This window comes from Sminthopsis crassicaudata, chromosome 4, assembly GCF_048593235.1.
Source record: "Sminthopsis crassicaudata isolate SCR6 chromosome 4, ASM4859323v1, whole genome shotgun sequence".
NCBI lineage: Eukaryota > Metazoa > Chordata > Mammalia > Dasyuromorphia > Dasyuridae > Sminthopsis > Sminthopsis crassicaudata.
Genome location: NC_133620.1, coordinates 196,341,985 through 196,630,342, shown reverse-complemented (window position 1 = coordinate 196,630,342; position 288,358 = coordinate 196,341,985). Strand labels below are relative to the sequence as shown.

At 34.4% G+C, this 288,358-nt stretch overlaps 2 protein-coding genes across 3 annotated transcripts; one reads left to right on the top strand and one right to left on the bottom strand.

Moving 5' to 3' along the window:
• Nucleotides 1-19,560: 19,560 nt before the first annotated feature.
• SNX3 (sorting nexin 3) lies at nt 19,561-53,918 on the bottom strand. Its single transcript, XM_074310147.1, has 4 exons — nt 53,355-53,918; nt 25,999-26,094; nt 21,693-21,817; nt 19,561-20,339 (listed from the first exon to the last, which is right to left on the bottom strand). Exons 1-4 carry the CDS (start codon nt 53,514-53,516, stop codon nt 20,234-20,236), a joined length of 489 nt encoding a protein of 162 aa, XP_074166248.1. The 5' UTR covers nt 53,517-53,918; the 3' UTR covers nt 19,561-20,233.
• Nucleotides 53,919-91,476: 37,558 nt separating this feature from the next.
• On the top strand, nt 91,477-281,521 carry AFG1L (AFG1 like ATPase). 2 transcript variants are annotated; one of them, XM_074310145.1, is made up of 13 exons: nt 91,477-91,671; nt 108,883-109,106; nt 127,489-127,540; nt 147,326-147,427; nt 149,370-149,500; nt 163,684-163,783; nt 194,695-194,753; nt 223,167-223,249; nt 239,005-239,075; nt 239,332-239,432; nt 275,183-275,323; nt 278,780-278,893; nt 280,899-281,521. In XM_074310145.1, the coding sequence occupies exons 1-13, from the start codon at nt 91,518-91,520 to the stop codon at nt 281,025-281,027; spliced, it is 1,461 nt and encodes a 486-aa protein (XP_074166246.1). In that variant the 5' UTR covers nt 91,477-91,517; the 3' UTR covers nt 281,028-281,521. The 2 variants fall into 2 exon arrangements, with proteins under 2 accessions (XP_074166246.1, XP_074166247.1); XM_074310146.1 differs by lacking the exons at nt 149,370-149,500; nt 163,684-163,783.
• Nucleotides 281,522-288,358: the final 6,837 nt, after the last annotated feature.

The following is a 288,358-nucleotide window of genomic DNA, read 5'->3' as shown; positions in this document are numbered from 1 at the left end:
AAGCAGAACATTCTTGGGATGGCAATTCCACCTTAAAGATTTAAATAGTTCTTAGGGAAGTTATCATTTATTCACCTCTTTGTGAACTACTTTAATTACAGGAGAATTATATCGAAAGAACCTTAGAGATAACATGGAATGATGGAAAGAGCTCTGGACTCAAAGGCAGGAGATTTGGCTTGACTCCAGGATCTAACATTCATTATCTATGGGACCTTGAATAAGGGCCAAGTTTTCTTCTCTCATCACCTCTCAGAGCCTATTTTCTTATATGTTATTTTAATCATGTCTCACTTTTTGTGACTTCATTTGGGATTATCTTGGCAAAGATCCTTGGCAAAGTATTTTGCCATTTATTTCTCCAGCTCATTTTACAGATGAGAAAACTGAGGTAATTAGGATTGAGTGACTTGCCTGGGGTTCACACGTCTAAGGAATGTCTAAGATCAGATCTGAACTGTGTGCAGTATAGCCCAACCTAGCCGCACCTTCCTCATCTGTAAAACAGGATTAAAAATTCTGGCACTCTATCCCTACCTTCAGGAGTTAAAAGGCTGGCACTTTGAATACATGGAAATGTCAATTAAAGACTCCCCAGTGTAGTCCCCTCCACAGCAGTTTAGGGTTCTGAAGCCCTGAGGTATTAGTAGAGCATAGTAGAATTATGATATGAGCTCAGAGCTTCTGATTCCATGTCCATACAATAAGGCATTCTAGAACTTAACAGAGCTCAGTATTTGGTTTTCTAATTAGGGGCAGAAAAAAAGAGGTACTTATACAATATAGGCATAATAAAAGATGATACTGAGTCTTTGCTTTACAAATGTTACCTAATTTGACCTTTATAATGACCCTTTGAGGGCCTTGATATTATCTCCATCTTACAGATGAGGAAACTGAGGCTGAGAGAATTTAAATATTTTGTCTAGGGTCTCACAGTTAGTAAGTGAAGTAGGATTTGAATGTGGATCTTTCTACGTCCTATCCACTCCTCCAGGTAGCCTGCATATGTAGGTCAATGCAACTTAAAACATACACAGTTTGATGATGTTCAACTATTCTTAGGAGGCAGAAGCTGATACTACTTATGATCTCATTTAATAGAAGGAAAACTGAGTCACAGAATGAGCTAACCATTTCCCCAAAAGTATAGCCAGTGGATCTGTGGCCAAGTAGGACCACTTCAGCAATTACTGGTTCTCTGTAATTCCCTCCAAACCTCACAGGGTAACCCAATAGCTTACATTTGTTCTTGGATCTCCTTTCATCCTACATAGTCCCAATGGGGCTTTGCCTTATTATAAAAAAAAAATCTCCCCAGCATTTGAAACACAGCTGCCTCTGGGGAAAGAAAATGGGAGCTGTTTATTGCATAACTGCAGACCCACAACCGTCAGGAAATTCAAGCAACAAATACCAGAGGGAATTTAGGTTGACAGACTATATAGCTGCCCCATTTGGCAGGCAAAGATCATGGAAATAGTATCTCTCCTCCAGAAGATGATGCCAGCAGAGGAATTAAGGCCTCTAGCTTTACAGCATTAAAGCTTACCTGAAAGCCTTCACTTCCCCGAAGGACAGTTCCCCAGATTAAAAAGTGGGCTGTCAATTTGGTTTTGACTTGGGAGGAAAAATAAAATGAGGAGTGTCTGTGAAGAGGTTTACCTTGTTTGTAAAGGGAAGAAGTTGATTCCAAAGATCTAAGGTACTTCCAGCTTTATCTCCTTCGCTTTTTTTTTTTTTTTTTTTTTTTCCCCCTTTCTTTCATTAAGGAGCTTATGGCTTGTCTTCTAGATCTGGCACACTCATTGAACCCAAGTCAGTGTCTCTCTATTTGAGATATATAACCTGGAGGGTGATCCACTCTGAGAAAACTGAGTGGCAGCAAGGGGAATGCTGGTCTTTATTTCTTTCTCACAAGGGAAAAATGGTAGTACTCAGTGCCTGTATTTACAGAACCATCTGCCTGGGTTGTTGTCTAGCATCTAATACAGAGGGATACTTTTTAATTGTTCTCTTGTTTGTTTCTTTGTTTTTACATGCAATATGGCAACAATAGCCTTTGATTGCCATAAAAAGATAAAGGAGATGTTCCTTTAACTTTATCTTGCAAAAGTGCAGGTCCTTTTACAAGAGGATGCAGGAAATAAAAGTCATTAGATTTTCCTTTGATATATACTTCTTCCATTTGTTTATTCCTTTACTGGGAGCTGAATTTTGCAATCTGAGGAAATTATTTCTTCTTCCTTTGCTTTCTTTTTCTTTCTTTTCCTTTCTCTTTCTTTCTTTCTTTTTCTTTCTTTTCTTTTCTCTTTCTTCCTTCCTTTCTCTTTTTTCCTTCCTTTTTTTCTTTTTCTCTTTCTTTCCTTTCCTTTCCTTCTTCCTTCCTTCCTTTTTCTCTTTCTTTTCTCTTCCTTCCTTCCTTCCTTCCTTTCTTTCTTTCTTTCTTTCTTTCTTTCTTTCTTTCTTTCTTTCTTTCTTTCTTTCTTTCTTTCTTTCTTTCTTTCTTTCTTTCTTTCTTTCTTTCTTTCTTTCTTTCTTTCTTTCTTTCTTTCTTTCTTTCTTTCTTCTGAGATTACAGTGAAAAAAAGCTGAATTCAAATCTAGCCTCAGACACTTAATAGCTCTGTGACTCTGTGTGGCATTTTCTTCCTTCCTTCCTTTTTTTTTTTTTTTTTTTGGTGAGGCAATTGAGTTAAATGACTTTTTACACAGCTAGTCAGTGTTAACTGTCTAAGGCTAAATTTGAACTCAGGTATTCCTGACTTCTGAACCAGCACTCTATCCACTTTGATATCTAGCTGCTCCTAAATATGTTTATTTTTTAAAATTTCATTTTCAGTTTCAAATTATCTCCCTCTCTCCCATCCCTCCCCCCAAATTGAGAAGGGAAGAACAATAATACCCATTATACATGTGAAGTCATGCAAAACACAATTCCACATTAGCCATGTTGCAAAAAAAGAAGAAGAAGAAGAAGAAGAAGAAGAAGAAGAAGAAGAAGAAGAAGAAGAAGAAGAAGAAGAAGAAGAAGAAGAAGAAGAAGAAGAAGAAGAAGAAGAAGAAGAAGAAGAAGAAGAAGAAGAAGAAGAAGAAGAAGAAGAAGAAGAAGAAGAAGAAGAAGAAGAAAATATGTGTATCGAGTGCATCAGTTATATTTCTGGAAGTAGCTAGCTAACATTTTTCATCACAAGTCCTTTAAAACTGTTGTAGATTATTGTCTTGATGAGAGTAGCTGTCTTTCTTAATTGATCATTGTTACAATGTTGCTATTACTGTGTACAATATTCCTCTGGTTGTGATCAATTCACTTTGCATCAATTCATATATGTTTTCTCAGGTTTTTTCTAAAACCATCCCTTTCATAATTTCTTATAGCATAATAATATTCCATTCTGATCACATACTATAACTTCTGTCCTTCCCCAATTAAGAGGCATACCCTCAATTTCTAATTTTTTGCCACTACAAAGAGTTTTTGAAGCTATTTTTGTACTTACTGATACTTTTCCTTTTTCTTTGAGGAGAAATGTTTCATTACTGAAAATTTCTTTAGGAGACTCATTCCAGCATGATGTAAACAATGAAAAACAGAAAAAGAAAAGCAGGTGACTGTCTATTGGACTATGAACCACTATGGACTATGGACTAAGGACTTCTAAACATCTCCAGAAAGTTAAGGGATGTATATTTCTAGATCAGAGATTAAAAAGTATGAGGTGAGGCAAATTTTTCAAGTTGTTTGTTCAGGGTCTATAAGTATTTGGAAAAGGCTAGGACATGAGAATTGTGTAGATTTTAACTTATTCAACTATAAAATAAAGTATGTGGATTCAGTCCCTTGCACCTAAAAGTCCTAGGTAGGAACCTTTGAAATTCTATAAAGAAATGTTAACAAAAGGTAATTAAGTGGCTCAATCCAACAAAGATTGGGCCTGCAATGAGAAAGAACTGAGTTCAAATCCGTCTCAGACATTTAATAGGTGTGTGACCTGGACAAGACATTTTACCTATCTCAGTTTTCTCAACTGTAAAATGGAAATAATAATAGAAACTAACTCCCAAGAATTTTGAGAAGATCCAATCAGATATTTATAAAAACCCTTAGTATAGTGGCTAACATAGCAGGCCCTTAATAAATGGTTATTTTCTTTTCACCTACCTGGGTGCAAAGTTAACCCCAATCACCCCAGATCTGCACCACAGCTTCCTTATTTGCAGCAGTCCTAGCTGACATTGTGGGTATTTGAGGAAGAGAAGGGGAAGCTTAACTCATACCTTTTCAGTTTCTGGCCCATAAGACCACCCTTTCCAAAGAGCTTTGTCTCCTCCCCCCTCCCCAGAAAGCTATCCCTTTTATCAAAGAATTAAGAAGGAAAGGAGAAAAAAAACAGTCAAAACCTCACATCATCCAAACTGCTTTCCAAAATGATTGGACCAGTTAATAATTCCACCACTAGTATATTTCAAATATTGGGTAGCAGCTAGGAGGCATCGTGGACAGAATGCTATCTGGGGAATCAGGAAAAACCTGAGTTTAAATGCTACCTCAGACATTTAATGGCTGTGTAAGTCACTTAACTTCTTTGGAGCTCAATTTCTCCATCTGTTAAATGAGGATAATAATAGCACCTTTAGCAGGGTTTTTGTGAGCATCAAGTAAGTTATGGCAATATCAATATTATACAATAATCAATTCTGATGAATGTGACTTTTTCCAACAATGAAATGATTGATGTCAGTTCCAATGATCTTGTGATAAAGAGAGCCATCTACACCCAGAGAGAAGACTGTGGGAACTGAATGTGGATCACAACATAGCATTCTCAGTCTTTTTGTTGTTGTTCGCTTGCATTTTGTTTTCTTACTAATTTACTTTCCTTTTTGACCTGATTTTTTCTTGTGCAGCAAGAGAATTGTACAAATATGTTTACACATATTTGGATTTAACATATATTTTAACATGTTTAACATATATTGGCTTGCTTGCCATCTAGAGGAGGGTGTGGGGAGGAGGGGAAATCTGAAACACAAGACTATGCAAGGGCCAATGTTGACAAATTATCCATGCTTATGTTTTGAAAATAAAAACTTTAAAAATGTTAAAACAAACAAATAAATCTAAAAAAGAAAGAATCAAGTAAATTACTATATAACCTTTAAAGCACTATATAAGTAAACAGTAATATGAAGAATAAGTCACTTAACTTCTCAATGTCCCAAGCACTTCTAATGAATTGTTGTTCTGAATCACTGGAGGATCTTCTACTCTAGGAATCCCTAACCCCTATGAAATCATAGATATTGTAAAAAAGATAAATTAAATATTACTTCAACTCCTAAGAATTAGTACCATTCCTAGAGATTTTCATAGTGGCCAGACACTCATCTAAATCACTGATCACACAGTGTTAGAAGGAATTATCTAGTGGTAGGCTAATACTCTCACTTTACAAATGAAGTAAACTAAGAAAAGAGGCAACCAACCCAACATCACAAAGATAGTAAGTAGCAAAGGCAGAATTCCTATTCCTGGAACCGAACTCTAAATCCAGCAGATTTTCCAAGTCTCCTTTGCTGAGCCCTACCTGGATCTGTAGTATTCTCTTATGTCCAAAAAAAGAGCAACTGCACAGATCTAACTACAGCTAATAAGATCTAGGGGTGATGGATTGTATGACTGCAGCTTATAGAATATTAGAATTTAGTATCTAGTATTTAGTACAGGGAAAAGCATATAGGCTTGAATATCAGGAGATGTGGGGTAAAGTTCCTACTCTAATACTAACTAGCTAAGGTGATTTGGAGAAGAACCACATCCTAGCACCATCCTAAGTTCTATCTTCCTTCTCCTCTCCAGAGAAGTAAATAGCCAGACAACTCACGCAAAAGCAGAGCAACGACAACAAAATAAACACAAAAACCCACTAGAAGAGAAATAAAGATCCATAAAGACAGAAATGACTGCCACCCATCCACTCTCAAACTAAAAAATGGATACACCAATGGAGCCCGTGTCCCCCCAGGGCCTTGAGGAATAGGGATTTATTTCCAGCATCATTCCCAGATGATATGATCTTCCTTGGAATCCAGGAGGGGCAGGTTTCCCATAGTTTTTCTTGGCACTCAGCCTCCTTGAGAACCCCTCCCATATCCTACCAGGGGAGGGCAAAGAAGGGAAAAGCATTGTAGTGTCAGGGAAATTATTTTTATTCCATTCTTTAGGTCCTGCTGAAAGTTATGACTAATTGATATTTCCGTTTTGATTTAGGTGGTAAAGACACTGCAATGGGCAACTCTCAGCTAAGAGACCTCTATCTTTCCTCTAAAATTTTCAGTCTCAAAGACTACCTACCTGGGTGCAAAGTTAACCCCAACCACCCCAAATCTGCACCAAGGCTTCCTCCTTTGCAAGCAGTCCTAGCTAGTATTGTGTGTATTTGAGGAACACTGAGAAGTGACTTGCCCAATCAGAGGTGAGACTTGAATCTAGAATGTCATGACATTGTGCCACATTTTGACTCATCAATCCTCAAAAAGGCTGGCAGATACAACAGCCTAAAATGTTGATCCTCACAGAATGATGGATGAATGAGAATAGATGATCTCAGAGGCCCCTTCCGATTTAGATTACTTGATTCTTGCATGAGTTCAAGTAGAAACAAGAGATGAGATAGCAAATGATTTTGAATACTGAGTGTGAAGGCTGGGAAGAAAAAAATTCAATTTACTTTGACAAGCCTTTATTAAGAGCCAATAAAGTACCAGGCACCATGTTAGGTGTTTGAGACAAAGAAAAAAAAAAAAAAAAAAAAAGGAAGAAATTTTGTTATATCTTGTCCCTGGGAAAACCTTGTTGATCAAAGTAAGATTTGGGCTTTCTTGGTTAGTTGATTTTTTTAATAGACCTGAGATTTCAAGGAGTATAGGGAATTTCAGGTGAGAAATTTTCCTACACCAATGCAAATAGGCAACTTCTATGAGACTTCTAATCTTAAAGTGTTTCCTGGGGCATTAAAAAGTTAAGTGACTTGCCCATGGTCACACAATCAATATATGTCAGAAGTGGAACTTGAATCTAGGCCTTTCTGACAATAAGGTCCACTCTCCTTCCATTAAACCAAAAACACTGACTTTAAAGAGTCACAAGACCTGGGTTCAAATCCCAACTCTATCAACCACTTAGTATCCATGTGATCTTAGAAATCACTTAACTTCTCTGCGCCTCAGTTTCTTCAACTGTAAAATGAGAGAATTAGATTAAATGGTTCTTTAAGGTCCCTTCTAGACCTAAGTTTATGATCCTATGGTTCTATGACTAGAATGGTAAAGAGGAGGTGTTGCTCATAAAAGCAGAGCAAATAAGTTGCTGTCTGTCTCTTCATTAAGACCACAAAGGACTTGTCTTACAAGATTGGGCAAATTAGAAAAAAAAGAAAGAAAAAAAAAAAACACAGGAGAAACTGGTTGGGTTACAGGTTTAGGACCCCCTTCCTCCCTACCCGCCCTTCTAGCAAAGAGTAAATCCCCACTTGAGCTGAAAGGACAAAACTTTCTTCACTTTAGTCACTCATGAATAAACCGGTTAAACATGGTTTGGATTTACTGAATGTGAAAACAACTGGATTAAGGTATAATCTAGCTAGAAAGGAAATGAAAGCATGAAGAAAGCAATTACAATGATGCAGTGTTTACATCTGCCAAACAGGGATAGCCTTTCCAGCATTAAAATTAAATTCCCTTAAATGTTTTAGCCTTCCATTAGATTAAAGAAATGATCATGATCATGGTTGCCATTCTGATAAGGGAATTGGTTATCATGGCAACCACACACATGCAGGCAATAAAGGCAAGTAAGATTAGTCTCCCAACCATTAAAGAAGGACCCTCCCTCCTAAAGTACTAAATATTTAGTACCAGGTAAAGTTGCTCAGAATGGAGGTACCTATGCCCAGTTACTACCGATCTATGATTCACACTTTGGTACAGAAACAGCTAGAAGTAATAGAACAAGTACTGGATTTAAAACCAGAAAGCCTGGTTTTAGGATCTAGCTCTCATAATTCTCAGCTATGTAACCAGGATTTTCTAGCTTCAGATGAGGATGCTACTAACTTCAGTGACTACCTACCTCACAGGATACTTCAAGTACAACAAAATGTAAACTGTAAAGCTCTCTCTATATGTGAGCTGTTATTATGAAATCACACTAATTTGGAAATATAATCCCTCAGTTTAAGGTTCACAAGGTGCTTAATTGTGGGAAGCTATCAAAGAGACTATTTCTGATTTCTAAGAGCCTCATGCATAAAAGGGTGTTGGACAAATAACTAGTATGTCCTTATTCCTATTTCAACTACTTCCACCTCCAGATAAAGAACTGATAAATAAAAGCATGTATAGTATGTTATATATGTATATATGTACAGTCTACATTATCTCTCAGGTGTCCAAGTGCACTCCGTCCCCAAATTACCTTGTATTCATTTTTAGTATGTAAGTGTATATATATATATCTAGATGTGATCTTTTCTATTATAATGTAAACTTCCTGAGGATAGAAACTGGTTTCTTTGTATCTCCAATGCTTATGAGGATGCTAGGCAATTAGTAAGAGCTTAATCAATATTTACTAACTGATTGATCAAGCAAAATCTCAGAATGAAGGAGGTTCCTCACCTTTGTGTGCTCTAGGGCAGTGGTGTCTTAATGCCACTAAATCATATAAGAGTTGCGTGTTGAATTAGAAAGCCAATTCTTAACATTATTCTTCCTCATTTATTTATATATTTGTTATTTAGGTGTTTATTTGCTTTGTATTATTTATTTTGTCAAATATTTCCAAATTAAATTTTAATCTAGTTTGGGGTGCATACAGGATATTGTTGGCCATGGGGCTGCATGTTTACTAAAATTCTGCTTTGCATAGACAAAAGTTTGTTTATAATTTTTGTTGATTGAAAGAATTCACTTCCCATCTAGATTAATTTATCATTTAATGTAAATGTCAACAGAAAGCAGATAGACCTTGAAAACATTTTTATATTTTTACAAAACAAAAGGTGAATCACCTTATTTCCTCTTCCTAAAATAAATTTCCTTATCTGAAACTCATAAAGAAGTCTTAAATACTATGCAGGAGCAAAATAAGGCTGTATGTTTGTTTTTGTTTTTTGCTGAGGCAGTTAGGGTTAAGTGACTTGCCCAGCATCTTACAGCTAGGAAGTGTTAAGTGTCTAGGGCAAATTGGAACTCAGGTCCTCCTGACTTCAGGGCTGGTGCTCTATCCACTGCATCACTAGCTGCCCCAGGTTGAGTCAGTTTTAAAGGTAATGGAGAAGGCCTCATATACAACATTTCCTGAGGCTATGTGACCCTGGGCAAGTCACTTAATCCCAATTGCCTCATTTAAAAAAAAAAAAAAAAAGTAATGAAGAAAAGGAAGAACAGGGGCATCTTCTATATGAACAATATGCACAAAATTTCTCCCTAACATAAACTTGAAAAAAAAACTGAAAAAAAAACTTTTAACAAATGAATTATTTACTTTTTGAGACTCAGTTAACTCTGGCAGTGACCGCTTGATACAGTTTTGAGAGAATAAAAACAAACTAGACATGAATAAACCAAATATTCAATTTCATATAGTTCCCCAAATAGAAAGTTCTATTTTTTTAGTGAAAGCAGAAAATGGAAATTAGCTTCTAATAGGACTTATAACTGACTTTTTTTGCATTTTTATTTTTTATTAAAGCTTCTTATTTTCAAAACATTTGCATAGATAATTTAACATTCACCCTTGCAAAACCCTATGTTCCAAATTTTTTCCCTCCCTTTTCCCAACCCCCTCCCTTAGACGAGTAATCCAATATATGTTAAACAAGTTCTATAGAATTGACTTTTAATTTTACCTATCAAGAAGGAGGCAGCTAAGCAGGAGGACATGAACTTAAATCCTCCCTGAGACATTTAGCTTTAAGCACTTACTGAGTGGACCAGGTTCGTTAACATTTTGAAGCCTCAGTCTCCCTTCATGTAAAATGTATATAATAATAGCATCTACTTCAGAAGGTTATTTTGAAGATCAAATTAGATAACATATACAAAGTGCTTTTTGTAAATCTTTATAAAGCTGGGAGCTTTATAGCATACATACATGGGAGCTACTATATCAATTAATTTAAATGTTTACCTTCTAGGGTACTTTCCAGAGGATAGTTATACCCTCAAGGTTCTGGAGACAGTTGACAGGATTGCCCCATTAAGACTAAACCCACAAACCTCCACTGATGTGCTGCTAACACAGCCAGACAAGAGACTCAATGAACTGTTAGCAAAGGCATGATGTTACAAAAACAGATGTTACAAAATATTCTCATTACCATGGGGTCCACTCTCTTGTCTCACTGAAAAGTGGACTCAAGCTTAAGTATACAATGTTAGTGAGGGAAGCAAGGGTAGGGAAGACATTTGACACAGGAAACCTCACAAAAAAGGCCTATTAATTTCTGATGCTCATTTTCTTGAATTGATAGCCAGATTTCTTTTTTGCTGCCAGAGATTTCAATCTTGAAAGCCACTTCTTTCTTCCAATGGACCTTGCTTTGGCTGGAGATTGTGTCCCTTTTCCCTCACTTTCTTCATATTTTCTCAAACTGAATCTCCAATTGTTGGATGGAGTGTCTTCTGAGTGAGTAAAACTGATGTTAAATTCTATGACCTATGGTAGTGAAGAGAAAATATTCCTTCCAAGAGGTGAAGAACTGGGTTTTTCCCAGTTTGATAATTCCTTCTTTAATTGTTTCAATAGCCTCCCAGCCTCCAAGGCATAACTATTAAAGTCAGCCAATATCTAGTCTCCCTTTTTGATTCAATAAAGGGGCTCATAAAGGGATCACCAGGAAAACCAATTTTATAGCTAGTTTAACACATAGTTATCACATTAAAACCTCATCATCTTCGACTAAATTCTATGACTACATCCATTGACTTGGGGGGAAGATTATATCCTTAAATACAAAATTATCTTCATTAATAGGTTTTAATACCTAATTATAACATCCATAAATTCAACAAATCCCTTTCTTCTTCGTTGGTTCAAATAGATGACAATCAATTTTCAGGGGATGCCTTCCCTTATCTCCATAAAAAGTAAAAACTTTTCAACAGAGAAAATCTCTACTTTTATATTATAAAAGCTTTACAAGTGAAAAAAAATTGCCCACCTGGGTCACATTTTTTAAAAATTATTTATTTTTTACATTTTTACATCATTTTATTTTCCAAATATCCTTTCCTCACTGAACAAGAGGAAATAGGGTGGGGGGTAAAAGGGAAAGGAGTTCAGCAAACCTATTAAAACATCAAATAAATTTACAAGTATATGCATTACACATCCATATTCCTTCCTTCTCCATATGGAAGGGAGGAAGATGCATTTTCACAATTCTCTGGAAGCGTCCTGGTCATTATAACTTCACATTAGGATTTTGTTTGATTATTCTATTTACATGTTTTGGGTTTTATCCATATTGTTTTCAGATATGCTTACTTCGATATCTTGTAGTTCATGTAAATCTTTCCATGCTTTTCTGAATTCTTGTTATTTGCCATTTTTTATAGTGTAGTAATATTTCACAATATTCATTAATCAATAGATACACACTTTCTTTCCAGCTCCTTGCTATCACAAAAGGTGGTGCTCCAGACATTTTGTTCTATATGGGACTTTTCTTTTTGTCTTTGATCTTCTTGAAACACATTCCTAAGAGAGGGAATTCTGGGTCAAAGATATGGACTTTTGAGTTACTTTGTTAGCCTGATTCCAAATTGTTTTCAGAACTGTGGGATGAAGATTGCTTTCTAATGTTACAATTTACATTCAGGAAGGCAAGAAATTGCTGAGAAGAGGATTTAGGAAGGATGTACAAAAGAGAATTCTCCAGACTCTAAAGAAATATTTCTCAACCTCCTTTCCACTATTCAGCTATCCAGCCTACAGCTATTTATATATCAACACTCTCATGAAACACATTTCATCTACACAAGTATACACACATGCATATATATGTACACACACAACTGTGTGTAGATAGATGGATATAGATGGATGGACAAACTAACCCTTCATCTTCTACTTTTGGTAAAAACAAACAAAACTTGACAAAGCAGTATGTGAAATATAGAAAAACCTTTTGGAACAGCAGAATTAGAGCAGTGATCTCCAAAGTGAGGGATGTGCCCTTCCAGAGCATCATGGCATGAACCCAAAGAGTACATGATGAATCTATTATAGGGTAGGAAGATAAGTTGCATCCCACATTTCTGTGATAACCTTGCAGAAACATATCATCCTTTTTAACCATAATTATGCAATACTCCCACTTCATCCACTCTTTTCACTGACTTTCCATGGCTACATGCAGGAGTCAACACTTCACATAACTTAACTGAAGCACCCATAGCAACTGCACAGGTAAAACTTCCTTCCTACTCAAACATTCCAACATCCTGCCCTTCAGATTAATTCCTAGTAGTGGAAAGGGCTGGTAAGACATACCCTCCCCTTCATTTGTTGGAATTAAGCAATTTAAATAGGACGAGCAGGCATCAATGAGCTACAATCTGTATAATAGTTTTCATTACCTTTCCCTCTAAAGCTATCACTCTTCCAAAAGTCCTTATGCACTTAAGGGCACCACCGTTTTTGAAACCTGGGTTATCATCCTCATTCTCCTTCACCTAGTTTATCCAAATCTGCAAATCAAAATGTCCTCCCTCTTAGCCCAGGACAGAAGCCTTGGTCATTTTATTGTAGGACTTCCAGGTACCAGAAAACCCACAATATAAGGTTAACTCACCAAAAGAGCTAAGAGGGCATTTCCAAGTGTTCTATAATGCCATCAGATACTTTTAAAGACAATACTGAAATGGACCTTTTGCCAATGCCCTGTTAATTTTTCCTTTCAAATAGTGATAAGAGCAGGGATTCCAAATTAATCAGTGGCAATGGGCAGATTCCTACTGCATTAACTACTACTAGACCAAACTAACACCTCTTTTAGTGGAGAGCTGTGATTTAGTGTTTCTGGTATATCTTGTATTGTCTCTATTGGTCAAAGGACTAAAGCTATACTTCTGGAACTAGTTTTGGACCTAAAAATCTTAGTGAGCCCAAAAGTTTTGAAGGCACTACACCTCACTATTTATATGAGCAGAGACTCAAGTATAGATATGTGTTGAACTATTAAATAGCCTCTTAAGTTTCTTCCAACTTAAGATTCTATAAGTTTCCAGCTTTCCAGCTTCAAAATAAAAAAACAAACAAATAAACATACTTTTCTCTGGATTATAGTTTATTTGCCCTTTTTAGAAAACAGTTGTTTAGAGGAAATTTTGAGTAGAAGCAGAGAGACATCATATTTTTATTTCCTGACCTGCAGATGGTTAAAAGATACAATGATTCCTTTGTATCTGTGGTGAGCAGAAGAGAAAACTGGTAGCAAAATAGGCAACCTATCAATCATTTATTATGCGCTTACATATATCAAGCACCAAAAAAGTTGGAGAGGGGGTAAGGCAAGGAATCTGAAAACTATAAGTCAGGGAGCTTAACTTCAATTCTCCACAAATTTCTAGAATATTTCATTAACAAGATAATGACACTGAGAAAAAGCAGAGATCAAAAGAACAAATCATGCCAGACTGGAACCTCATATGCTTTTGTCACAGCTTAATAAATTGGTACAAAGGGATATGTACAAATAGTTAACTAGATTTTAGCAAAACATTTGACAGTTTTTCAAGTCTTTCTTGTGGAAAAGTTTAAAGCATAAACTAGACAATTATGAATTTTGGGATGAATTTTGAATCTAGTTGAATGGTCAGATCCAGAGTTATCAATAATGGCTCAATGTCAGTTTGGAAAGGTTCCAGGGGAGCATCCTGAGGATTAATTCTTGGTTTTTTTGCTGTTTAACATTTTATCAGTAACCTGGTTAAAGGCATAGATAGTATGCTTATCAACTATTGTGATAACACAAAATGGGAAGAATAGCTAACAAGATTCAAAAAGTTTGCAGAAGACTGTAACATTGAGCCAAATCTAATAAAATGGACTTGAATAGGGATATAAATTCTAACATTTGGGTCCCAAAATCAACTTTGATAAGGGAGGTGTGACTTGCTTTTTCTGATTTGTATCAGAGAACAGAACAAGAAGCTATAGAAGGGAAGTTCAGAAAAGGCAAATCCTTTTCAACTATGACTTGAATTATCTATCCTCTGATGTCCTTTCCAATGCTATGATTCTGTGAAATCGAAGAAGTCCTAATATCCTCCACTATCAACTACACTGACAGCCTGGTCTTACTTTAAAATGGTATTTGACATGTTAATCTTGATACTATTTTTTAAAGATTAACATTGGTAATCTTTAAATACAGCTTGCACAAATATGATAGCATGTGAACCAAACCCCTTACTGCTGCCTGGATATGCAGATAGCAAAGCCAGGTCAACTACTAAGCCTATATCCCAATTTATACAATTAACAACACTGTCATGTTAAACAACTCTGAAAGTTATATAAGAGTGACAATCAACAGAATATCCATTATTCCAGAGGGCCAATGACTAAACAAGTCATCTATCTACCTTCTGTCAGAAAGGTGATAGAATTAGGATACAAATGAGACATACATTTATTTATTCACTAATTTATTTGCTCATTTATTTTTAGCACAGCCAATGAAGGAATTTGTTTTCCTTGACAGTGCATATTTTTCCTTTTTCTTCCAAAGTGGTTGGGAGTGAGAGATAGGGAAAAAATTCTTTATAAATAAAACTTTAAACATTTTTAAAATAGGAAAAGGATATATAAATATGAAAATATTTATAGCAGTTCTTTTTATAATAGTTAAAAACTAGAAACCAAGATGGTTCCCATTAATTAGGGAAAGGGTGACTAAATTATGTCATATAAATATATGACATAATTTAGTCACCCTTTCCCTAATATATAAATAATATATATAAATATATTGCAATAATATTATGTAATACTCTGAGATACCACTACACATCTGTCAGATTGGCTAGAATGACAGGGAAAGATAATGCGCAATTTTAGAGGGGATGTGGGAAAACAGGGACACTGATACATTGTTGGTGGAACTGCGAATACATCCAGCCATTCTGGAGAGCAATTTGGAACTATGCTCAAAAAGTTATCAAACTGTGCATACCTTTTGACCCAGCAGTGTTACTACTGGACTTATATCCCAAAGAAATCTTAAAGAAGGGAAAGGGACCTGTATGTGCAAGAATGTTTGTGGCAGCCCTCTTTGTGGTGGCCAGAAACTGGAAACTACATGGATGCCCATCAATTGGAGAATGGCTGAATAAATTGTGGCATATGAATATTATGGAATATTATTGTTCTGTAAGAAATGACCAACAGGATGATTTCAGAAAGGCCTGGAGAGACTTACATGAACTGATGCTGAATGAAATGAGCAGAGCCATGAGATCATTATATACTTCAACAACAATACTATATGACGATCAATTCTGATGGATGTAGCCATTTTCAACAATGAGATGAACCAAATCAGGTCCAATAGAGAAGTAATGAACTGAACCAGCTACACTCAACAAAAGAATTCTGGGAGATAACTATGTACCACTACATGGAATTCCCAATCCCTCTATTTTTGTCCACTTGTATTTTTTATTTCCTTCACAGGCTAATTGTACACTATCTCAAAGTCCTAGTCTTTATTGTACAGCAAAACAAATGTTTGGACAAGTATACATATATTGTACTTAATTTATACTTAAACATATTTAACATGTATTGGTCAACCTGCCATCTGGGGGGGGGGAAGGAAGGGAAAAACTGGAACAAAAGGTTTGGCAATTGTCAATGCTGTGAAATTACCCATGCATATATCTGGTAAATAAAAAGTATAATTAAATTTAAAAAAAATAATATTATGTCACTAGAAATGATGAAAGCCAGTTTTAGCAAAACCTGAGAAGAGCTGAACTGAAGCAATATGAAATGGACAGAACAATTTATATAATAATAGCACTATGAAAACTAATAACTTTGAAAAACCTTAAGAACTCTGGCCCACATGATGTCCAATCATAATTCCAGGCCAGTGATAAAATACGTTGCTCATGTCCTGAGAAGTGATGGACACACTACATTGAATTTGATATGCTTTGGCCAATTATAAGAATTTGCTTTGCTTAACTATGCATGGTTTAAAAAAATTTTTTTTTTTCAAATTATCTATGTATTTCCCACCCCCCACCTCCTAAAGAGCTAACTTATATAACAATTTTGAGAGGGAAAAAACTTCAGCCTTAGATCAATACTTAGAAAAATAAAATCTGGAAATGTATAGTGTCTAACACTTACCCACCACCTTCCTAAGGGTATAAATTGAGGGTGTCTTATCTCTTTTAGTCCCATTTGACCTTTTTGAAAATATTTATTCATTTTGAATTTAAACACAAAGAGAAGATTCAATGTAAAACCATGAATCTCCATTTCAGTTTGCTTTTTTGGAAAATAAATACAACTCATTTTCCGAGCAGCACTGCTTTTCTGTATTTCCTTCTGTGTTGTACAGTTTGGTCTTCATTATTTTGTTATATTTATGATTATTAGAATCATAACACTTAAGTACTGTAGTTACTGTATATATTATTTTCTTGATTCTGCTTCACTCTGCATCATTTCAAGATTTTCCCATGCTTCTCAATTCATCATACACATTATTTCCTGTTACACAGTAGTATTCAATTACGTTTATGTACCATATTTTGGTCATTCTCCAACCGATGGGCATCTATTTTACTTTCAACTTTTAACTATCACAAAAAGTGATGCTATAAATATTTTGGGAATATATAGGAACACTTTTTTAGAAATGACTTTGTTGGGATATAAGCTGGGTAATAAAACCTCTAGTTCAAAAGACATGAGCATTTTGGTCACTTTATTTGCATAATTCCAAAGTGCTTTCCAAAAATGCTTGCACCATTTCACAGTTCCACCCAACAGTGAATCAGTATGCCTATCTTCCCACAACTCCTTTGAACTTGACTGTTGCCATTTTGGCACATTTCCAGGTTAAACCTCAGGGTTTTGATTTACATTTCTCTCACTAGTGAGGAGGCATTTTTTTCAAATGGTTTTTTGGTTTTCTTTGCACCCTTGTTTTAAAAGGGCTTGTTTTTCATTTTTTTTCTTCACAATTGGGGAAGTTGGGGAGAGAAAATCTATTTTATTCACTGAAAAAATGAGAGAAAGTTTAATTGTATTTTAAAAATTTTTTGGTTTTAATATTTAAATGAATACTTAAAAAAAATTCAAGTAGCACAAGGGTTGCCATATATTGTAGACTTCCTTCAGTGACAAATATGCTGTATATTACTACCTTGTACCCCAACTTCTTCCACATGGTCATGCTCTGGAAGGGGTAAACTTCAAACATTCCTTTGAATGATTTAAAGGTCTTTCTTCTATCAGTTGGTTTCTTCTGCTTGGCAAGTGTCACTTATGAGCTATTACAGATACATTTTAATAATGCCTCTTTTCACATTAAAGACCATGGAATTCATTCAAGACCATGGAATGTACTACATGTAGTACAAGAATGTATGTTGCTTAAGATTTGAGGCTTTTACAAATCTCATGGGATCACAAATTCTCACAATATCAGACACTTACATTAACCCCACAATCCTCCAATATATTACACCAGACAGTCGATAAGCATTTGAACTTGAGTTGGAGGTTGGCATCTGTCCACCTTTAAGCAATTCCTTTACACACTTTAAATCTGATTAAGAGATAGAAAGGGAAGATTTAAAGAGATCAGTCTACTCTTCACCCTAATCCATGATTCTCCATCACCATCACAACTGAGGTCTACAGGAGTTGGTGTAATGCTATGGATAAAAACCCACCCTTCAATCTGAGAAAGCATGACACAGGAAAGATTATGACAAAAATAACATTATTGACTCCCCCTACCTTTTGATATGGTTCCATTAATGAGCCATTAATTTCAAGTATGGAAATAGTATTGGCAAAAGCATACAGAGTTAAGCAGTCTTTCATCATTATTTACGTTTCCCCTGTATGTACTTTTGCTTGGGTTCTCAGATGAACAAAAGGAGAAACCAAGTAAATTAATAGTAGCACATATTTACTTGGAAAAGAATAGAGGAACAATCTAATCTAACTCTTCTTCTTTTATAGCTGAGGATTTGTAAGTAACTTATTAAGTATCAGAATCAGAATTTAAACTTAGTTCCTTTGATGCCAAATTCAGCTCTGTTTTTGTTATATCCTGAAAATCAAAAATTTAATTCAGAAGGATTTTGTGATTTGTTTTCAGGGGTAAGAGTGTTCCAAAGCCATAATTGAGATGACAATGATCCACCTCTATAGAGTCAAGTCCAATCACATCAACACTTTACAAAGTTCTTATAAGTGCTTTAATAAAGCAACTTATTCAGGAACAGTTACTACTATATCCCACTATTTTATACAGAAATTCACAATTGATATTCCTTAGTAAATTTTTTTTTTTATCTAAACAGTGAAAAACATAAGTTAAAAGATTATTCAATAATTTGTGGCAAAAAGCATTCTATTTGCAATCAAACAATTGTATGGTAGCAATGACAAAGCAATTCCTTTATTTATTTGCTGAATTTTCTAATATGACAAGGGATACATCCCAGTTTCATGGATTTCCCAAAGGTCTTTTACAAGGAAATCAGCACCCTTTAGTGATATTCATCTGTATTTAACTCACCTTTTTTTGGAGAGAGATAAGACTCTTTACTTTTAAGGTCAATGTGGCTTCTTATAGATTTCATATACTAGTCTCTTTCTCATTCTTACAGAATATCCACTTTATCATCTAGTTCAAGTAAATACTTCCTAATGACCAATGGGATGCTGGAGGTTGTTGCCCTCCTCCAAAATTCTGGTGATGAGTCAGGCACATCTCATGCCTATTGTGAACTGGCCAGGGAATAGTCTTCAAAAGAAAGGTATCATTTTTGTCCACATCCCAAGCCTATGCAAGACAGCTAATAAGTTTTGCTGCTCAAATATTATACTACAGAGGGAACATGGGTTAACAGATTTAGGAAAAAGATTGTGACTATGGAATTTGGTTCAAATACGTTATTCAAATTAGTGAATAAGATAGTGAAAAAAGACTACCAGATCTAACCTAAAGGTTGTTTTTGTTTTTAAAACGAAGACTTCAGGTAACAATAGTATTTTGCAAATAAGTACTTCATAAATTACTCAACAAACCTTGAAAGGAGTGCTTTTTTAATACACTTCATTGTTTTTAAAAATTATCCCATCCAGCAGCATATTTAATATCACCACTTTTTTTCCCCCCAAAGAGGAGTGAAGTTAAAGGAGAATATATAATTAATAAAGAATACCTCCCAACAGATGAAGCAATAAAATCATAAAGGAAGAAAGACCTTAAGCAAAGTAACAATCAATACACATTAGAAATGTATTTTCATTTTTATTTCAAAACAACTTAAATTTTTAGACAAATGATTTTAGTATATAAATTTGATTGTTGTTTTTTTTTTTTTTTATACAGAATATAAAGATTTCCCTCATTAGTCTTCCATAGAAAGTGTTTTACAAGTCTGAAGGAAGATACTTCTGCACACAAGTGTTTCTTTCACACGTGGGGTACTGGAAAACAACTGCCTAATGCTTCCACACATAAATTAGAACAGGTGACACTGCATATCAAAAAGAGCGTGAGAAACATTTTAGTCAATCAGACACAATAAGCAGATGTGACATGGAAAACTGCAAATTCCAGTAAGGCCAAGTCAGTAACTTTAGTCGGAACACAGCAGATAATAGAAGGGGACAAGTAGTGTGCACCGAATTAAAACAGCACTCAAGAGTTTTTTTTTTTTTTTTTTTTTTTTTTTTAAGGTAGAAAGAGGGATTTTTGCTAAAGCAAATTAATTTGTTTTAACCGCCAAAACAAAGCAAAACTGAGCATCATAATGAGTGTTAGTATACTGGAGGCTTATTGGCCTGTTTCTGTGCAGCATGCTAAAATTAGCGAGAACCTCTTTACCGGTGCGTATGAATCACTAATATTCATGGTAATAGTTTTGTTTATTTTTACATAGATTTTTTTTTTTACAGCATTCAGGCATGTCTGATTTTGGATGGAGTATAACTTTTATCTATTATTTCATCTTGTAAAAACATGTGAAGACAACGTTCATTCTGTGCCAATGGATGGCCAGCAACCCTAGAAATAAGAATTAAAAAAAAAAAAAGACTCAATTTACAGAATTTCAAGAAAATGGGGAAAACAGACTAATTCTGGTCTTACACAAATACTTAGTTCTTAACATGAAAAAAGCAGCATCATTCAATACCTTCCCTCAAATACAAAGAAAGTCTCCAATGCAAATAAAAGAATCAAGACACATTTCCCTTTTCCTTTTTCCATTTAAAGTTGAGATCTACTAAAGTTACTGCTACCACTTCTGCTGCTGTGGCTGCTACTGCTACTACTGATTAAAGTATATGAGATTTAAAGTGAGATGAGCTCAAACAGGACTCATTCTCATATATGGTACTGAAAAACTCACGGAATTGCATTGTACTGAAAAACTCACGGAATTACATTATCTCTCCCAAAAGAGCAGCAAGTTCACAAAAGAGAGTAATAATAACTAACTAATTTGGGCTTTGTGCAACTCTTCTAGCTTTATTTTGTTTTCAATTTTTGGCTTTTTGTACACGTTCTGAAGTTACTAGGGATAATTCAACAAAACTCTTCAAATTCTTTTAACCACTGAATATATACATAATACAAGTACATTTCCCAAGACTCCTATTTAAAAGAAAAAATGTTCATTGTTAATGATAAGTCTAGAGAGCAATTTATTAAGGCTAATGTACAATTATAGTCAGTCCTTTTTCTTTTATAAATCTTCCTACTATCCTTGCTTTTAAAAGAGCTACAATTTAAATGGGAATGAAATACATGGCTAGAAATTTTGGTATGCAGTATATTAAGGGTTTCTAAAGTAAATAGCCAAATTGAGACAAACAATCCTAAGTATTCTTACAGTTTCAAAAGAAAACATTTTACCATGAAAATTAAAGAAAAACGTGCACCTTCACACAAGACATGCTGATAATACCTCCATCTGCAATCAAACAAAATGATTGCAAGTGCATTGTAAGTTTTATTGTTCATGATAGAACATACCTTAAATCAGAAAGATCCACACAAGTAAAACTGCATTTTTTTTTAAATGCTGTAATTTCAGTAGTAATTTGCATAAATTAACCAAGCAAAACAAATACAAAACTTAGGTCAACACAAAGATACTCATTTCAATCACTCAAGTGTGTTAATATTTAACATCATCCCCATCATTCAACTTGTTAGATATTCTACATTTCTGAAGTTTAAATTATGCAAAAGTTACACAAGCTTAGAAAATGGCTGTTAGTTCCAAAAGGAAAGACAAAATTCTATGTAATAAGCAAAACTAATATTTGTAGGCTGTAAAGAAAATTGTATATGCTTAATACCATATCAGTTACCTGCACTTTGCCTTAAACTTAAAGAATAGTGAATACTTACTTGTTTATAAATTGTTCAAGTCCTTGCTTCCTTTCCTCTATAAAAGAATCATCAAATATTCCATCATCTCCTCGAAAAGGAAGCTGACGCAGAAATGCTTTACCAGGAAGAGGTGGGACTACAACCTGAAGAGGAAAAAGAAAAAAAAGTTTAGTTCATGCTGATGTGAAGTTGAGAAGTGGTGACTTATAGAGTACTTTATCCTAGGCTAGGGTGAACCTTCATTGCAATGTCATATCTTCTTAGTTTACAGAGATCACTCACTGCTAAGGAAAACAATTGGGGAAAAGATTATTCTCACTCCATTCTGGAGGTGAACAATTATAGAACTGTTTAAAGAAATTCCAAATGTGAAGGTGTCCTAACCAAACTACTTATTGCCAAATGCTTGACTCATGTCAGGGTAATTTTTTTTTTTAAGCTTAAAAATTTTTGGTGACTAGCAAAAGAAAAGTGTAATTGCCTGGAAGAATTGGGGAAAAATGCAAAATAAAAATGCTTTATCACCAACTATAAAGAAAAAGAGGTAGAGAGAACAAAGCCTGGCTAAAAGGGAAATGCCATAAAAGGTAAAAGGTAACATAAGATGAAAATATTATAAGGTAAAGAAATTAAATTTGGATTATGCCTTACTGAAAATATTTTCCTTATTTGGAATTTGAAATTAAAAAATAAAATACACAGTAATAAGAGGCTAAAGTCTCCTCTTTAACAGTATTACTAATTTGTAGGATGAGCAGGTCACCTCAGTTTTCTCATCTGTAATTTTATGGGGTGTTTCTCTTAGCTTAAAGTTTCTAGGATCTAGATTTTTCTATGAAAAACATACCAAGGTAAAAAAGAATGATCCTTTAGGTAAGTAGAAGGTAAACAAAAGAGTGTCAAAGAATCGAAGCGCATTCTTTGAATTAAATTGAGAAAATGTTCATATATATATATAAAATAAACTGGAGATGATTGCAGAGGGAAAGCAGTGAGATTGAAGAGGACAGGGAAAGGCTTTTTATAGAAGGTGAAACTTTAGCTGAGATTTAAAGGAAACCAGGAAAGCCAAGAAGCAGATAAATATGAGGAAGGGTATTTTAAACATGAAAATACCCAAGAGTTGGGAAATGGACTACTGTACCAGAAAACATCAAGCTACTCAAGACTACCTAGAGGAGATTAAGTTGTAAGAAGGTAGTAGCAAGAGGCCAGGGAGCGACTGAAATTTATACTATGTGGAAGGAGGTTATGGGATACTACTGGCCTGGTCAGATCTGTGTTTTAAAGGAAAATCACTTTTTTTTTTTTTTTTTTTTGACAGTATATATGCATGAGTAATTTTTTTATAACATTATCCCTTGTATTCATTTTTCCAGATTTTCCCCTCCCTCCACTCCCTCCTCCCCTAGATGACAGGCAATCTCATACATTTTACATGTGTTACAGTATAACCTAGATATATGTGTGTAAATCCAATTTTCTTGTTGCACGTTAAGTATTGGATTCCGAAGGTATAAGTAACCTGGGTAGATAGACAGTAGTGCTAATATTTTACATTCAATTCCCAGTGTTCCTTCTCTGGGTGTAACTGTTTCTGTCCATCATTGATCAGCTGGAAGTGAGTTGGATCTTCTTTATGTTGAAGATATCCACTTCCATCAGAATACATCTTCATACAGTATTGTTGTTGAAGTGTATAGTGATCTTCTGGTTCTGCTCATTTCACTCAGCATCAGTTCATGCAAGTCTCTCCAAGCCTTTCTGAATAAAGGAAAATCACTTTGACAGCTGAGAGGAGGGCAGACTGGAGTGGGGAAGAAACTCAGGTAGGGACAGCAACCAGAAGATTATTGCAACAGTCCAGGTATGTGCTTATGAGGGGCTATACTAGTAGTTTCAGGAAAGAGAAGTGCACACATACAAGAGATGGTGGAAACAGCAGGATTTAACCGCTGATTGGATGGGGGAAAGAGGATGAGAGAGAATGAGGAACTGAGGGACACCTAGATTTCCAGCCTGGATGTACCCTTGAACAAGAGAAGAGGGGAAGTTTTTCATTAGAAAGATAAATTCAGTTGTGCAAATGCTGAATTTAAAATTTCTACGAAACACCCCATTTTGAGATGTTTAATAGGCAGTTGAAGATGTGAATCTGGAGATTAGGAGAGAGGTTAAAGTAGTCTTGAAGAACATTTACATAGAGATGGTAACTGAAACCATCAGAGCTAATGAAATCACTAAATGAACAAATATAGAGGGAGAAGAAAAAAGCCTGATATGAATGAAAATGTAGTAAAAAAGGCAGAGAAGGAGCAATCATCCTTCTTAGGATGGAGCTATGTCAAAAACCTACAGAAAAAAGAGTTATGAAGGAAAAGAGGATGATTAGTGATATCCAAGGCTGCAAAAAAGAAATTAAAGATGAGGATTGGGAAAAAGCCATTCATTAGATTTAGCATTATTATGGACTGAAGAGAACAATTTCTATTTAATGATAAGGAAGCCAGACTGCAAAGAGTTAAGAGAGGAAAGGAAGTGAAGGCTTCTATTGTAGATGGTCTTCTCAAGAAGTTTAGACACAAAAGTAAGAAGAGATATAGAACTATAGCTAACTGGAAAAGATGGATCAAGTAACAGCTTTTTTAAGATCAAGTGAGTTTTTTGAAGATGGGAACAACAAAAGCATGTTTGTAAGCAATAAGGAATAGCCAGTAGACAAAGAGCAATTGAAGATTAGTGAGAAATAGAACAAATAAAGAGGGCAATCTGCTAGAGAAGAAAAAATGGAACAAGATCATTTGTGCACATAGAGGGGTTTATCTTATGAAGAAGTGCTACCTCTTTGTTTGCACATTCAAACAATGTAGAAATTAGAAGGAAGACTAGACTCAATTATATAATCTCAAAATTTATGATTTTTGCTAACAATTGTTTTATAAGTAACAAAACTAAAGTTGAAAGGATATGAAACATTTCTTCAAAATCACAAAACTTAGTAAGTAGCAGGGTATAGGTCTTGAACCCAGATCCTCTCAATTTTAAACTTAATGATGATCTTACTATACCAACTAATATGTTAGAATGCTATTCTAATAGGTGAATTGAAAATTTGAGAGACTAAATCAGGACCCATTAGGAAATAATAAAGAAAAGGGGAGGATGAAAGCAAAAGGTATGATGAAGACAGAATCAATAGGACCTGGCAATTAGCTTGAGAAGAAAATGGTAAAGAAGAGAATAATCAAAGGTGACTTTGAGGTTTTTCTCCTGGATGGCTTTAAGGGTGGTGATAGATGGTGGTAACATTAACAGAAATAGAGATGCTAATTAGGTTTTCCCTTGAAAGAGTAGGGGAAGGCATGGAAGAAAACTAATTCAGTTTTGAACATGCTGAATTTGAAATACTAGGACAATTGAATGTAGATATCTATTTGGCAGTTGCAAATGAAGATCCATAGCTTAAGTCAAGATATAAAATTTGAAAGTAACGCAGGAAGGTCTGCATTACTAATTTTGTATAGGCCAAAAATAACAGGTTCAACATACCATCACTTGTAATTGTAGGGCACAGAATATTTTTTAATACAGTCAAGGCACAATTCAATATAAAATTTAATTCAAGATTTAAGACAGTCATATACTGTTATCTTTATCCTCAACTTGGCAGAAACTATTTTATAATCAGGATAATAATGTAATGGAGTGAAAGAGATATGGTTGGGTTGTGATTGCTATCAATGGTGGGAAAATTAAAATCAAAGATTAGAGCACCATTAGAAGACTCTAGACTTTCAGTAATACATATTTAAACTGAGGATTCTGGGTGAAACACTGATATGAAAGTATCTGAGGAAAACATTATTTCTGTTTGGATAGAGAAAGATTTTTTTTCAATACCAAGAGTTTGAAAAGTTGATCTTAAAAGTTATTAGATTTAGATTTATCCCATACTTCTCTAGGGAAGAAAATCAGGAACTGTGATAGAGGTGATAGCAGCAGCAGCTTACATTTTACACAGGGCATTATGATGATAATAGGCCTAGAAATACTTCTTTGGGAAAGGAATCAATATATATGAAACGTCCCAAAGATATGTCTCTCCCTAAGTAGACCCAGCATTGTAGATATTGCTGAATAAAAATGAAACCAAAAACATTTTTAAAAATCATCCTTTTTAAAACTTCTCATTTTCTATTAAGAAGTTAATACATCCTCAAAAACACAAATCAAAACTATTTACCTAATACTTTTAATATTCTAGTTTAGAATACATTTTGTTTAGAGGTAAGACATAAGAATGCTGTTCTAGTCCAATTCTCACCTTGCTTTCTCTTTCTAATTCACTTCGAAGCCACTCAAAATCACTGTATCTTCTTCTCACAGAAGACTCCTTCAACTTGAAAATAGGAAGATTTGTCTGAAAGACAAAAAAGTTAAAGGTTTGTGTGATATGTTTGGGGGGAAAAACTATACCACTTTTTTTTTTTAAAGGAAGAAAAATATGTCTGTCAAACTAATATAGTTGTATAAAATGCCAAGTCAACTTGATTTAAGAAGGAAATTGTTAGCTTAAAGACATAGTATGTTGTTTTTTGAAAAGACAAAAATAATAGATTTTGTAGTAATGTTAAGGAGACTATTACTTAAAGACAGTTATCTCTGTTCTTGACTATGGCTAGTCATGCTACAAGATGTTCTATGTACATTTTAAGTACCTTACTAAATTTCAGGAAGCAGTAAAATATCTCAAAAATAACTGGTATAGGAGGCAATAACTGGTTACAATCAAATTCTACTTACTACCTCAGGGAAGGTTTATGTGCAATTTTAAAAATCTTTTAAAAACAGAATTATCTTGTTAAATTACAAATGAGACCATATGTCTGATATAATAAAAGAAGATTTGGGAAAAAAAAAAAAGTATTACTGTCTCTCCAGTATCACTAAAATACTGTGAAATAATTTGAAAATAAGAATTTGAATAAAAATTCCCACTAGCAGGAAATTAAAGCAGCTATTCAAATTAGATCAGGTTCACAGATCCAGGTTCTTACAGGCTATAGGCAAGTTAAGTGTCTAAGTAAAACTGAAAACATGATCCCTAACACTCTGAGGTTACATAGGAATGCAAGAAAACATTTAGGGACTTGTAGTATTTGCAATCTCACACAGAAGCCTTTCACAATTTCTGACAGTTCAAATGAATGCCTTTCAAGATCTGTTACCTTTTAAGGACAGAGATAATCTACTGGTTCCTTTCTTTTAGGGAAGATATAAATTAAAAACCAATGGATTGGTGGTCATTTTTTATTTGTGGAACATCAGTTATTTACTATGACATTGATATTTTATTTTATGACAAAAAAATTTTAAATATTCAAAGATGAGGAAAACCCTCTACATTATACCCAATGCAACCTAAAAAGGACTGTTTTCTTTCTTAGGACAAATATGGTACTAAGGTTAAACAAGATTTAATACTTTTAGAATCACCAGTTGTATTAAAGATATAAGGTACAAATCAAGTGTCATTTGAAGGATTTTAGAGATTAAATATGAACCAAAACCAAGAAGCATTAAAATAGAACTTGTTCCTAAAAGCCTACTAAAATTCTAGTTATATGCTTAATAAAAATGCTGCTGGGAGTCAGTGTGTGTTTACCAAGCCAATGCTTGGTAAAAAGACCTTTGTCCTTAAGAGCTTAAACTCATTTTGTAGTGTTCTCAACTTTTTCCAAAGCGTATTAGCTTCTACATTGTATACCTTACCGCTTGGAGTACTACACAGATGCTGTTGTATATGTTTCATGCATGAAACCAAATCTCACATGAGGTTTAAAAGCACTTGAGTTTTCTTTCCCAGGTAACCACAACATTTGTTCATTGTATTAATGACTAAGAGCAAAATTGCACCTAACAAGACTCTTATTATGCTAAAAGTCAAGCTTATATTCAATGATGCTGGCTTTTTGTACAGAGGAGTATTCTTATCCCCAACAGGGAATAAAATTAGGTCCCCCAGAGAGCAAGATGATGATTCCCAGAAATAAAGCACTGGATTATTTCTCTCTAATTTCACCTATTGGCTTTTTAACTGAGTTCAACCTTCCGCATTAAAATATTAAGTCTTTGTAAGTGTCTAAAGACAGAAAGGCCCTTACAATACTGAGTGTTTTCTGCAGGTGAGATTTTACATTTTGAATTCCCTCCTCTCAAATTACCTTACAAAAGGGATTAACTGCTCTCTTTTATTCAATACCTTAAAATCAAGCCTGTGAAAAGAGTTCCCTAAGAATTTTCATACTTCTGGGCACGGAAGTCTATAAAGTTAATCTCTGAAACAACATATCAAGCTTACAGGTACAATGTTGGGGTAAGGGTGCCAATTCAGCTCATTTTACCTTCCATTTTCCCTTTTGAACTTTTGACACACAATCATGATTATATCTGACTCATTCTGATACAGAATTTTCACCATTTTGAAGGTAGGTATGTAAGAAAACTTCCCCTAAGATTTTCTTTTTTCCAAAAGAATAAAATCAAAGAGTCCACAATAAAGGCTAGTTCTCAAGTATTTTTAAATACATTTCTTCCTGCCTTAGTGTTTTCTTTTTTGTTACCCTAAGTGTGTTTGGCTATAACACTTCAAATTTTTACAAGAATGAGTTACTTATCTACTACATTTCTATAAACCCACAAGATTTAAAGAAGTAAGATTTATTAGAAAATTAGATCATTTTAAGTCTTATTGAACAAGATTAACACAAAAAGTCATCACAGAAACCTCACTATTATGGACTACCCACATCTAAATACAAACTCTTGTGGGTCACTCAATTATTTAGAAAGTATTAGGAAAGAGGAAAAAACTCCAAGTTATCTGCTAAAATACAATGAGATTGCACAGCTATCATCACTAATATTGTTAAACATTTAAACATGAGGTCCAAAAATTACGTTTTCACACTCTCTTTTCCATTTTAAGAGTTCCCTAATTTTCCTAAATTAATGGAGACTCCCTCTAGAGTCATACTTTTGCCTTAGTGTGGAATGGAAGTTACCCTGCTTAAGACTGCGGGAGATAAACTTAGGCAAGTTTTTACCAGGTTGGATTAGGGTTCAAATATGATACCAGCAACAGCCTAGGTTAGCTTTCCAAGAACCAGACTTGTCAAGCCCAGAGAAGCTTTTCAATGGTCTAGTCATGGCAAAACATACAACACTCTCAGTCCTGGGCAATCCCTTTCCATTTCTGCAATGACGGTAGAAGGGAGGGGAAGAAAGGAGGTGTGAAATGTGTCACTAATTACTTCATTTTAAAAATATCTATAAATATTAGCTACTAATACTTTAGATGTGAGATCTCTGTTCAATGACCAGTGAATGGACATATATTCTTGCAGTAAATGAAACTGGAAGAAAAAGGATACTGAAATTAAATGGAAGAAGGATTCAAAGATTCACCTTAGAGGGATATCATTCTGTGAAATATCTGACTATCTTGTTTCTATTCTTCAAGATAGTGCTTATCTGCTAATATCTGTTTCAGAAAATGAAGAAGTAAAAGAAATTTTTATGAAGAACCCTGTATGATTATTCAAATTAAATTAACTTCAGCATAAAGACAGGCAAAAGGGAAGAATCCAAAAAAGTATACTGGAATACATGGTTTAGCAGTAAAAGAAATTAAAGGATTATAGACTATACCAGATGCCTCACATCTATAAATCACTACCATTTTTTTCAGGGGAAAAAAAATCAGCAGAAAATACAGCAAACTCCAAATACGGGAAATGTAATTTCCTTAAAAAAAAAAAGTTAACAGACAATAGCAAGATTTATAAAGTCAGACCACTGATCTGTTAAGAACAAAGATTAAACAAGCTATTGATGTAAAAAAAATAGGAAATGGATATAAAAACAGAAATTGACAGAACAGTACCATTTTCAAAGGAAATGTAGCTAGCCTCGTATTGTGGATAATACAAGTCTCAGTGTGACCTTGAACAAACCATATAATTCTTTAATACCCAAAGCAATTCTAGGAATATAAGTCAAGATATAAAAATTGTTTTTTTATGCAATGGATAGTACTGGAAATATGAGATCAAATGATGGAATTTAGTAGCAATTCACATGTGAAGAACTCACAAGGGCTTTTCCTTGCCAAAATTATATTTATTTATGAGAAGTTACAGACAAAATAAAGAGGTAAAATTGACACTAGGAATTGTAAATGTGAAATAAATTTAGGAAAGCATATAGTTTATAGTTAGCAAGGAAAGGGGTTTTAACAATAACAATGGAAAAGATAAGTTTTCCAGTGGAACTCAATTAATCAGGAAAAAGGAAACATATCATGAGATGGGAAAATACCACTGACTGGGCAGGCTAAATCTACAGAGGAGTCTAGCACCCCAAAAGAATTAGTTAGCTATAACAAGGAAAAAGACACCATGAGGCGTAGAGTAGAGATGAGAGGAAAGACACCACAAGGCAGACCACCATCGCAAGCTAATCCAAGAGAAATTCAGCAAAAATGGTATAGGCCATGGGCAGATTTACATGGAAAATTCAAGCAATGGGGTTTGACATCATTAACTTGGCTTTCTGATTAGAAACAGCAAGGTAAGGTTACCCAAGACCTTCACAGAAGGTGGGACTGTAGGGTTGAACTGATCCCCTCAGTGCCCTTTCCTGCTTGCTCCTGGGAGTAATCTTATCAGTACTTTAGGCTTTCTCTGCCAACCCCATCTAGTTAACCCAGGACTTCATCATTACTTTATTCATCATTAAATTCTCAAATCTTTGATCTTAGCAATACAATTTAGTGGATAGAGTGGTGGACTTAAAGAGTAAGGAAAACTTGATTTCAAATCCAGATTATGCATACCAAGTACACGATTATAGACAAGTCAGCAAATTTCTATTAGCCTCAATTCCCTTCATCCATAATATGGGGATAATATTGTACTCCACACGAAGAACAGAATACCTACTCTACATGGATGTTAAGAAGATCAAATAAAGGAATGTATGGAAAGCACTAATTATATACTTCACCAGATGTTACCTCATCTATTGGGTATATTCCTTCAATTCTCTGAAGAAAATAATAATGCACCCTTCTTATTCATCTATTCTCTTGTCCATGTTATTCTACATGGACCTTCTATAGGAACCTACCTATATGAGCTGCTTCTTTTGATTTCTTCACAATGAATTACCTATGAAGTATGTCTCTCTAATACCTGAATGGGATGAACTGAGTGAAGACATCTCATGGAAATGTAGCCTTGACCTAAGCCCTAACTGTGACTTGAAACTTTGCAATATTGAGTTATAGCCAAAAGCTGCAGGTGTTACATTTCCCTCTCTTGTGGCTCCCCGCCCTTTTCATTAGCATTTAAGTACCTAACCAATAGAGTGTGTTATTGATTGATATTCTTTGTTTCTGTAAATATTTAAATTAGAATGTGAGCCTGGACTCTCCAGCCAATAGGAGAAAAGGTAAGAAGGGGGTGGGGATGATAGCTTCTACATTAGGGTCAATGTGAAGCAGATTATGCAGGTTGCATTATACAAAATATCTAGGCCCTTTAGAAATATTTACTCTCCCTCCTATCCAAGAGGGTTATATATTTGGTCTAATATAGAAAAAAAAAAAATTCCTATTAAATTTAAGTTCATGCTATCCCCGTTCAGTCCTTATACTGAAAGTATTCCAGACTGGAGAAATGGCATACACAGTATTCAAAATAAACTTTTAATGATGAAATGTTTGTAAACATATTGATGTCTATTATTCAAGATACTTGAGATAACTATCTAAAATATCAGCTCTAAAAGTATAGTCAGGGAACCTGTGAGTCCTTGAAACCTTTTGAGAAAATATGAGATCAAAACTTTTTATAATACTACTAAGATTTTAATTCCTAAAATACTAAATATTGATAGATTTAAGCAAGCTAAACAAAAGCCTTTGGAGAGGTGTCCTCAATAATTGTTAACAATTGGGGGGGGAGGGGGAGAGGTGTCTTGAGACCAAGAAGTTTAAGAACATCCCCCTCCCCCAAGAGAAACCAGATTTTGTTTTGGGTTTTTTTTTTTTTTTTAAACCACTATTAATTAATCCTAACCCAGTCCCAGGACCCAGGTTAGATACTTTGCAAAGAGTAGAATTTGAACATCTCAGTATAGATGCAAGACAAATATTCCCTTCATGTCCAAACGGAGAAAGCTGCCTTTCACTTGGGCTTTGAGACATTAAATACAATATAGAGTAGGTGACTTATTAAAGTCAATAGCTCACAGATATCCTATATGTGGCTGGATTATCACCAACAACTTGAGCAGAAAGACCAAACCTTTTTATGTAATCATCTGAATAAAGCTTAACAAAAGATATCAGAAAAATGTTTACTAGCTGTTTCTAATATTTCTTCAGATAGTGTCACGTGTACATCTAAAAAGAGACTGGCAACTACATCAAAAGTATACTAACAGGCCATGCTCTATTCAGTCAATCCTCAGAGATGTAAATGGATGCCCCACTATAGTTCTCATTAAATGGTTGCATTTCTTCCCATATCTGCATCTTAAGATAAAGGATAAGCTGAGAAGTGCTCCAGCCATTACTTCTCCCTTCAGAACTTTTGATGCTAGTTTTACCCAATCTGGAATGGCATGAATAATTGTAGATATAGTTTATAACCTAGATGAACTTAAAATATATCTGGGGATAAGTCATTTAGTAAAGAAAAAGCTTTTAGTCCTGAGACCCTTTTGAAATGTAGATTGTCACTAAGCCAAGGTATTCAGTTCACTTTTTTCCAAGTACCTGGCCTTCCAGTGTTACAATTCTCCGTTATTTTTTAAAAGTGTCCCTTACAGTATAATTTTCAACTACTGCAGAGGAAATTATCTCAACTAGTTCTGTTACTAAGTTATCCACATCAACACATCTTTCTAGGAACTAGCAACAAGGTGCTGTTGATGTTCCCATGTACAAGGTCACTTGGGGTTTTTGATGAACAGCTCTCTAATAAAATGGAATTTAGTAATATTCTCAGACCGATGCAATTTTCCTTTAAGAAAATAGAATAAATTATGATTAAAGGGAAATATGTTGGTAGCTCCACATAAAAAGTTTTCAAAGTATCCATGCTTGGAATTTGAAAGAATTTAAATGGCTGGTCAAAAATGCCTAAGGCTACATGTAGACAGTGACACAATTAATCGTAGTTTATTCAACTTTTAGTTGACTTCTATATGTTGCTGTTACTTATCAAGGCTGTGTAGAAAATGCTTTATGAACCTTAAGCCACTATATACACTATGATTTAATTTGCTAAGGGTAAACCAGAAGTGAATTAAAAAGTTCACATCTATCAAAAGATCACAGAATTATAATTAGAAGAGACCACACCAAGGCCATTAAGGTCAATGCTCTTATTTGTTCAAAATAGTAAAATTCAATTAAACAAAAATAATCAGTTCATTTTTATTAACAGAGAACTTCTTAGGAGAACTTAAAATGAATAGTCTTCATTATTATTTATCAGGAACTGTTTTATTTTTGTCTTCTTAGAATCCAAGTAACTGTTCCACTCCTTGTATTTGTACCCCCAAAACCTAGCTCACTAGGGCGGACCAATCAAGGCACAAGAATTTATGAAGTGCCTATTATGTGCCAGACACTATATTAAGCACTGAGATACAAAGACAAATGCAAAACTGCCCCTACCCTAAAGGAGCTTCCATTCTAACATTACAAAAACTGAAATAGAGACATTACATATATAACAAGACTATACAAAGTAGGTACAAAGGTAACCTTGGAGAAGAGGGAACAAGACCTTGGGGAGAAAGAAGGGGAGGGATATAGAACAGGAAGGGCTTTAGAAAGTAGCACTTAAGCTACATCTCAAAGAAAACCAGAGAGAGTCTAGGCTGAGGAGGCAGATCAATCCAAAAATGAGGGTGCTATATAAAGGCAAAGAGAGAAGAGAGAGAATACTATATGAGGAACAGCAAGCAGGCCAGTCTGGCTGGATTGTGAGTATGTAGATGGAGATACCATCTAAGAAGATTGGAAAGGCAGTGAGTTATGATGTGCTAAATGCCAAGTGAAGTTTATCTTTGATCCTAGACATAATAGAAAGGAGATGTTGGAGTCAGATGGTGGAGAAGGAAACATGGTCAGACTGGCACTTTAGGAATCTCATAGGCAATTATGTGGAAAATGGATTAGTGTGTGAAGTGACATGAGGTAGGGATGATATTGCATTAGTCTAAGTAGCTCTCTGAGTAAGAATGAAAGCAGAATCAACAGGATTAGGCAGATTATTAGATAATGTGATATAAGGAGGAATGAAAAATTGAAAATGATCCTAAGGTTAGAAGAGTAAATGAAAGGATAGTTCCTCAAATGAAACAATGGAGTCTGGAAGAAAGGAAGGTTTAAGGAAAGAGTTTTGAATTTTGAATACATTGAGTTATTTTGAAAATAGAATTTGAGATGTTTATGGATGATCAGTTCAAAATATCCAACAGCAGGACTGAAGTTCAAGAGCAAGAAACTAGGTCTGGATGCATTCCTTGTATTTGGGGGCCTTCCAAATAGAGGCGGTAACTATAACCAACGGAGCTGATGATTCTTGTTCCTAGACTTCCAAACCAAATAGTCTCAATTTAGAATTCCTGGAGCCTTCCTTATCCTGGAAAATCCAATCAGTTCTGCACCCTCAACATGGAAGTTCACCCTTCTTTACTCCTGGCAAGTTCCCCCTGGAGATTCTACTTTGTGAAGAACCCAGATGGGTCTTTGTTCTTCCCACAAAGTTCCTGATTTCTAGATTTCCAAATCTTCTGTTGAAGCACAGTGGCTGGCACATTGGCTAAAAAAAGCTATCTTTTAATTGTACAAATATATGTACATATATTGGATTTAACATATATGTTTAACATATATTGGATTACTTGCTACCTAGAGGAGGGAGTGGAGAGAAAATCTGGAACACAAGGTTTTGCAAGGGTCAATGTTGAAAAATTATTCATGCATATGATTTGAAAATAAAAAGCTTTAATAAACAAAAGAAGTGCTATCTTTTCATACGAGACTGAAATACAGAAAAAGATGGTGGAGGACATTAGATAACAAGAAAAGTAGGATGAGAGAGCTCATGGCAAATGACCTCTTTTTTCTGGCAATGTAAAATCTGAGATCCTTTGATGAACAGGGGGGAGAAAAAATACTGTGAAAGTCTGGTTGAGAGTAGACATCTGGAACAGCCAATGTGCAACAATCTATTAGAGAATGGTAAAACTAAGAAGTCATGAGAATTCAGTTGAAATGAGACAACATAAATCTGTAATAAACCAAATTAGCCCAAGATAATTCCAACAGACTTCTGTAAACACACAGTAGCCTCAAATTCTTAATAGCCAAACTGATGAGAAAGGAAAATCCAATGCAGTTCACTAATAAGAATGAACTTGAATTAGGAATAACCAGATAAATTGCATTAAATATGATTATCTGCATGTTTTAGAGCTACAAATTAACAACAATGCCACAACAGAAACGATTAGATCTGTTAGCCTGATGGTATTAGATACCATTAGATAATTCCATGAAAAAGTAAATTTTTCTATTTTAACTTTGCCCAAGAATTCTCAGGTAAACTACTACTAAAAACAAGAGTTTAAAAACACCTAGTACCTTTTAGTAACAAAGATGTGCTTGTATTTTTAATAGACAATAAATTGACACAATTTAAAAAAGCTTTTCAAAAGATACACTCAACCTTTCTCTTAATATATACTTAAGGTAAAAATAATGTGTTCTTGCTCTATTTTCAGCATTTCTAATTCTTTACTTCTAATTGTTCCCCCCCCCCCTTCAGCTTCTCTTAAGTAGTTATCTCTCTTAAATGAGAGATGAAGGAACAAGCTAAGTTAAGGAACTAGAGCCATTCTAGTCCCTCCCTCTCGTTTTTCATTCAAACCTTTTTTGCAAGTATATTTTTGTTTCTTGTTTGTAAACTTCACTAAGAAACTCCACTAGTCAATAAATAGTTTAAATTGAGACTTAATTTAACAAGTATTTATCCAATGCCTGATATATATATATAATATATATGTTAATATTTTTACATGCCAAAAAGTGGTGTAAAACATGATCTCTGCTATAAAGCTTATATTCTAATTCAGAAAACCCACACAAGAAATAAATAGCATATAGTTTAAAACATATAACTAAGTGCCAAAATATGACAGACAGCTTTAAGTAAGTAAAAATCACTGTGTTCTAGAAAGGCATAAGGAATCAGAAGCAGATTTATTTATTTATTTATTTATTTTTTAGCAAGCATGGAATGTGGGGTAGCTAGGCAGTAACCTGCTCTGGAATCAGGACTTGAGCTCAAATTCGGCCTGAGACTAAAAAGGTACTACCTGTGTGACCCAAGGCAAGTCCCCAATTGCCTCATAAAAGAAAAACAAAGAATAAGATTTGAAAAGTAAGATGCGGCAAAACCAGTTTTAAAAGTCTCTCAGTCTTAGTCCAAACTTTATAACTTTTAAAATAAATTAGATCTAAGAAGTTATTTTAATTGTTAACATTTCAGAACAGACACACTAAATGTATCTTCCCTTATGTCTGTTTACTGAAATGTCCTATGAAAAAAACTATGTAAATGTATTACACATAAATGAAGTTTTTGAGAATCCTCATTTCTTCCCAAAGAAATTCATATAAAGCCAGTATTCTTTCCCCTCAGCTAATAAGCCCACTTCAAATACTACAAAGATCATATGGTAGTAAGCTATGTGTGACTTGAGCTTAAATCTGATGGGTATGAAACAAGTATGAAATGTTTCAATAAATTCAAATTGTACTTTTCTTCTTTGATCTTGTTATAAAATTTCTCTCTCCCCATCACCAATTTTATCCAGTAGTGAACAGGCAGAAAATCAATTGTCAGAGTTCAGTGATATGATTTTGATAATGCCCTGAGTTTAAAAGTTAAACTAAGTTTCACATTTTATCTTGTATAATATAGTTAGCTATTGTAAGTCATAAAAAAAACTTTCTCTTTTTCTTTAGTTCTTAAAAGTAATTTAAAATTACTTTGTTACGAAGAACATAATGTTGTATAGGGAGCAAAAGAAAACTATATTCCGTATATATTTGGATATATTAGGTAACTTAAGTGACAATTAAAAAGATATCAATAAAAATAAGAGCTGTACAGTCTAAAGGCAGAGATGATAACCTTGGGCCATTCTCAGAGAGAACTGAAACAGGTTTGGAGAAGGAATGAATTCCACTTTGAATCCAAGTATATATATCCAATATAATCCTCACACCAAAGGCAAGGGAAAAGACTAAAAGTTCAATATTCTCAAATATACTATATTCTCAAATGTGGCTACAGGTTGGCTACATTATACACTACAGAGATCAATGTATTTCTATGTTTGTTTTACACATATGTACATCTTTAAGCACATACACTGTTTTCTTTTAATTTCTTTAAGAAAATTGTTCTTTAAAAACTCTAAGCTGGTCTTGGTTTTGTTGACAGGAAAAGAAATCTATGGATACCTGAGAGGCACTCTGCCCTCTTCTCCTGCATGTACTCCAGTAAAACTCTGAAATTCACACTACACCAAACATTCAAGAATCCCAATAAGACATTACACTAAAGGATTTTTTCCAACTCAGAAATGCACAAAACCCCAGGATCCCAAAGGCAATAGGAAAGAGGACAACCAATAAAAACTAGTGCCCACAACCAGTTAACAAACCAGTAGTCATCTAGTATTATCAGAGACATTTATGAACTATAAAGCTCTTTGTCTAAAGATATAATGCGAGAATCCTCTTAAAAAAAAAAAAAAAAAAAAAAAAAGGAGGGGACGACGACTGTGGAAGTATACTTAACAAATAAATATAACTTGACAGTGGTCAGATCTATTCCTCTTCTCTCTCCCCGCACTGGCACAGCTCAGGTAAAGCATGGCAATGCCAGCAGCAGATCTTAGAGATCATGGCAAAAGTGGCAGCAGCAACTTCAGGAGTTCTCAGTTCAGAGAGAATAAGGGGGTTGGCAAGTAGTCAGAAAGAAGTCATTTTGGTGGCAGTGGATTAAGGACCCTGTTGCTCTGCCCACATGTAGTCTTGAGTCACAATTCCAGGGCAAAAGAGAATGTTGGCACTTGCAGCTAAAGGAAAACAAGGTCCCTTCCTGGACAAAGACCAGAGCAGAGGCCAGGAGAGCAGTGGGTACATCTCTCCTTAGATCATGCCACCTTGGAAGCATCAAAAACTTATAGCCCTTGCAGAACCAGCTCTGAAAATAGTAGCAAAAAACCCTTGCAGTTGGGACAGTGTCCCTTCCACCGTAAGAGCAAAGCCTACCATCAATAAGTCAGAAATCAACAAACAGGCTGGAAAAATAAGCAAGCAACAAAAAACCTGACAGTCTTCTCAGAAAAACCTGGAAAGACTTCCATGAGATGATGCAAAGTGTTATGTAGAGTATACAAAATAATAGTACCATTGTAAGACGACCAGCTATTAACAGCATACCTATTTTCAGCAATACAATGGTCCAAGAAAACGCTGAAGGACTGATGCTGAAAAGTCTATCTATACCCAGAAAAAGAATTGATGGTGTCTGAGTTCAGACTGAAGCATACTTTTTTTTTTTAAACTTAATTTTTCTTGAAAACTTCCTATGTTTTTTTTTACATGACTATTATGGCAATGTTTTAGATGACTATACATGTATAATCTACATTGAATTGCTTACATTCTCAATAGGGATGGAGAGTAAAAATGGAGGATGAAAAGGATGGGATTGGGAGGTAGAGTTTCAAAATTTTTAAAATGAATGTTAAAAATTGTTTTTACATGTAATGAGAAAAATTAAATGCCAAATAAATTTAGAAAAAAGGAAGAAGAAAGATTCTAAACAAAAAGTTACTACAGTGATAGGGAAGATTAAGATAGAAGACAAGGATGTTAAAAACAGCTCAAACAAAATTTTCAAAGGGGGAAAAAAAAAGTGAACTGGAAACAAACCCAACAAGAATTCCTAGAAGAGCCCAAGAAAGATTTTAAAAACTCAAATATTTAAGAGAGGCAAAAGAAAAACTGGGAAAAGAAATGAGACTGATGCAAAAAAAAAAAAGGAATAAGAAGTCAATAGCTTGGTAAAAGAGATACAAAAATAAAAAAGAACATAGCAACTAAAAATCCAGTATTTAAAAAACAAAAAAACACCAACTTCTTACAAAGTACAACTAATCAAATGGGAAAAGATGAAAATTTTCTAAAGAAAAGAATTCCTTTAAAAACTAGAATTGGACAAGTGGAAACCACTGACTCCATGAGACATCAAGAAACAATAAGACAAAGTGAAAGGAGTGAAAAAAATAGAAAATAAGAAATATCTCATTTTGAAAAACAGATGAAGGAAAAAGTTCTTAACTAGCCTCATATAGCTAACAAATACCTAACATAAGATTTTAATTTAGATCTTTACAATTCCAAATCTAGTTAATTCTTAAGACAGAAACTGAGAAAAGCTCAGTAACACTGGGGAGACTTCTATCAGGATTTAATCAGATAAAGAATAGCTGAAAAAAGTTATATTATGGAATATTATTGTAGTATGAAAAATGACAAGCAGGATGACTTTAGAAAAAATCTGGAAAAACTTGGATGAACTAATTCAAAGTAAAGTGAGCAGAACCAAGAAAACTTTGTGCATAAAAACGGCAATATTGTATAACGATCAACTGTGAATGACTTAGCTATTCTAAGCACTATTAAGACAATTTCAAAGGACTTATGATAAAAAATGCTCTCCACCTCTAGAGAACTAATGGAGTCCTAATGCAGATCAAAGCACACTTGTTTTCCTTTATTTTTCTTGTCTTTTTTTTTTTTTGCAACATGATTAATATAGAAAATGTTTTACATGACTTCACATGTATGATTTATATTAAATTCATTGCCTTCTCAAGGAGGGGGAGTAGGAGATGAGAGAAAATGGAATTCAAAATTACAATAAACAAATATTAAAAATTTTATATACACATAATTGAAGAAAAATAAGGAAAAAAAGAAAAAGAAAAATAAGAAAATAAGTGTATGGTCTCTTAAGTTCCTTAATAATTAGCCCAATACATGCTGATTCTCTGCCTGTCACTTTTTAAAGTATCATTCATCTGTATCTACTCCTACACTACTCAAGTAGATAAAAAATTTAAGTGAGTAATACTTAACTTTAAATTAGCTTACATGACTTGAAATTTGATCCAATTAGGGAGAGTCCCCCACAGGAAGGTGGGACAACTAAAAGAACTGATGAATTTTGAGTCCAGTGCCTGACACTTCAAAGAAATTCTACCAACTCCAGTCTGCACTCTTATTTAGATTAATTCATACTTAAAAGATACAATATATATATCTTAGATCTGTGCAGATGAAAAGGCTTTGACTCCCTAGGCTCTCCTGCATACTTCTTCCTACCAACGCAAGGCTACAGAGCTAGCCTATAATATTGTAATTCTGGAGGGATGTTTTTCTCTAGAATCACTATGTATGGTTTTTTGCCTCTCACTGACCAGAAAATATAGCTGTGAAAATGAGTGGCCAGCAAAGCCAAATAGCTCATATAACATTCTATCTTTTTTGTATGCAAATATTAACATCAGTGATATGTATGCTATGCTATCAATAAAAGTCTATAATTAGATTTGAGTATGGGGCTACATTTTTTTCTTTGAGTTTCTTTTAGAACCAGATCACAGCAACATCGCTAAAGTTAAGATGTGACTCAAAAGATCTTCTTTAAACAAAATGCAAAGTCATATCTATAAAGGAAAAAAGATCATGTGAATCAAGATATCCTGATTTCTTCAAACACACAGGCCCTGTCCAAAATTATCACTGTAGACTTTGATACTTAAGATCACAAACTGGCTAAGTATAGTATGCATTTTCCACCCTAAATATATGAAGTACAGAGAAACAAATAACTATTCCCATGATCTTGCTCAGAGTGAAAGCTGGAAGGTTCAAAGGTTTGCCAATAATACTGAACATTCTCTGTTAAAATTTAACCTCGATTCAATGCTGGAAAATGATTATCATCATCAATTTACCCTCTCTCTCTCTGTTTCTCAAGAAAAACCTAGTATTTAATGTTATGGTATATTATTGTTCTGTAAGAAACAACCAGCAGGATGATTTCAGAGAGGCCTAGAGAGATTACATGAACTGATGCTAAATGAAATGAGCAGAACCAGGAGATAATTAACAAGATTATATGATGATCAATTTTGATAGACATGGCTCTCTTCAACAATGAGATGATTCAAACTAGTTCCAATTGCTCAGTGATGAAGAGAATCATCTACACTCAGAGAAAGTGGGAACTGAGTAGAGTTCACAACAGCATTTTTATTCTTTTCATTGTTGCTTGCTTGCATTTTATTCTGCTGCTGTTGCTGCTTCTTTTTTTTTTACTGGTCTGATTTGATTTTTCTTGTGAAGCACAATAATTGTATAAATATGTATGCATATATTGGATTTAACATATACTTCTACCACATTTAACATATGTTGGACTATATGCCATCTAGGGGAGGGGGTGGGGGAAAGGAGAGAAAATAGGAACACAAAATTTTGCAAGGACTAATGTTAAAGAATTGTCCATGCATGTTTTGAAAAATAAAAAGCTTTAATAAAAAAATTAAAAAAAAAAAAAAAGAAAAGAAAAGAAAAAAGAAAAAGGAAAAACCTAGTATATCACAGCAGCAATAGACTTTAAACTTTTCATTAAAGTGGCTGTATTTTACAACACTGGTCAATATGATTCTATATTTGCATTACTATTTTGATTATGTTTTCTAGTCAATAATTTAAGAATATCTAAGAAAATGTGGGATAGGACTTAAGAGAGTCAGGAGACCTGAGTTTAAGCCCCAAATCTGCCATTCACTAGACACATGAGCAGAGATAAGTTGCAACTTCTCATTTTCAGTTTTCCTCACCTTTAAAATGAGAGCCAGATTATCACAGTAACATGCTTAATACAAAACTAAAAAATGTTCTTTAAACAAAATATAAATTCTCATAAATTTCTATAAAAACAATGGAAAAAAGATTCTGTAATACTTATGTTATTACATAATTCTCATGTAGAGTGATGAAAGGTCTTTGTAAACTATAAAACATTATATAAATATTAATTATTATTACCATATACAATAGTCATCAGAGTAGAGGTCCATAAATTTTTCGATAATGAAAATTGACCTTTGGGTTCCCTCTATTTTTCATTTCATGGTGCTAAGCTAATCAGTACTTTCTGACAATCCCACAATGAACTTGATTTCCTAAAGCATGAAGAGCTAGATAAACACTTTCTAGCTATGGGTTAAAAGGAAAGATAATATTGGGGTGAGAAAAGTAATAAATTTTATGATCTGAAAGAAAAAAAGGGGCAAAGAATTAGAATCAATGGAAATTGAGAACAAAACAACAGATTACCCCTCACCTTCACTACCAACCAGCCCATTTCTAAGAATGGATCTTTTTGATATCATTGTTTCAGTGAAGTAAATCTTTCCATTGACCTTTGGGTGATCTCCAAAATTGATTCTTCAGAATTTATGGCATTTGATGATTTGCAACTATATTAACAGCTCTAGAAGACAAGGAATAAGGAAATAATTCATTAAATACACAAACATTCATAGAGGCATTTGTTGTTGTAAAGTGGAACTCTTAAAAGGATGCACATCAATTAAGGAATGGCAGAATAATGTTGATTTTTCAGAGTTAGTGACATTCTATGATTTCATATATTATCCAATACTCTTCCCACCCAGATGCCTCAAGCTGCAGTACAAGCTTCCAACCTTTCCCCTTCTATATTGGGTTCTAAGAGAATATATAATCTAAATCTACTTCCAAGTACTCATAAAAGTAAATGCCACTAGAAACACATTTGTTTCCCCAGCAAACATACCTCTTTCCTCCTTCATATTGCCTCATAACTGTGGTAGGTATATGGCAAAAGGTGGGCTCTATGCTCTGGCCACAGAGCCTACCCAGCTTCTTTTCATTTAGGATGGCATTAAATGAGGCAAAGAGAATGAGCAGGCATGGAAGGAATGTGAATTGAATTCTAGATCTCATTATTCTTCGAAGTTCCCCTATTGCTGTCAAGCATATTACCATCCTTTTAAATACCCAGGTTCAAATCCTCAGTGTTATCCTCAATTCACTCATATCACATAACTAAACAGTTGTCATTTCTATCTTCATGATCTTTCTCCAATTGGTCTCACTTTTCCACTCACATCACTCTTACTGAAATAGTCCAATATCTAATTGGTCTCCTTGCCTCAAATCTCTCCCTTCCCCAAGTCATCCTTCACATAAAGAAATGATTTTCCCAAAGCAGTTTTAACATGTCACCCTACTACCCAATAGACTCCAGTTGTTTCCTAATAATTCAAGAATCAAACATACTCTGATATTTTAAAAGTTCTTCCTAATCTAGCTCCTGCCTACCTTTCCAGCTTCCATCTTAATATTTTTCACAAATACAAAAATACAACTAAAATACCCAAACATGAAAAAGTAAATTATAATATAATATCCTTGATTAAAAAAGAACAATGTTCAGAAAAAATATCTGAATACCTTTACAGCAAAAATGTTTCTGCTAAGTTGAAATTGAAAATAATTCCACTTTTGCCTGTTGTTTTTGTCATGTGGTGAATATTTTACAAAAGCATCACTCTTACTGAAAAGACATTATGTATTATGACCTATTACTTGATCACTATATTTAGGTATTTCAATTAAAAAATGAAAATTAAAAATCTGAACACAATTTGAATGTTTGACTACATGATGATCAAAGGAAACAATAACCATAACCAACAACCATTATTTATGTCTTCCCCATCCTCAAGGCACACACCAAGATTTTCCAAAATAAATGCATTTACACACTTTAATCATTAAATATTAAATAATCATTAAAATATTACCAATTATAATTTTAATGAAAGTAAAAAAAATGTTTTGGTACTATTAATTTCAAAATATTTAAGTTTTTATTTCATTTTCATCTTATTTCTTTATATATCTTTTATATACTACATGTTAGCACATCACAAAATTTGTAAGATGTACATACACTGGAGTACATATTAGTTTTTCTTTACCAAAAACCAATGAAATTTCATATATTTCATAATCTTTGCATCTTTCAATCACTTGTTTGGCTGCAAAAAAAGGGGTTTGTTGTAGAATGCAGTTTGAAAACAAAAATTCATGTTCTCAAAGATTCAAAGATGCCCTTGATATATGTGTAAAATATTCTTTTAAAGATTTTATAAAGGTAAGAAAATAGGCATGACTAAGATAGTACTTACACACACATACTGATTAGCCATTGACTGTAACCCCAAATACATATATAACCAAGAAATGATAATAAGATTTACATGGAAAATTTTAAAATGTTTAGTGCATTCATAGCTAGGCATTCTGCTACCAACTATATTTAAATAACCAATTAAAAAAAAAACATTAAAGAAAAAGGGCAGTCAACAGTATTTTATCATCATCTACCTGTAAATCAGCTGGTTCAGGATTCAAAAACGTATGATCCATGTCTTCAATAAGTACAATTACATATTTCATATGTGGATTACATGCAGTGCATACATGGACTTCGCTATAAATATAAATTTATGCACTGCATATAATTCACATATTAAATACTTTATATATGTATATCACAGCTACATATATGTGTGTGTGATGATTCCATTTATAGCTACATAAAAGTAAAAAGTAGCAGCTAGGTGGCATAGTAGCTAGAATGGCAGGTCCAGAGTCAGGGAGACTTATTCATATTCCTTCAAATCTGGCTTCAGACACTGGCTCAATACTCAGACACACTTGTGTGACGTTGGGCAAGTCCCTTAACTCTGCCTCAGTTCCGCATCTATAAAATGAGTTAGAGCAGGAAATGGCCAACAAAGACTAGGGCAGAACTGAACAACAAAACTTCACTTTACAAATGAAGAAAGTAATTTGTTCCAAGCTGGAAATGGAAGGGCTGGGATTCAAAACTAGGTCCCCTAAATTCCAAATCCTATGTTCTTTCCACTGGACATCATTGTTTACTTCATTGTTGAATGAAATTTATTACTTTAATAGACTAGTTATGTTCCCATAACTCTAAGCCACATAAGAACAGAAAGACACTGATATTTAAAAAAAAAAAAGAGAGAGAGATAAGGGGCAGCTAGAAAGCACAGTGGATGAGCACACGGGTCCTAAGGTCAGGAGGACCTAATTAAAATTTGAATTCAAGACACTTTACACTTACTAGTTGTGTAACCCTGAGGCAAGTCACTTAATTCCAATACTTCATATCCTCCCCCCAAAAAAGTCAGCTTAAAAAAAAAAAAAAAAAAAAAAAAAAAAATAAGCCTTTACTTGGGATCAAAGAACTCTGTAATTTGAAAACCTTACCTTACAAGATTAATAAATTGAATGAGTTACATTTTAAACACAAAGGAATGACTATTTAATTATTATAGGTACAGTAAATAGACTGAGGGAGTTGATCCAGATAATCTCTATAAACCCCTTTCACCATGTAATTCTAAGAATTATAGGTATATTTCAAGAAGCATTGGAGTTTTCTCCAACAGTTGATTAGTTGTTTGCTATATCCTTCAGGTAATGGTAAATATTAGTTTGGTATTCGTATTCTCTTACCACATTGAGATGCCATCAGACTGAACATCAAATTAAATAAATTACCAATTGAAAACTCTAGTCTTAATTAAAGCAACTCAGTTAACACAAAATCTTAATCGAATAAGTATGTGTGTTTGTGATTTCCCCCCCCCAGAAGTATGAAATGCTAGATAAATGAGGTATTGCACATCAGACTAAAACACAGGTCAAAAACCAGCCAACAAAGAGTACTCATGGCAGATCCAACCTCAAATAATTATCATCAACAATACTGACATTACTGCTGTTCATGGAAAGCAACAACATGGGGCAGTATGGGTCTAAGTAAGAAATCCACTGCTGTCATTCTAGATCATCCACTATTTTACCTATCTAATACTCACCCATCACTTTGATTGGCACTGTTCATATAAATGTGGACTTGAAGACAAGATCTGTAAAGCTTTTTAAAAGAGAATACTGAATATATATCTTTTATTAGTCGTTTTGTGTCACAGTTCTGAACATTAATCATGATATTCTACTGATTTAGATGATGTAGAACATATAATCAGAGAATCTCAGTTGGAAGTTAGATGCCAGGAGTTCAATTCCCCAGCACACACAGTTAATACTTCATATAATATACTGACATAATCTATCCTTTGCTTGAACATTTATAATAATCAGGATTCTGTCACCTTAAAGGGTTGAGCAATCCAATTTTACACCAATATTTGTTACCAAGTTCTTTCTTACACTAGGCATAAGAATGAATGAGGATTACTTATTAATCTCAAAGTACAAGTGTATACAGTGAATGAATGTTCTTTCTTGTGATTTGTTTAAATTGATATACCTGTGATCCTTGGCAAGTCACTTAACCTGTTTTCCCTCAGTTTCCTCAACTTTAAAATGAGGATAACATCACCAATTTGCAAGATTGTTAAGAGGATCAAATGATATAGCATTTGTAATAGAAGCTAAGTAAATTCTCCTTCCTTTCCCTTCAGAATGATAATTTATGCCCTTAGGAGATATATTAAGATAGAACTAGCTTATTTAAACCTATCCCCAGAAAACAGGATGGTTCAATTGTTCCTCTTTATTGTCACTGACTCACTTTCTAAAGTCTGATGCTTACACTTCTAATCTTTGATGTTCTCTTATTGTCACTATTCACCTGTCACTTATTTCAAGTTTCTTTTGACATAAGTAAGGTTATATTATGCCAGTGTAAGTAGAAGCTTGTAGTAACTATTTACTTCTGAGTAGTCCTGACTTATTCTTTGCCTTCTAAAAATGTATTTCAGCCTTTTGGCTGAAATTTTGGTTTAAAGGGCTCAAACACAAAAAGAATTGAAGATCTTTGCATGTTATAGTAATAGAAAGATCACTGACTTTGGTGAATTTCAAATGAGACCTGGTAGTTTCTGCTATAAAACTAACTAGTTATGCAACTCTGGACACAACCTGTGCTAAGCATTCATTCATCTTTGATGGATGAAATGGTCTAAATCAACAGTTTCTCCCTTTCTGGTGAAGAGTAAAGCTGTATAATTATAGTAGTTACAGTGGCTAAAGAAGTTAAGGAGCAGAGTATAGGAAAGAGTAGACATAGCTGGAAGCATGTCCCTCCAAAATGGTAATTACATTTCTCTATTAGATTCTAAGCTCCTTGAGAGTTGAGAGCATCTTCTATCTCTTTTTGTAACCCAAGCATATTTAGCACAGTCCCTGACACATAGTAGGTGCTTAATAAATATTTACTGAATACCAACGTGTACTGAACTAAATTATCCCTAGTAGTAGATTATCCCTTTCAGTTACAAATTCTATGATCCCACCTAAGGTGAAATAGTACAACCCATTATCAGTAGAAATTTATATGTTCAGTCTTTTTTGTTTGTTTGTTTAGTCCAAATCTTCATGACCCCATTTAGCGTTTTCATGGCAAAGATACTGGAGTGGTTTGTCATTTCCTTCTCCAACTCATTTCACAGATGAGGAAACTGATTTAAGTGATTTGCCCAGAATCACACAACTAGTAATTGTCTGAGGTCAGATTTGAAATTAGCTCAAATCTTCCAGACTTCACGTCCAGTATGCCAACCACTGAATCACCTAGCTATCCTACAAGTTTTTTACAAATCCTTAAAAATGCAATATATACTTCACAATCATAAGGCACTACATAAAAACAAGTTATTAAAAAATGTTAAGTTTTTCTTTGGTTTCTTTGGATTTCTAATTTCAATCCAATAAGTACTTAGGTAGTTGCAATGACCACTGAGGTTATATAGAACAAGAGTCATTGCATGCCATTTCCTTCTTTTCAAATGAGTTAAATCATTTCACCCAATAATAAATCTTCATGTTTGCCTACATTAGGACTTTTAAAGATGTACATGAGGGGCAGCTAGGTAGCATAGTAGAGAGAGCACCAGCCCTAGAGCCAAGAGGACTTGAGTTCAAATGCACTCTCAAGACAGAGATTCACTATCTGTGTGACCTTGGGCAAGTCACTTAACCCCGTCTCACCAAAAAAAAAAAAAAGAAAAAAAGAAAAACAGCTATGATGTCTTCCTTCTGTAGCTCCATAATTGCCTTTTGAAGTTAAGAACAGGCTTATCAACAAATGAAACCAAGCAAATTTAATTGGTCCAACTGAACAACATGTCTCTTTTAACTTGTTTAAAAAAAATTCAGGAAACAAATATATTCTAAAACTTAAGCTAACTGGGGCATCGTGATGCTTTTAATTACAAAGAAAATTTTTTACGTCAAGATACTAACTTCATAACAAATGTTAAAATGGTAAAATGTCAACACTTAAGAACAGAAATTCTCAACTTGCCTACCTACTTTGCTTTAAAATTACATGAACCAAAACAAGAGTGGCTATTCTATTTCCTTCTCAGCCTTCTTTTTCAAAAGCCTAATTAATCCTAGGTTCTTTTGGCTTCCCCAAACCTACCACTTGCCTTCAGACTTCATCAATAGTTTTAAATAATATTAGCACCATAGTGTCTTTTTTTCTTTTGGAAAAAAAAAGAAAAACTGAAATTTATTATATGTGTATATAATTATAATTGCTATTATTCAGGGCTAGAATAATCCCCACTTCCTTTAGCCTGCCTGTGCATGTACTTATATAGCTGTTCTTTACAGCCCAGGTGCCATAGTTTAATAATATGCATAACCATATACAATAACTGACCTTTTATAACACTTTAAAGTTTGCATATTTAAAAAAAAACAAAGTTTGCATATAAGTTATATATATATATATATATATATATAAAATCTATTTTAATCTCTGCAAGTACAGTATTAAAAACATTACTGACCTTAGAATAAAAGAATCTGGGTTCTAATTCTGCTTCTTTTACTTTTTTTTCTCAGTGACCTTGGGCAAGTCTTTGACTTTAAAAAATGTTAGCACCATATTTTCAAAATCCAGAGATACCAGTCTTATTAGTTATGGTCTTAAAATGCTATCTTTGTGCTCAAAGATTAATGGAGAATGGTTAACATCCATCTTAATCTGCCATCACCCAGACAAAAGTACTCCAAAAATTAGTCAAGTTTGATAAAATTTAACATTTTGTGACCCTATTCATTCCCCTCTCAGTACTGCTTCTGACTTTCTAGATTGTGTCATTTCTTAGCTTTAGTCTCAACCTGCAACTTCTTCAGAAATTGGGACATTCTCCTCTGTTTGAACATCCATCAGCCATGGGCCCCCTTCTTCTACTAAAGAATTCCTTCCTAAACTTCCATTTTGGAGATGGGTCCCTAACTTGTGAAACTTCATTTCCTTCCAGGAAATGAAAACACTAATTTCAACTCCTGCCTAAAAAAAAAAAAAAAAATCCTAGCACTTCATAAATATTAGTTGACAATGACCATAAATAGGATTTTTGTGACCAATTCCATTTGCAATTACTTTGATAAAAGCTTTTTTTAGAAATACTATAAAATGTCTACTATTTACACTTAATCACAAGTCTCATTTAAAGTAAAGATTTTTTTAAAAGCTGGCTCACATGGTGGAGCCAAAATGGTGAAGAAAAGGCTGTGACTTTCCCTCTCTGAACACCTTTAAATAAGATCATAAAAGAATTCCCGGAGCAAAAGAACCCACAAAAATCCAAGGTGAAATAATTTTCCAGTCGGCAAAGACGACTGGTGAAAGTGGAACACAGTCCAGAACTGTCTGAAGACCAGGCCCCAGAAAACCAGGAGCAGGTCTTGGGAACCTGTGGCAGTGGCAGTTAGCAGTGGCTGCTTCCAGAGCACTCAACCCACAGATGTTAAGGAGGTCAAACAAGTTACCAGAAGGCGATTACAAGGTTTCTGCTGACAATAGTTGCAAGACTCTATTGCTTTGATCATAGTTGGACCTGGGTCACAGTTCCAGGGCAGAAAAAAATGCTTGTGATGGCTTGAACACCAGAGCACAGTTCAGGAGAATAATAAACACACTTCCCCTTACATCATACAACTTTGGAAGAAATATAATCTTACAGGTCCCTAGAAGTATCTCTGAAAACAACTGTACAAAACCCCTGAAGCTTGGGACAGGGCACTGTCCACCCTGAAAGTAGAGTCCCACTTTAGCAATGGGTTCAAAGTCAAGTAATAGACTGGAAAAAATGAGCAAAAAATTTTGACTATATTATGGTGACAAAGAAGATCAAAACACACACTCGGAAAATAACAAAATCAAAATTCCTATATCCAAAGCTTCCTTAAAAAAAAAAAAAAAGCCTTAGGTTATGGGGAAAGCTCAAAAAGGATTTTGAAAATCAACAAAGAGAGGTAGAAGAAAAAGTGGGAGAAAATCATGAAAAAAGTTGACAGCTGTAAAAAAGAAACAAAAAAAATACTGAAAAAAATAACATCTTAAAAAACAGACTAGGATGAATGGTAAAAAAAGATTAAAAAAGTCACTGAGGAAAAGAATGACCTAAAAAAAAAAAAAAAAAAAAAAAAGCAGAATTGGTTAAATTGAAAAGGAGATACACGAAAGCACACTGAAAAAAAAAATTCCTTAAAAATTAGAATTGAGTAAATGGAAGCTATTAACTTTAAGACCAAATAAAACAAAACCAAATGAATGAAAAAATACTAGAACAACAAGTATAGATTCAGGAAAGATAATTTAAAATTTATGGGATTACCTGAAAGCCATAAAAAAAAAAAAAAAAAAAAAAAAAAAACCATCTAGACATCATCATTCAAGAAACTGTCAAGGAAAAATACCATAATATTCTAGAACCAAAGTAAAAGAGAAATTGAAAGACTACTAATCAACTCCTGAAAGAGATCCCAAAATGAAAACTTCAAGCAATATTATAGCCAAATTCCAGAACTTCCAGGCCAAGGAGAAAATACTGCAAGCAGCCAGAAACAATTCAAGAATGGTGAAGTCGAAACTAGGATAATACAAGATTTAGCAACTTCTACATTAAAGGACTGGAGGGCTTGGAATATGATGTTGCAGAAGGCAAAGGTGCTAGAATAACCCAAAATCACCTACCCAGCAAAACTGAGTATAATTCTGGGGGGGAGGAGGAGAGGAAAAAATGATGTTCAAAAAAAGATTTTTAAGCATTCATGATGAAAAGACCAGATTTGAATAGAAAGTTTGATTTTCAAATGCAAGATTCAAGAGAAACATAAAAAGGTAAACAGGAAAAGAAATTATAAGGGACTTAATAAAAAGTTGCGTTCCCTACAGAATTGAAAAAAAGAACCAACCAAAAAAAAAAAAAAATTAAGATTCAACTTAGTACAAAAAGACAGCAAATACTTTGAAGAGAAGCATCCATGTTAGAAAAGAGGAAGTAGAAGTAGTTCATTCTGATTCATCTGGGAAGCAGGATATACTAGCCTTAGAAGCTCAGAATTAAGAATGCTGAGATCTGCTTTATCAGAAAAGGACAAACTTCTTGGTGAATAAAGATAGCTGGGTAAACTGTTAAAATAATAAACTGCCACATAATGTTAACTATCATGTATGAAATCGAAGACAAAAATAAGGGTTCAATAACACAAGCTTTATAAAAGAACTTTTGTTATAGTAAGAAATTGGAAACAAAGTAGCAACCCATCAATTTCAAACCATTAGTTTGAAAGAACTACAGTATGCAATACAAACATGATTATACATGGTAAAAAAAAAAAAATTTGGAAAATCAGGAAGATTTTTATGAACTGATGCAGAGCAAAATAACATACATAATGAGTAAATGAAAAGATTGCTAAAATAAGAACTAGATAACAAGTAATGAAATCTACTTTCAGGGCAAAGAAGTGGGGGAACACAATGACCTGGGGTAAATATGTAACACCATTACTCTGAATGTTTTTTTATTTTTTAGTTATAAGGAAGGATTTATTTTGGAAAGGGAGAAGGAATTATCCTCCCTAGAAATGACTGATGTAAATAAAAAACATCAACAAAACTTTTTAAGCCTACTGCAACATGCAGTATGGTACCTTCCATTTGAGGAAAATGCTACTTAGGTACAGTGATAGTGAGACTCCAGAAGTTCAATAAAACTACTTCTACTTATTTTGCAAATAGAACAAGGCAACTAAAAAAACTGAACTGTAAGTTTCATTTTAAAAGAAAATTGGTTTTCCTGGATAAAAAACTTACATTAAAAAAAAAAAAACATTAAAATGGGAGTATGAAGTTCAAAAGTAGCAGAAGCCATCTTCTTAAAACTTTTTAATATTATCACTTAATACTAACTTGTTTATGCAAATTTTAGTTCATCCAAAGTTAAAACTGTGTTATATTAACCAACTAATTTCTGTTTTAACAGCTGGATTAGTCCTATGCAGCAAGTTTTAAAAGATAATTACTTTAATACTTGGGTAAATCCTTTAATTCTGAACTAGAGAGTGAAGCATATTCTCAATTATCACCTTTTAAATCATCTGAATTACTTATCCCCAAGAAATAGTAGTCAGTAAATTATTTTTCTACTTCAGCTGATTCTTTCATTCAGTGAAGTGCATCTCTTGAAATGAAATTGTCTGTCTATATTACCTAAATAAGTAGATTTTCCTTAACACGGTTCCATTCCCGGATTGTGGGATATGTAGCTCTTAATCTAAGTTCCTAGCCATCATAGTGGCCAAGAATTAAAAGGTCCCCGTCACTTCTTTCCTTCGATCTTCAATTCAAATCCAAATCAGCAGCACCTACGGGTGAGCCTTCCTCTTTCTTAAATAGAAGTAATGAGATTGCTTCCTGAGGCGCGCTAGATTAAGATGGAGTGAGCACCCCAAGGCCTGACAGGCGTGTGCAGCAAGTACCCCAACTGCCCGAGAAGGGCCCGGAGCAGCCAGTTTGACAACTACTGGGAAACAGGAATCCAGGAAAAGAAAGCGGAGGTGGTTTCAAATTAAACGCCGCTCTTTTCCCATCGCACCCCAGTCCTTAGAAGCTGTGGGTTTAAAATACGTTTCCCCCCTTCCCCCACCCTACCTTCTAAACCTAAAAGTCATCGCTCAGATAAGCGCAGGACGCTCCGGGGGTGGAGTGAGCCAGAGCCCTTCCCCCCTCCAACGCGGGGGTCTCACACCGAGGTAGACGCTATGACATTCCCCTTTCTACTACCGCCATCCCACATGCCCCTTCGGGGACACCTCTACCCCCCCTCCACGGGGGCCTAAAATCAACGACTTAGGTCGGGGTGGAAGGAGAAAAGGACAGAGGGACCCTCCAGGCTCCTTCGCTCCGCACCGCCACGCCCCATTGCGGGTTAAGGCCCCAGTAGGGGGAAGAGGAGCGTAACAAGAGGGGGGCGTCAGGCCAGGCCAAGGGGTGAGGCAGGAAGGGCCGAGGACGGAAAAGGCCTCACCTTGACCCTGATTTCATAGGTGGTGAAGCGGCCTCGGCCGACCCCCACAGTCTGCGGGTTGCTCACGTCTATCTCAAGGAAGTTGCTGGGCGGCCCGTAGGCGTCATTCAGGTTCTGCGGTTTGGTGATCAGCCGCCGGGTGTCCGCTACGGTCTCCGCCATTTCGCCGCTTCTCCCTCCTCCTCCTCCTCCTTCTCCTCTAGCCGCCGCCGCCGCCGCTGCTTCTTCAACCTCCACCACCACCACCGCCGCCGCCGCCGCCCACCCGGGGGAAACCGAGCTCGAGCTCGCGCGTTCCCGCACGCCGGACGCACTCACGCACGCGCGCGCGCGTTCTATCCTAACTGGCTCGCTCTCCCCACCCTCGGGAACTTTGGGGAGGCTGGGTCGCCCGGCTGTGGGAAATCCTCCAGTATCCCGAGGGGAAAACAGCTGATTCAAGTGCGGGAAAACACAAGCGCACGCAGAATAGCCGTAGGGAGGCCCCGGAGAAGAGAGAGGGAGTAAGGAGCAGCGCGAAGGGGCGGGAGTGTCTTCTAAGCGGGGGAAGGGAAACGCGAAAGGCACCATGGAACTTGTAGTCTTGCCGGCTCCTTCGCCCAATGCTAAAAGCAACGTGCTTGTGGAGTAAGAGCGGGGGCCAGGTAAGACTACAATTCCCACAGTGCACATGGAGAAGAGCGCACACAATGGAGGGGTTTGGGCCAAGACTGTTCCAGGGCCCGCCCGTAGAGAAAACTGGGGGAAAAAATGGGATGGGCTCCTCAGCCTGTTTCTTCTGTGTCAGCGATGCGGGGGCTGAGGTGGCTAGAACGCCGGAAATGACAGTCACGAGAAAGGGAATCGTGGCGGGGGAAGGGTTAAGAGAGCTATAACTCTATTGAAAATTGCCATGGTCTGAGGACAAAACTCAAAGCAAAAGCAAAGGAATGTGCGGCCAAAGCTGACGATTTCACCCCGCCCCGTTGTTCTAATGAAACACTGATAGAAGCCAAGTAGTCAAATTCTACAGTAGAAAGAATGCCGGGCCTGAAGTTTGGAAGATCTGAGTTCAAATTCATCTTTAGACGCTTACTGGCTTTGTGACTGGGCAAATGTCTTACCTTTGCCTCAGTTTCCTTAACTATAAAATGGAAATAGCAGTACCTGCCTCCCCGGGTTGTAAAGAGGATCAAATGAGGCTGTATTCCTAAAAGGGCCTGGAACATTGTACTCCTCCCCACCTCCTAGGAAGACAAGGTCACGTGGTCACGTGGTTCTTTCACAATCTCAAAGATAAGCATGTTCAATATTTTTTTTCCTATCTATGACCTTGAAGAAATCGCCTGTTTGCTTCTAGTTTGCCATTTTACACCAAGACAATGATAATAGTGTCATGTCTTTTAATGGGTCACTTCAGCTATCTAGATAAGCCTGAGAACGGATTTTGTCAGCGTCCAATGATGATATGTATATATATATACAAAATAGCACTTTTTCTCAAAACAATGTGAATAAACAGTTAAACAGTCCAGAAGCATTACAAATGAAGAAACAGGTAATTTTTGTCACACGGCTAGTGCCAAAACAGGAACAAATCTAGGTGTCCTGAGGATTCAACTATCTCTACCACACTACCATGTCCAATATTTTCTCTATTACAGGATCAGAGAATTTCAGACTTAGGGACATCAGAGACTAGTCCAAACTAAATCTGGACAGCAATTCCCTGTACAGTACCCAAATAATGGTCAACCGATCTTTGCTTAAGTCCGTTAGCCAATAAATATTAAGCATCTACTATGGACTAGAGATGGCAGAGTGGATAGAGTGTTGACCATGGAGTTAGGATGACTTGAGTTCAAATACAACCTCAAACACTTGCTTGAACATAAGGCTCCACATATCTTCTGAACAGGATAACCAATGGTTCCACATATGGATGGTGTGGTGCTGGCTGATGGAGTTTTCCTGTGTTTTCTTGGTGTTAATTGTTAGGTCAAAACGAGCACAAGTGCCAGAGAATTGATCCATACTTTGTTGCATCTCAGCTTTGGAGGCTGTATTGAGTGCACAATCAACTGCAAACAAACAAAAAAAAAAAAATCATTTAACTGTGTTTGCCTTAGTTTCTGTAAAATAAACTAGAGAAGGAAATGGCAATCCACTCTAGTATCTTTGCCAAGAGAACCCCAAATGGGGTCCAGAAGAATTGTATACAATTGAACAAAACAACATGGACTGGAGTTACAAAAAAAAAAAAAAAAAAAAAAAAAAAAAAAAAGCAAAAGAGAGCTCCTGCCCTCCAAGGACAATGTGTAAACAGCTATGTACAAACTATGTATAGGAGAAATAGAAATTAATCAACAGAAGGAAGGCATTAGAAATTAGGAAAGAAAGAAAAAAACTTCCAGTAGACTTAAGCTAAGACCTAAAAGAACCCAGGGAAGCAGGGATGTAGTGATGAGGAGGAAAGATATTCCATGTATGAGTGACAGCCTGAGAAAATGCTTTGAGTCTTGATATAGTGTCTCATGGGAGAAATAGCAAGGAGACTTGTGATACTGAACTTGAAGAGTTTATTGGGAGTTGATGGCATAGTGTAAAGTGTAAGAAGAATGGACATGTAGGAGGGGGGACTGGATTTGAATGCCAAACAGGATTTTATATTTGATCCTGGAAGTGATAAAAAGCCACTGGAGTTTATGGGGAGGAGGGGCAGGAAGATGACATGGTGCTTTAGGAAAATCACTTGGCAGTTGAACAGAGAATCTAGTCAAGTGGGGAAATGCTTGTGGCAGACAGACCAACCTGCATTATCCCACTATTTCAATACTGCAAGCAAAAAGTGATAAGGTCCTATACCAGAGTGGTGAGGAGAAAAGGGAGTATATATAGGAAGGATATATGGGAGAGGTGCTCTAAAGTGAAATCAACAAGCCTTAGCAACAGATTGAATATGGGGGAGTGAAAGATAGTAAGGAGTCAAAAATGACACCTAAGCTGTGGGCCTGGAGGAAATGCAAGGGTGGTGGTGCTCACAATTGTAATAAAAATAAATTTGGAAGATTTGGGAGAAAGGATACTGAATTCAGTTTTGGATTTAATGACTTTAAAATGTATATAGGACATCTAGTATGAAATATCTATTGGCATTTGGAGATACTGAACTGGAAGTCATCAGATGTTAGAGCTGGGTAAGTAGTCTAGAGAATTGACATAGAAATAATTGAATCCATGGAGCTGAGATCACCAAGTGAAGTAATATATAAGAAGAGAAGACAGCCTATGGCAGAGCCATCTGGGATATAAAGCAGACTGAGAAGGAGCATTGCCAAAATGACTATTTTATGGCGAACTCACACAGGGCAAGCATTCACAAGGTGATCAGAAAAAACAAGAGAGGGACACTCACAAGAACTTTGGAGTGATTATATGATATGGAAGACTCTGGTAACCAGACTTTATCTCTACCTAACAACCACTTAATCTTATCATGGCAAGAACAGACCTAACTAACCATTGTGTATCCAATGAATGGTGAGTAGCATAATACTTGACTTTGGAAAAAACACATCAGATGAAGTCCATAGTTGAATTCAAGTTGGAGGCTGAAAGAAGTGCTAATTGGGGGAGGGGGGGAACCTATCAAATCAACCTGTCAATGAATCAATTTTTAAGAAATTATTAAGTTAATTAATTCAATTATTAAATTAAAGTAATTAAATTAATTAAATTATTAAGTGTCTACTATAAGCTAGTATTGTGTTGGTTCTAGAGATACAAAGACGAGAAACTTATATTCCCATCGGGGAAAGAATGACTACACACATATAGACAAAATATATAGTAAACACATCCTTTTAGCTTAGTCCTATTATACCTAAGGAACCTATTTCAGCTTGAGACCTATGCACCTATTTGGAATGAGTACAGTCCTACAGAAACCTGGCCCCTCAAAAAAGGAATCAGGATATTTTGCACTCTTGAGCTATCTATACATCTAAACCCTGAGCCTTAAAGCTGATATTTGGCTCCTGTGTACTTTCTCACCAAAAGGAAGAGGAGAAGGGTATTCAAAGTACACTTTAAATCAAGCTTAGAACAGTTATTTATTTCCTCCATATTTTAGAAAAATGATTTCACAAAGAGACTCACAAGTATACATTTACAAAAACCTAAATAGCAACAGTATCTTGTAATTGTTATTATGCTCACCAGAGAGATACTTTATAAAAACTTCTTTTTTTCTATTTTGACTTAACCCAAGTAAAGTTTCCAACTAGAATATAGAACAGAAAAACAATATTGCATATGAAACCACAAATATCTATTATGTATGAATTACTTTTTCTTTTAGGGATATAATAAAAACATTAAATTTTCAATATGGTCTTGCTTTTCTTTCCTCTTTCTCCTCCTCCTTCCAACCCTATCAATAGTTCCATCTTCCTGTAGAATGTTGATATTTAGAACATCAGGATACTTCTGAGTCATGTAGAATGAAGAACTACAACAAGATTTTCTTCACAACCTCTAAAGTATCTCCAAAATCGAAATTATACAAGAGATTAAAAAAAAATTCAACTGGCTTCACACTCTAAGCAACCAAGGACCCAAATAAAGTAAAAACAAAAACAAGTCAGTAAATTAACGAGAGAATAATACCTAATCTCTAAAATACTTTTTCAGCACCTCAGTGTTATAGCACCTCAGTAATAAGGCAGAAATGGTAAATTTAAAAAGTAAAAATCCCTCACAAATCACAAAACAAAAATAGTCATTGGTTTAGAAATGCAAATAAAAGATCCACATGGAGAGCAATCATCTCACATCCACCTGAATTACTGCAATAACCCAATGGTGGGGCTGCTGTCCTCTAGTCTTTTCTCACAATCTACTCTCCTTTTAGCCCCTTAAGTGATTTTCCTAAAGGGCAAATTTGATAATGCCAACTCATTCCCTACACACACACACACACACACACACACACACACACACACACACACACACCTCAAGTGGCTCCATATTGCCTTTAAAGTCAAATACAAAATGTTCATTTTAGCATTCAGAGTCCTTTATAACCAACCTCCTTCTTTCCTTTCCAGTCTTCTTACACATTACTCCCTGAGGTATACTCACTTTTCATGGCAGTTTTGGTCAAAAAACAAACTCTCAGTGACTCAGTAAAACCTCAGTGGCTGGGTTTGTTGAATATCCAGGGTTTATGGAATTTGGACGATTATTTACTATTGTGTGTTTTGGATCTAATCCAAATGATCTATTTTTTAACCATTGCCAAATTATTTTGATAATTACTACTTTGTCAGGTAGTTTGAAATCTAGTACTGCTTCCTACTTTTCATCCTTTTCCCCTCCTTTATTTCCCTGAAATATTCAAATTTTTTGTTCCTCTTAGAGTTTCATTATTTTTCTTCTAGCTCTATAACGTATTTGGTAGTTTGATTGGCTTGGTACTGAATAAGTAAATTAATTTAGGTAGCTTATTTTTTTCTATTGATTCTGCTTTCTCATGAATGATTCTTTCTCCAATCATTTATTTAGGTTTGTCTTCATTTTCATAAATAGTGGTTTGTAATTGTATTCATATAGTTATTGTGTGTCTTATAGACTTCCAAATATTTATATTCTATAGTTATTTTAAATGAAATTTCTCTCTTCTGTTTTGTTGATAAGCAGAAATGTTAATGTTTTAGGTGGTTTTGCTTTCTAGCTGCAACTTTGCTGAAGTTGTTTCAATTGCTTTTTAGTTTGATTCTCTGAGATTCTCTGATTATACTATATCCTCCAAAACCAATAATCTTGTTTCTTCTTTGTCTATACTTATTGTCTCAGTTTATTTTTTATTTTCTTATTGCCATAGCTAGCATTTCTAGCACTATGTGATATAAAAGTTGTGACAATGGGTATCCTTACCTTGATCTTTTTGGAATAGTCTCTAGTTTGTCCTCATTACAAATAATTCTAGCTCTTAGGCTTAGATATATGCTATTTCCTGTGTTAAGGAAAGGCCCAATTGCTCCCATGTTTTCTAGTGATTTTTTTTAACAAAAATGAGTGTTTTATTTTGTAAAAAGTTTTTCCTGCATATAGTAGTATAATTATATATTTGTTGTTCATTTTGTTAACAAGGTCATTATATTTGAGTTGGATGAAATTATAAATAAATATAATGGGAAAACTGAAAAAGAAATGAGAATTATGGAAGAATGACTTGGAAAGAAGTTAAGATTTTAGCACAAGAGGTACAAAAATTACCCAAGTAACAGATTCCCTAAAAATTATAATGGATCAAATAGAAATTAATGACTTCAGGAGACAACAAGATATATTAAAAAGCCTTTAAAAATAGAAAAACAAATATAAAATTTCTCAGGTTATATCGGGTCACATGACCACGAAAATTAGATCAATGAAGATAACTTAAGATAACTTAAGAATCATTTAACTATCTGAAAGCAATGGCCAAAAAAACCCTAGATATATTTCAAGAAATCATGAAAGAAAACACCCCAGACATACTAGGACAAGAAGTCAAAATTAAAGTAAAATCTATTGATTACTTCCTAAAAGAAACCCCAAAATAAAAATTCCCAGGGACATCATAACAAAAATCCAGAGCTCTAGGTGAAAGAAAAAAAAATGCTGCAAGTAGCCAGAAAGAAAGAATTCAAATACTGGGGTCAATACTGTAAAAGTGAATAATTCTGAAAGACTTAGGAACCCTGATCAAGGAAATAACCATAATTCTAGAGGACTTATGAAGAATATTGCCCATTTTGTGACAGAACACATTTGCATGTGGTCAAGGTAGGAAATGGGAGGTTGGAGGAGGAAAATTCCAGATGTTTGATTTAAAAACTTAAATTAAATTTAAGAATTTAAAATTTTAAGAAAAGAAAGAGCATATTGCTCTTAAGTAAATTAAGAACTTCTTGCCCTTGTCTAATTACTGTTCTAATTTTATCCTCAAATAGAACAGAATTCCTTCCCCCTGAAAATTTCACTTAGTTTCCTTAAAATGATGACCTGAGATGAAAAAAGATTTAGTTCAGAGTATTGTTTTCAGAATTGATAAGGAAAGAGAAATAAGGCTTTCTTATTCAGATTAGATATGGCCTTAAACTAAATGTATTGTCCTAATATTATTTTGTAATATGTATTCTAAATAGGGAAAGGGGGGAGTCATTGTTCTTCCATGTAATCACATGAAAAATGGAGTAAGAGAAACAGTCATTAAAATAACTCAGGTTTTGCCTCACACATAACAAATTGGAAAAGATGGCAAATGACAGCAGTCACTGTTGGACAATGATGTATTGTTGATGAAGTTCTGCATTGGGTAACAGTGTTAAAAAGCAATTTGGAAATATGCTGATAAAGTAACTATACTGTTCTTGATTTAGAGATTCCACTGCTAGACATACACCCCAAGGAACTTGTTGACAACTAGAAAAGGTTCCATATACACCAAAAATTTTATAGTAGTAATTTTTGTGAGAATGAATAACTGGAAACAAAGCAGAAATCCATGAGTGGGGGGATGGCTGAACAAATTGTGGCACATGAATGTACTAGAATAATAAATGTGTATTTGCTAAATGTTTAGCAATTGGCTCTCTGAAAATAAAACATATGCATATCACACAAGTTTAACCTGCAGTATTAACATTTTTTCCATTACTTTCTTCAGCATAGACAATAAAACAATAAATCAAACCCAATCTACAGCATTTCTGAGGTATTAATGCTCACACTTAAGATTTAAAAACTTGCTTTTCTGAACTATTTGAAGCTTTTGGTAATACCTTGGTATTATCCCTTGGTAATACCAGACATAGATATAAGCTGGAATGATCCTCAGACATTTATAGATCTGGAGGGAGTTTTGGGCATCTATACAGTATCTAGATGAGGTCAAGGCTAGCTGCAGTAGAACAATGAAAGGTAGAGAAAGATTGATGTATCAGAGAATTGAAGAGCAACAAAGCACAGTGTTATAAGATGATTATACTCTGACTTTACCATTTGCTGATACTATGAGTCAGGTGGTCTATGGATGTGGGAAAGACAGTTAACTTTCTAGTGAATCTTAGCTCTATAGGGAATGAATAAAAAAATTTTCTTGACTGTCTAGGGAATTTGGCATGATTTATTTCTATCTTTTACATTGCAAATAAATCTTTTTCTTTGTTTAATGTCCTTATTAGACTAAGTGCCTGTCAGGGAACTGAGTACCCTTTTAAGAAAGAAAAATGAATCAGATGTTACAAAGTTCCCAGAATTTCTTGGATGTAGGTACAGTTTTGTGAAGAGAACCCTAAAACTGAATCCAGGCTTTTCTGGATTAGGCCTAAAACCAATATCCTAATAATTTATGTTCAGAATTAGAACAAAATGAGACACACATTATAGGTCATTCCACACTTAACAAAAGACTTATTTAGCCAAGTAGGAGAAGGATATTCAATAAGTATGTGCACTGAGGACACCACGTTTTAATTCAGTACAGTAAAGTTCCCCTACTTCTGTTGCTCATCATGGTCCATTAGCCAAGCATAAGAGTGAGGCGAGGGCTCCTTGCAGCTATTTTGTCTTCAGTCAAAAAGAAAATTATGTCAATAGTTCCCAGAGCATAAGAGTGAGGCTAGGGCTCCTTGCAGCTATTCTGTCTTCAGTCAATAAGAAAATTATGTCAATAGTTCCCAAAGATGGTGTTCAATTCCTTTTGGGGAAAAAGGGTATGGGGAGAAGGAATGATATTGTGATATTTCTTCCATCACAAGGGATCTTCTGACAGCAGGTTTTTATTATTCATTCAACAACATTAAATTCATCTCATTCATTCATTTATTCAAACAAAATTTGTTCTAATACTATAGTAGGCCTTAAAGATATAGAAGTTAATAAGGTATAGAATCTCCTATCAAAAAAAGTCGTAACCATTTGAAATATTTAGAAATAAACCTACTGACTATGATTATCATAGGTGAAGATGTGATTGAAAAATTCAGTGCTCATTACATAGCTCTACCACCATCTTATATATGCAAAATAATTTCTTTGTTGCTATTTAAAGAAGCAGATTTTGTCTGAAATTTTATCTTTAACTATTGGTCAAGTGCAAAGCTCTGGTTGAAAAGATTAATCCCTTTTTGTCTTTTGCCATTATTTTTCTCTTAGATATCCAAAACAATGCACAATGAATTTATATTCTGTTTCATTAAAATATTCACTTTGTCTTCTCTGCTTATAGTTGCCAAACTCCAGCTTGACGTGGAATATATTATATATACACATATATATCTATATGTTTGTGTGTGTGTGTGTATTCTACACAGTTTACTATACCTTCTCTACACATATCTAGTTCAAAATAGTTGTGCCCAGATGGATGATGCCTCTATGTTGATGAAGTACATTATTTTAGGTCCTCAATGTTGGTGATCATGTCCTGCTCCTTTATGCAAAGGGACATTGATGAAGGTCATCTAAGTATTGAGATGTGATACCTATGGAATATATGCTTCATTTTATGGTGGACACATTCAGTTGGTTTTAGATTCTAATATCAGACATACAAAGTGATATATACTGTCTTCCTTAAAAACATAATTCTGTGCCTCAATTATATTCCAGAATATAATATCTCCATATAATTATATTTCTTTAAATCAGTGCTATTCTTTTAAGGATCCCTGAGGGGCCCCCCTTTCAGGGAGTGCAGGAGGAAAAAACTATTTTCATAATTTGAAATATTAATCAAATAAATTGATCACCTTTGGAGTTTTACCTCATTTTTTAATTTTGGGTTTTTATTGAGATAATAATAATACTGACATTTTCATTTCTCATACACTAAATCATCTATCTAAAAACCAAATAAACAAAAGTTCTTTGGGGAATCCTCATTAATTTTTAAGAGTATAAAGGATTCCTGTGATTGAAAAGTCTGAGAACCATTGCCTTAAAAAGGGCAAAGAGAAAGTATTATATGAATTCCTTAAACATAAACCTGTTCTGTCTTACAAATACTTGGAATGTTGAGATACAGTTTCTCTTGCCTTTGTTTATTCATTCTTGTGCAGCTTTCTTATGGGATGATTCCTTTAAAGAATAGATTCTCAACCATTTTTGTATCATTGACTCTTTGGTGAGGTGGTTAAGTCTATGCATCTCTTCTTAGAATGTTTATAAAACACAACATAAAGCACAATAGAGTATCAGAGGAAATAAATTATATTGAATACACTGTATAATATTTTTAAAACACAAGGTTATTAACCCTAGATTAAAGATCTCTGCTCTGCTAGTACTCTAGTTATAAATTTGAAGTAAAAGACTTTGTATTCAGGAAGCAGGGAAGAGTGTGGGGACTGTGTTGAGAATCACTGTTACATACATGTATACATAGAGAGATGTGACAGAGAGAGAGAGAGAGCCAGGAACATGTAGAAAGAAGAGTACTTATCTCATGTAGATTTCAGGCAGAATTTTGCTACAGTTACTTTTGTATCTTCAGAGAAAAAAGATAGCATCCCAGTGATACTATTTAGAATACACAGACAGATCTGTAATCTTGGTGATAAGGAAGTTCTTTTCAGTGGTTCAGATTTTTCCAAGCCTATCTATCCATGTATGGTGATTCTTGTGCATATCCTTCCATAAATTCAATAAAGAGAGTTCACCCAAGGATACTGGAGCTTTCCTTGCTTCTGTAAACTTGTACTGGTCCTTGGTAGTGCAGAGGTGGAGATGGTAACTCAACCCTGGATTGAAATTGAAAATGTTCAATGGCATAGGTTGAAATCTTTTAGGCCAGAGAGTGATGAAAAGCCATAACTAAATTCTTATTCAATTTGATAGCCATAAATATTGTCTGATAAGAAAGAATTAATAGCCACAATATAAAATGAGCTAAGGAACCAGATATAAAAGACAGTAACTGGAACAGTAACAGGGTATAATGTTAGGTTTGAGAAGAGTCTAAAAATTAAAGCAACAATGTGTAACTAATCCAGGTTCTGGCTAAGATAAAGGAGAGGATTATAATTTCTTCAAAGAATTTTCTGAATTTATTGCATTCAGATTTATATAGGCACTAGGTACATTTGTATGTGCAGCATAACCCTGCTCTCAAGCTCCCTCTAAATTTTCTCTAACTGGACAGATATAGTCACCACCTGAATTGCTTTCCATAGCAACAGCCATCTCTAAGTGATGATAAGACTAACCCCTTACTCCTCACTATTTGAAAGATTATTTACATTGAAATCTAACCTAGTTTTTCAGGACATTGATCCTTAATTTTCTTTTTATAATTTTCCTCATCCACCCATATTATTTTCCTTGGAATGCTTATGTCAGTATCCCATCCAAAGTAGCCTAGTTCATGCCAGCTTCCAAATTCCTGCCAGTTTTCTTGGATTTGACATTTTTATTTCTCTTCCTAATTTTTTTCTTTTTTTATATAATAGCTTCCCCCCCAAAAAAATATATGCAAAGATAGTTTTCACCATTCACTCTTGCAAAACCTTGTGTTCCAAATTTTCCTCTTCCTTCCCTCCCTCCCTCCAATATAGTAAACATGTACAATTATTCTCAACATGTTTCCACATTTATCATGCTGCACAAAAAAACACATAAAAAAAGGAAAAAAGTGAGAAAGGGAAAAAAAAATAACAAAAAAAGTGAAAATACTATGTTGGGATCCGTATTTCCTCCCCATAGTCCTCTTTCTGGATGCAGATAGCTCTTTCCATCTCATGTCTGTTGGAATTTGACAGAATGACCTCATTGCTAAAAAAGAGCCAAATCCATCAAAATTGATCATCACATAGTCTTATTGTTTTTATGTACAATGTTCTCTTGATTCTACTCATTTCACTTAGCATCAATTCATGCAAGTCTCTTCAAGTCTTTTTGAAGTCATCCTGTTGATCATTTCTTATAGAACAATAATATTCATTATATTCATGTACCATAACTTATTTAGCCATTCCCCAACTGATTTTTCCTAGTTTTTTCTACTCTGGGTAATCTAACTTTGATCCCCAGAAATACCAGCTTCCCTTCAAAAATTTTATATAGTTTTTCCTTTGATGTAGTTGCTGGCCAGTCATGCAAATTCATCAGTACAACTTCAATATCTAACACTTATAAGTTTCTTAGATGGGTGAGTAAATTGGGGAATGGGTCTATTTATACTAAGAGCACATAATCAAGAGATCTTAATTCCTTAGTTTAAACCGGTCATTCTGTGGTATAGTGGAAAGAGATCTCAATTTATATTCAAGAGACCTAAATTCAAATTACATTGAGCTGCCTGTCTTTAAGTCTATCTGACTAAGATATAATTGTGCTTTCTTTCCTGCAGCATCTAGCGTGAAGGACTCTTTCACTGACATAATGGCTCTAGGTAGTAAGCTAAGGAAAGAATGCTCATGGGCCATTTTCTCTTCCCCTTAATCCATGTAGCCCTGATACTGTTCATGTTTTATTTGTCCTTTTCAGTTCTATGTGTAAAAAGTGATATCTCAAATTTGAGTCACAGGGACCTTGGAGCCCAAGATTCCAGGCTAAGTATTTCAATTATCTCAACATGCTGAAAAGCCAACATCCTGGGATGCAAACCCAAAGATTGCTTTGAACTTAAGCTTGAAAATACATTAAAATATGGTAAAATATAAAACTAGTCTCCTTTTCCCGCCATAGAGATTAAAGTGGGAGGTAGTGTAATGGGGCTTATGCCCATGTAATGTTGGGGGAAATATGTTTATTCTTATGTCTTTGAAAGTAATTATTCTTTTATTAAAATTAATCTGATTATTAAGGGGCTAAGTGGAAAATTAGGAGACATATTTGGTAGGGATTTGAACCAATGACATAGATGAGTGACCCTTCAAACTTCCTAGCTCTGGGAGAGGGCTGAAATATAACAGACTTAGTAGTCAGGTGACAAGTGGAATGGAGGGGTGGAGATGACTATTACATACATATATTCCAACAGAGTCATCTAGAGATAAAGAGAGGTAGATAGGAAGAAACTGAGATAGAGAGAGACAGAGACAAACAGAAAAAAAGAAAGATGGAAACAGAGAGACAGGGGGAGAGAGATGAAGAGAAATATTAGCACAACTTTGTAGGGAAAAAAGTCTGTGGTGCCAACTCAAAGCTAACTAGTTAATGAGAAAACTTTTACAATTTTATTCATTGTTGATGAGTTATCAGAATATATTCCTTGACTGCATTAGAACCTGAAATAAGAATGAATAAAAAAGCAAGTAGAAAGAAAAGTACTATGTCATTTAGGCTACATACAGAATTTTTCAGAGAACTTACATTCTAATTCGAGAAAAAATAAAAGATGAAATAGCATTCCAGTGAAACCATTCAGAATATCCAGACAAATCTATGACATTAGTGATAAGAAAGTTCTCTTCAATGGTACAGACTGTTCCATGTCTACCTATCCAAGGTTATTCTTGTGCATGCCCTTCCATAAATTCAATAAAGAGACTTTACCCACAATATTAAGGGTCTTATTTCTTTTTTTTTATTAATTTTATAATTATAACATTTTTTGAATACATATGCATAGGTAATTTTTTACAACATTATCCCTCGTACTCCCTTCTGTTCCGAATTTTTCCCCTCCTTCCCTCCACTCCCTCCCCTAGATGGCAGGCATTCCCATACATATTAAATATGTTATAGTATATCCTAGGTACAAAATATATGTGCAGAAATGAATTTTGTTGTTGTTCTTGCAAAGGAAGAATTGGATTCGGAAGGTAAAAATAATCTGTGGAGAAAAAGAGAAAAACAAAAAATGCTAACAGTTTACACTCATTTCCCAGTGTTCCTTTTCTGGTTGTAGCTGATTCTGACCATCATTGATCAATTGGAATTGGATTAGCTCTTCTCTATGTTGAATATATCCACTTCCATCAAAATACATCCTGATACAGTATCATTGTTGAAGTGTATAATGATCTCTTAGTTCTGCTCATTTCATTCAGCATCAGTTGATGTAAGTCTCTCCAAGTCTCTCTGTATTCCTCCTGTTGGTCATTTCTTACAGAACAATAATATTCCATAACCTTCATATACCATAATTTACCCAACCATTTTCCAATTGATGGGCATCCATTCATTTTCCAGTTTCTAGCCACTACAAAAAGGGCTGCCACAAACATTTTGGCACATACAGGTCCCTTTCCCTTCTTTAGTATTTCCTTGGGATATAAGCCCAGTAGTAGCACTGCTGGATCAAAAGATATGCACATTTTGATAACTTTTTGGGTGTAATTCCAGATTGCTCTCCAGAATGGCTGGATTCTTTCACAACTCCACCAACAATGCATCAGTGTCCCAGTTTTCCCACATCCCCTCCAACATTCATCATTATTTGTTCCTGTCATCTTAGCCAATCTGACAGGTGTGTAGTGGTATCTCAGAGTTGTCTTAATTTGCATTTCTCTGATCAATAGTGACTTGGAACACTCTTTCATATGAGTGGAAATAGTTTCAATTTCATCATCTGAAATTTGTCTGTTCATATCCTTTGACCATTTATCAATTGGAGAATGGCTTGATTTCTTATAAATTAGAGTCAATTCTCTGTATATTTTGGAGATGAGGCCTTTATCAGAATCTTTAACTGTAAAAATGTTTTCCCAATTTGTTACTTCCCTTCTAATCTTGCTTGCATTTGTTTTGTTTGTACAAAAGCTTTTTAATTTGATGTAATCAAAATTTTCTATTTTGTGATCAATAATGATCTCTCTCTAGTTCTCCTTTAGTCAGGAATTCCTTCCTCCTCCACAAATCTGAGAGGTAAACTATCCTATGTTCCTCTCATTTTTTTATGCTCTTGTTCTTTATGCCTAAATCATGGACCCATTTTGGTCTTATCTTAGTATGTGGTGTTAAATGTGGGTCCATGGCTAGTTTCTGCTTTACTAATTTCCAGTTTTCCCAGCAGTTTTTGTCAAATAATGAATTCTTATCCCAAAAGTTGAGATCTTTGGGTTTGTCAAGCACTAGATTGCTATTTTTATTCACTTTCTTGCCCTGTGAACCTAACCTATTCCACTGATCAACTAGTTTATTTCTTAGCCAATACCAAAGTTTTTGTGACTGCTGCTTTATAATATAGTTCTAGATCAGGTACAGCTAGGCCACCTTCATTTGATTTTTTTTTTCATTACTTCCCTTGAAATTCTCGACCTTTTGTTCTTCCATATGAATTTTGTTGTTATTTTTTTCTAGATCATTAAAATAGTTTCTTGGGAATCTGATTGGTATCGCACTAAATAAATAGATTAGTTTAGGGAGTATTGTCATCTTGATTATATTCGCTGGGCCTATCCAAGAGCACTTAATGTCTTTCCAATTATTTAAATCTGACTTTATTTTTGTGGCAAGTGTTTTGTAATTTTGCTCATATAATTCCTGACTTTCCTTTGGCAGATATATTCCCAAATATTTTATACTATCAACAGTTATTTTGAATGGAATTTCTCTTTGTATCTCTTGCTCTTGGATTGTGTTGGTAATGTATAAAAATGCTAAAGATTTATGTGGATTTATTTTGTATCCTGCAACTTTGCTAAAATTCTGAATTATTTCTAATAGCTTTTTAGTAGAGTCTTTGGGGTTCTCTAAGTATACCATCATGTCATCTGCAAAGAGTGATAGTTTGATTTCCTCATTATCTACTCTAATTCCTTGAATCTCTTTCTCGGCTCTTATTGCCGAGGCTAGCATTTCTAGTACAATATTGAATAATAATAGTGATAGTGGGCAACCTTGTTTCACTCCTGATCTTACTGGGAAAGGTTCCAGTTTATTGCCATTCCATATGATGTTTACTGACAGTTTTAAATATATGCTCCTTATTATTTTAAGGAATTGTCCATTTATTCCTATACTTTCAAGTGTTTTTAGTAGAAATGGATGTTGGATTTTATCAAATGCTTTTTCTGCATCTATTGAGATGATCATAAGGTTTTTGTTAATTTGGTTATTGATATAGTCGATTATGCTAATAGTTTTCCCAAATTGAACCAGCCCTGCATTCCTGGTATAAATCCCACTTGGTCATAGGTATTATCCTGGGGATGATTTTCTGTAGTCTTTTTGCTAATATTTTATTTAATATTTTAGCATCAATATTCATTAGGGAGATTTGTCTATAATTTTCTTTCTCTGTTTTCAGCCTACCTGGTTTAGGTGTCAGTACCACGTCTGTGTCATAAAAGGAATTTGGTAGGACTCCTTCAATCCCTATTTTTTCAAATAGTCTATATAGCATTGGAGTTAGTTGTTCTTTAAATGTTTGGTAGATCTTTCTTATTTCTTAATTACATCATGGAGATAGCAATGGAGTACATTGCTTATAATCAACATCTTTTGCTCTTCCCACTTGATCAGCCCAATTCTTTTTGGTCACACATTTCTTTGAAGGCATCTTTTAACATATATTCATTCCAGTGACATAAATGCAGAATTTAACTTAGGAAGAATTTTTAAAACATTATGGTACTTCCTTATATATCATGAAAGCTCTAGCCCCACTGCCAGAAATTCAAATCTGTTACATTTTCCCCTCAAGATTCTTCCACACCCCTAAAGGGCTGGTAAGTGTTTCTTTTCTCTGCCATTTGCTCAAGATAACACTGAGTGTATCCCCTACCTTTTTTACAGGGCTGGTATCTAGCACCCAATTCCAATTAACCACTTCATATTATGTAGGCGTATTAACTTGAATGACTCAAGAACAAATATACAAACAACTTCAACCCAACACTTCAGGCCACAATCATCACTATAACACCTCTGTTTTAGTGGATGGGATAGAATTAAGTTTATAATTTAGCTCAATTCTTATATAGCATTTTTCCCAGTAAATTTATATCCAAAGGTAGCATTGCTGTTGATTTCTGCTGTGCTTGAGACTAGAATGTCACTACAGATTTTTACTCTGTTCTAGATTGGCTGCAATATGTAGCCTGGATTCCCAGACTCTTATTTCCTGTGACTGGTACTACTAGTCTTTCAAACTTCCACAAAAAAAAAAAAAAAAAAAAAGTTTAAAATGATTGTACATGTATAACCTATATTAGATTGCTTGCTGCCCTGGAGAGGGAGGGGAGGGAATGGAAGAAAGGAGAAAAAATTTGGAACTCAAAATCTTTAAAAATGAATGTTGAAAACGATCTACTTGTAATTGGGGTAGAGGGAATACTATTAAGGTAGAGGGGAAACTTCCAAGATAAATGACTTCACTTCCTATACCTAGAATGTAAAAAGAACAAAAAAGTCAAGGAGACCTTATTTCTTAGAGGGTTTTATGACCTCTTTTGGGGGAAAGCCCTAAGGCCCCCCCAGAGGATGCCTAATCAGACACCATAAGTGAAAGCATCATCTTACTCTTCCAAATGCAAATTCAGGAAAGTGAAAGCTGGTCATACAACCAAGTTGGCTATATGGTTATACAACCAAGGAAAATCACTCCTTCCAACCATATGGCAGACCAGTTGGAACCAGTTACAGAATGTCTATGCACATTCTAATCATCACAATTCTTTTGAAGCGGCTCCTTATCTTACTCCATGTGGACGATACCATCTTTATAAACTCATGTAATATGCACATTCTCCAGACTCATGACACTTGTTATCAAATTAACATTACCACTGTCTTTAGAAAGGATGTGTCAATTATTTAATTCACTATCTTTGGGACTTAATAGATCTCAGATTCCGTCTCTCATCACCACTCTCCTACATGTTAAAAATACAATGTTTTGTGCATAGTACTTTTCATTCATTCATTTATCCTTTTAATCTTTCATGCTATAGCTATAAAGGCCTATTCAAGCTCACTATATTTCTAAGGCTGCATATTTAAGCAATCACAAAATTGTGTACTATGAACTATAAATAAATTCATGCCTAGGGAAGAGTTCTTTTGAGATGTGATTAGATTAATGAAGGAAGGCATCATGAAAGTGAGAAGTTTTGAATTGGTCCTTAAGGAAAGTATAAGATTTGGATTGGAATTAGAAAGAGGACATTCCAGATACGTTAAATAGTTAAGAGTGAAAATATAGAAGTTGAAATGGGCTAGACATGTACAAGAAAAGACAAAAGATGAGAGTATCTATCAGAATAAAAAACCAGAATAGTGCTAGAAAATAGTTCAACATGAAGTCAGATAGGTAAGAACGAGTCCTTGCATATCATGCTCAAAAGTTGTGCTCTGAGAGCCATTTTAGCTTTTTGATTAACAGCCCAGATAAAAGTGTTTCAGGAAAATTCACTTAGGAATAGTTTCTGGGACTAACTAGTTTCTATTGAAAAGAAGCATGCATTTATTTGTTTGTTTGAAGGACAGTGTTCCAGGTCTCTATTTCTTGCTTGTTTTAACCTGAAAACTGGTTTCTTTAGGAATTCACTTCAACTTATAGATCCTAACTAGGTCTCATATAAGTCAGCTTGCCATAACAATTTTACAGTGTATCATGGAAAGAGTTTGAGAAAGTCAACATTTTCAGAATACATCCCAAAGTATATTATTCAAAAAATATAAACCAGCTTGAATACTACATTGTGGATAACAAGGTTAAATAAAGGTTCTAATAAGACAAACAGTGACAATTTAAATAAATCAGATGTTTTTGTCGAAGATTACTCTGTGATTTTCTCCAATTATTCATGACATTTCACCCATTCATATTGTGATCTGCTTTAATAGTGGAAGAAGGAAAAAAACCTTGTCTCCTTGTTTATTCTTTGTTCTCAAGGAGATAAGCTGTTTATAAAGATACGTTATTTGTTATTTAAATCACTTTTACTGAAGTTGTTTATTTCCTTGTTTCAGTTTCTAAAAATATTGCAACAATTGCAATGCTTCTTAGAGAAGCCTATTCAATTCAGTGTGATTTGTACAGAAATTCATTGCTAAATGGGCACAGGTGCTGATGTGTATAACATGCTAGAGTGAGTCAAATCTAATATGTGTTTCACAGAGAAAGAAGATAAAAAGAAATATACTTGAATCAACTTTGGAAATGTGCAATTAAAATACTTTAGACTTCAAAGTCTCTTATGCAATTGCAAAGGTCTACATAGCTACGTACTACTCTAATACTATGAAATAATAATGATGATGATGGTGATGATATGATGATGAACTAGCTACAACATCAAAATTATTTGTTTAAAAAGGCTTACTTTAAAAAAAAAAGCAATGTTTTTTAGAAAATATCCTTTAATCACTTTGTAGATTTTCTAGATCATAATTATGGCATTAAAAAGTAATTACATTAAAATGTGATTTACCTGGGAGTAAAGTGTCAAATTAAGGCATTAAAATACTGCTTGCAAACAGTATTGTGAAATAAATTGTGAAGTAGTAAACATTGGAAGTTAAAACCTCTGCTTCTCTCCTTCAGTGAGGTTAAGTATTAAATTAGCTTCAGAAAAGTTTTTTTTTTAATATATTTAAATAGTATTTATCATCATCATAGCAAATATCCATATCTTAGGTGTGTTGCATAGCCATACATTTTGACTTATTTTGAAAAAAATCAATTGGTTTGACATATAAAATAAAGCCAAGTGGATTTGATGTTTTCAGGGAGAGTGATAAATTTTTAAGAACTGAGGGTTCAAAGTCCAGCTGGTTTGATTTGACCCAAGGCAAAGGAGTCTGATACCATGAATTATAGTGTGTACTCCTGCTGAGTAAGCTCTGGATACTATAAACTCAGTTCTGAGGATGTACATCTCTCCCTTTGAAGTTGATGAGAACTGTTTGTGCTAAATGAAATACATGCTGGGAAAATTGGGCCCTTACTTTGGGTGTGTGTATACATTAGCAGTCTTATGGCACTTTTCCCATCCAGCTACCTCAGTTTTCCCCAGTCTAAATGGAAGACACCTAGGTTTGGAAGGAACTCTGGATGAATAAAAGTCTTGCTCCCAAGATATTAAATATTCAGGTTTTGACAAAGTTAATCAACTCCCAGTTGTCAATAAATTGGGACTATTGAAACCATGACTCACTTTTATATAAGTCTCTTTATATCTCAAAGAAGTTCATTAAAAAAAACAACAACAACAACAACAATAAATAGAAAAAGATTCAATTAATGTTGATTCGGTCATTTCTTGAACTCTTTGAAGGCAGTATCCAATTCTACACTTAATATAATACCTTGAACAGTTTGTGGGGTTTGTTTGTTTGTAATAAAATAAAGAGGACAATAATTTTTAGAAAAAATAAACATAACAGTGTCCTCTCAAATAAGATGTAAATGTTAAATGTCCTGGATAAAATTTAGATCCAGAGAACTGTCTTTAATAATTGGTTATTAATGCCAAAATTAAAAAACTGTGATGTCATTTGAGTTGATCATGACTATGAAATCTGTCTCATTTGTTAGTCTCTTGTGACAAACCTTTCCTAAAAGTGAATTTGAGAGAATGCTTTAACCAAAGAATATCAAATAAATAGCTATATAGTAATCAATACTTCCTTTCCATTATTATTGTTCACTTGAAGTCAGTATAAAAGGTGGTATCAAGTAAAATCTGAGATCAGAAGATCTGAATTTTAATTCTATCTCCAAGTAGTTGTGTGGTTTCTAAAAAAGTCATTCAATATCTCTCAGCCTAAATGTCCTAATCGATAAAAGAAAGTTGTACTCTATCATCTCTAAGACCCTTCACCACTATAAGAATAATTTGAAAAGATAACCACTCCCCAACCAACCATGGAGAGATCATACATTAAGGGAGCTCAATCCAGAAAAAAGAAAAATGGCAAACAATTTTTCCCCATTAAAGTTTTTTTCCCTAATTACATGTAAAATAAATTTTAGCATTCATTTTTTAAAATAACCTGATGATTCTTGGGATTCACTTATAGGAAGGGAAAGGAATAAGTATTTATATAGTGCCTATCATATGCCAGACACTGTGTTTTTTACAAATATCATCTTACTTGATCTTCACAACAACCCTGCAAAGTAGATGCTATTACAAATAAGAAAACTGAGGCAAATAGGGGTTAAGTGATTTGCCCAGCATCACATAGCTAATAGCAATGAGATGATTCAAACTAGTTCCAATTATTCAGTGATGAAGAGAGCCATCTACACCCAGAGAGAAGACCGTGGGAATTGAGTGTGGACCATAACACGGACTCTTTCTGTTGTTGTTTGCATTTTGTTTTCTTTCCCAGTTTTTTTCTTTTTCTTCATTCTTGATCTGATTTTTCTTGGGCAGCAAAAAAAAAAAAAACTGTATAAATATGTGTGTGTGTGTGTGTGTGTGTGTATATATATATATATATTAATATATTTAACATATATTGGACTACCTACCATCTAGGGGAGGGAGTGGGAGGAAGGAGGGGATAATTTGAAACAGAAGGTTTTGCAAGGGTCAATGTTGAAAAATTATCCATGCATATGTTTGTTTGAATAAAAAGCTTTAATTAAAAAAAAAAGTTTATTGGGATTGCCTTGAATCACTGAACTGTTGAGAAGAACTAAGTCTAGCATAGTAGATTATTGTATAATTCTGCTGTTGCTGTGTATAATATTTTCCTGATTCTGCTTACATGCATTTAACTTTAAAGTTACTAAAAAAAAAAGTAAGAAAGTAATTGGTTGATTCTTTCTACCTTCATGTCACTTTCTGGTTCCAATAGATCTGGACAATTTTAATTTATGATTTTTTTTTGAAATATAGTCTTTAGAATTATTTTTTAAAAAATCATTATTTTTATGTTATCTAGAAATTCTTCAATTTTCTCTCACCCTATTTTCCAAGGCAATTGTTTTTCATATTCAATATTTAACATTTTCTTCTATTTTTTCAACCTTTTGAGTTTTTCTTGCTGCCTCATGGTATTCTGATTCCTATTTGGTTATGTTCTAGTTTTGAGGAAGTTCATTTCTTGGGCATGGTTAACTACTTTGTTTTCTAAGGTATTTATTCTCCTTCCAATTCTTTCCTCCAGAATTTTTATTTCAACTTTTAAATTAGCTGCCAGGACCAGGAAGATAGGAGGGATAAGTCAACCAAAGAAGTCACTGAATAGTACAAGAAATTATTGTAGATCTTGAGATATGCCAAAAAAAAAGAGAAAAGTAATTCTAGAACTATAAGTGGAGGAAAAAAGTAGATTATCCATCCACAAGAACTATGTGAGTATTTAGAAGAAAAGAAGCAAGAAATTTAAAAATGAACTACATAATGAACCACAAAATGAACATAAGCAAATAGGAATCAGAATACCATGAGGCAGCAAGAAAATTCCCTGGAAGGTTTGTAATTGATGATTTCCTATTCATGCAGGTAATGTGAGCATGTCTAGGCTGGAGGTGCCTAGCAATGACTCTTAGTAATGGAAGGGAATAAGCATTAATATAACACTTGAGGTGCTTGGAATGTTCAAGGAGGACCAGCACCTGTGGTGAGAGCGTTTGCTGAGCACTTTTCAGGGCTGCATATCCATCTTTGGAGTTTAGCTATCACCTAACTCTCACCTGTAGCTCCAAGAAACTGTAGCATATGCAGAGGCCAAAGTTTAGTAATCTGTCTCAGCAGACAGGCTAAAACTGGGTTAAGTATAACTAATAGACCTTAAACTTGGTGAATTAGAGGATTGTTTACTCCAAGTGTGTGAAGATCTCTCCTGGCAGAATGGGCAGACGAGTGATTTGTTCCAATGGCCATGAAGGCAACTTAAAGCAGGTGTTGTGGAACACTTAGAGCTTGGTCAGACATGGAAAATACCAAAGGTATCCACTGCATCCTGGACCTTCACCAGTTGTCCTGACTTTTGTCTTGCTACTGGACTTTGATTACTCTGGAAGACAGAACAAGGCTTATTATTTGTGAAAGTCTGCCTCATTTAAATCCAATTTGCTCCCAAGTCAAGATACCACTCATTTGGGAGGCCATTGGTCTTCTTGGAAAACAAAGGATGAACAACCAATAATATAGAACCAATAATGTGCCAGATACTGTCCTAAACACTTTACAAATATTTCACTTCATCCTCACATCAATCCTATAATATAGCTACAGTTATTATCTCAATTTTTATAATTGAGGAAACTGATGCCAACAAAGGTTAATTGATTTGCCTTGGATAACACAATTAGTAGGTATCTGAGATGGGATTTGAACTCATCTTTTTGACTCCAGGTCCTGTAACAATCCATTGTGCCACCTAGTTGCCTTTAAGAGAGAGTAGGCTGAGGGTTGCACTAGAAGAGAGGATTATACTTCCTACTGGGGTGGGAATGAATGGTCATTGAATTTCTGAGAAAGGGACAGGCAAAGAGGGTACTGACAGGAAGGTTGAGAAGAAAGGCTCCTTATGGTTCATTCTCCATCTCTATTTCCAAGGGAAAACAGATACAAGACCTACAAATTTGAAAAAACTTAATTTTGGACCATTCAAAAGTTATCATTATGACCTTCTATCACCTTGAAGCCATATTTTGTTTCCCAAATAGAACCATAAGTAGGACAAGGCAACTAGAACCTTCCCCCAGGGAAGAACTGAGAATATTGGAAGCGCTTAGCAGTAAAGTAAGCAAGAAACAACAGAGTAACCTAACATTTGGTTAGTCAAGATAATTATTTTAAAATAAAGATATAAAGGCTCCCTTTCTCACAGCAGGGTCCTCAAAATGGCCTTGGTTAGTGCCCCAGAGTTTCTTTCCTCTAAGGGCATTTCAACTGAGGACGTACATTGGGCATAGTTTGTGCTAACTGCCCTTCATCCCAAATCCTAGCTCAGACTATGCTGCTAGGATATCCATAATGGTTTTTGTTTTGTTTGTTTTAACATGGAATACTAGCCTTTCCTTTAGATATTCTACCTTTTGCCCAAGCATATTATTCATATTAAGTTAAAAAAAAAAGATGGAACCTGTGTTGGAAGGTTACAAAATGCATATCATTTACTGAGAACACTAACTGGAACTGTTCCAGCACCTTCAGTAAACACACATTTAGAGTTACATGTAGCTCCTTTTAAAAAGGTGAGTATTTTCCTTAGTTAATTAGGCATTTGTGTATAACTTACTTGTTTAGCTTTTCAAAAGGTGAATTAATTAACCTGCAAATTGCACAGTTCTGTAGATACAAAAATGCAAATGTTAGAATTTTTTTTAAATAAAAAGATATTTGACCCAAGAAACTATAATCAGTTATTATGGAATGGCTTCCTTGTAAAATCATTCCATGTTATTTTTTTCTTTTTTTTTTTTTTTGTAGTTTAAAATTTTTTTTCAATTATATGTAAAGATAGTTTTCAACATTCATTTATAAGATTTTGAGTTTCAATTTTTTTCTCCTTCTGCCCCTTTTAGCCCCCTTCCCCAAGACAGTAAACAATCTGATATAGGTTCTACATATGCAATCATGTGAACGTATTTCCACATTAGTCATGTTGTAAATAATAGGGAAAAGCCATAACACCTCCCCCCCCAAAAAAAGTATTCTTTGACTCCATAATTCTTTCTCTGGATGTGGACAGAATTTTCTATCATGAATCTTGGAATTCTCTTGGATTACTGTATTATTGAGAAATGTTAAGTGAACCATACTTGATCATTATACAATGGTTGCTATTATCATATACAAAATTATTCTAGTTCTGCTCACTTCACTTAGAATCAGTTCATGTAAGTCCTTCCATGTTTTTTTGAAATTTTCCTGCTCATCATTTCCAATAGAACAATAGGATTCCATTACATTCATATAACACAATTTGTTCACTCATTCACTAATTAATGGGTATCCTAATTTCCAATTTTTTTTGCCACCACAAAAAAGAGCTTCTATAAATTTTTTGTACATATGGGTCCTTTCCACTCTTTTGTAAGCCTTTTGAAATATAGTTATAGTAATGGTATTGTTGTATTAAAAGATAATGCACAGTTTGATTACCCTTTTGGCATAGTTCCATACTGGTCTCCAGAATAGTTGGATCAATTCACAACTCTATCAACAATGACATTTTCCTCCATCCTCTCCAACATTTATTGATTTACTTTTCTGCCATATTAGCCAATCTCATAGATGTGAAGTAATACCTCAAAATTGTTTTAATTTGTATTTCTCTAATCAATAGTGATTTAAAGCATTTTTTCATATGACTAAAGATAGCTTTAATTTCATTTGAAAACTACCATATACTTTGACCATTTATCAATTGAGGAATGAACTATATTCTTATAAATTTGACTCTTCTCTATTTGAGAAATAAGGCCTTTATTTAAAAACACATACACATTTGCTATAAAAAGTTGTTTCACATCTTTCTGCTTTCCTTCTAATCTCATTGATTTAATTTTGTTTGGGCAAAAACTATTAAAATTTACTATAATAAAAATTTATCCATTTTACATCTTATAACATTCTCTTGTTTGGTCATAAATTCTTCCCTTCTCGGAAGTAACAAATTGGGAAAATATTTTTAAAGTTAAAGGTTCTGACAAAGGTCTCATTTCCAAAATATATAGAGAACTGACCCTAATTTATAAGAAATTAAACCATTCTCCAATTGATAAATGGTCAAAGGATATGAACAGACAATTCTCAGATGATGAAATTGAAACTATATCCACTCATATGAAAGAGTGTTCCAATTCACTACTGATCAGAGAAATGCAAATTAAGACAACTCTGAGATACCACTACACACCTGTCAGATTGGCTAAGATGACAGGAACAAATAATGATGAATGTTGGAGGGGATGTGGGAAAACTGGGACACTAATACATTGTTGGTGGAGTTGTGAAAGAATCCAGCCATTCTGGAGAGCAATTTGGAACTATGCCCAAAAAGTTATAAAACTGTGCATACCCTTTGACCCAGCAGTGCTACTACTGGGCTTATATCCCAAAGAAATACTAAAGAAGGGAAAGGGACCTGTATGTGCCAAAATGTTTGTGGCAGCTCTTTTTGTAGTAGCTAGAAACTGGAAGACGAATTTATGTCCAATAATTGGAGAATGGTTGGGTAAATTATGGTATATGAAGGTTATGGAATATTATTGCTCTGTAAGAAATGACCAGCAGGATGAATACAGAGAGGCTTGGAGAGGCTTACATCAACTGATGCTGAGTGAAATGAATAGAACCAGAAGATCTCTGTACACTTCAATGTTGTATGAAAATGTATTCTGATGGAAGTGGATATCTTCAACATAAAGAAGATCCAACTCACTTCCAGTTGATCAATGATGGACAGAAATAACTATACCCAGAGAAGGAACACTGGGAAGTGAATGTAAATTGTTAGCACTACTGTCTATCTACCCAGGTTACTTATACCTTTGGAATCTAATACTTAATGTGCAACAAGAAAATGGTATTTACACACATATATTGTATCTAGGTTATATTGTAACATATGTAAAATGTATGGGATTGCCTGTCATCAAGGGGAGGGAGTCGAGGGAGGGGGGGGATAATTTGGAAAAATGAATACAAGGGATAATATTATAAAAAAATTACTCATGCATATATACTGTAGGAAAAAAATTCTAAATTAAAAAAAAAAAAAAGAAAAGAAAATTCCAAATAGGGTCCTGAAGAGTGGGGAGGGACTGAAAAACAAACAGAATTTTAATTTTGATGTTTTGAATAATGTTGACTAAATAGAGGAAATTATAGGCAACTGAAAAAAAAAATAAATTCTTCCCTTCTCAATGGATGTAACAGGTAAGCTATTCCTTGTATCACCTCTCATATCTATATTTTCACCTTATCTTGGGATATGGTGTGAGATGTTGCTCTATGCCTAGTTTCTGCCATACTATTTTTTCCAGTTTTCTCAGTAGTTTTTGTCAAATAGTGAGTTCTTATCCCAGTCTCTGGATTTATCAAATAGTTGATTACTATAATCATTTACTACTGTGTCTTATGTATCTAATCTATTTCACTGAACCACCATTTTATTTCTTAACCAGTACCAAATACTTCTGATGATTGCTAATTTACAATATAATTTTAAATCTGATATAACTAGGCCACTTTCCTTTCCATTTTAAAAGATTAATTCTTTGTATATGCATGATTTTCTTTGTTCTTCCAGATGAAATTTGTTATTATTTTCCTAGCTCTATCAAATAAATATTTGATATTTTGATTAGCATAACACCAAATAAGTAAATTAATTTAGGTAGAATTGTCATTTTATTAATTGCCTACCCATGAGCAATTGATATTTTTCCAGTTGTTTAGATCTTACTTTAAGTAAGTTTGTGTGAAAAGTGTTTTATAATTGTATTCATATAACTCCTGGGTTTTCATTGGTAAATGTTTTATATTGTCTACAGTTACTTTAAATGGAATTTATTTTTCTATCACTTCTTGCTGAACTTTATTGGTAATATATAGAAATGCTGATGATTTATATAAATTTCTTTTATATCCTTCAACTTTGCTAAAACTGTTAATTATTTCAAATAATTTATTTTGGTGGATACTCTAAGTATATCATCTTGTCATATGCAAAAAGTGATAATTTTGTTTCTTTATTGCCCAGTTTAATTCATTTCAATTTATTTTTCATCTCATTGTTAAAGCTAACATTTCTAGTATAATATTGAATAATAGTGCTGATAATGGGCATTTTTGTTTCACCCCAATTTTGTTAGGAAGACTTTTAACTTATCTCCATTACAGATAATGTTTGCTGATGGTTTTAGATAGATCATTTATCATTTTAAGGAAAATTCCATTTATTCCTATACTCTTTCACGTTTTTTAATAGGGTGCTGCATTAAAAAAAAAAAAAAAAAAACTTTTCTTCACCTATTGAGAAAATCATATGATTTCTTTTGGTTTTGTTATTGATGTGGCCAATCATTCTAATAGTTTTCCTAAGTTAAACAAAGATTGATCATTTTATTGTTTTTTTTTTAAATAAAACTATTAATAAAAATGGTTTTATTAGTTTTATTGGTTCAATAATTTTCTTACTTTTAATTTTATTAATTTCTCCTTTGATTTTCAGAATTTCTAATTTGTCTATTTGGAGATTTTAAATTTTTTTCTTTTTCTAGCTTTTAACATTGTACATCCAATTCATTGACCTGCTCTTTTTCTATTTTTACTCATGTAAGAATTTAGATATATAAAAATTTTCCTAAGTACTTCTTTGTCTATATCACATAAAGTTTGGTATGTAGTCTCATTATCACCATTCTCTTAGATGAAATAGATTGCTTCTGTGATTTTTTTTTTTATCCAATCTTTCTTTAGGATTAGATTGTTTGGTTTCCAATTAGTTTTTAGTCTTTTCCATGGCCCTTTGTTATATATAATTTTCATTACATCATGATCTGAAAAGGATGCATTTAATACTGTCTTTTTGCATTTTATTGAATTTTTATGTCCTTATACATGGTCAATTTTTGTGTAAGTGTCATATACCACTGAGAAAAAGATATATTCCTTTCTATCCCCATTCAATTTTCTCCAAAGTTTTATCATATCTAACTTCTTATTTATTTTGTAGTTAGATTTATCTAGTTCTAAGAAAGGGAGTATGAGGTCCCCCACTGATATAGATTTGCTATCTATTTCTTCCCATAATTCACTTAACTTTTGCCCTAAGAAATTGGATATTATGCAACTTGGTGCATATGTTTAGTATAGCTATTCATCAATGTCCATCGTACTTTTTTCATAGCAAAATGTAATTTCCTTCCTTGTTTTTATTAATTAGCTCTATTTTTGCTCTTGCTATGTCTATTATCAGGATTGCTACCCCAATTTTTTTTTCAACTTCAGCTAAAGCATACTCCAGCCTTTAAACTTTACTCTACTCTGAATTTGTCTCTCTGCTTCAAATGTGTTTCTTCTAAACAATATGTTGTAGGATTCTGATTTTTAATCCATTCTGCTATCTGTTCCTCATCTATGGGAGAGTTAATCTCATTCTTTTAAATTATGATTACTGTATATTTCCCCCATCCTACTTCCTCCCCCTTTTATGCTTTTCTCTCTCTCTCACCATTGTTTTGCTTCTGATCACCATCTCCCCCAATTTGCTCTCCCTTTTATCACTCTCCTCTCTCTTTTCTTTCCCCTCTCTCTTCCTACTTTCCTTTAAAGTAAAATAGATTTCTTTACCTAATTGAATGTATATGTGACTCCCTCTTTGAGCCAAATCCAATGAGAGCGAGGTTCCAATAATGCTCAGTCTCTCCCTTTCTTCCCTCTACTGTAATAAGTCTTTCATATAATTTACCCCATTCTGCCTCCTCCTTTGCTCTTCTCCCAGTAGAATCTTTTTCATCCCTTAATTTTTTTCATTACATCAAAAGCAACTTATACCCACACCTTCTAAGTATACTCCATCTAACTGCCCTAATAGAGTTTTATTTCTTTTTAAAAATACCTTTTTATTTACAAAACATATTCATGGATAGTTTTTCAACAATGACCCTTGCAAAACCTTCTGTTCCAACTTTTCCCCTCCTTCTCTCCCACCTCCTCCCCCAGATGGCAGGTAGTCTAATACATGTTAAATATGTTAAAGTATATGTTATACAGTATGTGTATACATATTTATGCAGTTATCTTGCTGCTCAAGAAAGATCGGATCTAGAAAGAAGGTAAAAAAACTGGAGAAGGAAAACAAAAATGCAAGCAAACAATAACAGAAAGAGTGGAAATGCTATGCTGTGGTACACACTCATTTCTCATAGTTCTCTATGGGTATAGCTGATTCTCCTCATTACTGAACAATTGGAATTGATTTGGATCATCTCATTTTTGAAGACAGACACGTCCATCAGAATTGATTATCATATAATATTGTTGTTGAAGTGTATAATGATCTCCTGGTTCTGCTCATTTCACTTAGCATCAGTTCATGTAAGTCTCTCTAGGCCTTTCTGAAATCATATTGCTTGTCATTTCTTACAGAACAATAATATTCCATAACATTCATATACCATAATTTATTCAGCCATTCTCCAATTGTTGGGCATCCAATTTCCAGTTTCTAGCCACTACAAAAAGTACTGCCACAAACATTTTTGCACATAAGAAGTCCCTTTCTCTTCTTTAAGATCTCTTTGGGATGTAAACCCAGTAGTAACACTGCTTGGTCAAAGGGTATGCATAGTTTGATAACTTTTTGAGAATAGTTCCAAATTGCTTAGAGTTACAATTCTTAAGAGTTAAAAATATCATCTTCCCATAAAGGGATAAAAATAGTTTAATCTTATTGAATACCATAAGTTTTTTTCTTTCTCTCCTGTTTACATTTTTGTGCTTCTCTTCAACCTTGTATTTAAAGATCAAATTTTCTGTTCTGCTTAGGTCTTTTCATTAGGAAAATTTGAAAAGGAATATCCATCTTTTTCTCCTGAAAGATTATGCTCAGTTTTGCTGGGTAATTGATTCTTGGTTGTAATACAAGCTCTTTTGCCTTGCAGAATATATTCCAAGTCTTCCAATCCTTTAATGTAGAAGCTGCTAAATTCTGTGCAATCCTATCTATGACTCCTTAATATCTGAATTGTTTCTTTCTGGTTCCTTGGAGTTTTTTTGTTTTTTTTTCCCTTGACCTGATAGTTCTGGAATTGAATTTCAATATTCCTTGAAATTTTCATTTTGGGATCTCTTTCAGGAGGTGATCAGTGGATTCTTTTCATTTCTATTTTGCCCTTCTAGTTCTAGAATATTGGGGCAGTTTTCCTTCCTAATTTCTCGAAAGATCCTGCCTAGGCTTTCTTATTTTGATCATGGATTTCAGGTAGTCCAATAATTCTTAAATTATCTTTATTGGATCTATTTTCCATGTCAGTTATTTTTCCAGTTATGTATTTTACATTTTCTTCTGTTTTTTCATTCTTTTGATTTTGTTTGATTGATTCTTGGTGTCTCCTAGAGTCATTAACTTTTACTTGCTCAATTCTAATTTTTCAGGAATTATTTTATTCAGTTAGCTTTTCTACCTTCTTTTCCATTTGGCCAATTTTACTTTTAAAGAAGTTGTTTTCTTCAGTGGATTTCCCCCCTCCCTAATTTGACCAATTCTATTTTCTAAGGAGTTATTTTCTTCATTCAATTACTGTGCTTCATTTTCTATGTATTGATTTTTTTTCATAATTCTTTTGGATAAATCATTTATTTTCCCATTTTTTTCTACCTCTCTTACTTAATTTTAAAAATCCTTTCAGATTTTTTCCAAGAGGACTTTTTGGGCTTGAAACCAATTCATATTCCCCTCTAAGGCTTTGCATATAGGTATTTTGACACTCTTGTCTTCTTCTGAGTTTATGTTTTGATCTTCCCTATTGCCACAGTAGGTCGGGGCTCTTTTTTGTTTTTTGTTTTTTCTCATTTTTAAAGTTAACCTCTGCTTCTAGGATACAGGGAGCATTGTACTAAGATTTTTGCATAAGATGGGGAGGGAGAGGCCAGGACATAGTCACTGGTTTTCTGCTCCAGGACCTCCAGGGCTGGTGGCTTGCTCATTCATTGTACTATGTTGGCCTGGCTTGTGTTATGCCCTGGGTTCCAGGGCTGGCAGTTTGCCTGATGCATTAGGATTCAAGGCTCACCGCTAACCCTGCTGTGCCACTAGCATTCTGGGCTAGAATTGTGGGGCATCAGTTGCTGATCTGTGCTGTGGCTAAGAGCCTCCTGTTGCCATGACCACTTACTCCTTGCACTGCCTTGAGCTCCTTTTTTACCCAAGTGAGACAGACCTTTCTTGAAGTCCTTCTAAGTTGTCTTGGAATGGAAAGTTATTTCACCCTATCTATGTGTGGATTTTATTACTCCAGAATTCTTCTGGAGGCTTTACTGTTTCCAAGGAAAACTGGGGAGAATTCAGGCAACTTCTGGGCTTCTCTCTGCCATATTTGCCCTGCTCCCATCTCCATGTTATGTATAAGCTGAAAGATATTTGTTCTTTTTTCTGAGGCTCTATAATGTTTCTTGTTTAATTAGAAGCAATTTCAATGAGAAGGAGCTTTTCTGTGATGGCTAAAGCAATGAATGGGGAACAAGTTCTTCAGGGTTTTATTTTCAGTTCATTCAGGTATTAAAGCCAGGTATTAATTTCTCTGTTTAAGACTTTACATATATATCTATATAGATATATAGATATGTATATACACACATATATACATATATACACATACATACAAACACACACACACACACACATATATATGTATATATATGTGTATATATATATAATGTGCTCAGGAATGTTTTCTGGTGATTAAAGAGACATAGATTTAGAGTAAGAAAAATCTTAGATGTTAATCAGTTTAACCCTCACTTTTTACAGGTGAAAAAAAGCCAAATCCCAGAGAGATTCTCTAATTTATTCAACATCAAATAGATCATAAATGGGAGAGATAGGATTTGAACCCAGATCCTTTAACTCTAAGTTCAATGTTCAGTGCACTGCATTAAACTGCTTTCTTTGTTGCAAGTTCATTGCTTAAAGGAGAGAGAGTTGTTTGAGATTTTGTGTTGAAACACTTAAGTTGTGGCAAAGTAAGATAAGTAAAGAGTGACAAATCCTCTGTTAAACCTTGGAGATACAAAGATAAAGATGAAGCAGTCTGTCACTTCAGAGAATTTACAATCTATGGGTAGAAGCAGCACAGATATAAATAAATACAGTTCTTAGGTATTCACAACAGTGGTTTGAGTAGTTATGTGAAGTCCCTGAATCAGGGTATTAGTTTCTTTCTTTCAAAAAAAATATAACAGATGGAGGAAATAAATGATTCATAAGGTCTTGACACAGGGGACTTCAACTATCCCGCCAACTATAGGAGATCTCTTTATGTTAAAAGCAGAACATTTGATCTCTTGATTTGTTTTGTTGATAATTTCATTTTCCAAAAGATAAAGGGAGATCAAAGCAATTGGTGTTCTAGAGCTGATTCTAAGTAAAAAGAAGGAACTTGTGAGTGAAGAAGAGATTACAGGAACTTTAAGAGAAAATGACTACTCATCTTAAAATTCATGACTAAGGAGAAGAATTCTAGGAATAATCTGATGAGCCTGCTTGTTTGAGGAAAGAAAAGTTCAAAAAGTTTGGAGCAAAATGGTGTCATCAGCATGATATTATTAAAAGAGCAGCATTATTGGAGGCTCAGATCCCAGTTCTGTTAAATTACTACCTGTATGACTTTGAGGAAATTACTTAACTACTTTGGATAGTTACTTCTGTAAAATGAGGAACAAGATGACCTTGAAATTCTTCTGGAACCAAGTTTATTGATGCTGTGAGAAAATTCAGATAGGGTTGTAACTAGGGCTCCATACAAAGAGCTTCATAAACTCTGCTGGGCCAAAATGCACAAAAAGTATCTCTATCAGGGACACCAACCAATGAGGCTGGTGCTCAAAGTGATATTGCTAGGGCGGCTACTCCCAGGAAGAGGAAGCTGGCCATCTGGTAACTTCCTACTTTAAATGATTATTTTTGACAGTTAAGGGCTAAGTCAGTTGTTTCTTCATACTTGGTAACCAAGAAACCTGACTAATGGGATTTAGAGATAGAGATGGAATTTCTAGAGTAAAATCAATGTTTTTAAGAAGAAAGCTGAAAGAGAGTTGGTAGCGGGAGTATTCTAATATATGTTTAGCAACCAGCTCTCTAAAAATAAAACTACATGCATTATATACTTTTAGGTTTAATTGACATTATTAACATTTCCTCCATAAATTTCTGAGATGTAAATGTTAACATTGAAAATTTGACAATTGCTTTTGAGGGCTGCTCCAATATACCATTGATTGATAGCTCCTTCCTACCCCAACACACTTAAGTACCCAAACCCTCAAAATATGATCTTAAATAGAACTGGAAGGGAGAAATTAAACTTCAATCAAACAATAATCAAGAAGCATTTATTAAACATCTACCATGTTCTTAGCACTGTGGTAGGTATTAAGGATACAAATACAAAAGTGAAATAACTTCTGCTTGCAAGGAACATACATTCTCCTGGCTCTCCTATCTCTATATTGCTTCCCCCTTGCAAAAACTATCCTTGCTCCAGGCATAAAGAGTAGATAGATGAATAGATCCTCTTCTATACTGACCTCTGCCTCCAGGAATGGTAGATTGAAGAGAAGAGTTAAGAGGAAAGTGTCCTTGATAAGTCAAAGGCTATATCATAAATACTTGAAAGTTGGTGGCATCTCTTTCACCATTTAGTCAAAATCTTTCTTTTTGCAAGAGAGAAAAGTGAAGATCCAGAAAAGGGAATGAATTGCCCAATTCAGTTCTTAATGGAAAGGACCTAGAGCCCATTCCTCTCTCTTATAAAGGAAAAAAAAATCAAAGACCCAAAGCTTATATCCGAGCAGGAGCAGAACCCAGTTCTCCCAACTAGTCCAAAGCTCTTTCAGACAGGTTATTGAAACTTGATCTTTGGCAGAAACCTTTAGTCCTTCTCAGATGCTCTCTAACCTTAAGAATTTATGAAACTGGCATTTTCAGAGGAAAATGAATATGCCCCTAGCACATCCTGACAGAGTCTGGGTTATATTGAGATCCTTGCATAACATATGAGAATTCTAATGAGTCAATGGGCTGCCCTACTTTGTATGGATTAACTTAAGGTTTGTAAAATTGAACCTGGGAAGGACTAAAAGTTCCTCCTAATTCAATTATTATTCCTGAAGTCAGTAGTCCCAGATCCAATGCCAAAGATCAAATTTCACAGTTGATCACAATCTTATTAATGTGCACAGTTTTTCTCTTGGTTCTGCTCACTTCACTCAGCATCAGTTCATGTAATTCTTTTCCAGCAATAACCCTGCTTATCATTTCTTATGGAACAATGGTATTCTATTACATTCATAAACCATAACTTATTTAACCATTCCCCAATTGATGGTCACCCACTCAATTTCTAGTTCCTTGCCACTACAAAATGGGCTGTTACAAACATTTTTGCACATTGGGTCCTTTTCCCTCTTTTATGATCTCATTGAGATACAGACCTAGTAGTGACACTGCTGGGTCATAAGGTATACACAGTTTTATAGCTCTTTGGACATAGTTCCCAATTGTTCTCCAGAATGATTAGATCACAACTCTACCAACAATGTGTTAGTGTCTCAATTTTCCTACATTCCCTCCAACATTTATCACTATCTATTCTTGTCCTCTAGCTCTTCTGAGAGGTATGTAGTAGTATCTCAGAGTTGTCCTAATTTGCATTTTTCTAATCATTAGTGATTTAGAGCATTTTTTCATATAACTACAAATGGCTTTAATTTCTTCATCTGAAAATTGTCTGTTCTTATCCTTTGACCATTTTCAATAAAACATTTCTAAACAACAACAATAACAAAGGCCTTATTGAGGAGAAAGAAACACTTCTCATCAGGCAGTGACTTAATAACAAAGGCAAGAACAAATCACTAGGGTTGGGCTGTTAAGCAAAACAAGCACAGTTAGAAGAGCCTCAATTTGGAAAATTGCAGTGTTTTTTCCCCAAGAGGGTGTCCTTGTGCATCAGGAGAGAAACTCTTCAAGTCCAGCCCTCCTGATGCTGGCGCAGTAGGGAATTAATATTAAGAAATATAAAGTAATGATTAGATTCAAAGGATCTCTATTTAACCTTGTAAAAATTCTTGAAAATAGCAATTTATCATGGTAGTTGAATGTTCAAAGATTCTGTATAATCATTTTTATGTTGATAAGAAACAATGGAAATAATGTTAAGTTCCTTAATATGGGAAAGAGAAGAAGCCTCGGATTTTGTGTTAAGGTTAGAGTTGTGCTCAAAAGAAGAGAGGGCAATTAGCATTTGTTGAGTGGAGGTAACATATTAACCTAACACTTATCAATTGGTGTGCCACAAGGAAAATCCACCAGTTAAATGGAATTGAGTAAGTCAGTACCTTAGAGATAACAGCAATGACCCCATCTATTAAAAGAATAGTCAGAGACAACAAGTTAGCCCTGTGTGGCCCTTTAAGAGAAATAAAAATACTATTGACTCAAATTAGCCACTTCTCACTGAAGAAACTTCATGTGGGAGAAAAACTACTGCTAGTCTGAAAGGCCATTGGTGTTTGGGACCAGAGGTCAAGATGGTTCCCTTTGGTAATAACCAAAGTGATGATGGACAAAGATTCTGATGGACAGAATCAGCTACACCCAGAGAAGGAACACTGGGAAATGAGTGCAAACTGTTTACATTTTTGTTTTTCTTCCCAGGTTATTTTTACCTTCTGAATCCAATTCTTCCAGTACAACAAGAAATTCGGTTCTGCACACATATATTGTATCTAGGATATACTATAACATATTTAACATGTATGGGACTGCCTGCCATCTAGGGGAGGGGGTGGAGGGAAGGAGGGGAAAATTTGGAACAGAAGTGAGTGCAAGGGATAATGTTGTAAAAAATTACCCATACATATGTGCTGTCAAAAAAATGTTATAATTATAAAATTAATTTTTAAAAAAGAAAAAGAAAAAAAAAAACCTAAAGTAATACCCACTAAGAATGAGTTGCTTTTTGCTCCAGGAGAGGACTGTGAGCACAAGGTGAAGTTAAGAAAGGAATTTGGAATTAGTTTATCAGAAACTGAATTCCACTGGATTAACACTGAAAAATGGAAACCGAGTCAAGGATGAGGAAACTTCTCGTGGCTTTGAAGAACTTAATTCTTGGTGGTCCTCTAGAGAGCTAGACAATAGGCCAGATGAGTATAATTATTAAATTGTCACTGAGGTCAGATTATATGCTGATACACTTCCTTACATAGTGACTGCTACCAATTTTATGTAGAGGTGAGATATTTGTATTATGCATTATAAATACTCTGCTGTCTTTCTAAATGGTCAATTATTAATAGATATTGTACCTGTGTGTATGTGTGTGTGAAGTCCACTGTCATCCCTTTATTAAATATTCAAAAGTATGTATGTGTATGGGGATGATTTATTTTTTTTTTTTTTTTGCTATCTTTAGCACAAATTTGATCATTGATTTAGACGAATATTAGCCTGTTTAAATAACTGAAAATATTCAGGTAACTTGTTGGCAGTTTAGTGGCTCTGAGATCAGCTCTTTGTCTATTATGCCAGGTTGCTTCTCTTAAAGATAAGGTATGGGGTTATAAAATTGGGGGTCTTGTTAAGAGAAGTAGTGTGTCTACATAGAATTTCCAATCCCTCTAATTTTGTCCATCTGCATTTTGGATTTCCTTCACAGGCTAATGCTACACTATTTCAAAGTCTGATTCTTTTTGTTCAGCAAAATAACTGTTTGGACATGTATACATATATTGTATTTAATTTATACTTTAACATATGTAACATATATTGGTCAACCTGCCCTGGGGGGGGGGGGTTGGCAATTGTCAATATTGTAAAATTATCCATACATATATTTGGTAAATAAAAACTATTAATAAAAAAAAATAGTGTGTGTATCCAATATATAAGCAGATAAGTATATGCATTAAATCTATGACCACATGACTATGTTTGCTGTTCAGATATTCTACAAAATTTTCAGTTATTGGAAGCAGCCAGACCTTGGTAACTATGAGATCCCCTTAAATTCATCATTACCCTAAGGAGAACATATCGAGTTGGGTATTGGACCAACAGGAGTTCTCAAGAATCCGGGGTCCCTACACTTGAGGGTTTTTTTTATATTTTGATAATTATTTCAATATAATTGTTTTTTCTTTTTTTTTCCCCCATAAAAAATGCTTTTGATTTTAAGCATTTTAAAACATTATGAGGAGAGGGTCTTCACCAGAGTGACCACGACATTTAAAACATTAAAAAAAAAAAAGTTAAGAATCCCGGGATTTTACGTGATTAAATACTCCTAAAGAACGCCTCAAGTAGTTGCAGGGCACGCTGGAAGTTGTAGTCCGGGAAAACAGGTCCAGGAAAAGAGGAGGAGGCCCCAACGGTGGCCGGAGTGGCTCATGCCTCCCTTCTGGTCTCAGTTCAGGTTCCTCATCCAGCTCATTCCCATCTCTAGGGAGGAGCCAGCGCCGGGCCGAGCAACCTGATTGGCTTCGTTTTGTTTCCCTGTCCTTCCTCTGCTCTCAATAAAGTTTTTTCGCCCCCCTTTCCCTCTCCAAGATGGCGACTTCCCTGTTGCCCTGGGTTACTCTGCGGCCCCTGGTGCAGAACTGGGTGCGGGGCACTTGCACCTTGTGGGGGGCTCGGGTAGCAGCAGCCGCCGCCGCCGCCTCCTCCGCCCCTGCGACCGCCCTCGGGAGGCCCCCTCGGAAAGGTCAGTGACGGAGCTCCAGGGAGGCGGAGCCAGAATGGATGGCCGTGCCGAGTCTGTTGGGTTTCTTGGCCCCTCCAAGCCTGGGGTCTTAAGGAAGGCGGCCCCGCCGAGAAGGGAGTCCTGAGGGGGCGAGAGGCCAGCCGCATTTTCCTGGGATGTGGGAGATGCAGAAAGCTTGTGGCTGGAGGCTTGACCCCCCCAGCCTGATTACGGCCGCTGTCATGGTCAAGCAAGGTCATGGCCACTGTCAGCTATCAATCAAGTCGCAGGTCCCCGTGCTTTGGGGGATTAGCTCTCTTTTACAAGATCAATACCTCAAATTAGGGCCTGGGACCCATATTCTTAACTAGTCCTGGAGGGGCCTTCAGAGCCAGTTCAGGTGCGCAAGCTAAGGCTTTGGGATGTCAATAACTTTTCCCTCTCATTTGGAAACTGATGATTTGTCATCATCTCCGGGCCTCTGGTGAGTGTCTCCGAGGGGCTCAGTCCTGAAATCAACTTGACACTTGCTTAATGCCGTGGGATTCCACCATCATGAAGTAGTGTGGGAGAACCATCTCCTCCCTGTATCTGGTGTAGCAGGCAGCCACCGATACAGATTTAGATTTTATAATTATGCTCAAGAGTAAATTAAGAAAGCCTTAATAATCATGATGATTCTGACAAGGTTTCTTATGGGCAAAATTAAATTAGAATAACAGAAGTAATTAATTTATATGTGCAATCTTGTACATTCCTCTTAAGCCATAAAAGTTAAAGAAAACATAGCGCCATCATTTCTAACTTCCTTCAGTATCATGGAAATTAAACGGATCTCCTACATCCCCTAAGGAAACAAACTTAATTAAATAAACTAGTTAAAGTTTACTATAAGTGGTAGACTACAGATTAAACTACATCTAGAGCAGGGGTCCTCAAACTTTTTAAATAGGGGCCAGTTCACTGTCCCTCAGACTGTGGGAGGGCCGGACTAGGGTAAAAACAAAAGCTCACACTCTGTCTCCGCCCTTCAGCCCATTTGCCATAATCCCTCAGTAGGTGCATGTGGCCTCCGGGCTGTAGTTTGAGAACCCCTGATTTAGAGGTGCACTGTCTGGTTGAGGTGGAGGATTTATATGTCCCGACATGGAGGAAGGGACAATTGATAGACTTTCTCTGGCTTTTTATCTAAGAAAAAGGGCAACTCATTTAATTAATGTTAAGGTTTTAAGTATATTGAGGCATTTAGGTATTTGCTTAAATTACTTAGGACTGTTTTTACATCCCATGGGGCAGGTTTTGATTAGGTGATGTTAATATTAACCAAAAGTTGCAGGAAGTTTATATTTTTGATTATCATCATCCTAACTGCTCAAAAATTTTATTTTTTTCCCCTTATCTCTCAAACCATTCCCCCCTCATTTAACTTGTTTTTGATTTGGAACTGTAATTTCATCCATATGGAAAGCTCTTAGTGAACATAGGTAATTTTCTGCAATTTATAATTATGGATAGTTGCCTGGGGTCATAGAAAAGTTAAGTGACTTGTCCGTGTTATAAGGAGCAAAAATTGTAGGAGCAAAAAAGAGGAAACTTTCTTTAGAAATCACTTTTTGTTCCTTTGTTCCATCATTGACTATTATTTCTTATATATTTCATACATGCAGTGTGTGATTCCTTCAAATCAAGTCACATGTGCTTACTCCTGCCAGAAGCCTTTTTTTTTTTGATCCTCATAGATGTTGATGCTCTCCCCAACCCCTGACATTATTTTTATTTACTTTTTTCTATCTTTTGTATTTATTTATCTGTGTACATATTGTTTCTATCCTATACCACTCCCAGCTCCCATTTTAGTCAAATGTTAACTCCTTGAAGTCAAGAGATATTTTATTTTTTTCATTTCTATTCTCATCTTTACTGTAGTATGTGACACTCAGTAAATGCTTATTGAAGAACTAGAGAAATATAGAATTATAGTCTCTCTCACTTAGTAAAAGATGAGGAAACTGAAGCACCTGGTTAAATGACTTAAGTCCTGTGAAAAATTAGGTTTAATAGGATCATAGTTAGAAAGTTGGAAGAAATATATTAAGTAGTGGCTTGCTGAAGGTCATGCAGATACTGTGACAGAGAACCAGAATTTGAACCTAAGTTCTCAGACTCCAAATCCAGAAATTTGCATTTATGTGTATTCAAATTATATATATTCAGATTCTCACTATAATACTATTTGGTAGATAGATCTGATAATATTGTCCCTGTTTTACAAACGTCCCAGTCAGAGCTCTGAGAAGTTAATGACTTCTTTATAGTTACCCAGTTAATAATGCCCTAAGGTGGAATTTGAACATAGCTCTCTTGACCAAAAATTCAGCACATAATATCTGTTCACTGACTCTCAGTTCAGGTTCTTTCTTCTCTATTACTTAGGCAGTAGAATGAAAGTTTCTTCAAATTAGAATTTGCCTTCTTTTTGTCTTTGCACTTACAATTTTTGTTGAATTGAATTGAATTAAACTTGCCTGGTTACATTCATAAGTTTACCTCAGTGATAGTCACTGAATTCATTTGCTTCTTGTTGCCATTGCCCACCACCACACCTGAACCAAGGCACTTTGTTCCTAAAAGGTCTTCCACTCTTCTACCCTGCATCCTTCATTTGCCATATAGAAAAGTCAGATTGAACTTTACCCTTTTACCCGTTTGGTGTTCAAAAATCTCTAACTCCATGCTGTTGTCTACTAAATTAAATTTAAACATTTTTGTTTGGCCTTTTTTTTTCTTTTTCTTTTTTTTAACTTCTAGCCTTTTCTCATAGTATTTTCTTTTACATATTTCAGCCAAACTACTTTTTGTCCTCCAACTATGTCTCATGCTTTTCCACTTTTACTTCTGTGGGTGCAATATTCTCTTTTTCCACTTTTTATCTGTTCAATTCCTTCCTAACCTTTAAAAGGAAACTTAAAATTGCTCCTTTCTTAATGAAGTCTTCCTTCATTCTATATACCTCCTTATAGGTCCTGTGGTGTGGCATTTTGCTGTGGGACATCACTTGTATTTCATTTTATACCTCTGATCTTATTTACATCTATGACTTTTTGTGTTATTTTGTATTATGGTTGCTTGTGTTTGTGTAATAACTCCCTTTTAGAATGTAAACTCTATGAGGTCTGGGATCCTTGTCTTATGTAAAGTTGTGTATATAAGGCTTACTAAATAAACAAAAATTTTAATTGAATTAAAATAAAATATTGCTTTAATTATGCATTTTTGCTATTTAATCAAGTGTTAGTATCCAAAAGAACAAATTATACACAATCTTCCTATTTAAGAACTTAAAAGATATTGTCTTTATTATTTATCTAGATTCTAGAAATGCTTGTGTATATAGTATTTATTCAGATATTTATTATTGACTATACTGAAAGACTTAGGGGATAACAAGAACTATTATTGCTCTTTGTTATGAGGATCAAATGGGATGATCTAGGTAAAACATTACTGTGCTATATAAATGATAATAATTATTATTATGGTGACATTTGCAGTGCTGTAACTTCCTGTGGAGGCAAAGGAAAGAAAGTTGCTTTGGATGTTCATGTCTAGGTAGCTCCAAATATAGGGACAGAAAGGAATCTTCAGCCTTTTGCATACTCCTGATTGTATTCTTGTAACATTCTGTTTTCTACTTCATTATCCAAACAATCTAGAATGCTTGGCAGCATAATCTCTGCTGTAAGGAACTCTCAGTCATAAAATAATTATTTAGTCATGTGTTTTTCATCTATAGATTTCAATGATACATAGCATACACAGTATTCAAGTAATATGTTGAGTAATAACATAGCAGTTCCTACTCTTAGATTTCTTTCAGTTGATTGTTTTGGCAAATGTGGCTAAAAATGACAGTCTTTTGCTTTTATATTCATGACAATAAAAAGTAAAGATTAGAAAGGAAGCCAAGGCTAGTTTACATTAACTTGGGTTTTTCTGCAAAATAAATTGTTGTAGTATCACTGTGTTCATGTACTTCAGTGCTTAGATTGTGTAAAAAATTTACCTAATTTGCTGAAGGACTTCCCTTAGGTATTTTTTTTTTAAAGACATTATAGGTACAGTGTAGCACTTAGATTTTTCATTTATTATTCCTTTTACTTATTATTTTCAAAACAGATTTTATTAATCTCTTTTGTTTTTGTATCACCTACCTTTTTCTGTTTATTTCTCCCTTTCTCCCACTTAGAATGCCATTTCTGATAGCAGATTTTCTTAAAAGAAAAATAAAGGGGGGGGGGGAAGGAAACAAATCCAGCAGAACTAATCAGTACATTGAAAAAAACCTATCATTACACACATACATACACATAAACAAAATATGTTTCATGCCTGTACCAGACCCTTTCTTCTTTAACTCTGAAAAGGAATGAGAGGTTTCTTCTCATATCACTTCTTTAAGGTTAACTTTGTTCTTTGATAATTTCTCTTCTTAAAAATTAATTCACTATTTTTATAAACATTTATTCAACTTTAACCTTTAGTTTGAAAATAGAGTACTCCTCCCCATCACCAATGAAAATCAGGTTTGTTAGGGAAACACATTTGTTTTTTGTTTTTTAATTTTCATTTAGTTAATTAATTTTTATTAAAACTTTTTAATTTTCAAAACATATGCATGGATCATTTTTCAACTTTAACCTGTGCAAAACCTTGTGTTCCAATTTTTCTCTCTCTTATCCCTCTCCCCTATATCAAGTAATCCAATATGGTAAAAATATACGTTAAATCCAATACATATTTATACAATTATCTTGCTGTACAAGAAAAATCAAATCAAAAAGAAAAAATGAGAAAGAAAATAAAATGCAAGCAAACAATAACAAAAAGAATGAAAATGCTATGTTGTGATCCACCTTCAGTTCCCACAATCTTCTCTCTGGGTGTAGATGACTCTCCTCTTCATCACAAAATCATTGGAACTGGTCTGAATCATCTGATTGTTGAAAAGCACCACATCCATCAGAATTGATAATTGTATAATTTTATTGTTGCTGTGCACAATGATCTCCTGGTTCTGCTCATTTCTTTTAATATCAGTTCATGTAAGTCTCTCCACCTCTCTCTGAAATCAAGGGAATTAAGTTTTAATCTAAGATTAGGTGCTATATCAACTGAATTAATATATAATCTTTTGTTAGTCATCATAGTCATTACCATTAGCAGCCACCTATGCTAGATGCTGTGTAATTTTTATTTTATTTTTTTTAATTCTCTATTTTAAAAATTTTTTAAATTTATTTTTTATCATAGCTTTTTATTTACAAGATATATACATGGGTAATTTATCAGCATTGACAATTGTAGAACCTTTTGTTCCAATTTTTTCCCTCCTTCCCTCCACCCTTTCCCCCAGATGGCAGGTTGACCAATACATGTTAAATATGTTAAAGTATAAATTAAATACAATATATGTATACATGTTCAAACAGATATTTTGCTGTGCAAAAGGAATAGGACTTTGAAATAGTGTACATTTAATCTGTGAAGGAAATAAAAAATTCAGGCAGACAAAAATAGAGGGATTGGGAATTCTATGTAGTGGTTCATAGTCATCTCCCAGAGTTCTTTCTCTGAGTGTAGCTGGTTCAATTCATTACTGCTCTATCGGAACCGATTTGGTTCATCTCATTGTTGAAGAGGGCCACGTCCATCAGAATTGATCATCATATAGTATTGCTGTTGAAGTATATAATGATCTTCTGGTCTTGCTTATTTCACTCAGCATCAGTTCATGTATGCTGTGCAATTTTTACTAGTATTAATGAAGTTTTTCTTACATTTATGAATAACATCCTAATCCTGTTGTTCAGTTGTGTCTGACCCTTTGTTACTCCACTTGGGGTTTTCTTGACAAAGATACTGGAATGGCTTGCCATTTCCTTTTCCTGCCCATTTTGTAGATGAGGAAACTGAGGCACAAAGGATTAAGTGGCTTGCCTAAGGTCACACAGCTAGTGGCTGAGGCCATAGTTGAATTCTGATCTTCCTGAGTCCAGGCCTGGCACTCTAATCCATTGTATCTTCTAGGTGCTCTTTGAGCCCATTTCTCAGTTTCTGTAGTTACTATAAAGCTTGAAATTGAGCAGTCTTTGTATGCTTGTCTTTTCATTCAATGACATTATAGCTTTCCATTCAAATGTTCCTTCTTGAATGGCATTTACTTCACTTATTCATATAGGAATAAATACGGTTCAGGTAGACCCAGCACTATGTGGTAGTGGTGTGATAATTATAGGGACAAGATGGAAGTCAGTGCCCCAGAGGATATTTTAGAATGAACTTCAGGAGCCTAAAAGTGAATTGGCTTACAATAGAGTAATTTGCCCTTATGGCCAGTGAACTTTATGTTCTTTGTTTTGGAAGTCTGAGTGCTGGAGCTGAGAGATCATTTAGTTTATCCTCCTACCCTATACTGGAAGACCCTATACAACATCTCTGACAGATGGTCATTCAGTTGTTGAATAAAGCCAGAGAGTTAGAGAGCTTACTACTTTTCAGGTTTATTGTGGTAGCCTAGTAAAATTAAGCCCTTTCCTTTAATGGGAGGAGGAGTGACAGGTAGGACAGAAATTTCTGAAAGAGCTAATGATCCCTTTCTATACTTGCCCCCTGACACCAAAGGAATTCTATCTACTCCTGTGTTTATCCATACTTAGCCTATTCATGACTTGTATTCAAAGGTGCCTGGGGTCTGCTTACACTAGATTATCTTTGTCGAAGGCTGCAGTTCCTTTTCTCTTTGTGTAAAATCATAGACCCTACTTCCCTCAGGCCATTCCCAACTATAGTCTGGATAGAACAGATTTCCTGAGTTGCAGTTAATCCAGGGAACATTTTTATTTAGGATAAATTTTCAATTATGTTAAAAATTGCTGAAACCTTTGTAATAGTCAAAAGTTATCAAATCTTGAGATTTTGTGTGATTGAAGCTGCTTGTTTTAGCTTTGTTTCTGAAAACCAGACCAAGACAGGCATCTAGTGGGTCCTTGTGAGGAAGCAAATGACACCGTATACTTCTGTGTGATTGAGTGTTGCACCCACGGTTTGTATGCTGTTAATAAATTTTATAGTTTAGATGGGAGGTGGGTGACTGTATAGAAATTTTGTACCTAAATGTTCAGAGCATTTGGCTTTCTAACCTTTGTTGCAGACCTTGGTTTCTACCTTAAGACCTTTGTATATGTCCTTTTCTTATTTTTATTTTCTCACTCTGACCTAGGCTACTTACTGTACAAGGCTCTGATCTTTTGTTTATGTACTTTGGACTTGGTAGTTTATATCTGTCATATAGCTTCCATATGTCTTCATTCTTTTTGTTGTTGTTGATGTATACATTTAATTTTTTTCTCAATTACATGGAAATAAAAATTTTAAAGTTTTTTTTAAATTTGAAACACTCTCCCTCCTTTTCTCTTTCCCCTCAGCCATAATAGCCATGTTGCCCCCCCCAAAAAAATGCAGACAAAACAAAACAAAACAAGAAACAAAGTTTTAAAAGTATGTTTCAATTTGCCTTTAGATTCAATCAGTTCTTTGGAAGTAGATGGCATTTTCATAAAAAGTCACTCACAGTTGAGCATCATACACTATTGCTGTTACTGTGTTCAGTGTTCTGGTTTTGTTCATTTCACTTTGCATCAGTTCATATAAGTCTTCCTAGATTTTTCTGAAAGCATTCTGCTTGTCATTTCTTATAGCACGATATATTCTATCACAATCATACAACATAACTTGTTCAACTGACTGTTCTTCCTTTAATTTCCAGTTCTTTGCCATTAAAGAAAATAGCTGTTTTATATATATATATATATATATATATATATATATATATATATATATATATATATATATATATATATATATATATATATATATATATATTTAACATCTACATCCTTTCCTTTTTCCATTGATCTTTAGGATACAGATATAGTGGTATTTCTGGGTCAAAGGATTTGCACAATTTCACAGCCCTTTAGGCATAGTTCCAAATTGTTCTCATTATTTCTTTTCATTGCTTTGCAGCCTATTCTACGTTTCACTCTCCCTTCTTCTTTTCCCTTTCTTCTCCCTTCTTGGTTACTTGACCTCTGTACCCCTAAGCATTACCTGCCCACACCCCAGCTAGATAGCTTCTTCCTAGAACACTATATTCCTTCTTGTCTTTACTATACAATCAATTCCTCTTAAAGGTTACACCCTCTACTTAGTAAAACTGAAGCTCCTTAGGGTCTTTACAGACTATTATTAGTTGTCTTTGACAAAGAAATTCAGGATTTATATTTTATCACAGTCAATTCTATACTTCCCTCTGGGGTGTCTTCCCTAAAATTTCAGTCTTCGAATTGTGTAAGGGCATTTCACTTAACCAACATAAGATAATTACATCTTTCTTAGAAATGATTTGACCAAAGTACAAGTTATTAACCGTGTTTGGATGCCAACTTGAATATTTTAAAAGTTTCTAAGAATGGATATTCTTTTGTTCAAGATTTGAGCAGTTTTTATCATTTGAAAAACTGTCCATAAAAATGACTGCAATAACAGTATACTTTAATCATAGTTGTTAAATACTGTTTTCTATCACCTTAAACAATTGGGTCATTTTTAAGAACTTCAAAGAGAAATTAGCCCCTTGCCTTTTTTGCTTGCGGTTTCTATAGTGAAAAGAGTGTTGGATTTGAAGGGAGAGGACTTGGTTTCAAATTCCAGCTTGGCTATTTGTTATCTGTATGATTTTGGTCATGGCACTTAACCTTTAGGGCCTTAGTTTCCTCTTTTGTAAAATGAAGGAGTGAATTATTTCAAGGTTTGAGAATTTCTTTAAAAAATTTTTTAATAACTATTTCAGTATAACTGGTTTCTTTTTGATCCTATTATCTTATTTTATTCATTTAAAAACATTTTTCTGAGAAATATCTATAGACTCCACCAGATTTACTAAGAAGTCCATGATACAAAAAAGATTAAGAATCCATTTCTCAATCTGTGATCTTATAGAGCTATATTATAGCTCATTCCTGTCATAAAAGCTAAACAGTGAAATCTAATAAAAACCAATTTATTGGCCTGATAGAATAGAAAATAAATGTATGCATACTTTGAATATGGAAAAATAATATTAAAGCCTGCCATTTAAATAAATATTTCATTTTAACTAGAAGTTAAATTTACTGCTGTCTTTGGTTTTTGGATAGCAAGCAGATCCCATGTAGGACAATGTAGAATAAGTGAACATTAAGAGGTTACTCAAGTGTCTGATTGTATCTTTAATTACTTTGAAATAGCTTAGTTCATATTTTAAAGTAGTATTTACCGATGTGTTGTCTTGAAATTTAAGGTGCTTTTTTCCCCTCACTACTTGCAGCTTTACATACATGGAATACTCAAGATTAACTTCTAAAGGGAGAGAATGGTAACCTGCAGGCATTCGGTTCCAATTTTCATAATTCTTCTAGTTAAATCAAAAGCACCTTTTAAAGCCTCTAAAATCAGCCTTCTGTAAATGAAGGTAAATCATCTTATGATGTATTCCTTGTTGATGGCTTATGTTGTCTTTCTGAAGAGTTTAATTATGATTTGATTTTCTTCTTTTCTATACTTTGTTTATTCATCAGTGAACCAATCCTAAATCTTGAATGTCAATAGTAAGTCTGACTTTTTGGGTTATTGATCTGCTTCCATTTTATAAAAAAAAAGCTTTAACATTTACCTTTGAGATATGATTAGGACATAATAGAGTATAAACAAGCTGCCTATGACCTTAACTCTCTCATTGTAACAGAATATTTCTGGTCAGTGGCCAGAAATATTTTCTTACTTCTTACAATCAGTGTAACACAGAAATAACTCATGAATAATTGTGAACACATCATTTGAATAGATGTATAATAAATATGCATTTAAAAATCTAATTACAGTAATGAAGTTTACAGCTGAAATTTTAATTCAACCCTTTAGAAATGTTAAAAGTGCTTTTTCTGATTGTGCATTTTTCTCACAGCAGTGGGTAAACATTTTAAACTGGAAATCTAGATTCCTCATATAGTATTGATTTCATTTAACTAAGTGTATGTTCATTTTGGCAACAATTTTCTTTCTTTTTGTGAGGGAGCTGTAGTTCCTTTTATTCCACAGTTGTTAATTTTGATCACTTTTGTTTAAGAGTATTTATTGTACACAGGGAATGGCAGGCTAAGAAAGGGTAAGGTAGTGTTTTAGCTCAGAATTGTTAGGTAAATCACCTAGGCAAATCATCATTAAGGAGAGTTCAGTTCTCATATTAGTAGGTCCTGATTCTTTCAGAAGCATATCTGAAGGTCAAGACAAAATTGCTAATTCACAAGGCGTACTATTTCTTCTGTCTCAACTCTCAAGTAGATTTCCAAATGCTCTGTATCCCAAGCATTTAGCTGAGTACTAACACATAATAGGCTCCTAATAAATACTGGCTCATTTGGGCATCTTAAAAATTGGATCCAGGTAAAAACTCCTATTCTCCTAGAAGGGATAGTGGATTATTTATTGGTGGAATGGAAAAGAACTCTTGAGGAGAAGCAGAATTCAAGTGAAAAGGTAAACTGACCTGGAAATGAGGAAATCAAGGTTTTAGTCCTATTTCTGCTGTCAATTAAATGTTATTTGGGCAAGCTGCTTAATTTCAGGTGTCACTTCTCCATTTATGAAAAATAATTGGACTAAAAATCATAGATTTTTAACATAGGAGCTGTGAACTTGTTTTCATTAAAATATTTTGATTACTATTTCAATAAAACTGGTTTCCTTCATAATTCCATATATTTTATCTTATTCATTAATTTTTTTTTTTTCTTTGAAGGGATTCTGTTGGCTTCACCAGACTGCAAAAAAGTTAAGTGACACAAAGTTTAGAACCCCTGGACTAGATGAATTCCCAGTTCTAAATACTTCAGATCTGCATAGGGCACTGGTTCCTAGTGATTAAATAATAAGCAATGATATCTTGCTTAGCACTAGCAATGAATAAGGTAGGAAGTTGAAAATGTATTTGATTCACAATGTTGGCTTCTGTTTAGCTGTATTAAAATTTTTAAGACTTTTTTGCATGAAATGCTGTTTTGTAATCATATAATTAATTGATTTTTGGAGCTTTCATGTAGGACTGTCCTCAAATGAATTTGTAATCGTGTTGATGTAGCTGTTTCTTCCATCTTTTTTATGTGACCTTGCTCCTCTTCATAGGGGATTCATCCAGTAAGCTATGAGAGATGGAAATGAGGTCTTTATCTCTTGATATCATTAAGATACCAGACAATGTGTTATAGTGGAAAGAATTGATTCAAATTCTGTCTCTGATGTTTATTATTTATGTGATCTCATATATCACTTGAATTCCCTGAGGTTCAGTGTCCAAACCTTTGAGTCTTTCTCTATCTCTAGAGTCATTGTCTCTAGATTCTGTGAAACAGAGGTTTTGTATTCCTTATCTCTTGCTCTGGCCATGTGATAATCTCATTTTCTGATTTTTTAATGTTTATTTCTTCGATATCATCCTCTCAAATCCTTGTAGCAGCGAATTTTATTATATGGCAGCCTGTAGATAACCATTATGTACCTATTACTCTCTTCATGATACTCATGTGTAATTCTTCAGAGATTGTAGCATTCTATGACTCATAGACATACAAAGCAAGACTTTACATTTGTAGTTGGACTTTTTTTTCCTTTTGGACTAGATTTCTGATTTTATTGGCATAAGTAACTTCTCCCAAGGGATACTGAGGTGGCTCAGAGGATAGACTGAAGGCCAGTGCTATAGTCAGGAAGACCTGAGTTCAGATTCAGCCTCAGATACTTAACTGGTGTGATCCTAGGCAAGTCACTTAACCCTGTTTGTCTCAGTTTCCTCATCTGTAAAATGAGAAGGAAATGGCAAACCATTCAATATTTTTCCCAAGAAAATTCTAGGTGGATCACAAAGATTTGGACACTACTGGATAACTAACAACAAATTCCTCCTAACGAAACTCTTTCTGCCAATATGTCAATACCTGCTATGCTATTTGTAATCTTAGAGAGTTGCCTGGGGCATGGGGAAATAGCTAGTTCAAAGTCACTGTCAGGATATGAGAGTGATAGGACTTAAACCCAGATCTCCCTGACTCCAAGGCTGGCTAGTTATTCACTACTCATGTTGCCTCTTTGTTGGTGAATTGCAAATGTTAAAATTTATCTTACTAATTTCTATCTACTTTATGAAAATATCTTCTGTTGACATATTTTTAAATCTCGATTGACAACCCAAATATCACCATTATTTCTAATTTTGTGCAGTCTGTAGATTTGATAAATATGATTTTGATTTTGAAATCAAAACTCTAAGATCCTATGTCTTTCTTTTGTCCCAAGTATAGATATTTATCCTATTTTCAAAAAAATTACATAAAATCTAGTTCCCTCACATTTCTTACAAGCTGGATATATAAAATATATCCATTAATAGATTTATATAGAGACACATTTCTTTGTTGGTTTTATAGTGGAAAAGTTAGTTGGGGAAGTGATGTTTAGTTGCAGAAGAATAGACTTGGAAGAGTGAAAAGGACTGAACAGAATCAATTTTGGCCAACCTAGGAAGAAAGGAGTTGTGGGTTCTGAGTGCTGGGCTGTAAGGCTGACAGAACATTTATATCTGACTTGACCATTGTCTAGTTAAATCTGTTTGCAAGTAAAACCCTGGATAGTGGCAACCTTGAATTTTCAAACTATGACCAAGTTTTTGAAAACAATCTTGAATTGCTGAAATGAGTTTTTTGGCCAGTATCTTTCTACAGTTTAAATTTTTGAACTTATTGAAATATGAGCATAAAACTTTGAAGAAACTGGAGTCAGACTTGTTGCCTTGAACATTTCTTGACACATACTGTCTAGATATGAGGAAAGTTAACTTGATAAAGAAATGTTGCTTTACTTGTAAAACACTTTGTATTCTGAGATGTTCTATGGCATATAAATGAAAGGATTATTTATATAATTACTAGATGATAGGATACTATGTTATCACCCATACATAATAAGCTTTTGAGCAAGGGAGATGCTTGAGATGTCTTCCCTGAGATTAATAAAGAACAGTGTGGACTTTTCTGGGCCTCCAGATATGTGTGTCAATGTTTGCACCAGAGTGGGTGGGACTTCTGAATGGCATTTTCCCACTGTCCTTTTAGAACACAATAAGATAAATTAATACAAATCAAAATAATATGACAACAGTATCACATAATTTGTGTACACTGATCCAGTAACAGATTTAATTTAGTGCAGCTTTTGAGAAGTCTTTTGTGTTCCAATTTATACAGCTGCTATCAAGGCCCAAGCTGGCCAATCTCTCAGCTAGCCTTGAGAATCTAGTTTGATTCTGTTTTTATTTCTGCCGCTTTTGTCGTGCTTTATTTTATCCCCAATGGGATTTGGTTTTTTCCTTTCAAAATAAAGTTAGAATTTTCATGCACTGAACAAAGATGTTAGAGAAATCCTGAGTGAATAAGTATAAAGCACCCAAAATATTATTTACAGATCATTTTTTTCTCACTACAATCCTGTGAGGTAGCTAATACAAGTATTTTGGTTCTAATGTTGTAAATGGAAGGGCCTCAGATGCAGGGTTTGAGTGACTCACCTAAGCATATAGTTAGTATCAAAATTATTCATTCTCCTTTGTAGTATGCCATATTTTTCAAACATTTCTGTCATTCTTTTTTTTTTAATTTTTTAATTAATTTTTATAATTATAACATTTTCTTTGACAGTACATATTCATAGGTAATTTTTTTTTTTTTACAACATTATCCCTTGTACTCCCTTCTGTTCCAAATTTTTCCCCTCCTTCCCTCCACCCCCTCCCCTAGATGGCAGGCATTCCCATACATATTAAATATCTTATAGTATATCCTAGGTACAATATATATGTGCAGAACCGAATTTTGTTGTTGTTGTTGTTGTTGTTGCAAAGGAAGGATTGTATTCGGAAGGTAAAAATAATCTGGGAAGAAAAACAAAACAAAACAAAACAAAACAGTGCTCACAGTTTATACTCATTTCCCAATGTTCCTTTTCTGGATGTAGCTGATTCTGTCCATCATTGATCAGTTGGAATTGGATTAGCTCTTCTCTATGTTGAAGATATCCACTTCCATCAGAATACATCCTGATACAGTATCATTGTTGAAGTGTATAATGATCCCCTAGTTCTGCTTGTTTCACTCAGCATCAGTTGATGTAAGTCTCTCCAAGCCTCTCTGTATTTCTCCTGTTGGTCATTTCTTACAGAACAATAATATTCCATAGCATTCATATACCATAATTTACCCAACCATTCTCCAATTGATGGACATCCATTCATCTTCCAGCTTCTAGCCACTACAAAAAGGGCTGCCACAAACATTTGGGCATATACAGGTCCCTTTCCCTTCTTCAGTATTTCCTTGGGATATAAGCCCAGTAGTAGCACTGCTGGATCAAAGGGTATGCACAGTTTTATAACTTTTTGGGCATAGTTCCAAATTGCTCTCCAGAATGGCTGGATTCTTTCACAACTCCACCAACAATGCATCAGTGTCCCAGTTTTCCCACATCCCCTCCAACATTCATCATTATTTGTTCCTGTCATCTTAGCCAATCTGACAGGTGTGTAATGATATCTCAGAGTTGTCTTAATTTGCATTTCTCTGATCAATAGTGATTTGGAACACTCTTTCATATGAGTGGAAATAGTTTTAATTTCATCATCTGAAATTTGTCTGTTCATATCCTTTGACCATTTATCAATTAGAGAATGGCTTGATTTCTTATAAATTAAAGTCAATTCTCTGTATATTTTGGAGATGAGGCCTTTATCAGAATCTTTAACTGTAAAAATGTTTTCCCAATTTGTTACTTCCCTTCTAATCTTATTTGCATTAGTTTTGTTTGTGCAGAAACTTTTTAATTTGGTGTAATCAAAATGCTCTATTTTGTGATCAATAATGGTCTCTAGTTCTCCCTTGGACACAAACTCCTTCCTCCTCCACAAGTCTGAGAGGTAAACCATCCCATGTTCCTCCAATTCATTTATGATTTCGTTCTTTATGCCTAAATCTTGGACCCATTTTTATCTTATCTTAGTATGTGGTGTTAAATGTGGGTCCATGCCTAGTTTCTGCTTTACTAATTTCCAGTTTTCCCAGCAGTTTTTGTCAAATAATGAATTCTTATCCCAAAAGTTGGGATGTTTGGGTTTGTCAAACACTAGATTGCTATTTTTATTCACTATCTTGCCCTATGAACCTAACCTATTCCACTGATCAACTAGTCTATTTCTTAGCCAATACCAAATGGTTCTGGTGATTGTTGCTTTATAATATAGTTCTAGATCAGGTACAGATAGACCACCTTCATTTAATTTTTTTTCATTACTTCCCTTGAAATTCTCGACCTTTTGTTGTTCCATATGGATTCTGTTGTTATTTTTTCTAGGTCATTAAAATAGTTTCTTGGAAGTCTGATTGGTATAGCACTAAATAAATAGATTAGTTTAGGGAGTATTGTCATCTTTATTATAGTCACTCAGCCTATCCAAGAGCACTGAATGTCTTTCCAATTATTTAAATCTGACTTTATTTTTGTGGCAAGTGTTTTGTAATTTTGCTCATATAATTCCTGACTTTCCTTTGGTAGATATATTCCCAAATATTTTATACTATCGACGGTTATTTTGAATGGAATTTCTCTTTGTATCTCTTGCTGTTGGATTGTGTTGGTAATGTATAAAAATGCTGAGGATTTATGTGGATTTATTTTGTATCCTGCAACTTTGCTAAAATTCTGAATTATTTCTAATAGCTTTTTAGCAGAGAGTTTGGGGTTCTCTAAGTATAACATCATGTCATCCATTTCTATCATTCTTACAATAACTTTTAAAATTTCATTGTTTCCCCAATTCAATATTTTAACATTAAAAAAAAAATCAGTCCATCTTTGAAAGGTAATGACATTTTATTTATGAATTTAACTTCTAAGTTCAAGCCTAAAGTGTGTGTATATATAATGCATACATATATTATGTATACATATACAGAAACATATATATGTATAAATGTATTGCAATATTGGATAGTTTTATTTTCTCTAGCAACAATTATGAGGGAGTTTAGTTTGAATTTATAAGATTTGTGGTGACAAAAGATCCAAAAGATCACTCTTATTATTCTAATATAATACCTGATTTATCTTCATTTTCTTGAGTATTTTTTATTGGTTTCATATGTGATCATAATTAAAAACCTAAGGAAAATACCTCAAATAAGCTTAATTGGGCAGACTGGGTGTTCTGAATTGTCATAGCCAAAAAAGCCTTGCATATGCAAATTTGAAGTTTTTTTTCTAGTCTGGAAGGTAATTATGACAATACAAGGAAAGAGCAAAAGAGAGCATGATTCAAGGAATCACCTAAAGAAAGGGCATTTGGAAAATCCTGATTTTATTCCTCCTCTTCCAGGAATGAACTCCATCCTGGTCCTTCAAACTGTTGTGCTCTAGTCAGTCATGATCAGAGAGAGCAGAGACTTTTGACAAGAACTTTCTCCAGTTATGGGGTTTAGTTGTAGGCACCTTGTTTCTATTTAAAGGATGGGTTTTTACCTCCCATTTCTATAGCAACATAAAGTATAAAGTACATTATAATGTTGTTATAAGAAGGGAGCTTGCATAGTTGAGTAAGGGAAGGAATTTTTTTTTTTTTTTTTTTTGGTAAAGCAATTGAGGTTAAGTGATTTGCCTAGAATCACATAGTATTATTAAATGTCTGAGGCTGGATTTGAACTCAGGTCCTTCTGACTTCAGGACTAGTGCTCTATCCACTACACCATCTAGCTACCCTGGAAAGAAATATTTGAAATACAGGTTAACTAAAAGCACAAGATATCAATAAAATTTACAAAAAATAAAGCACATTACAAGTAATTCACTGAATAAAATATGATTTATTATAATTGCTTGTACCCAAATGAACAATAATGTTAAAGAAGCTCAAATGTATGACCACTTAAAGTCTGTCTGTCTCTCTCTAAGCATATAGCCATTGATAGACACATGTGAGACATTTATAAAACATGTTCCTTGAGGAAAATGTTAAGATTTGTCTAAAATTTTGTTTTACAGCTTATACAGTTCATACTGCAGAAAGTGTGATTCCAAATACTCCAACAGATGCTTTTTCAAAAGCTTTGGCTGTTTGCACTAGTCCTTTGGAACATTATGATTTCCTAATCAAAGTTGATGAGATAAAGGAGGATGAACACCAGAGAAGAGTTGTGCATACTCTGCAGAAGCTGCAGGAGAGCCTTAAAGGATACAGCATTGAATCTAAAAGCTTTTTTTCAAAGGTGAGATTTGGGAGAGGGTGAGCCAGGGACAACTTATTAATAAAACACTAGTTAAACTGGGCATCATGGCCCTTCATGAGCTCATCTTCAAATTAAGGACTGAAGGAACAATGAATATTTGCATACTTATGTAACTCAAGAATTATTTCACTTATTTTCCAGTATTTCTTTGAACAGTTTCTTACTTCCACAAACAATTTTGGATTTTAAGATTTTTTGAAGGAAGATATTGAATAAAAAATGGTATTGCTTCTGTTTGCCTCATTTTCCTCATCTATAAAAGGTTCTGAAGAAGGAAATGGCAAACCTCTCCAGTCGGCCAAGAAAACTCCAAATGGAGTCACATTGAGTAAGACATAACAGAAATGACTGGACGACAAAATGAGGATACCAGCAGTTCCTAGGATCAAATATTATAATATTTGGAAAGCTCTTAGCACAGTGCTTAACTGTTAGTGGGCAATTCATAAGTGCCCATTCTTTTTCCCTCCCCTGGAGCCTGGGGTCACACAAACATTATTTGTCTATGGAAAGACTGGAACCTGTCTTCTTGGCTCTGAGGCCAACCCTATTTACTACCCAAGCTACTTCTTGCATAGTAATTTTATATTATTATCTCAACATTTTATTTTAAAAGTTCAGGTAATGATTGTAATTTTATATATTCTTAAACTAATTATTATATTTAAATGATTTTCTTTTTAGTATATGGTAGCTGGCTATTAATTACATGTGGCCCTGTGAAAAGAACATAGTTATGGAATCAGAGGACCTTAGTTAAAGCCTGTTTCTGCTGCTTACCCCTTGTGTGACCTTGTTAACCTTATTTCCTCATTTATAAATGAGGGCATTGGATTCATCTGCCTCTGAGGGCCACTCTCCCACTAGATCTGTGATCCTAAGAAATGGAGTGGATGCTTTGCCCTTCTTGTCACTATTCCACACTCATCCCTGACCTGTAAATTTCTGTTAATTCTCAGGAAGGAGAATATGAAAGTATGTGAATTTGTTACTAAGCTTGGAGAACGGTAATGACTCAACATATCGCAGAATCTAAGAGCTGGAAAGAAAATGAGATCTTCTACATGTTAATTTGTATATAATTGCTAGTTTTCCAAAAATAGTGATATGGTTAATTTATCTTCCATTTAATTCTGTATATATAGAAACATCTGTCTGGTATGTATAGTGTTACTTCAGCCTTGCCTTCCCCATTAGGATGTAAACTCCTTGAGGGCAAGCTTTGCGTGTTTGCTTTTCTTTTTCACTGTGCTTGTCAGAAGGCCTGAAGCATTGTAAATATTTAATAATGTTCATGACTGATTGATTTATATTATATCCAAAGGATTTCCTAATCTCCCTCCTCCATAACTTTTTCTATTTTATTTTATTTTTTTATTAAAACTTTTTATTTTTAAAATACATGCAAAGATAGTTTTCAACATTCACTCTCGCAAAACCTTGTGTTCCAATTTTTTTTTTCCCTCCCTTTCCCTTCACTAGGGATAACAAATAATCCTTCCCTAGATAGCAAGTAATCCAATATATGTTAAACAATTGCTCTCTATATGTTTTTGTACTGTATAATATTGGTCCATGTTGTCTCTCTCAATAGAATATAAGTTCCTTGTGGGCACCAGCTGTTTCATTTTTGTCTTGATTTCCTGGGCACATAGCATAATGCCTGGTACAGAATAAATGCTTGTTGATTAATTAGTCTGTCTTTTCTTTCTTTGTTGTTTATTGTTTTATTTTTAGATTCTTAACAGTGTGATCAATTCTGCTGATTCAGTTTTTGATTTCTTGGTAATGGACTGAGGAAGGAATTAATATACTTTGCTGAATGCACTAAGAACTCCCAAACATCTTAATATGATGAAAGATACTTCCTCCCCTTTTTGAAATTCCATAATTTGAGTTTTATTTACATTAATCTTTTTTTATGAAAACTTTTTATTTTCCAGAGATCTAAGATCATCTAGATTTATGATTTCATTTACATTTACCATTTAATTTCCATTTGTAATAAGTTTTTCAGAGTTGCATTAACTTTCCAAGATCACAGCAGCTCATTTCATGCATGGAAAAGGCCATTGACTAAAAGAATCTTGGTGTTCTAAAGAAATTAATGCATTCCCCCAAAATAAGATCTGGTAGGAATTTGGAGCTGAGAAAGACAGTGATTTTTTTTTAAACTATTATTTCAACAGAAACCCTTGTGTTATTATAGATAAATGAAAACATTTCCTTTATTTTAATCTTCATGATTAAAATTAAGATCATGAGTTCCTTTTTCTCCATGCTACATCTCAAAATGCCTTTCTTCTACTTTGTTATTCTTTTTATTATTATTGTTATAGCTTTTTATTTACAAGACATGTGCATAGGTAATTTTTCAGCATTGACAATTGTAAAACCTTTTGTTCCATACTGTTATTCTTTCACTATGTTTCTGATGAGGAGGTATTCCTTTTTCCCAAGGAGAAGGTACTTGTAACCTTGATCACATGTCCTCCAGGAGATTGATCCCCATACTCATTTCTCTTCTCTTTAATCATCATTCTCACTCTGCTACCTATAAATATGCCCCGAATTCCCCATCCTTTAAAATCTTTCACTTGATGTAAATTGTTAGCACTAATATCTGTCTGCCCAGGTTACATGTACCTTTGGAATCTAATGCTTATTGTGCAACAAGAAAATGGTATTTACACACATGTATTGTATCTAGGTTATATTGTAACACATGTAAAATGTATGGGACTGCCTGTCATGGGGGAAGGGAATAGAGGGAGGGGGGGGATAATTTGGAAAAATGAATACAAGGGATAATATTATAAAAAATATATAATAAAAAAAATCTTTCACTTGACGCTATCATTCCTTCAGTTCATTATTGTCTCCTCCCTTTCATATCCAAATTCCTTGAAAAAACTAAGTTTGATGCCTTTGTTTCCTCTATTTTCATTCACTTCTCAATCCTTTATAATCTGACTTCTAGCACAGATCATCACTCAACTGAAATAGCTTAATCCCAAATTAGGATGATTTTTTAATTGCCAACCCTCATCTTCTAAGCTATAGATCCACACCACTACCTACTGAACATTTCAAATTGGGTTTCCTATAGGCACTACAAGCTCATCCTATTCAAAACAGCTTCCCCCATTCCCCCCACAAAAAATCTATGCCTCTTCTTCATTTCTCTGTATGTATCTAGGTCACCATCATCATCCATAGATGACCAATTAGTCAAGATTGCAATTTTGGAGTAATCCCTGACTCTTTGCCCTTCCTTAACCCAATTTTATTCCTTGACCTCCATGTCTAATTGGTTGCTAGGTCTTGTCTACTACATCATTACAGCATTTGTCCCATTTGTTATCTCCATATCCATACACCAGACATTTTTCACCTCTTGATAGCTCTATTCAAGTAATCTCCTAATTGGTTTTTTCTGCCTGAAATGTCTTCTTTCTTCAAGTCATTCTCCATATAGCTCATTCATAGAAAGCACAGAAGTTTTTTTCCCTTATGATGAAATATAAACTCCTTTGTATGGCTTTTAAAAGGCCTTCATAGCCTGGTTCTAGCCTACATTTCCAAGATTGCACATCTTTCGCCATGTGCCAGTCAAATCGATCTCCTTGCTCTTTTTCATACATTTCAATCCATCCCCTTTGCACAAAAATTTCCCCCTTTACCTTTGACATTTGGAATCCCTATCTTCATTCAAAGCTCAGCTCAAATGCACCTTCTACAGGAGCCTGCCTTTGTTCCCCTTCTATCTCTCTCCCCTCATTTCTCTCAATATATTTTGTATTTAGTTATTCATGTTTATAATGCTATTTCATTCAATAGAATTAAGCTTCTGGAGGGCAAGAACTATTGCATTTTTATTTTTGTATCTCATTGACTAGCACATAGTAGATGTTAGATGTTTGTTTATATATATATATATATATATATATACACACATACACACACACACACACACACACTCTCTCTCACACAAAGTTCATCATTTATTCTCTTTCTAGAGGTAGAACACATTGGGTGTCCTTTGGTCTTACATCATTATCTTGATCACAGGAGCCAAGTCTTTCATAGTTGATTATCCTTAAAATATTGCTATTATTGTATACAAATTTCTTCTAGTTCTGCTTATTTCACTTTGGTAGGTGTTTAATAAATGTTTTTTGAGCAAGTGAATGTATCTGTATTATAACTTATAGTCTAACTTTATTTCAAAACCAAATCTTGGACTTATCTTGAGAAAATTAACCTTTAAAAGGCAACTGACAACCAGTTACCAATAGCTGACCCTTTAGCAGACTAGAAACCTCTATAAAAATTAAAATCTTGGGTTTAGAATATTAGAATTGAAAGGGACCTTAGATATCATATAGTAAAGCACCTTTATTTTGTAAATGAAGAAATATTCTGAAAGAGATTATCACATTATAGAATCTTAAAGTTATAAAGGACTCAAGCCATGGAGCCCTACCTGTGGCTGAACATTCAAATCAATCAGCATTTCTCAAATATTTACTATGTGCCAGGTGTTGTAGGCATCCTCTCTGTCTGTTGCTCAGCAAGTGTTCATCTAGTCATTTCTTTTTTTTTTTTTATTTCTTTTTTATTTTTTATAATATTATCCCTTGTATTCATTTTTCCAAATTATCCCCCCCTCCCTCTATTCCCTCCCCCCGATGACAGGCAATCCCATACATTTTACATGTGTTACAATATAGTCATCTAGTCATTTCTTGAAGATCTCTGGTGAGACAGAACTTTTTAATTCCTAAGGTAGCCCATTCTTTTAGATAGCATTAATCCTTAGAAAATTCTTCCTTACATCAAACCTTAATCAGCCTTACAACTTCCAACCAATGCTCCTAGTTCTGTTCTCTGCATTCAAGCAAATCAAGCCTGATTTCTCTTCTAGATGATAACTTTTAAAAACCAAAAGTCCTTCCTCAGTCTTTTTCTTCTAGAGGATAAACTCTCCATTTCCTTTAACTATTTCATATATGACATGATCTTGAGGTTTGTCATTATTCTGGTGGTACTTTTTTGGATTCTTTGCTACTTATAAATGATGTTCCTGAATTGTGGCATCAGAACTGCACATAGTACTTATATAAGATCCAACTGGAATGGAACATAGTGGGATTATTACTTCAGTATTCCTGAATGCTATGCCTTTCTTTGGATAGTTTAAGATCACATTAACTTTGGTTTCCATAATGTATTGTAGATGAATTCATCCAAGTTATCTGCTCTTTTCCAAGCCAACTTTTTATGTCATAATTTGACCATTCTATATTTGTGAAATTGATTTTTTTTGTACCCAAATTTTATCCTTTATTTTGGCTCTATTCTTCTTGACCAGGAGCTCTTACTTATTTTTGTGTCATGGTTCCCTTTGGAAATGTGGTAAACTCTTTGGATGCCTTCTCAGAATGATTTTTTAAAAATTAACTTTATAATTATAACATTTTTTGACAGTACATATGCAGGGATAATTTTTTACAACATTATCCCTAGCACTCCCTTTTGTTCCGAATTTTCCCCTCCTTCCCAACACCCCCTCCTTTAGATGTCAGGCATTCCCATACATATTAAATATGTTATAGTATATCCTAGATACAATATATGTGTGCAGAACCGATTTTTTTGTTGTTGTTGTTGCAAAGGAAGAATTGGATTCAGAAGATAAAAATAACCTGGGAAGAAAAACAAAAATGCAAACAGTTTACACTCATTTCCCAGTGTTCCTTCTCTGGGTGTAGCTGATTCTATCATCAATCAATTGGATCTTAGTTAGATCTTCACTTTGTTGAAGATCTCCACTTCCATCAGAATACATCCTCATACAGTATTGTTGTTGAAGTGTATAATGATCTCCTGGTTCTGCTCATTTCACTCAGCATCAGTTCATGTTAAGTCTCTTCAAGCTTCTCTGTATTCATCCTGCTGGTCATTTCTTACAGAACAATAATATTCCATTACACAGAATAATGTTTTTAAATAATCAAAGACAATCCCATATTTCCAATAGAGATGAGTAAAAATAAAGATCTAAGTTCATGGATATTCTGAAATCTATCAATGAATGTCCTTTTTTAAAAAAAAAGAATGGGACAAAATTTGCTTTTATTCAATCTTGGAAGACTACTATCTACCACCATCTTTCAAAGATCATGAGATCATACAGGTTGGAAGGAATTCTAGAGGTCATCTAGTCCAATCGTTTCACATTATAGTAACTAAGCATATTGCCCAAGATCATACAGGGAATAAGTGGCAGAACTAGGATTTGAACCCCACTTCTTTTGAACCCTGATCTTTTAACTCTTAATTTAACACTTTTTGTCCTTTATCACTTGGTCTCCTTTTTATATGACTCATAACTCCAAGGTTACCCCTTTTATTAGATGGGTTTAGGAAACAAATACTAGACTGGAGAAAAAGAAAGAAACTGAGTGCACTTGGAATTGGGTGGAGGCAGAGTTCCCCTGGTCTACAGAAATAATTTCCCTTCTAGGAAAACAGCTTGATATTTGTTCTTATATAGTCATGGGAGAGAACATCAATCAGCCATAAATCAGACACTCCTGAGGTATGCTCATTAAGCTGAAAGCTGGAAGCTGCAATCCTTTTATGTAACTAGGACTCTAAAAGGTCAGCAAATTAAGGCCTGCAGGCCAAATGTGGCCACCTGTTTTTTGGTATGGTCTGCTAGTTAAGAATGGTACTTGTTTCATTTGTCCTAAGAAATTCTCCTTTCTTTTCCTTTATCCTTCTCTTCTCCTCAGTATTGCCTAAAATGCCTTTTTAAAAATTGTTTTTGTTTTTCTCAACAGCTTTATTTTATTCTTAACTTTAGCTCACCTCTCACTTCTAATATAATCTCGCCATACATTTGTATTCATTATTAGTTTATATGTCATTTTAAAGTTCAGATTAGTAGATGAATTCATTGTCCATCCCTATAAGTCTACTTAGATAGCTACCCCATACTTTCTCATTTGAATTCCTTTTTTGTCTTAAGGTGTCATTTTTGAATATTTCTCATTTCTTCAACAGCAAGGTCACATGCCCTTTTGGTTTTATCCATGTTCTGAATTTTTATGATATATGCTAATGAAAAAATGCATTATAATTTGACATAAAATCGTGCATTTTGTATTATGCTTCTGAGAAGGAGAATATAATGCCTGAGTTAAATCTTAAGCTTGAGGATTAGTAAATTAAGACACCTCAGGAAGACATTTCTTAACAAATACTGGCCTGTTCTCCATAGATCGGTATAGTTCTGGGTGTGGGTCTCAAATGATAAGGGCCACGTTCTGGCTGTTCTTAATTTAGAATTACTCTACTCTCTACATTACCATTACTCTACGCCTCTAATTACATGTTTAATTTAAGGGATTAACACTATTTTGGGATGGTTTTAGGGCCATCTTAATAAAACTCCCCAATTCTATTAGGTTTGTGACTAATCTGACTCTCTGTAGGTTTCCTGAACTGGTGTTGATCCAGGCTTATGCTGGATGTCTCCTACTGGATTTCCTTATAATTTGTACTGGGTTAGAATTAGAATGATCTTCAGGAGGAATAGGTAAGAAGGATTCTCCTGGGATAATTGTCCTGTGACATTTGCCTCTTGATGTCATTGAGAAGTTATTTAAATCTTTAAATTTTGTCCTAATTAGAAGTTATCAGTTGTTTATTACTCTATATGCTGGAGTTGTTTTGGTCTAAAATACCTTTTTTTTTCTTCATCCTGCATACTGGTTATTCAGAGACTTAAATTAGACTTAATTATGCCAGCAAACTGAACAAATTAGTGTACTTTAGGTTACAGAGAGGCCTTTTGCAAATTAGCTAAATGTATTAAAAAGGATTTTCATTTAACAGCAATTTATGAGAGCTAACATGTAGTTCAGCTTTTTAGTTTTTAAAGATGTTCTTAGAAACCTGAAGTGATCTACTTTTATCAAGAAGTGGTCTATGTTGAGAATGATATAATGCCAGTTCTTTTTAAAGAAGTAATTATACTCAGCATTCCAGCTGGAATCATTGTCTCTGATTCTTTTTCGTTTGAGAGATAATAATGGATCTGGGGAGGGGACAAAGAAATTGGAAAAAAATAGTGTCATTGCATTTTAAACAATTTTGAAAACAAGATTCTTTTTTTATTTTGCTAACATTACCTTTGTCATCTGACTGTCACACTGATAGTTACCTGGGTACAGGTGGAGGACAGTTATCAAAAGGAGGCTGAGAATATGCTGTTTTAATTTAATTTATATGGTATCACTCCTGACCAGGCTGACTTGTGGATTTTTAGAAAAAGAAACATAACAAAAATAAGACTACAGGGAACAAATGAAAACAAAGAGAATCATTAAATTGAATATGGGCAGAAAGATGACAGTTTTGTTGTAGTTTAATTTTTAAAAGTGTCATCAGCTCATCTAAAAACCATTTATTTACCTGCCTACTGTGTAAATGTACTGATGTATCTGGAGTGGCTCATGATATGTTTTGACAATTATAGTTCAAAATTATCTCATAAAATTTGACATAAAAACATTCTGAAAACTGCTTTTAAAAACACCTTTTTTTTTGTCTTATAACTCATTGTGGAAGATGTGATTTGTGTATGCAAGTGTTTTTTTTAGTGAATTCTAAGTGAATTTCAGTGTGATTAGTACTTTTCTAAATATTAAGTTGTCTAAACTCACAGAAAGGAAAACATTGAACACTAGTGTGATTGCAATAAATGAAGTCTTTTTATGAAATATAGAAAGCTTCCAAATTCTCACATTATCAACTGCTTAATGTCATTTATTCTGATTAAGTATTTTGTTTATATAAGCAGAATATATGTTAACTTTAATAGGAGCTGAAGATGCTAGCCATTTGCACCAAAAAAGTTCTGTTTTCCAGCCAAAATATAAATTAATTATGCAAACCTTCAGTAAGTGCCATATGGTATTTAGTAAGTGTATAGAATCCAGACCAGAATGAGCATGTTACTTATATATCTGCCAACAAAAAAAAAAAGTATAAATAAGCAAAATTAGTGAGTTTTCAGCTCTGATCTAGACTGTTGCTCTTTATCAGTCTGAGAGATGATTTATTTCATTATTTAAGGTTTTCTAAATACTTGTTTGGTAATTTAATAAAAGAGAACTCTTTTCTATGGCATTAAAGTAGGTTAAAAGTTATAGATCTCTAAGAAAAAGTACTAAGTACTTACAACAACAAAAATTGTTGGACAACAAATAATGGAAATTTATATATTTTTTCCTTTCTCCCAGTATTTTTACTCAAAAAATGAGAGTGAGCATGGGGAAGAAGTATTTGAGTTCTATACATTTTAATAGTGAGATAACATGCAAATAACTATGTACATGCAAGATATATACATTGCAAGTAGAAGATAATTTCTGAGGGATGGCACTGGCTGCAGTGGAGGGGCAATTTCAGTTGAGTAATAAGATTGGAAGAGAGATTGCAGAGGGTATAACAATGAGGAGTGAAGAAGAAGAGAATGAAAGGAAAAGAAGTGGAAGTATATGCATTGATTGTAGATTGCTTCCTCTAAGAAAGGGAGGAAACGCAATATATAGTATAATACCTAATAGAAATGGTTAAATCAAGTGAAACTTTTTTAAGGACTGGGAAAGCCTGGGCATGTTTGTAAACAGTTGGGAAGATGGCCGTAGATAGGTATAATTGAAGATTAGAGAAAGAGGGAATAATTAAAAAGGGAAATCTTGTAGAGGAGTCAGAAGAGGATAGAATCACTTGTGTGTGTTAAAAGGTTTGCTTTGGCCAGGAAAAAGATCATCTCTTCATGGGAAATGGTGGCAAAGGAGATTAGTTGGGGGAAGACAATCAAGTGATATAAGAAGAATAATAGGGGAAAAGTATGAAGGGAAATACTCATTTGAGAAGAGTAAGCATGGGAGGCTTGAGAAAGGATAAAAGGGTTTAGAATAGCTACTGTGATGAGTGAGATAGGTAATGGATTTAGGAAGTGTAAAAGGATTGCTTTGTTTCAGTAAGGACCTCATTAAGATTTTGAAAAAAAAATTTTGTAATGGATCAAATTACCCTGGTTTATGATTTTGTACAACTTGCTTCAGTAGTATGTGAATAGAAATGAAGGAGGTAGAGTGATAGGAATAATTCAAGGATGGGGTTTGATAAGATATGATTGGCAATAGAATGAAAGGGCAAGGGATTCAAGAATACAATCTTGTGTGGAGTTGAATGAACATTACTTACCAAGATGTTTAGATAAGGAAGGAAAGAAAGTTTAGACATGGCAAAGGTGCAGGTTTGCAAAAGAACTGAGGGGTAGAAAGACTGTCATGATAAAGAATAGGGTTGGGGTTCATAAGGTTTAGGGAATGATAGAATGATAAAATATTAGAATTAAATAAAGCAAAGTATTAACATGGAAGTGGAATATTTATAGATATGGGCATGATTATCTTCATGTATAGTTATGGCAGAATCAGTTATGAAAATTGTGAAGTTTGAGGAATTAGGGTGTGGAAGAGGTGCATAAGATTAACAAAGTTATCCCCATGGCTGTATTTATTACAGCCTTGCATGATATTAATAATATACATGAGAAGCCCCTGCTAGAACCTTTAAGAATACAGTTTACTGAGCCAAATGCTTTTTAAAATAAACGCACAATTGACATAATTGGATTTTGTATTATTTATAACTTTCAGTCCATTTGACTATGAAATTCTGGTTTGCAATAGAAAAGTCAACTGTGAAAACCAACCTATGTCTCTCTCATGTTTTCATCAGTTATCTCTTTTAATATAAAGACAGATTGTTCTCATAAGGACTATATAGAGATGAAAAAGTAAGTATTTTACCTTTTTTGTTGTTGTTCAAGGCTCTTGGATTTTCAAAAAATATAGCCATAATATCTGTCGAGATATTTTAATCATTTCATTGCCAACAGTTATTCCCTTAGTTACTGATGGTAGTTCTTACCATTATAGTTATGACAGATTTACCTCTAATAATGAATAGCCATTGCTTTATTCTTGTTTTTAGTTAAAATTCTTCTCTTATAGGGTTATGGAAACATCCTTCTATTTGAATTCTTTTTTCAATTTTTTTACATAATTAGGTATTATGATTTATCAGATTTTTCTTTCTTTCTTTCTTTCTTTTTATTTATTTAGAATTTTCCCCCACAGTATATATGCATGAGTAATTTTTTTATAATATTATCCCTTGTATTCATTTTTCCAAATTACCTCCCCCTTCCCTCTACTCCCTCCCCCCGATGACAGGCAATCCCATACATTTTACATGTGTTACAATATAACCTAGATACAATATATGTGTGTAAATATAATTTTCTTGTTGCACATTAAGTATTAGATTCCGAAGGTATAAGTAACCTGGGTAGATAGACAGTAGTGCTAACAATTTACATTCACTTCCCAGTGTTCCTTCTCTGGGTATAGTTATTTCTGTCCATCATTGATCAACTGGAAGTGAGTTGGATCTTCTTTATGTTGAAGATATCCACTTCCATCAGAATACATCCTCATACAACATTGAAGTGTACAGTGATCTTCTGGTTCTATTCATTTCACTCAGCATCAGTTGATGTAAGTCTCTCCAAGCCTCTCTGTATTTCTCCTGCTTGTCATTTCTTACAGAGCAATAATATTCCATAACCTTCATCTACCATAATTTACCCAACCATTCTCCAATTGATGGACATCCATCCGTCTTCCAGTTTCTAGCCACAACAAAAAGAGCTGCCACAAACATTTTGGTACATACAGGTCCCATTCCCCTCCTCAGTATTTCTTTGGGATATAAGCCCAATAACAGCAATGCTGGGTCAAAGGGTATGCACAGTTTGATAACTTTTTGGGCATAGTTCCAAATTGCTCTCCAGAATGGTTGGATTCTTTCACAACTCCACCAACAATGCATCAGTGTCCCAGTTTTCCCACATCCCCTCCAACATTCATCATTATTTGTTCCTGTCATCTTAGCCAATCTGATGGTGTGTAGTGGTATCTCAGAGTTGTCTTAATTTGCATTTCTCTGATCAGTAGTGATTTGGAACACTCATATGAGTGGATATAGTTTCAATTTCATCATATCAGATTTTTCTTCATGAATTGATATGATTTTTGTTACTGGCTTTTCCCATTATTGAACCATCCTTAGATTTTTGGTGTAAATATTTCTTAAGAAATATATTAAATAATTTATTTAACATTTTTGCATTAATATTCATTAATTTTATTGATGTTCTGGTAGTTTTCTTTTTTCTGCTGTCTCTTTTTAAGCTTGAGAGGATAAAGCTAGACCATCATTCATATAGAAAAGACCTGAGGATTTTCATGGTTTTGTGAATTCAGTATAAATTAGAAAAGTAACATAGTTGAGGCTTATTTCATCTTGGGCAAGATTAATCTCAACAAAATTCCCATAAGACTTGAAATCACATCCCTTATGTACACTATTCTGATCAAACAAAACCTGGGTTATTTGTTGTCCTCAGTCCTGGGTTTCACATTTGAGAGAACAATGTTTCCAACCTGGAATGTGTCCATAAGATCATGACTGGGATTTTGCAGTGTTTTTATTTCATGATTTATTGACAGAAATGAGATTATTTAGTTAGAAGACACATGTTATCTATCATCAAGTATCTGAAAAACTTTTAAGAAAGAGGCATTAGCATTGTTGGTGGAGTTGTGAAAGAATCCAGCCATTCTGGAGAGCAATCTGGAACTATGCCCAAAAAGTTATCAAACTGTGCATACCCTTTGACCCAGCAGTGCTACTACTGGGCTTATATCCCAAAGAAATACTAAAGAGGGGAAAGGGACCTGTATGTGCCAAAATGTTTGTGGCAGCCCTTTTTGTAGTGGCTAGAAACTGGAAGATGAATGGATGTCCATCAATTGGAGAATGGTTGGGTAAATTATGGCATATAAATGTTATGGAATATTATTGCTCTGTAAGAAATGACCAGCAGGAGGAATACAGAGAGGCTTGGAGAGACTTAGATCAACTGATGCTGAGTGAAATGAACAGAACTAGGAGATCACTGTACACTTCAACGATACTGTATGAAGATATATTCTGATGGAAGTGGAAATCTTCAACATAAAGAAGATCCAACTCACTTCCAATTGATCAATGATGGACAGAAATAATTACACTCAGAGAAGGAACACTGGGAAGTGAATGTAAACTGTTAGCACTACTGTCTTTCTACCCAGGTTACTTATACCTTCGGAATCCAATTCTTAACGTGCAACAAGAAAATTGGATTTACACACATATATTGTATCTAGGTTGTACTGTAACACATTTAATATGTATAGGATTGCCTGTCATCAAGGGGAGGGAGTAAAGGGAGGAAGGGGAAAATTTGAAAAAATGAATACAAGGGATAATTATAAAAAAAATTACTCATGCATATGTACTGTCAAAAATTTATAGTTATAAAATTAATAATTAAAAAAAATAAAAATGTCATCAAGTTCCATGATACTATGGAGACATACCAAAAAAAAAAAAAAAAAGAAAAGAAAAAAAAATAGGCATTAGATTTGTTTTGCTTAGTCTCATGGGGAAAACTACGTCATAGAGACTCAGATTCCAGTTCATTGTAACTTTCTTTTGAGAATTGTCCAGGAATAGAATGGATTGTCCCTGGAGATTGTGAGTTCCCTATTACTAGAAGCCTTCAAGTCTACAGAACTAATTCTTGGAGATGGTGATAGGATTTCTACTGAAGTATGTGTTAGTCTAAGTATCTTGGAGGTTCTCTCTAATTTGAGATTCTGATTTAAGTTGGGGAATCAAGAGAGAATTGTTGACATCATCTCTAATCTGAGATTTGTTTGCATTGTTTCTGATGAAAGTACTGATAATTCTATATTTTTATTCTAAGTTTTTCCCCCCTCTGCTTAATGATATTTTTTCAGTGTTATCAGAATGCTTTTTAATTTTGCTTTTTGTCTTTTTGGCAATTTTGAATCTTGTGGGTATTATTGGCAAATACCTTTCTTTTTGGTGTTTTCATTGCTACTTTATTGGGAATTATGAGGGTGACTTTCTGCTTGACTATCTGCCTGGACTCTGTTGTGCCTTAGTATCTTCAAAATATACTACAATTTTGAAAACTCTTACAAATATAAATCATCATTTTATTTAGAATCTGTATGTTTAGTTTAAGGAATTTTTATGTTATGCTTCAAAATAATAAATGGCATACAACTATAATAATGTATGTTAGGACATTCAAGAAAAAAAGAAAAAAAAAGTAAACAAATCAGGAAATGGAACTTTTAAGCTCTGTTCCTGATTGTGTCATTGTACTCTTTATAAGTTAGGGCTAATTTGTATTGCCTGGCACTTAATGCTTTATCAAATATTCTATTAGGTACACAATTCTATAAATCTTATTTTTAAAAAATTGTGAAGGTTCATGAATTAATTACTTTAAGATTGGCCAACTAAAAATGTTTTGTAGGGAAGTATTATTTTGAAGGATTTCTTTCTTTCTTTTTTTTTTTTTTTTTCCCCCACTGAGGCAATTGGGGTTAGGTGATTTGCCCAGAGTTACACAGCTTTGAAGTGCTAGATTTTTGGTGTAAATATTTCTTAAGAAATATATTACATGATCTGATGCTGAGTGAAAAGAGCAAAATCAGGAGATCACTATACACTTCAACAACGATATTGTATGAAGATATATTCTAATGGAAGTGGATATCTTCAACATAGAGAAGATCCAATTTCGTTCCAATAGATCAGTGATGAACAGAAACAGCTACACCCAGAGAAGGAACACTAGGAAAGGGGTGTAAAATGTTTGCACTATTGTGTTTCTACCCAGGTTACTTATATCTTCGGAATCCAATTCTTACCGAGCAACAAGAAATTTGGTTTTACACACATATATTGTATCTAGGACATACTGTAACACATTTAATATATATGGGATTGCCTGTCATCTAGAGAAGGGAGTAGAGGGAGGAAGGGGAAAATTTGAATACAAGGGATGATGTTGTAAAAAAAAAAATTATCCATGCATATGTGTACTGTCAAAAAAAATAATTATAAAATTAATAAAGTATCAAAAAAAGAAATATATTAAATAATTTATTTAGCATTTTTGCATCAATATTCATTAATCTATTGATGTTCTGGTAGTTTTCTTTTTTTTGCTGTCTCTTTTTAAGCTTGAGAGGACAAAGCTTGAGATTAAGCAAAGATTGAGAGATCAGATTTGAACTCAGGTCCTCCATGACTTCAGGACTGATGTTGTCTCCACTGTACCATCTAGCTGCCCCATATTTTGAAGGATTTCGAATGAACAATATTAGGTAGTTAAATGATATTAGATTTAATTTAAAAAATTTTCTATTTGAAGGTGTTTTTAAATCACTTAAGAACACAATTTTGTTTTCCTGGGAACTTTGGAAATAAATCAATTATACAGTGTATTGAAGAAATTATAATAAAACAATAAGATGAAAAAAACTTACAGGTTTTGGCCAGAAAGTAAAGATGTTTTCTTTTGAGATTTGAAAATGTATAGTCTGTGGTGCAAAGAAATAAAGGAAGGCTATCCAACTGGCAGAAACAAGTAGCAAACAAAGTAGTCGTTTCTGAGCGCAAATGGTAGTGAGGTAGAGGGGAAACAAGGAGTAAATGCAAAATTTTGAAGAAAGCAAAGAGGAACAGAGAGAGAATGAAGTTTGTAAAGTAAGTTGGAAGAAGTCCACGGATTTGTAAAACAAACAAACAAAAACAAAGAGCTAGATCTCTAAATGAACAGTGTTTCAAGATTGCTCAGCAAGAATGCTAAATGTTGTGAAGTTCATGATAAATAGTATTCCATTCTCTTCTTCTCCTCCGGACCCATTATTCAAGTTATCTCTGCTCTAAGGCTCCAAAGAGAGGCTTTTCAGTACTAAGGCTGACTGAGGTTGTCATTCCTTCAGTACATTATCCAGAGTTAATTTTGGATAGAGTTTGATTGAAGGTCTATTCTGGAAAAGTTTTCAAATATTCCTTCTTTTCCAAATAGTACATGTATTAGATCTCATGGAGCTGTACTGGATCATTAGAGCGTAGATTTAGAAGATATCTTAGCAACCATTGAGGTCAATCCCTTTCATTCTATGAATGAAGAAACTGAGGCACAGAGAGATTGTTACTTGCCTAGCATGACATAACTAGTAAGTGCCTGAGACCTGATTTAAACCTAAGACTTCCTGACTCCAAATCCATTGCCTGATTATCTACATCCACAATCTATCATGCTGGAGCTGAAGGCTGAAATAACATTTGTTCCATATCTTACCTTAATGCTTTTACTTCATTTATGTGTTTAGTACTTATTGAATCCCTCTGCTTAGTTCATGTTTATGGTTTGGGCTTAATGCCATAATGGTAAGGGGAGGGGAGGGGGAGAGATTATATATAGAAGGAGAAAATCACTTAATTTTAAAAATATTTAAAATTTTTTAAAAAAATATTTTCTTTGTATGGAAAACAATTCAAATAATCATTTGTGCCTGGCTCATGTGCCTAATAAATGCTTGTTGAATTGAATTAATACAAGATTTAGGAATTCACTTTTTACCCCAGTAGCATACTATTTAGCATTATGGTATAAAGGGAAAAGGGCTCAACTGGGAGTCAGGAAATAACTTAAGTTAGACGCTGAGTCTGACACGTAAAAACTGTATGACAAACGGCAAATCATTTACTATTTCCTGAGCCTCAGTTTCCTCATCTGTTAGATTGGAATACTCATACCTATGATGCTTAGGCAAGGCTATTGTGAGAATTAAATAAGGTAAAGTATGAAATTACTTGAAACAAGCCTCAAAATGCTATATAAATGGAAGATGATCCTATAATTTTTAACCTAGAGAACAAACTCTTATTTAACAGAGTATGTGTAATTTGATTTTTTTGTGATTCAGGTTATTAAAAATATCATTTAATTATAATTCGGTGATGTCAGAAATTATTGAATTATACAGAACTATTTGTTTTTATACTAATTGGTTGTGTATTACTATATATTTTGATGGGTCTGCTTTTTGTAGTTTTTTACTGCCGGATAAATTTCTCATTTCTACTTTTTTCTACCACTTGTATACTCTCAATTTTTAATTTACTGTTTACTATTTTTAATCTGCTGCTAAAGAAACCATATCACCAAGCTTTTTAGAAATATGGATAAAGAAAAGATAGAGAATTCTGAATTAATACCTGATGAAAATGTCTCCCACAAGTAAACTGCATTAGCATTAGTATATATGGAGTTTTGACATCTGCTTTGACTGCCTCTTTGTAAATTAACAGCTTTCTAGTTCTTGGCTATGCTTGGGATGGCTGGACTAGCCATAATGAATGATCTCTGAAAAAGTGAAATGTTATTTGTTTTTGTCTTAATTTTTAAAAAAGAGAGAAACTTCTCTAGAGAAATTCTTCTGTACAAACTTTTATTTTATCCTAGATCATCTCCACAGAAGGAATAGCTTAATACATAAAGTAAATAACTCTAGGCAGTTAGGGATGGTAATCTCCAAGCTTCACAAAGAGTAATTGACTGACATTTTTCCTTTAGAGAAACTCAGCTTTTTTGCCCTATAATTACACACATATAGATAAAAACTGATACCTTTATTGTATCCATGATTAACATAATTTGTAGTTAATAAGATTAATAAATGCTTTATTTATGTCACCATTAAAGGTAATTTTAGCCAGAGTGCCTGGCCTATAGAAAATGTTTGATATGTGCTTGTTGCAATGTTGCCAATTGGAAATTTTAGTATTAAACACTAAAAGGAGGGGGGGAAATTATAATATTAGAGAACAGAGCAATTTCATCAACATCTATTTTGCCAATTTTTAAATAATAGTAATAATGTAAAATACAAAAAAAAAAAAAAGATACCTAGCATTTATTTGGTGCTTTAAGGTTTGTAGAGTGTTTTACAAGTTATTATCTCATTTTATCTTTTCAGCAATCTTGGGAGGTAGGGGCTCTTACTAGTTTTGGATACTGAGTCAGGCAGAGAGTAAGGGCTTACACAGCTAGTAAATGTTAGAGGTTAGATTTGGATTCAGATCTTAACTATTTCTGTGTCTAATTTTCTATCTATTTTGCCATCTTGGCCCTTCTAATATTTTTAATTTTTTGAATATAATACTATACTTAATCTTGTATTTATCATGGTTAAAGACATTTTTATATTATTATGTAATCATATATGCTTTAATTACAGGATTAGAGATTTGAAATTTTGTTCTTAATTTGCAGGTTTTTGCAAAGAGAAAACCTCCAAAAGGCCTCTACATCTATGGAGATGTAGGTAAGTGTGATGAGATTCAATTAAATATGTATAAATTTATGTGATTCAGAGCAAATGCTATGATATTTCACTAGTGTTAACTTTAATCTTTTACCATCACTCTGAATTACTGAGGCAAATGAAAACAACTCTGAGATCCACCTCTCTCCTTTAATACTGAGGAAGATGACAAAAAACAAAAACAGTTATTGAGGTGGGTGGGCAGGCTCACATTAATGTGCTGTTAATAGACCTTCAAGTTGGTCTAGTGGCTCTAGCCCTTCCGAAAAGCATATTGAAACCACTCCCAAAGAGCCAGTGGACTGAACACGTTCTGTGATCCAGGGATGGATGCCACTGCTACAACTGATATTCCTTTCTTCCTGAAGCCAGAGCAGAATCTCAGATTTAGTCCTGGGGCTCAAATGAGGAAGGCTCCAAAGATCTGTTGTTCTGAACTTGCATCACTTTGCTGGTGCTCTATTCAGGGTCAGTCTGTAGTTTGTTACTTAGACCCAAACTATGGAGTTTGGAATCTGGAAAATCCAGGGGGGCAAAACTCACAGTATGTTCTAGATCCTAATGCTTAGGGTTTATGGAAAAAGAAATGGAAAGAATAAGCAAAGGCAAAGAAGAAACAAAATTAAAATTTTTCGAAGATGATTTGGTAATTTATGTAAAAGAGAGTTCATCAAAAAAAAGAAAGTTCATTCAGCAAAATTTCAGGATATAAATCACTCTGCACAACTCATCAGCATTTCTGTACATTAACAACCAAAACCAGAAGAGTTAGAGAAATTTTATTTAAGATAATTTTTAAAAGATATAAAATACTGTATCTATCAAGATATACACAGAAACTATATGAATGTAAATATGAAACTCTTTTAAGGAAATAGCTAATTAATTGGAGAAATATTTCTGGTAAAAATTAATAAAATTCATCTTTTGGAACAAAAGGTTAAGTATCTCAAGGAAAATACTGAAGGAAAAAATATGGATATGAAGGAAACCCTGCAATAGTAGATCTCAAACCACTATAAAGCAGTAATCACAAAAATAACTTACTATTGACTAAAAAAAAAAAAACATTGAACTTGATCAGTAGAACAAATTAGGTTCACAATATGCTGAAGGAGTGAGCATAGAAACCAAATGTTTTAGAAACCCCCAAATCTCATTTAATTGGGTAAAAACTTGTTTGACAAAAATTTCTAGGAAAACTGAGTAGTGATTTGGCAGAAATTACATATAGATAGATATTTCAACTGTATAAGAAGATAAGCTTGTAATGAAAATATAACATAGACATAAAAGGTTATATCATAAATAAATTAGAGAAATAAGAAACTATCTTTCAGATAGTATAGTAGGCTAAGTGATATTGACCAAATAAGAGATAGACAGAATTACAGAAGATAGAATGGACAGTTTTGATTACATGAAATTATGAAGTTTTTATATAAATCAATTCAATGCAGCTAAGATTAAAAAGGAAACAAAAAAACTGGGTGGGGGTAGGGAGAACCTTTATAGCAATGTCTTCTAATAAAGGGCTTATTTCTTTTTTTAAATTAATTTTATAATTATAATTTTTTTGACAGTACATATGCATGGGTAATTTTTTTTTTTTTTTACAACATTATCCCTTGTATTCACTTTTCCAAATTTTCCCTTCCCTCCCTTTACTCTTTCCCCTAGACGACAGGCAATCCCATACATGTTAAATGTGTTACAGTATATCTTAGATACAATATGTGTGTGGAAAAGCAAATTTCTTGTTGCACGGTAAGAATTGGATTCTGAAGGTATAAATAACTTGGGTAGAAAGACAATAGTGCAAACATTTTACACTCAATTCCCAGTATTTCTTTTCTGGGTGTAGCTGTTTCTGTCCATCATTGATCAACTGGAACTGAATTAGATCTTCTTTATGTTGAAGATATCCACTTCAATCAGAATATATTTTCGTACAGTATTGTTGTGGAAGTGTATAATGATCTCCTGGTTCTGCTCGTTTCACTCAGCATCAGTTGATGTAAGTCTCTCCAAGCCTCTCTGTATTCCTCCTGCTGGTCATTTCTTACAGAACAATAATATTTCATAACATTTATATACCATAATTTACCTAACCATTCTCCAATTGATGGGCATCCATTCATTTTCCAGTTTCTAGCCACTACTAAAACAGCTGTAAAGGGCTTATTTCTAAGATATATAAGGATCTAGTTCATATTTATAAATATAAACCATTCCTCAACTGATAAATAGTCAAAGGATAAAAACAGAAAGTTCTTGGGGAAAAATAAACTGTAGCTATATGAAAAAAATGTTCCAAGTGGCTAATAATTAGAGGAACACAAATTAAGACTGAAGTTCTACCCCATTTCTATCAGGTTGACAAGAATTGGCAAAAAAAGAAAATGACAAATTTGGAGAAATTGTAGAAAAAAAAGACATATCAATCCCTTGTTGGTGGAGCTCTGAATTTGACCCTTCCATTTTGGAAAGCAATAGGGAACTGTGCTCCAAAACTTACTAAATCTTGCACAACCAGAAATGCCATTGATCCCACAAGATCAAAAAAAGAGGAAAAAGTTCTTTAGGTACAAAAATACTTAGAATAGCTCTTTTTTATTGTGGCAAGGAACCAGAAACTTGGGGGGCAGAGATATTCAATTTGTGAATGATTGAACAAATTATGGTATATAAATAAAGTGGAATACTATTGTGGTATAATAAATGTTAAAAGAAAAAGAAAAGATGGTTTTAAATTAACTTGGAAAGACTTGTATAAACCTATACAGAATGAAGTGAGCAGAATCAGAATATACTAGAGCATCAACAATGTAAAATGAACAATTTTTAAATACTTGAATACTTTGACCAATAGAGTGACCAATCACAATTCCAGAAGACTCATGATAAAGCATGATAACAATTTCCTAACAAAGATGTGATTATGCGGAATGAGGCACACATCTTTGGATATATCAACGTGGCAACTTGTTTTGCTTGACTATGAATATTTGTGACATGATTATTTTTTTTTCAATGAAATGGTGGAGAAGGGGCAGAAAAAAAAATAAATGCTTGTTGATTGAAAAATATTAAAGCTAAATTGGATGGAAAAGGAAAAAAATTAACAGAAAAGAACCTAAGGAAGGCCAGAAGAAAACAGATAAGCAGAATAGCCTTCAATCATTTCAGATACCTGAATCCTCCATATTTGCATGCATTGGAGACTACATTTTGTTCTATTGTAAAAACAATCTATATAAATTGAGAGATTGTTTAAAAAAAACTATAGAATACAGAGCTAGAAGACACTTCATTTTACAAGTTAGACATATGGAGAAGTTTCTTTTTCCTTCTTCTCTCCTTTCCTCCCTCCCTTTCTCCTTTCCTCCCCTCCTCCCTTCCTTCTTTCTTTCTTAGACAATTGGGTTTAAATGACATAGCTAGTAAAAGTGTCTGAGATAAGATTTGAACTCAGGTCCTCCTGACTTCAGGGCCAGTACTCTAATCATTTCCCTAAGGAGATTTTTTAAGGTTACGAAAACAGAAAATAAGCAGCAGAGCAGGTTTTTACCTGGTATCCTGCTTCCAAACTGTGAAATATCTATTTATATCATGATGACTTTATCCCTGGAAAGGGAAAGGGAAAGAAAAGGAGTGTTGAATAAATGTCAAATTAATTTAAACATAAAGCTATACAGTTTTTCTTTTCTCTTCCTCTACTTAGTATCTTTAAAAAAACACCTACTATCTTAGATCTAGTGATTTAGCTAATGATATAAGCAGATCCTTTACAGAAGCTATTATCAGAATCTCTCCTTGAAATCATTTTGGTGGTTTGAAAATACTGTAAGTTTTATAAGTAAATGCTGGTAGCATAAACTGTCACCATTCCAGGTTCATTGGAGGCTAGGGTATACATTTAAACATTTTCGATTGAATCTTAACTACTTCTTATCTGGGTGATAGAAAGCAATTACATTAAGTAGTTAACTCAATCAGTTTGGGCATGTCTAGGCTTTGAAATAGCCCTGCAGTGAGCTATTGTGATTCTTTGCTACTCAAGAAAGCATGATTCTTGTACATGACTTTCCTGTTCAATCATTGATAAAAATCACTGATAATATGTGTTTTCTCCCATTATTGTCATCATAAATAGAGATGGTTAGCGGAGAACTGTTTCCACTTCTGCAAAAAATCCGAAGGAAATGAGAACTTAGGTATTTGTTTATTTTTTTAAGCATTTGTAAAGTTGCTAGCATTTAGTTTGGGAGATGAGCATTTAGTGCTGGATGAGCTAGCTGAGTTAGTCTCAGTTCAGATTCTTCCTTAGTAATATGACCCAGGCAAGTTACTTGATTTTTCTGAGACTCAGTTTCCTCATCTACAGGATATATAGAAGAAATGTAATTTATCAACTTTAAATAACTATATCAATGTGAGTTATTATTTCTATTTTAATCTCTGGCCATGGGTAAGATGTATGCCAATATCAGATACTGGCAATAATTAAGCAGTAATCCAACTATTCTACAAAATTAGAAAAGGAATAAAAAGTTGTTCCATGCATTTTGTCAATGACAGCAGAAGATAGTTTTTTGGAAAAGAAAGGGAGTTTATAATCTTGATCAGTGCTATCTGTTCACACAATATCAGGAGTAAATATAAAGTGATATTCTTATTTCATTTGGGACACAAAGACAGGACGCTGTCTATTGTTACTTCATTGTGAGCAAAATACCCTTAAAAATAGCCTCTATCAGCAAAATTGCCTACATTAAATGTATAAGGAAACAATAAAGGTAATGTGGTGTAGTGGAAAAAACATTATTCTTGAAGTCAAGAGAACTAGCCTAAAGTCCTGTTCCCTCTGTATCACAGTTATGTAATCCCAGGAACAAGTCATATCTGAGCCTCAGTTTCCTCATCTGTAAAACAGATAAAAACAACAATATATCTTACAATTATTGTAAGCAACATTGATACACAAATCAATGACAAAACACAGATTAAGTATTTTCTATGTATAGAGCACTATGCTAAGTGCTTTCCAGGACCTTCCATTTTTTTTTCCTGAGGCTGGGGTTAAGCAACTTGCCCAGGGTCACACAGCTAGGAAGTGTTAAGTGTCTGAGACCGGATTTGAACTCAGGTCCTCCTGAATTCAGGGCTGGTGCTCTATCCACTGCGCCACCTTTCATTCTAAAGAAAAAGACAACAAACACATAGATTTTGGCTGCAAGTTGGATGGTTAAGAAGAAGGTAATGTGTTATTTTTAATGTTATTTTGACTGATAAAATTCATGTCCAATGTTGACTTTTTCAAAAGTGCCAAAGCTTTTGATGGTAATGAATGAGATGAGGTGAGATCTTTCAAGAAAGTTGTGAAAATCGAGTAAGGCTTCATCTACTTCAGAGTTTGAGTAGGCCTGAAGGACTCTGAACATCAAGTCAAGGGCATAATTGCGGTCCCCTCCCATGATATCATCTCCCTATTTCAGCCAAATATAGGCAACTATGTACTTATTGGTCAAGTTCAATTTTGTGGATAGATCTCGTGTTTAGAATGTAAGACTCTCAGCCAATGAGGATGAGGGTCAGTGGTGGGAGGGGGCGTTTGGGTTCGGGATTAAAGGCGCTGTCCTGCCCACAAGAGGCGCTTCCTCTCTTCTATTGTCTACTCGAAGGGTGGGACGCCCTTCTCCCGAGAATGTACAATGAACTTTGCTATTCTCTAGAGCTCTCTCCAGCTTTTTTATTAAATGGTGACCCCTCACCATTTCCGTACCACACAGTAAGAACTCCTCTGAGATGGTGGGTTAATGGAGAGAACTGGATTGAGGAAGGCCAGAGCTGTAACCCTGCCCCAGAAAAGTACTAACTCTGTGACCCCTGGCAATGTTGGGACCTTCAGTTTCCCCTTATTTAAAATGGAGAATAAGGGTCTCTGCCTTGTGGCACTGTTCCAAGGATCAAATGAGATAATAAATGTAAAATTCGTTGCAAATCTTAAAATACTATAGAAATGTTAATATTGATGAGGATATTACAAAAACTATAGATTTGCTTTCCATTTTCATCCTGTATCTAAGCTAATTTAATTTACATACCTTTAAATATCACCAAGTATCAGTTTCTCTTACATAGTAATCACCATGTTCTTTTTCTCAGAATTATACTTCCAATCCCTGATTCTTTTTAGTGGCATGCCACCGTACAGCATATTTCAGTGAGATTGATAATTGAATGAAACTAGTCTGCTTATAGTTCTTGCCTCTCTGCTGCCCACCCCCAGCCCTCATCTTGAAGCTGATCATCAGTCCACTGTCCTTTTGTTTCCCGATCCAATTCAACTCTCTTCAGAGAAGTGTTGGGGGAAGGGGGGATTAATTAGAGAATCTCTTTAAATTCCAGTGAACTCTATGAGAAAGTTGATACGTTAATTAATGACATCATTATAGCTCCATCTAGGAACTAAATGCTTATCTTAATTTAAAAAACAAAAAACAAAGTCTATTTAGTACATTTAAAACGAGAGCCTAATGCTATAACTAAAATGGCAGCTTTTCCTTGCTTGCCATCCCTGCTCTGGCCTCATCCTTTCCCTGTAGCTCATTTACATAAGATTTTTTTCTTTGGCTCTGCCAGCAGCCTAGGTGCTTATGGAGATGTTGATTGTTTCCAAGGACTTGGAGGCTAATAAAAGTGAATCTTATCCATCAGGTCCTTTTTCCCTTTGCATCCACATTTAGTCTGGCCCCATCCTTGTAGTCACTGGGAGAGTGACTTCACCAGTTGAAAGGTAGCCTTGGGGTTGGAACCTCAGCTGTTGGCTTGGAGACTGAAACAGAAGCAAGGCCCCTGGCACATTTCCCCTTTCTCTGGCAGTGAGAGTAGAGCAAATGTGGACAACACTAGGGGGCAATCTGGAGCTATTTCTTCACGCAGCCATTTTTTTTTTTTCCTTCTCAGTAGTTGATGTGAAGAGCTGACTCTAAGCAACCCAGTAAAGGAGAAATTACATTCTGGTCTCCTTAGGGTGCAGTGAAAAAGAGCAATGCTCTGAAACCTGGGAAGCTTGAATGGTCTTGGTATGGCTATGTTCCTTAGTAGTTGGGCAACTTTAGCCACCTGACTCTTTTTTTTCTTCACTTATAAAGTGAGATAGTTGAGATAGATTCCCCAAATCTTTTTGAATATGAAATTCTCTTTTTGACATAATTTTTTGGAAGTGAATTTCCACGTAAAAGTAGCTGTGCTAGTAAATCTATTAAGGATAACAGGATAACAAGTACTATTATTAATGTAACACTTTTTAAAAGAATTATATTTTATTAATCAAGAATATATGCATTGTAAAGTAGTAATAAGTGTGAAAGTCTATCTATTTAATTTTTTTGATTATTACACTGAGGCAATTAATGAATGGCTGGTGGTATTCTATAGCTTTCTGCAATTAAAATTCTGAATCTAGAGCAGTGGTCCTCACACTTTTAAAATAGGGGCCAGTTCCCTGTCCCTCAGACTGGGAGGGCTGGACTAGAGTAAAAACAAAAACTCCCACTCTGTCTCCGCCCCTCAGCCCATTTGCCATAACCCTGAGGACTAACATAAACATTCTCAAGGTCGAATCTGGCCCACGTGACGTAGTTTGAGAACCCCTGATAGAGTATGATTGAAGGTTCATAGAGCTTTTTTCTGTATTTTTATTTCAATGAAAAAAAGCATAGAAAATGCACTTTCTGAAAGATTTTGTTAAATGAATGAAGAAAGTATTTGTTTAGCCTTTATTATGTGCAAAGTACTATGCTAGGCTTTGGAAATAAAAATAGAAAAATAAAACAGTCCCTGCTCTCAAGGAGCTCACATTCTATTGGGGGGGCTTCAGTTGTAAGTTAGATGGAAAGATCCTATGGGGGGGGAAATCAGATACTTCACAACTTTATTAGATAATTCTGGATTCTTAATGAATATGGAAGTCAAATATGAAGATTATTTCTAATTTTTATCCATGCAATGTTAAAAGGACTCCAGAGTACAAGGCCTAAGATTTGAGTTCTGTCTTCTGTGGTATAGTTATGGAAGGCCATGGAAGAGAGTCACAGAGGTTGAGAATGGTCTTAGAAATGATGTCATGAAGAGAGCTTTAATCTGAGTGTTGGGTTTGGTTCTGAGTGCTACATTTTAGCAAGGATACTGGCGAGCTGGCGAGCATCCAGAATTGAACAAGGGATGATAAAAGGATTTATGATTATGTCTTATGAGTATTAATTACCCTTAAAATGTGTGTGTGTGTGTGTAGAAGAGAAGATTTAGGGGAGCAAGATAGTTGTATCTCTGAAAGACTGTCATGTATGTAAAAGAATGAAATATAATAATATTTGTAGAGTGCTTAGTACAGTGCCTGGCTCATAGTAGATATCTAATAAAAGCTTATTTCCTTTTTCCTTCTCTCCCTCTAATTAATGGAACTAACAAGATGTTCTATGCCCTAATATGTTTATTGCTGAGAATACTTCTTTAAATGAGTCGTAGAATCACTCAATCAATCTAACTAGGCACTGACAAGTCCTTAATCATTTTAGAGGAATGAACAATTTCAAGTCATTGGTTGAAATCAGATGATGTTATACAGAAAATATATTGATATAGATTGAAAGAATTAGCCACATGTCTGGCTTTTCTTTATTTTTCTTTATTTATTTTTAAAATTTATTTATTTATTTAATTATTACAAAAGTTTTATACTTAGGTAATTTTCCAGCCTTGACAATTGCAAAACCTTTTGTTTCAACTTTTCCCCTCCTTCCCTTCCCCCTACCCCTTCCTCCACATGGCAGGTTGACGACTACATGTTAAATATGCTAAAGTATAAATTAAATACAATATATGTATACATGACCAAACAGTTATTTTCTTGTACAAAAAGAATCGGACTTTGAGATAGTGTACAATTAGCCTGTGAAGTAAATCAAAAATGTAGGTGGACAAAAATAGAGGGATTGGGAATTCTATGTAGTGGTTCATAGTCATCTCCCAGAGTTCTTTCATTGGGTGTAGCTGGTTCAGTTCATTACTGCTCTATCAGAACTGATTTGGATCCTCATTGTTGAAGAGGGCCACATCCATCAGAATTGATCATCATATAGTATTGTTGTTGAAGGATATAATGATCTCCTGGTCCTGCTCATTTCACTCAACATCAGTTCGTGTAAGTCTCTCCAGCTGGCTTTTCTTTAAGCCAGGGAGGCTTAAGGAAGGGAGATAGTTAATCTCTGGAAGCATCATAAAAAATCCCACTTCTACCCTTCTACCATCAGATGGGAATTGGGGGACAGAAGGTGAGGCTGCAAGGAGTGTCACATGTACTCCCATTGACTAAGGTATTAGAGAGAATGGAAAAGTAACAAATGAACTACTAGCTAGAAGCTGAAGCTGCCTTGAGAGACAGCATGACCTTGGTTAAGTCCTGTTATGTCCTGTCTTTAGATTCTCTGGAGATGAATAACATTTTTCATCATAAGTCTTTTAGAATTGTCTTGGATCATTGTATTGTGAAGAATAGCTAAGTCATTCATAGTTAATCACTGTACAATATTGCTGTTACTGTGTATGATTTTTTTTTGGTTCCTATCACTTTACTTTATATCAATTCATATAAGTCTTGCTACATTTTTCTGAAAGCATCCTGCTTGTTATTTCTTATAGCACAATAGTATTCCATTATAATCATATTCCACAACTTGTTTAGCCCACACTTCAGTTTTCAATTCTTGGCCACCACAAAAAATATATATTTTTTTGTACATATAGGTTATACATTTTTCTTTTATTTTTTAGGATACAGACCTACTAGTGATTTTGCTAGATTGAAGGATATGCAAAATTTTATGGTCTGTAGCATTTTAAAATGTTAGTTAGTACTTGAGAATTGTGGTTAGGACAAGAACAGTGGGTAGAGTTTCAGAGAAACGGATTTAGGCTTCATGTAAATCAGAATTTATTAATGATTACAGCTATTCAAAAGTGTAATGAGCTGCCTTTAGACCCAGCATGACCTTGGGCTACTTTCCCTTATCTATTTCCAAAATTCTTCTTTTGCTAAATGAAAGAATTGGATTCGATGGCTTCCTGTATTCTTAAACTCCCTGAATAGTGACCTTCAAGAGAAGGTTAGATGACCATTAAAAAAATTATTCTTTTTATTCTGAACTTAACAAATAAATGAACACTTAAATATACAGAGTAAGAAAAAAGAGAATTTTATGAATTGCAAATCTGTTAATACCTTTCTTTTTCATTTTAAGTGTGTAAGTCATTCAACTTTCAAAGTTGTCCTACTTGTCTATTTCCTTCTGGCCATCCTTCTGTTCTCTTGACAATTTTTTCCTTTTTATTTCAGCAGCTCTTTCATTATCCTTTTCTACTCTGTTGTCCTTCATTGAAACAAAAAAAAAGTCCTTGTAACAAATAATGTACATAATCAGACAAAAAAAAATTCCCACATTGGCCATATCCAAAGATCTTAGTCTTATTCTACATCTCGTACATCTTGACTTTATATCCTTCCTATCCAGAGGTAGGTAGTATACTTTATCATCAGTGCTCTGAATCAGGTTTGCTCATTGCACTGAAGATAAATGATTTCTTGAGTATATTGTTGAGGTGATTATTGTTCACCTAAGGTGAACTACCAGCTGTCTATAACATTTGGGTAACCCTTTGTTTCATAACTAAATGGCACATGTATATATTTGTATATGTATGTATACATATACAAATATATATAACCTTAAGAGATTATGTAAATGCTAGTTATTACTACTATTATTATTACTCCTTAACTAATATACATTTAATATTTTACACTTACATCACCGCAATTTGTTTAGAAGAATAAAAATAGTGCAGTGAATAAAGGACCAGCCTTGAAGTCAGGAGGACCTGAGTTCAGATTTGGCTTCAAATACTTAATATTTACTTAGCTTAATATTTACTTTACCTCAGTCAGTTAACCCCAATTGCCTCACCCTGCAAAAAAAATCAGGTGGAAAAAAGAATAACGTTTCTCAGATGATCAAATGGGTCTGTGTTCTCATTGATTCAAATGATGGAGAACATAATGCATCCATGTCTGTCCATTATGTGTGGCTCTCATCTGTGCCTTCCAAAAGTTCGCTGTCAATGTCTACACAATGTCTAGGAGACCTTTATTCCTTTTTCCTAATACTTTGAAGGTTTCAGTGGAACATTCTGGCCATCTATATCTGTCACACCTCAATCTCACTGTATGAGTAGCTCATTTTCTCTTTCTGCCAAACAATTCCTTGATGACATCCTTTAATCCTGTTCTCCTTTTGTAAATTCTTAGATATGTGTTGCAATCTGCTTATACCCACCATGTATTTTTCTGTTGCCTTCTATGCTACTTATCTTTGTTCTTTGGACTGATAATAAGCTATTCTCTGGTTTCTGTTAGCATAAAATAATGCTTTAGAAGAAGAAAGGATAAAAAAGATGCAACAATTTATAGAGCATCTTAATTTAAAGAATGATCACACAGCATTTGTTTGCCAAAATGGGGGTCAGAACTCCTGAATTATCAATTTTGAAAAAAAGAGATACTTAAAATTCAAAGGGATACTTGAGAAATTGAATGTGAGCTGTTATTGTTATTTGTGCTGCCTTCCAAATGGTGTTTATATTTTCATGGCATAGGACTTTATTGATCTTGTTTCTTTTATTGTCCATTTTGGGGTATATTTTTGCTTGTTCGGTATTTCTCCCTAGCAATATTTTAGGCAATTTTGTACATAAAGAAAATGTTTAAACAATATCTGGCAGGTAATGAGGGAAAATCAAAAGAAACTGTTTCAAAGCTCAACGTTTGAAAGCTTGGCCATGGGCTGTTTATCAGCATATAAAGAAGTCTGTCACTACAGTTTGATTTGATAAGAGTTTTTTTCTTTTGTAAGTCAAAGGAGAGTTGAACACTGGAGAACCTGGATTTGAATCTGTCTCCTTCTATTCAGTAACTGTGTGAACTTACATATTTCTTATCCTTTTTGGATCTTACTTTACTTTTCTTTAAAGTAATAATGTTGAGTGATGCTTAAGGGATTTTCTGGCACTGAGTCCATGATCCCAACAAAGTGGTGACTGATAATTTGTCATCATGTGTAAATGCTTAACTCCAGGCCTTCACTACATTTGCGAACACACTTGTTCCACTATGCATTCACTACTGGCAGTCTCTCCTAATTCCCTCAGAGAAACCTCCGCTCACTGTCCTTTTCAGGGCTTAAACCAGTTTCACCAAGCTCGCCTCCATCTGGGGTCTTCAGAGGTCTCTGGCCATTGTTTAATATGAACGATGGTTTTTCAAATTCACTTACTAGGTATGTCCTAAAATAAACATATACAGTAAAACCTCATGAACCGAGACTAATGGGGGTAAGGAAGAGAATCACTAAGCCACAACCACGGCTTTATTGAATACATTAGAATGATTTGTGATTAGTAAATCCAACACTAAATCAGTGAGCATTGATTAAGTGCTAACTGTGTGTCAGGCATTGTGCCAGGGAATAGGGATACAAAAAAAGACAAATGAAACAAAAGTCCCTGCTCCCAAGGGGCTTTCAGTCTGACTGGAGTCTCAGCTAATACTGTAAAGAACTGTGTGCAAACGAGCTATTTACAGGCTAAACAGAGGTCATCATGAAGGGGAAGCACTAAGATTGAAGAAAATGCCTGCTAAACTTTTCTTGCAGAATGTGAGATAAAAGCTGAGATTTGAAGCCAGGAGGAGAGATGAGGGAGGAGAGAGGCCCAGGCATGGGAAACAGCCAGTGAAAATGCCCAGGGAAGATGACATTCTAGGAGTAGACAGGAGAAAGTTTATGGAAAGATAGAAGGGGTCAGAAAAGGAAAAAATTGAAAAGCCAAATAGGGTGTTTTACATGTGATTTCAGAGGTGGTAGAGTCCCTGGAGTTTATATGGAATTTAATAACGCCATCCCAAAGAGTGTGTCCAGTGTGATGTTCCTTCCTCTCTAGATTTGTGATTTCTCTCTGGGAGGAGATCTCTTGGGAAGCTTCTGGGGAGGCAGCCTTGGCTTTAGTTCTGTCTTGTGTCCTTCAAAGTCTTGAATCTTTTCCTGTCAGAAAAAAATCTTTTCCAGCCAGCTTCAGTCTCTAGCTCCCTCTGAATCCAAAGCCTGCAGTCAGCACGAAGATAGACGCGGGAATGAATCTTCACTTCTCCTCCCTGAATCCTGTCCCTGAATCTCCCCCAGCTTCCCTTAAGTTCTCCTGGGAAGTCTTGTCCTTGACCCAATCCAGATTGCCTCCTTCCAGACTCAATGTTGCCTCCTTTTATCCTCCCAGAGAATGGGCTTGTGGGTACTCCTTCACATCCAATGAGCAAGCTCCTTTAAAAGTGTAGACTCCTTTAAAGGTTTGAATTAAAGGTGTGAACTCTGAGCTAGAGAATTGTTAAGTACTGATTTATCACCTAGTAAAAATTCTAACAGTCCAGTTCTTACATTTTGGATGCTTATCAGGTGCATAAAAACTTTTTTTTTTTCTTAAATAAACAAGTATTTTCCCAAAAATCCTATTTCTATTACAAACTGATATTTTTAGTCTCACTTTTTTTTCTACACTTGGTATGAAAATGAATAACCTATCGGAATTATCATAAATTCATGCCTAGTGAATTAATGACGTTTTATTATAGCCAATTACATGTGAATCTTGCTTCATTCAATAGATGTATTTCAGAAAAGTTGTAAGTTGACATTTTTAACAAATCTAATAAATTAAAAATCCATTAGAGGAACTCACCATTTAAAAAGAGTCTTTAGTGCTTGGTTTTTCAAAAAATGAAGGATTCTTTTAAAATGTGAATATAATTACTAATGATGTTTTCATTCAGTTTTGTAAGCTTGGAGTTTCATATCCAATAAGCTGGCCTAGTGCCAAATTTATTTCATATTATTGAGAGGAGACTAGAAAAATACACAAAAATCATCTCATTTCTACAGCTATTTCCCCATTGATTTTAGTGGATAACTAAGTGTATATTGGGATGAAATTTGAAGATGTTCACTGAGTTTAGCAAATTAAATATTATCAGTGACTAGGTATGCCTATTGATGTTGAATTCTTTGGAAACAGAATGTGAGCAAGAGAACTTTATTGCTTAGCAAAGTTCTGTACTTCTTGTGCCAAGTTGTAAATTCCATTTCCAAATCTTCCTTCTATAGTTCTCATTCCATTTAAAAGAAAATATTAACTTTTGTCGTTCACTTGTATTTTGTTTTCTTATTTTTTTTTTCTTTTTGATCTGATTTTTCTTGTGCAGCATGGTAATTGTGGAAATATGTATAGAAGAATTACCCATGTTTAACATATATTGGATTACTTGCTGTCTATGGGAGAGGGGAAGGGGAAGGGAATGAAAAACAGTTTGGAACACAAGGTTTTTCAATGGTGAATGCTGAATATTATGCATGTTTTGAAAATAAAAAACTTTAATAATAAAAAGCCAAAAATATTATCTTTTAAAATTGCTTGTTTCTTCTCTTCCACAAATTCAAGTTGAGTTTATATGCAATGTATCTATCTCTGAAGCTTTGCTTGGAGGTATTTTGGAGTCATTCTAGATGGCTCTTGAAATTTCCCTGCCACTTTCTTTACGGTTGGATTCTTTTTGATTTTCAATGTTCTAGCCTATATACTGATTTTGGATTTAATTTTAGGGCTGTTGCTGGTTTCTTGAAGTATTGAGTTGTATTTTCCTCTAGGATCTCAGGGCTAGATTGGTACATGCAAACTTTCGGTGCTCTCAAAGTGTCTGACATAGGGCAAGCTATTTCTTTGCAAGTTTCCAATTTGAGTTTTGGTTTGTACAACAGTAGATGTTGCTGGACTCAACCTGTAACACCAGCTGGCAAACTGTGTCCATTCAAAGTGACAGAATTATAGGATTCTCCTTTAGTTTTGAGTTTCCTGCTCTGGTTATTCTTCTGCAGACCGGGCTAGATGTTGGAAGTGAGAACACACACAGCTGCCACCTGCTTCTGAACTTACTCCTCTCTCAGGACACAGCCCAGGACCTATTGTGCTTCTTAGCTTAAACTGCTACCACTGGGTACAGGTTCTCCTTTTAATCCTCCTTCTATCTGTGGCCCAGCACTGGCTAGTGAATGATAAAGCTGATAATTAACACCTATCCCCATCATGGTGCCTTGACACTAGTCTGGTGATGTCTTCTTATCCCGATGCACAATCTCTCTCTGGATGCTAGAGTATTCTATGAGGGGCATATTACTGACCCAACCAGTCCCCAGTGCCTAGACATCTTTGTCTTTGCTATGCTGATTGGACTGAATAAGTGACTCACTGGGCCTTATTCTGTATATCGCCATAAGGATTTAGCCTGGTATATTTTCTAGATCTGTTGAAAGGAGTTTTGTGGAAAGGAGCTTAATTGTACTACTTTTTATAACTCTGCCAACTTGGACTCCCAATTCTTTTTTTAAAAAAATTTATAATTATAATTTATAATTATTATATATTAATATTAATAAATTATGTAATTTATAATTTGACAGTACATATGCATGGGTAATTTTTTTTAACAACATTATCCCTTGTATACACTTTTCCAGATTTTCCTCTCCCTTCCTTTACTCCCTCCCCTAGATAACAGGCAATCCCATACATAATAAATGTGTTACAGTATATCCTAGATACAATATATGTGTGTAAAACCAAATTTCTTGTTGCACAGTAAGAATTGGATTCCGAATGTATAAGTAACCTGGGTAGAAAGACAATAGTGCAAACATTTTACACTCATTTACCAGTGTTCCTTCTCTGTGTGTAGCTGTTTCTTGGACTCCCAATTCTAATCTTTCTTAAATTATTTCTCCTTGAACTGTTTTCCAGGTCACTTGTTTTTAATATCAGATACCTTATATTTTCCCAATCTTTTCATTTTGTTCTAACATTTCTTACTATTTTAGGAGTTAATGACATGTTTGTTCTAATTTTCAAAGGATTTTTACTTAGGTAAGGTTTACCATTTTCCGTTCTAAATTAGTTATATTTTCTTTCATAGATTTTATTTCTTTTTTTTTTTTATCACTTGCTTCCTTTTTTTTCTCTAGATATACATATCTGCAAAAAATCATTTTTTAAAAAATTTTAGTCTCTGGAGTTATTAGAGAGTAACTCTGTAGGTTAGATTTTTGGATATCTCTTGCTCTATTGTAGTGCTATAGAGAGCTCTATTATAAAGTTCTATTTAACTAGGGTACATGAACTTGATTTCTTAATATTTTGATAACTGTATTTTGGTTTTCTTTGTTTTCACATATTTTATTTTATACATTTTAAAATATTATTCTGAAAGGGATCAAGGCCATCAAAAAGGTTAAGAACTCTTCTTGATCTATTATAACTATAGTGGTGTATATCTTATTAAATTTGCTTATCTTTCTAGCCTTAGACTCAGAAATGGGGCCTTGTGTCAGAATTTAAGCTTCATCTTCTGTTGATCTATTAAGACAGTGATGTGAGCTTTTCACAGCCTCAGTCTGGATCATCTCTTGTTCCTGTGCTGATCTTCACTTTTGCCTCCCTAATCCCCATCTTTGAGCTTTTGCAGATTGGATCTTCAGAAGATATCATTGCTAGGGAATACTGTTACACCTGAATTGGTCACTACTATTCTTGATCACTTTCAAGATTTATATTTGTGGATTTCAGACTACCCTTTGGGTTTTCTTTAGGGAAGCCTGTTATTCTGCTGCCTCCAGACCCAAAGCCCTGCAAGCAACAGGTAGCTCTGACAGCTTCAGGCTAATTGTATTCTTTTGGCCTTGGCTTTGCTAGAGGCCCTATTTTACTTGTGCACCTTGGGCTGACATTCTGATGTAGTTCTTTTTATACATACATACATACATACATACATACATACATATGCATATATGTATGTATATATATATAAAGCTTTTTATTTTTAAAACATATGCATGGATAATTTGACAACATTGACCCTTGCATAGTTTTCTGTTTCAGATTTTCTCTTCCTTCCCCCCACCTCCTCCCCTAGATGGCAAGCAATTCAATATTCAATATAAGTTAAAATATAAGTTAAACATGTTAAAATATATGTTAAATCCAATAGGTATCAACATATTTATACAATTCTCTTGCTGTACAAGAGAAATCAGATAAAAAAAAAAGAAAGTAAATGAGTAAGAAAACAAAATGCAAGCAAACAACAACAAAAAGAGTGAGAATGTTATATTGTAATCTACATTCAGTTCCTATAATCCTCTCTCTGGGTGCATATGGCTTTCTTTATCACAAGATCACTGGAACTGTCCTGAATCACCTCATTGTTAATGAGAGTGATCAGAATTGATCATCGTATAATCTTGTTGCCTTGTACAATGATCTCCTGGTTCTGCTCATTTCACTTAGCATCAGTTCATATAAGTCTCTCCAGGCCTCTCTGAAATCATCCTGCTGATCATTTCTGATGTAGTTCTGAGGTAGAAGATATTTAGGTTTCCATATCATTATTTGGACTAATGAAATTTTTAGGGTTTTGATGAAGTAGATACTTCTATTCAGGCAGCATCTTCTTTGAAAGCTCTTTTAAGAAATTTTCTGAATCCTCAGATTTACTTTGTATATGTTTTGAAGTGTACAGAGAAGATCTGACCTAATAAAGTATTGAGGGTTTCTTCTTCATGGCTTCCTCTGTTGCATTGAAATCATAGATTCAGTCCTTTAATTCTAACTTTGATACTTGTACAAATTATTTCCTCTAATAGATTTTAAACTATAGGGACATTTCTCCCCTTCTATAGCTAACACAGAGTCTGGCCTAGTAAATGGGCCATGGAATAAGACCTCGAATAAGCAATTTAATCTCTTCTTCTTACTTTACTGATGAGGAAACTGAAGCCCAAAAGATCCTCTAGTGAAACTGAGTCTGTCACCCAAAGTCACCCAATTAGTACAGATGTAGGGTTGTTGTTTTTTTGTGATAAACATGTGTAATTCTTGTAAACATATTTCCACATTTATCATGCAGCATAAGAAAAATCAGATCAAAAAGGAAAAAGATGAGGAAAAAAAAGCAAGCAAACATCAACAAAAAAAAGGTGCAAATATTATGTTGTGATCCACAATTAGTTCCCACAGTTTTCTTTCTGGGTGCAGATGTCTTTCTCCATCCCAGGATCATTGGAACTGGCCTGAATCACCTCACTGTTGAAAAGAGCCACTATTGATCATCGTATAATCTTCTTGCTGCCCATGTATAATGATCTCCTGGTTCTTTTCATTTCACTCAGCATCAGTTGATGTAAGTCTCTCCAAGCCTCTATGTATTTCTCCTGTTGGTCATTTCTTACAGAGCAATAATATTCCATAACATTCATATACCACAATTTATTCAGCCATTCTCCAACATCCACTTAGTTTCTAGTTCCTTATCATTACAAAAAGGGCTGCCACAAACATTTTAGCACATGCGGTTCCTTTTCCTTTTTTAATGATTTCTTTGGGATACAGGCCAAATAGAGCCACTGCTGGATCAACAGGTATTCACAATTTGGTAGTCCTTTGGGCATAGTTGCAAACTGCTTTCAAAATGGTTAGATTAGTTCACAACTCCACCAACAATGTATGGGTGTCCTCATTTTCTCATATCCCTTCCAATATTTATCATTATCTTTTTCTGTCATCTTAACCTGAGAAGTGTGTAGTAGTACTTTAGAGCTGTCTTAATTTTCATTTCTCTAATCAATAGTGATTTAGAGTATTTTTTCATATGACTAGAAATGGCTTTAATTTCTTCATCTGAAAATTGTCTGTTCATAATCTTTGACCATCAATTGGAGAATAGTTTGTCAGATGTGGGATTATATTCAAACCCTGTGACTCAAATCCAGCATTATTTCTGTTGTCTTCTACTGCCTCTCAAATTTTTTTTTTTATAATAAATGATTACAGTATGCTTAGTCTTTTAAAAACATGTTATACTTTAATGAATTTTTAAACTTTCATCTATGGCTTTCACTTGTATTTAGCATATGTGACCCAATCATCAAGGTACTATTAAATGTTAACATATATTTCTCTTTTTACATTATCGTATTTCTGACCTTGGCATCTACCATTGTCTTTGTCAATGCCTTGTACCTCTAGAAATACAAAACCTATTTCTTGAATGAATGAATGTAGTTACTATATTTAGGTCACTAAATGCTAACAAGATAAGTTTAGTCAGTCTATAAACACAATTATGCTTAAAATGGAAAGAATATTGACATTAGAGTAAGAGGGTGGGCTCAAATTCCATTTCACATCCTTACTACTTTTTTGATACTAGGGAAGTCATTTCATCCTCAATCTCTTCATTTGTTAAAGGAAGGGGGGGGGGATTGGATTAAGTGGCTTCTCATGTCTTCCCCAGTTCTAAGTCTATGATCCTGTTATATTATCTTCATTATTAAGTCAAATCCTATATTTCACAGAAACTGAATTTTAGGTGGGAGAGCAATACCAAATTTGTATTTCAACTGGTTTAACATAGAAAATAAACTCTCCTTCCCAACAATGAAGACTTGTTCTATTCAGTACAAAAGAATGTGCTTGCATTAGATCAAAGCTAATAAATAATCATTACAGTAATCAGTATATACTATTTAAATTAATAGTGGATTCTGCTTTTTTTTTTTTTCTTTTTTTACCTTTAAGGTACCGGAAAGACAATGGTGATGGATATGTTTTATGCTTATGTAGAAATGGAGAGGAAAAAGAGAGTCCATTTTCATGGCTTCATGCTCGATGTACACAAAAGTAAGTGAATATTTGGAATGACGTATAAAGAAATGAGCTCTTTAGTGAAAAGATTATGGAGTACCCCATCTCTGTGAGCTTTAAATATTGTTTGATTCAACTTTGCTCAAAATACAAATAAGTTCTTATCTTATTGTTTTATCTAGTATTGGTTATTGATATTATAGTGTAGTCCCGAGACAGTGATGATGATTCTATCTTTTTTTGTGTGTGTGAGGCAATTGGGGTTAAGTGACTTGACCAAGATCACACACCTGGCAAGTGTTGAGTGTCTGAGGCTAAACTCCTGACTACAGATTCAACTACAGGGCTGGTACTGTACCATTTAGCTACCCCAAAGATGATGATTCTAGTGATAAGGTGCGAGAATTGAGGGTAAGAAAGAGATCCCTTCTGGTTGTCACAGATTCTTTGTGAAAGAATTCACAAACCCAAAGTTTGTGGCAAAAGGGGATTTATTTACACTAAGAAGACTATGCTAAGAGGACAGCTTTCTTAGCAGGCATACTCATTAGAAATTTAGCAAAGATGGGTTGACAAACCCTTGGTTAGTCTTGGCCTGGAGCTGGAGAGCACTTTGAGCAACTTGGTTGAGTGTACCCCAGATTTCCAGTTGAATGAGATTACTTAAGAAGATAACAACTGGGAGTTGTGTGGAAAGGGTGTGCCCCTCCCAGAGTCTGGGAGGGTTTGAGAGTCAGGAGCACCCTTCCCCTAAAGATTCCTTTCTCACTCCTCCCCCCAAAAGGGGGCACAGTTTACATCACTAGTATCTTATTTAAAAAAAAAATTAATAATCTTTTATTTTGTCAAATGTATACAAAGATAGTTTTCAACATCCACCTCTGCAAAACCTTTTGTTCCAAATTCTTTCCTTTCCTTCCCCTTCCTTCTCCTCAAAACAACAAGCAATCCAATATAAGTTAAACATGAAACACCTTATATTTAGACATCTCTTTAGTTTACAGATTGCAGCTATGCCTTCTCATGTTGTTTCTTAAATGTTTGGATACTAGGTGGCTGTCCTGATATTTTTATTTCTACAAATATCTAGGCCAGTAATGTGTACAAAATGGAATCTCAAAAAATGCTTTTTGGCAAGATAAAGTTGATATGGGTTCATGATCTAGATATAAAGAATGAGATTATAAACAAATTATAAGAACATAGGATAGTTTACCTCTCAGATCTGTGGGGGAGAAAGGAATTTGTGACTAAAAAAGAACTAAAGATCATTATTAATCACAATAAAGATAATTTTGATAATATTAAGTTAAAAAGTTTTTGCACAAACAAAACTAATGCAGACAAGATTAGAAGGAAAGCAATAAACTGGGAAAATGTTTTTAGATTCAAAGGTTCTGATAAAGACCTCATTTCTAAAATATATGAGAATTGACTCAAATTTATAATAGTTCAAGCCATTTTCCAATTGATAAATGGTCAAAGGATATGAACAATTTTCAGATGAAGAGATTAAAACTATTTGTAGTCATATGAAAAAGTTGTTCCATATCACTATTGATCAGAGAAATGCAAATTAAGACAATTCTGAGATACTGCTATACACCTCTGAGATTGGCTAAGATGACAGGAAAAGATAATGATAAATGTTGGAGGGGATGTGTTCCATTTTTCCCCTCCTTCCCCACACCTCTCCTCCAGATGGCAGGTTGATCAATACATGTTAAATATGTTAAGTTATAAGTTAAATACAATATATGTATACATTTATTACCTCTCAGATTTGTTTTTGAGGCTAAAAAGTTATTCTCTTAGTAATAAAATTATATTCTGTATGACTTTAAATTCATTATTCATTTCTCCATTATAATTATACTTAAATTCTTTTCATAAAATTTTCTTTTCTTTTCCAAACATTTAAATAATATTTAAAATGATTTTAATGTAACTTTTTATTTCTGTTTTTTATCGATTTAAGGGATACATCGTCTTAAACAGAGTTTGCCAAAACGGAAGCCAGGGTTAATGGCTAAATCATATGATCCTATAGCTCCTATAGCTGAAGAAATTAGTGAAGAGGCATGTCTCTTATGTTTTGATGAGTTTCAGGTAATGTAGAAATTAATGAGCATATTTGATGTTGTTCTAAGCTAAGTATTAGGTTCAGAATTCTCTTTCTGATTTTGTCACTCTTTTGCTGTTTGACTCTTAGCTCTTGATGCCTCAGATTCTTTATTATACAATTGGTTTATTTTCCCCCTAATTTGTAGGAATGACAAAAAGATTAATAAAATAATGTCTCTGAAGACCATGTAAGGCCAGGAGTTCTTAGCCATTTTTTGGTTTTGTGGATCTTGCTGGGATCTTATGGATCCTTTCTTAGAGTAACATTTTTACATGGTGAAAATTTGGATTACAGAGGAAGCCAATTTTATTGAAAACTGATTATTAGAACATTGTAGAAAAGTTTAATGGACCTCAGTTTAAGAACCCCTGATTTAAAGTGTTTTTTCTAATTGCTCTGTAAATACTATCCAAATAATTTAAATACTATGTAAAAATCAGTTATTTACTTTTTACTATAAAGAATAATTGTGGAATGAGGAAATACGTTATTGTATACTTATTTTGTATCTCACACCACACCCAGAAAATTGTCACCATATAGTAGATAGTTATGAGTACTGAAGACTCAGTAAATATTTAAAGCAATATATTACTTTGATAATATGATCAAAATGAATAATTGAGTTCTTTTATATATATGATTGATTAATTATTATAAGAAAAGGAAAACTGGACTACATAAAGAAAATATAAACTTTAATCATTGCAGTTTTACATGCCAAACTTTTGAAAAATTGATGCTCAGAAGGAAATACAAAAGTTAAAATGGATGCTTGTTCAAAATAAATGCCACCTGAACACAGCAGTCTTTCCTCCTCCCATGAGCTTTTACCTGATATCAAGGGAAATGTGGTCCACTTGGCTGTATTTCCAAATTATACCTAAGACCTCATTAGCATAGGAAGAACTTACAAAAATAGCCAATATACTCTTATCTGCAGTTAAGAAGCAGAGTCTATGACCAAGACTTTGACTTATTCCTGACCTATATTGGAAATGCTCTCTTCTTGCTATGGGAAGAGAATCTTTTCACTACTTAGACTATGGAGTTCCTCTCTATAAGGAGAAAAGAACAGAGGTGAAAATTTTTCTGTACCTTATTAAACTGCAAAGGGAAAAGAATAAAATCACATGTAATTTTCCCATCAGTAACATATAGTTGATGGATATATTGCTTTAAAAACTATATATCTCATGTGACTCAAATTTCTATATAGGTTTTATATTGTCTAATTTTTTTGGGGGGGAAAGTGTTCCTAATTTTATACAACCAGCATGGTACATTTATTGATTTAAGGTAATAAAATAATAAAAGCTTCTTTTCCTAATTCCTAACTCCTGTTCTTATCAACTTTAGGGAATGATCAAAGTGTTATATTTTTTATTGTTTGCTTAATGAAAGAGTATATAGTAGATGATATGTTAACTGATTTTGTTATATTCTTGATTGGTATGACTGGGGTCCTAAACAGTGGGGTTAAAAACAATTACTACTTTAGTGATTTTCATTGTTTTTATGTTACTGCTTACTTTACAAGAAGAGATACTTTATTGTTAACTCTGGAGCAGGAAACTTGACTTAAAAAATTTGTATCTGGTTTAATGAGATATATATATATATATATATATATATATATATATATATATATATATATATATATATATTTAATACCTCTTATTTGTATCACTGGATAAAGATAAGTCACTCATCTTTTGGAACTTTATTAGCTTTATAAGCATTTGATTTGGTAAATTATCTTTTCTTATTACTAGATAGATAAATTAATTTTAATCCCCATTACCAGTAATTACCAGAATATAACCATCAAAGACAATTAGGTAGTATTGTAGATAGAATGTGAGACTTATAGTCAGGAAGACCTAAATTAAAATTTTGCCTCAAATTGTTATTAACTATGTCACTCTGGGTAAATAATTTAACTTCTTAGCCTCAGTTTCTACATCTATAAAATGAGGAAAATAGCAACCACCTCACAGAATTGTAATGCTCAAGTGCTTTGCAAACATTAATGCAATTAAAAAAAAACAACTGGTCATTGTCATTATGATTATCATCATAAGTTCTCCGTGGCTATGATTATGAAGCCTAATATACAGTGTTAACTTTTCTGCTTGTACAAATTTTTTAGACCCTGAACTGCCATTGCTGACCTCTTGGAGGAGCAGCAAGTTATGAATTCAAGGGTACTGTCCTATCAGGACATTAAGATGTGGGGGAAGGAATGTTATTAACTGCTTGTATTTTTTCCTAAAAGCAGGAAAGCTATAGGATACTCACATATGTCTGCCTGAATAAAGATCTTTGTCCTCAGTGAACATTTTAGCCCTAATGACCTGAAAATAAGTTGATCTTAATATTATGTCTCCAAAAAGGAAGCAGATAACCACTTCTCACTGATATCATTGTCTGCTGGTTATATTTATCCCAGGAGCTATTTAAAAACTAGTTATAATGAAGATGTGTTACTCTGAGTCTTTGATAGATCTCTGATTCCCATCATGATGGTCACTTTATCCACTAATGGAGACTGCAAACCAGCCTTTTTATCCTTTGGTATTCTTGTCCATAATGTGTTTCCCTGTATCCTGGAGTCAGGAAGACTTGTCTTCTTGAATTCAAATCTAGCCTCAGACAGTTACTAGCTGTATGACTTGGGAAGTCACTTCTATTTAATTTCCTCATTTGAAAATGAGTGGGGAAGGAAATTCCAAACCATTCCAGTATCTATGTTAAGAAAATCCCAAATGGAGCCACCAAGAGTTGGATGTGATTGAAAACCACATTCTTGTCCATTTCTTTCCATAAATTTCTCCAGGGGAAAAGGTGGGGGGAATAGGGGAATGTTTCTTCATTGTGTTTGGAGTTTCCTCAAGCTCTTTTGATTTTTCATGGATACCACTGGAACATATGGACTATCTTTTTTTCTAGCCCCCAAATTGGCCTCCTACATTTTTTAGATTTCTCTATTTTTCTAAGTCTTTCTACATCTCTCATGCTCTGCATGCTCATGATAGTACTTTCTTGAGGAAATTCTTCTTGGTGAGATAATCTACTCACATTCACTATCTGCCTCTCTATTCGCCTCTGGGTAATACTTAGTTTAATTCTTCTGAGACTTTGGTATTCCTTGATTTGCAGCTGTACAATCTTACTAGAAGACTGATGTGAAAAAGATAGGCTTTTGTTTCAAGGAGAAGCTTGTGTCCTCAAAAGCACTTTAAAGTTTCGCAAATGCAGTCTAGTCCACTTTTTTCCTCCTTTCCAATTCCAAATTCATCGTATGCATTGGGTCTCTAGGACTTCTACCAACAGACTAGCTCTGTAGATTTTCCAACCATTAGCCACAGTCTGGACAATAAGTATTTTTCATCCATCTGGTTTTTCTTGTGTGTATAGTTAGAAAATGGAAAATTATTCCAGTATTTTTGCCAAGAAAACCTCAAATGGGGTCATAAGGAATCAGCCATGACTGAAAATAGCTCAACAGCAGCAACAATAAATAGTTCAACTTTTTTGAATGATCATTTATGAAGTTGTATTCTGGCATCTTAGTATTTTTCAACATTTATGGTATTTTTGCCTCTTTCAGTCCAAAATTGGTGTCTCCACTGTTATTGCTGGGAAAAGAGTTTGTTTTAGAAAATTTTATAGACTTTATAGACTCTCCCCCTATTTTTCATCTGCTTATTGCTCTCTTACCAGTTTTATCTTTAAATATCCTCAGAAATATGTGACTTCCTTGTATCTCTTGCCAAACCTTTTGTAGTATACCTAACATACTATATGTTTTTTAGGTTTTTTAAAGTTGAAATAAAATTAGCCCTCCTTACTTACTGTTTCCATCAATGCATAACAGAATTGTTCCTTTAGAGCTCATTAGTCTTCATCTTTCCTGTCCTAATTTCATAGATTCTGTAGACTATGTATGTGAGTAGAAAAGTGTGATTTTTCCAATTCAATGAACATTATTAAATTCCTATTATGTACAAGGCTTTGGGAATATAAGGGAAAATTAAATAACTCCTGCCCCTGGGAGCTAATTTGAGGAGAGACTGAATACTCACAGCTTGAGGAAAGGTGAGAAAAGCTTTTCAGAGGAGTTGATGCCAAAGCTAAACCTTGAAGGAAGGAAAGGATTTCAGAAGTGGGAAGAACCTATATTCCAGGACTGAATAGTACAGAAACAAGAGGTGGAAAATACCTTGCTGCTGACATGAGCTGGAAAAGAGCAAGGGAGAGCAGAGCATATCTTGGAAACAAGGGTAGATATTCATTAGTACATAATCAATTCTGAGTGTCTCCAGAGGGGATCCTCAAATAACATGCTGTTAAGCTGTCCTAGGGGGCCAGCTTAAGTTAAATTAATGAACATTTTCTTGTTATACCATTTGAATGTGCTATTCTCTAACCTCCAAATAGTAGATTTATTTCTTTTGAATCACACATTACCCAGAAGCAACCTCAATTTTTACTTAGCCTTTCTTTAATTTTTTTTCATTTTTATTTTAGGAATTTTAGAGAAGAGAACAGTTGGGTTGCATGCCCTAAATCCTATTTATCAAATCAAAAAGAAAAAATTTTTAAATGCAGAAAAATCTCAAATAGTCAAAGACTAGATCTTAATAACCATATTTATTCATATATATGTATATATATGCATAAAGGAAAATATTTGCTTTGAGTTTTTACCTTTTATTCATATTTTGGGAAGGCCAGTATGTTTGTATTCAGAATAAAAAAATATGAATATGTTCATTATAATTTAAATGTTTTCTTCAAAATTTGTCATAGTGCATTAGTTTTGACCATATGTGTTATCAGAGTAGGTAACTAGTTCATTGTTATTTGAGAGACATTGGGCTAGCAGTAATAGCCCTGAGTACTTGGTAATGATAGAGAGCCAAAAATGACCTTTTTCTTTTTTTTTTTTTTTTTTTTTTATTTTTATTATAGCTTTTTATTTACAAAATATATGCATGGGTAGTTTTTCAACATTGGCCCTTGTAAAACCTGCCATTCTAACTTTTCCCCTCCTTTCCCCCATACCCTCCCTTACATGGCAGGTAGTCTAATACATGTTAAATATGTTAAAATATATGTTAAACCCAATATTATACATATTTGTACAGTTATCTTGCTGCACAAGAAAAATCGGATCTAGAAAGAAAGTTAAAAAAAAAACAAACCTGAGAGGAAAAACAGAAATGCAAGCAGACACTAACAGACCGAATGGAAATACTATGTTGTGGAAATGATCTTTTTCTATATAAATTTTACCTGAGGTCAACCCTGGAGCTCCTTCCTAAAGAAAGGAGATCAGCAATGAGAGAGGACATTTGGCTTCATCCTGAAGTATAGATTCTATTTAGAGAAGCAGAGAGGCTCTCCTTCAGTCTAGGGGTTGTGCAAACACGTCTTGTTGTGTGGCAGAAACTCCATATTCATTAGAAGAATTTCTGCTCTGTTAGAATATCCATGAAAGGGGAAATAGGTCAGTATTCCTTCATGGAATATCACTTAACCTATGTAAATACTTAAGTTATAAATATTAGTATTTTTCCAAGTTCTATTTGATTCTGCATTTGAAAGCATATATACTTCCAAAGTGTAGAGCATTTACGGCAGAAGGAGCCTTAATAAGTTATTAAGCACCTAACCTAACCTAATTAAGCTTCCAAATTAAATGATTAAAATTTGAACAGGTAGCTAGGTGGCTCAGTGGACAGAGAACTGGACCTGAGTTCAAATTTGGCCCCAGACACTTACCAGCTATGTGATCCTGGACAAGACACTTAATCTTTGTTTACTTTAATTTTCTGGAGAAGGAAATGCCAAATTATTCCAATATTTTTGGCAAGAAAATTCTATATGGGGCCATGAAGAATTGGACATGACTAAGCAAATGAATCACAAAAGTTCTCCAGGGACAAGGACTAAGTCAAATTTGATTATATGGCATAGTCATATTATTATGTTTTCCTTCATATTATTATGTTTTGATATAGATAAAGAGGAATTATCTAGAAAGATTAAAAACCAAACATCCGTCATTTTTATATGCCCTTTTGTATTAATGAATTTCAACAAGCCTTGAGAATGCTTATTCAAATGTTTGATTTAATTTACTGCCAACAGTTTCTTTTTAAGAAAGCTTAAATCCCTGAGATTTTTGCATTTATGTCAATTGAAGTTCTTGGATGTCAATTAATATAACTTAGCTCATGTATCTTTGCATAGCTATTAATCACCATGTAGCCCTTTTTTTTTACCCTCTAGTTTACTTTAACTTCTTTTTATGTGGAACAATATTGGCCCAGGAATACTAATGAGGGGAAGGGAAGCCAGATCAAAAGTACATTCAAGAGCAGCAGTTTTCAGGTTGTCTGACAGCCCTTTGGGGTCCCAGAGACCTTTTCAGGTAGTCTATGAAATCTAAACTATTTTCATAATACTACTGTTTTAAGGACTAACATGGTAAATACTGATACATGTAACTCATATAAACAAAAGTTATTTTGGGCGTCATCAATAATTTTTAAGAGTGTAAACAAGTCTCCAGACTAAAAAATTTGAGAATCATTATTCAAGAGGGGGCAATGTAATACAGACTCCACTTATGAGTGTCTCTCTTTTTCTCTCTCTTGAATGAGGCAGAAAGTGGGCGTAGTAATAAAGTATACCATTCATGTCATAGTGTGCTGTTAGTCTTCTTGGGACAGTCACTATTTTTTTTGCTGTGCTTTTTAGACCCATATTGGACCATTTTCAAGAAGAGTAGATTTCAGTTTCTGTTGTGGCAAGCATAATTATTAATTATTGTAGTATTATCTTAAGTTTTAAAAAATAATTGCAGTATGACACTGACACATTCTACTTAGGACTCAATCCTATAACTTCCCTTTTGCCCTATTTCTGCCTATCTATTGACCAATGATGTTATTATTCTTCATCTCAGCCTCGTTGCAAGAGTACTAGATAAGGAGTAAAAATAGCCTGTCTTGCAAGGCTTGATATGTCTATTTGTAAAGATACATATTAGCTATCATTGTCATTTTCAAATGATTCTGAAATGTAAAAAGTTATACCTACATGTAAATGATCATTCATTGAATTATTTTATTTTTCTTATATGTCAATTCATTTTGTTTGAGTATTTTTTTTCCTCCTTGTCCTGTTAGCATTTGGATTTTGGAGATAGTTTAATTTTTTTTTTTTGTCCCCAATCCTAATTTTCACTTTTTTTTCATCAGTTTTATAAGAAGTTCTAATTCATCTTGGCTTTTACCTATAACTTCTGGTTTCCATTAATGCCTCTTGATGCCTGTTACTGTTATGCAAATAAGCTTCAATTTTATTGAATTTTAAAAAAATCCTTCTGGAAAAGGATTACCTATTGGCTAATTTTTCTTGCTATTAGCTTATTTTTAATTTAATATTTTATTTTTCCCCAATTACATGTAAAATTAATTTTCAATATTAATTTTAAAAATTGAATTCCAAATTCTCTATTTCCATCCCCACTCCTTTCTCTTTAGCTCTGTTCTTTTCATCAGGAATTCTTGAAAATTCTCTTATATTGAATATCCATTTTTTTTCCCTCTGAAGGATTATACTCAGTTTTGCTGGGTAAGTAATTCACTGGTTGTAATTCTAATTCCTCTGCTCTCCAGATTATCATATTCCAAGCCCTTCCATGCAGAAGCTGCTAAATCTTGTGTTAACCTGACTATGGGCTCTACCATATTTGAATTATTTCTTTCTGGTTGCTTGCAATATTTTCTCCTTTACATGGGAGCTCTGGAATTTGGCTATAACATTCCTGAGAATTTTCACTTTGGGATCTCTTTTAGGTGATTGGTAGATTCTTTTAATTTTTATTTTACTTTCTGGTTCTAGAATATCAGGGCAGTTTTTCTTGAGAATTTCTTGAAAGATGTTTTCTGGGCTCTTTTTGATCATGGCTTTCAGGTAGTCCAATAATTTTAAAATTATTTCTCCTGAATCTAATGTCCAGGCCATTTGTTTTTCTAATAAAACATTTCACATTCCTTCTATTTTCACAGTCTTTTCATTTTGCTTTATTGTTTCTTTATATTTCGTTCACTTCCACTTGTTCAGTTCTGATTTTTAAGGAATCATAATTTCTTCAATAAGGTTTTGTACTCCCTTTCCGTTTGACAAATTCTGCTTTTCAAAAAAGCATTCTTCTCCTCATTGGCTTTTTGTGGTGCTTTTTCTATTTGCCTTTGTCTGTTTTTTAAGGTGTTATTTTCTTCAGCAAGTTTTTGTGCCTCCTTTTCCAAGTTATTGACTCATTTTTCATTATTTTCTTATATCACCATCTCTCTTCCCAAATTTTCCTCTTCTTTTCTTACTTGATTAAAAAAAAATTTTTTTTTTTAGTTTTTTAACCTGAAACCAATTTATATTTTTTTCAAGGTTTTAAATGTAGAAATTTTTACTTTACTGTTTTCTGAATGATTTTTGATATTCTTTGTCACTATAGTAACTTTCTATGGTCAGAATTTTTTTCCTGTTGTTTGCTCACTTTCCCAGCCTATTCATTGACTTTTAACTCCACTAAAGTTGGGTGCACTGTCCAAGCTTCAGGTGTTTTGCACAGCTATTTTCAGAGATACTTCTAGGGATCTATAAGTTTTCAGTTTTTCAAAGGTGATATAATCTAAGGAGAAGTGTGTCTATTAGAACCTCTCCTATGCTTTGGTCTGTGCGTGCCTACAAGCACTCTTTTCTGCCCTGAAATTTTACTGGGGCTAAAATCTCAGATGTCTCTTCATTGTGGGATTACCATCCAGGACTGCAATCCAGATCTCAATATGGGCAAAAGTAGCAGAGTCCTGCCTGTAGCGGCAGACCTTGTAGCAGCATAGGTTTTGTAATCTCCTGACCACTTGGCCATCTTACCATCTGTGGGCCAAGAGTTCTTGATACTGATGGTTTGTTCCCTTCTAAGGCCAGCTCCTGGTTTGGTGTAGCCTGGACTATGCTCCACTCTCGCCCTGCTGTGACAGACTTTCCTGGCCAAAATTTGTGAGTTCTGCCATTCTAGGACTTGTCTTGGGTCATTATTTGGAGAGGTTTAGGGGAGTGCCCAGGGAGTGCCCAGATGCTTTCTCTCCATCATCTTGTCTCCGCCTCCCCCCCAATTTTTAAAAATGCAAAGAATCCTAGTACTGAAAAACATATTGAAAAGTCAGAAAGACATGACTTCAAATACCATCTTAAATATTTACCATATGTCTCTGATGGCAGGCCAAAATACTAGGACATCCCTCTTTTTGTTGTTGTTTGTCCTTCATTCTTGAAGAGTATCATGACATCACTGAAGTGATACCATGACATGCACGTGATTTGGATTTCAGTGAGGGAGGGCTGTGCAAGGTCACCCTGCCTCACTTTCCCCTCCAGAGACATCTGGGTCCAGTAGCCAAATGTAGATCAGGACAACAAAGATGGTCCTGGATGCAGTGGGAGACCATGGCCTTCCCTCCCTCCCTCATTTTTGTAGCCCTACAACCTAAGAATGGTTAGCATAATGCCTCTGGAAATAATCCAATCTCAGTATTTTATGACTCTATTTTTAAATTATAGGAGTTTAGGGTTAGGGTTGAAGGAATCTACACATCATCTAATCAAACCACTATGTCTTACAAATGAAAGGACTGAGGCTCAGGCAGTTTAGGTAACTTGCTTAAGATTACCTGAGGAGTAAGTTGCAGAAGCAGAATTCAAATTCAGGTTTTCTGACTCTATACCTTTGATAGCAGCAGTATGTTTTACTTTACTTCTTTTTATATTAAAAAATTTAAATGTATATAAAATAATCTGCACAATTTTTATACATTTTACCTTAATATGGATTCTTCATTATTATTTAGAAGCTATAAATTTTTCAAAGTTCAGAAAGAGATTATGCATTTTAAAAGAAGATATTGTTGTAAAAGGAATCTATTGTTGTGTTTCATAATAGATTCAATATGCCAAATAACTGTTATTTTGTTGATTAGATGTCTCTGAAAACTTCAGTAAAACTTATAAGATTACATATTAAATACATACTCATCTTTGCTTCTCGTTTTAGATTTTCATGGGTAATGGAAAATATATAAAAAATAAAAGCCACAAGTCTTAAATTTTTAATTGAAAACTATATATTTTCAATTGGTACAGAGTTCAAAAGTCATACTTCTTTCATTATAAAGAAGCCTTTATCAACTATTTGTTTCAGTTTTAACAAAATTCTTACCCATAAAATTTATAAATATGTTTGCCCTTTGTTTATAAATACTAAATATAAAAACAATGAAAGTACAAATACAATTTAACTATAGCCTCTGTTTTCGTGTAGAGAATTATTCAATATGGCTTCTAGAGGGTATGCTGCTATGAGGCCAGCTGTGATTTCTAAATGAGCACATCTAAAAAAAGGGCTATCTTTTTCAAAGGACACAGCATACTTTTTTTAAAGTTGATATTCTATAATGAACCATAACTTATTCATAGTTAATTCATAGTTGAATCTCTTCTTATTTTTATTTTGAATATTGAGAGGACAAGAAAAATATATCTTTAGCATGTTGGAAAAGAAGACAGCTTCATCTTTTAAGGGTATTTTTTCCATGAAAATGATTAATATCTTGATTGACTTGAAATTCAAATGCAAATAATATACATGGTTTCACATACTTAACAGTTGTGTAAGATATTTTAAGCAAATGCATGAATTCTTATATTTTAGAGCCCTTGCAAAATCAACTAGGACCGGAAAAACATCCTATAAGCCTAACAGAATACATTACTAATTTATCCAGGAAGATTTTCTGGGCCTCTTATTATTGGAAATCCACACTTAGCAACAGCTATATCTATAATGTCCCCTTTGCTTTTATAATGACTTGTATTAATATGTATTGTTGAGACTTAACCAATCACTGATTGCTCTTTGATGAATTAATTTAATTCTAATACTTTAAGAGGAAAATAGGCATGGATTACTATTGCTTAATAAATTTGGTTAGATTCTAAGACTATATTTTGAGTTAGCATTTAGATAAGAGATACTGTTTTCATTTATTAGATTTAATTTTCTCATAAAACATCTTGGTGGACTTGAATAAAAATGGAATGTTATTTTTTCCAGTGTTGATGGTTTTAATATTTTTTTAACTTTTCTAAATGGACTGTCTTTATGCTTTTAAACAGCTAGAATAAAATAGAATATTCTTGGAAGGTATCCAAATGATATTGCATCTTTTTCTGCTCTTTTCTATTTAGATCTTTTTGTTGTTGTTGTTGTGATCATAATTTTGTGGGCATCATTATACTCAGTGAATCTAATTTTTAATAACATTTTTTATGACTTTTGAGGACATTAGAAAGCTTTCAAATGAAAATGTTACCTCTGTAACATGCTAAATAGCTAGAAAACAATTCTGATGAACAAAATAAGATAGAAAGATACTTCTATCTACTATCAATATCTTTTTTTTTTTAAAAAAATAGTTTTTTAAACAGTTTTTTACAAACCCGAAAAGCTATTAAAAGCCTTTAATAAAAACTAGACGCTTATTTTTGTGCTAATACTAATTACTGATAATACATGCTTATGTTTGTCATTCATTATATGGAGCTGTACCAATCAGTGGATGACTGAGTCTCAAGCACTTACACATGTAAATTAACTATTAGATTTTTTTCTTTTTTACTTAAGTGAGTCATAATGGAAAGCAACTCTAGGTCATAAAAAAATCTTTTCTCTTAAATGCTAATGAAATTTCTCCATTCTCTCCATTAGCAGACTACCCTTATTGGTAATTTGTAGCCTTCTCTTTTGTTCCTGGTGGTAATGAATGCTGGGTACTGAAAAAGCCTGAGCTACAGAATGCCTTGACAATTGTCTTCTGCTTACTCATACTGTAAAATTTCTGCTCCCTAGCCGAGCTGTGTAAGTAAGGGTACAAGATCAAAAGAGTATAAATTGGCACCCAAGTAGACAAAGTGACTCTTGCTTTATTAATTAGCTATAGCTTTCACAAGTTAATTCACTAGATCAAGGCAGAAAGATCAAAATTTGTAACATAAAACACCAAAATTTTACTCGGAAAAAAGTCCCTTTTTCATTGCTTTTCTTAACTTTAAATTTTTAAACCTTTCCTGTAATATAAACTAAATGTTATTTCCTTTTTCTAACCCGTGGAATAGTCTTATTTCTGTTAAAAGAAAAACACACGTACGCACACACTGACAGTCACATGAATCATTTTAGAGGTTCTAACTGGGTAACTTTTAATTGACATAATTCTTTTTGAAAAGTCAGTACCCCAAATTGTGTATCAGGAGGCCAATTAAAAATGCAATTGCTTCTAAAATTTGCAGTCATGTTCTGTCCTCTCATCAGAAATGCCACTGGTGTTTAAGCATTTGAAAAGGACCTTCTATGGGAGTGTTTTTGCGGAAGCTAAATTTGACAGTGATCCTAAGCTCCAAATTAAATAATGTGAGCACCACTTTTCCTTTTCATTTTAGAGGGTTTTTGAGAACACTTTGGAAGTTCCTGATGTCTTAATAACTTAGGGAGCCTTCAGAATTCACTCTTTAAATAATATGTTTTAAAGTTGTAGCTTAAGACAGAAGAGGGGGGAGAAAGCCTCTTCCATATGTCTCCCCAAACCTTTTATTATTTTTACTCTAGACTAGTTGCAGTCTGAAGGAGGTTATAAGTTTTTTGATTAGCTTGATTGCTACGGGCTTCATTTATTTAAAAAAAAAAAAAAAAGAACCATGATAACTCTACATAAAAATGATGATTTAGGCCTACTATTAATTATACTTTTTAACAATTTTGCTTAAATCATATTAGATTCTGAGGAATTTAGGTTTTAGATTTAAAAATAATTTATTACATATTTCACGTTTAATAGATGCTTTTATTTTATTTTAACTAATGTAATTCTGTCAGTCTTTAGGCTAACTTGATTAAAAAAGGATAGTGTGGGCATAGCTCCAGTGATCATAGTGAAGATTTGAAAATTTTATTGACTATTCAAAATGTCCTCATAAAAGAATATCACAAGTTATCATTAAAGTGGATTACCTAAAATTTCTATAAAATAGCTTAAAGAATTTAATGAGTGGCCTTTCAAAGTTCTAATGATTCTTAACTGTACAGTTACTTGTAACCTTTACCTGTACAAAAAGATAGTGTCTAACAAAATAGTGTATTTTAAATGCATTTAAAATATTATAGTTAAGCATATTTTTATACTAGAATTTTTTTTTACATTATCCAGAAAAGATCAGTAATGTGTCTATCTGTATAATCTTAGTTCAAGGAAGTAATTTGAACATTTGTAGTTTTTGTCAATTTTTTTTTTTTTTTTTTGGTAAAATTAACTGTAGCAGCCAATTTTCTGATTTTTTTTTTTTTTAAGAGAGAAAGAATATTTGTGTTTACAAGGTTATAAGAGGCTGGCTATGCTGGAAGTGACTGCAGTGCCTTTTGATTATTCATGGACAGTAATAGAAGGCACTTAAAAAGAACAATGAAATTGCTTATTTTTGTGATGGGCCATCTGTTGAATTGTTTTGTGCAACAATTGCACAATAGTATCTATGTCATATCATTCTATTTTCAACAGCAGCTGATTATGTCTAGCTGGCTACTTGTCCTTATTTCTAAAGTCCCATGACCATTTGAAGTCACCTTTCTGGGAACCTTTGCTAGAAAGGTAATAGAAATGTAAAATAGCCGGTGTGTTTTTTTTACTTTTCATTCTTTTTTTTTTTTTTTTTCCTGTGTTGCTTCTAATTAATTAGGTTTTCTAACTGTTTAGGATGATTTTCTGTAGTTCCCACCTGTAGTTGTATAATAGAAGTTAACAGGGAATCATTTGGTAATTTGGGTAGAAATATTGGGCCTGCTATAAAGAGGAGACAAGCTTTAAAAGATTTCTGTGGTATAGACTTCCATGCTTATTAATTATCTATCCTTTTCTTCACAGGGATAATTAGAATCATTCTCCAGGATTTTACTTTCAGCCTTTAGGGAAAAAAATGAAACTATTAACAAATTTGTCAGAGCAGAAATGAAATCAAGATAAAACAAATGTGTTGTTGTCCATAGGTCATTGACATTGCTGATGCCATGATTCTGAAACAGCTTTTTGAAAATCTGTTCAAAAATGGGGTCGTCGTTGTGGCAACATCCAACAGGCCACCTGAAGGTAAAAACAGAAATTATGTCAGTATTATCCAATTAGGTGAACACATTAACAGCCTTTTTGTTTTTGTACTTATTCATTTTATAATGACTATAAGACTGGTGCTTTTGTCTTTCATTGGTTTTGTATCTGTGCTTAAGGGCTGCAAATCCAGCAAGATATGTGAATTTTAAAATACATATATATATATTTAAAGTAGTTAAACCCAAGAGAATTCCTTATTCCTAACATACCTGAAGACCTGTAGTTGATTCTAGAGATTGCTGTCTGTTCAAAAAAAAAAAAAAAGTGCCCTGGCTATTCTGTTACTTTTAATGAGATGTAAAGAAAATTTGTCTGATAAAAAAAAGGACTAAGAGCTAGTTTGTGTACTAAATGGCAATGCATGACAATTTATCTTTTCTAAAAGAATACCTAGCACTATCTCCAGCTGAACTCTTTGCCAATGATACATCTGCCTTCAGACCAGTTTCTTTTCTGCCATAGCCAATAGATCCAGATTGAGAGCTCTTACAATTGCAATATTCACTCTTAAGGTCAATTCCTAGTGAGAAGGCTGAAGCCGTCACTGGCAAACCTCTCCTCTAGTCTCAAGTCTTCTGGCCTAAGATATCCCAAACCCCAACTTCACTTGTTTATGTTAATACCACATACAAGAAAGAGGAGATAAAGAGCAGAAACAATGGAAAAAACTGGCAGGGGTCAGTTTGGTGAGGGTGGACACCAGGAAACAACTGACCAACTTCACTAGCATTATTCTGGCAAAAGAATGAAGATAGGTGCCAAAATGGAATTAATATGAAGTTGCAAAGTCTGATCTTCAGAAGCAACAACTTTAAAGCACATTTCCTTTCTCTGAAGTAATCACTGTAATTCCCTCCTCTTGCCAATATATCTCCCTTGGTGATTGTCCCTGTCTTGACTATAGTGGTTGGGAGAGAAGACAACCTTAACCTTTTTAAGTTCTCAAAGATCTATATCATCCAAGACTCCCCAATTTAGAAAAAATAAGTTGAAAAAAGAGGCAGGAGGGTAAGGAAAAGAGAGAAAAATCCCTAGATATAAAATAAAAGAAAAATAGAACCTATCTAATTGAGTAGATAAAAGAAAAACTAACAATGATTTCTTCGATATAGGAAAGTCAAAGAATAAAATTAAAATAGAAATGGATACTAAAATATACTAGAAATGATGTAAAAATACAAAAAGAAAAGTTAAATCATAAATGCATCAAAGCAATTAAAGTCAGTTCTGTATTTTTTAAAAAGGGAGTGTGGAGGAAATGGAAGAGGTGAAAGAAATAATGAATGAAAATTCAAAGGAACATTGGAAAGCCAAAAAAACAATAGAAAAAGAAAGTATCAATATATGTAGTGAAAGCAAAGATCACTGAACTGACAATAAATTTGAAAACAAACCCAGAATGTAACAGAACTTTAAAGGCAACTAATGGATATCTGGGATAAAGTAATAGGCTTATCAGACAAAAAAATTTGAATTTTAGATTAATTGTAATGCCAGAGGGTAACTGTTAGGATTACTAAGTGAGAACTGAGGTTGTCTGGATAGTTACAAGGTGAGAACTCAGGTTGACTTGATAGAAGGAGCAAGCTCATTGGCTGGGGTGGTTCTTCCCAGAAGCCCTTGCATTATCCCACGCCCATTCTCTGGGAGGATAAAAAGAGACAGCAATGGGCGCAGAGGGCAGATCGGCCTGGAGAAGGATAAGAGCTGGAGGAGATTAAGAGCCAGGATTCAAGAAGGAAGACTCTCTGCATTACATCAGGCCTGACGGGGCTCTCTGCAGGAAGGGAAGTCACTTCTAAGGACAAGAGTTAACAGCAACTGCCTGGAGACAACGGTTCACTACAGGAAGAAGAATCTGTCTGAGAGATTTGAGTAGACACAGCAGATCTCTTCCCAGAGAGCGATCCAGCAGCTTCTGGAGACGACAGCTCGTTACAATTGGCGCCCAACGTGGGGCAAGGACTTTTGCTTATCCTGACAAGAGGAGCTAGACCAGACCTTCGCAATTTGGCGCCCGAACAGGGACAGACACAGTCCTGATTCCAGTGGAAAAGCCTCCCATCCAGATCTCAGTCTCTCTAACCCAGAACCGTGAGTAACGAGGAAACTTTGTTAAAGATTAAGTGAGCGTGCTAATAGATAAATAAGGAACTTCAAGAGCAAGTGAGAAAACATCCAGGCAAGATTTATATCTTGCATGTCCACTCACATAGTGGACTCCCAGGTCCCATTTTTGATGGAAATTCAAAGGCAGATAGCCTTCTAACCATGTTAGCCAGTAGTCCTTTATTTCAGGAAGCACAAGAATCTCATTCTAAATATCATCAGGCTGCTCGAGCTTTACGTTTACAATTTGGAATCACAAGAGAGGAAGCTAGGAGCATAGTAAAAAGCTGTACAGCTTGTCTTCCTTTCCATGCTCCTACACTCCCTCCAGGGAAGAATCCTCGTGGTTTGAGACCCAATGAAATCTGGCAAATGGATGTGACCCATTATAAATCTTTTGGTCGTCTATCTTTTATCCATGTAGTGATAGACACCTTTTCAGGATTCACATTTGCAATGCCAGCAGCAAAAGAGACAGCCCGAGTGGTCACTGAATTCCTTATACAAGCTTTTGCAATTATGGGTGTGCCACAAGCAATAAAAACAGACAATGGACCTGCATATACGTCCAAACATTTTACACACTTTTGTGCACAGTATAAGATTTTACATACCACGGGCATACCCTTTAATCCTCAAGGGCAGGCAATAGTAGAGAGAAGAAACAGAGATATTAAGACACTCCTCCAAAAACAAAAGAAAGGGGGAGCCACAGGTAGCCCTAGGGAACTTCTAAATTTAGTTCTCTATACCATTAATTTTCTAATTTTTGACAAAGATGCACTGGCTCCAGCAGACAGGTTTTATAACCCACCAGAAGGGCAGTGTCCAGTGAGAGCATCTCCACTGTCCTTAGATAATCGCCAGGTGATGTGGAGAGATCCAGAAAGTGGTGAATGGAAGGGACCAGATAGGTTAACTGCCTGGGGGAGAGGGTTTGCTTGTATTTCTTCAGCAGGAGAAGGAATCAGATGGGTGCCAACGAGTCATATTCGCCTTGTCCACCAGAGAGAGACAGAAAAAGAGAAAGACCTCAAAATAAAGGAGAAGATCTAAGAAACATCTTACACCGAAAGAGCATGGATAATAAAAAGACTGTTAAAGAACTTTAAAATCAGCAGGAATCATTGGACTTCCTCACACAAGATGAGAATAATGGACAATGGACTTATGGACATTTATAAATTTTCAATTTATGATTATTTGATTATGATTATGTTATATACTTCTAGCATGTGTTATGTTACTATGTTACTATGTGCTTATGTAATTTATGTAATTATCTGTAATACTTCCCATATTGATGGATTTATGTTTCAAGGTCATGACTGTCCTATGTTCTAAATCAAAAGAAAGGGGGAGATGTTAGGATTACTAAGTGAGAACTGAGGTTGTCTGGATAGTTACAAGGTGAGAACTCAGGTTGACTTGATAGAAGGAGCAAGCTCATTGGCTGGGGTGGTTCTTCCCAGAAGCCCTTGCATTATCCCACGCCCATTCTCTGGGAGGATAAAAAGAGACAGCAATGGGCGCAGAGGGCAGATCGGCCTGGAGAAGGATAAGAGCTGGAGGAGATTAAGAGCCAGGATTCAAGAAGGAAGACTCTCTGCATTACATCAGGCCTGACGGGGCTCTCTGCAGGAAGGGAAGTCACTTCTAAGGACAAGAGTTAACAGCAACTGCCTGGAGACAACGGTTCACTACAGGAAGAAGAATCTGTCTGAGAGATTTGAGTAGACACAGCAGATCTCTTCCCAGAGAGCGATCCAGCAGCTTCTGGAGACGACAGCTCGTTACAGGTAACAACAAAAAATAGATTCTATCTTTGAGCAACTAATTGGAGATAACTTTTTGGAATGGTGATTTTGCCACTTCAAAGACTATATGGAATCTCAGAATAGAGAAATTCAAAAAACAAGCTTATAATGGTACATAATTGTTAAATTTCAACATTACAAGGATAAAGAATCTTTCAAATGCTGAGAAAGAAGAAAAATTATGACTGACAAAACACCAATTAAAATGTCATCAAATTTGCCAACAGCTCAAGAAAGCTGACAAAACTGGACAAAAATATGTACAAGTCTATATCCTGCAATCTAAGGATATAATTTACAAACAAAATAACATTTTAAAAAATGTTGAGTTTATCTTTAAAACTCACGATGTAAAAGACTGCTACTACAAGGGATAGTAGGAATTCTAGATGAACTGAATGAATCTTTAACAAAAATAAAAATAATAGAGCTTATGTTTAACTATATTTAAGACAACCAAATAAGAAGGCAAACTTTTGTGAAAGAAAAAAGAATAATCAAATTAGGATCTGAGACAAAAAAATGCAAACTCCAACTTATTTGATGATAAGTTTTCATTATTTTATTTCAGTAAATGCCTTTGCTTTGAGCTAATTGTGTCAAAGTATAGTGGGGTAGGCTCATGAGTTACAGGTTTTAAAAGAGTAGACCCACAGGTTATCTGGTAACCTGGTACTGGTGTTTTTTCACCCCGAAGGGGCACCAACTTATGAGTATAAATTGAGGAGAGGAGGATACAACATATAGAATGCTACCCTGTAAAAAATAGTTTGGTACTTTTCCAATGATATATTTTCCTAGTGATCTCCTCAATTCCAGGCCTCCTTGACCTCTCTGCAGAATTTAACACTGTTGATGACCTTCTCCTTCTGAATACTTTCTCCTTTCTAGGTTTTCAGGACCATGCTTACTCCTTGTTCTCCTTCTGTCTGTCCCACTATTTCTCAGTGTCTTTTGTTGATTTTCATCTGTATTAGGTGCTTCTCATGTTCCAGCTAAATGGTAAGGTTACTAAGAAAGGCAAAAATACAACTCCCTCTTCTTAAGGAGCTCAGCTTCTAATGAGATAGTCATCATGTAAATAACTAAATGCAAAGAAGGTATAATGAAGATGGTAATCTGGGTGTGTCCCAAAATTCTATCCTGGATACCCTTTTCATTTCATTCTATGTTATATCACTTGGTGTTATCTGCCTTCATTGGTATACTTATTTCTCTGCATCTGATTTTCAGATCTATCTAGCCCTCATCACCAAGTGTGTCTTATATATCTTGTACTAGATGTCCTATGCAACATGCCCACAAATGAACTCATTTTCTGCACACTCTCACCCGGCTTCTAAGCTTTCCTTAGGATATTGCCCAGGATATTGCTATTTTTGCAGTCTTCTAGGTCCACAACTTTAATGTTATTCTTGACTCTTAACTTGCCTTCACCAATATCCAATCCATTGCCAAATTTTTTCATTCCCACCTTCACCACAGATCTCACATTTGTCCTTTTCTCTCTACTCATAAAGCCACCACTCTAGTTCAGGCTCTCATCATGTCTCACCTAGACTACTACAACAGCCTTCTGGTGGGCCTCCTTGCCTCAGGTCTCTCCCCCTGCCAAACCATCCTCTGCTCAGCTGCTAAGGCATTTTTTCCCTAAAGCTTGGGTTTGACCATTGAACCTCTAGAGCTCACTGATTTATTCAATGAACTCCACTGTCTCCTTGTGTTCTCTAGAATCATAATGAAGTCCTCTGTGGCATTTAAAGTTCCTTATATACTGGGTGCCTTCCTGTTTTCCCAGACTTCCTATAACTTACTCCCTTCTACAAACTACAATCCAGCTACACCAGCCTAATTGCTGTTTCCCAAACATACCCCATCTTCCATCTCTCTGTCTCTATCTTGTTTATCCCCTGCCTTTCTTAGTATCTTTAACATTTTGCTGGAGCGTGAGAAGCACCTGATAAATGTTTGTTGATTGACTAACTTACTGAATGGGAGACTGATCCAGCCAGTGGCAGACAGGAGAGTGAGCCAGCTGTTGGGTGTAGCTATGTGCCCTGCTCTGTAGTTTCCAAGGGCATTGTGGTAGGAGAAGTTACCTAGCTGATGAGGTTTGGGGTGAATGGGGCCTGCCCAACATTAGGCTTAAAATTTGAATGAATTCGTGTGGCCTTGAGTCAAATATAATTAACATTCCTCATCAAGCTCAATTCAGAAAATGATAGAATCTCAGAATTGGAAGAGAAATCAAAGGCCTTTTACTCTAAATAAGAATATATTCCATAAGATCTTTGGCTAGTTAGTGATTGAGACATAGCTTAAAGACCTTGATTAATGAAGAATAATTACCTCATGAAACAACACATTATTCCTTTGTGTAGCTCTAATTATTATGCTGGGCAGCTAGGTATTTGTATAGCTCTAATTGTCATGATGGGCAGTACAGTGAATAGAGTGCCAGCCCTGGAATCCAGAAAAATCATCTTCCTGAGCTTAAATCTGGCCTCAGATACTTATTAACTTTGTGACCTGAGTAAGTCACTTAACCCTGTTTGCCTCAGTTTCCTCATCTGTCAAATGGCAAGAAGGAAATGGCAAATCATTCTATTATCTTTACCAAGAAATCTCCAAATAGGGTCACAAAGCATCAGATATGACTGAACAACAAATTGTTATGAATTTATTCTTTATGTTAATCCCAAATTTGTCATTCTTATAATTTCTAATCATTTCTAACATCAACTTCTTATCATTATTTTTATATACTAACTTGTATTGTTACCTAATTGTTTGTGGAACATAGATCCCATCTTTCCTACCATGTCACAGATTGAGGGGAGAGGCCTGGGTTTTTGTCCACACTAACATTTTAATAAATGTTTAAAATAATAAGAGTCATAGAATTTTAGAGTTGGAAGGGGCTTAGGGTTCATCTTGCCCAATGTCCCATTTAATTCAGTAATGGCGTCTGTAGCATCTTTGACAGTTGATCATTCGGTGTCAGCCTAAAAATTTCCATTTAAGTGGAACTCACTAATGAGTCACTCCAATATATTTGGGAAACAACATCTTACTCTTCTGTGTTTACTGCTACAAAGCATTTTACATATTTCATCTGCTTCCTCCCCTTTTCCCTGTTAAAAAAAAAAATCGCAGTAAGGAAGATAGTATAAACATGATCTCCACTTTGTAGATAGATGGTGAAACTAAAACTCATAGAGATTTAATGTTTTGCCCAAAGTCATAAAACTATAAGTGACAGTGCTAGTAATGAAATATCCATATCCAATGTCATTTCCATTATGCTTTTAATAACTAAAGTTCTTACAGTAGAACAATGACTTTGGAATCAGAGGACCTGGATTCAAATCCCACCTTTGATGCTTACTGTATAGTAACAATTATTATTATTATTGTTGAACCAATTATTCACTCTCCATGAACCTCAGTTTCCTTTTCTGTGAAATGAAGGAGGATGGGATGTTAATTTGTTTCTGAAGCCTCTTCCACCTTTAGGTCTTAGATTCTATAATTTTCATATTGAGTTGAAGTCCTTTAAGGTCCCTTGATTTGACATTCTAATAACTTTGTCCAGAAGAAAAATATTAGTAGAATTGGATCCTCTTTTTATTCACAGAAATCCTGAGGTGAGTAGAGGCAACCATTGATGTACTGAGTAATAAAGAAGTAGAAAATTGAATCAAAAAGTCTAAGCATGTACTTTGGGAGATTGGCCAAGAGGATAGTGCCAACAGGGTTTGAAGCTGTGGGCCAAACTGAAGCTCTGCCAAGTGATAATGTCCAACTGTGTCTTTGTTGGCTGTGAGACTTGTATCAACTATGGATGATGCATCTTGCTTCTTGAGCAATTTCATCACAAACAAGGAGGTCCTTGGACAAGCCAATTTATTGGTATTGAAGGGAAACTAGCTAGTGATAGTGCCCACAAAAAAAGAATAAGAGCTGATGACTCAAGCTTTGTTATTTTCTAACGAAAGGTGAACCACAAATAGTGGGTAGAAAAAAATATAGTATGCCTCCAAATTCTTAGTTTAATTTTAAGCTTTAAGAGTTTTAAGGTAGTTGGAACACCCTGTACTTTCAGGTTACTTGCTAAATACAGTCACTTCTAAAATGATCTCGTGTGCAGCACTCAGAAATGGTCTCTCACTTTGAATATTCTATAAATCTAAGATACAGTTTTGCAAATAGTAGCAATGATAACAGATCAAAGAAATCATTACAAATGCAGTGAAGACTATACTAAAGATCATTCCTCATTGCTTTTTAGCCTCAGTAGTGAACACAGATAGCAATCACTAATTTTATTTTTGCCATAAAATAGTCTTCATATATAGGACAAAAGTATACATGTATATTATGTTGCTTTTATCCTCTGCATTTAGCCACCTGCAAAATATGCTGTTTTATTCTTTACTCCATACCTCAGATTTATTACCTTGTGTCTATGCCATTAAGAAATCTCTTTTTCGTGATATTATTACTTTGTACTTGAATTACTATGATATCCTTTCTCTTGATCTCTCAATTTCTCTATACTTTAAACTAGTGGTTCTTTTTTTTAGTAAAGCTTTTTATTTTCAAAACATTTGCATAATTTTCAACATTCACCCTTACAAAACCTTGTGTTCCAATTTTTTTCTCCCTTCCTTGTCTCCATCTTCACCCCTAGACAGCAAGTAATCCAATATATGTTAAACATGTGCAATTCTTCTATACATATTTCTACAATTATCATGGTGCACAAGATAAAATCAGATCAAAAAGGGAAAACTGAGAAAGAAAACAAAACACAAACAAACTACAATCAAAAGAGTGAAAATACTCTACATTGTGATCTATACTCAATCCCCACAGTCCTCTCTCTGGGCTCTCTTCATCACAGGACCATTGGATCTTATTCTCCTTTTTTATCAATGAGGAAACTGAGGAACAAAGCAGCTAACTGATTTACTTATAGTCACCTATATAAAAACATTAAAGTCAGTACCAGCACCTGGATCTGCTATTTTATTAGTCTTTCTACTGTGTCATGCTGCTCACTGAATTTTTGTTAGCTTCCACTCAGACCTGCTACTCCAAATAAATGCCCAGTAGATTTAGAATCTCTTCAATGTGGATATTTTTTTCACTGGTCTGGATTGCAATCCACTTACACTTTCTCATTCAAAGTGATTTGTAAATCACTTAGCACAGTGCCTGACCCATATTTAGTACTTTTCTAAGTGTTTATACCCTTTTTCTTTCCCTTCAATTTGTGATTCTTGTCCAGTTCTTAATTATTAATCTTGTACTATGAATTTCCCAAACACTTTTTTGTGTTTTGCATTTTATGGGCATATTTTGATAGTTGGACTGTTTATCATACTGTGTGATTAATTATCATACATTCTTATATATTTTCTAGTTGCCCAAGTATGTTTTTATTTTAGTTTTTCAGGCATTACCATTATTAATATAGATTATATTTTCATTGAATTTTGATTTTGGGGATTTTGTTCTTTTCCATAATTCCCAGCTGTACAGCATTAGAGAAGATGCTAATGTTAAAAAGATGAATTTTTGTGTTAGGAGGCAGCTTAGGAATGTCAAAAGTTATATGCAGAATTCCAGCTTTGTGTCTTTGCATTATTCAACTCTAGGCCCATCTCATTATCTCTCTGTAGTGCTTGTGGACACATGGACTGAAGAACTAACTTGTTAAAAGTTCCTGTCCTAATGCTTATCTAAGTTTGGGTATTGAGGCATTTTCATCCACTTGGTTTTTTCCATGTAGATTGTTAGGCAAGTCTCTTTTAGTATCTTATACAATCTTCTGAGACTCAGCTGATGCAGTTTAATGCCACTTGCAAATAGGAGAATCTGAAGGGATTTTTCTCCCTATAGTAATTCTTCCAACACTGCACAGAATGTCTTCCATGAAAGTACCCTAAACCTCTGGTGAAAATATATCTCTTTGCTTTATACTTGCTTAATATTGATAATCAAAGTATTAAACAACAAGTTCTTTAAGAAAGATAATTTTAAGAGAGATTATTTCTCTCAAGGAGCCTTATAGGATCTTAAATTACATATGGTAGAGTTCTTATTGGCAGAACAGTAGAGGCTACATTTTTCTCTACCCAAGTCAAAAGTTTAAAAAAAAAAACTAGGGGGATGGTTAATCAGCCAATAATAAATATACTAGGATTTTATATTAACACTTTTCAATAAATTGTGCATTTCCTGTTGAAAATCATTTTCAAAGCCTGCCCTTTTCAGATTTTTATCTGGGCTCTTTTAGTTCACAAGAATCTTCAATGTAAACTACCCATAAATGGTCATTCAGGCTTCAGGAAAGCAGAGAGTTCTTGTTTTCTTCAAGCTTAGATTTGAGTTATCAACTTCCACTTATCCTTCCTAATTTTATCCTCTAGCCACACTCAGAAGGGGTTTAATCTCACTTTCATAGGACAATTTTCAAAGGTGGCTATTGTGTTCTTTCTAAACAGTCTTATCTTCAGTTTAAACACTTTTTCATTATTCCTCAGATAGGAAGAATTTGAGACCTTTTACCATCTTCCTTATCATTATTAGGAAAAATTCCTATTAATCATGTCCTTCCAAAAATATGGTATCCAAAACTGATACTCTGTGCTGACTATGCTCTGACCAGTGCAAAATATAGTGTCTTAATACTTTATATGAAATGTGAAGTATCATGTTCTGCACCCTAGATACAGTGCTTCTCTTAATTGAATCTAATATTACATTTGATTTTGATCTATTGATCCATATTGTGTTTTCAGTACAATAAAACCTCCAGATATTTTACTATCATATTTGGGAAATTTATGTTTTTAAAAATTAAAACATAAGCTTTTATATTTATCCCTGTTGATAAAATCTGGCCCAATGTCTTAATGTTTAAAGATGTTTTTTAATCTTGATTGTCATCTGCTAGTTATCCCTCCCAACTTTGTGTCATCTGCATATTGGAAAACCATACTATGTATGCTATTTTCTAAATCACTGATAAAACTGTGAAACAATAAAGAACTAAGGAAAAATTCTTAGGTCAGTCTAGTAAAAATAATCTTCTAAAATGGTCAAGTTATAACTTTACAGCATCTTCCTTTTTTCCTCCCTTATGTTACAAAATGACATAGTTTTCTGGCTACTGTAACTTGTATTGTATTGTATTGTAATGTAACTTGTTCAAGATAGTGGCCATGGAAAAAATCTATTACTTTGAATTTCATTAATTAAATTCCTAAATGGAAATAATTTGGCAATTAAGTATAGCATAAATAAGAGTTGTTTAATGCGAAAATACAGAATAAATGCCAAATTTTGATTTGAATTGACCAACAGGACAAGTCAAAGTGAATCTTAAGCCAAAATCTCTCAGAGCAACCTCTAATTGAAAGTAAACTCTAATTGAAATTTTATTGTGGTATATGCTCTTTTTTTGGTAATCTTTTAGACTGTCTCACTTGGGTGAGTATGGTCACTCACAGAACTAGTCCTATTCTTATCATATATTTGACTTGCTCCATTTTCTGACCTAAGTCATTTTTACTTCTCCTTTTTTAATTTTTAAGGAAATATTGGGGCAACTAGATGATACAGTTGATGGAGCATTGGTCCTGAAGTCAGGAAGATCTGAGTTCAAATTTAGCCTCATATACTTAACATATACTAGATGTGACCCTGGGCAGGTTATTTAACCCCAATTGCTTCACACACCCCTACTACCCCAAAAAGGAATTATTTTTCCATTTGGCCAATTTTGCTCTTTAAGGCATTCTTCGCCTCATTAGCTTTTTGTATTTCTTTTTGCATCACTCTCATTTCTTTTCTCAGTTTTTTCTCTTTTTCTCTTACTTGATTTTCAAAATCCCTTTTGAGCTCTTCTGTTGCCTGAGACCAGTTTTTATTTTTCTTGAAGGTTTTGGATGTAAAAGCTTCGACTTTGTTATCTTCTTCTAAGTGGGTGTTTTGACTTTCCTTGTCATCATATTAACCTTTTGTGGTCAGAATTCTTTTCTGTTGTTTGATCATATTGCTAGTCTATTACTAGCTTTTAACTCTTTGTTAAAATAGGGCTCTCTTTCCAGGGTGGAGGGTGCAATGTCCCAACCTTCAGGGGGTTTGTGTAATTGTTTTCAGAGATCCTTCTAGGATTTGTACTCTGAGCCTTCAGTGCTACCCGGATCTGAGTATAGACAAAATAACAGAGTCCTGTCTCAATGTCAGCAAAGAGGCCCCCATAATCTCCCTCTGACCAGCTTTTTGGCCCCCCTATCTGTGGGCTGAGATCTCCAGAAATTGCCCCTGTCCATTGCTGCTGTGATAGCAATGAACCAGTGACTCCCCAAACCCACTCCTGGTTTGCTAGGGCTTTCCTCACACCCTAGTGCAACAAACCTTTCCTGAAAACCTTCCAAGTCATTCTTTGTGTCTTTGGGCTCAGAGACCCAAGAGATATTCACTGTTTCCAGTTCAGAGGCTCCAAAGCCTACCCCTACCTTGCTGGGGCCCAAGTTATGCTGACATGGTCTGCATCACAATTGTGCTTCAGACCCACTCCAGTGTAACATATCCTTCCTGCCAAATTGTTCCACTATCTCAATCTCAAGAAATCTACCAGCCTACCAAACCTCCCAAGTAGTAGGGATTACAAACCACCACACTTGACTTCATGATTTAAGCTTAGACCATGATGTATTTGCTTTAATGCAAATTAAATAAAAATTCAAGTAAAAAAAGTATAAACTGTATACATATATACATACACATATACACACACATATCTTTCCTATCTCTGCTGACTCTTTGCTTTAATTCTGCTCCTAACTTGCTTTGTCCATGTTGAGTTCTTTGAAATTATGCTTTGCTATTGGTTCTTATATGTTAAATTTTTGATTAAGTTCCAGTTTGGTTGATAGTAAGTCCTAGAAATCTGCAAATTCGTTGAATGTCCATTTTTCTCATTCAGTATTACAGATAATTTTAGTAGATATGATATTTTTGGCCACAGGCCTAGTTCTTTTGATTGTCAGTAAATATAATTCCAGGACCTCCAGTCTTTTATAATGGCTGCTGCTAAGTCCTATACAATTCCAATTGTACCTTCAGCATATTTGAATTTTTTCCCCTTGTTTTTTGCAAAAATTTCTATTTTATTTGGGGGTTTCAAAATTTGGCAATAATGTTCTTATGTGTTTTCCACAAAGGATCTCGTTGAGATGGTGATTGATAGATTTTTTTTTTTTCTATTTCTACTTTTCCCTCATGTTCTGTCACTCCAGGGCAATTTTCTTTAATTATTCCTTGCATTATTTTGTCAAGATCCTATTTTTAGTCACAATTTTCAGGTGGTTCAATTATTCTTATATTTTCTCTTTTTGATCTTCTCTTTTCCAGATCTGTCATTTTCTTATAAGATGTTTCACATTCAGTTCTATTTTTTTTATTCTTTATAATCTGTTTTGTTATTTTTTGTCTATTGTAGCTTCACTGGTTTTCCCTTGCCCAATTCTAATTTTCAAAGAGTATTTTCATCTTTGAAACTTGGTATCTCCTTTTCTAGTTGGTTAACTTTTTTTCCCCCATAATCTTGTTTTTCTTGGATGGTTTATATTCTTTCTATTAGTTTTTCCTCAATGTCTCTCATTTTATTTAAAAAAAAATTTTTTTTTGAGTTCTTCTATAAATTCTGTCTGGGCAAGGAGCCATTTCACATTATTCTTTGGGATAGAAGACTTTTTACTTCATTGTCCTCCTCTGAAGATGAATCCTGGTCTTCCCTCTTCCCACATTAAGTTTCTAAGGTGGAGTTCTTCCTTCTTTGCTGGTTCATTTTTTTTTCTAAATAAGAGGTTTTAGTGTAAGCACCTTGAATCTTGGGGTGAGGGGGATGGTACCTCTGGCTTTACCTCAGCTCTGCCCTCTGACCTGGAACCCCAAATCAAGAGCTCCACTCTCCAGCAAGTGCCTGCAGCATCCCTGCTCTATTACCTCTGCATTCACCAGGTACTGGTTCCTTTTCACCCAGGGCTGTGTTCCTGCAACACAGCTGGGCCTGGCATTCCCAATTAGTCTTTCCAGACTCAGACCCAGACTCCACACCTATCCAAGAGGGGAACTTTTGTGAGATTCCTGTTGAGGCTTCAGTCATATCCAGTTAGTCCTAGGGCTCCCCACTTGATGTTTCTGTGGAGATAGCCTGGAGATGTTTGCCCTCACCTGGGTTAATCCCTGACCCTGGGTCTTTCTTCTGATCTCAGTCATATCTGGAGTACTCTTTTCTTCCCCAAATCTTCTTGATTTTTCACCATTCTATGTTTACCCTGAGGCACAGATTTGTTCTATTTATGGGAGAAATCAGGAGAGTTTGAAATTTACCAACCTACCCTACTATCTTCCCCAGAATCTTCCTCAGGTTTATACTTTTCAACCTCAATAGCATTTGATGTTCTCTTACTATAGTACTCTTTCCTCTTTCAGTTTTCATGATACTGTTTTTTCTTCCTACCTATCTGATTTCACAGTCTCCTTTGATGCAACATGATCCCCATCATGCCTCCTAAGTAAATGTACCCCAAGAGTCCTTGGGCTCTCTTCACTCCTATTCTCATTCATTTCTTCACTTCTTACTCTTTACACATTTTCTTTTGGTGATCTCATCAACTCCTATAGATCAGTTAACCACAATGTAGATGATTCACAGATATATATATATATATACATGCTACTCTACTTTTTATATATGCTACTCTACTTTTTCTCCTGAATTCCATTTCTCATTATTGCTTACTGGATATTTCCATTTGGTTATAGGCGTCTCACATTTATTATGTGCCAAGCAGAACTTGTAATCTTTCCCCAAAAATCTGTCCTACTTTCTAATGTATCTATTTCTTTCAAAGATACCGCCATTTTTCTATTCTGTGGAATATGACGTGGAAGTCTACCTTAGCTTTTCCCTCTCCCAATATTCTGTATTACCAAGTCTTATTTATTCTTTCTCATAGGATTACAGAAGTAGAGCTTAAAGTCACCCCAGTGACTATCTAGTCCAAATCTTCCATGTCTGACCATATTCCTCCTGTTACAGTCTTCATTGGCTCCCTAAGGTCCTCTAGCAAAATATGCAAGCTCCTTTGTGGGGCATTTCAAACCTTTTAAAATTGTCATCCAGCCTTCCTTTCAAGACTTATTACAAATTATTTTTTAATATGCTTTGTATTCTGTCCAAGCTTACCTACATACTGTACAGATCTTACACATGACATTTCATCTTGGAACTCTTTGCCTTTACTTATTCTGTTCCCTCTGGAATGTTCTCCTTCCTTATGTACATTCATTAGAATCCCTAACTTCCTTCAGAGCCCTACTCCAGCACTGTTTCCTTTAGTGATCTTTTCCCGATTCTCCTAGCTCTCCTCACATAATGCTTGCATTTATTTTGTATATTTTTATACATACATATGTACACATACATATGTATACGGTGTGTGTGTGTATGTGTGTATTTGTATTTGTGTTGTCTCTTCTTGTGGCCTGTAAGATCCTTGGGAGTAAGAATAATTACCTTTTTGTCTTTGTGTTCCCATGGGTTAGCACACAGAGGATTCTTAATAAACACTTATTGATTAATTGATCTGGATTACACTGAATTTTCTTTGTACCTTATTGGCTACTTAGACAGACTCATTTTTTATATTAAATTATGTTATCATATTGCTGTTCAGGTGAAACAGACTTAAGTAATAGAGCTTGGAGATGTGATGTTATGTTCATTTCTAATTTTTTTATGTTATTGAATAATTTCTGTACAATACACAGTAATCCAACCTATATTATATGCTCTACTTAGAATGTATTTGTTCTTTATAAAATAGCAGATTTTATTCAATTGTAGGAGATAAATATAGAATAGTCCTACTTGCTGTGCCAAGCAATTTAAACCACTCCCTTTTTGTGCCAACACATCTTTCTGAATTGTCAGAATTCAGGGAATGTCAGAAAATTTTAGGGGAAAGGATAAAATTTAATAGGGATAAATTAATCAGTCTACCAATAAATCCATCATTGATCAATGTCTGTTAATAATTAAGTGCCTTCTCCAGACAATAGGCAATAACTGTTTTTCTCAAGAAAATCTTTCACTCAAAAAGCTCAAGTATGAGAAGGGAGAGGTGTGACTAAACAGCAGTTCATTTGAAAAAAGATCTGGGGATTTTAGTACACCACAAGGGTCAGCCTTGTGATGTGGCAGTCACAAAACTAACATATGCCCAGGCAGCCTTAACAGGGTCGTGTGGTGACAGTTCCACTGTTCTCTCTTCTGTTCAGACCACAGTTAAAGTATTAATGTTCAGTTGTAGCTGGCACTTTAGAACATTCAGAAGAATTCCATCTAAATATCATTTGAAGGAGCTGAAAGTGTTTATCCTGGAGAAGACTTATGGGCAACATGACAGCTAACTTCAGTGGAAATGGCAATTATGTGAAAGAGAGATTAAATTGATTCTGTTCATCTCCAATGGACAAAACTAAGAACTATGGGTTGAAGTTGCCAAGATTGCAAGTTTGAGTTTCATATAAAGAAAACCTTCCTAACAATTAAAACTGTCCCTAAGTGAATTGGTGAGTCCTGGAGAGTAGTGAATTTCTTTTTTCAAAAACTAAATCAACAGCTGCTGAGTTGTTGTATGAGGATTTTTGTTCCCCAGTGTGTAATTGGGAGGAGGTGGCCTTTAAGGTCCATTCAGCTATAAGTTATTGGGAAACTACCATGTCAATCTCATTGTCTTTTTTAACCTTTGGAAGCCTTTTACTAGCATCACACAATAAGGGGAAGGTTCTCCTGTTCACAAGAAGATAAGAGCAACAAGAACTTTGTCAGAATCTTGCCCACTTTTGCTTCTCACTTCCTTTTTGCCTGGACCCCAGATTGTTTCAGGCATCTCTGTTGTGCCTTCTCAACTTTAACCTTTCTTGTAATTTAAGCTTCATGTTATCTTTGTTTCAATTAGTTGATTGACTGTATATACCCAGCTGAGTTTAAAATGACTCCAGTATAACTTACCAGATATAATTCTGCTAAAATATGGTTAATTTTATTTAGTTATTATGTTTTTATGATTCCTGCTTTCTGTGTCTAGATCTTTTGGATTCTGTCATTGAAGGGCATATTAATGACTCATAGACAGGAGGGTTCTAATTATGTCCACGTGCTTTGTTTTTTAACACCTTAATTCTGACACCATGTTTTCCAGTGTAATTTTTACTATTCCTTCCTGAGATCACGTTCACTTTTTAGTTAGTGAGTCTTATTTGGTATCATGGTAGAGTAGAAAGTGCTGGAATTGCAGTCCCAGTAACATGTTTTTGTTGTAATGACTATCCTTACCACCAAAGAATAGATAAGGAAATGTATTCATTCAGTTGAAATTCAGTAAATATTTATTAAGTGCCTAGTGTGTTTATAACTGGAGGGATACAAATAAGAAAATGAAAGACTGTTCCTTCTGAGCTTGCAATCTAATGGGGAAAGACAATGCACAAAAAGAAGCTAGAAAGCGGAAGGGGCTGCCACAATAGAGAGTAGCTGGCAGGAGAACAATGTTTTGTGGAACCACTTATGAAGAAGAAGAGTTACTTAGAAAGTTCTGGACCCTCTATTAAAGAAGGCTTGGAAAAGAGTTTATTGCTTTTCCTTCCAGCCCTCGAATGAAAGGGATAAGGCAACTAAGAGAGTTAAGAAATTGTTGAATATCAAAAAATTGAGTCAGTCTGCATGAAGATGAGATTTCAGATGGTCTACTTATTCTGGGGAGCACATATTATTCTGTGGAACTGAAACCAAGCAACTCCTGATAGGGAATAGAATCCTCTTTTCATTGACTAGATTAGGGATTATGGATGTACTATATTGTATATGCTGTCAGACAGGATTACTTTGTCACTGAATTTTGCTTAACTATTGTTCATTATTATTATAAAAGAGGGGTAGGGTGGAGGTGAAAGTATAAGTGGGAGTGGCTAATTGAAATGTAAAAACAAAACAAGAATAAAACTTTTCAAATTAATTCATATTTATAAATCTTTTCTCCTCTCCCCCAATTCTGCCATTATGACATTGGTAATATAAGGAGACTGCAGAGAATTGAGAACTATTTTATAATTTTTCTTTTTTCTAAGGGACCACCAGTCAATCAATAAATATTAAAAGCCGACAATGTGCCAAGCATTCTCCTAAGTACTGATGATACAATAAGGGGTAAAAGATAGTCCCTGCTCTTAAAGAGCTCACAATCTAATGAAGGAAACAAGAAGCAAATAAATATGTATAAGCCAAGATCTTTACAGAATAAAATAGAACATAAGGAAGAGAGAAAGGTAACTAGAATTAAGAGAATTGGGAAGGATTAAAAAAGGAAGAATTAAGAGGATTCCTGTAGGAAAAGAGATTTTAATTGAGATATAAAGGAAGCCAGGGAAACTAGGAGGCAGGGATGAGAAGGGAAACCATTCCAGTTGTAGGGGACAAGCAGTGAGAATGCTTGAAGCTAAAAGATGATGTGTTTTAGTTTATGGAATAGTCAGGAAGCCAGTGTCACTGAATTGAAGAATAAATGGTAGGGAGTAAGATGTAAGAAGACTAGAAAAGGTAGGACTAGGTTATAAAGGCTTTGAATATGAAGCAGCATTTTATATTTGATCCTGGAGCCAATAGGGATCCATTGGAATTTGAGTAGGGATGGATGATAAAGTTAGACCTATGATTGGGGAAACTCAATTTAGTGATTGAATGGAAGGTAAATTCAAATGGAGAGAGAGAGACTTGAGGTAGATCCACCAGCAGGCCAATAGACCAGACATAAGGGGATGAGGGCCTATACTAGAATGATGAAAGTATCAGGAGAAGGAAGGGGGCATAGTTAATAAAAGGTGCTACTGAAATGAAATTGTCAGAATATGGGGCATGAGAGATAGTGAGGAGTCAAGTTTTCCTTCATCCCCTCCAACATTCATTATTATTTTTTCCTGTCTTCTTAGCCAATCTGACAGGTGTGTAGTGGTATCTCAGAGTTGTCTTAATTTGCATTTTTCTGATCAATAGTTTCATATGAGTGGAAATAGTTTCAGTTTCATCATCTGAGAATTGTCTGTTCATATCCTTTGACCATTTATCAATTGGAGAATGGCTTGATTTCTTATAAATTAGAGTCAATTCTCTATATATTTTGGACATGAGGCCTTTATCAGAACCTTTAACTGTAAAAATGTTTTCCCAGTTTGTTGCTTCCCTTCTAATTTTGTTTGCATTAGTTTTGTTTGTATAAAGGCTTTTTAATTTGATGTGGTCAAAATGTTCTATTTTGTGATCAATAATGATGTCTATTTCTTCTTTAGTCACAAATTCCTTCCTCTTCCACAAGTCTGAGCGGTAAACTATCCTATATTCCTCTAATTTATTTATGATCTTGTTCTTTATGCCTAAATCATGGACCCATTTTGCTCTTATCTTGATATATGTTAAGTGTGGGTCCATGCCAAATTTCTGCCATACTAATTTCCAGTTTTCCCAGCAGATTTTGTCAAATAATAAATTCTTATCCCAAAAGTTGGGATCTTTGGGTTTGTCAAACACTATATTGCTACAGTTAATGACTGTTTTGTCTTGTGAACCTAACCTATTCCACTGATCAATTAATCTATTTCTTAGCCAATACCAAATGGTTTTGGTGACTGCTGCTTTATAATATAGCTTTAGATCAGGTACAGCTAGACCACCTTCATTTGATTTTTTTTCTTCATTAATTTCCTTGAAATTCTTGACCTTTTGTTCTCCCATATGAATTTTGTTGTTATTTTTTCTAGGTCATTAAAATAGTTTCTTGGGAGTCTGGTATCGCACTAAATAAATAGATTAATTTAGGGAGTATTGTCATCTTTATTATATTCGCTCGGCCTATCCAGGAGCACTTAATATTTTTTCCAATTATTTAAATCTGTCCAGGCATGAAGACCAGGATGCCAGGGTGGTAATTCAGTCTATAGCAATAATAAAATAATCCTTTTCACCAAGTTCTTCATTTTCTTTACCAGGTCTTTAAATTCTCTAGAGAATCTTCCTAAATTCCTCCTTATAGTGACGAATTCCAGTCCCCAAATTTATAAATTTTGGGAGAATCTCAGTTGAGTCCCTTGGGCAGTGTCTTTAGAGAGGCAAATGAAATGAAGTGACAAGCACATTTTTTCTTATTGACTCTCTTCCTGTAAAATTAGGAGTTGGATTAGAAGATCTCTAACATCTCTCTCTTCTTCAGTCACACCAGGTGAAGATCATTTTGAGAGGTTCCTATTGCTTCACTGTCCACCTTTGCTGTCCTGGCCATCTGCTTTCTGTCACTGTTTATGTATTCAAAGCCTTTGTAACCTGATAGAAATTATGTGAGTTTATGATCTGCTGAGTAGCAAGGTGGAGTAGTTTAGAGCTAGATTGAAGAGGGGATTAAGTGGCAGCTAATAAGTTTATATTTTATCCTTAGGAAAAAGAGGCTGTTGAAGGTCCTTGAGAAGACCTATGTTGTAGGTGGGCCTTAGCTTAAAAGGGCCAAGGTCTCCCATTCCATCCAGGGCGATCTCTAGTCCTCTTGGTCTATATCTGACCACTGGACCCAGTTGGCTCTGGAGAGGAAAGTGAGGCAAGTGACCTTGCACAGCCCTCCCTCACTCAAATCCAGTTCACTTGCATGTCAAGGCATTACCTCCCTGAGGTCATGATCATCTTCCAGAACAAAGGACAAACAACAACAATAAACTGTTGTAGTTGATAGAATGCTGGGCCTAGAGTCAGCAAGATTCATCCTCCTGAGTCCAAATCTGGCCTCAGATACTTTTTAATTAGGTGACCCTGAACAGTTCATTCAACTCTGCCTCAGTTTTCTCTTCTGCCAAATGAGTTGGAGAAAGAAATGGCAAACCATTCTACTATCTATGCCAAGAAAACTCCAAATAGTATCACAATCAAACACGACTGAAACAGTTGAACAACAACAAAAAGAAAATACTTTTAAACTTCGAGATCTGTGGTTAACTAACAAAATTATAAACAGTATCCAAATTAATATATTTTTGCAATTGATATTTACTGTTAAGCGTTTAGCTTTGACATACCCATATCATTTAATTTGAAATTTTGATAAAGAGAATGTTAATAACCTTTTAGTGTTTCCATTCTCAGTTCTGTTGACTGACCAAAAAGGAAAGTTTCTGTTGCTTCATTCTCATTACTTCTTTTCCACAATCTCTAAAGCCTGTTACTATGTTTCTCCCATAGACTACTGAATTAGTGCTATTTTTGATTTGTAGAGGTCAATGAAGAGATGATCAGTCTCTCCTACACTTTTTACTTCTTATCATTCAGCAGCAAAACTTTCTCTACATGGATGATTTTTATGATAAATCAGTGGCCAGTCAGTGAATAAGCATTTATTCAGTGCCCATAATGTTCTCGTACTAGGGTGATTTTTATAGTAAATCAGTGGCCAGTCAGTGAATAAGCATTTATTCAGTGTGCTGACACTATGCTAACTAAGCACTAGGGTTACAGAGAAGGGCAAAAAATTTTCCCTGCTTGCAAGGAACCTATAGTCTAATAGGGATAATAACATGAAAACAACTATGTACATTAAATGGAGATAATCAATAGAAATCAAGGAATTTGGGGAAGGCTTCTTGTAGACTGTGGGATTTTGTCTGGGATTTGGCCACACACAAAACTTTTGTATTTTAGTGAGTTTATTGAAAGATGTTTTAAATAACTTTGATGCCTTGGGATTGAAGATGAGAGACACTAGTAATCTTCAGTTTGTGTCTTGAGCTGGGTTTTTGCTAACTACCTGAGTGGTCCTATCAGAAAGAGCTTCATAGTTTTCTTTTTTTATAAAGGGCAGATATCATCTCTGAAATGTGTTTGGAAGGTTCACCTCTTTAACTTCTCAGGGATCTTTTTGCAATGATATGGGAAAGCAAGGTATTTTTGTTACCTCTGTTCCTAGATCTACACTTTGGTATCTTTGAGCAGTATAATTGATTAGAGAGGGAGGGAGGGAGAAAAGGAAAGGCATAAAAAAATCTGATTGACCTTCATTGGTCTTATTCTCTTGGCATTGGCTATACTTTGCAAAATCTTATTTGTAAAAATCCCAAAGCTTAGGGACTCACCCTTCCATAGAAATAAAAGTCTTTGAAACTTAACATAGTTCTAACAACAATAAAAACAAAGCTTCTGTTCCATTTGTTTATAAACTGAATTTCTGACTTAACCCTTAACTAAATCTCCCTTCAGGTTATAAAACAAGATGGATGCAATAACTAGATTTAGATTTTTGTTCATTATTTCATATGACAGGATACTTAATGTCAAAGATAATTCCTTACTTTACAAATTAAATCCAGAGATTTAAAAAAAAAAAAAAAAAAGGTATAATTCTTTAAAGCCAACAAAGTGACAAACTATTAATTAGGTAAGCTATCAAACATCCTTGGAATGAAGTAAGAGGTATTTTATCCTTTTTATAGATGCATAAATAGTGCATTATGAGATGAATTGATTTTCCCAAGGTCATATAGCCAATTAGTGGGAGAATAAGAACTAGAAACTAGCAAACATTCTAGAAGCTTAGCACATTCCTTCGCTGTACTGATCAATCACAAAATTATTCTCTTAATTATAAGAAGACATATAACATAGCAGAAACAACATTGGATTTTGAGTCATTTGCCCTTCCTAATTTCAAATCCTGATTCTGCTGCTTTGTAGGTAACCTTGTACCAAGAGAATAGGGGAGGAATCCAGGAGAGATTAAAGAGAAATGACAAAGTTTGGAAAAAGTTTGATAAATGGAATAATAATTTATGTAACCTTGGCCAATTCACTTAGCCCCTCTCATTTAGATATACCATTCCTAAAATGAAGGGATTGGCTTAAGTGGTCTTCAACATCTTTCATAGATTAAAGTTTTATGAAATAATTCTCCTCTTTTGAGATTTACTCAATCCCTATCTATCACCCAATTAAAATTCTTTTACTTTTTTCTAACTCCTGCCTTAATATTAGGGAATATAAAAATATATGCTGATAACTCCCTTAAACATCCTAACTTCATAGTTTCTCACCTTACTCACTTCATGAGACGAACTGCTCCATCTTACCTCAGCCACATACAGACATTGGTCATAATTTTAATCTTGCCATCAGCCACAAATTTACCACTTCCATGACCCTGAACTCTGAAATTCTTTTATGGGATCACCATCTATTATCATTTGCTTCTACCTCTGTCTTCCGTTTTTTGTTCACACTATAATTTCCATTTCCTTGAGCCCTTCATTCTTTCACAGAACAATTACTCCTGCTCCTCCCTTCCCCATCATAACTCCTTTGTGAACAAATTTGACTCAAAACTTTCCTCTTCTTTTGAGTCCTTTGTTACCTTCTATTATTGATCTTGCCTTGCCAAGCCTCAATCTTAGATGACTCCCACCATCTAACTAGTTTTACTAATACTATCGAAGCATTTGAGGAAAATTCACAAAACTCTTTTTATGAAAACTACTAAAGTCTGATTATAATATCTCAACTGAGTCCTCACTATTATTGCAAGGCAAACTTTTCATACTTCCATAATTAATTTACTATCCTACTCATCAAACTTTTCCCAAACTTTTTCATTCCTTTTCACCCTCCTGGCTTCCTCCCTTATCCAGAGATTATATTTTACTGAAAGAATTAGGTACAAGAACTCTAGGTTTGCTCTCTTCCTCCCCTCCTCATCTCACATCACTTAGATGCCTTCTGCCACTATCTCCCCCTAAACTTCTATCTCACATGGAACCATTCTCCCTGTCAAGTTAAATTCCTACATGAACAATCCCATTCTATCTCCAAATCCCTCTCAGATTGCCTTCTCTATTATTTCTACTCTATCATTTATTTTTAAACTTTCCGTCTCTACTTGCTAGTTTTCCTATCCTCAAAAAATTCTCACTTGATCCATTTATCCCCACAACCTTATTGTCCCATACCTTTCCTTCCTTTTGTAGTTAAACTCTTTGAGAAGACTATCTACATAATGTGCATTAAGTTGCCTTCCTCTCATTCTTTTCTCACTTTTTTTTTTCTTTCACATTTATCTTCTCTACAATTTGGCTTCCAACATCCTCATTTAGTTCAAACTGTCTTCCCCAAAGTTACTATCTCTTAATTATTGACAATTTAATGACTTCTTCTCCATCCTCATTGATATTGTCAATCAACAATGATGGACAAAAACAACTACACCCAGAAAAGGAACACTGGGAAGTGAATGTAAAATATTAGCACTACTGTCTATCTACCCAGGTTACTTATACCTTCGGAATCCAATACTTAATGTGACACAAGAAAATTGGATTTACACACATATATTGTATCTAGGTTATACTGTAACACATGTAAAATGTATGGGATTGCCTGTCATCTAGGGGAGGGAGTAGAGGGAGGGAGGGGAAAATCTGGAAAAATGAATACAAGGGATAATGTTATAAAAAAAATTACTCAAGCATATGTACTGTCAAAAAATGTATAATTATAAAATTAATAAAAAAAAAAAAAAAAAAAAAGATATTGTCAATCAAGCTCTTCTCCATGATACTCTTTTCTCTCTAGGTAATCATAATACTGCTCTCTCCAGGTTCTTCTTCTGTCTACTTGATCACTCCTTCTCAGTCACCTATACTGGATCTTCATCTAGCTTATAGCCACTATGAGCCATTCTGCCTCCATACTATTTTATATGGTGATGTCATCAGTTCCCTTGAATTCCATTATCATCTCCACGCAGATGCTTCTTAAATCTTTTCATTCAGCCTTAATTTCTCTGCTAACTTCATGTCTCACATCTCCAACTGCCTACTGGACATCAGTACAGTTAAGTTTTGGATATATAAAGTTTAAGATGTTTATATTATCCCATAGATTATGGTATACTGAATATGTCCAAAACTGAACTCAGTATCTTTTCTCCCCAAATAGTTCCTATCCCTAATTTCTGTATTTCTTTTTATGATATCCATCTTCCCAGTCATCCGGACTTACCCCCATATACAGTCTATTGATAAAGCTGGTTGATTTTACCTTCCTAATATCTCTAATACAAACCACCTTCTCCCTGGTGACATTAAACTATCCTAAGGCCGGCCATCATCACTTACTTCATGCTTAGATTATTGCCGTAACCTGATTTATTGGCCTACCCCAAGTTTCCCATTCCAGTTTATCCTCTATTCAGCTGTCAAAGTGATGTTCTTAATATCTGACCATTTCATTTTCACGAAATTCCAGTGGCTCCCTATTGTATGCAGGGTCAGGTAAAAACTCTTCTATTTGAGGCAGCTGGGTGGCACAGTGGATAGAGCACCAGCCCTGAATTCAGGAGGACCCGAGTTCAAATCTGGTCTCAGACATTTAACACTTCCTAGCTTCGTGACCCTGGACAAGTCACTTAACCCCAGCCTCAGAAAACAAACAAACAAACAAACAAAAAACTCTTCTATTTGACATTCAAAGCCCTTCAGAACCAGACCCCCTTCTACCTTAATATTTTTCTTACACCTTACATCTTCCCTACTCCACTGTTCTGACACTGACCTCCTGTTGGCACAGTGCCAGACCTAAAGTCAGGAAGACCTGAGTTTAAAAAATGGCTTCAGACTCCTACTAGCAGTGTAATACTAGGGAAGTTATTTAACCTGTTTGCCTCAGTTTCCTCATCTGTAAAATGGGATTAATCATAATACTTATATCCCAAGATTGTTTTAAGGATCAAATAAGATAATATTTGTTAAATCATGCAGCATATTGCCTGACACATAGTAGAAGCTATATAAATGTTAGCTTCTTGTTGTTGTTATAATTATTATTATTATCCTTACACAAGATACTCCAGATCCTGACTGAATATTTTTATTGTCTCCTTCTCACCTCTGTCTGTTAGATTTCCAAGCTTCCCTTGAGTTCCAGTAAAATCCCATCTTCCATAGCAAGCCTTTCCTGATCCCTCTTAATTTGAGTGCCTTCCCTCTGCTGATTATTTCCAATTTATCTTATAGTTTGTATCTTTAATTGTGAATTGCTTAAGAACAGGGATTGTTTTTGCCCTTCTATGGACCCTAATGCTTAAAGGTACAGTGTCTGGCTAATATTGGGCACTTAATAAAGATTTATTGACTGACAAATGTCAAAACTTTTAGAGCCATTAAGAAGTAAGTATGATTGCTTACTAACAAAACAAAACAAAACAAAACAAAACAAAACACCAAGTAGGAGCCCCATGACTTTGTTTCTAGTCCTGTTCACCACGACTACTTGCTACTTAATAGCTACGTTACTTTGGACAAGTCACAATCACTTTGGTCTTAATTTCCTCATCTGTAACATTATAAATTAGGGAACAATTGATATATCGAGTAAATAATAATATTAATTAGCATTCATAAAGCATTTTAGAGTTAACAAAGCATTTTACATGCATAATCTAATTTGATATACTTTAATGTTAATATTCAGATAGAGTTAAATTTTAATTTTTTAATTTTTTATTTAAATTTTATAAATTTTTTTAATTTAAATTTATAATTTTTCCTAGATCATAGTGTAAATCAATGGCAGAAATGGGAGGATCACTCTTTACTGAGAAGTCCCAAGTTTTGTTTTCTGAAATAAATTTGTGTAGATTCTCCAAAGTGCTGGTAGAAAATCCAAACGGTTTAATATTGGTTACTCCTAAGGAAGTTTTGATAGCAAATTGATTTTAGATTAGAATAGTCAAAAGAGTTTGAAATATTGAATATTATACCAACAATAAAATACAAGACTTAGAACTTTTTTTTATCAAAAAACAAAGAATTTAGATGGGAGAAGGTTTTAGATAACATAAAATAGATCAAAGTGGCATAATCCAAAGTTCTAAAAAGAAAAGCATTGATTTAAAAAAAAATTCAGTATTTTGTTTAGATAAGCAAAATTTACTTATGCTTTTTTTCCTATATTTTTCTAATAGTTTATTTTAATTTAAATTCAAAGTTTGATTACTAATGCAGTATCTTCATATTAATAAGTGATCCTCATGTTGTGTCCTATCTCTAATTCCCTTCCTACATTCTCCTAGACTTTGGTCCTAAATCCTTTTTTGTTACCCCATTTAATTCCTCTAGTCAATGAAGGAGCAATAACATAAAGCAATGGAGAATAAAATATGCATCATATACAACTTGCTGCCATCCAAACATCAGTCAACTCCTTCTCTCCCTCTATGCTATCTTTCCTCTTTTCTCCTTCCTTATCTTGATCTTTGAAGTGACAGAAGTGGAAATTTTGCTGCTATTATCTTCATTTAATCTAGTTGTTGAAAATTATTTATATTGAAAGTTCAGAGATGATCTTCAAATTAATCTCTGATTTTAGAATGGGCTTTCATTTATCATTTTTCTCCCCTATATTTTATTTTAAAATTATTTCTGTATACTGGTATTTGCCCAAAGTGACAAAACAGCTCTGAACGTGTTTAGACATTTGATTTTCCCCAATTCAGAAGTAATAATATTTTATGTGTTATTATACCTATATTCAATCTCTCTCTCCAAAAGCAGTCTATAATATGTCTCACTATGTCTTATTATTTCACTGTCTCAACTTTATTGGTTCCTCTTAAAAATAGACTATCTCAGAATATCTTATTTGATCACAAATTAATACAATTCAACAAAGCAATATGTATTCAGCCCCTGAATGTGGCTCTATAATGAGATATATAAAGACAACATAACAGTCTCTATTCTCATCTAGTTTACATTCTGATGGGGTGAGACAATAAGGAGACAAGATGTACACAGATAAGAAAATGGGGAGTAATTTCAAGGAAGGGGGAAGAACAACCTGTTGTTTAATAGGAACACTCATATCTTAGCAGCATGATGAGCTGCTAATGTATTATTAACTCAGCATTTAAAAAGATATAAAAGAAGTGAATTGATCCTTGTAGTAATTTATGGTTACCTTTGAAGTCTAAAGATGCTGTTTTCTTTTTGTTGTTATTGGTTTTTTTTCAGTCATATCCAACTTTTCATGACCTCATACTGGCAAAGATACTGGAGTGGTTTGCCATGTCCTTTTCCAGTTCATTTTACAACTGAGGACATTGAGGCTAACAGGGTTAAGTGACTTGCCCAAGATCACACAGCTAAAAAGTGTTTGAAACCAGAGTTGAACTCAAGAAGATGAATTTTCCGTGAAAGAGCACTTGGCTATGAGTCAGTTTCCCAAAAATAAATGAAATCTGCCACTCCGTGAAGACATTGATTTTGTGCATTTTTACATTAAATAAAAGCTATTAATGATATTTTCTTTAAGTTCCTTCATTCCATCCCCCACCTCTTCATCACCCCTCTCAAAAAACCAAACATACTTACCTGAAGAGTAATGAAGCCCTGTGGACTTTCTTAATTTTGTCACTTGGGTTTCAAATTTTAAAAACCTACATACCATGTGAGTTTCCAAACATTTATGTAGATCCTTGCAATTACTTTAAAAATCCTCTTTGCCCATATTTCATCTCTAAGTATTATTAAGGTTATTCACTGTGAAGGATTTAGAGGTCCTTATATTATTCTCAACAAAATGAATGTCCTATAATTCCAACACTATCTGATGTGGCCAAGTGCTCATTTAGCTCTGTTTAGTGATCTTTAAAAAAAAAATCTTAGGCAAGAATTCCACTAGTTTTTTTTGTTTGTTTGTTTGTTTGTTTTTTTAATGCAGTATTTAGTAAATAATTGGAAAAGGTTGATACAAATGTGTTATAAAACCTTTATGCCTGCATAGTACTTTTGGTTCAATTAAGAAAGTCTAACAAGTAAGATTAAAATTTCTTGGTAGTCAAATAAAATTTTAGGAGAAAGATATATTGCAAAGATAATTAACATAATATTTGAATTGCAAAAAACCCTCTTCAATTTAATGAATACAGTCTTTTTTACTTAAGTGTCCTAGAATAACCAAGGGCTTTCCAACTAAATGAATTCTGTTTATTTAGAAAAGACTTAGCAGAGCCTAAAAATGTCCTTTACTAAAAGCTATTGAAAAAGTTTATTGAGCTTCTAGGAACTAGAAGCATTGTTGTTCTACCTTTAACTTTGCATGAATGCTTAGAATGCTCAAACCCAGACCAGAACTAAGATTAGACTGTGAATGACAGTGCTCTGCTAAAAAGTGATGGAGAATTATTGCCAAATCTCAGCACATTTTATGTCAATAAGGATTTTCTTTCTAATAGTAAAACCTAAAGGTAGCATATTTGTGCAAATGATCAGTAGCTTTCTCCATAGATGGTAAAATACTGACTATTGACCTTTAGGTTTTACTCTTAGGGAAAAAAAATATATATATATATTTAGTGGGTTTTAAAAAATCTTTTGTCATTTCCTAATAATGCCTACTCCTCATGAGCAACCTATATAGGATCAGTTTTAGCTACTCATCTTTAATACCGAATTAGCATAGCTACCTTGTAGGTTATGAAAACTGAGTCACTATGTCTTGTCAAGTTCTTGCCAAAAAGAGCTCTAAAGAAATATAGGGAAAAAAAATGCCTAGTTCATTCTTGAAATCCCCATATCCTAAATGACATAACCTTACTTTTATGTCACTCCCCCAATAAAAATGTTAATGCATAGCCAAATTGAAGCCTCCAGTCCTTAATTAACCAGACAGCTCATGCAAATACTTTCTTCACTATAATGATGTTATGATGAATGTTTTTCTAAAGAGAATAAATTTGTTTCTTAATGGCCATATTTTATTTCCATAAGTAAATGTAGCATCTCCAATCTACCTTCATGTTTCTATTTTTCTCTAAACAGAGAGGCTAAATAGGCACAAAAAATTACAGTATGTTATACTTTTTTTAAAAAATTGGGACACATAATACAATTTACTTTCTCTGTATTCATGAAAAACTTTTTTTGTTGTTCTAATTCCTGGAAATATTCTTCTGATTGCTTGAATCCCAAGCCTTTTTTAAAAATCCTTCCTGGTTCTAACTTATGGTTTTGTTTTGTTTTTTTGTTTGTTTGTTTTGTTTTGTTTTGTTTTTAAGAAGAAAGCTTCTTTCTCTAAGAAAACTGTGCCAACTTTGATACCATGTCTTTTTTTTTTTTGTCTGTGATACCTTTTGAGAGTAATCTCATTTTTTTTTTTTTTTTTTGTCTTCTGATGCAATGTAAGGATATATATTTATGGCAGAAATAGTTCACTTTCTCTGTGAATCCTATATAGAATTCTTCTTTTTAAAAGAAGGAATTTTCTAACTTTGAAAAGCTGATTTGTTAATGGCAAACATATAAATCTGACTTTTAAGAAAAACTGCATTACTAATTCTTACAACCGATGTGTCTTTTATTAAAAGATAATCCTTGTTAAGCTTTTAGTGAAGAAAATTACTCGAATGAAAACAAAAATATGTAACTTTTCCCTAGTACTAACTTCTCTATAGTTAACTATATATAAAATATTTACCTAATTGTCTTCTCTACTTTGGGGTTATTGATTTAAAATAATTTTTACCATTCATCTATTGGCCTAATTCTGCCTATTATATTTCATTGTAAATTTAAATCTACTTTAATTGAATGTCTTTAGGTAAGCTTTCTTGTACTATTCTGTTATCTGAATTCTTATTAAAATTGAAATGAATGGAAATCAATTTTACTTTATTTTCATTTGATTCCATATCTTTCTATCAATAGATTGCTCTATTTGTCAGGCTAAGAGTTACTTTATTATTATTACTTTTTTTTAATATTATTACTAAGTGGGAAAGATAATGTCAGTTTTTTTTCTTTCAGACCTCTATAAAAATGGACTCCAGCGGGCTAACTTTCTGCCATTCATTTCTGTTTTAAAGGTAAGAAAAGTCACTGATTGAATATGTCATTATTTGTGTCATAGTAATAATAAAGAGATTTTTACAGTATTTAATTGATTTCAAATGCAAAATAGTTCACCTAATTTATTACTGGGACATAGCAAAAGACTCAGAAGCACAAATGAACTTTTTACATGGCATTTATCTAGATGTCTTAAAGGAATAATTGTAGCTGAAAGTTAACAGTTGTTATGAGTGAAACATTGATCCTCTCATTATATCATAGTATTTAGCTTAGCACACAATAGCTGTAGTTTTTTGTAAAGACGTTAATTTTGGGGAAGATATGAAACTCCTGTGCAGTTGACAGTCTATATTAGCATGTTTTCTCATCTGTCAAGAGTTGCTACTTTAGAATGATTCTATTACAAAAAGATTTGAATATATTTAAATGAAGTTGCCACTGAATTATTTTGATATTATGCCAAAGTACCTTGTTGATAAAGTCACATTAATCATTTAAATATTTACTGAATATAATTCAAAATGTTCTATATAGCATTATGCTTTGAAATAATTTGAAGTAATCTTCATATAGTTATTTCACATTCCCATATATAAAACATACATTACGTATATGTATAATACATATTTTTATCAAGTAAGAATACCAATACACACACACATATACTAGATAGACTGTGTGTGTGCCTGGTGCTTGATGGAATGTAGTTACTCATCTTCTTGAGAAAGATAAGATGTGCTGTTGTTGTGCTACTAGATTCAAATGGCTCTGAAAGGGAGAGTGAGGCTGGTAACTTTGCTTAGCTGTGCCTCACTTAAATCCAATTCATGGGCATGTCAAGATAACACCCTTCTGATGTCATTGGCCTTCTAGAGGCAAGGGTGAGCAATAAACAAAATTCAGTGAATGTTTATTGATCATTTATTACATATATGCCAGGCTCTGTTTACAAGGGATATAAACATGAATAAGAATTTGAAATTAAGTATTTGAAATCAGTAGAGTAGTTAAAAAATGGACATAGACATCTGTGATTCAAGGCAGTCTGTGATGAATGCTATAAGAAATAAATGGCCTATAGCAAAATAGAATACTTGTGATTTTTAATTACATATTTTGGATCAGGCAGTTTAAGCTTTTACATGAAAGGTTTTTAATGCAATTGATGCTATTTTATTAATATCAACAAGGCTTAGAAAAAAATAAGCTTTTTAAAAAGTTGGATACTTTAGAAAATTCTCTTATTAAGAAACAGCATTAGAAAATCATTAATTTTCAACTTTAAGAACAGTAATTTGATTTTTCCAAATTATATTTTCATTGGAATTACTGATGAAATGGAACAAATAGGAGTTTTCAGGCTATGCTAAGGGAAACACAAGCATCTATTTACATGAATAATTTCAGGCCACAGGAATATTTTAATTTCTTTGGGGTATTTTTAGCTATAGAAAAGAAATATTTTTTTCAAAGCAGCTTGTATCATTGATGGTGTTTTTCTTTCCCTTAGTCTCCTTAGTTCTTCATATCCTTACTTAGTTCTTATTTGAGAAAATGGAATAGAATTTTTGTCTGAACCATGATTCCAAAATAGTATTGTACATATTGATACAAAAATATAAACAGGAAAAGTAGAGAAGACATACTAAAAATAGCACATGAAAATACACAAAATATAAAAGAGAAAAAAAGGGCTCTTCAAATGAAGAGAGTTCAGAGTTTATCTGGCTAATTTGAAACTGTACATTCTGATTATGGAAAAGCAGAAGGTTATTTATCCAAACTTTATTTTTACTAATAACTTCATATTTTACATTCTGATATCAGACAAGTTCATGTGCAGTCAGCTCCATTTCACTTCTCCATCTGTTTGTTATTGTTGCTGCCATGGAATCCATAGTGAAATGATGCAAAAATAGGCAAAGAAAAAGAGAAATGAAAAACACTAATAGTCTATAGATGTACTCAGCATTCCTTATATAGTTGGCTAAAAGCCTCAGGAGCTAATTAATCAGTTGACAGGTCAAAAATAAATTAATTCCTGCCCTCAAGTAGCTTACATTTTATAAACTAAGTATTATTTAGAAATAATAAACTCTTTCTTACATCTAAGTTTTCTGTCAAACATTGGATATCTGACAAGGAATAAAAAAGCACAAAATTAGACTAAGTAGTCAGTAATGATGGTTTTCATGGAACTATTCTGATTGAGGTTATAAAGTCTTAAATGAAAGGAAATGTTGTCAAACACTATAACCCAATCGTCTTCATATAGATCTTAAGGTTCAGAGGTAGGCAGATTGGCTAAGATGACAGGAAAAATAATGATGAATGTTAGAGGGGATGTGGGAAAACTGGGACATTCATATATTTTTGGAAAGCCATTTGGACTATGCCCAAAGGGTTATTAACTGTGCATACTTTTTAAATCAGCAGTGTTTCTACTGGGCCTGTATCCCAAAAAGATCTTAAAGGAGGGAGAGACCCACATGTCAAAAATGTTTGTGGCAGCACTTTTTGTAGTGGCAAGAAACTGGAAACTGAATGAATGTCCACCAGTTGGAGAACGGCTGAGTAAATTGTGGTATATGAATGTTATGAAATATTATTGTTCTATAAGAAATGACCAGCAGGCTGATTTCAGAGAGGTCTGAAGAGATTTACCTGAACTAATGCTAAGTGAAATAAGCAGAACTAGGAGATCATTATACATGGCAACAAGATTATTCAATGATCAATTCTGATGGACGTGGCTTTCTTCAACAGTGAGATGATTCAGACCAGTTCCAATAGTCTGGTGATAAAGATAGCCATCTATACCCAGAGAGAGGACTGTGGGAACTGAGGGTGGATCATAACATAGTATTTTCACTCTTTTTGTTGTTGTTTGCTTGCATTTTGTTTTCATTCTCATTTTTTCTCCTTTTTGATCTGATTTTCCTTAAGCAGCATGATAATTGTGGAAATATGTATAGAAGAATTGCACGTGCTTAACATAATATTGGATTACTTGCCATCTAGGGGAAGGAGTGAGGAGAAAGGAGAAAAAAAATTTTGGAACACAAGATTTTGCAAGGATGAATGTTGAAACTTATCTATGCATGTATTTTGAAAATAAAAAGCTTTAATTAAAAAAAAAAAAACTTCAGAGATAGGAGAAATTCTCTATTTCAGTTTCACAGTCTTCTCCATCTCCTAGGCTCAAACCTTGAGGTTTGTGAGAAGCAATTCTGTAAATGCAATTACGGTACAATATAATCAGCACTTATTAACCACCTACTATTTGCAGAGGACTATGCAATGTTATAGGAAAGGTATATCATCACTTCCCTCCTTGAGTTTATGGTCTAGTGGCGTGATAAAGTATAAGCAAAGTCTACTGTGTTATTTAATATTATATGATGTGTGTATGAGAGAGTTTTGAAACAGAGTGCTATGTGAGGACCAAAATGGAAGGTCATTCCCAATTAAAGCAATTAGAGAAAGCTTTATGGATAAGCTTTATAGATTGGAGAAGAAAAGAACATTCTGATCTTTGATAACAATATAAGCAAAGGCACAGAGAGTTGAATGCATTGTGTTTTCAGGGGAAGTCCAGTTTGGCTAGTAGTTAAGTATAGCTTTAGAGAGAATTAATATGAGATAAGGATAAAAAGGAAAGTTGGTAGCAAATTGTTCAGGCAAGGAAGTGCAAATTTCATTCATTGAACTAAGGAACCCCAGAAGATATTTTAATCAAGGGGTAGCATGACCAGGTATTCATATAGGAAAGATTATTGTTACAACAGTAAAAGCAGAATAGGTATGGATCTAGAATTCAATTTTCTCATCTATAAAAATGAGGGGCTTCTAACTTCCCTTCCAACTCCATATCCATGATCCTATGAACTCAAAAGAAAGATACAGCCTAGAAGCCTAAACTTAGGAGTCATCTATATAGAAAAGGCAGTTAAATCTTAGAGAGAAGTGAAGACAGTAAAGAGAAGAAGGGCAAAGGCAAGCCTTTTGGGGGAACTGGCTTTAGAAACTGGCAGAACCGTCATTAGGATAAACAGTTGGGATTTGTCCAAAATTTAGAGTGTAAAGACTTTACCCATGCACTACTTCAGCAACTTAGAAACAGCACAGAGTTGAGCTCATGAAAAACTCATTTGGGATCCAAACTCAGTAATAGCCATTTGTGATTCACTGTATTAATATCCCTCCTATTTAGCTGAATTTGTCTTAATATTTTTATATCACAAGTTATGAATGACTATAACTAATTGCCAAAATTTCTCATTATAATTATAATATTGTGAAAGGTTCCAAACCACTGCACACATAGTATATCATTTGATCCTCATAACAATCCCATGACAAGTTCTATCACTATCCTCATTTTATAGGTGATGAAGCTGAGGTTGTGAGAGATTCAGTGATTTGCCTAAGATTATACAGTTTATGAGTGTCTGAGGTGGGATATGAATTCCTGACTCTTCATCTAGTCCTATACCAGCTAGGAGGAGGATGTGAAAGAACATGAGCAATTACAAAGGTAGGAGAGTATAGTGTTGGCCAGAGTCAAGGCAGGGAGGGTAATCAAGCACCTCAAAAGCTGCAAAAAGAGAAGGAATGATGACATCTAAAAATTGGCCCTCAGATTTGGCAATTAGGAGATCAATAATGCAGATATAGGGTGTGGACAATCTACTTATAATGACTACATTTTTAAAATACATTATTGTAGCCATTTTGCTAATATTCAGCATTTTTGTCTCAATATTCATTAGAGCTATTTGTCTATAGTTTTCATTCTCTCATCTATAGTTTTCTTTCTCTCTTATTTTTCCCTGGTTGCACATCATTAACCTGTTTGTCTCATAAAAAAAGAGTTTGGTAAAAATAGCATTTCTTTGCTTTTCTTGTTAACTTTCTTTTTCAGAACTTGTGTTTTTTTAATTTTCTATTTCTTGTTCTATTAATTAGGGTATGCTGTATTTTAAAATAAAAACTCATCTTTCATTTAAATTTTCAGTTTTGTTGGCATATAATTGGGTACGAACTTTCTAACAGTGTTCTTTATTTACTCTTCATCTGTTCCAAAGGCTCCTTTTTTTTTTTTTTCTTTTTTCATTTTGATGATTTGGTTTTCCCCTTTTTGGGATCAAATTAGCTAATGATTTTTCTTTCTATTTTACTTTAAAAAAAATGTCCTTATCAATTCAATAGATTTTCATTTTCAGTTTTGTCCACCTTTAATTTTTCAGAATTTCTACTCTCCATTTGTGATTTTTAAATGTTTTTTTTAAGTTTTATGCTCATTATTTTTTCTTTAATTTATTGATAAAAGTCTTTAGAGACATAAATTTCTCCCTAAGGACTGCTTTGACTATATCCAGAATGTACTGGCATAGTTTTATTGTTGCAATTTTCTTTGACAAAATTATTTATAATTTATACAATTTGTTCTTTGGCCCACACATTCTTTAGGATTATATTATTTGGTCAATCAACAAGCATTTATTAAGTACTTATTCTGTTCTCAGGATTGTATTAATAGATTTATAAAGATAAAGTGAAAAATAGTCCCTGCCCTCAAGAAGTTTATATTCTAATGGAAGGGAGGAAAGGCAGAGTATATGTGTGTGACTGTTTATACATATACATGTGTATATACATATTATACATTCACATATATGTGTGTATATATATATACTGCTGCTACTCTTATATTTTACTACTTTTGCTATACACAATATCTACAAAACAAATACAAAGTTACCTTAAAGAAGAAGGCCCTGGCAGAGTCTGGGGCCACAGGACTAGGTCCACTACAGAAGTTGACATTTTGCTTAAACCTGAAAAAAGCCAAGGAATATAAAAGACACTGGAGAAAGTAATGCAAAAACCACATTGAAATAGGGGATTGAGTACCTTTTGAAGAACAGTAAGTAAGTAGGCTAGTGTGAGTAAACTAGAGAGCATATGGAAAGAAATAATGTGCGATAAGTCACCGCAAGTCACCATGTAAGTCTGAACTTTTTTCACATTCCCCTTATTGATTATTATTTTGATGCAGTGATTAGTAAATATTATAAATCTAATACATACAATCTATATTTGTTTACAAGTTTCTTATATGCTAGCATATGGTCTGTTGTTTAAAGATGCCATGCAAAACTAAGAAATATATTTATTCCCATTCAGTAATTGTGAAAGGTTGATTTTTTATTTTAATTTTTATTAATATTTTAATACTATTTTAATATTTTAAAAATTCTCTTCTGGTCCTTAACTTCCTTCTTGTTTATCTATCTTATTAGACAAGTCTAGGTCTGAAAGAGACACATTATAATCCCTAACACTTGTTACTTTGCTGTCTGTTTTGTTTCTTTAGTATGGTTAGTTTTTCCCTTAAATATTTAGGTGTTTTGCCATTTGATGGATATGTATTCAGTATTAACCATAATAATTGATATAAGTATAGTCCCTGTAGTCCACTTTCTAGATGCAGATACCTCTCTCCATCACAAGTCTATTGGAACTGGCCTGAATCGTCTCATTATTGAAAAGAGTCAAGTCCATCAGAGTTGACCATCACATAATCTTGTTATTACCATATACAATGTTCTCTTGGTTCTATTCACTTTACTTAGCATCAGTTCATGTAAGACTCTCCAGACCTCTCTGTATTCCTCCTGCTGGTCATTTCTTATAGAACAATAATATTCCATAGCATTCATATACCATAACTTATTCAGTCATTCTCTAACTGATGGGCATCCACTCAGTTCTCAGTTCTTTGCCACTACAAAAAGGGCTGCTACAAACATTTTTGCACATGTGGGTCCTTTTATCTCAAAATCCTTTATTTCTATCAAGGGAACTACCACTTTTCCTGTCAGCCAGGTGATAGTCAACTCCCTTCCTTTCTCTTGCCCCACATTTCCAGTCATTTGTCAAACAATCTTTTGCTTCTGTTCCCTCTCTCTTTTCATTAATCAAAAGCCTCAATAAGGCCCTTATATCATCTAAATTACTACAAACATCTCCTAATTGTTCTTGCCTCAGGTTCTTCCCCATTCCAGTTCACTCTCCAAAGAGTTACCAAAGTGATTTTCCAAAGGTCTAACCTTAGCACTTAATAAACTTTAAGGATCCTTATTTCTTTTAGGATCAAATGTAAACTATATAAACTTTTAAAATAGTCTTGGTTGGCTATAGAAATGGGCTGTCTCAAAAAGTAGTGTTTCAGATAAAATACTAAATGGCCACCAGTCAGATATGTGGTAGAGTAGATTCTTGTTCAAAGGTTTAAATACATTTAGGTACAAAGGGATGTTAGAAACCAACTTATGCAGGATTCTTAATCTTTTTTTTTTTGTTGTTTGTGTGTAATGAAATTTAGAATATGTTTTAAATGCATAAAATACTTAGGATAAGAAAGGAAACCATTTCTAGTGAAAACAGTTTTTAACTAGTCACAGATGCCAGGTTAAGCACTCCTGATCTAGTCAAATCTTTCCAATTTTTACATCTGAAAGAAATAAGATCCTGAGAGATTAAGCAATTTGACTTGAGTAATACAAGCAGGAAGTAGCAGAACAAGAGTCAAACTTATGCCCTCTACCTCCCAATGTAGGAGCATTCCAATGTACCACATTAAACAGTATCAAAGACCTCTTCCAATCCTGACATTCTGTGCTTTTGTGAATAATATTCCTTCTCCAACTTCTGTGCCTTTTAATATATACTCTTGGCAACTCTGTAGGTTATAGAGCAGCAGTTAGTCTACATTGGCAGGCGTTTCCCTCACTGGGAGTTCCTTAAGCCAGTAAAATTGAAGTCCAGTCCAAACAAACAAAAACCAGAGAAAGTTGTAGAGAAGGAAAGGAAAAAGGGAAGTTCAGGAGAGAGAGTATAGCTAAAGATGGAAGTCACAAGCAAAACAAACCAAATGTAGTATACTGATTATAAAGTCACGTGAGTAAAGGAATAGAAACAAAGAATGAGACTAGGGATCTGAGTCTGGTTTGGGTGAAGAATAACCTAGACCACTCCAATTAGGGATTACTAGTGTTGATCTTGATGAGTATTAAATGATGAGTAGTAAATTGTGGTCTAAACAGAGATGGATCAGTTCCTTTTCTCTCTCTCCTTCCTTCCCCAAAGTAACCAATGGCGGGTTCGGCAGCAAAGGAATTTGCTACTTACTGCTGTATGGAAACATAGTCTTTATTGATTAGAATAGAAACACCGAAGAGCCGGTGGGCAAAATGGCTGCATGATACAAGGCCATTTGCAAAGAGAAGATTCCCGTTCTCTCTTTTATGCAGTGATATAGGGAGGTTCCTGAGAGTGATGTAAATTAAGATAAGGACTCTCTTGTTATCTTTTGGGGACAGACAGAAGTCTCTTCCCAAAAGGAATTTCCTGATGCCATTTGGTCTATCTGAGCAGATTAGAATGGGGGCTGTAAAACCCTGGCCATCTCAGATAGCCCAAACTAGTTTGACCAGATCTTGTATCAAAGATCCAAGTCCCAAAGGAAGTTGGAGATCAAACAAAGAATACCAAAGGGGCTACCGCCCTCAACAATCTCATTCCTTTTCTTTACCCATCTTTTTAAAAATTTGTATAGATCATGTAAAGAAAAAAATAGAAGAAATACTATAGTAGGATATGACAGAAGGAAACACATACCCAATAATGATAATTCTCTGAATGTGAATGATATGAACTGACTCACAGTGAATGAATGACAATATATTTTCTATGTGCAGGGCATGATACTAGGCAAGAGAGATACAAATACAAAAACTGAGATGGTTTCCTTCCTCATGTAGAGTATATTATAATGGGAAAGAGGACTCATAGAGGGCAATGGTAGCAAGATAAGGGAGTTTGAATGTGGAGAATTTAAAAAAGTGGGGGGGAAATAACAAGAATGGGTTTAAAACCCAGGTAGAGGGCTATGATGTTGAACCATCATCAGTCAAAAGGAATTTAAGAAGGAAAATATGGATAGTTTGAGTTTAGGGGAGGAATGAAATAATTGTAATAATAGCTTATATTAACATAGTGCTGATACAGGAAGTAGTGCAACCTTTATTATTCTTATTTTATAAATGAAGGAACTGGGCACAGAAATGAGTTCCATTTTAAATTTGTTGAATATGAAATGAAAATAGGACTTCAGAATATCTAAGTAGAAATGTCCAGTATCTTTGAAAATGTATTTATAGCTTAGGAAAGATACTGTATCTGAAGGTAAAGATCTGGGAATCATACTCATAAAAGGTAATGATTAAAGCCCTAGGAATGGATAAGTTCACCAACAGAGAAAGTGTAGACCAAGAAAGAACCATGAGGAACACTAGTGGTACTCAAAGCTTACAGTTAGATTTGTTAAAGTTCAGTTTGAACTTGAAAAGGGAGAAGGAAGAAAGAAGTTTGAGTGCTTTGTCATGAGAATCATCTTGGAACATTACTGAACTGGAGTAGCTTCTTTCTTATCTCAAACTCCATCTTGTATGGAAGGGCTTTCACTGGTCCTCCAGATGCTGGTACCTTCCCTTTGAAGGTAATGGACTATCTATCATGTATGTGTTTTATGTATACATACTGTCTCCTCAATTAGGATGCAATAAACTCCTTGAGAGCAGAGACTGGCTTTGTTGTTTATCTCTCTGGCCAAGATTTGATCCAATGCTTAGCATATAGTAAGCACTTAATAAAATTTTTTTCTCCTTTTTTGGAGGGGGGGAGGAGGGAAGGCAATTGGGTTAAATGACTTCTTCAGGGTCACACAGCTAGGAAGTGTTAAACATTTGTGATCAGATTTGAACACAGGTCTTCCTAACTCCAGGGCTAGTGCTCTATCCATTGCACCCATCTAGCTGCCCTTTAATAATAAATGTTTGTTGGCTGATTAAGTTTATAAAGTGCTATCCTCATAAATATTATTCACTCCATCTTACAGAGAAGTAAAGGGGAATCAAAGAGATGAATGACAACCCACAGTTACAAAATAAATAGTAGAGTAGAGTCCAGCTACCATAGGAGACAGGGCATTAGAAGAACCTGCAGAGGGTGACCAATCTTACTGTTGTCATTTCTGCTTAGTGCTTGGTCTTCCTGCCAATTGTTGACTCAAATATGAAACTTTTGCCATTCGTTCTCAGGCTTCTACCTAAATAGAAAGAAAAAAAGAAACACCATCCTATTGCTTGATTTTTTTTCTCATAGTTAAGACAGAAATTTTTTTTTGTCAGACTATTGATACTTGTAATGGATTTTGGTTTTTCTTGCTTAGTCAATTGGTGGAGGAGGGGAAGATGGGAAAGACAGAATTTGAAACTGAAATGAAATTGGAATTTAAATAAAATCAATTTCAGTGAGTAGAACTAGGAGATCATTATACATGGCAACAACAAGACTATATGACAATCAATTCTGATGGATGTGGCTCTTTTCAACAATGAGATGATTCAAAGCAATTCCACTTGCTCAGTGATGAATAGAGCCATCTACACCCAGAGAGAGGACCATGGAACTGAGTGTGGACCACAACATAGAATTCTCACTCGCTCTGTTGTTGTTGCTTGCATTTTGTTTTTGAAGTTTTTTTTCTTCTTAATCTGATTTTTCTTGTGCAGCAAGATAACTGTATAAATATGTATACATATATTGGATTTAACATATATTTTAACATATTTAATGTATTGGACTACTTGCCATCTAGGGGAGGGAGTGGGGAGATGAGGGGAAAATTTGGAACAGAAGGTTTTGCAAGAGTCAATGTTGAAAAATTACCCATGCATAGATTTTGTAAATAAAAAGCTTTAATTAGTAATAATAATTTAAAAAACAACAACAACAATTTCAGTAATTCAGACAAAAAGGGATGAGGGCCTGAATTAGAGAAATTGTGGTATAAATCGAAAAAAAAAAACTGATGTAAAGAGTATTCTGGAGGCAGAATCAATAAGACTTTTTATATTGTTGGAAAAGCAGAATGGTATATTAGGGAACTGATATGTCCCTAGAAAACCTAGGTTAGAATCTTGACTCTTACTGAGTATCTTGTCCACATAGACACTATTAAGGGCACTTGTAAAGTTTAGCTAAATCGACTCAGTCTGCACTCCAACAGCTTATAAACAATGGCAATGTCTACAAATATACAAAAAGGCACACAAACAAATGTACAGCTTCCTAAGCAGGCTACATATATCAATGAAATATTTTTGTAGAATTTTTTTTTAATAATGGAAATCATATATCAGAACAGTTTATGTGGGAAGGTCATGAAGAAGGTGGGATTTCAAGAGCTTTTTCACTGATAGAAGAGAATAAGCTTAGTAAGTTATGAAAGAGAAAATGGATCAGATATAAATATAAAAGGCTTCAGTACTTTTAGAAATACATCAATCTAATTATGATTAGCTGCCTTTAGAAAGGTGCTTTCATTTTCATACATTTTTAAAACATGAAAATACTTTAAAAGTGCTTCCACAGTATAAGCATCATTGAACAGAATCTGATTGCATTGTAAACATTAATTAGAATTTCCATAGTTGAAAGGAGGGGCCAAATGACATTTTTATGAAAAAGAATAGTTTTTTTTTTTTTTCCTTGTGTTAATTTCAACTGGACTACCTGGTATTACTGCCAGTTCTTTGGTAATTGGCTTGATCTGGCTTACATTGATAGATTCAATTGGTCCTCTTATTTCTACAATCTCAGTTCAGATAGGTTCTATTTTAAATTGTCATGAAGTCTGTTTAGTCCACAAAAATTTATATTTTTCTAATGTACTGGTTTGTATTGTGAGTTCAAAAGCACTTTCCATTTAAATAAGGTTTTCAATTTGATTCATTCTATTAAAAACTTTGAGAATCCAACTGATACTTAATATTCTTTTTAGTTTTTTTTTTAAGAAAATATTTCAACCTTAATTTCATTTTTTTATTTTCATTGAGACTTTTAAAATCTGTAGATATACAGCTTTATTTAGTAGAGAATCTGAAGTAGGGTTTTTTGTGGAGAGGTTTTTGCCCCTTAGAATATGTTTCTGTGCACTAAAGTGTCTTTATATGACAATGTGTTTATCAGTAATTTAAAATTTTTTGTTATGTCTTTGTACTTGAACACTGCTAAATATATTATCTGTCCCAAATTTCTTATACAGAATATGTACTCTAAAACTTAATACTTATTTTAGAACTATAACGGGTTGGTTGATTATAGATCATTGATGTTATTATTATAGTAAAATAATGTCAAAAATAGCCAATCTTACATTCTCAGATGTTAGTTTTCTACATTAATTTGAAGTAGATAAACAGATCAGAGAAAATAAGATTCTAGCATTTATTATCGCAAATACTTTTTTTGGAAGAAAAAAATCTAGCACAGTTTTGTTTTTAAAGAGATTTTATTATAAAATAATCTGACTTGGTTTAGTTTTTTCCCTCTTTTTTCTATCTTATTGTCTAATTTTCATGTAATGACTTTTTTTCTTCTGAGTGACCTCTAATGTTTCTATTCAAATGTTTATTGGTGATAGTTTTCTAAAGAATCTTCCAAAAGGAATCTTAATTGCTTGGACATAAACTTGATGAGAATGATACCCTGGAATAACCTACAAATAGAGAATATAGAAAAACTGCCTCTAGTCCTCAGTTGAAATGTTTTATTGTTCAGCCTTTGTCCAGCCACCTGCATTAGCATTTGTTGACTTGCTAAGCTGATATTTGCCATTTTCTCTCCAAGATTTTCATTTAACTGGTGAAACTGATTTGTCAGTTTGTTCATTATAACCCTAAGATAGCACCAAAGCTTTCATGATGCTAGATAATCAAAACCAGTGTTTGAGGCCATTGTCAGTCTCTCTGACCTCTGGGGAGCTCACTGTCACCTGAGTCAGCTGCTGGGATTAACCCTTCGAATGTGTGGTGTCTTCACTTAAAACATGCTTTTTCATGAAAAGAAATAAATAAAATTAATGTACCAGAGCAAAGTGCAAAATCAAAAAGGGTTGTTGTTTTGGGGAAGCATAAAATGTTTCAGTGCATAAAAATAATTTTTTAACTTACTGACAATTACAAACAATTTTGGTTGAAAAGATTAATGTGATTTATAAAAGCTATAGACAAACTAATTTGATGGATTGTTGCAAATTTATTAATAATTGTCTATAATATGTGAAACATTTTAAAATAATTTTTGTACTGGTTCTTTGAACTTATACTAATCATAGCATATGATATATTTATCTTACAAAAATAGCCATTTCACTTATTTTAATATATTCCTCATGCTTCTGTCTGCCTATGTCTCACAAGATGTTTATGAAAATGGTTAGATCTTGCATGAGTCAAAGCTTACCAAGTTAATACTTATTTTTATAAGAGGGTACATTTATAATCTTTTCATTATCTCTATTAAATAAAATAGCTAATCTTTTAGCAATGCCCCCATTACTATGGAATATTTTTAAATCATTTCATTTATTTAATATAGTATCACAGGCCAGATAGTTTGATGTGTGTTATTTGGGGTTCGAGTTTCTTGTCTTTTAGTTCATAAATAATTCTTTTCAGTTAAGTTACAAGGAATCACTTCTTGGATTACAAAAACGATTTAATGGAAGTATATTGAGGATATGTAGAAGTTGGTTCTTTGGATAGCAGGATAAATTAGTTTAATTACACGTGGCAGTTTTCTTTCCTTGTGATGTAATGTGAAATAAGGTCCTCTCTTTCCCCTCCCTGAAAGCTCAAGCCAATTAATAAAGCTTTTAAGCTCTTTGTCACAGGCCACCATGGAGGTCTGCAGAGAAGAACTTTAATCCAATAAACATTTCATTTAGATCATGAAAAGAAAGCATGAGGAGAAGCTCCTATAAGAGAGGGTGTTACCAGTGATTCTAACCATGAACAGTTGTGAGGAATTTGCCAAATTAACCAAGAAGTCTTCATATTTAACGCATAAATGTGTCAAAACTAACAGAATGATTATTTCATTTGCTCAAACTCTATATTGTGAAAATTCTAAAAAGCCACAACTGTTTTCTTCAAAGACTTTACTGTTGGGCTGGGTGGACAGGGCAAAGGGAGGTTGTGAGAAACCCAGATAGCGAATAACACTGGCCGAAGTTGGTCAAAAAAGGGAATAGATAATTAGGCGTAATTAGCGTGTATGAATTGTTGTCTCTCTGCCCTTAGCTTGAATAAATTTTGAAGAAAAAACCCTAGTGGCAAAAATGCTTTGAAGTAGGAAGAGTCATTGTGTCTTGGCAGCATAAAGGCAGTGTTTTATGCTTCTTACATAATGGTTGTGATACAGAAAGAGTGAATGGACTCTGCACCCCCCAGTCTGCTTTACAGCAAGGACTTTGGGAGTCTCTTGAAACAAAATGCATCAGAAGTTTTCAGTTGTTGGTAATGAGGTAGTGGACCTCATCTAAGAGTAAGCCATCTTTAGCCTTTGTTTAAATCTTAATCACATTTTTTTTTTTTAAATTCTGGGAAGTCTGTTTTCTTAAATCAACACTTCTTTCCCCTTCCCTGCTTTCACCTCCGTTAAGAGAATAGAGTAACATCCAGGAAAGAAACAGAAATGGTCAATTTAAACACAAAGATTTCTATAATGTGTACTTTAAAGCAGTATGGAAATAATGCTTGCTATGTTCTTTTGCATTTCAGCATAAACCTCTTTACTCTCTTTTGGGAATATTTTTATTCTTTAAAAATAATATAAGTGCAATAAAATATGTTGGAAACATTGATTTCTTCCCTTGGCTAGAACTTTTTAAATGTTAAGTGAGGACACAGTTGGAAAAAGTTTTGCTCAACTTAGTTATATCTAAAGAATAAAAGTTTAGTGATAGTACATAATGAAATTACTTTCTAGACTTTAACTGTTTTATTTCCATTCAATTCTGCTCCATTAAGCATTTATTGAATGCCTACTATGTGTAAGGAACTATCAAGAAATAAGATGGAATATCCACTTGCAGTTGGTAGGTGAGATTGGTCTGGAGTTATTGATTCAGTGCTTTTGTTTTAAAATAAAAGACATTTTTTATCTTGAATGCAAAAAAGAAAGAAAAAAAAATGGAAAATTATGAACCTTGCTAGTCCAGCCCCAACTGCTCCATGCCACTTATTTTTTGTCCCCTTTTCATATGATAAAAGTTGTTGCTTAGAAAGCATGGTATTTGTTATTTATTTCTCTGAAGTATAAAACAGCATCAACTGAGATATAACTTCTGTTATGTTTGGTAGTTGAATTCTCTTCATGTTATAATAATGTTTAATTAATTTTATTTTTAAAAATGGAATTCAAACTTCTAAGAGAAATGACATGTCATTAACAGTTGCCACATTATATTCAATAACAGCATCATATATCCAAGTTTTATTGTCTTTTGATAAAAGACTTGAAAAGTTTTCCACTAGACATCTAGAAATTATACTTCCAATCCTTAAGTTTTTAGATTTTTTTCTGTTGCTTTTAATATGTTTTAATCATTAGACTTTGTATATTTCTTGTAAGCTACATATTTCTTAATGAATAATATATTAATCTATTTTTTTATTGAGCATGGCTTCAGTATTTTTTTTTGTCCTGATGGTTTGGGGGGGTGTTTTGTGTCTTTTTTATTATTAAAGTTAAAACAGTCAACTATTTCTTTTAATCCACTGTGCTCTGAAATGGTTTTGGCTAGTTAACCCATTTTGCATATTTTGCCATTAGGCAGAATAAAGTAGCCTTTTGTATTTGAAGTTGATTTGAACTCTGAAAGGCAACACCTGAACATCTCACAAGACTGAATAATTATGGCTGATTGTGTTTTTCAGGTATAGGTCACAGGAAATTCATTTGGGGTAAAGTATGTACAAAGCTAAGAAATATGCAGATTTTCTGTTGTAGGATTGTGTAAAAATTATTTACAGTTAATACTTGCATAAAGGTTAGAAAGGTTGATGAAGTGATATTTAGTTTTGCTTTACTATTCACTGCATGTCAGAATGTAATTATGACTGATTCATGAAACTGTCTTAGAAACGAACCATCTTTATTAAAATGCTGATCAAGATAAGAGCTGACAGTAATAAAGAATAGAACATTTTAGTCTTGTTGCTTTTGAATGATTGCTAATTACCCCAGAGGTCATGTATAGTGCTTGGTAGGATTCATTGACATTATTTCTTTTAAGTCTGCTGTTTCAACAACATCTGAGCATAAAGACACAAACTGTGTGCATACTGAACAATAGTTTGGCCAAGTTTTTTAGACTGCAAAATATTTAAGAAATTCTTTTTCTGTTCTTAGTAGATTCAGTTGTTTTCATTTGCATTGTAATATATTAGGAGTATTTGGTTCAATTTACCTTAAATATTCATTTACTATAAATCCTGCATTTAAAAAATAGATGGAAGCTACTTATGTTTCCCCTTTTATTCAAGTTGTACATAATGGAATTATTTACATGCTGTCTCTTTTTATTTAAAAAAAAATGAGCACGCATAAATACATGCATGTATGTATACTTAGTATAAAATACTATAAAAATCTGTGCTTAAGTTCAAACCCATGAAAAGGAGTTTTAATTTGCTATAGAGATGCTCATGATGTTTGTAATAACAATTCAACCATCTCAAATCTTAATTCTCATTTTAGCAAACCTCATGTTCTATAATTTGCCCCAATAAAACTTGGAGGTTTTATTATATTCTGTAGCTAATTGTAACAGCAGAGTAATATTAAGATTTGCATTTTTAAGATACAATCAATTTATTAACTGTATTATATTATAACTTAGAGTGTAATAAAGAGTTCCATGATTCTCCTAAAATAGGCTTGCAAACTTTTAGACCTGGTTACTTCCATCTAACTTACTTTGTGACTTTTTTTTTTATTTTTTTTTTGATATGTATGTACTCCTTCTAGTGAAGTAGAACTCACAACTCATCTATACCTGCCCTTTTTAGGATAATCTTAATCTCCTACCATAATCTTCCACATTGAGTCCACTTAGTCTATTGGTGACTGACTTCACAAAAATCATTTAGTTAATAGGCTGAATAAATCACTATAGATTTGCAATGAAAAATATTAGAAGATACTATTACAATGAATTTATGAAACAAACAAAAAAATATTGAATGTAAAAGTTTATCTTGTAAATAGTACATGAGGAAAAGCAGATTTAATTAGAAAAAAAATAAGAATGTAAATGAAGATTTTTGTGGAAAGAGACTTTTTGATACTTTCATGTGCTTTGCAATTTGGGGGCTAGTTCTTTATGTCTAATTTCATTTCAAACATCATAGTCTTCTTTTCCTTGATAGGCATATTTTAGTACTGCTAATCATACTTAACAACTATGATTAAAATGTTGGAGAGACTCACAAATAAAAAAAGAAAGAAAGTAGGGTACCTAGAATTTTTCTTGAACTAACTATAATAGTGAAGGAGAGAAAAAGAGGATGTGTTCTCATGAGAGATTATTTGAAATCAAATTAATCGAGATCTTGAGTGGTGAAAGAGTTTTTTTTTTTTTTTTTTTTTTTTTTTTTTTTTTTTTTTTTTTTAAAGCAATGAGTGAGAGAATGTGCACATCTGCCTAAAAGAGGAAAAAAAGTGGTGGTGAAGAAACATTGGGTGAGATAATTCCTCACGCTGTCCACTAAATGGTTGCATCTTCGTAGGATAACTTAGTTGCTGCCTAAAACAGTCATGGGGATGGGGACAAAGAGAGACATAGTAAAACTAATCTTTCTGTTTTTTTTATACATTTTATAGAGAAAGCCATTCAATTTTAGGGCTGTAGGAGATCATCAAAGTCATTAATCCAACTCCTCCATTTTGTAGATAAAGAAAATAAAAATTAATTTAGCAACTTGTCCATGATCACACGGAGCTGACAGCTCAGCTTTCTGACTGAACTAGATTTGAGTTTGCCTGGCTCCTAGTACAGAGAATTTTTCGCTCTGCTATGTTCACCCCCCCATGGCAATGTGGTATAGAAAGTACAAAGAACATATACTCTTGAACAGTCAAAGGTCCTGGGTTAGAATCCTTTACTAATTTAGATGTGTGATCATAGGCAAACCTCTTCATGCTCCATCATCGATAAACTGAGATAAAAATTTTTACATCACCAAACATACAGAATGTTGTGTTATGACACCAAGATTCTATAAATACATAGCTACACACACAGTCATTCTTGTATATAAAGGGGTATTTATTATTTTAAATGCCACTATGTCTCACTGAGCTGCTCAGAGTGTATCTTTTGTTATTTGTGGCTAAGATTCGTGGAATGATCATGATTCACTTTAGTTTAATTCAGCAAACATTTACAAAGTTCTTCTGTATGTAAAAAAGGTGTCATGCCTATTTAACCAATGATTGATTCTTTAGCTTTCTTTCTCATATTAAAATATAGCCAACTTTTAATTATCCATAGTTAAAAGTTATTGCAAGAAGTACAGAATATTTCAATACACTACAGACTTTGCTTTAGCTGGAGCTCTAACCGTCTTCACCAGCAATTTTGCCAGAGTTGTAATAAGTAGCAAAGTTAACTGAGTTTTACCTTCTTTCTCCCAGACTTTTCATTCTCTAATTAAAATGCTAATGAATAGCAAAATTACTAAAATAGAGTGAAGAAGGAGTCGAAATGAAGTTTAGATAATTCACAAAAACGTTATCTTAGATACTTAGTTCCTTCATAATCAAGTCTGTAAATGAATAGGGTCATCTTGTTAAATTATGCATTCCATAACTGTGAGTATTCCTTTACTAATCCAAAAAATGTGATTATAATAGAAATTACCCAGATTTTACTGTATATACTTATAGGCTTTCAGTGTCATTATACTAGTTAGGTAGAAAAGTTATCTACCCTGGATCATTTATTAAAAGAAAAAGAAAATTCTAAGAAGTAAATTTACCTTACCTCCAAGTTCCATTCCAGTTGTAAGTCTATGATCATATGGTAAATAAATCAATAAAGATAATCATAGAAAAAAAAATTTCTATAGAGGCTGTATGTATATCATACCACATGTGGGTAGATGAAGAAAAAAAATGTTATTATATGGGAACTTTTAGCTGTAGTTTTTGGATTTTCAGTTGGAAGTATACATAAAGAATATTTTTCTTATTTCATTTTTTCCCTAATGAATGGATTTTTTTTTTGAGGGAGAGTAAATATTAATTTAAAATGCTATGTCCTAGAAATTTAGAGTGGCTGCAATTTCAGCCAGCCAACATTCTGTTGTGTCAAGATAGGTATGATCACTTTGTCAGTATCCATTGTGTGTATAGAATACAAGTTTCTGAGTTATTACATAGCTTCCACTATAATAGTTTTGTATAAAACAGGATGATTTCATTAGTTTGACACTTTGGGAAGGGATGGATTCATTTATATATTTTCCAGCATTAAAAGTCAAATAGTAAAGTAGATTTTATATAATTTTACATAGTAAAAAAATAATCATTATTCAAAAATCAGAAGGTTGTGTTGGAATTAATAAGTATCCCTCATCTTGATGTGATTCATGATAAAGTTTTGAGAATATTTGTATTTGTTGCTGGTTAGCAATGTACTCAACATTGCAAAATTAAAGTATTTAGATCAGGATAATTATTGAGATGATTGAATGTAGTTAGAGATATATCTTGTATTACTGCTGATTTTTCTTTGCTTGTAGGTTTTGGCTAATGCAAGCCTCTTTATTATTAGCTCATATGAAACATTGACAATTTTATACTGTGCCTAGCCATGTCCTCTGATCTGTATTGCTATAAGACATTTTGGTACAGTGGGAGAATTATTAGCTTTGGAATCTGAGAATATGGATTCAAGTCCCATCTCTGCCACTTATGTGACCTTCAATACCTAGCACCGTACTTGGCACATAAATGTTTAATAAATATTTGTTTTTTGATTGAACAAATCACTCAATCTCTGGCCTCAGTTTCCTCAGATGTAAAATTTAAGGTCCCTTTTGGCTTTAAATCTGAGATCTTCTGATCTGAAAGACTACAATGGAAGGCCATAACTTGCTTAAGTATAATTATTTTTCTAGAGAGCAGAAACAATTCTTGAAACCAGTTACCATCCTTTATTATGTTATTAATCGTTATGAACAATGAAACCAATTAATTTTCATCAATAGTGATTTGTGCAGCTATCCAGGCATGTGGTTGTCTTAGAATATAAATGTCTCACTTAATGTGTGTTTATGAAGAATTATTAAAAACTGAATCTACTAATTGTGATCAAAGGCCATCGTCAAGTTGATAAAGATGGTGTAGATTTCTCATTGTTGTCTTTAGATTTTTCCAGTGCCTGGTATTATAAAATAACAATAAATGACATAATTTGTTGGGGTCTGAAAATACTCCAAAACTTAGGATGTACATAATTAGAAGTATAGTGAACAAAGTAAACCCATGGCCCTGTGACCAAGAGCTCCTATCATGCAGTAACAGTTAACACAGTCAGATTTTTCACCTTTCCTTTTATAGATGGTGGTAATGATAGTGTCTCTGAAGACCCATGATTCTGCCTCAGAGTTCCAAACACTGAGAAAGAGACCCTACATCTGTTGGTGCAGTGATTCACCTCTACATTTTAAAATTTCATCAGGTATGCCATCAGATGCTGATGCTTTACATGTTTTCACAGATCTAGTTCACCTTTAGTGATAGATTTAGAAAAATTCTTCAAATTACACTAAAACTGGCTGATAACAGAGAACCCATGATAAAATAAAAGATCTGGTGGTATTCTGTGGAACAATGAGAGAATGCTTAGGAGGAAAGAAATCCAGGTTACCGAAGAAATCAGACATAAAAACATATTGGTTTCAAACTAAATCAGAAAATTAAATTCTTCAAAACTATCCAGCCATTATGAGGGATGGTGTCATCCCAAATTACCCAGTTTTCCTGGTGTCCTTCTGTCCCATTGGTCTTATCCTTTGGGTTTTTTTGGTTGTTGTTGTTTTCAGAAGAAAAAAAAAAATTCCTTCTCAGAGGATCAGATAGTCCTAATACCAGTATTTCTCCTGAGCCTATTTTATGCCTATGACATTCTTTATTGCTCCAACTTGCCAACATTTACTTTCATCTTCAGAGGAGAACAGTGTGGTAGAAAGAGATTTGGTTTTGGTTCCACAAGGGACCTGTGTCCTGTATGATCATGGTCAAGTTACTCTCAATTTGTTTCCTTATCTGCAGAATGGGAATAATGATACTTGTTTTATCAATCTTAAAGGACAGTTGTAAGCATGGATTAAAAGATACATGCAAGTACTTTGTAAACATAAAACTAACATACAGGCATTTATTAAGTACCTTCTATGTGCCACACCCTGTTCTTAGTGCCAGATATAAGCTGTTGTTATCACTTAAGCAGCTCCTGTTACCCATGTACCTTCCTAATTTTTTCTTTAGCCAACTAGAAGAATGATATTTTCTCTTACCTCACCCTTATAAAAATAGAAATTCTGATGACCCAGGTGTAATCTGGTTCAGAGGAATTGATTTACATTGTTGAAATGTCCAATATCAGAATATGAATTTAATTTATATCAGTAGGTTTACTTTCCACAAAAAAACAGAGTTTTGGTGGCATCTCCTTTCTAGTGTCAGAGTATCTGAGTGGTTTAATCAGTTATCTGAAAGTTATTTAATAAACATTGAATTTTAGAGCAAAGGAGGTAGATATCTAGAAGGGAAGTTATCTTAAAGTTTTAATAGCCTAGTAAATCAGCTTTCTTCTCTTTTTGCTTTTGTTTTCTTTTTGTGTTTAATTTACCTGCCAGAGACAAGCATATTATTCAGGGCATTTACTTCCCTGGACAGTGAAGAAAAAAAAACTGACAAATTCCTACCCTCCAGTTTTCCCTTTTCAAGATTCCAAGAAGACCACTACATTCCTGTTTGTGCTAGAGGCAGTATAGCATACTGTAAAAAACACTGATCTTGGAATCAGAAACATTGGATTTGAATCCTGGTTAAATCATTTGCGAACTTTACAGTCCTGGGCAAATTAGTTTAAATGTTCTAAGTCTTGTTTTTTCAATAGGGTAAATGTAAAAAAAAAAATATTTGTGCTTCTACCTTATAGGGTTGTTGTGAGGAGAGGTGTTTTTTTTTGTTTTGGTTTTTTGGGGAGTAGCTTTTTAATAATCTTTTAAATACTAGGGAAATGTGGCATATAATTAATTTCAATACTTTCATGAAATATTACAATTCCCAAGGTAACATTACTTTTAATTAATGGATGGCTATTTCTTACTGTAATTTAGGTGGCACAGTGGATAGAATGCTGACCCAGAAGTCAGGAGAACCTTAGTTCAAATTCAGCCTCAGACACTTACTACTGTGGGACCCTAGGCAAGTCACTTAATCCTGTTTGAATCAGTTTCCTTATCTGGAAAGTAAACTAGAGAAGAAAGTGGTAAACCAGATCAATTTCTTTTCAAGAAAACCCCAAAAAGGAATCATGAAAAGACAGACATGCCTGAAAACTACTGAACAAGAATAAAAAAAAAAATTTAATGACATATAGGAGACATTCTAGGGGGTTCCATTCTGGACTTGGCCACAGTGTGGCTGAAGCCAAATAAATTAATTGGTTAAAGGGCTGGTGTGCATTTATCTGTTATCTATGTAAATGTGGCCTAGAAACCACAGTGCTCTAGTTGTGAAAGTTGTGAAAGAGGGAAATGTTGCTCTGGGAGTGGGACTATGGTGATCCGTTATGGTGGTTGCTTTTTGCTAAGCCAGATGGGATGATGAGACTAAGATAATTGAGTCAGTAATAAACAGGAAATTTAAGAGGTTCTAAAATGCAAGTTGGGGGTTTTGTATAAAAACTGTTTGAAAAAGAAAATATAACCTTCATGTGCTGGTAAAATCTAAGACATTTAGATTGGAGAAACTGAGTATGGCACTGAATTCATTGTGCAAGGGGAAAAAAATAATTTGCAGAGTACAAAGAGACATATGGCTGTGAGAAATGTCAATCTGAGGATAAACACAGGACCAAGCCTGACACTGTGGGGGTGAAAGAAAGAATTCATTGTAGCCTGGGAATATACTCAGTGAACTAAAGGGAAAAGACACATGACTAACTTACAGCCTCAAGCACTTCTCTTCCCCTAAGGCAGCTCCTCTTATCTTCTAGCATCTTATCTCTACAGTTGTCCTCTAATTTTCCATCTCTATTTGCTAACTCTTCCCCTGCTGCCTACAAACAGATCTTCAGCTATTAAAAAGTCCTCCCTTGCTGTCACTCCCTCAATCTATCATCTATCCTCTGTATCTGCTTCTTTTCAGATATAGATTGCTACTTCATTCCTTTTCTTACAAATTTCACAATCTTTCTTAATCTTGCTTCTGACTTCATTCCTTAACTGAAACTACTTTCTCCAAGTTACTCTTTTAGTTGCCAAATCTGCCTTTTCTTAATCATCTTTCTTCTTAACCTCTGTGCAGCAGCAGTTGCCACTCTTGACCAACTTCTCTTCCTATATATTCTCTTTTTCCAGTATCATTGCATTGTCAGTCAGTTGACAAGCATGCATTAAATGCTTACTATGTGCCAGACATTCTATCTTAGTTCTGTTTCTTGACCAATTGGTCATTTCTTCTCAATTTCTTTTTCAGATCATCATTCATATTCCAAGCTCCAACTGTAGATATATCCCAGAACCCTAACTGGGTCCTTTTCTCTATCTTTACTCTGTTGGTGATTTTATCAGTTCTTATATGCAAATGACTTCCAGATTTATATATCTAACCCTCTCTCTCCTGATCTCTAGTCTTACATCATCAACTGCCTATTGGATTTTTCCAGCTGAATATACTATTGGTGTCTTAAATACAAGATATTTAAAAACAAAACATTCATTGTATTTCTCATCCTTCCCTCTTTAATTCTTTGTCTTCTGAACTTTCTTATTTTTGTTAAGGGTACCATTATCTTTCCAATCTCCCAAGTTGGCAACCTATGAGTCATTTTCAATTCTCTTTTCTTCCTTACCTCTCAAATACAGTCAGATGAAAAGTCTCATTGATTGTACCTTTATGTTTTCACTTACATTTCTTCTCTTCACTTACATGGCCATCTTCCTTCCTTGCAAAATCTAGCTTTGACACCATCTCTCCCCCTTCCCCCCCCCCCCCGCCCCAGTTCCTACTGTCCTATCACTTTTCTCCTGGAATATTGCAGAATATTGCAGTAATTTGTTAATTGGTTTCCCTGTATCACACTTCTCTCCTTCCTGATCCATTTTCTGCATAGCTGCCATGTTAATATTGATAAAGCCCAGGCCCAACTCTGCTACTCCTTTGTTCAGAAAGCTCCAGTGATTCCCATTTAAATCTAAGACACAATACAAATTCTTGACATTTAAAGACATTCACATTTTGACTTTACCTACTTTTCCAGGCTTATTGCCCAGGACCTTCTTATATTCTATATTCCAGTCAAGCTGGCCCATTTTTTATCTCTCAAATATAACATTCTATCTCTCTTCCTGCTTTTGCAGGGAGTTCCCATGCCTAGAATTTACTCTATCATCCTACATATGTGGTATTTGTGGAGAAAAGAAAATAGAGAAAAACACAGGTATGCAGTCTCCATAAAAGATATGAATCATTTCCTTCTCATTGGCAGCAGTACACAATTGCCCAAGGTAAGGTATGGTGGTAATCCAGCTAGGGGAATTTATGTGTAGCACTTGAAGTTTCACAAAATGCTTTATATACATTAAGCAGCACTGTGAGGTAGATAGTTCACTTGTTATTCATCTATTCCAAACAAGAAAAACTGACCCATAGAGAGAAAAAGTGATTATCTCCTGGTCACAAAGCTAATAGATGCAATAGGATTCACGTGGAAGTCTTTACACTCCAGGGCCAATATCTTCTCCATTATATCTTGCTGCTGATATCTATATACCGCTTGACAATTTACATAGAACTTGATGTACATTTACATTGAACATCATACCAACTTTGTGAACTCGATAGAGGATGAAAATAAACTAAGTTCCTATGAGAATGTTGTGTGATAGTGAGGATTCCAATGTAAGTTTTGCTTGCTAACTATTCTATTAATAACACAGATTCAAAAGCCCTTACAAAGAGCCTACTTTGTGCCAAGCACTGTTCTAGGTGATAGGGATATAAAGACAAAAGGAAGCAGTCCTTGTTCTCCTGGAGCTTCCATCATATGGGAATATGGCAGGAGATGTGACAACATCAATGCAGACATATAAGCAATACATCCAGAATACATACAAAAGTCACTGGGACAGGGACAGAAATAAGGATGTTCAGAAGATGTTTTGGAGGGAAGATGAGGAGTTCTGTTCTAGACATGTTGAGTTTGGACATCTCAATTTGAGATGTCTGGTTGGTGATGTAATGTCATGGCTGGATATGTAGCATCCTTTGCATAGAAATGATCATTTAATGTGTCAGAAAGAGCCTTGTAAAAGGTAGTATTTGAGGGGCATTTTAATGAAAAGTAGAGATGAGAGCTCTGGCGTTTGCTACCTTTGTGACCTCAGGCAAGGCAATTGATTTCTAAGGCCCTCGGTTTTCTTTTCTTTATCTAAGGGGTTCAGACTAGATTATCAAACTAAAATAATTTAGCTCTATGATCTTACTATCTATGGGAATGAATGAGATAGAGAGAAAGTAGAGAGATTTCTGAAATTAAGGAATTCCAAAATTAATTCCATTCATTTCAGCCTAATAAAATGGAAACTATTTTGGATTTGGAAGCAGGAGATTCGGGTTCAAATCCTGCTGCTTACTATCTTTTTGACCTGAAGCAAGACACCTGACTAAAAAAAAAAAAGAAAAGAATTCTTCTTTTACAAAGAGCATAGTAGTAGAGAGAATGTTTTAAAATATAAATTTAAAAGTTAAAAGATTTTAATTTAAGCCTTTCCTGCAGAGACTATCACATAGTTTTCTATTATAATTCTCTACAATATTCACTGTATACTTTTATGTTTTGTGAATGGACAGTCACATTTTAAAAACTGGGTAAAATTATATTCATGAAATAATTATTTCTAATGTGTTTTTCAAATAGCTAGAAATATCTCTATTAGACCATAGTAAAAATATAAACTTTAAAAATACTTTTGATGATGGATTTATCCTCAAAACTTATACTTTTGCCTTCCAAAGTCAAAAATCTTTCTTCTGCTTCTATACCAATGAGAGTATATTAACCTGTTCTCCCTTCCTGTCCCCAACTTCCCTAATTACATTTTCAGATTGTGTAATTGTATTTGTCCTTTGTATACATAAATATACAAACTAGTTCAAAAATAAATTCAGTTTGGTTGCTGATTAATTTTATGCATTTGAATTGGATGAGATAAAAGGTCACAGGCCTTATAAATATCCCTGGAAATTAAAGGGGGATGGGGTGATCATATTGAGAAGACTACACTAAATGGATAATATCTGAACATTTGTAGATCATAGCTCCAAAAAAATATAGAAACCTGGAGTGAGTATTATGGTTGTGACAATTAAGAACTAGCATCTAAGGGCTATAGTTAAAGTTCCTTTGCGGCTGATTAGGTATTCCTTGGTGGTGATTAGTGAATGTAAGAATGCAATCATTTTGTAGAGTTTAATCACTCTGACGATAGAGAAGTTAGTTACTCAGGGGAAAAAAAAAGGAGAGAAGCAGCATCTTGTATAACTTTCGTTGCCCTCATTTTTCTTAATGGCAAAAGGAAAAAGGAAGAAAAGTTTTTGTTAAACGGTATAGTGAGTAAATTACATAAAATAAATTTATAGGACTTTTAAAAATTAAAGGAAAATTATGTCCATTCAGTTTTCCTTCACCATACTTTGTAGCATTTTCTAGTATTTATCAAGGATATATATGATTAGAATAGGAAGACTGGGTATATATTGAAAGCAAAGAATACCAGATGCACAATCTAAGTGCTGCCCTATTTACAATATTGAAGGCTTAGAGAAAGACCTCTATTCTGTTGGGGAGAACCTCTATGGAAGATTAATGGGAGTATATGAACAAGAATTATAGGACTAGAGAGTAAATGAGTTGCAATCAGTATCAGTGGAGGGAATATTTACATCAATGAGATCACAAGTCCATTTGCATAGTAAAGTAATAAAGCCATGCCCCTTGATTTAAAAATATCAAACTTATTTGTTGTATACATATGTGTTTGTGTGTATTTGTGAAACAATCACAATACATGTGGCTTGTTCATCTTCATGTCCAGGAGAGCAAATTGCAGTTCATATAGAGCCATAGGTTTGGCTGGTGTGGTGGCAGTAACACTGTTTCCGGTGTCACAACATTCCTTGAAGTCTAAGTTATAGAGGGGAAGAGACAGGCAAAAAGTCAAGGGGGAGAGCTACATTTGTAGCGATGAAGGGATTCTTGAGGTAGCTATATCCCAGACTATGACCTGGAGAAAGGATTTGCATTACATTACAGAGGTTTTAGGATTTCTGGGAGAAAAGATGTTGTATGTAAAGCTAGTCCCTCCATGGTCCTCTGGAGCACTGAATTTGGCACCTGTCCCACAAACTCCAGATTTGGAGGCAAAAAATACTGACTTTGAATCCTGTCTCAACCATTGAATATCTCTATGATCAAATCAGATTGTGTGTGTAAAGAGCTTTGTAGATAACTGGATGGATGGATGGAGAGACAGATAGACAGACAGACAGATAGATAAGATATTTATTAAGTGCCAGGCACATAAGAGTTAAGTACTGGGTTTTTGAAATACAAGGAAAACAATTCTTATTCTCAAGGAGCTTACATTCTAATAAAAGACAATACATGCAATATAAATGTCTGATATTATTCTCACTATCATCTTAGAAAAGCTACGTAACCTCTCTGTGCTTCTAAAGACTGGACTGGATAATCTTTAAGGCTCCTTCCAGGCCTAAGCCACTTTTTTTTGTCCCTTACGTGGCAGGAAGGTAAGATTGTATTCCAGGGATCATCTGGCCTTGCCTCATACCATAAAATGCATTGTCCCATAGATAAAGATCACCAGTTTTCCAGACTATCCACAAAACCCACTTAATGGATAATATAGCTAAGTTAATAAATATTCACAACATTTGTTTTATTGTTATTTACTTGTTAATTTAGCAGGCTATTTTCTACTGTTTTGTAAGGTGATATTTAACTATTCAGTTATCATTATGATAGTGTCTGATGCTTCAAGTTCATGTGTTTTAATGAAATTCTTTTGTTTTCTGTTTATACCCTTAAATTTATACCCTCATGAGAGGCAAGTTTATACATCCAAAAAGGGAAACAGCTATTGCTTTTATTAAAAGTTGTTTTTAACAAAGTGTTTTCATTTGTTTTGTAGGAATATTGCAACACAATTCAATTGGATTCTGGAATTGATTATCGGAAAAGAGTACTTCCTGGAGCTGGAAAACTCTACTACCTGTAAGTTAGGGTCTCCCCTTTCCCCATATTTAATATTCAGTAAGTCATCAAGAGAACATGGAAACCACACAGAGCAATTATTAGAATGTGGAAGATCATTTCTTTGTTAATTTTGTCCTGTGAGCTTTCTTAAACATCAGTGATAACTTTATTAATCCATTTTTTCCATCATCCACATTTGAATCATTTGTAATATATCATTAAATTAAACCTAATTAATTTTGGGGGGGTGGTTTGGTGACAGATGGTTAGAAAGTAATGAGTATCCTCTCATAAGAGATTGTGTTAATAGAAGAATATCCTTATTGTATTAAAGTAATTAATTATTTGCAGAAATATTCTGACAAGTGTTCATTTAGTGTTATGTGTTCCAATGTACAGTTTAAAAAAAAAAACACAACCTATTTTATTTTGACAAATGATGTTTGTATTTACCATTTTTAATTTATTTTTTCATTTTCCTTCAAGAAGAAAGAACAGACACACAATACATTCACAAGTACAACTGGTGATATTTTGTTTGACAAAACTACTCATTCCTAGGTAGTATTAATTTGTAATTACAGACAAATTCAGCAAGAAACTAATGGCATAAATACAGTAGTCCTCAAACTTTTTAAATAGGGTCCAGTTTACTGCCCCTCAGACTGTTGAAGGGCTGGACTACAGTAAAAACAAAAACTCACACTCTGTCTCCGCCCCTCAGCCCATTTGCCATAACCTGGCAGGCTGCATCTGGCCCAGCAGGCGGTAGTTTGAGAACCCCTGTAAAACTTCAACAAATAAGCAACACTTCCTAAAAGTGTCATTTGTAAGAAACTCAAAAAACATGAAAAATACTATATGAATGCAGGTCATAATTTTAATACTTATTGCAATGTTCAACATATGGTGAGTGCTAAAGAATGTTTCTCTCCCTCTCCCTCCCCAGCTTTTCTCTCTCTCTCTCTGTTTATATCTCTTTCTCTCTCTCTCTTTTTTACACACATACACACACACATACACACACACACACACACACAATATAGGGAGTATGACAGGCAAAAACTGTATTTCTAAATATTTGAAATTTTGATGATTATATCTATATGACATATTATGAAAAGGTCATTTCTGTTAACGCTTGTAAAAAGTAGATTACTCTATAATAGTAGTACATTTCAGTTTAGTTCAGTAAACATTCATTAAATGACTAATGTATGCCAGAAATTGGGATTGTAAAGACTAAAATAAAACAGTCTCCAACCTTAAAGTCCTGAATTCTACCAAAAAGAAAACAAGATAATTAACATTTTTACCTCATACCCCACTGGAAACAGCCTAGGACCCTGAACTGAAGAACCCTTGGAACAGCAGTAACTCAATCCCCACTAAGCCAGTTTTTTCTACTCCTAGTCTGGCCAATGCAACTATAATTTGAAGGAAGGAAACCCCTACTCACTGGTAAGTCCAGGAGTTACAAAAATTATCTGTGTCCCCTCTCAGACAACTAGTTCTCCTTTACAACTCATAAAGTTATCCCTGTAGCCATCATCCAAGGAAGCAAATCCTGTGCAGTTATAACCTGATAGCTACTTCCACAGATTCTACAGTCCCTGACTCTTCAACAGCCATGCTAGTGAAGATCCAGAAAAGAAAGATTTCACCACTGAAGTCTGGCATTATAAAATGGGTTCAGTATCCAAAACAAATATGGTTTTATTTATGAAAATGACATTTTAAAAGTATTAATATATTTTTGCTGCTATACCCTAAGAATCACTGGGCCTTTCTGTTTAACATGTAATTGAAACTTTTTTTTATTTCTCATGTTCTTGCATCAGAATATGATTTCTTTGAGAACAGGGACTGTTTGAATACCTAGTACTTAGTACAGGAATTTGCAAAAAGTAATTGCTTAATAAATGCTTTTTCATTCATTTATAAGGACACTATTCTCTCCTGGCTCTCCATTCTACCTGACCACCCCTCAGGCCCCTTTGCTGGACCTTGATCATATCTTCCAACTATAGATGTCCCAAAAGGATATGAAATGAAGAAGGAAAGAATTTCAGACATGGGGCATAGCTAATGAAAATATCCAGCATTGAGATGAAAGTATCAAGTCTTAGAAATAGTGAGAAGACCAGAGATACTGTGCATTGAGGGAGAAAAGAATTTGCAAAATGATTGGAAATGTGGGAGAGGCCAAATTACATAGGTCATTTCATGTCAAACAGATGATTTTATATTTGATCTTGAAGATGACAGGAAGCTTCTCTCTCTCTCTCCCACCTCCTCCTCCCCTAGATAGCAAGCAATCCAATATAGGTTAAATACGTACAATTCTTCCAAACAAATTTCCATATTTATCATGCAAGAAAAATCAGACCAAAAGGGAAAAAAATACAAGAAAGAAAAAAAAAGCAAACAAACAATAACAACAACAAAATGAAAATATACTATTCTTTGATCCACATTCAATCTCCATGGTTTGCTCTCGGATGCAGATGGCATTTTCCATCCCAAGTCTATTGTTGAAAAGAGCCATGTCCATCCCAATTGATTATTACATAAACTTTTTGTTTTCTTGGTTCTACTCACTTCACTTAGCATCAATTCATATAAGTCTTTCCAGGCTGAAATCAGCCTGCTCATTATTTCATATAGAACAATAATATTCCATAACATTCGTATACTATAATTTATTCAACCTTTCTCCAACTTATGGGCATCCATTCAATTTCCAGTTCCTTGACACTATTAAAGGACTGTTCCAAACATTTTTGCACATGTGGGTTCTTTTCCCTCTTTTATGATTTGTTTGGGATATAGACTCAGTAGAGACACTGCTGGATCAAAGGATATGCACAGTTTAATAGCTCTTTGGTCATACTTCCAAATTGCTCTCCAGAATGATTGGATCAGTTCAGAACTCTACCAAAAATTCACATATTTGTTTTTTCTTACAACATGAAAGTATTCTACTATGCTCATCTACCTTAATTTGTTGGAAAACAGTAATATACAATGACTTTGACAGTGGAAAGAATAATCACAAAATAATCAAAACCAAATATTGCAAAATTATAAAGAACTAGCTATCATGGCCCCAAAGAAGAGCTCTGAGGCATTTGTGCTCACTTGTTTTCACAGGTATAGGTTATTGGTGTAGAGCATTTCATATAATGTCAGAATTGTTTTTTTTTTTTGTTTTTTGATCTCTGTTTTGCTAAAGTTTTTTTCTCTTCCCCCTTTTTTTGTTATTAAACAATTTTTTTGTTGTAAAAATGGCTCTCTGAAAGAGAGAAGAAGAGGGATACAAGGGAAAAACAAAAGATATCAAAAAAAAGATTTTTAATAACAATAATATGGAAGTTTAAAAGAAAAGTGAATTCTGTGGAAAAGTCCATTTTGTATATGTTAAGTTGAGAGTCCTTCATAATATCTAGTTCATAATGTCCAATGGGTAGTTGGTCATGTGGGACTAGAGTTTTAAATTCCAATAAACTAATTAGTATTTTATCTTAGAGAACTACTTAACTAAAAAAATTACATGCTTTGTGGTTCTGTGGGTAACAGTCTGTGGTACAATGAAAAGTTATCTGTTTCTAGAATCAGCAAACCTGGTACCAAATCCTTGACTTTGCCTTTTAAGTGAGATTCAATAAGTAATTTCCTCTTTTTGGGTCCTTAGTTTTCTCATCTGTAAATTGGGTGAAAGACCTGGACTAGATGTCTCTAAGCCTCTTTCATCTTTAAATTTTATTATCCAAATCCAAGTTGTTGATAATAAAGCAGGACATCCTTCCTGTAATCTGGGACATATCATTGAGCCATCACTCTCATTAAAGATAGGACTTTTCTCTCTTTTTTTTTTTAATTTTTAAAAATTTTATTAATTTTATAATTATACATTTTTGACAGTATATATGCATGAGTAATTTTTTACAACATTATTCCTTGTATTCATTTTTCCAGATTTCCCCCCCCTCTACTCCCTCCCCCCGATGACAGGTAATCCCATACATTTTACATGTGTTACAATATAACCTAGATACAATATATGTGTGTAAATCCCATTTTCTTGTTGCACATTAAGTATTAGATTCCAAAGGTCTAAGTAACCTGGGTAGGTAGACAGTAGTTCTAACAGTTTACATTCACTTCCCAGTGTTCCTTCTCTGGGTGTAGTTGTTTCTGTCCATCATTGATCAACTGGAAGTGAGTTGGATCTTCTTTATGTTAAAGATATCCACTTCCAAATCTTCAACATAAAGAAGATCCAACTCACTTCCAGTTGATCAATGATGGACAGAAACAACTACACCCAGAGAAGGAACACTGGGAAGTGAATGTAAATTGTTAGCACTACTGTCTATCTACCCAGGTTACTTACACCTTCGGAAGCTAATAATTAATGTGCAACAAGAAAATGGTATTTACACACATATATTGTATCTAGGTTATATTGTAACACATGTAAAATGTATGGGATTGCCTGTCATCGGGGGGAGGGAATGGAGGGAAGGGGGGGGTAATTTGGAAAAATGAATAAAAAATAAATAAATTAAAAAAAAAAAAAAAGATATCCACTTCCATCAGAATACATCTTCATATAGCATTGAAGTGTACAGCGATCTTCTGGTTCTGTTCATTTCACTCAGCATCAGTTGATATAAGTCTCTCCAACCCTCTCTGTATTCCTCCAGTTGGTCATTTCTTACAGAGCAATAATATTCCATAACTTTCATATACCACAATTTACCCAACCATTCTCCAATTGATGGACATCCATTCAACTTCCAGTTTCTAGCCGCTACAAAAAGGGCTGCCACAAACATTTTGGCACATACAGGTCCCTTTCCCCTCTTTAGTATTTCTTTGGGATATAAGCTCAATAGCAGCACTGCTGGGTCAAAGGGTATGCACAGTTTGATAACTTTTTGAGCATAGTTCCAGATTGCTCTCCAGAATGGCTGGATTCTTTCACAACTCCACCAACAATGCATCAGTGTCCCAGTTTTCCCACAGCCCCTCCAACATTCATCATTATATGTTCCTGTCATCTTAGCCAATCTGACAGGTGTGTAGTGGTATCTCAGAGTTGTCTTAATTTGCATTTCTCTGATCAGTAGTGATTTGGAACACTCTTTCATATGAGTGGATATAATTTCAATATCATCACCTGAGAATTGTCTGTTCATATTCTTTGACCATTTATCAATTAGAGAATGGTTTGATTTCTTATAAATTAGGATCAATTCTCTATATATTTTGGAAATGAGACCTTTGTCAGAACCTTTAACTTTAAAAATATTTTCCCAATTTGTTACTTCCCTTCTAATCTTGTTTGCATTAGTATTGTTTGTACAGAAACTTTTTAGTTTGATGTAATCAAAATCTTCTATTTTGTGATCAATAATGATCTCTAGTTCTCCTCTGGTCATAAATTCCTTCCTCCTCCACAGGTCTGAGAGGTAGACTATCCTCTGTTCCTCTAATCTATTTATGATCTCATTCTTTATGCCTAAATCATGGACCCATTTTGATCTTATCTTGGTATATGGTGTTAAGTGTGGGTCCATATCTAATTTCTGCCATACTAATTTCCAGTTTTCTCAACAGTTTTTTTCAAATAATGCATTTTTATCCCAAATGTTGGTATCTTTGGGTTTGTCAAACACTAGAATGCTATAGATGTACCCTTTTTTGTCCTTTGTACCTAATCTGTTCCACTGATCGATCGGTCTATTTCTTAGCCAATACCAAATGGTTTTGGCGACTGCTGCTTTATAATATAGTTTTAGATCAGGTACACTTAGACCACCTTCCTCTGAGTTTTTTTTCATTAATTCCCTTGAAATTCTCGACCTTTTATTCTTCCATATGAATTTTGTTGTTATTTTTTCTAGGTCACTAAAATAGTTTCTTGGGAGTCTGATTGGTATAGCACTAAATAAATAGATTAAGGATAGGACTTTTCTCTTTGCTGAAGCTAAAACTTCTTCAGTTCAATCTTATTTTTTAAAAGTTACCAAGGACCTACTATTCTTTACTATTGTCCTGTTAACAGTAATAAAGAACCTTTGGCAGCCATTCTTTCCATCATACTAAGATAAAGACACACACACACACACACACACACACACACACACACACTCTCTCTCTCTCTCTCTCTCTCTCTCTCTCTCTCTCTCTCACAAGTATTAGTTGGAGGGGAAAAAAAGGGAGAAGGAGGAGAAGGGAATAAAGACCATATAAGAGAATGGGATCACAAAATTATTCCCAAGTAAGCTTGTTTTCTCTTTGAGTTTGTTGAGCAAAAAGTCCCCTCTATTTGGAAACAGGAAAGATATATATATATATGCATATATATTTTTTTAACTGCTGCTTTTGTGGTTTAAAAAAATCTAAACTTTATAAGCATTTCAGCCTAACTCAGTTAAAAGTCTGTGTTTCCTGTATAGTAGGAAAAGGAGTCACTTTGGAATTTTTTATTATGTTAGTGAAATCTATATAAAAAAACAAAAACAAAACAAATCTGCTCTTTTGAGATGCCCTTTAAAACCTCAGTATTGATTTTCAGATAGACCTAGAAAGATGCTGACCTAGAGAAAAATACCTGAACTAGAAGAGAATTAGAACTAAGTAATTTTCAGCAATCTTTCCATTTCAAAAATGTTAGAGTTTTGTACTTTTTAATGTAATATTTCATGAGGAAATTGAGATCTATTTATGACCTATAATGCCTTTATATATTAACAACCCAAAATTTCCAGCACTTCATAAAGGCTTGCTACATGATATATGTTATTAATCTATCCTCATTCAGCAGATGTGTGTAGTAAATTTAAGGAATCTTGAGTTTAGATATGATTGATTAGAAATTTTTCAGAACATTGGTTGGAAATGCTGAGCAACTGCCATACATGGCATATAGGATAGTTATCATTGCCATACTCTGTTACACCCCTATGGACTACTGTAACCTGGTAGCTCCCCTTAGAGTTACTCTTAATGCCCGTCCGTCGACGGCACGGCTAGGCCACAATTCCCTGTCTAAGGGCACCAACCCGCATCCCATAGAGACAGACTACCAGGAGGTAGGGGTGAAGGGAAAGAGAACTTTATTCTGAGATAGCACATATTTATACCCCACTGATGATATGGGGGAAGGGGGAAGTCCTCTAGAATCTGGCATAATGGGATTGGTCCGAGAAGAAGGAGGGAGGCGTGCTGGGCTTTGAGAGCACTAAGGAGGGAGGTGTGGTACCTGGAGTCAGACACCGCCTCATGGGGCTGTGCCCCACCTCCAGGTAGGACTTGCCTGCCCCTAGGAACCTCTCATCTCTCAGGTCCTCCAACATGCCTTGAACTGCATTCTTTGCTTCTAGAGGCTTTTTAACCCTTACAATACTCTACTTACTTTCTTCCAGCAAAAATACTTGTTGGCTTCCTGAGTCAGAGGTCATTGCATAATTCCCTTTCCATTATCAACTTTCCCTTAATAGTCCCACCTTGAACATACTTGACTAATTCACTCAACCTGATGCCCTGCCCCTCAATACAGCACATTCTCATTCTCAAAAGAAGAAGCACATCCCTGAAAATAGGTATCAATCCCTAATGCATAAAAAATAGAAAAACTTTTTTTCTGTACTTCTATATTCTTTCATTTTTGGTAGGGCAAATATCTGAAGTGCTTTTTTGTGTATATCTTAGCACTTAGCATAATCAAGACACCTACTAAGCACTCAGGATTTGTTCATTGATGGCTCTAATGGTTGCTATTAGGTTTGGGAGGACTAATAAGTGCTTCTGGTGATTTTTTCTTATAGGAACAATCAGACTGAATGAATATCTGGCTAGTAGTTATGAGTCCATAAATACTTGAATGGAACAGAATAAGTATACATTGAATAATATGATATTAGCAAATAGCAATATCCTCCTAACACTGATTAGATGACTTCAGTTTTAACAACATTGAACATGCAAGGCTGAGGAACTCTTAATTATCATATACGAAAGGATATTTTGTGAAATCATTTTATCTACATCATGAGACAAGTATGTAGATGGTGACTAGAAAATGAAGATTTTTATTTCATTTATATCATTCTGGAAATTCCAGGACCTAGGTGACATAGTAGTAAGAGTACTATGCTTGAAATCAGAAGAAGTAAGTATATATTGGGACTCAAACACTTATTAGCTATGTGACCCTGGGCAAGTCACTTAACTCTATTTGCCTCAGTTTCTTCATTTGTAAAGTGATTTGGAGAAGGAAATGGCAAACCACTCCAGTGCCTTTTCTAAGAAAACTCCAAAAGGAGTCACAGAGAGTCAGACATGACAAAATGACTATAGAACAACAAAAAATTTTATGTAGACAAAACTTTGGTTTGTATGAATATTTCATGTAAAGAAAATTGTGACTTTGAAATTCATGGATAATTTACAAATCTATGAACATGCTAAAAAAAATTTTAAAAGGTGTCCACCAGACATCCACTTTGGCATATCTGAAAGGAAATTAGACATGTGAGATTAGAGTTTGAAGCAGGAGAGTAGATTTGAGAATTGTTAACATAGAGATGAAAACTAAATCCATGGTAGCTGATGAAATCATCAAGCAAAGTAGTATAGATTGAGAAGAGAGTAGGGTCCAGGACAGATTTCAGAAGGACATGGTTAGTCAGTGTGATCTGGACGGCAAAGGAGATAAGGTCTCTGAAATGTAGGAGGAGAACCATGATATGGTGGGATCCCAAAAATCTAGAGAGAAGAGAGTATTCATCAAGGCAAAAGGGGTGATGAATGGTATTAAAGACTGTAGGATGTTCAAGGAAAGTAAGGACTAAAAAAAAGCCATTGGAGGAGCAAGAGGGAAAAGAGTCAAAGTTTACCAAAAGATAGAGCTGATCTTCACAATGGTCTAATAGGACAGAGAGAAGTGATCCACAAGTAAGGATAGGGCTTCCAGGGACCCATACCCATAGAAACCTCCACTGGGGGAGAAGGGATGGTTGTATTGCAAGGTTGGTACAGGACATCCAGAAATTTGGAAAGAAATCTTGACAACAGTAGATAGTGAAATTCCTTTCGTGCCTAAATTAGGGGACACCAGGGTATGCTTTTTATAAGCTTCTTCTTTGTCATCCATAATTACAAAGTAAATTTAAGCAGCAACTCTAGGAGAAAGTGAAAATGTCACTTGTCACTGGTGCCAGTCTTTTATTAGAAATTGAATTATGTTTTCCAGCATCCATTTTCTAGTATCCATTCCCAGAGAAAATTGAGGAAAGAATGCTATAAGCTATGTCAACCAAGCCAATTTGTGGTTAGACTTAAGGTGAATAAGAAATCTGTGCTCTATAGATGTCTATTTCTATATTTTTAAACTTAATTAAAACTTTCCTATAATATCCATGTATTCATTTTAAAATCTTGAAATTTGCCATAGCAGAATTAATAGGGAAAGATAAAGAAGGAAACCAGTAGCAAGCATGGGGGTAACAAATTCTATTATGGTCATGATCCCAAAAAGAGCTAGTAGACCTGGGGGCCCTAGAAATAGAAAACTTCAAAGAGGAAGAAATTAGTTTAGATATCAATGAAAAAAATAAGAAAATTGCACTAGTGATCATCTAATCTCATTGGAACTTTTTAAATATCTAAATTAATTATATCCAATGATTCCGACTTTGCCAAAACTATCCTTCTCTCTTCAAAAACTTAGATTACTCAAGTTTTATTTTCCTTTGTCAAAAATTATTTCCTTTCTAGCTAATAATTAATGTGCAACAAGAAAATGGTATTTACACACATATATTGTATCTAGGTTATATTGTAACACATGTAAAATGTATGGGATTGTCTGTCATCTAGGGGAGAGAGTAGAGGGAGGGAGGGGATAATTTGGAAAAATGAATTAAAAAAAAAAAAAAAGGAACTTCAAAGCACATATAGGCTATGTAAAATGTTAATCTATTTCTACCACGTTAGTGTACTTATCTCACCAATAAAATTATTTGCCTTCAAAAAAAAAAATTATTTCCTTTCTTCCTTGCTTACATTTTACCAAGTGCCCAAGTAACCATCGATGTGGTAATGAGTCCTGATATTCCCACCAAAAACTTTCCCCAGATTTTAACCTAAATTTTATAATTGAAGTTTAATTCTTTTAGTTTTGTTTCTACAACCCAATCAAACTAAGCAACTAAACTTTCTTCTTTATGTGTGACATTCTAGTTTAGGTCTCTATGATTTTGTACTAGTCATCACCTTTACTGTAATTCATCCCTTCCTTATCTCTATCTCATAGAATCCTTCTCTTTACAAGATACACCATAAGCACCACATTCTATAGAAAGCCCTTCATCATCCCCAGTGATTGGTGCTCCTCCTTACACGTATTTTTAGTTTATCTTATGTAAGTTTTTAAACACACATATTGTGTCCCTTGATCAAAATTCTTTGAAAATAGAAATTATTTAACTTTTCTTTATGATTCTCAAAACCTAGTATAATCCCTGATACATAGTAGTTACTTAATAAATTCTCATTGATTGATTTGTTGATCCCTTGTTAAAATGGAAAAAAAAATTACGTTATTGTCTCTTATTAACACCTCAATATAAGTGAAAGATATGGAGACAAGAAAAGGGAGGATTAAGAAAACCTTCAGCTGGGAAGTGGGAGGAGAATGAAAAACCTAAGAATATGCCCAATTTGCAATTTTGCTTAGAGTTTTCCCTAACACTAGCTCAAAATGTGTTTCAGTGTTTTTATGAGAAATTAAACATTTAATGAGAAAAATTATTAGTAATACTTCCAGAATTCAAATTCCTCATAAAATACATGGCCCTGTGTTGGCCATTGTCCTGCAGTTGACTGCAGGTCTTCAAATATTCTTAATTTTTTGTATGTGTCATAGACCTCATTGGCAACTGGGTAAAGTCCGTATGCTATTTCTCAGAATGTTTTTAAATACAAAAAAAAGGGTTTATAGAGGAAGCCAATTATTTTGAAGTACATTTATCAAAATATTTTTTTCAAAAACATGGAACCTGAGTTAAGAACCTTTACTCAAGGGCAGCAATTAGAGAATCACCTCGGGGAAGAGTCAGAAGATAAATTTTAAATGGGGAAGAGAGACCCTTAGAAATTATTTTGTCATACCTGATCCTCTCTCCCAGCTCTAAATTTACAATAGTGAAATTTGAAAAACAAGTTTGTACTTCACTCCTGCTAGCCAGTTTCTCAGCATCTAAACCTGAGTTTAAATGCTGCCTCTAGTATTTACTGGTTGCACGAATAGAAGCAAGCCACTCATCCTCTGTACATCTCAGTTTCTTCATCTGTAAGATGGGGATAACAGCATTTATATTACTTACCTCACACAGTTGTTATGAAGAAAGCATTTTATAATTGGAAGCTTATTAGTATTCATTGCACATAAGATACACTAAGTAAAGGTTGTGGAATTAGAACTTGGCAGTTCATAAAAGAGCTCTGGAAGTTTTAAAAATGACTCTAAAGAAACACTTTGGAGTTGTTAGTATCTTTGAAGAATGTAAAAATGTTATTTCATCAATGCTTTATTCATCTCAAATTCAAAATAAAATACTGTATATTTTTAATCTTTATAAACCTCAACTAAAATAATAGATTACCAACTATATTGAACAATATTTTAAGGCTATGTGTGGAAAGAACCATAAATAGTCTTCATAATAAAATACTTCTCTAATATTTTAATAATAAATAAGCCTTACTGGTGTTTTATTAATAAATGGGATTCTACCATTGAAAAATCATGATGCTACATCATTTTGTAATATAATTTCCTTCCCACATGTATAGACCTTAGAAATTTGTTTATGAATTTTTGCATATTTGTTGAAACAAAAATTATTTACTAATAGATATAATTTATATGCACAAATGTTAATTAATATATTTGGCTTTAAATCAGAAAGCATTGTTGATAACTGAATTTCAGAGGATTAAAACTATATGAAATATGATCTGAAAGTGGTGGTATAATAGCAAATGTTGTATATTGAAGTTCTCATTATCTAGTTACAACATTGAGCTCAAGCTCACTTTACCCTCTAATGCTTCCTTTTTCCTACCTTTCCTTTATTGAAGTACAATTTAATAGTGAAACATTACAGAAATAATTTTCCAGCATAAAGGATTCTGCTAAAATAGAGCTATTCCCCATCTTCTTTTTTTGGAGTCAGGGTTCCCAAGGATTGAACCATTCCCTTACCCTGTTTGTTGACATTTTTAAGCTACAATTCTTAAAACTACATACCCTAAGACATTTTGGGACACAATTTATGTTTGGGAATGTCTACATACACATATATTGTGTATGCTTTTGCATATATGTAATATACAATATCCATATATAGCTGTATAACAATATCTGTGTATATAAAAATATCCAAACATATCTTGTATTACCTGTCCAAGATATCCCTATATTTATCTTTATACATATGTGTATAAACATATATATATGTGTGTGTATGTGTGTGTGTGTGTGTGTGTGTGTGTGTGTGTGTGTGTATTTGTAAATACATACATTTGTTGGACCCAGAATAAACCTGGAGTTGTAGTGTGCTCTTGAAGATGAAATTTAATGTGGATACATATATTTTGTTAAACTTAATGCTTTTAAAAAATCTGCTTCATAAGTATAAAATTGCAGTTTGGGCATGGCTAGACAGTTCATCTGAGAAAAGATCTCTGAATTTTATTGGCTTGCCTGCTTAATATGAGGCAATATGGCAACCCCCAAAAGCTAACAAAATATTAGGCTTCATTAAGGTGGGGAACTGGGGTGGGGGTATGATAGTTTTGTAATATTTTACTTTCTTGTTTTGTTTTTTAGTGATATTTTTCTAATACATGTAAAGATAGCTTTCAATGTTCATTTCTCTAAGAATTTGTGTTCCAAATTTTTTCTCCCTCTCTCCCTTACCTCCCCTCTCCTCAAGATAGCAAGCAGTCCAATGCATGTTAAACAAATCCTTCCAAACATATTTCTATATTTATCATGTTATGCAAGAAAAATGAGATCAAAAAAGAAAAAAATACGAGAAAGGGAAAAAAAATATAAGAAAGAAAAAGCAAGCAAACAAACAAAAAAAAGGTGAAAATATTATGCTTCAATCCACATCCACCTCCACAATTCCCTTTTTAGATGTGGATGGCATTTTCCATCCCAAATCTATTGGAATTGTCTTAAATGACCACATTGACAAGAAGAGTTAAGTCTACTATAGATGATAATCACACAATTTTGCTGTTACTGTGTACAATGTACTTCATTCAGCATCAGTTCATGTAAGTCTCTCCAGGCTTTTCTGAAATCTACCTGCTTGTCATTTCTTACAGAACAATAATATTCCATTACATTAATATACCATAGCTAATTAATGTACCATTCCCCAATTGATGGGCAGCCACTCAATTTTCAATCCCTTGCCATTACAAAAAGGGCTACTACAAATATTTTTGTACATGTTTTCCTTTTCCTCTTTTATGATTTCTTTGAAATACAAACCCAGTAATGACATTGCTGGATCAAAGAGCATGCAGTTTGATAGCCCTTTGGACATACTTCCAAATGCTCTTCAGAAAGATTAGATTATTTCACAACTCCAACAATATATTAGTGTCCCAGTTTTCCCATATCTCCTCCAAAAGTTGCCATTATCTTTTCCTGTCATCCTATCAGTCTGAGAGGTGTTGTCTTAATTTTCATTTTTCTAATCAGGGATTTAGAGTATTTTTATATGACTAGAAATGGCTTTAATTTCTTCATCTAAAACTTGTCTGTTCATATTCTGTGACCTTTTATCAATTGGAGAATGACTTGGCAATACTTTACTTTGAACAAAAGATGGCTGGAGTGGTATGTTCAATTCTTGGTGCCACATTTTAGAAATGATTTTGACAAACTAAAGAGTATCTGGGATTCACAGTGACATATAAAGATCTGTTGAAGGAACCAGTTGCGTTTAATCTAGAGAACAGAATGTTTATGGTGGTAGGGTGGAAGGAGAGATGTGATAGATGTCTTCAGATATGTGAAAATCTTTCCTATGAAAAAGGAATTGGACTTCTTTTGCTTCTCTCAAAATGACAGAACCAGGAGTGGTAAATGGGAGTAGTAAAGCAACAGATTTTTAGTTCAATATAAAGAAAAACTTTTGTGAGTTACCCAAAAATTGACTCAACTATAGAGATAGAGAGGTCTCCTTTCCTGTAGCCAATGGCTACATTACACTTAGTGAGGATGATATAGGAAAATGTTTTTGAGAGATAGGTTAGGATAGATAAAAGATTCTATAATTCATATTCTATGAATTCTCAGAAAATATATATGAACCAATCCTTTGAAATTTGTAACTGATTTTTGTTCTTGGTCTTTAATATTCCATATTATTAATTTTTAAAATCTAGTTCTTATTCCTTTTTTAATTGTCAACTTAAGTCTATTTCACATAAGTATCATTACTGGTACAAGACTCAAAATTCAAAGTATACTTTTAATTTAAACAAACAATCCTCCTTATTTTTAGGAATGACTTTTTGAGGAATGACTAAGAATAGTCTTCACCTTACATTTGAAAATTCTTTTTGGGAAAGCATTTATTTTTACCAGGTTTTAAGACCTGGGGATAAAGTCTGTCAACCAGTAGTTATCTTAAAGGAGAAATTAATTTTAGTTTAGGTTTCATTTTTGGTTCCTTGGATGTGGGCGGGAGAATTCTGTGATGGGAACTATCAATAGGGCATCTAGAATTGAGCTTAATTGCATTTTACACCTAGAGAAGACTGAAATGTGTGTAAAAAGTAAACATATTGTAAGGTCATTCTGTATAAGTCTGCATATAGGTTTGAAGCAAACTTGAGTTTTCACTTTATTCAAGACACTGTTTCTTTTGCAGATCAACTATATCGAGTGCATTAGTTTATCAGCCCCTTTTAAAAAAGAAAGTGATAGCGGAAGAGGCCACAGCATTATCACATTTATATGTTTGGGATCTTTAAACCATATGGTGGTTTCTAATTAGAATACAAAAGATTCCATGATGAGATAGATTTTTAGCTAGCTCCAGTGATAGCAGATGAACTGAAAGTTTCCTTAAAATTATAAGGAGATTTTGGAGAGAGAATAGGTAGTCTATAATTATCCTTTTCTTACACCCCTGGAAGAAGTCTGATCAAGTTATTGATGTGCAGATCAGGTTAGTATTTAGAAGCTAGTAATTTAATTCTGGAAATGTTTGATCAGCTCAGTCAGCTTGACTTGAATTATTTTTTTTTTTAACAGCAGCTTCAATATTTAATTTCACATGTACCCTCTCAGTAGAGATTTCAAAGGATACTTCTCTAGATGCTTGACTGCCTTGTCTGTTTGCTCTTGTTTTGCATGTAACAGAGAGCCAGAAGCCTTTTTTCTCATTGTGTACACATAGTATTAATGGATTTACTCTGCCTGTATCGCCTCATTACTGGAAACAGCCAGAAGCACAGAAGTCTTTCAGTGTATGCAAATAAGGCAGAATCATCTACCTGAGAGTTAATATTCTCTGCTTTTAAGTATATTTGAAATCTAATGTTTGTATTTAGAGCATAACATCCTGTTCTCCTTTTTTATGGGCAAAAAGCTAAGCGGGCTCAGGCAGCTGTTTGATGTTGGCTTCAAGTGTTATTAATTTCATATTCTATTATTCTTTTCACTGTAGCACAAGTGAAGCTGATGTGGAGGCTGTCATGGATAAGTTGTTTGATGAGCTGGCTCAAAAACAAAATGATTGTACGTAAGTTAATTTCTCTTGAAAGAGAATACATTTAGAACACAATGCCCAATCTCCACTGACCAATTAATAAGTTCCATTGCTGTATATGGGTTGATGCCACACTCAAGTGGCAGTCATTGTATCAGCATTTTGTCTAATTTATGTGTTGAATCATGTGCTATTATTCATCAAGCTATGCATTTCCTATCTGTAAGAGATGAATTTTATAGTAATTATCCAGACAAGATTGAGTCTTTGTTCATGTTCCCATAGTAACTAGACCAAGGATTCTAAAAGTGCAAGGCAGAGAGCTGAGGCTGAATAAAGCTTGTGGAACCATTGCAGACTGCACATTTGAAGAGCTGTGTGACAGAGTGAGTACCCAGTCAAACCTAAACTCCTTGGCCTTTTCGCATTTTAAAAATACTTGATATTTTCCTTTCAACCTGGATCACATTTAAAAATACTGTGAGCAAAAGTCTGAATTAGTTTTAAAAGTCTCTGCAAAACCGGGGGTCTCCCTGCTTTGGACTCATGTCACTACAAAAATTCATACTTAGAGTGCTTCAAAGCATACTTTGAAATGTAGAAATGCGTGTTAAATGATCCTAAGGCACAAATGGCCTTTTTGGTTTTCATATTATTTCAAAAGTCAGATCAGAACAAGGTTTCACATAAAATTTTAAGGTGAAATTTGAGAACATGAGTAGGAATTGACACTAATCATCCAGGAGAACCAGACCATGCAAGTGTCTTCATTCAGCATTTCTCATTGTCTTTCTATCACTTTCTATCACTCAAATCTCTTCAGATTTGAGATCTTAAAAAAAAAAAAAAAAAAAAAAAGTCACTTCCACTGAATTATGACAGATTCCTTAGTTAATAAGAATAATAACAATAACAACAACAATAATGTTAGCTAACATTAATCCAATGTTTACTGTGCACCAGGCACTGTGGCACTTTACAATTGCTTTCTTATTTAATCCTCACAACAAAGGATAGAAGGGTGTTATTATTATACCCATTTGACAAATGAAAAAACTGAGGCAGGCAGTGATTAAGTGACTTGTCCATGGTCATAGTGAGAAAGTGTCCAAGGCTAGTTGTGAACTCAGATCTTCCTTACTCTGGACTTATTGGGTTTATCCACTGCACCACATATCTGCATTAGTTAACTAAAGCCTCCAGTGTAATTTCCTTCTGGGCAGGGACTCTGTCTTTTACTTTGTAAAATACCTAGTATACACAGAAAAGGTTCAGTGACCTCATTTGTTTCAAGGTGAGAGTTACATACTTGAAACTGTGCATAGCCTTAAGTGGATTTGAACAAATGGCACCATACCAATGAATAAGTTAATTGTTGGATAACCACAAAGAAACTGTTCTTCTATAGAAGGGGAGAGGAAACCTTAGTTCACACCTGTTAACTATTTTATAAAGAACTTTAACTTCCACTGATTTGTTCTCTTTTACCTTGTGTAAATGAGGTGACTTTTGAGTTATACAACACAATCTATTCCACAGTTGCTATTACTGAGAACTGGCAAGTCAGGTCAACAAAAATAATCTGCTATCATGAACCTGAAGAAGACCTAAAGCCTCTAATTTCCCATGCTGTAATTGCAGAATGCAGAAAGTATCAAGCTTTTCATAGCCCTCAGACAAAATGGTTATACAATTTTGCATTTCCATTAATCATGTGTGTCATTTTGGCTCTTGAGAACTCTCCTTGAAAAATCATAGTGAGTTCCTGAATTGCCTTTTGCTCCTGGGCAAAAATACCAGAGTCTTTGTTTAGCTATTGACTGATGGCTTCATTCATGAAATAAACTGTAAACAAGTCAGCTTATATCCAGAAAATGAAGCTCTTTCTGCTACCATAAAAAAGAAAACCTGTGGGAGAGTGAAAGCTGATAGAATCTCTCTGTAATAAGGTAGAGATAGTCTCATTAGGCAGGTAGTGATTCTTATCTAAGAGAATATGTGATTCATTAGTCCAGTGATGAGCAGTGATTTCTTTTTTATAAGATATTTTATTTATATAATTGAGGCCTAAGAACTTGAGTTAGTCATTATTCTCTAATCAACTAAAGAAATATTCTGGATGTGGGCATGGAATAACCTCCCCCAAGAGCATTATTTGTCACAATTTTAAATGAGTAGGATTTGAAGTTCTCCATCAAATTCAATTACTCCCTCCCCCTTTTTTGCTCTTAGAGGGAGGAGGGGAGTGAGAATAAATGAATTGGATTACTACCACATTAGCTTTGTTCCTTCTTTGTAACTTAGCTTATTCTAAAACCTTATCTTGAAACTAATTTCTAATCTTGAAACTAATTAAATTTTTAAAATTAAAAATTTCAATTTGTATTTCTGATCTTCAATTTGTATTTGTATTTGTAGCTGGATGGTATTCAGATTTAGCTGTTTGATTTGAACTAGACACCTGTAGATATTCTTCAGCTCCAAAGTATATTGTTTTGCCAGCATCATAACATGTATAAATTTTTATTTTTCAAATCATCATAAAATAATCAGGACTTTATGGAAATAATTATAAAATATGTAAGGGTCACAATGACTTTCTGATCATATTCTTTGACTATTCACTCAAGTTTAAAAATCAGAAACTTATAAAAATCAAACAATTTGTATACTTTTCCTCTGGGAACTGAGTGTAAGAGGGATTTTGATTTTCATCTTGAAATTAGTTACTCCTATAGCAGTAAAACAATATTTAAGTTAACATTGGGACTACTGGAACACTTTGGAGTAAATATGGATCACAAAATATTAGAAACTACTGACTGACTTTCCAGTTTTTCATATGATAAAAATAATCCTCTTTTTTTTTAGTTAATTTTCCCCCCTAGGAAATAGGCTAATGGTGGATGTATCTCATTTTTGTGTGCCAAAAAGTTTAGAAATTAAATAAATGCAAACTTCAGTATCACAAAAACTTATTTAAACCTCTTACCCTACTAGTATATAAAATATAAGTAATCACAATTTTATTTCATTTATACTTAATTTTTAATTCAAAGAAATCAAAATATAGAAATTAGAATCAATAAATAGAAGTATAAAACTTTTTTTAAAAGAAGATTTAGGATCCAGAACCTGCAGCTGAGCCCTCTTGGATATAAGATCTAGTCAGGAAGAAAAATATGATTTCTTAATTTTTCTTCTTAGTCATCAACAGCTGAGAATAATATTCCTCTTCGAGTACTTGAATCTCTGGCTCTTGTCTCTGAAGATATGTTAAGATCCATCAGATAAAGGCATAGCAAGAGCTGAACAGAATGGTTACTGAGTATGTAAAAAGAGAGCAAGTTTTTACTCTAGAAAGCCAAAAGCCTACCATTAATAAACAGCTAAAAAAAAATGAATGAACATTCACACCCATTCTACAACCCCTGTGAATCCTGTGGATATCCAAGTATAGGGTTTTAAAACTATATATACTTTAAGGGGCACAGGTGAAGAGATAGAGCAGTGCCTCTGCTCATTACTTTGTCTCCTTGGCTATAGGTTCATATGTCAAATCTAAATGTCACCTGAAATATAGAAATAGAAGATCCAAGTACCTGTTTTTGTTTGTTTTACTTTGACCTCAGTGATTGACAGGGAAGAAGACGGACTTCTTCTGGGTCATTACTTGTGCTTCTACATCTGCTAGGATGTAGCATCTACTGTGTTGTAGAGACCATGAGGTGTTGATGTGTGCAGGATCCTCAAGTAGAATGCTGGAATCCTCAAGGGCATTTCCACATAGGGATGTAATCACACGTGGAATGGAGCCTATTGTACCATGCAAAGTGTTGCACCAAGGCCCCATGGCTGAGAGGAAACAGCTGAGGCTCGTTGGGGCAATCAGCTTCTGGCACTTCTACCAGAGCTCTAGTAGTTAGTGTTTGGGGCCATCATAGGGAGCTGGGACTCATTTTTGTGTACCAAAATGGTACACAAAAGGATAGTGATGAACAAAGTATGTAAATTCATAGGCCAGCAATTCCTGGATTTCAAGAGTCTGTGAACTTGGATGGGGGTGGAGAAAGACAGAGTTACATCTGTATTTTCACTAACCTTTACCTGCAATTTAGTATTTCCTCCTATTATTTAAAAGCATTATTCCAGGAAGGAATCCATAAGCTTTTCCAGACTGCCAGAAGGATTCATAACCCCCCAAAAAAGGGTAAGAATCCTTGATTTAGGCAGAAAGGCCAGGGAGGAATTATTAGTGATAAACTTGTAATATTAGAATTTGGGGTTTTTTCAACACTTGTATCTTTGTTGTGATAATCTTGAGGTGTCCACAGATGATCATGACTTGTACTACTTCAAGGACCTGAAAAATAAAGTAATAGTCTAGATTCTCCAGGGCTACTTGTCTATTTCCTCCAACTAAGGGAATTCTTCCCTCTAGGGAGGAAGGGCTACCCAATAGCAAATATCAGGATATAACATAGTAAACTAATCCTGTTGTTAGGATAATTCTCCAATAAAAAATATTTATATTGAAATACCTGCCATGGTCCCTAGCCCCTGTGACTCACCACCTTAGGGCCAGATAGTTGTCCATCCTGTTTTAATACAAACACTATAGTTTTCTGATCAAGCTATCTATTCCAATGAAAACATGTTTTTTGAGCTAGAAATACAAAACATTAAGCCTCAGGAATAGACTCCTTTCAAGCTGCTGGGGGAAAATATAAAAGAAGCTGTAATACAGTCTTCAAGCTAAGAATTAGGGCAAAAAATTTGAGTGTGTTCAAAAAGAGACTTCCATGATATCTTGGTGATCTTAATATGTAGTATTTACATCCTTACTTCATCTCCCTCTCCAAGTAGGCCAGGCCTGGCTTTTGACTCCTTCACATAAGGGATGAACTGGATGCATTGAGTACAGTGCTGTCCTTGCCAGGTTCCTTACCTATGTTCCTTAAGAGACTCCCACCTTGTAAAGGAATTATGGGTGCCTTGAATATTAACATAATTGTCAGTGTCTGGTGGTAAGATAGAAAGAACTGAGAGAGAGTCTAGATTCTGATCCCAGCTGTGTCATAGCACTGTGATTTGGGTAAAGTCACTTAATTATGAGCCTTCGTCACATCGAGATCGAGTTAGGTAACTATTGGTGTTCTTTCTAATTCTGAGAATCCATCCTTCTATGTAAATAGATTAACCAGTATCTGGAGTGACCATTGTTGAACTGATAAACACAAAAATTTCCCAAGAGTCAGGGAAATTGAATAGGTAAAGAAGAGCAGAGCAAGCAACCTTTGGAACTTATAGCACATAAAAGAAACGAGACATTATGGGAATTAGACATGGAATTGGCCCATTATACCCTGTAAAATTGTAATTCTCTTTGGAGTATATTGGTCCCCTACGTATCTCACAGTACATGATGTCTCTTAGGGAAATGGCTATGAGCAGAAAGGACCTTCCTTTCTTCACTCACTTTTTCCCCACTTCTCTCTGACCCTCTTTCATTCTCTATTTTGCTCTCCTTGTTTCTAATAGGAAGAACGAGAGTCAAACTCACTACAAAATCAATATTCTAAGAAATGAAACTAATGTCAAATGAGTAGTGACATAGTAACAAGGTTAAGCGGGCTTTTATCATCTAATAACGTAATCCCTTGGCTTTTAATATAGCCTAAAATACTTAATTCAGCCTGCTCTAGGGTTACTTTTGTTGTGGCCAGCCAATGCCAAGTTCAATTCAGGAAACATTTATCAAGCACCAGCTATGTAGAGTCCTGATTGGACCATGCTGAAGGTGCTGTCGGAAGTGCTAGAGAAGATGACAAATTTGGATAAGTAGACACTATCTTAATTGTATTCAGACTAATAAAAGGATGTGATACAAATAGAGATGAGCACATGGCACAAGGACATATGATGTGTATTCAGGAGGTATAGGTAAACTACTGAGGTTCAAAGAGGGGACCAAGAGGATCAAGGAATACTTCATGGAGCATTCGAATGGAATGCTGATTTAAATTAAGTTTTTCCCTTGATGGGAGCATTTATATTCCTCCATCAGGGATCTTATAAATGGAAAACAAACATTGGGAATTTGAATTAGATAACTTCTGAGTTCTTTCCTCCTCTGTCATGTTACTTCCTTACTTCCTTAGGCTGATTTAAGCACATCTCCAACTGAGTTGTTCACTGCTATGAATTCGAATCCCAAATACATAGATATAGATAAGGTCCAGTGTTTCTCTGAAGACAAAATAATATTCCCTTGGGAAGCCTTGTTGAGTTACAACTGCTTATATAATTCTATCCTAGTATTTCTTTCTTCTGTATACTATTCACTTAAGGTACCTAGCACAGAGTCTTAATGTGGGCGACTTGGTCAATATTTATTAAATTGAAAGGAATAGCATTTTGTGTCCCAGAAAAGCTTATTGGTTGTTTAAGGTGGCATGATGTAGTTGAGTGACTGGGACTTGAGACCTTTATTCAAGCCTCTGGACCTGTTTTTTATCTGAATAAAAGGATTATCATAGATGACTTTAAGACCCCTTCTGGCTTCAGAAGCTCATCTCTGTGTTTTACAGGATAGCAGTAAGTTGTTCACCAAAGTTTCACTGTGTGACTTGGGGACTAATTTTAATCCATCTATTCTCAGATGATCAAACCATGAATAATTAACTCATGCTAACCAAACTATAGAACTGCTTGACAGACCAGAAGGCCAATCTGTTCATTTACAATGGGCGATATACACAGTTCAAAATCCAGTTTTTGTCATTTTCCAAGGGGGCCTCCTTCCTAGTGGAGAAGTCTACTCTGGAGACCAAATTACAGTAATCAGACAATTTTTAGGAGAGTACAGAATCATGATGATGCTGCCTTGATGAGTTGCTCTTTTGCATTCTAGGGATAATTATGCCTAAGGAAGCAGTATTAGTCATCGAAGTGCAGGGAACTCTTCCTTGGACAAGGCAGAAAACATTGATAATATAACTCTTGATTTTTTTTTTCCAGACTTCATGTGAACCCTCATCCTTCTATTATAACATTAGCCGTGATGTTTTGGCATTCAAGTAAACTAGATCACAGCTTTCCTTAGATCCTTACTATCTCGGTCATGGCTTCCTAAAGAGGTCCTATCTCATAGAAGCATATGGTAAAGTCTATTTATTTTACCCTTATAAACATGGGAGAGAGATATGGGTTAAATAGTAAATGATCAGACTCAAAAAATAATTATTAGTGGCTCCATGTAAGCTTGGAGGGTGATCTTTAATAGGCATACTTTCAATGAACTGTGCTGTTATAACATGTTTTTATTAACTTGGATAAAAGTATAGATTACCTAACTCAATACCTTAGACATAGTAGGCACTTAATAAATATGTGTGGCATTTAAAGAAATAAAGTATAGCTTTAGTTTTATCAGTTGTATTCTAGTTATACCTAAGGTGATGCTTTGAATCACCTTTGACTAAAACTGAGAGATTTTATATCAATTATCTCTGCCCTCTTTGACTGACTGATTTAAGAGATTGGTTGCATCAGGATTTACAAGCTATATCCTACTGTGTGTCTTGTTGAGGAGATTTTAAGAGCTCATGGCATATGAGCCCTTTGATCTAGGGGCAAGATGAATGAGGCGGGAGATTCCTAGTGTGTGAAAAGAGCTCCAGGTTATTATGCTGTACATCCTTGTTGATATACATTTTTGCAAGGATCAGCAGTAGACAATCCCCAATCACCATTCAGAGAAGCAGCTTGTGGGCTTTGCCTTATGCATGGTATCTGCCAATGGGAGGAAAGCCTATCCAGCAATCCAGCAGCTCGCTCACAGGTGAGAGGCTCTATTCAGGCTGTGACCCTCAGACTGAAACCTGTTCCCATGGTCACAAGTCATTGCTCCTTGCTCAACAAGGGCGTTTCTGCAACGTGGCAGAAAACTTGGGGTACATCAAAGGTCGAGAGGGTCTTGGTACTCCCTCTCGGTGGGGTCCATACCCTAGTATATGTTATTGCTTCAAATGACAAACTTATACGCTTAAGTATTCTGAAGATTTGGTGAATAATCTGAAGATTTACCTGTATTTTTGTAGTTAAGAAATAAGCAGGTTATATTTCTTAACCTGGTTTTTTTTTATTTAAAAAAAACAACAACTTTTACAACTGCTAACTGTATTCACAAACAACTCTGCAAAAGCAATTTGTCATTTTGTGTTCAAAGTAATGACATGTGTCAGCCATATGTATTTATAAGAAGTCTGAGCATTAGGTAAAAAAAGTGCTATCAGTTTTTATGTGCTTCCTTTCTTCTTAGCTTGAGAGCACTCTAGCAATAGTCATAACTTTTTAAAAAATTTTTAAAATTAATTTTATAATTATAACATTTTTTTGACAGTACATATGCAGAGGTAATTTTTTTACAACATTATCCCTTGTACTCCCTTCTGTTCCGAATTTTCCCCTCCTTCCCTCTACCCCCTCCCCTAGATGGCAGGCATTCCCATACATATTAAATACGTTATAGTATATCCTAGTACAATATATATGTGCAGAACCGAATTTTGTTGTTGTTGTTGTTGCAAAGGAAGAATTGGATTTGGAAGGTAAAAATAATCTGGGAAGAAAAACAAAAAAATGCTCACAGTTTACACTCATTTCCCAGTGTTCCTTTTCTGGGTGTAGCTGATTCTGTCCATCATTGATCAATTGGAACTGAATTAGCTCTTCTCTATGTTGAAGATATCCACTTCCATCAGAATACATCCTCGTACAATATCATTGTTGAAGTGTATAATGATCTCCTGGTTCTGCTCGTTTCACTCAGTATCAGTTCATGTAAGTCTCTCCAGGCCTTTCTGAAATCATCCTGCTGGTCATTTCTTACAGAACAATAATATTCCATAACATTCATGTGCCATAATTTACCCAACCATTCTCCAATTGATGGACATCCATTCAGAATAGTCATAACTAAGGATAATAGCTAACATTTATATAGTGCTAGCTATGTGGAATGCAGAGTGCTAAGCTCTTTACAGTCATTAGCTCATTTAATCCTCACAGAAACCCTCACAATGAGAGATATGTGCTATTATTTTACCCCATTTCACACATGAAGAAATTGAGGCAAACAGAATAATGATTGTCCCAGGATCATATAACTAGTAAGTGTCTGAGGGAGATTTGTTTTTATTTTTGTTTTTTTTTTAATTTTTATTTATAAATTTTTTGACATTATATATGCATGAATAATTTTTTATAACATTATCCCTTGTATTCATTTTTCCACATTATCCCCTCCCTCCCTTTACTCCCTCCCCTAGATGACAGGCAATCCCATACATTTTACATGTGTTACAATATAACCTAGATACAATATGTGTGTGTAAATCCCATTTTCTTGTTGCACGTTAAGTATTAGATTCCGAAGGTGTAAGTAACCTGGGTAGATAGAGAGTAGTGCTAACAGTTTACATTCACTTCCCAGTGTTACTTCTCTGGGTGTAGTTGTTTCTGTCCATCATTGATCAACTGGAAGGGAGTTGGATCTTCTTTTTGTTGAAGATTTCCACTTCCATCAGAATACATCTTCATACAACATTGAAGTGTACACAGATCTTCTGGTTCTGTTCATTTCACTCAGCATCAGTTGATGTAAGTCTCTCCAAGCCTCTCTGTATTCCTCCTGCTGGTCATTTCTTACAGAACAATAGTATTCCATAACCTTCATATACCACAATTTACCCAACCATTCTCCAACTGATGGACATCCATTCATCTTACAGTTTCTAGCTACAACAAAAAGAGCTGCCACAAACATTTTGGCACATACAGGTCCCTTTCCCCTCCTCAGTATTTCTTTGGGATATAAGCCCAATAGCAGCAATGCTGGGTCAAAGGGTATGTACATTTTGATAACTTTGTGGGCATAATTCCAGATTTCTCTCCAGAATGGCTGGATTCTTTCACAACTCCACCAACAATGTATTAGTGTCCCAGTTTTCCCACAGCCCCTCCAACATTCATCATTATTTATTCCTGTCATCTTAGCCAATCTGACAGGTGTGTAGTGGTATCGTCTGAGGGAGATTTGAACTTGGGTCTTCCTGATTCGTCCCAATGCTTTATCCACTGTGCCACCTAGATGAATGAGAATCCATTGACCATATTTCCAAGGCTTCAACTCATTATCCAATCATATTGCAATTGTATGAACATCAAACTTTCTAAATCCTTGTGACACAGACAAGTATTAAAAAATGTTTCTAATTGATCAAGTGAATTTAAAATGAAATTCACTAACTGGGACCCAGTACATTATTGATATTGATTATATCAGTGTAGTAGAAAAATCAATAAGCTGGGAATGAAGAGAGCTGGATTCTAGTCTTGGTGCTGTCACCAACTAATTATATAACAATAATCAGGTCATTTAATTTATGTAGGCCTCAGTTTACTAATCTGTAAAATAAAAAAAATCTATCCCTTCTTAGATTCCTTCCAATTCTAAAATTATTTGATTCTACATATATAAATGCTTGTATGTACATATACACATGTACCCTAGATCTATCTATATACATACACTAGATCTTTCTACAGATACATATACATGTATGTGTATGTGTGTATGTGTATATGTAAGTCTTTGTTTGGGGATCTGAATCAATTAATTGCATCAGTGTGTGAAACTCTAGGTGCAGAAGTTTACATTACCAATTCAGATTAGCAACTGATGTAACTCACACTCCTAAGAGAAGTGTCTGAAACACTGCAGAGTGGGAAGTGATTTGCTCATGGTCAGTTCACATGGCTAATATGTTTCAAAGGCAAGATTTCAACCCAAACCTTCCTGATTCCAAGGCTAGCTCCCTAGCCCTTCCCACATGGTACCTTGAGGGATTCTAAGTTTTATATGTATAATATACCTAATACAGTATACATGATATGCATGTATATGTACACATAGAATATATCTATATAAATTTATTAATTTTTTATTTATAATATGTCACTTGTTAATCTGAATTGATTAACAGGTGTTTCCACATCTGGAGTTACATTGTTGAAATCATAGGTCAGAATTCACAAGTATAATTACACACACACACACACACACACACACACACACATACATACATACATACACACATATACACACACACACACAGTGACAGAGAAGGGAAAAAGGGAGAGAAATGTTGGTCTCTGTTTTTTGACTAAGAAGTCATGTCTATTATTTTATGAATTCTCTGTAGTCTCCTAAAAGCCTATAGTAATGAATGACGACTCTTAATTTCCAGCTCCCAGATACTAAAGAATATTTTCAGTCTTTTAGTTTTCTAATAGAAGAATCTATTTACAGTTAGTGCTTTTGCGGGGTCCCTTAACTTGTGCTGTACTCTGGGAAGCCAAATGTAATTCTGTTTACTAGTGGGCACTTAATTAATGTGTGCTGAATTGAATTAAAGTGAAAGAGGAAATACTTTGGGATTGTCAAGAACACAGATAGGCTGGATAAGAGAAGACCCATCCACAAGCATTTATTAAGGGCCTAATGTGTGCTAGGCATGGGGGATACAGATCCAGTGAACAAACAAAGACAGTAATGAAATGTAAAAGAGGAATCAGCTCACAAGGGCTGGCTAATGAAGAATGCCAGTGTATCAATTCATAATGGGAAATGTTTCTGGCACCTAAATTGGTATAAATTATTTGCACAAATCATTACATGAGGTACTCCCTTGCTTGTCAAGAAACCACTATATATCTATTTTACAATTGTTTCTTCGTGTTCCTGAATAATTAAAAATGCTGTTTAAAGGGACCAGATGACTTCTAAGAAATTCCCTTTAAAAGATGGCTCAGATTAGAATCTTGAAGACTGCAGTTAACTGGAATTGGATAATAGTTTCCCTGATGGAATAAAAATTGAATCTTAAGAGATAGTTTACATTAAACACAGTATAAACACCTGGCTGACACAGAAACCTTGTGCTTCCTTCATGTTTCAAGTTCCCCTTAGAGGCTATAAATTCATAGGACATGAGGGGTCCTGACCCGCCAGCCAATCATGTTATAAAATAACACTTGCTTGTGTGTTGGAGAGAACATGAGAAGACTAAAGACCAGGAGAGGCTTCTGCTTGCCAAAGCTGAGCACAATATGGTAAGTGAATTGAGAAGCATGCATTGAAAAGCTGGAAGTCTTAACTTATTCAGGTTTCCTTGTGATCCAGACACTTACAGCCTCTAAGCAGGCTTTTATAATATGTGTAGCACATACAAAACTTCAGCTGCAGCTTTTTAAATGTCTCCAGGCATTTTCTTTAGTGAATAAGGAAACTTTGAATGATTCTCATATGATAATAAATCCAAAGCTGAAAAGGACCTGAATTATGCTCCTGTATCATACATTACATCATGGACATCAGCTAGGTATCCTATAGTCGTCTCGGACTCATTTCCCAAACAGACCTCATTATCTTTCCCTTAAAACTCACTCTTCTTCCAAACTTACCTATTCAATTGAAGGTACCACCATTTTTTCATTCTCCCAAATTTGTAACTGAATTGTCAACCTTTATGCTTCATTGTCATTCATCCCACATATCCAATTGCTTCTCAAATTGTATCATTTTTGCCTTCATTTCTTTAGTATCTGAATTCTCCCTATTTATACCCAAACTTCCTAATTTAGGACCTCATAATTTGTTATCTAGACTATTTAATTCACTCATTAAACTATAGGGACTTCCAGTTGCCTCTAAAATAAAATATCAGCTTCTCTATTTGACTTTTTTTTGGATCTTATTTAATATTTTTTCCAATTACATGCAAAAACAATTTTAGCATTCTTTTTCCCAAAAAAAAAATTTGATCTCCAAATTCTCTCTCTCCTTTCCTTTTCCCCCTCATTGACACGGGCTTTATACATGTAGTCTGTTTTAACTTTTAAAGCCCTTTATGACATGGCCAGAACCTGCCTTTTCAGGTTGCTGTACAGGACAGCACAGGCTATTCTCCTTTTTCTTCTCTACAATCCAGCTAAGCTGGCTCTGTCTCTATTCTTCAACACATAGTATTATCGTGCAACTCTGAGCTTTTGCATTAACTGCTCCCCGTGCCTGTAGTGCACTCCATTTAAAAAATATTCCCCATAGAAGCTCTCTCTTCTTCCATAATGCAGCTGAAGCACTACCCACCTTTCCTAACTTCCCTTTATTTCATTTATATTTATTCTGTAATATTATTTCTAGATATTTCCTCTCCCAGTAGAATGTAAACTTTTTTGAAAATAAGTATTGTCTTATTTTCTCTATGGCCCCACTGCCTTACACAGTGCCTGGCAAATAGTAGATTCTTAAGAAATACTTTTTAAGTGATGAATTAAATCTTGCCTTATGAAAGGAAAATCCAAATTCTCTGACTTAAGATTTGATCAAACAGTCAGTAAGCATTTGTTAAGTTTTTACTATAAGTGCTAGGGCCCCAAAAAAGAAACAAAAGTCACAGTCCTTGCCTCCAAGAAGCTCACATTCTAATAAGGGAGAAAATGTGCAAACAACTATAGATGGCCCCAGCAATAAGGAAAACTGGGATAGGCCATCTAGGCTAGGCGGCCTGCCAAAGCCTAAAGGAAGCCAAGATGCAGAGGCAGGAAAGTATTTCAGATGGAAAGACAACCAGTGGGACAAGACATGGAATGCCATGTGGAAGGGCAGTGTTTATGATTCACAGAAGACATGGAGAAAGGACTAAAATATAGGGCAACTAAAAAAATAGAAGGAATCTACCACGTGAAAGGTTTTAGAATCCAAATAATTTTATTTTTGACCTTAGAGTGAATAGGGAGACTTGTCCCAGCCTCAATCCTACCCCCAAGTAATCAGGGATGTATTTAAGGAAAATCATGCCAGTAAATGAGTGGAAGGTGGACTGGAGTAGGGGATCACCAGCAAATTATTGCAGGCATAAAATGATGAGGGCCTGCACCAGATTCATACCTGTGTGAGTGAGAGAAGGAAAATAAATGTTGTGAAGATAGCAATGATAGGATATCATCACAGATTGGATATGTACAGTGAGTCTGAGAGAGGAATTGAGGATAATATGGAGGTTATAGTCCTTAGTGATTGGAGAGTGGTGCCTCAGTAGTAAAGGGGAAATTTGGAAGAAAAAGGGGTTTTGAATAAAGACATCTGTTTTGGACATATTAAAGTTTAAGATGTCTATGGAACATCCAGTTTGAGATGTCCAAAAGGCAGTTGGTGATATGAAGGGTTACAATTTTACCAGATCTTGGAATCATCTGCATAGATATAATTGAACTCGTGGGAATAAGTGAAATCACCAAGCAAGATAGTTTATATAGAGAGAACCAAAGAGAACCTAGGACAGACAGGGGATTTCCAGGTTTGGAGAGTATGACTTGTATGTCAGTCTATAAAGGGGGCATGAGAAAAAAAAAACAGGTGGATAACATGAAAACAAGGAAAGAGCAATTCACAAAAAACCTGGAGGAGAAAGTATTTAAGAGAAGTATGAGGAACAATATCAAAGGAATCAGAAAAGTCAAGAAAGATGACAACTGATGGGGAAAAAAGCATTTTAATCATTGTAAGCTATTTAATCATTGAGGATTTTGGAGAAAGCAATAATATCATTTGGATGAAGTTGAAAGCCCAATTACAGAAAGCTTAGAATCAAATGACGGGAGGGGAAGTAGATGCACCAAGTCTACAACTTCCTTAAAGTGTTTAGCTGAGAAGGGGAGAAGAGATAGGATGATAGCTAGCCCGAATCAGGGATCAAGCAAGAGTTGTTTAAGGCAGGAGAAGACAGGACAGTGTTTATAAATTGCAGGGAAGGAGCCGGTAAATAGGTAGAAATTGAAGGCTAGACAAAGATTAGAGAAGAGAAATGGAACAGTCTGCTGGAGAAGACAATATGGGGTGGGATGGAGGATGCATGTGGAAGGGTTTGCCCCGGCAACAAGAAGGATCATCTCTTCATTATAGAAAGGAGGAGATAGTGGGGGAAGTGATGTAAAATGGGGAGTAATAAGATTGCTTTCATTACATGGCTTCAATTTCATGGCATTCCCACCATACTGCTATTAATAGTTTCATGTAGGACTTGGTATATTCACACTCAATTAGTAGTTAATTTACCAGGAATTATTTATAATGTGATGTGTGCCTGAAACTGGCCTTAGCCTCACAGTGGTCCTCAAACTTTTTAAATAGGGGGCCAGTTCACTGTCCCTCAGACTGTGGGAGAGCCAGACTAGAGTAAAAACAAAACCTCACACTCTGTGTCCGCCCCTCAGCCCATTTGCCATAACCTGGCGGGGCCGCATAAACTTCCTCAGCAGGCCACATTTGGTCCGCGGGCCGTAGTTTGAGAACCCCTGCTCTAAAATATTGAAAAGAAAAGCAATATAGTCTTTTTTCTGAAGAAACAAGACCAAAACACAAAGTAAAGAGGCCTGGACTGGCAATAGCAAGAACTGGGTGCGAGGACAGGCGTCACTAATGAACTGTACAGCATTGCACAAGGGACTTTTTAATGTCTGTTATTGTATGAAAGCAATGACAGTCTCTTTATTGTAGAAGCAATAGAGAAAGCTATCTGCTACATGCTGGGTTTTTTTTTTTTTGTTGTTTGTTTTGTTTGTTTTCTCGGTATTTTATATATATATATATACACAAAGGTAGTTTCAACATTAATTTTTGTAAGACTTTGTGTTCCAAATTTTTCTCTCTCCCTTTCCCACCTCTCCCCTCTCTCAGGCAGCAAGCAGTCTGATCTAGGTTAAATATGTGCAATCCTTTTAAACATATTTCCATATTTGTCATTTTTTGGTTCATACTGTTAATAAAAGGAAAAGGTTGCTGGAGGTTTTTAGTAGGGAAAGTTTTCATGGAGGATGTAGGTAAGACTTAAAAGATAAGTAGAATTTGAAGAGGTAGAAATAGAATAATGAATATTGTGGGAAAAGCACAGGAGCAGGTCATTTGGGGAAAGTAGAAGACTTGTCTCTGATAGAAACTGGAGTTCTGTGTTGAGAATAAGGTTTGATAGGTTGTATAGAGCCAGATCAGGATTAGTTTTGAAAGCCAGCATCAGAGAGAGTCTAGACTTGTGGCAAGACATGGGAAGCCTTTTTTAGCTTCATGAGTATACAAATATTGTGACAGATATCAGAAAATGCATCTGGCTGGACCTAGAGCAAAAGCAACTTTAAAAATTGATGATGTCATTTTTAATTAAATTCTGCTTTGTTAAATATTTACTTTTATGCATAGTTTTACTCATTTTGCAGGTGTTTTTGATTGATTTTGCTAATAATTTTGAGAGGCAGCATGGTATAGGTTAGAGGCAATTTAGATCTAAATTCAGATCCTTTTTGCCTGTGATGCTGGGCTTTGTCACCTGTAACAGTGTGATTTTGGGCAAGTTGATTAACATTTCAGCAGCCCAGGCAGCTTACTAAGAGTATGAGATGCAGGTGGCGATTGTCATCTTTAGAAGAGAGACAGAAACAGAGAGTGAGAGGGAGATAGGAGAAAGAGACAATAACTAAAACAACTCAACAAGAGAGATCTACATAGAGATAGGTTTTTAGAGAGATAGGGATATAGGCATAATTTTTTTCTTTTTTTATGTTTAATTTTCTTTATTAAAGCATTTTATTTCAAATCATATGCATGGATAATTTTCCAACATTCACTTTTGCAAAGCCTTGTATTCCAAAGTTTTTCCCCTTCTCCCCACCTCCTTCCCTAGATGGCAAGTAATTAATCTTAAACATGTTAAATATGGTTTAAAAAATAAGTTAAATCCAATATATGTATACATATTTATACAATTATAGTAGGCATAATTTTTTTAAATTTAAATGGAACATTAGTTTGGCATAAACATATAGGAATATCTGTGCAAGTTAATTAAATTGCATTGCCTCAACTAATATCCCATCTTACAAATAGGAAATGTTAATGTTCATAACACTTTAGAATATTGAATAGTTATAACTATACTTGTGATTTACTCCCTCTACCAATTCAAATCAACACCTTCTCTGAAATTTATGTTTTTAGAGAATTGCCAAGAACATTAAGAGATAATGAGGGGTTATCTTCATGCACAACCTATATACATATTTATTTATTTGTATTTATATCAAAGACAGAACTTGAATCCAGCTCTTTCAAACTTCGAAGACAGTTGAAAAAATATTGGTCAACTTAACCTTTTTTCTGAGAAGCAAAGAAAGCTACCTTTTCCATCAGTGTCAGCATATTTGGCCAAAAGTATTTTAGAAATAGTAAAAAGGAAATGCTTTCTTGCCTTTTATTAATTGAGCTGTGACAGGTTAAAAATTTTTTTTAAATGACTGGACTTGTGACCTTCTGTAGTGTTTGGTTGGAGGTCTTCAGAACTTCAAAATGGTCATGGCCTTTAAATCAGTTAACTTCATATCTGATTAAGCACATCATTTGCTCCTATAGATGTTATAAAATTTACCTTGCTTCAAAAATTCTATGCATCTGCCCACCCTCATAATAATGGCTCTATCACATCTTATCGTAATAATAACTCATATGCACACAGGGCTTTAAAATTATAACGCAACAGCTATGCAAAAAGGAGGATGGCAAAAATATTATTATCCCCATTTGATGCATTAGAAAACAGGTTCAGAAAAATTAAAGTTTTTCCGTAGTCACATGGTTAGTTGGAGACTTGTAATGAGTTCTTTCTGATTGGAATTCCATTTCCCACCATTCCTGTCTTGGTGGTGGTTGTTTTTCCATTTAGAATCAAGATATATATGTATGAATGTATGTATGTATATTAGAACTGGACAAGACTTTAGAGATCAAACTTATGTATTCCTCAGTTCCAAATCCCATGTGTTCATGGAAGAAATTTCCCATGCTAAATACCAAGCAAGTTTGTTTTTTCACCATTAGGTATCCTTCTTTGAAGATGAACCCTGGTTTTCCCTATTCTCAAAGTAACTTTCTTTGCTTGTGTACTTTCTCCTTTTCCTGCTTGTTTTTTGTTTGTTTGTTTTTTTAAAATAGGAGCTTGTTAATGTAAATCACCTATAATCTTGCAGCATGGGGGTGGGGAGAGGGAGGAAAAGATGCCTCTGGCCAGATCCTCCATTTCTCCCCTCTGATCTAGCACCCAAAACCTAAAACTCCACCCTTCTAAAAGTGCCAGCAACCAGCAGAGTCCCTACCCCATTGCTTCTGCCCTCACTAGGCTTGTGCTGGTTCCTTCTTACCCAGAGCCAGGACTCCACCACACAGCTGGGCTTGCTATTCCTTATCAGCAGAGTTTCCCTCAATCTTTCCTGACTCAGAAGCTGCACTCCCCAAACTGTCTGGGAAGTAAACATTTTTGTGGCTGAGGCTAAGACTACTTACTTCCCAACCCAACTAACCTCGGAGCTTGCTGCTTGTTGTTTCAGTGGAACTAGCCTGGAGGTTTTTCTATCTCTATACTTTTCTTCAGATTGTTTCCATTTGTCATTGGAGGACCACTATTTGGATTTGATTTTAAGCTATCTTTTCCCTAAGGTCCAGTTTTGTTTTATTTGTGGGGGAAATCTGGAGAATTTGGAATTTTCTAATCTCTTCTGCTATCTTCCCAGAATCCTCTCCGTACAATCATATTTTAATCTTATCTGGTGCACTGGGAGTTTGATACCTCAGCTTACACAAGTTCTTCTGCATACTTTCCCTTTAGCAGTATGTTTCATCACATCTAAGCTTACCATATTTCTCTCCATGCCTCTTGAGTAGTTTTAAATTTCAGTTCTTCAGAGATAGTAATATTCCGTATGTGATAGCCATATAACATCACTAGAAATTATATAACAAACTGAACTAAAAAAAAAAAAAAAGAAAGAAAATTGAAAGTAGTTTTGTTGTGGGTCTTGTTGTAGACCCCATTCATTCATTATAGGTCGTTATTTTCTAACTGTACTTTTAAAATGTCAGAACATAAATTTACATCTAATTCAGAAGATGCCAGTGCCTTTTCTGAGAGCATAGGGTAATTGGCAGAAATGCTATTCATATAGTAGTGGAAAAATCACTCAACTTGGAATCTTGAGACCTGAATTTTTGACCTGGCTCTAATATTTACTACCTCATAATCTTGGGGGGGGGGCACTCTAACTTTATCAGTTCCTTATCTGTAGAATGAAAATAATCATATTTTTTCTCCCTCTTCACAAAATTATGAGAATAATTTATGAACTTTAAAATACCCTGGAAATGAGATTATAATGATTATTATTATGTTTCCTTATTGAGTAGACTACAAATGCCCACAATCCACAGAAATGTTGGAAGAGGGGCTTTAGGAAGACAGAGGAGGCCCTGCATGTATTATAGTACCTCTAGAAGTTAAAATAATGATCTTTAAGTAAAAATAAATTACTTAAAATTCTGAAGCTGCTTCTATCACTGTTCTTTTTATTTCATATAATTTCATACCTCAGCTCTGCTAAAATATATGCTTAATTTTGATGAAAGTCTTATTTCATAAGATACAAAGGACCCAGTCTAAGATCTAAATATCTAAAAATCTGTTCTATTTTATTTCTTCTGCCTTATACTAATATTTCTTTGGCCTTATACTTTAGCCATACTTTCATCGACAGATGGCAAATAGCGCCCTCTGCTGATCTTATTTTCAAAACAGCTAATAAATGTAGTTTATGGTACCTAAACAAGTATTTCATTGTTCAGCCATTTATTTTAGGATCTGGAGAGACTAAAGGGATGACTTATCACTTTTTGTTGCTATCAGTGTACATGCCATGTTTCCATATAAAAATAACTATAAGCAGAAATAGAAAATAGAAAGATGAAGTGGCTGACCAGTTTCACTATATATATTTATCATACATTATAATTTATATTAATGAATTAAAGAGAGATAATATCATCATTTTAGAAACACGAGTTCCATTTTTAAGCTTAGATTTGTTGGAGATGCAGAAAAAATTCCCTTCCTTTGGAAAATCCCAAGTTTTTTATAATTTGCAAACTGAACCAAATACATATCAATGATAATGATGGTGATAACGATTCTTCTAAAAAAAAATAAAGTAAAACAAATTGGGAAGTAGAACATTGGTCATCTGCCTTTTTTAGTTTTCCCTGGTTTGTGGAATTCTTAAAAAGGCTTCAGGTCAGTATCTAGTTAATATCAAAATATCTCCTTTGTAGAGCAATAAGAAAAAGTTACACATTCTAGCACTTTGGGGAAAGAATTGTGTGTGTATATATGTCTTATGTATGTGTGTATGTGTATATAAACAGTTTAACTAAATCAATAGTTTTTTAACTTCCAAAATCCTATAAGAAAAAAAAGCAAAATATGTGATGAGCATGTGATGAAAATTCCTTTTTACATTTTAGTTTCTTAGATCCTTAGTGTTTTCTTTTTCCCTTTGGGTCCATCTGTAAGAGCAAACTCTGAGGAGAGGGACACATCTTCATTTGTTGGATTTTGTTCAGGTATCTTAACTGGGATATTTTTTATTTTATTTATACATTTTTGAAAGTATATATGCATGAGTAATTTTTTTTATAATATTATCCCTTGTATTCATTTTTCCAAATTTTCCCCTCCCTCCCTCTACTCCCTTCCCCCAATGACAGGCAATCCCATACATTTTACATGTGTTACAATATAACCTAGATACAATATATGTGTGTAAATCCCATTTTCTTGTTGCACATTAAGTATTAGATTCCAAAGATATAAATAACCTGGGTAGATAGACAGTAGTGCTAACAATTTACATTCGCTTCCCAGTGTTCCTTCTCTGGGTGTAGTTATTTCTGTCCATCATTGATCAACTGGAAGTGAGTTGGATCTTCTTTATGTTGAAGATTTCCACTTCCATCAGAATACATCTTCATACAGCACTGAAGTGTACAGCGATCTTCTGGTTCTGCTCATTTCACTCAGCATCAGTTGATGTAAGTCTCTCCAAGCCTCTCTGTATTCCTCTTGCTGGTCATTTCTTACAGAGCAATAATATTCCATAACCTTCATATACCATAATTTACCCAACCATTCTCCAATTGATGGACATCCATTCATCTTCCAGTTTCTAGCCACTACGAAAAGAGCTGCCACAAACATTTTGGCACATACAGATCCCTTTCCCCTCCTCAGTATTTCTTTGGGATATAAGCCCAATAGCAGCAATGCTGGGTCAAAGTGTATGCACATTTTGATAACTTTTGGGGCATAATTCCAGATTGCTCTTCAGAATGGCTGGATTCTTTCACAACTCCACCAACAATGTATTAGTGTCCCACTAACTGGGATATTTTTTAAAGACATGGATTGAAAGTACAAACCAGGATTGGAAAGGGTACATAAATATAAAATGTCCTTGTCCTTTAAAAATAAGTGCCAGGCATTCTGAAGGACAAAATGGACTGAATCTGTCAGGGAAAACAAAGGGTTATGAAAAGAGATTTTTAGGAAAAAGAAGGAATATTAAAGAAGGAATAGTAGTTCTGCATAAATGAGGAAAGTGATCATATTCACCAAAAAGAAGAAAGAGCTCAAGTCTTTTTGTTTTGCCTGTACTTTCTCTGACAAGAAGAATGACTTTTCAGCTGGAGAGAACAGAACAGCAATGACCAATATGGAACTGATACTTGAGGTCATCAGGGAACTAGTGAGAAGAAGGGGAAAAAATTGAGCTTTTCTTGATGAGTTCAGATCATATCCCTAGGAACCAAAAGAATGTTCAGGTCCTAGTTCATCACCAGTGATCTTTAAAAGCTCATGAAGAGTGAAGTTACCTCTGCTGTACTGTAGAAGAGAAAGTGTTGTCCCACTTTTCACAAAAAGGGAAGAGAATAGAGTCTGCAAACTAGAGCCCAGGGAGTTGGATGACAATTCCTTGGCAAAATTCTAGAACATATTATTACAGGAATAGTTAGTGAACATCTGGAAGAGGAAGCGGCAATCACAAAGAGCCAGAATGACTTTGTAAAGACTGGTTCTTGCCAGAAAATTTTCATTTCCTTTTTACATAGGGTTGTTAGAATGATAGTTAAAAGGAATGCTATAGAGCTATTTTTCCTGGAGTTGGGCAAAGGATCTGACATCTGTTCTGGAGCTATGTTCTGAGATTCTTTCTGGTAAGGCTCTATACATGATATTATTTAGTAATGTGTAATGGTGATGGTGACAGATTTTCAACTTATGACTTCACTTTTACTTTTGTAGCCTTTCATTTTTCTTCAGCCTGATCTTTTTGTATTAGAAGCTTTCACAAAATTTATTATGTGCCTTTTTAAAGTTGAACTAGAAATGTTATTGGAAATGAGCCTCCTCTAGTGCCTTGCACATAGCAAGCAATAGATGTGATTTCACTTTGATTTGGTGAGGTTTCCATTTTAGGTCTATGATCTTTTAAGGAAAGATTAACAAATCAAAGACCATTAGGCAAAACAGTTCTTTAGGCTGTGGTACTGTAGGTATACCAAGTTATTGAGTTAAAGGAGAATATATTGCTATTCCTTTTACCTCAGAGTTTTATAAAATTTGGAATAAAAGCAAAATATAATAGAGATCTACCTCCAATGTGGAAACCTCAAGCAAGAGCCAAAGACATCATTGTGATATAGATTAGAACCAGGGCACTAAAAATTGGGAAAGGTATTCCTGTTTTCCAGTCTGTCATCTTTTTTTGACCAATGAGTGGGGAGCTAGCACAGAACAAAAAAGGGAAGGCAGAATCAGAAAAAGAGGTAAATTAAGATAGTAAGAATGTCATAGTTTCACAAGTTCTCTGGGAGTGGGCCAGATCAGAGGTTCGGAGTCCTAGCAGTGATTTCACCACTGAAGGTGAAGCTAGTCAAGTAAGACCATTGTAGTAAAATTTGTTTTATGTATGCCAGCTAGAAGCCAAAAAAAAACAAAAAAACAAAAAAACAAAAAACAAAACAAAGCAAAACAAAATCCTAGGGCAAAAAAGAAACCCAAAAGGTAAACTCCAAGAGGATCAGAGAGTAGATTATATCAAAGCCTGAAATAGGAGGAGAATTAACTTTGATCTCCTTTAGTTACCTAATGTCTTTTTTCCTTGGATTTAAGAGAATACAAGGAGCTTCCTTAAGCCATGATTTATATATATATAGTAAAAATTCCCCCAAATGTTGAAATAATCAGGCACTAAAAGTGACCATTGATCAGAGAGTGATCAACGTCAATGTGGAATAGGGTACCCAAGCCCTGTGACTTTGAGTCTTCTCAATATTTTTATACATGCCTTAGATGAGAGTATAAATAGTATGATATTCATATTGTCCAATAAAAAATAACTAAAACAGACAGAATAAGGATCCAAAAAGGTCTCAACTGATCAGAAAAAAAATAAACTGAATCAGATGTTATAAAAGTTTGTAGAGATAAATGAAAAGTGCTAAAATTGGGTTTAAAAATCAGCTGTCCTTGTATGAGATCAGAAAGATATAGTTAGATAATAATTTGGATAAATTCAAACATATACAGTCTTAAGTTTCCCAGAATTAGTTTATATGAAGAAGACCAGTGGATATCAATGACCTTGCAAGTTTATCAATATCAGTCATTGTAATGTGTTAGCCAAAACCATTAATTTATCTTTTGGGGGGGGCAGGGGGTAGTCTTTAATAGTAATTTATTTTTCCAAATACATGCAAAGTATTTCAACATTCAACTTTCCAAAACCTTGTGTTCCAATTTTTTCTCCCTTTCACTTCCCCCCAAGACAGCAAGCAATCCAGTATAGGTTAAACATACATAATTCTTCTAAACATATTTTCATATTCATCATGTGGTATAAGAAAAATCAGATCATAAGGGAAAAAACATGAGAGGAAAAAAAAAAAACCAAGTAAACAAATTACAACCACCAAAGACAGGTGCAAATACTGTGCTTTGATTGTTAATTTTATCTTGATTTATACTTAATGTATTAATTATAATTTCCAGAGTTAGGGAGATTAGAGTCGCACTTTACCCTGTCCTCTTAAGACTCTATCTGGATTATCTGTGTTTGGTTTTGTTCATTGATTGACAAGCTAGAGCATATCCAAAAGAGAGTGACCAGGATGGTTAAAAGACTCAAAACCAGCTGAGAATTGGTTTAAGGAACTGGAATTTTGATAAGAGAAAATTCAATTGTTCTTATAGGTCACAGGGCCTGCTTGTCTTCTCTCCTGGTCCAACTGTGGTCTTGTTTTTTGAAGAGGATTTGATGGCTCCGTATCTTGAAACAAGTTGGGGTAGAAGGCTAATATTTTGTATAGATTGAGGCTATTCATAGGTTAAATAGACTTTGTCCCTTCAAGTACTTTACAACTGGATTCATATGTTGGACTTTTGGATATCCTTATTTAGCTTTCATGAATAAATGAATAAAGCATTAAGAGGTAAGATATTATATCCAGAGAGTCTATGTTAAAATGTAAATATTGTGCTTTAGGGAACCATTGCATTAATTAGCCCATTATTATATGTAATAACAATTATTTTTAAGATTCGTAATGTGCAAAACACTCTTTTGGATGCTGGGAATGATGATGATGAATGAGATAATAATGAAATCATTAGCATTTACATAGCACCTACTGTGTACTGTATTAAATGTTTATAAAAATTACCTCACTTGAATGCACAACCACCCTGGGAAGTAGGTGCTAATATATCCCTATTTTATAATTGAGGGAATTGGGACAGAGTTTAATAATTTGCCGAGGGCTACGTGGCTGATAAGTATGTGACGCTGGATTTGAACTTGAGTTTTCCTGACTCTAGGACTCAATTCACTACTACTCGATACTCTAGGCAAAGTCAAAAGTTCATAGATGGGTTAATAAGACAGCCGTTGGTTACAGATCACAGATTTAGAGGTGGAAGGGAACTTAATGTCATCAAGGCAATGCTCTCATTTTACAGGTGGGGAAACAGACTCTGGCAGGTTAAGTGATTTGTGTAGGGTCACATGGCTAGGTGGCATCCAAACCTGAGTTTTCCCAAGTCCAACGCCCATCTATTCACTGTACCCTGCTGCCCCTCGTAGTTAATAATCTGGAGTATAAAGGTTTCTTCCACATGTTAGCAATTCCAGGATATTGAAATTTCTTATTCTGACAACATACAATGAGAAATCTATCCTGTATTGCTAAGTGCCTGGCGCTATAAATACCCGAATTTGGGGCTTTTTATTCATTAACCTAGAACCTGCAAAGCCTTTCCAATTAATAGAGTCTTTTCACTTTGTTTCAAAAGGACAGGTTTATTTTAACTTCCACAAAGCAGTTTTTTGTCTGCTAAAAGCTACTTCTCTTTAAGATAGGTGGTATTGTTGTTGCTGTGTAAACAAAGCAAGATGTTGTGTACTCTTGTTAAATGAAGAGCTATCAGTGTATCACTCCAAGAAACCTATAATGGAAACAGAAAAAGGATAACCCTTAGAATAGGATCATCTACAGTAAGCTAGAAATAATAAGCATCCTACTTGAGCAGAGATGATGGTGGCCCAACATGCATTAACCAGACAGAAGAACAAAAACAAGTGAAGTTGCCGGCTCTGTCCCCTAAACTGAAGTAGATTAACTGGCTTGTGGCAAGGCCAGAGGTAGCCTCACATTCTTGCTAATGCATTTCACATTAGTGTGGCATTGAGAAAATCTTGACTCCTGGCATCCTGGACATAATAACAGCAATCTACAGCTGCCCCACTTCACATTGTGCATTCAGGAGCAAGAAGGCAAAAAAGTAAATGCTTTCTTGGTAATTTGGTTTGATTTTTTTTTTTAAGAAATAAACTATCCTACATTCAGACCTGCTATATACTGTGGATAATTAAGGATAACAAATGCTCTTTGCAGACTCATTAGAGTTTTAAAGTTCTTTAAGTTTTAATCAGATTTCTGTAGAAACAAAAAGGGTTTGAAACAATAGCAGAGAATGCACAAACCATCAAATAAGAGGATTATAATTGTACCTGTTTAGAAAATTATTCAGATAACCAGCTACATCAAAGACTATTAAACTTTTTAATTGCTCAGGTAGGAGGATGAGGACTGTCATCATTATTACAAGAAAAATCTGCATCAGATAATACTATTTGAATTTTGAGATAGAATAACACACTCAAGGATACCACTAACTGAAGTGCCATTTAGTACTCAGAAAATCATCAAATACCTTAATTATTCATAGGACAGAATTGTGAATTCACAGTATTAATTATAGCTTCAGAAAGTGCCTTGTACTATGGTGTGATTATATAATAAGATCAACTAGTGCATAATAAAAGTATGCATGCCTTTGATTTTGTAATGGTAAAGTACAGACAAGTGGGGGGCTGTGTCCTCTTCATGTTTTGCCCACTCCTTCATAACCCTTAGTATGTGAGCACTAAGCATTCAATGGCTAGTCCATGAATATTAATTTATTTTTTTTGAAGAGGATTTGATGGCTCTATATCTTGGAACAAGTTGAGGTAAAAGGCTATTATTTTGTATAAGTTGAGGCTATTCATAAGTTCAATAGACTCTGCCCCTTCAAGTACTTTATAACCGGATACATATGTTGGATCTTTGGATACCCTTATTCACCTTTGGTGAATAAATGAATAAAGCATTTATTAAGCACTTACTATATGCAAAGCATTGAAGATTCAAATAAAAAAGGGAGATAATTCCTGCTCTCAAAGAGCTCACATTCCAGTGGGGAAGAGAACATATATGGAAGACTTCAACTGCAAATTATATGGAAGAATCCCATGGTTCTTAGGGCACAGCTGCAAAGCAGATGTCAGTGCTGCTTTTTTTCATGTCACTCTCACTGATAAAATCACATCAGTTTCTTATATTAAGCCTTTTGTTAATGGGAAGAAATTTGATGGAAATAATTTTCCTTGTTGGGTCTTCAGTAGCAATAGCTACAGTACATTCAGGAGAACAGTCCAGGTTACATTTCTATAAGTATTGATTCCCAAGATGATATTTGAGGGAAGTGAGCTAGAAGCAATGGTACTCCCAAAGCTCTTGAACCCAAGGGTCCTGAGCTGTCTACATTAGGGTATGAAGGGAGATGATGGTCAAGATGGTTGTTTGATCTGTCAGGCACAATTTGCTCCCTGTCTCTCCTCGGAGTGCCTTGCTATATCTGGGAGGGCTTGTATTCTTTGTGTGTGACACACTGAATGCACTGCTGAGCTTTCATCCAGATGACTAGGCCTTGTTAAACTTGTTTCTCTCTGTCCTTCTGTCTTTCATTACTAATAGTATTTAGTGATCATTTGTAAGAAGTATAGTTGTTTGAAGAAACAAGTTTATTTATCTGTCAGAAGACAATGATAATGGCAGATAGGTTCTGGAAGTATGTACCAAGATTCAGATGGACCCCTATTAGGTCTCAAAGAAATTAAGTATATATTTCCTTAAAGCATCTCCTTTCCTTTTTAAAGTCAAGATGAAGGGCACTTTTTTTTTTCTCAGAATATTCTGCTACTTTGGACAGGTTGTCCTGTTCCAAGCTAATCTAAATTAGGCTGTAGAGAACTATTCTTAGCGGTGAGTAGGAAAATGGTCCAGAAAGTCATAAAAAGACAGAAGCCTTTTATATTATCATGTTAGGTGATAGATTAATCCTCGTGGAGTTGAATTGTAGGAAGCCTTAAATTGTCACTTGACCTTTCTTAGTTCACTTTTGTGCTACAGAACCTTTCTTTCTTTTCATCTTTCTAATCAGTTAATGTTATATATCTACTACACTCGAGGTACTATGCTGTACAAAACAGGTTCAGAAAAGTCATAGCAGCATATTATAGAAACCCTAGAGTAACACCTGTCCTTGATGAGTGAGAAATGAATGACAGTGTTATCAAGGACAAGTTTGCAGTCTCTGAGCATATCTTTTGTCAAAACTAAAACCCTAAAGTAACAGAATAACATGGCTATCACAGAACCTCATAAATGGAAGAGAATCAGTTTCATATCAGTTCTAATCAGTCCTCTAAATAAAACATCCCTGGGAAGGGATCATTCAGTGTTTACATGAAGAGCTTCAGTAATGAGGAGCCCACTACCTTCTTATGCAACCCATTCCAATTTTGGACAGCTCTTCAGTCTTTTGGACAGTGTTAAAAAGTTCTCCATTATATCAAGTCTAAATCCATTGCTCTGCAGCTCCCACTGAACCCAGCCTTTCTCCAGCTTTATACCCATGGCTCATAATTCTGCCTCTAAAGCTAACAATAGATGATATGGACTATCCTTGAAAGTGGCAGGTTTTCACTGGAGCTTGACAAGAAAAAGGTGAATAACCACTTGTCAGTTAGATAAGGAAAGACTAGATGACCTCTGAGGTCCCTTCCAACTCGAAGAGTCTCTGACTTATTTTAATCCTATTAAATTCCATCTCATTAGGTTCATCCCAGCTCCAAGTATTGGACCCAAACTAGATTCAGTAATTTGTTCCCAGCCTATTGAGTTCTTGGGCCACAGAGAGATACTATAGCCTTCTTTACTGTACCACAAAGACATTTCCTTTTCCAGCGTCTTGGTTATCTCCCATCTACCTCCTTGGCTATAGATTCTTTCTACCTCCTTGGCTATAGATTCTTTTTTTTTCCTCTTTTATTACATAATTATTCAATCTCCAATACACTTAGTTCTACCTGCAAAGGTAACCTACTTGGAAGGAAAAAGAAGGCTGTCTACTCCTGGGACTCTATTTTCATATGACCTCATTAGACTATGAGCTCCTTGAGAGCAGGGATTGTTTTTACCTTTCTTTGTATGCCCTGAGTGTTAGCACAGACTCTGCCACATAATAAATACTTAATAAATGACTGACAACTGACAAGACTTCCGTTTAAAAGCCCTGAGCTTGGGAGGAAGGTGAGAAAATGGCTGAGTGGTTATTATATGGTATTTGCACATCAGTGTCAAGTTTGGGGCTGATCAGTATAAAAGATCTCCTGGGGGGAAAGTTGTGGGAAACTCATTAAGCTGCCAGATGCTGGGAGAGAAAAGGTTCGTGGATATTGGCTATTGCTGGGGCACAAGGTCTGCTCTGTAAAGATTGTATGCTACAAATAGGATACAGACAGATACCCCAAAGGAGTAGACATCACAAATCCCCTGACATTGTTCCCAAAAGGCACTGGGGGTGGGGATGGGGGTAGCCAGTATTCAGCATTGTGCATATTCTCAAACAAAGGAAATTCATCCTAAGGTCCACACTACTGTGAGCATATTGCCCAGTCAAGCCTATGAGGTCTTAACTGTCTCCCACCCTTGCCCCATCCTCAAACACAATCTCTCCAAAGTACAGAATCTTATCTAGACTTTTTTTTAAATTGGACTGGCCCTTTATTTTCTTCTCTTCACTTCCCTGACCATGGTAGCCTTAGAACACAATGCTGATGCCTCTTGAGTGGCAATCCTTCACTCACAACGTCCTACCACTCTCCATCATAGCTGGCATTTATAGTCCCCTTACAAAATGCTCTACATACAGTGCCTCCTTTGCTCATCAACGCCTCCCTAGGAGGGGAATGTTTAGGCATTAGGATCCCCATTTTACAGCTGAGGAAAGTGGGTAAGAGAGGTCCCATGGGCAGCCAGCCTTGCTGCCCTCTTGATTATGTGTGCAGCCATACTTTTGTAAAAACCTGGAACCTGCAAAGTTAGAGTTAAGGCAAATGAGACATAGTGATAAAAGGCAAAACAAAAAAATGTAATTTTTAAAAAATTTGTTTTGATTTTTGAAGGTTCTTATTGTCCCATGTTTGAGTTTGGAGAAAGAAGCTTGAATTTAGAGAATAAAATAAAGTTTCATTGAGGGAAGAGCCCTGCACTTAGTCATCTTTATAGCTCCCTTAGCTTAGTGCTCTACACATAAGAATCTCTTACTATAAAAGCTAATGAATTGAATCAAACATAGAGTGAATGAATGACAGGAAAGATTTGTCACTTAGGAGGAAAATGAACTGGTGATGAGTGAAAATAAACTCAGTGAGTCCTGCTTCCCTGGCTGTTCTCCATTTATCAGAGGGTCACATCTTAGCAAGTATCTCTGGGTGTAGATGTGTGAGCTTGTACATTCCCCACTGGAAGAATAGAATGAAGGTAGCCAGGGGACTCTGGAGACAGTAGCTCTTTTTATCTTGCGTGATTGACTGCATGAAGAGACAGGGACAGGATGAGCAGGGGAAGCCTAGGCCACAGCAAGGAGGCAGCTCTTTTTTTTTAACTCCCTTTTCTAAATACATGAAAACAGTGGGCAGGATGGGCAGGCCATTGATGAAACATTTATTGGTGATCACTTAAATTGTTCCCTTCCTTTCCCACCCCCTATCCAATATCTGGGGAAGATGAATTATTTAATATATTTAGCAAATTAAAAATGATATTTCTAAAACTTAGGAACTTTTAGTCTCAGCCCTAAAAAAGGATTTGTTTGGGGGCCAAGCAGGTAAAATTTACTGGACTCATTTTTTGTTCCTCAAAAGAAGTTAGCTTAATAGATTTAATCCCTCCATTTAGATATGTGTTTTTTTAAAAAGTAAAAATTCATTTCTATATTTCTTCTTTTTTCTTCAGCAATATTCTGTTTGTTCTGAAGACTATTAAAAAAAATAGAAGAAAAAAAACCCACATTTATTTAATGGAATATTAGGAATGTAGGACAGAGTAATAGCTAATATAATGACTAATACAGACCTTATTTAAAAGAAATAATTTACTTAAATAGCTGAGCAAGCAAAAATCTGATTTTTTTCAGTTGCTCTTAGTACTTCAGTTTCATTTCTGCTAATAATTCTCTCTGGGCATACAGATGTGTGGATAATTTTCTTAACTCAAAGCATACCTACATGTATAGAGAGTGTGCTTAATTATACTTAACTGCACATCTAAAATTAACTTTTGTATTTTTACATATCTACTAGTTTGTAATAGATAATAGAAAAAAAAGAATCTTGAGTATGTTATGGAAATTCAGGTGCTCTTTCAGTGTTGCCAAAGCATGGAAATACTATCTTTTGCTTTTTCTATAGAAAGCTAATGCTGCTAACTGGCCATTAGGAAGGCATTTGTCTTTACCAGTAGCTGTGATGTGTTTGCTTCTACACTCTTTGACCCCTTTGTGAATGGTCAGCATTTGCAAAATGGCTTGCAGGGATTAAGTAATAGTCTATGTCCATGGAACAAGAGTAATGCAAACTGATCTTATTGAGAATTGAAGGGAACCTTTGCCACATTAAGACTATAATGCAACCAACTGAGTTAATTAGCCACAAACCTTGTAATAGTGTCTTCTTTAAACTGCATAGGACCACACACAGCCACAATTACCCCTTTACTGGTAGGTCTTTGTAAAGCCTTCTAGGGAAGGCTTATTTCTGATAAGAATGGTTAGGGAGAATGGAGTGGAGATCTTCATGACTAAAATTAGTTTGCAGTTCTGAACAGCAAAGAGGAGCCTTGTTTTCTATTCCACCTGTGGGTTCAGAATGTTGGCTTGTGGGCCTAACAGAAGCCCATCCCACCTCTCTTATTCCATTTCTCCATTTCCCTACCCCCTACCCCCAGAATCTCCAAAGTAGAACAGCCGGTTATTGGTGGATACCCTCTATCTTGGTTCTTGTGTGTGTGTGTGTGTGTGTGTGTGTTCCTGGTCTACTGAAAGAAGAAAGAAGCAAAATTAGCTCAAACTGAGATTTCAGAGCAGCTGGTTTGTTTTTAGAATCTTTTCCTTTCTTTCTTTCCCTCTTCCCTCTGGACTTCTGGCCATCCAAAGCCATCTACTGTTGCATGTCATATTCTTCCTAAGAGAAACTCTCTTGCAAAATTAGCATTCTTATTTCCCTTTTTCTACTCTCCCTATTTCCCTACCCATTGATAATGAATAACCTTTGGTCCCCTGGAATTCACAATGGCGTTTTTTGAACATCTCTCATACATTGATTTTGTATTTTTAGTTTTATATTGGATATGTGTGTATGTGTATATGTATATAGTACATATATACATACACTATACATATACATACACACATATATAAATATATACATACTTGTGTATATTATGTATGTGTATATATATATGTATATATATACACATATATATCCACATACCCATACATGTGTATATGTAATAAAAATAAATACTCCTCCTCTTAAGGAATCCTAAAAGGTTTCTTAGAGGCAGGGACTATGACATACATTTTTTGTCTCCCCTCACACCTAGTATCTATCTAGTACTTGGAATTCATTAATTGTTTGGTTATATTTTTTAATTGAATTGACTTATATAATTATAGAAACTGAGAGTGATGAGGAACCTTTGGATGCCATTCTAGTCCAATCTGTACATGAACAGAAATCCTCCTTCAGCATCTCTATCAAGCCTCTGAGGATATCTAATGAAGGGGAAAACACCCCTCCTAAGACAGGCCATTCCTCTTTTGGATAGCAAGAGCTCTTCAGATACTCGAATGCAGCTGTCATGTATCCCCTAAGCCTTTTTCTTCATGTTAAACATCCCAATACTTTCAATCATTCTTCACGTAGCATGGTCTCCGGTTGACTCACTATTCTGTTTCATCTTCTTTGGTCACTTTCCAAGAGATGAAGATGTTAATTCTGAAAAGGGAATACCCAGAACTGAACACTGTTCTCTGAATGTGAGTTAGGCAGAGCAAGAGTACAAAGGAGCAGGATCTATCACAAAATAAATAGCCACAGGTAATACAGAGAAGAAATGTCTGGAATTAAAATGTTTGCATTCATAAAAATTAATATGAAATGAAAAATCCTTATTGCTGCTCTCTGATTATTGTACCCTGGGTAGTCATTTATCTTGCCTACCCTTTCTTTGAGTTATGACTCAAAATTTAATGTTAGTGTTGCTGATCTCAGTTAAGTCCTAAAAAAATTAGTCTGATTAAACTAATTTCTACTAAGATGCAAATGACTAATAACTTCTCTCTAATGTTTCCCAGAATATTTACAATTAAAGATGTTCTTGTTTAGCTATAAGATCTCAAATATCAAATAATCTGGCAGAAATACTTTGGAATAAGGGGAAAGGACTTCTCCAACTGTTCCAAAATTGATCTGATTCCACTTCCTCTAGTATGAAGAAGTGTTCTCTTCTCTTGTGTTTTTCTAAAATTTGAGTCTACTAAATGACCTTGGTCAAAGTCTCACTATGGGCCAGCTCCTTCTTATCAGTAGTTTGTCTCTTCATAGTTGTAGGGAGATGGAAGGACCAAGGCTGTGTGATTTAAGAACATGTGTTTGTTGTTTGTAGCTTGTTACTGGTGTAGCTTGGAAACTGCATAAGAGTTAAGGCCATCTGCTCTTAACTTTAAAAAATAAAAGGAACATTGCTTGGTGATATGAGTAACTCTGAATAATATGGTCAGAACTTATCAGTTCTAAGTGCCACATTTTAATAAGAATATTAAGAATCTCAAAGGATCATAGATTCAAGTTTAGAGCTAAAAAGGCCCTTTCAAATAAATCTTCTCATTGTCTAGCTAGTAAGTATCTGAAGAAGACTGAACTTTAAGGTCAATCTGATTCCAGGTACATCACTATTATTGTCTCTCTTTTATAAACTGAGGTAGGGAAGGGACGGAGATTAAATGACTTGTCCAAGACAGTTACAGAAATAAGAGTTTAACTAGGTCCCTTGGCACTATATTCAGCACATTCTAAACTGTGGGGACTCTTGATCTACTCTGTACAAGGATCAGCCAGAGAAAGTAAAAATGGAGACCATCTGACAGGGGCAAATAATAACTGTCTTTGGGTATTTGAAGGACTTTCATGGAATAAGACATGTTCAATTTGGCCTCAAAGCACAGTACTAAAAACAGTAGGTGGAAATTCCAGAAGGGAAGATTTCAGCTGGATGTCAGGTATGTTAGAATGGTGTAGACTTAGAATGGGCACTTGTCAGGGCTATTGTAGAGCAGATTCTTGTTCAAGTGTAGAATAAATGATCTTTGAGATCTTTTCTGACTATGGTTTCCTCTAGAATTTGGGCAGATATGTAGGCTATATGGGATATATTCTGTAGTATAGGGCTAAAATTATTTATTTCATGGATAAGCTTTTAGCTTATGGGTAGTACTTTTGGGGTTTTTTATATCAACTTTATTCATATCTTTTCTCTTTATACTCCTTATATTTTCTAATTTACCACTCTGCCAACCCCTCCCAGAATGCAATGCATGGTAACGGAATAAAAGGGGAGGGGGGTAGAAAACCAGTTTAGTAAAATTAATCTAATGATAACGAACAGCTGGGTGGGGCAGTGGATAGAGTTCCAGACCTGGAGTCAGAAAGACAAATCTCTCTCTATTTAGGTCAGGCCTTAGACACTTATAGCTGTGTGTCATTGGGTAAGTCATGTATCTCTCTGTCTCAGTTTCCTCATGGAAAAATGGAACTACAGAAAGAGATGGCAAATAACTCTAGTGTCTCTGCTAAGACCCAAATGGGGTCATGACGAGTCAAACATGACTGAGAAATGACTGAATAGCCACAAGGAAAAAAAAAATACACACACACACACATACACACACACACATAGAACAGTAGGAGAATGTATTCCATGTTTCATACTCTTGGATCCCTACATCTGACAAAAAGCATGGGAAGAGAGAACCTTTAATTTTAAGTAAATTAAGTACCTTATTAACTCTTGAGATAGTGGAATAACCCAGAGGCTTTGCCTCCAGGTACAAGTATGATATGGGGGAGACTGGAGTACCAAGTCTTCCCCTCCACAGCACTGCCCTGAAAGGATCTTGCCTCTCTCCTGGGGTCTTTCTTCTCTCACTGACGCACATCCCAACTGTCATTCCCAGGCACTAGGAACTCAGGAGTTTTCCCTCATGCTCTACAAGCTGAAGTTAGAGTCTGTGGGATGAACAGTATCCTCTTCTGTTATTAATTATCTTCTCCCCTCCCCTTTGCTAATTTAATTGAATTTGCCTTCAGTCCTAGAATTTCTACTTTTAGCTTCATTGTCCCTATATTAAGAAGTCACAAGCTGCTCTGGTCATTGAAATTCTCTGGCATTTTTCATACAGATTGATCACTTCCACAATTTATTTAAATATTTACTAAAAATATTTGCCTGTGACTGTTATCCTGAAATCTTTTTTTATTCAAAAATATGTAGTTATGCTGGTGTGATATTAGATAATAATTATATTTAACTTGAAATAGTAACTGAAATTTAGTTGTAGGAAGAAATTAAAAGGAATAAGTTTAAATATAGTAATAGGTGATGTGAATGATAAGTAAAAAGTTACAGGGCATCTAGGTGGCACAGTGGATAGAGCATCAGCCCTAAAGTCAAGAGGACCTGCGTTCAAATCTGGTCTCAGAAATAAAGAATAAGGGTCTTTATGCTTTGTTAGGGGAGACACAAGAAAAATCAGATCAAAAAGGGAAAAAATGAGAAAAAAAACAAAATGCAAGCAAACAACAACAAAAAGAGTAAAAATGCTATGTTGTCATCCACACTCAGTTCCCACAGTCCTCTCTCTGGGTGTAGGTGGCTCTCTTCATCACAAAATCACTGAAACTGACCTGAATCATCTCATTGTTGAAAAGAGCCATGTGGATATATTTTTTTTTAATTAAAAATCTGATCATGTCTTAAATTTAGTTAGACAAGTGTATACCACCACTGGAAATGCTGATCCACTTACACTTGCTTAAAACTATAACTGAGATCTTAATATTATAAGAAAAGGAGAATTTTCCATTCACTTTTGGTCCCAGATCAACCTGACTGAATTGCCCAGAATTGAAACAGGCAATGAAAATATTACTTTCTAGATGAATATTTACTTTTACACAAAAACCTGCATTTTAAAGCTTTTTTAAAAAATTGTGTAGAGACACAAATAAAAAAGAGAAAAATAATGTGCTTTTCAAATTACTTCCTTTCATTCATTAATTCCCCCCCCCCAAAAAAAAGTAACAGTTATGTTCATTTGATTTATTTTAATTTTTTTATGTTTAATTTTTAAAATCACAGCCTCTGGGAGCCAGTGATTATTTGGAACTATCAAAGAATTATGATACAGTTCTTTTACGAAACATACCTCAATTTACACTGGCCAAAAGGACCCAAGCACGAAGATTCATAACTCTCATTGACACTTTTTATGATTTTAAGGTGAGTAGAAAAGTAGAAAATGTTCTCTCTCAACTTAGAATGTTAAAACCCAAGTTAAATCCCATAACCAACCTCTGGAATATACCAGCAGTTCAGTGATTTTAGTGGCCACCTTATGTATCTGTGATGGTATATAGTGGATAGTATATGATACAGCCATCTCAATACATAAGTCTTCCTAACAATGTAATAGGTATCATATGGGGTTATATCTTCTGTTTCATTGGTTCAATTCAGTAAAAAGTTAACTCAACAAATGTATTCTTTTATTCCTATATTTCCTAGGGAATCCTAAATTTTTCTTTGCACAGGCAGAATCCTCAGTCTTTGATGGAATACAATCCTATTTGTAGAATCTGGTGAAATGGCTTGTGGCAGACCAAGCAGTAATACACCTTATTCAGGTCTCAAAGGAACAGAAGGCTAAAAGATTGGTCACAAATCTAAACTACTTAACTGGTGCTCTAATGCCTCTCTGAGACGTTAGCACGCAAATTAAGCTTAAATTGGAAGGGTTTTTAACCCTTGCTAGAGGCTAGACATCTATAACAGAGGGGAAGCAGTAACAGCCACTAGTAGCCTGAGAGGCTGTGCTGTCTGCTGCCCAGTGAGAAGTACCTTATCTAGACTCCTTCTAGATGGAGAAAAGAAAGGGGATGTGGAAAGTATTGCAGGAGAAGCAGCAAACCCTAAGGCAAGAGATCTTAACCTGGGAGACTTGTCTTTTGAATATTTTGACAGCAACAGCTGACTATAATTGGTTTCCTCTGCAGTCCTGAGTACTTTATGTATTTAAAGCATTCTTCTGAAGAGAGTGCCAAAAGGGTCCTTAACACAAGAAAGCTTAAGAATTGCTTCCCTAAGGAAAGACTTAAGGGACCAGAATTGTAACTTTAGGTAGGAAGGAATTGAAAGTGAGGGGAAGTCTGCCCTTATTAGGCTTCTATTTCTTTTGCAAGACAAAATGAAAAGGGAAACACTTCTGAAGTACCTGCTGGTCTCACTGTCTGGAAGTCTGGATGTCACTGGCATGACTATGGCCGGCCAGCCTCTGGGGGTTTGTTGTTCCTAATCATTTCCCTGCCTTTATCTTTTGGAGGAAGGGTATTTAAGTCAGGATCTGAGATACTAAAGATCCTTTTATTAGTCCACTTGGTTCCCAATAAGCAGAGCTATTAGTTTTAAAACTCAGGAGATAAGGCCCTGGATTCAGAAATCCAGGAAGTGATCATAGGGTTCTAGCATTCTCTGTCTCTAGAAGTGAGGTGTTATTTTCTGGACTTTTTTTTTCCCCTATAAATTTTAGAGCTCTGAGGTTTTGACATTCATATTCATACTGGAGGAGGAGAGTAGAAAATAAAGCGGATCCTGTAGAACAAAACAGGATATGGGTCTGCTAACTACCAAATGTTTGAAAAGTATCACACTGAGCCTTTTGCTACTGCCATTCACAAGAGAAGATTTTAACCAGGAAAGTAGTTTCCCAGAGGTCTTTTTGTAATTTAATAATGATTCCTCCAAAAAAAAAATTTATTAGGAGTGCAACACCCCCTGTGGGGCTGCTTCTTCAACTTGTTCTTAAAGATTGGGTCCCTAGAAGGCAACTGCTATTACCTTGTGTTTTAGGGGAAATTCTTCGATTCTGTACTCCTAATACTGTAACTTAGAAGCCCCCATTGGTATGCTGTACATTAGTTATCAGTCTTAGTGCACAATTAGCATTTAGCAAAGGCATTTACTAAGATAGTATAAAAAGAGCAATTGCTTAAAAAAAGTTAATGTATAAACCTGGATCAAACTATCCCTGAAACATGCAGTGTCCATTGGGAAGAATGGGCTCAAATGTGGATTACAGCAGTATTGAGGCACATGTATATAAGATTTCTATGTGGCAAATGAAGTTCTCAACTGCTGGTCCTTCAGAGTGCTAAAATGTGTGAAAAGACATCAGTTTTGAAGTACCTTTTACTTTTACTATTCCCAATATTCTATACATTCTTAGCAATCCACTATAGCCAGGAGTGAGGAAATAAAAGTCTAGATAATAAGACTAATTTTTTTTTAAGAGTTGATGCTTCAGGAGAGCTATGTATACTAGAAGATTAATAAAAGTCAGACAATAGTTAAATCCTTATATTCCCTATTTTAAATAAGTAGTACTTTAGAGAAGATTCCTCCTTTAAAGATATATATATATATATACACATACATACATATATATACACACACACATATATATATCTTTACATATCTATATACTTTATATATCTATATATTTCCCACACCTACTTCCTTTCTAATTTTTTAATTAGAAAGGGAAAAGATTTACCTTGGAGAAAAATTGAAAATGACTCCCTCCTCCTAATATTTGTTTTGATTAATTATGCATTATACCAAGACAGATTAGAGTATCTTAACAAATAACACACTATCTCTCATTCATAAATTGAGGACTTAGCATAACACTGTTGACTCATAAAAATCAATATGATCCCAGAATTCAATCCTAAAAAGTGATTCATTTTTGGAGTGAGCCATTCATTATTGTGGCTCCCATTCCAGTTGGATTGTGATCCTGCTCAGGTTTTCAGATGAAATGAAAAACCCATCAGGGATACCTGATAGTCAGTGTCAGTACCATATTTGAAAGTACCAGTCTATCTTTTCAGATAATTTTAACTCTGAAAGAGTCTGATTCCCCCCCCCCCAGTTTTCTATCATGTTATATAACTGTTGAATGAATAGATATTTAAATAATTCTCTTATTTCATTGATTCTATATAAGTGAGAGGGAACTAGACGTGTGCATTAAGGAAAGCTCTCAATGATGAACTTCCTTTATCATTCATTGTAGGTTAGCACATTCCCTACAGTCTGACAGCATTGTCTATATGAATGTGATTTTTTTCTTCTTTTTTTTTTAAGTGAATTTTTAAAAAACAAAATCAGAGTATTTAAAACAACAAAAAGAACATGTCATACTTGAGCTAATGGATAAAAAAATTAATGAAAGATATAAAACTGTACCCTATGTATAATTACATATGCACACTCAAATATTTATGTAATCAGGAAATAGTTTAAATATGAGTCTTTTTTTAAAGGATGTACCAGAAATATCTTGATAGAAATAAAGATGTAGTATATAAATGCAGTGACTATACAGTCATTTGTGCCAGTTATTTGGCAGTACAGGAGTAGTCAATTGAATATCTTTAAGGAATTTGATATCTGCCCTTTTCCAAAGAGAAAAAAAAATGCATGTGTTTACTCTTCAGGTCCTTCTATAATTAACAAAAACTATTAGGAAAATTAGATTGATACAGAAGAGACGTAGTTTTCTGGTTGACTAGAATGGCAGGTGTGGATATTTTCAGTTATCCAAAAGACGCCTCCTTTCCTTCTCTATGTGAAATCAAAGAAAAGCCATTGCTTCCTCATTTTCTACTTTTCCAGGTACGTCTCATTTGTTCCGCATCCGCTCCTCTGTCAAGCCTATTTTTGTATCATCATCATGACAGTCAGTTGGAGCAAAGCAGAACACTGATGGATGATTTGGGGCTGAGCCAGGTAGGCGATATTAACATAATCTCCTTTTATCATAAAACAGCTTAATTGGTTTTGGTCTGATATCATGGCAACACTTTAGGAGAAGGAATGCAGTGTACATTTAACTCTTGGTTTGCTGTTTTCTTCTGAGACCAGAGACAGTTGCTTCCCAACAATAGGTAACTAGTCTCTATGTGCTTGTGTGGCGTCCATTACTGTTGGGGCTAGACACTCTGATCTGTGAAATGGGCTAGCGAGTTCAAGTGAGGTAACATCTATAAAGCCCTTCAAGTACCATACAAAGGCTAGTTGTTGTTATTGTCATTATGAATCAAGAGGCGCAGGCCAGGCCTCCATGATGTTAGTCCATTTGTTCAGGGCCTTAGATAAATAAAAGTTCAGAGGACTCATAAGAAACTGGGCCAAAGCCAGTTCAGAAAGATATAACAGTGTTTCTTTCCACAAAAAGAGATGTCGCACTGATTTTTACCAGTGTAAAAGGGCCAAACATTAATCACTGGCCAGCTTTGTCAGAAGCTTTGTCTCCTAACCCCGCATATTCACCTCTTAACAAGGTGTATTCAGGGCTTGGGAGAATCGGGTCAATTATGCTTGATGAAATGAAATCATGTTTTCAATAGTCACTTGAATCCACTTGTGGAAATGTCTAACTGTGTTATAGACCTGTGTACTATGAACTCTTGAAGTTATTTTTGTAAAAGCGATCCTGAGATATTAGCCCTGATAGCTGTTGTCTTTTTTATTATTATTATTACATTTTCAAAAGAATATTCAAGCAGCTTATTTCTGTGGTTTTAATGTATTGTAAATTATTAGACCTTTAGTTTCTTATTGCAGACTTCAGTTCAAATGAGATAGGATCTCAGATCTCATCTTTTTTTAAGGTAGGAAAAGATTAGAAAGTGTGTCCTCTGTGACACAGATTAGACATGGTTTGTCAGTAAGGTTCTGTTGCAAACCACTGAATTGTCTGTGTTAGATGGGCTCCAGCAAGCACTTATCCCATTTCCCATTTGAAAAATCCCAGGTGTCCATTATTCTTTAAGGATGAGAAGGTATAAAGAGGTTTCACCATTAATTAGCACAGAATTATTCTTGAGATACATGAATAGACTTCGTATCTGGTAAAGAATAATATGCAAGCCAAGTACTGCTACCCCTTACAATCTAGCAATCTGTGGTCTACAACAAAAAGATGAAACTCCTAAACCAAATGCCTTCTGGAAATTACCCCAGTCTCCATCAGTCATGGCTAACTCACTTAACCCCCGTAGAAAAACTACACCAAGTACCACAGCCATCCGGGACAGGAGACAGCTTCGGCCTTTCTCGACCTAGGAGGAGCCAGTGAACAGCAAGTGCAATGAAAACAGAGCTAGATTTTAGTCAAAGAATCTTGAGTTCAAATCCCAGTTCTGCAACTTTTTCCCTTTGTTGACACTTTGGATAAGTCATTTTCTGTCTTCTGAACTGTTTCTTCATCTGTAGAATGAGAAGGTTGGGATAAAAGGCCTCTTAAGTGCCATTCTAGTTCCAAATTGATGATCCTATCAAAAGTCCTTAAATTGCAATTGGAATTTTTCCTCCTCAGTTTGACAAACTGAAAACATTTTTACTTTGTTTTAAGAGCCTTAAGAGCGTATCAAAGTTCCCATGGGTGCTCTAACCCTGTCCAATTTACTGTGGCAGCAATAGTTTTCTGTGTTGTCATTTTATTTATTATTTCACACACACTTATTGCATAAAGTTTCCTTTTGGGAGATTTTTACAGGGAAATTTCATTTGAACTAATAGTTTTGTTTCTTGCCTTCCTTTGAAGGCCAGAGACCAATTTTTTTTTTCTTGGTAGTTTGTTCTAGATACTGTCTTACATGACATAGTTTGAGAAATTTGAAATATTTTAAGATGATATATGATACCTTTAAAATAAATTATCTAATAAAAAAATGGCCTTTGCACAATTGTCACAGGTTGTAAGGTTTTAACTCTGTTTTCTCCTATCTAGGATTCAGCTGAATCACTTTCCATGTTTACTGGAGAAGAAGAAATCTTTGCATTTCAACGCACAGCCTCCCGACTCACAGAAATGCAAACTGAACAGTACTGGAATGATGGTGATAGAAGCAAGAAGTGATTTTTACTTACAAATAATTAGAACTCAAGGCAAACACAGATGTATTAGAGGGAAAGCCTTATTATGGAAATTAAACTAATTATTTTTTTTCATTAATGAATTGATATGTTGTGCACTTTATCTTTTGGACCATTAATCCTCTAACTCAGATTACTGATATCACAGAATTCATTTATTCATAAATCAAATCAATTTTTACAGTTTTATATTTTTAATATTTATTTTGCCCTTTGTTCCATCAAAAAAAGATCTGTCAATGCTCTTGAAGGTAACAGATTTTTTAGCTATATCTTATACATAAAGCTACATAAATATGGAATTAGTTCCTGTTCCATGCTGGTTATATTTATAGGAATATGTCTTTGATGAAAGAAAAAGCCACTTGCAAAAGTAGAAGGCTTCATACTAAATTCAGTCAAATAGTGGCAATAAAATCCTGAGTTTATGTATCTGGATTATACTTGAATTGTAATAAACCTGTAATTACCTTTAAATTTGTAAATTCTCTTGTTGATTTTCTTCTAAACTTTCAGATTCTTTTACTGAGAGTCAGTTACTCAAACACTGAGATCCCGCTTCAGTAAAACACAGATTTGACTACAATGGTGAAAACAAAATCACATGGAGTCCATGGTCCTATACAAGGAGAGGGGAAGGGAAATCTCTTCCTTTTTTTTTCTTTTGCTAAAGATCTGAACAGTCCAACAAATAGGACAGAACAATTGACACACACTCATTAAGGTGGTGCTATTACTTTTATTTTAAATGACTACTGGTCACTTCCAATGAATCACCTCATTGTTGACAAGAACCATGTCCATCAGAATTGATCAGTAGAGTTAATTTTTTAAAGCATTTTTATTCAGATAAAAAAAAAACTGAGTTCAAAATAATTTTACAAATTAAACTCTCACTAACAACTCAGTAGAGTGAGCTTTTTAAGCAACTTGTTTTTTCTCTTTTAAAATTAAATTTCAATTTAATTAATCTCAAATTAAAATTAATTTTCTTCTTTTTTACTTTTTTTAAAGCTAGAGTTCAACTGTTCTAATTGCCCTTTCTCAAATGAATTTTCTCTCTTCATTATATCTGATAACTATCGGTCTTTTTTAAAAGTAAAACCATAAATCCATAGATGTCTAAAAACATTTTTGGTTCCTAAATTTACAACTTGATTAAACCTTAGAGGTTGTGAAATCTTATACTCTTATTCTACAGCTTAGGCTACTAGGCTTAAAGAATAGAGTGACTGTCTAGCTCTGCTGCTTACTCTGTGGGGCTCAAACCCAGGTTTTCCTGAATCCAGGTCCAGTATGTTATGTACCACACCACCTAGCTGCTTCTCAGCAATATCAGGGGTTATCAGAAGTAGAATGGTCATTATAGGAACTGCATATTTATAAATAATCATGTATTAAGTCAACTTGTATGAGATAGCCTGGGGGCTACCTGCTATTTATAATATTGATTCTATGGGCAAATTCATTCCCAGTCACAATACCGCACCGTTTCATCCATATTGGTTCTCCTCTCCAACAGTGTGGATCGCAATCCCTCAGTGCCCACCAATCATACTGTGTGATATTCTCCATATTCTCCCATTGATGCAACACAAAAGGTCCACCCTATGTGCCAGGTGACTTCCATGGATTTTTTTGTCATTATAGGTGGGGATACCATTGTAACATGCAAACTGTCCACTGATTAGCCCTCCCTCTTACTATGTGACAACCCTTCTTATATTCACAAAGCTGATTTTTTTAACTCATGTTGGGCTGTATAGCTATCTACATGAAATTTCAAGTCAATAATCAGCCCCATACTCAAACCTGTTAAGACCTTTTGGATCCTAACATCCAAAATAGTGGCTATTTTTCCTTACTTTAGAATATAGAAATATTTTCTATTTCCTTACTTTGTGTCATTTACAAGAGTTATATGAGCATTCCATCTCATCCTTTACCTTAATCAATGATAAAAATGTTAAACAATGAATAGACATGGACAGATCCACCAGTGACTTTCTTACAAATTAGGATTTATTCTAGACCCCCAATAACTACTTGTAATTCCATTTCTGACCAGCAAAACATCCCAATATATAAAGTACTGAACAAAAATTGCTGAGTAAGCGATTCACTTTATGTATTTTTTATCTAAAAACTGATTCTGGAGATTAAAGTAAATAAAAAATTCAGACCATGCATAAAACAATGGCACTTTTGCTCTTTGTTCTGACTTGAGGTATATTTATAAACTAATAGCCATTTAGTCTAGGGATGAGCTTCTCTGAGAAAATTACTCAGGAGTTCAAGTCCATAAGCGCAAACCCTTAGCTCTTTGGTCAAAAGTCAGCCATGTAAATTAGAAAAGGATACACAGTGGTTGATGGAATTCTTTCTGTATCAGAGGCTACCCTGTTTCTTTACCTATTGTGTTTCCTCTGGCTAGACCAGTCTTGCCAGACTATACCACAAACTTTCTTCTTTTTATAAACAAATTTATATTATTACCTCTTGGGATTTTTATATCATCAGAGTTTTCCCCAGCACCCAGCTTCTTTTTTCCAGAAAGGCTTTCTACATAACAATAATATTTTAAAAGAAAAAAAATCAAAAGAAAGAAAATAATCAGTAAAACTAATTAATACATTGAAAAAACATATAAAATATATTCAATATATCATACCTGTGGACCTCCTACCTCTGCAGAAGCATGAGGTAAGAATACCAATACTTTCTAAAATATTTCAAAGAATAGAAAGCTAAGATTTCAGAAGCCTACAATAGTTTGTGGACTCTGATCCTTTTTTCAAAACATATATACAAAATATATATGTATATTATGTATATACATACATGATAGTATATATTACATATGTAATTAGTAGGCACTATATAAATGCTTACCCCTTTCCTTTACAAGAAATAATGAAATACACAAAAAAGTACTTATGATCTGTTGTATTTCTAGCTAGAATAAGCTGACTTTAAATACTAATTCAGGAATTAGGAGCATACATAGTAAATGGCTGCCTTCTCAGGCAATAAGAGGGCAAAGGACCAGCTGCTCCACTGAAAGTCAATGATCACTGGTAGCTCAGATACTTAGGCCCTGGTACCCTTGACAGGCCCATTCTGATCATTTGAGAGTGGAGACAGGACAGCATCCGGAGCTGCAATAATACGCTGGGGCAACCACACCACTGATGCTCAGCCTCCCACCTAGGCTTATAAGGCAAACTCAAATTATCCACTCCATGTCATCTCCCAATCCTACCTGTGAATTCATGCAATGCAGTCTTTCAGGAGAGTCTCAAACTCTCCCAGGATAAAAGGAAAAGATGCTGCATGTTTGGGACTGTATCTCCTTAAACTTTATGCAGTAAAATGCTGAGAACCTTCTCTCTGCCAACAAAAGAATTTTTTTTTCTCCCCAGACCTCTCTACATCTGTAACTACATTTTTCCCCCTAGAAAAGTAGAAATAGCCATTTGGATGTTTCCATCGGCTTCTGTCTCCAATATTTCTGAGGACTCTGGAGGCTAAAAATAAATAACTAATATAACTAGCATTTATATATAAATACATACACACATATGTGCTTTTAAGTATACAAAGTGCTCTTAACAATCCCAGAGAGGATGCTATTATTATAACCATTTTACAGATTAGGAAACTTAGGGAAAAGTAGAGTTTAAATGACTTGCTCAGTGTCCCACAGATAGAGTCTGACTACTGGCCCAGTAACTCTATCCATAGTATGATAGTATAAGTGAATTTCATTTAAATATGTAAGTGATGTACTTGAGGTTTTTTTTTTCTCTTTATATAGAGAAATACAGACCCTCTAGCTTTCATCATGAATTGCTAATGGCTAAAAAAAATAAAAATTCATTACATGATTGCCTTCTGGAGATGAGCATCTCCAAACTTAACTAGGATGGTCTTCAAAATTGTGGACAAAGAGCTCTTTGCCTGAAACTATACTCAACGATTTTCCATCTTCGTAGAATCTGCTAGCTCGTATCTCCCACAAGTAGAGCCTTCAAGAACCCCAGTCAACTCCACATTGATGAGGAATCAGAAAGGAACTTGGTCAATTAATCCAGTAACCTCCTGTTATATGCCAAGCATTGTGCTAGGCACTCTGGCTACAAAAACAAAAAATGAAACAATATCTGCTCTCAAAGAAGCTTAGTGGGTTTATTAAGAGTCATAAATATCAATGTCCATAAATCAAGGGTTCTTAATTTTTTGTGTGCTTTATAGACCCCTTTGTCTGGAGATGCCCGTGGAACCCTTGTTAAGTGATGTTTTTATGCATACAATACACAAGATTACAAAAAAATACCAATTATAATTATAAATATATTTTTTTTAAAAACAAGTTTGTGAACTCTGGGTTAAGAACTTGTTGCAAAGATTAACCATTGAAAATCATCATTAATGATGATATTTTAAAGAAACTCAAGTCTGTAGAGAATAAAATAAATAAAAATAAAAAGGAAATTCTAATATATGAAAAGTAATACTGGTTTATAAGCACCATGAAGGGACTATATCTTATTTTTAAAAATATCTTCTATCGTAACTAGCTGAACATATAGATGTCACTCAGTAAAGATTTGTTTAAGGAGTGAATGCATAACCATTTTTTAAAGGCAACAAATGTTCATTTTGCTCACCTTATTGAGGAAACCCAGTCAAAATGTAGTTTAAATATTTTAAAAATCTTACCTCCATTGTTTCAAGTATAAAATTTAAAGCACAGAAATTTTGCTATTCCATTTGGGTCAAATTGATTTTAATAGTTATATTGTTTATAACTAATCATGTTATAAATGTTCAGTGGGAAGATGGATTTAAATAATAGTATGACAGTTGAATCTTTTCAATTTATGTCTACAATGGTTATCAAATACAAGATTAGCTTAATTTAACCAACTAATCAATCTGATAAGTATAGGGAAGAGGCTTGTGATTTCATTGGTATCTGTGTGAAGAAAATCCTTCTACCAAATGCCAGTCAGCATGTTTCTGCAACTTAGAATATTGGAGAGTTGCCTAAAATACCCTCTTAAGGTTAAACTTATCCAAAGCTCTTGACCCAGAATGGGTCAGAGCCGGAACTCAAGTCTCTGTGGCTTCAAGACCAGCTCCTATCCATTCTACAACTCTACTACAACAATGAGAATAATAATATTTTTAATTAAAGCTTTTTATTTTCAAAATATACATATGGATAGTTTTCGATATTTACCTTTTTTTTTTTCTTGAGGCAATTGGGGCTAATGACTTGCCCAGGGTCACACAGCTAGGAAGTGTTAAGTGTCTGAGACCAGATTTGAACTCAGGTCCTCCTGACTTCAAGGCTGGTACTCTATCCATTGCACCACCTAGCTGCCCCAAAATTCACTTTTACAATTTATTGCTTCCCTTCTAATCTTGTCTGCATTAGTTTTGTTTGTACAAAACCTTTTTAACTTATTATAATCAAAACTATCCATTTTGCATTCAATAATGTATTCCTGTTCTTCTTTAGCCATGAAGTCCTTCCTCCTCCACAAGTCTGAGAGGTAAACTATGTTGTTCTAATTTATTTATAATATCATTCTTTATGTCTAGATCATGAATCCATTTAGATCTTATCTTGGTATATGGTGTTAAGTGTGGATCAATGCCTAGTTTATGTCATACTAGTTTCCAATTTTCCCAGCAGTTTTTGTCAAATAGTGAATTCTTATCCCAAAAGCTGAGGTGTTTCGGTTTGTCAAACACTATATTGCTATGGTTATTGACTATTTTGTTCCACTGATCATCTACTCTCTTTTTTAGTCAGTATCAAATGGTTTTGATGACCACTGCTTTATAATATAATTTTAGATCTGGTACAGATGGACCACCTTCACTGGCATTTTTTCTTTAATTCCCTTGAAATTCTTGACCTTTTGTTCTTTTAGATGAATTTTGTTGTTATTTCTTTTAACTCTGTAATTTCTTGGGAGTTTGATGGATATAAAACTAAACAAGTAGATTAATTTATGTAGTATTGGCATCCTTATATTTGCTCAGTCTACCCATGAGCACTTAATATTTTTCCAAGAGATAAAATCTGACTTTATTTGTGTGGAAAGTGCTTTGTGGTTGTGCTCATATAATTCCTGACTTTGCTTGGCAGATAGATTCCCAAATATTTTATATTATCTACAGTTATTTTTTATAATTATACATTTTTGACAGTATATATGCATGAGTAATTTTTTATAGCATTATCCCTTGTATTCATTTTTCCAAATTATCCCCTCCCTCCCTCTACTCCCTCCCCTAGATGACAGGCAATCCCATACATTTTACATGTGTTACAATATAACCTAGATACAATATGTGTGTAAATCCCATTTTCTTGTTGCACATTAAGTATTGGATTCTGAAGGTATAAGTAACCTGGGTAGATAGACAGTAGTGCTAACAATTTACATTCACTTCCCAGTGTTCCTTCTCTGGGTGTAGTTATTTCTGTCCATCATTGATCAACTGGAAGTGAGTTGGATCTTCTTTATGTTGAAGATATCCACCTCCATCAGAATACCTCATACAACATTGAAGTGTACAGCGATCTTCTGGTTCTATTCATTTCACTCAGCATGAGCTGAGTGTAAACTACAGTTATTTTCAATGGAATTTCTCTTTGTATCTCTTGATGCTAGACTTTATTGGTAATATATAAAAATTTTGGTGATATATGTGGATTTATTTTATATCTTGCAATTTTGCTAAAGTTGGGAATTGTTTCTAATAGTTTTTAGTTGTTCCTCTAGGATTCTCTAAGTATAGCATCATCTCATTTGGAAAAAGGGATAATTTGGTTTCCTCATTATCTACTTTAATTCCTTTAATCTCTTTTTCATCTCTTATTGCCAAAGGTAACATTTCTAATACAATATTGAATAGTGATGGTGACCTTGTATCACCCTTGATCTTACTGGGAAGGGTTTTACTTTATCTGCATTACATCTATGGCTTTATATTGATGCTATTGATCATTTTAAGGAAAACTCCATTTATTCCTATACTCTCTAGTGTTTTTAATAGAAATGGGTGTTGGATTTTGTCAAATGCTTTTTCTGTATCTTTTGAGATAATCATATGATTTTTATTGGTTTGGTTATTGATACAGCCAATTATGCTAATAGTTTTCCTAATATTGAACTAGCCCTATAGAGAATAATAAAAATTGACCTGCGCACAAGTCAATTTTTAAAATTTTTATTTATTTTCATTTATTTAGTTTTTTTTTTTTTGTTTGTTTTTGTTTTTTTTTTTTTTTTT

What these genes read in the sequence shown, in the direction of transcription:
- SNX3 (XM_074310147.1), bottom strand. Translation starts at nt 53,516, where the DNA reads ATGGCGGAGACCGTAGCGGACACCCGGCGGCTGATCACCAAACCGCAG. An exon ending in CCTATGAAATCAGGGTCAAG is followed by an intron (nt 26,095 to 53,354) that starts GTGAGGCCTTTT and finishes TTTGTCTTTCAG; the next exon opens with ACAAATCTTCCTATTTTCAA. An exon ending in AATTAGAAAGAGAAAGCAAG is followed by an intron (nt 21,818 to 25,998) that starts GTGAGAATTGGA and finishes TTTCCTCTTCAG; the next exon opens with GTTGTAGTCCCACCTCTTCC.
- AFG1L (XM_074310145.1), top strand. Translation starts at nt 91,518, where the DNA reads ATGGCGACTTCCCTGTTGCCCTGGGTTACTCTGCGGCCCCTGGTGCAG. An exon ending in CATGCTCGATGTACACAAAA is followed by an intron (nt 147,428 to 149,369) that starts GTAAGTGAATAT and finishes TATCGATTTAAG; the next exon opens with GGATACATCGTCTTAAACAG. An exon ending in TTGAAGAGCTGTGTGACAGA is followed by an intron (nt 239,433 to 275,182) that starts GTGAGTACCCAG and finishes TTAAAATCACAG; the next exon opens with CCTCTGGGAGCCAGTGATTA.